This window comes from Rhinolophus ferrumequinum, chromosome 3 (genome assembly GCF_004115265.2).
Source record: "Rhinolophus ferrumequinum isolate MPI-CBG mRhiFer1 chromosome 3, mRhiFer1_v1.p, whole genome shotgun sequence".
Classification (NCBI taxonomy): Eukaryota; Metazoa; Chordata; class Mammalia; order Chiroptera; family Rhinolophidae; genus Rhinolophus; species Rhinolophus ferrumequinum.
In genome coordinates, this window is record NC_046286.1 from 23,132,779 (window position 1) to 23,421,136 (window position 288,358).

Genomic DNA, 288,358 nt, shown 5'->3' on the forward strand with positions numbered 1-288,358 from the left:
AGCCTTGATTTGCAGCTTAGCATCTCCCACGCACCTCTCATACACCCAGTACAAGCAGCATCATCTGCAGCTCACTTTGTAGCTCCTACCAGGTGGCCCCCGGCTGGGCACAGACAGCAGATAACCTTGGCCTACACCAGAGCTCCTCTCAAGAGCTCAAGGGAACTAATGTACCCAGTGGCCAGCTTCAGACCACATAAGAGAACCACCCAACTATCTCCACAAATGACACAGCCAGAGGGCAGACTTGGCAGGAACCAGAGCCCCACAAAAGTGAATCCTGTCCAGTGAGGTCAGCCCCTGCACAAGAGCTTCTCCACTGTAGTCATGGCCATTCCTCACAGCCAGTCAGCTTGAGGGTCAATCCCTCCCACTGAGGTACCAACAGCAATTAAGGTTCATCTACAACAGTAGGGCAGACACAACCCACACAAGAGTCCCACCTAAAGCACCTGGCTTACATGACTAAGGAGACTGTGCCATTGGGCCCCACAGGATACCTACTAGGTAAGGCCACTTTACCAAGACAGGGAGACACAGCAGATCTACCTAATAAATAGAAACAAACACTTGTTGTGTTCCTCAGTCAAAATGAAGAAACACAGAAACATGTACCAAAGAAAGAACAGGAAAAAACTCTAGATGAAGAACTAAACAAAGTGGATACAAGCAATCTACCAAATGCACAGTTCAAAACACTGGTTATAAGGATGCTCAATAACTTAGCAGAAGAGTAGATGAACTCAGTGGGAACTTTAACAGAGAGATAAGAAAAATAAAAATTGGGATATAAAATAAAAACAAAAAATGAGTCAGAAATGAAGAATGCAATAACTGAAATGAAGAATACATTAGAGGCAATCAACAGTAGTTTAGATCAAAGCAGAAGATTAAAGCACTGACTTGGAGAAAACAAGGTAGTAGAAAACACCCAATTGGAATAGCAAAAAGAACAAAGAATCCAAAAAAATGAGGATGGTTTAAGGGACCTCAGGGACAACATCAAGTGTACCGACATTCACATCATAGAGGTACTAGAATAGAGAATAGAGAGAGCAAGGAATTGAAAACCATTGGCATAAAAATAGAAAACTTCCCTAAACTGGCAAAGGAAATAGACATACAAGTCCAGGGAGTGCAGAGAGTCCCAAACAAGATGTACCCAAACAGACTCACACCAAGACACATCATAATCAAAGTGACAAAGGTTAAAGACAAAGAGAGAATCTTGAAATTAGCAAGAGAAAAGCAATTAGTTACCTACAAGGGAGTTCACATAAGACTGTCATCAGATTTTCAATAGAAATTTTGCAGGCCAGAAGATATTGGCGCAAAATATTCAAAGTGATGAAAAGCAAGGACCTACAGCCAAGATTACTCTAACCAACAAGGCTATCATTTAGAACCAAAGGACAGATGACAGATAAAGAGCTTTCCAGACAAGAAAAAGCTAAAGGAGTCCATCATCACCAAATCAGTATTAAGTACAAGAAATGTTAAAGGGACTTCTTTAAAAAGAAAAAGAAAATATAAAAAATATGAATAAAATGGCAATAACTACATACCCATCAATAATTACTTTTAATGTAAATGGATTAAATGATCTAATCAATAGACATAGGGAGGCTGATGGATAAGAAAACAAGACCCAAAGAATGCTGTCTATAATAGACTCACTTCAGATCAAAAGACACACACAGACTGAGAAAAAATGGATGGAAAAAGATATTTTATGCAAATGGAAATGAAAATAAGCTGGGGTAGCAATGCTTGTATCAGAAAAAGAAAATGTACTTGAAAACAAAGGCTGTAACAAGAGACAGAGGAAGACCCCGCAATTCCACTTCTGGGTGTTTATCTGAAGAAACCCAAAACAACTACTTCGAAGGGACAAGTGCATTGATATGTTCATTGCAGCATTGTTTATAATAGCCAAGATATGGAGACAGCCTCAGTGTTCATCAATGGATTAATGAATAAAGAAGAGTGGTGCATGTATATAATGGAATATTACTCAGTCATAAAAAAGAATGAAAGCTTACCATTTGCAACAACATGGATGGAACTAGAGGATATTATGCTAAGTGAAATAAGTCAGAGAAAAATAAATACCATATGATTTTATTTATATGTGGAATTTAAAAATAAAATAAACAAATAAAACAAACCCATAGATACAAAAAACAAATTGACGACTGCCAAATGGGAGGTGGCTTGGGGTGTGGGTGAAAAAGAAGAAAGGATTAAGGGGTGCAAATTGGTAGTTACAAAATAGTCATGGGGATGTAAAGTATAGCATAGGGAATATAGTCAATAATCTTGTAATAATTATGTAGAGTGTCAAATGGGTAATAGCTTTATCGAGGTGATCACATCATAAGTTCTGTAAGTCTCTAATCTCTATGTTGTACACCTGAAACTAATATAATATTGTATGTCCACTGTAACTGAAAAATAAAAAGAATTCTTTAAAAATAAAAATAATAAATTTTTAAACTGATCAAAGACCTGTCTAAACATAAAAGCTAAAAATACAAATTCTTCAGACCTATGTTGTCCAATAGAATAACCACTAGACACATGTAGCTATTTAAATTTAAATTCAAATTAAATTAAAAATTTAGTTCTACAACGGCACGAGGCACATTTCAAATGCTCAGTAGTCATGTGTGAATATTGACTGCATTGCACATGTAGAAGTTTTCCATCATTGTGGAAATTTCTATTAGTGCTTTTCTAGAAGGAAACAAAGGGAAAAAATCTTCATGATCTCAGGATCAGCATAATTTCTTAGATGGAACACAAAATGTACAAATTATAAAAGAAAAAATAAATAAAGTGGCATTTCATAAAAATTGTAACATTTTATTCTTTAAAGAACTATATTAAGAAAATACAAATGCAAGCCAAAACCTGAAGTAAATATTTGAATATATAGCAAAGACTTGTATACAGAAAATACGATTGCTTACAAAGTTAAGAACACACTTACAATACAGTAACTCTAATCCTGATACCCAAGAGAAATGAAAACATATCTACACAAAGACTTGTAAATGATTGTTCATAGAAGTATTATCAGAATAGTTTCACATTGGAAATAACCCATGTTTCCATAAACAGGTAAATGAATACAGTCATACAAAGGAATACTATTCAGCAACAACAACAACAAAAAATAATAAGCTATTGATGAACACATCATGGATGAATCTCAAAAACATTATCCTGAATGAAAGCCAGAAACTAAATATTACATAAGGCATGGAACTCTACAAAAGAAAATTCTAATCTATAGTGATAGAAAGCATATAAGAGGTCACCTGGAGCTGGAAGACATAAATTATCAAAGAAAAGGCACAAGAAAACTTTTGGGGGGTCTTAGAAATATTCTATATCTTAATTGTGGTGGTTGTTTCATGGGCACATATATTTGTCACAACCTATCAAAATATACACTTAAACTGGATGGATTTTATTGTATGTAAATTATGCCTCAACAAAGTTGAGGGCTCTGTTAGCCAATTATATTTATTAAATATATACAATAAACAAAATCAAGTTTCAGTTTATATTTTGGCTTTATGTAAGTGCAAAGAAAAGGAGAGATAAGAGAAAGGCTGGACATAGAAAAAAATACAATGCAGAACAATTTCAGGCTATTTTGAAATTGTGAAATGAGGAGGGGGAAATAGTTATTTACTTGGATATATTTTTATATTTCCATTTGAAGTATATTTTGTGTAATCAGAAGCACAAAACCATTGCAATTATTTTTGCCCTCAGAATTTTCTTTCCCCTGAGTAACATGTACAAATTTCATTTCATAGGCATTTAGACAGATTTTCATGTAAATACATATTTGGGAAAGAATGTTTCCTTGCCAATTTCCAATGAGGAAATTAGATAATACTAGGCACAAAAAGTTATGTGGTTGAATACTTTTCTTTAATTTCCATGCCAAAAGACTAGAACTCTAATATTCAACAAGCTCTTTTAATTTCATCAAGTTAGTCTTGTGGAATGCAGAATTTGGTTCCAGAAAACCACATTATTCCACTGACAATTAGATAACATGGTCAATGTCCTAGAAAGCAACAATATAGATTAGTGGAGTATCAGAAAAAAATAAAATTATGAATTATGATTTCCTTAGTAACCTATGTATTTTTTCCTATTACCTCCTTTCCCACTTTTCCTCCAAACTGGACTATCTACTTTTTAATGTTTCAAGGCATTAAATTAATTTGAATGCTTAGAATTTTTCAAGCCCGATTTTTCTATTTACTGTAAAACAATACATGATTTGGGGATGTTAACAAAGACATCACAGTGATTTTTGTTTTTCAGAAATTTTAAAATGAAAAAAACATATGTTTGAAACATCATTTGTTATGTAGATACAGTAAGGTTCATGCAAATAATAAAATCAGTTTGTGAGAATCCAAGAATAAATACTTTAGCTTAGCTCCAAGAGGTTCTTAAATAAATATATCCGCCACCAAAGTACAAAAAATGCACAATTAGTTGCAATTCTCAGCAATGATGAGGCTTGATTCCACACAAGTCAAGTAGATTATTCCCATACTCATTTATTCCCATATCACATTATCAGGAAGCGGAGGAAGTGTGCAACACTCGTTATGGGCACAGCCCATCATGACCACTGAAGCCACCAATCTAGAGTGTAGTGCGTCTGTTTAGTTAAAAGAGAGCAATTCCCTAGCTGATCTAGGATAATGGCAATGCTACCAATGGTGATGATGGCACTAAAGTAGCAAAGGTGAACATACCAAATTCTTTTATACATCCACAGTGATGGGACGGTAGGATACTCAGTGAAGAATCTTCATTAATCTTCTTATATGGCAGACTAGAGAAAGAGTTAGGATCAAAGTCTGAGATGAGATCTGATTGTTGTCTGTATGGGTGAAACTTGTCCCAATACTTTAGCCATTAGCCACTAATGATGAGATAGTAGCTAGCCTGAGATCTCCAGCTCCACTGGTAATGATAACAGCTCACCTGTAATAGGTACCTACTATGTGCCGGCACTTGTTCTATATTTTAAAATTAATTATCACATTTAGAAAAATCTTCTGAGATATTATTGCCATTCTCTTTTTAGAGATGAGAATACTGGTGCTTATCATGACTAAGTTGAATGTCACATTGCTAGGACATGCTGGCAGTCTGTCCTAAACCTATGCTACTAAACCTTCCTGGTTCCCAGGTATTGTTCTCATCATTGATGAAGTTGAATCGAATAAGCCAATCATCAGAAAGTAATAATGATAGCTAATAGTTATTGAGCACTTACTGTGTTCCAGGTTCTCTACTAAGAATTTTACTCAACTTACGAACATCCTAGGCTATGGGTGTCAGCATCACTCTCCTTCATAAAATCATTCTATGGCTCAAACAGAACTTCAAATCAAGCCTTGGCAAGAGGTATACATGAACACATATTTTCAAACACTGTAAGAAGCTTGCCCTTAACAAGCTCATAGACTCATGAGGGAGAGTGACAAGGAACAATTACAAAACAGGGTTAAAAACAAAAAAAAGCCCTCATGGGTGAATGCATAGGATGTTACTGGAACACTTAGGAGAGTTCCCAACATTGACCTGGGATAGTCACTCTGAACGAAACCTGCAAATGACATTTCAAAGGACAGAAAAAAGTAGTTGCAATGACTTCAACAGAACTAGATAAATTGTAAGGCAGGGAAAAATTCTGCCAGATAAACATGGACATATATTAGATGGTCTCCAGTGACCAACGAACATTGCATGCAACATGGACAATATAGAGAACACATTTCAGGCTGAACACATGGGTTTTGGAGCCTGGCAGATCTGTGTTCAATCTTGGAGTCATCACTGTCTAGTCATGTGAAAGCTCAGTGTTTTTATTTATAAAATGAAAATATTACCTAGTCGTAAGGAAGCTGTGGACTACTAAAAGGAGGATGTTTTGAAGTCACTGAATCAATAGTAGCTGCTATTATTGATGTCACTCTCCTGGTTTCCTAATGTAACTGTCCTTCTTGACAGAACTCAAGAACTTAGCAGGTCCTTGTTACTTCTCTTTTTGGCTGGTAGGACTCTAAAATCTGCCTGGAGCCATTAACATTTCATGGGGAAAGACAACAGCATTCATTGTTTTATTCTCTAGGTGTTAAAGACAGTGATCATTAATGTGAGATAATTTTTAACTAGTTTGCTTTAAAATGAACAACAAAATCATGGTATGATGAAGCTTAAAACTAATCAAGACCTCCTTTCTTTTCCCCCTTCTTCCTACCTAGGTACCACTTATTCTCTAAAGGCTTAAAAAATTTTCCCCCTATTTCTGATTCTTGATAAGGTGCGAAGTAGTGTTTATTAGTTAAATGAAAGCCAGAATAAGCTGCTGATACTTACATTTAGAAAAGCTAATAAACAAAAGTAAGCTTTCTTAAGTGGAGTCAAATACATTATTAGCAAGGGATCCCTGGGCAGGTAGATTGCATATAAAGAATCTTAGATGTTTCTGAAATTTTATCAGAAAATGTCTGCTTGGTTTTAACTTTTTTTTTTTTAATTGGGAAGGGGTACAGGACTTATTGGGGAACAGTGGGTACTTCCAGGACTTTTTCCAAGTCAAGTTGTTGCCCTTTCAATCTTAGTTGTGGAGGGTGCCATTCAGCTTCAAGTTGTTGTCCTTTCAGTCTTAGTTGTGGAGGGCGCAGCTCAGCTCCAGGTCCAGTTGCCGTTGCTAGTTGCAGGGGGCACAGCCCACCATCCCTTGTGGGAGTCGAACTGGCAACCTTGTGGTTGAGAGGATGTGCTCCAACCAACGGAGTCATCCGGGAGCTCCGCGGCAAGCTCAGCTCAAGGTGCCGTGTTCAATCTAGTTGCAGGGGGCGCTGCCCACTATCCCTTGCGGGACTCAAGGAATTGAACTGGCAACCTTGTGGTTGAGAGCCCGCACTTTTATCCTCAAACAAATACCAACTTAACCACAGACTTTTTCTTCTGCAGTACTCATTTGCATAAACAAAATGCTAGCTAGCATTAATATTTTCCATCTAAAAATGGTAAGCTAATTCACAAGAAATGTTATAAAGCAATCCTCCACCATTACACTCTGTTCCTTATCCTTCTTTGCTATCCCTTTTTTTTTTTAAATTAGACTCTGTTTCCCTGGACACATAATTATTGAAGCAAAACATACAGGAATATTAAATACATTTTGATCTTTTCACTTATGTGGGCACAACAAGGTTCATCCTTTAAAAGTACATAAGTCCCCTGCTACGATAAAGACATATTCTCCATGGCAAGGCCGTCCCAGGACCAATCACTACCATTCTGTGTTCTCACTGGTTCTTTTCTGAATAACATTTGAAGTGTATTTCTTGACTATAGGTAAGCCTTGCCCAAATGACTCTTGAGGATATGTTCTTCTACTGAGTCACTAAGCAGCCTTCCCCATTTCCCTTTTGCCTCTCAGTTATGAAACCAAACAGTCCCTTTTACCCCCAAGTACTGAGCAATCCTCAAAGGCTCAATTGTCCAATGAATTTCTTTCTAGTACAAAAGTTTAATGACTCTTAAAAAGGATATACATTTCTGAATTAAATTTAAAACTCGTGATTTAATCCTTTCTATCACTTCTTCACTTGTCATTTAGGATGAGTTATTAAATACATTTCTTAATCTCTGAATCTGAAAATACTTGTTTTATTATATTGCCAGAGGAAGAAATTTCCACTAGGAGCCTCTGTGGGGTAACCAATGTTAAACTAATTAAACAAGGGTGCCATTAGACCAAGGTCGCTTCAGTGCCTTAGTAGACAATATAAGAAAACCAAAACATAAGCCTGAAAGCCTCAAGATTAAGAAACAAAACCTAAGTACTAAACACAAATAGCTAGCCAGCCTTTACCAAATAAAGCAACCCTTAACCTATAGCTACACAAATAATTTCTTTATCTTAATTTCCACTTCTTCTCTATGTCTTTCCCCAGCTCCTGTTGCTGAAGCACTCCTAACTTCCGGTTTGGTATTGCCGCAATTGGAATCTGCTTTTTTCAAGCAACTCTCAACGTTTCTACTATGCCACTGTTTACTTTTTAATACCACAAAAGAATGGAATGTGAGTAGACACTGTTGCCCAAGCCCCTCCCCTTTTAATAATTCTTAAAGGAAGTTCAGAGCTTAATTTTACTTAAGGATTTCTGTTATCACTAAATTTATCATGAGGAGAAATAGGGGAAATAAAATAAATGAGAGTAAAATACTTGTAACAACTTTCTTAGTTTTCAGTTCTCATAGACAGGACAATAATGATGGAACATGGCCTAGTGTTTGAAGACAGAAGGAACTTCAGTTTGAATCCTTACTGCCTCCTAATTCCTATATAACATGAACAATCTGTATTGTGGCTTCTTTAATATGCAAAATGAATAAAATTTACATATATCATACAGTTAATTCCAAGATTAATAAAAGTATTATTAAAGTTTACATAATCTAGTTTGTTGCTAGAAAATCCCTAGATGAGGTCACAAGTGGGAAAAATAATTTCAAATTGATTTCCCTCTAAATCCAACCCACACACAGATCCTCACTTTCCTGTTGAAAAACATGTAACTTGAACCCTTTGTTTTAGATATAAAAAAATAAATTCAGGGAAGTTATCTGATTCATCCATGGTCACACGTCACAGATCTCTCTGCTTTTTTCTTTTTAATCAAATGACTTTATGAGACTTTTGAAATCTATTTGTTTAAAATTCCTCTCTAAAGACCTACTTCTGGAAAGGCAGAACCCTAAATAATTTAATGAGTAGGAAGAGTAATGTTCCTTATTTCAAAAATGTTATTTGGGACAAACAAAATTTTCTATGTAGCTTTGAAGTAAAGTTTTGTTAAAACATTTCTTCCAGCTCAATATAACTAAAATGGGGGTTTCTTTCTGGTCTTTCCCTTTAAAACTACAGACATACTCTTAATTTGTTTCCCTCTGTGCTCCCCATCAAGCCCCACAGCCCTCAAAGTTTAGGCTCAATGCTTTAACCACAGAGTTGTTAATTTCTTGTGTTGACATTTTATACAATGTACTGGACCAGGATGATAGGACATGCGGTTTGACTATTCGTTGTAATATTTACATAATGATAAGAACAACTTTCTGCCTCCCCCAGGAATAACAGCTAAAATCCCGCTGCTGGGCGAGATCTGTAACTGAGGAATACCAGGAGTGAGCTTCGAACCTCTCCTTTGACAATATTTTTTTCAATCTGAAGAAGTAATCAAAGCCCCTAGCCAGAGCACTTTAATTAGATAAACTGAACCACATAAAGGTGAAGCAGACAGGCAAGATATCAAAATATCAATGGCTTCATTAACTGTGGTTTCGACTTATGAAAACCGTAGTTTTTTTCCTTTGGATAATTAACTTTTAAGGATATAAATCTAATCATATTTACAAAACTGAAAAAATGTTCAGGCTAAATATATATAGCAATACTCTATATGATAAATATAATGAGAAAAGGTTTATCATAGCATCTTTGTGGTGTGTGTGTGTGTGTGTGTGTGTGTGTGTGTGTGTGTGTAGAGCAAGAAGAGCGAGAGCAAGAGCAAGAGTGACATCTTCCTCTCATAAGGCCACCAATCCTAAACGATTAGCATCCTACACTTAGGATCTCATTTAACCTTAATTACCTCTTAAAAGCGCTATCTCCACATATCGTCACATAGAGGTTATAGATTCAACAAATGAATTTGGGAGGACACAATCCGGTCCATAGCATCCATTCACACAGTTCAATAGCACTTTCTCCTTTCTTAGAATGAATGTATTGGAATCATCTGTTTTCTTACCCGGGCCTCATCAGACATGAGTTCCCTCAGTTCATAAAGTGTAACTATATTGTCGTTGTATCCCTAGCACAATAACTGGCATTCACGGCCATGTGATCAATGCTGGTTGAATGAAAAAATTATACCAACTACCTAGTCTGCTCTTTTACCAGGTCTTAATGGCAAATGCCATAACTAATAGAGATATTTAGGCCTAAGCAGATACCCGGGGCTTTGTTGGAGATAAAACATCAAACCAAGCTTATGCCAATTCAGCTACGAAATGTCATGGACTTCAGTCTCCTCCAAGATCCTCATCAGCGTGATAGAATGACATATCAATAAGCTAAACATTGATCAACAGCCATTTCTGGACCAGGAAGCAGATGCTATGTCTGTTTAGGTGAGTAGCACACCAGCTGAATTTCTAAGTTCTTATTTCAGACGAACCAGTTATTTAAAAATAGGGTACATAAACTTATACCCACTGAATAAATCACCATTTGATATGGATAATATACTCAACAATCAGTTAAAATTAAGTATTAAAAAAAAGACACTAAAATCCGGCTTGTACAAAACTTTATTGTACTTGAATAACAAGCAAATACAAAATTTAGAGCATGATATGAATGAAATATCTCAAATTATATTTCTTACAAAAGCATTAAGCACAGTATAAAAGACTGTTCATAGTAATTTAAAGTCTACCAAAATATCAAGACATAATAGGAACTGAGGAGTTTCATTCAACTACAGCATTTATTCCCATTAGCTTTGTTACAATGAAAGTTAACATGTATGAACATACACATATAATCAATGAAATAGAAAATGAAGGCATACAACAAACATTCTAATTACTCAGCAAGTATGAAGAAGAAAGTCTTTTTAGTATTTCTGAACTTCTGTTTTCTTTGAACACGCTGAACAAGTACAATGAAATGTTTTTTCTAAAATGTTTAATGTTACATAATGTTGACCTTCCTTGTGCAATCCATACTTTCTTAGCTTAGTCATTAATCAAATTTGATAGTTTGCAAATGAAATACGAAGCACATTAGTCTTATTCGGGGGTAATATTCAAAACATTGACCACCCAGCAGTCCATCACCCCATCAAATAAGCACAGACACTGGAGTAAATGATTGGTACGGCAATAAGGTCTGTCCCAGCTGAATATCAGCCCTGATCTTATTTCCAATTACCAGATACATGTTTTGGCTAATGTAGAAGCATGAGTCATGAGATATGAAACATGAAATTGACACAGACATGAATTGAACTCAAATACTCAGCTACATGGAGGCGGAATGTGAAATATTTCACAGTGACTGACATGGACTAACAAGGCAATGGTGGTTTTCCATATTCAACTTTGATGAAAACAAATGGACTTAACAAGAAACCCTTGAGATTTAGTTAATGCTACTAATCTAAAGGCTCCAAGTTACTGAGGAGACTTTAAAATCAGTATACGTGAACTTTCATATATTTTTCCTTTAAGGAAACAGTAATAATAAAAACACCGAGGTACTTTAGTTTCTTTTCAAGGGATTACTGTTGGTTATCTTCCTGAGATGCAAAAGACCACAAAAGAAAAGCACCAGGCCTAGGTTGCTGAATAAGGCATCAGACACTATAGTTCGGTCCTTTTCTAAATGGATCTCTTCCGACAATTACACTAAAACATAATGATGGATCACAGATGCCAGGGGGACCTGGTTGCCCCTGGATGCCAGGTTTCCATGATCTCCATCTTTGCCAGGGAGACCTGGGTCTCCTTGAGGACCTTCTTTGCTTATTCCAGGAGGGCCTCTGGACCTAAGATGGGACATTAACAACATTTTAACAAAGGAGTTTTTGTTTTTTGATAATGAGATAGCTGCTTCTGTAAGATATTTAAACTGAAAAAATTTTTTTTGAAAATTGTACATATTTGCACTAATGTGAAAAGAGGAGGTATTCTCTTGCTATTTCTACACATCATCCACTTTGAAAAGGACCATCCAAAAGTAATCAGTAATTTTTGTAAAACTAAAGTAAGCTATATGATGTAGCAATCATGCTTCTTAATAAGACATTGAGCTAACATCCTAACACTTCAGTGTGTGGGCTCTAAACTTATTTCTTCCTTTCAGTATATTTTTGCCAATATCATTATAAATTAGCAGGTGATATATAGGTAAGTTAAAACTCTAATGAAGTCACTTTTGAGCCATATTTGCAAATGAGTATTACTGGTACACATATTTTTTTAGTTTGCACATCTAAATACATTGCCCCTACCAGAGTATAGTAGTGATCAGTACACATAGGTGTTATGGCACTAATTTGTGAACCATAAACTAATTAGTTCCATTAGCATGTTCAAAGAAAGGAGAGTTAATTTAGGATGGCCTTCTAAAGTTGATACCTCAAAATAACAAAAGCAAAATATTCAGGTTTGGGGATGGAGCAGAGCGCTTCGGGGCTCCTCCTCCTCCTCCTCCTCCTCCTCCTCCCCTCCTCCTCCCCCTCCCCCTCCCCTCCCCCCCCCTCCTCCTTCCTAGTACTACTAATAACATTTATTTAACACTTAACTACAATTGTAGATATTGATCTAAGTGTTTTACACAAACAATATTAAATTATTTGATCCACCCAAAAGCCTCATGAGGTGGTAACATCATCTAAAATGATAACAGGGCATATTTATTGAAAATATAACTATGAATGTCATGCACTGTCCTAAAAGCACTATATGTTTTAACTCAGATAATCTTCCAACAATGTCATAATACAGAAAAACATATCCTCACCATTTTACCAATGAGGAAACTGAGGCATGGCAAATTTAAATAACACAGCTAGCAGAGGTGACTTAAAGAGTCTTGGTTTCAAATTATTGGATATAGATTTATGTTGATTTTTTAAAGCAAAACATGCAGCAACACTTATGAGCATATATGAACTCGTACCTGGTGGACCAGGGGGACCTTGCTGTCCAGGGTACCCAAACCCTTGGCTTCCCTTTGCTCCAATTCTTCCTGGTAGGCCTGCAGTGTCAAAGATGAGAGTAAGCTAATTTTTCTTGTAAAATCACTGCCTCCTAGATTATTTCTTTCAAGCTGTTAATATATACATTGGAAGAAAAACAAATCTTTTAAAAATATTTTGCCACATATTTAGTATTACTAATGGGAAACATTTTTGAAGCAAAATTTATAAAATTATCAGTGGGTTAGAAATATTTAATGGGGATTAATATTAAGAAAGAAAATATGATTTGGCTTTACTAGCCCTTTCTATTAATCATAGTTGTCTTTTTATTGCTTTGCTGAAAGATCTAAATTTTTCATATAATATTAAATTTACAGGGAAGAATTATCAACCAACACTTCACATAAACATTCAAAGGCAAAAAGAAGTAATTTAGTTGTGGGCTATTAGGAAGTATGGTTGTAAACATTATTTTTTCAATAATTAAAAAAAACGGAATCATTTTTGGTAACAGGAAGTTATCAAAGTCAAAATAAAGGAAGTGACATCTCTGATTTTCTATTTAAAGACCTCATTTGACTCAAGTAAAATTTCTAAGTTCATTGTCAACATGTTCTAATTTGTAACTTCTCATGCTTCATAACTTTGCCCTCTCTCCCCATGCTTGAAAATATTGCTTCAAGAAAATAAAATAAGTGCTCTTTATCTCAGTTGAAAATTATTTAAATACTATGGGATTTACAATTTTTTGTTGTTGTTGTTATGAAAACAAAACTGAACTCTTTCCTATTAAGTGAATTTAGGGTGAGGATCCGAAAAGTACCATTTTGTTGTTCATTTGCTTATGCACACAAATTAAGTACCTTTTAATCCTCTGGCACCTGGGCGTCCAGGAGCACCCATTAATCCAGGAACACCATCTCTTCCTGGGAAACCAGGAAATCCTCGGGGACCTTCTGGGCCTATAGGACCTGGTGGCCCAGGAATACCAGGGGAACCGTGTTGCGCCTGGCAATGATCACAATTTTGAATTCTTCCACTCTGGAGTAAGACTGGTAGCTGGCTTAAAAACAAACACCCCCCGCCTTATGTTTAAATGGTGAGTGGCAGTTAATGGTATCTCTAAGAATTTTTAAAAATTTACAGATGCATATCTATTGGCCAATAATGTCACTTCTAGGAATTCACTGTTCTGTAAAATTTGATCATTTACTTAAAATTGGGGAAAAAAGTAAAAGTGCTCTTAGCAAAAAAATGGTAAATAAAATTAACAAATTTAACTATGACATTCATATTTATGAATTATCATAATTATGTCAGAAAATTTAATTGAAATAATTATAAATTGCTTTACTGAAAAATTACAAAAGAGTATTATTTCATCTTCATAAAAACACTAATCTAGAAAAAACAGAGAAGGGTTTATAAATGTTCTCTACTTTCTTCTTTATCTTATTTATATCTTTTATAATTTCTACCCAAAATTGGTATTACATTTTTTTAAAAAGTTATTAAAAACTCTGTTCGAGACTTACCTCTTAATACATCAGTGCAAACTTGTCGAATAAACTGTTCTGAAAAGTCTCTCCCCTGCATCAAATTATTAGGGATTATAACATGGACATACCAAGTAAAAAGCAGTGAAAATATGAAAACTATGAAAGAAAGTAGAATACATACAGGCTTCCCATCCAATCCTGGAGGTCCCTGAGGCCCTGTTTCCCCAGGTTGCCCCTGGGGACCCATAGGCCCCATCCGGCCATCCATCCCAGATTCTCCTTTTGGTCCAATGGCACCTCTGATACCAGGTTCTCCCTTTTCACCTTTCTAAAACAAAAGAAATCTTCAAAAGTTCTATTTAAATATTTTAGAGTTATAATTGCGTCTTAAAAACCCTCAAGGATATGGATATGAACATACATAAGTTATATTGGAAAGAGCTGGGAAATACTGTTATTGATCAGGAAGGGAGGTTCATATCACATTAACTGTCATTTATCCATCCATGTACCCATCCACCAAACCCTTCAGATACCCACTTTTTATTGAGTATATTATGTAGGCAGTAGGTATAGTGCCAGACGTACGACAATGAACCGGTAATGTTGGCAGACACATAACGTTTCATACCTAATTGAATGAATTTACATCTCCCCAAAAATCACTATTTAGGAACTACTGAAGAACATGAAAGACATCTTCTGTTTGCAAGGTCAATTGCTAGATTTATATAATATTGAAAATCCAAGCAATAAGAACTGAGCAGAGGAAACATAATACATGAAGAAACGTACCTCTCCTTTTGCACCATGATGACCTTGAATTCCCTTTGAAAATTAATAGGAAAAAAATTATGATAAATGTGCAAGCTTACAATACTAGTAATGTGGCATGCACGTTTCTCACACATTAAATCAGAATTTAATTTTCAGTTTGGAAAATATTGATAGAATTAGTGCTAGAATTTCACATATAAGAGACCTTTCCTGCCTTTTTAAAGGATGCTAATGACTAGGCAATATGCTAAATGGTTATAAAACTTAATTTACAGAATTGTTTCATTCTTAGATGTGAATATTTCTATATGCTACAGGTCAAATATTGAGGTTAGAATGGGAATTCTAGTATTTTAAATTCTATTCTGAATTTAAAATATGTTATTTTAATAAAAATGAAAATTCAAATCAGGTAAGATAAGGTATATTTCCTTTTTTATTTTATGATTAAGAGGAGTATTCTATTTTCCAAATGTACGCTCTTACAGTTAAATTTTGATTGAGTACTATGACAAAAGATGAGTTAAGGCAAACATACCATTAAAGGTAATTAATAGTGAAGAAAACACATACTTATCCTATGCCTAAGCTCACTACTGGTAATTCAGATATTAGAAAATCAGTATAATGTACAATATGGTATTTTTCCCCAGGGACACAAACACTGAGCTGTCCACACATGAAATTCATTCATTAGAATCACTGGATACATATATGTATATGGCTCTATTAAATTACCTGCCACTCATCTCTTTCACATATTCATTCCGATGACATAGATGATAAGAACTTTCAGGAAAGGCATTGGATTTTTTTTTCAGTTTTGTAATCCATTGTACACTCAAGCTCTAAAATCACCCAAGATCAGTTCAGGGAAAGGGCATGGCTTTCACATACACAGGTAGGATTTCATTACTCAACTTGAAAATTAAAAATTTGTGTTCTGCAATTCAATATAAAATTTAGTATATAACATTTCACCTAACGAATTTTGAGTTTGAATATTTATTTTGATTTATTTCTAGGTTCCTTATACATGGATATCCAAATTAGACAAAAGGAAAGAAAATTTAGGTAAAATCAGTATATGGCACAGAGAAAGGTAAATTCTCAAAATAAAATGTGAGCATGACGACACTAACTTAATTTTCATATAAAAATCTATTGGTGAGCAAAACATTCTCTATAAGGCCATTCTTTAAATATTGAGGGTTCTATAGAAATAAAGCAGTATTTTCTACCAGGCATAATCCTACAACTAGAGCCCGTGTAAAAGGAAAGATAAAACAGTAAATTCTCAGGACTAGAACTGAATTAGAGCTGAAACTGAAAACAGCTGTCATCTGAAAACCCACTAAGATGATCTCATGAAAGAAACATTCAGCTGAACTCCATTCACAACGGGAAGGCCAAAAAATTACACACATGTAACACCTCGTAGGATGATACTGTGTTTCCCTGAAAATAAGACCTAGCTGGACCATCAGCTCTAATGTGTCTTTTGGAGCAAAACTTAATATAAGACTCGGTATTATACTATTATATTATATTATATTATATTATATTATATTATATATTATATGGTCTTATATTTTAGTAAAATTAGATTGGGTCTTATAGTAAATTTTGCTCCAAAAGACACATTAGAGCTGATTGTCCAGCTAAGTCTTATTTTCAGGGAAACAAGGTAGGTAACTAAGTCTTTGTTTACTTAAAAAGTTTGAGTAGACCATTCAGCTGTTGAAAACCAACAACTGTTCTGGTCCCAGGATATTCCACATAGGCTGAGTTCCTGGTGGTGGGAAATATGGGCTTTCAATAAATCTAGGGCAGAAGCGTTCTAGGAAACCCAAAACCCAAATCCTGCCTTAGGGGAGCAGACCTGCTGTTTTGTTTTTTTTGTTTGTTTTTGAGAAGTGAGAAAGAAACAAATTAAGGGAAACTTGGCAACAGTGTCATCTATAAGCCAGTGAGCTAGCTAGTAAGTAGTGAGCTCAAATTCCAAAGGAAATATCCTTCTTTTTAGAGTTATTTTGAGTAACAATTTTTGGTGAAAGGCCTAGGTTGGGGAGGTTAAAAAGATGGAGGGGTGAAGGTGGTCCTCTGAGAACAGGTGTTTATAGATACTGTGTGATTAACTTAGGGAAACTGAGGGCATCAGTCAGTGTTGCCAGGGAGGGAAAAGGACAGAGTTGGTAGTGTCATCAAGTGGATTTGGGTCAAGTGGAAGAATACCAAACTTAAAAGACATTTTTTCATTGAACATAACAGGGAAACTGAATCCACTTCTCTTAGATATTTTTGTGCTTATTGTTAGCTTCTAGAGCCTCAACTCTTCTTCCTATCTTGCACTCCCCTTCTAGCCCATGTTACAGACAACCTTGCTACCATATGCTTTCAAACACTCTCCCTCATGGACTTTCAGATTCCTCCAAGGGATGAGAAACAGAGACCCCTGTGCTCAGAGACATCACTATACAGTTTTATCTCCTTATCTCCAGAACTGGTATAATTAACCTTCTTTCACCAAATGTGAGAGAGGCCCACCCTGTGGGAAGACAGCTGCCTTTCCTCATATGTACAGCTGCCCTTTCCATGCTGACCAAGTTGGAACTAAGCTGGACTGTAGGCAGTGCGGCAGCACGCATGCTACACAAGTATTCACCACTTCTATGGTTTTGGTTTTGGTTTTTGTCCAATTTGGATTTGATTCAACTTACGTGCCACATGGTAATCTCACTAAAACACTACTTAATAAGGAGAGTATAGTCAGGGCAGAAGCAAAACAATCTTATCATGTATCTGTTCCATAACACAATCCCTCAAATTTGCATTTTAATAAGTCTCTGGCATAGTGATTTATATCTCTGAATAAATTAGAAAAAACCAATCCTCCACTACATATGGTCTCATCCATTCCAAGAAGAAAATCAAAACTAAATAGTAGGTATGGAGATGCTGCCATTGTATGACTGCCTTTGGCCAATAAATACTCCAAAAAATGGGTGGAATTGTCTACCTTCAGTCACTTACATGGCCAGAAAAAAAAAAGCATTGAAAAGCTAGTCTCACAGCCACCAATATTATCAGTATGGGAAAAGAAAAACATAAAATGAACAATTAAAGCAAATCGTTATACCACCATCCCCTAACATTTTAATTTTCGTATGCTTAGAATGTACATTGCATCTATACTTCTCTCCATCCATTTTAATTTACAAGTAACCCTCTCTCTCAGCATTGTTCATTTATATTATTCATTATTTCGTTTTCCATCCAAGAAAAAAAAAATACCTGTTGTCCTGGAATCCCTTGTCTTCCATGTTCTCCCTTTTGACCCTTTAAAATTCAACAAATGTTATTAGTTAGTTTGTACACATATAATGCAATCACACGTACAACATAAACCATGTATTATCCTGTAGTCTAGAAAATATGTCACAAAAGCAGAAATGCAAATATTTAAAATGATGTTAGTTATGGGGAACTTACTCTCTCAGAGAAAAAAATTAAGTGAGAGGAAAGTCAACCTGATTTTATAGTTAAAATGGATATAGATGAGGAAAAAACTTTGGGGGAACATGTAAATAATTTTAGGTAGTTGAGAATGTTCTGCTGAGTCCACATTAGCAGCATGAAAATAATTTAAAAATCCAATGGCTGTGGACATTGTATTAATTTCAATGACATAATTATGTTCAGTGTTGACTATATACATGGAGACAAGAAGACCTCTTTTTAAAGGAATTTTTAAAAATTAAAAATATACTGCAAAAATATTTTGAATGAAGATGTTTAAATCAGAACAAACGAATAAAGAGAAAATTAATAAGATACAAACACATTTGTCGGTTCAATAAATATTCTTGGATACCTACCATATATGACACTGTGCTAGACTCTGAAGCACTACTTTATCCCTATGTCAAACAAGATAATTAGCAGTTTCTAGAAAAACACTTGCCTAGATAATATAAGCAATTAAAGACCTAGTGACTACAATTTTAAATCACTCTTTCATAGTGACTTGTTCATTTATTTACATAAGTAAATGGCCAATATTTACTGAGAAGCACCTATTTTGCTGGCCCTTAAGGACACCGAAACAAGATATCATTGCTGCTTTCAAATTGCTTAACATGTGGTGGGAAAGATAACAATTAAATCAAGAATGATAAAGATAAAAAAAGTTTAAAAGAATAATGAAAACACTGTCTGATAAGTGTACATTGTGTAATTGGACATTTGGGCTGGATACTACTGGAACATAGGGAGGAACATCTGCCAGACAGGGGAGGGTAATGACTCAACCTTGAGTGCAGCCTTCAGGGAAGAATAGAGGTCGCCGACTAGAGAAAAAATAAGAGGGTGTACCAGGGAGACAGACACAGGACACAGACACAGGACAAAGGCAAGTAATTCCTTTTGGCTAAAGCAGTGGGCTATAGTGGCTAATAGTGGGCAGAGTGGCAAGGGATAAGTGTAAAGAACAAGATTCAGTAAAACTAGGAGGCAACCTGTGGGACAGACTTTATCTTGAAATTTATGGGGCACCATTGTGGAATTCCTAAGCAGAAATATAATGTAGTTATTGCATGCTGGCAAAAGTGTGTGGGGAGCAGGGGGGAGGAAATAGACTAGACTCAAATAGACCAGTTAAGAGGATATTACAGTTTTCCAGGATCACTAACAAGAAATAATTAGGACAGTGGGGACAGGGTAAAGAGGCCAAGCTCAAGTGACATTTATATGTAAAACTGGATGTGAAGAAACAGAAAGAGATTGCGTTTTAAGATGATTTCCAAGAACGTTTCCCCCTTGAGTAACTGTGTGGTGGTACCAATTACCATGACAAAGAATCTATGAGAAGGAGAGGTTTATGGGGAAAGATGACAATTTCTGATTTGGACATGTTACAGTGCACACGAGACATCCAAAAGCAACATCAAAAAGTAAAAGGGAATATATGGGTCTAGAGCTCATAGACATTTATTTAAAATTTACCTCACTCCTAATTTCAAAATTAATTTACAGGTATCATAATAATAATTGAATATTTGCAGTATAAAAAGTCTATGAAACAACTGTTAGACTGTGTCCTTAGCAGATTTTGCTTCTATTATTACTTCAATTTGAAATGTCCTTTCATGCCTCTAGAAATTCTGGAACTTTCAAAATTGTGTGAAATTTTGCAAAGTATTTTTCTTTTCACATTGAGCTTATTCTATGTAGCAAAACTGAGCCACTATAACTGAGCTTTGTACTCTTAAAAACATCGTTAAAGTACTATCTGGACACTAGATGTGTAATTTATAGTTGAAAAAGTCCTACATTTCTAAAACTTAAAAAAATGAAAGACCAATAGATATAGTTTATTCCAATAGGTATATCATTGATTCTGCTAGTGGCATCCTATGTGTGGGTCAGTGTTCAGTTAATGAAAAGACCTATTCCAAAGCCACTTAAATGGAGGGGAAACTATCCTTGTCTCGCATAATAATAGCAGTTCCCCTCTTTGCTTTTGTTGCAAAGACAGCCCAAACCAAATATCTTTCTAAACCACCTTAGATTTCCTCAGCCTGATATAATTTTCGGTATAATTATCCTTCTAATTATTAGTTGGAATATGTTTTATATTTTATGTTAATGATTTATCAAATTTACTTGTGCCATAAGCCATTTCAAATCCTTTTTGAAACATATACACTGTAAATAAATAAAGAAACACATATTAAAAGTATGTGATATAATTTATGCCTTTATTTTGTTGAATCACTTAGTTCCCAAGTTTTCTAACCTAATGAAGTGGTGAACAACCTTAAAGTTAGACTTGATGAGATATGAGAAATTTAGGAGCAAAGGAGAAGGCTGGGATTTAACAATTAGATATTGATGGTGAAAGAGTAAGGGGTTGTAAAAGCAATGTAAGAATTAAAAAGAACACAGCCCTGATTTTATTGCTAAGCAGAAAAATAAAAAAGGCAGCAACATACCTGAATGCCTTTTTCACCTTGATTTCCTTTGTCCCCCTGCAAAAATGCAGTTTTATATGTATCATAATCTAGTATACGCTGCATCCTTTCAAATAAACATGTTTTTCTACAGTAAAGAAAAATATATGATCTCCTGCAAATTCCACAAGTACCTTAAATATAGAAGCTGATTACAACACAATATTTGGGAAGAGAATAAACCCCCATTATGTCAAAATGATGTTCTAAATGAACACTTCCCCGTGCTTGTACATTCAAAAGAACATTTACTACTATTCTTATTTTACCGAGAAGAAGAAAACTTTTCTATATTGATCACAATCTGTGGTTAAACAAACAAGTAAGAGAGGACTTATTTTGACAAATGTTGTTTTGTGATATCAAACCGAAAATCTTCCATTAAGTTCACGTAGCCACAGATTCATAGGACACAATAAAATAAAACATAACGTTGAAACAATATTTTAGAAAACATATGTTACAAAAATAAAATTTGTTAGGGGAAGGGGGGATTTATATCCCATAATAGTAAGTTTCCAAGCATTTCTCAGCTACAAGAAACAATAGAGGTTAACTAGTTCAATGTCCTCATTTTTATAGCTCATGAACCCATAGGAAAGGTAAGCACTCGACCTAAGTTGAACTTGGACGCTGTTTTCAAATTTCTATCTCACCATGCTATCTTAACATACGGAATAGAGTTTTGTGTTTACAGCAAAAAAAATACAGGATTTATTTTAAATGGCAAGTGTTTGAACAAGGAAATTCTCTAAATCTAAACATATATTCATAGTACATTGACTTAATATTCACTAAGGGTCTAACACTTAATTGCTGCTATGAGGGCCATTCCACTGTCAGCAAGTGATTCCCACTGCTCATCAAAACGAAGAGGTCAAGGATTGGACTGGGCATAATAATTTAGGCACCAAGTAAACAATACATGAGGGATAGAAAAAGGAAATGGCAGAAAAACTGAAACAGCAGAGAATATGAAGATGGAGACCTAAGAGTTTGTATTCTTTCCAGAATAAAAACCTGTATATTTGCTTTTAACCTGAAAGGCATGTATTTAAAATGGCATGGACTTCTTTGACAAATGGGCAGTCAGTGTTTCTTATAACCTTCAAACAAATAATAATGTTTATACACATACAGCTCAGGGTTCCTTAACGAGAGAGAGAGAGAGAGAGAGAGAGAGAGAGAGAGAGAGAGAGAGAGAGAGAGAGAGAGAGAGAAACCTAAAGTGTTGCTGCCTTATCTCACCAACATTTTATATGAGTATATATAATTTGTATTTGAAACCCCTTATTAATTTTAAATTAACTTCTATGTAACGTAATTGTTTTAAAGATAGGAACTTCATGATCAAACATGCTGGTTACAATTTTTATCCTTTCAGATTTTTGCCCTAATTTTGGTAAGAGTGATATTCATATTTTGGTAAGAGTGCCGGATATCGAATACTTTTCCAAAAATATTCGTGACTCACCTGGAATGAATGCAAAACAATCTAAATTTACAGGATACTGTGTAATTGTATGTTTATATTTCCTGATCTGCATGCCAATTTCAAAATCCTCATGTATGAGGCAATCCCCTCGCAGGAGCATGAACGACACCACAGTTATTAGCATGGGGTTGAACATATTATACATAGTACAATAAATATACACTAGGTCAGCTTATCATTAAAAGTATAATCAGTCCTACTATGCTACTTTCACCAAAGGAAAACTCACATGTTAATAACTGATTAAAGTGAATTATATGTCCTAAACAACAAATACCTTTTTTCCTTGAATTCCAGGTAGGCCCAGGTATCCTGGTTCTCCCGGGGGACCCACTGCTCCTTGTTCTCCCTGAGTAATACAGAAATTTCATAACTATCACAGACCTGATGTTTATGAGCAATACTACTGCTTTTATCTCTGCAGACACTTCAAATTTCAAACTCGTAGTTAAATAATGTTGTTGACATGTAGAGTTATTACTACAGAAATAGTAAAGGATGAAAAGTTTACTGGAGCGCCAAGAAAATTTTTTATATTTTTTCCTATAATTAAGAAGTTCTGATAGCATACTATATTCTAAAATGTTATAAATATTTGGTATTTTTATTGTGTTTTATAACTTCAACAATAAAGTAAATAATAAAGTAGTGAAAATAAACACAGGTATCCTTTTTTATTTACTAGCCACTTTCTCTTCCTTCTTGAAACTTTTTCTCATGTTGCTACATTAAAAACCTTATTTTATTGCTACAAAACTGGTAAACAGAAATAATAAAAATTATTGAAACTCTCATTACCCACTATTTTTATTTTGTTACATATTTTCTGTCTACCTCTCACAAACACACATACACAACTTAGTTACCAATATGTGCTATGTATGCATAATTACATCTTTTACTTCAAAATAGATTGTGCTGAAGTTCTTTAAGTCATATGTATATATGTATATACATTTTTTATATATACATTTTTGTATATATATTTATATATACATTTTTGTATATATATATATATACTTTTTGTATATATATATATATATATATTTTTGTATATGTATTTTAGGGAGGGTGCTGCTCACAGTGGCCCATGTGGGAACTGAAGCAGCAACCTTGGTGTTACTATCAGCACCACGTTCTAACCAACTGAGTTAACTGGCCACCCCTGTCACATGCTTTTTAAAACATAATTTTTAATTACATAATAGTATTCAACTGCATTGGCTTACTGTATTTTACTTAATAAATTTTCTATTATTAAACACTAGCTTAATAACTTTTATTTTATAAACAATATTGGGGTGAACATCCTTATACTAAATTGTATACATATTTATATTTTTTCTTTATAACTATGGAATATTTTCTTAGAAGTAAATTATTCAGTACAAAGAATATCCGTGAGTTATCTTAACTCAAATTTTCTACTTTCCATCATCTCATAAGAGTTCTTCCCTTTAAAATATCTTTAGGCAATTCTCAGAAAGTGTATAGTGATGATGTCTCAATAATATTTAGTTTAAAATTGTAAGAGATGGGATGTAATCCTGAACATGCTTCATTGTTGTACTGTGTTTAACAGTTAGTCCAAAACTCTATCATATGAACTAAAGACTACTGTCTTTTGTGTAAACTAAGTTTTGTTTTCTTTGCTCACTGTGCCCACTCCTGAGCTGTTGAACATTACTCTAGATTTTTAAAGGCTGGAAGAGAATTGAAAATCTCATTGAAACAAACAAACTATTTGGTTTGAAGGACATTGGTGAAGGCAGCCATTCGTCTACACACTGAAAATAAAGTTCCATCAATCAGCAAACAAAGGAATTGCACCACTCATGGAAGTCAGCTATGTAAGACAGTGACATTTTCTGGACCAGAGAATGTGCTCATATTAGCATACAAATTTCATCATTTCTAGAAAAATCAAGTCAAAGCAGTTAAAGCATATTCCATGCCTTTATTATCCAAACTATAATAAGGTATCCAAAAAACAGAAATGCAATTGGCCCACATCGGCCATTTCCTTTCATGTACCTTAATTTTGTGACATACGCAATCTTAATTTCAGATCACTTTTCTTAAGGGATACAAAATGTCAATTTCATCAAATGATGAGGGGGAATTTATAATTCTTTGAAAATATTTCCAAATGCATCAAATCACAATTACCTTGAGCCCAGAAGTCCCACGCATCCCTTGAATTCCAGGTTCACCTTTATTTCCCTGTCAATGCATCAAAACCATTAGAATTAAAATAAAATAAAAAATCAGTTACGATTTTTCTGACATAGACATTTAAGGAAATATATTTAAAATAAGTTTTTACATTTTCAACTTTCCAATTGTTTGAAACATGGACTCTATACATTAAGCCTACTTATTAAGAAAATTCTTTTATGCAAAGAAGTAAGCCCACTCATTTATAAAGCTCTTGAAAAGCATGTGTTAAATGCTTTACTGGCCTTTTATATTGGCAGCTTCAAGTATAAGGGGAGAGATTCAAATCTTTAGGGACCAGCACTAATTAGCTAGGTCTCCACACTGCCCAGATGAGAGCCATACATTTTAACAGTATTCTCTGGGTTGAGAATATTCATCTTTACTCTGTTTAACTTTCTCACTATGATTTACCTGCCAAATGTGACTGAACAAAAGAAAATTAGCTTCAGATGTACAGTGGCTTTTTTGAGGAAGTACCGGTATGAGTCAGAAAACATTAGTTTGTGCTCTTTTTCAGGATTCCAGTGTAGACTTTTCTAACAGAAACTTAGAGAGTAAGACTAAGTTGACTGACCAAAGAATGTAAGATAAGAAAAGAGGACTGGATACTGGCTAATAAGGAGAGATTGTTAAAGGTAGTTCTGGTTTTCAAATACATGTCATTACCTGAAATCATAACCCAGTCAAGGTCTGGAAAAAGCCCTAACTAAACAGGTCGGTGTGACACTTGGAAGGGGCAGGTAACTATCACCCATAGCCAAGTTGGGTTCACTCATAAGGGAACCAACTTCATTTTCAGCTTTTGAAAAGTTTTCTGGGCTGCTCACGTTAAGAAACATGTGAACCTAATAGGAATTTAATGAAAGCATTTAGCACATAACAGCACTAGAACAATGTTTCCTGAATACTTCTCATTTTACAAATGATTAAGCTGAAATTCAGAAGTGAGACTTGCCAAAAGTTGCATGACTTGATCATGTTAATATATTCTAATATCATTTAAATAATATTTTTAAAAAGTATAGTATGGTACAATAGACTTACGATGGTTCAACAGCTACTTTAAAAAGAGGTATGATAATCTAAATTAAAAATTTTCTAAAGATTTACCAGAGAACTTCAGCCTCCGCCCTGCCCTATTTAATACCTCTTTTTGTCTCACCCTAGACCTTGTACCAATGATATGGAAGGCACAGTCCATAAACATATACTTGACAAAACTGGCCGCGATAAGCTGATCCAGAGGTCAATAAACTAAGGCCCATGGGTTAAATCCAGCCTAACGCATGTTTCTGTAAATGAAGTTTTAGAGGAACACGGGCACATCCCACACAGTTTATGTTTCTCCATGGCTGTTTTTACATTAAAATATCAGAGTTGAGTAGTTGCAACAGAAACTACATGGCCCTTAACGACTAAAGGGCCATTGCAGAAAAAGGGCCATTGCAGAAATGGACATTTCTGGTCCATTGCAGAAAAAGTTTCAACGGAGCTAATATATAACGCACGAAAAGAAGTTGAAATGTTTCACTGAAAAGATTACATTAACAGGTATAATTTTAAAATCTTGAATCTATTTTTAACAAAATAATTGCACAGGTACAAAATAAGGGAAAGTGGACTTTACAGCCATTCATGTAAAAATAAACAAACTGTGATATTGGAAACAGCTACTAGCCTCCCCAGCCAAATCAATAGAATTTATATATCACGCAAATACCTTATTCTAACATCTTTTCTAGAAAATCCAGCAGATTTAATTTACCTTCAGCTCAGTATGAACCAACAATGTGAAGGGGCGAATTTATCAAAGCTGATGAAATCTGAGGCTTTCAAGAATTCTCAAGAATTAGAGTATCCAGAGCACGATGGGAGAGGCCGCTGTACCTCCCACACTCAAGGGGTACACAGCTAAAAATGACCTTGAGGAATTAGGGAGAGCCTCTACGTGGCGAGCCCCATCTCTCAAGGGTTTTATACCAACTCTGCACACCTACAACTACTGGGACCCGCAATATTCCAGGGGAGGTGGGGGGGGGGTCCACCCCGGGTGAAAGGGCAGCTACTTGTCCCTAATCATTGGGTTCCATGACATTTTATCCTGTCTCTTCTTTAATACTTTAGAGATTTAATGTAGAATACATTAGCGTCTATTCCTCCGGGTTCATGCCTAGTTGAATGCTTCCAAAAACTGCAATTCCATCACTTCCTTTGGGAAGGTTGTTCTTGACTCTACTCATTAAATAGTTGAGAAAGTTTCCTAAGTCTAGCCAGAATGCCCTTGATTTGAACCTCTAAAAATATAATGATAACAACAACAAAAAACACTTCTCTTAGCATATGATTCTTCTATACACCTAGAAAATGGTCATACTATGATATTCCAAGAATTTCAGTTCCACCATGAGCATATCTAACCTGACATTCTAAATATATTTGCCAAGCTTGTCTTACTTTTTAAAAATCTGACAGTGAAGATAATATGCATCCACAGTGCTGAGGGAAGAAAGGCTTAATAAAACTCACTACAAGACATTTTAAAAATAAAAATTCCATATACATTCCACTAAATATAAATACTACGAAGAGTACTGGGTAAGTGATCAAGTGTTAGTACTCAATCATAACTACTAATGCTCTAGGTTGGTGGGTTTGGCACCATACACCATAGAACTCTACATATTCCCCAGTGCCCTCTGAGACGCCAATAAGGGAGCAGGGCGCTAAGCAGTGAGAGATTCTAGGCCCTTCCCAGCTTAAACCAGACCTGCTTTACTCTGTCTTACATGCCTAGTTTTTGCCTAAGATCTTATTTTTACAAGTGATTGTTACAGAATTAAAAACACATTCAAAATAAAGTAAATATAGTTAAAACTTTTACTGAGGTACATAAATAGTCACTTTGCACAAAGTTCTCAGTTTTACTAATGTCCTTATATTTACCTTCAATCCTGGTGTGCCAGGCTGACCTGGTGAGCCATTACTTCCCATCAAACCCTACATTATTAAGCAGGAATTTAAAAAGTAATGTAAAAAATATATCTATTTTAATATACTAAATTCATTTTCAAGTTACACATTCTCATCATAAATAAGAAATTAAAATATAATACAATATTTGGGAAAGTTTCTCATACACATCTAAATAAAGGATAATAAAGAATCAACCTATGCAAGGTAGCACGAAGGCCAGCAGAGTCCTTGTTATTCTGTTGCTCAAAGAATCTACAAATAGCACAAATTACTGGAGAGCTAGTAAAAGACAAATGTAAAGAAAACTTTATTTTTCCTACATTTTTTCTTCTTTTTTGTCATGATGGCTAAGACTTAGGTTTCTTCATAGACGTTATCGTGATCAACATTATTTATAATTTCTTTTTTTGAACAATATTTTGAAAGATTTACAACCTAATAAATTCTCTGAATAATCTCTCTTCAAGTTACAAAATGGCCATATTTTAACCATATAATTCAAAATAAGACAATCATAACTAACCTAGCATCAAGGACCTGATTTATGTTTACTTTAAATGTTATTACATATACTAAAAACACTTGCTTCCTCTTAAACATGGCAAAGGAAATATGACGACCAAAAAAAATAATTCAATTAACATCATCAGAAAACATAATCTCAATATGTTCATATTAAAAATGCCATGTTATCACTATTATGCTTTACTGTCAATTTAGGATATCATTGCAATTATAATATGTAAAATGTACTAGTTCATAGAACAGTGTAAAATATATTAGGAATGTTAAATATAGGTATTCTTGAAGTTCAATAAAGTTCTATTCAAAACTTTCATTTTTCTGGAGGCTAACTTAGATACTGGTAAATAAGCAAGTTTAATTTATTACTTCAATGAACAAATAACTTGGTAGTGATGGTGTATGCAGAGGAAGAATATTCCATATAAGAATCTTCTTTTAAATCTCTCTATTTACTCTGACATGCAAAGTTCAGCAAATCTTTCAGCAAGCACTGAGTAAAATATCTGCTTTTTTAACTAAGATAGTTAAATGTAAACTCATAAACTCTCAAACATGAAAGTGATTTCGTTTATTTAAAGAAAAAGCTATTATAAGCAGTTTGATTCATATACTAAAATAAACATCATTTATAGCAATAAACTTATAAAACTTCTATGTAATTCTGCACACACCTAACAAAATTTTCATAATTTCTAATATCAAACTCATATGTCTCTTCCACTTTCAAAACTTCCAAAATAATTTGTTCACTAATTTAGGATCTTCCTATACTACCCCTTCTGAATGTATTTGGCATCATTTGTACAATAAATTTGTAAATTTCTGAAAAATGGAAAAATAACATTAATTGAGCTTTAGACTTTTTCATGGTACTTAGTACTTTTTTAGTGAATATCTAGAATATTTGTTTTCTGGTTTATCTACAGTAAGGAATCTTGATCTCTATTTGAGTGGTCAACTTTTTGAGAATCAGAAGAAATCTACACTCTTCTAGAAAAATGGACATAAACATAATCTTTCTCACACAAATGGATGGAATTTGTGGACCCCCAAAAACACATTGCTGGATCCCATCCAATTTTCTGAACTCCAGAATGAAAATACCTAGTACATAGTAACAATATTTCAAACATTCTAATAATAATCACATTAACATACAGGTATCCCCGGAGCTCCTTTTTTTCCTAGTGGTCCCGGAGGCCCAATTTCTCCCTAAAAATCAAATACAGATAAGATTTAATATCAGATATTATCAATTTATTTCCAGGAACTTCCTACCAAAGCACTATGGAATAAAAAATCATTATCAACCATCCCAATTTTTCTTTATTCCCTTAATCTACTGTAAGAAAGGAGGAAGGCAAGGCTGAAAATTCAGAAATCTAACACCTTAAAAAGAAACATCTAACACCAAAGATTTGGGTCAAGGGTCTGTGGAATCACTAAGTCAAATATTATCCTTAGGAAATCAGGTGTGACACTTGCCAGTGTTTCAAAGGAAGACTACCAGTTCACAAAGAATTGATAAAGTGAGGCAAAAGGAAAAAAAAAATCAAGAGAAAATTTTCTTATTAGAGGTTAAGCGCTATAATAGCAAACACAAACTAATTTTAAAAATTAGGGCACAGAACGACAGCATTTAGACTTCAACTTCAGGGACTGTGGCTGATTATGTGCTCCAAAGGAATCTCTGAATCCAGAACAAAAACCCCCTGGAAATAACATTCTCTGGGAGAAAGTGCTGGTCTTATAAGAAGTAGGGGAGGTCTTCAAAGGTCCCTCATTTGAATAAAATACACTCTGGGTTGGGCTATAACTATGATGATTTGAAACTGTTCAGAAAGCTTGCCAGAGGGGGAGATTCAGGAGTCAGTGGGTTGGGATTGTCTGAGAGTGGATGCTCAACTCGGGGAAACTGACTATTGGGCCAGCCATGGGAAGAAGCAGAATTTTCAAAGGGGAATGAAATGGTACCCATGGCTGCCAGCAGGTGGCAGTTCTCCATGCCTCAAGTTGGCTCACAGGACTTCCATCAACTAATATGAAGCAATGAGTTCATAATCAACAAAAAAGAAAGAGGAGGCAGCAAGCCACAGACTGCAAGTCAACAGGAATGTGAACAAACTGCAGGTAGTAGATTTTCAGAAACAGAATTTAGAACTATATGTGACATCTTTACAAATTAAAAAATGGAATCAGAAAGACTATTAGGACTGAAAACAGAACAAGGAACTATTAAGAATAAATAGATGCTATTAAAAATTAGAACTAGAAATAAAAATATGACTGTTTAATTTTTTAAAATCAACTGATGATTTAAACAGCAGATTAGACACAGTAAAGGAAAAATAAATGCACTGGAAAATATGTCCAAAAAATTAACCAGAATGTAAGACAAAAATCAAGGATATGAAAATAAAAAGCTATTCAGAGATATAGAAGACAAAATTAGAAGGGATAAAAATCTATCTAACTAGAATTCCAGAGAGGCAACAGAGTGAATGAAAAAGTAGTAATATGGACATAATGGCTTAAGTTTCCTAGAGTTGATGGAAATAATTTCACAGAGCCAGGAAGCAAACTGAATTCCCCCCAAGATGAATAAAGAGAAGTCCATATCTAGATACACAGTAGCAAGTTTTAAAAACACTGAAAACAAATAGGATACCTTTAAAAAATCCCAAATGGAGAGACTGCTTACAAAAGAATGGTAATTTGCATCAAAGCAGATTTTTCATAGTTAACAACAGAAGCCAGGGGATAATAGAAAAAAATCCTCAATGTGTAAGAGAAAATAATTGTCAACCTTGAGTTATATGTCCCACAAAATTATTTCTCAAAAACAAGAGTAAAGATATTTTTAATTAAATAAAAACTGAAAGTTTATTACCAAGATAGCTGTACTAAACGGACTTCTAAAGACATAGCATTTCTGGAAGCAGTAAAACTACTCCCAAAGGAGGGTCTAAGAGCACAAGATAGAAAAGCAACCAAGTAAAATAGAAAGCATATATGTAAATCTGAATTAATATTATCTGTATAAAACAACAACAAGAAGTAATTTGTAAGTTCAAAATAATAGCCTCTGAAATTATACCGTATTTGAACAATTAACTATTACCATGGATGTGGTAAAAAAGGTATTCTATGTGAAGACGCATCACCACTTTGCCCTTTTAATAAGCAGATCCAAATCTTTCAACTTTTGTTAATACTTACCTTTTGTCCCATTAATCCTTGGTTTCCAGGAAATCCTGGGATTCCCTAAAAAGAAATAAAGTAGATTATTAATTAAAATATTTATTCACTGTATCCTTAGAAAGAATAGGTTATAATTGGATTTTTAATTTGAATAATGCATAATTTCAAACATATAATCCACTTAGAGTTAACACTGCTACTTATAATAATCTAATTTGGAAAAGGAAAAATTTAAGAGAATCAATATTAAATGACCATCTATTGATATTTAAAGTTATAAATAAGGGCTTTCAAAAACAGAAGCTGAGGCTATTAACCTTGGTTCTTCTTTCAGACCAAGATAAGTGACAAAATAAGGATATTATGAATAATGCAAATAAAACCCATCAAATCAGAGTTCAGATTCAGTACAACAGTTCCAAGGGCTCCATAGTATCACAACTGTAATTAAAAACTAATGGGTCAATAATTTACTCCAAACTGAGCCTTGAAACACCCAGGAACATAACTCCTTGAGTAAAATATGCTACTCTTTCTCCTAATGATTCCCTTGCTGATAAAATCACGAAGAATATGTAGACCGCAGTTTGTGGAAAGAGAGAGAGAGAAAAAAATAGAGAACTTTTTCACATGGCTCAACCCAAACGTACAAGTTCTCTAGCAAGATTCAGAGGAAATTAATGTGAATTGTATAAATTTGAGAATAACTTTTGCATATTTATTAATGAGAAAGCAATTCTATTCTCAGCCACTCAATGCATTTACCCAAATGATCATTTATCACCCAAAACAGTGATAGTACTAATCAATTTTCATTTCTTATTCATTCTCCATAGCTTTTTTTTGGTATGATTCTACATGTATGTAAATTTTTTATTACTATTAGTTTCAGGTGTACAAAACAATGTAATAGTTGGACATTTATACCCCTCATAAAGTGAGAACCCCCTCCCCCCCATCCATTATCCCTCTGACATCACACACGGTAGTTACATTTCCACTGTCTCTATTCCTTATTTAGCTCCTTCTTTGATGAAACTTCAGATAAAATAATTAACATTTGCCTTTGTGTGTGTGTGTGTGTGTGTGTGTGTGTGTGTGTGTGTCCATGAGCTGGAGGGAAAAGGAATTTGAAAGACAAGGAAATTGGGCCCCATCAGTATTTCTTTGAAAGCTCTCTCCGTCATCAGGGCTTTCAAAGAACAACAGTATTCTCCTCAGTAAACCAGGCAGGTAGTAGAGATGCCAGTGTCAATGAGATCAAGTATCTTTTATTACAGGGAGAGCTTGCCATTATTTTGACTTTCACATCTTGACTTTATTAACACAATACTGCTCAATGTATTACCCACAATTATAGTGCAAGACATGAGCACATAGTTCTAGTTGTTAAATCCACTTGAATCGTAAATTGTGATTCAATTTGATTCAGTTTGCCTCTATTCAGTTTGCCAGGGCACTATACCCTTTGCAGACAACAAAGTTGCATGTGAGCAATGACTATCAACAGGAGCTTGCAGTCTAGTTGAAAACACAGGTTTTATAAACGTACTTACTAGATAATAATATAAAACATATAAAAATGTAAAGTAACATTATAAAGCATGAGCACAGGGCACTATAAGCATTCTAAAACACAAAGCATAAGTAAACAAATTGAGTTTTGAGTATAAAGACAATAGAATGATATGATATATCCTTATAGGCAAAAAATGCATATTCCCAATGCAATCAATTAAGATCAATATTGTCCAGAATAAAGGTTCCATTTCAATGACTATGGTTCAGTATGAAACCACCTGTAACCAAATCCCATTCAAGTATACACACATTCACAAACTCACTATAGGTTTAGATCAAATTGTGAATTTAAATAAAATATTTCTGTAAAATCTTACCAACGTGGCCATATACTGTTCTATGCTGAAACTGATACATCTGTGTCGATGCAGTGTCCCTTGGCCCCAAGGATCCCTAACGGAGTCATGCAATTGCCCATGATACTGTCTGACTTGAAAAGCTAAAATTGTCGCTTCACAGAGTCCTTTATTACTTAGGGTTTCATCACTATTCAAGTCTCTATGCCTTTACATAATTTATAATCTTACGTAGTAGAAATTAGTTACAGATATCCCGACTCTACTCTTGTTTCTAATGCCAATCTCAGAGTCAATGAGGCTATATCTTCACTCTGGGAAAACAAAATAGAGTTATACCTAGGCATCCCTGAGCAACACCCTGGATTCCACCTCCCAGGAAACCTTGAGAGCCCCCACATTCACTCCCAGGATCTGATTTGACACCCTATTATCTGAGTAATTCTAAGACTGATCTTGGTCTATATTATGACACAGCCACAAATCTTACATTATTTCAATGTATCAGATATTGAGAGTATTTGGGGAAGATTCCAGATTAGGAAAAACAGTTTGTTTTCCTACTGTCTTTCTTCTTAAATTAGTAAACAGTAAAATACATTTCATAGATTTGAGAAGAAGTTATAATATCTTCTATGTCCACTTACACCAAGAATTATTACTTATTTTATAAAAAAACAAACAAAAAATATGTAAAACTGCTTAATATTAAAAACAAAATGTAAAAATCATTTATAAATTCAATTTTTGACAAAACTGACACCACAAGGATGCATAGAATAAAAGACTGTTGAGAGACAGGTTAACCAGAAGAACTGAAATCATTCAGCGCTATACCCATTAGTTAATAAAATTATCCTAGATAACATTTTCCTGGGCTCCCAATAAATTTATTGAAATTGACTAAACTTTGCCAATTTTACATTAGCAGAAATATCATTCAAAAGCATTAGAAAGTTACCAGTATTTTTAATCCAAAAGTATTTAGTAACAATTACTTCATAGAGCAAATATTTTTCCAAGCAAACTCTTATATTTCACTTTCAGCCTGTGTAGTTTTGTGTTCAGGCAACTGTGAAATGTATAAGACAGAAACAAGTATTTTATTTAGTCAGATTAAAGGGCCATATTTCCTCCAGTTCTGTGATTTCACTTTGGGTTTGAGTAGAACAAAAAGTCAACTGGAAAATTCTCCATAATGTTGTGGAGGAAAATGTTGCCCTGAAAAAAATGTTCTAGAAGTGTCCCTGTAAACATTAAATATTGCTGTGTAACAAACAACAAAAAAAATCATTAACAATAGATATACATAGTTTAGAATAAAGTGATTGATCCATATTTCCTAAAGACTACTTTATAATAAAGGAAGTATGTCCATGGTACATTACTTAGAAAAGACAAAATATCACTTTATACTTTCTTACATGTAATGAATGCTGTATCTAATTACCCCTGAAATTAGAGTATCTTGAATCAAATCTGCTTTTAAGTAATACAATATTTTCCATGTACTAGAAACAGACCTAACCCATTAATGGCATTTTTAAATCAAAATTTTCAATGTAGTGGTAGAGATGTTTAATATTACACAGTTATCAAACTATTAGAAGCATAATATATGCATATTTTCTTCTATTATATCAAGAAATTATTTGTTCATTCCCAAATATTCAATGAAAGAAAAACTCATGTTGAAAAAGTATTAATAATAGCTACACAGATTACAATGATTATAATATTAATAAAAAAAAACATAGAAGCAGAGGCAAGTAGTTAAGTTTAGATTCTGGAGTCAGCCATTCCATTATGTAGTGGCTAAATGACTCCAGGCCAGTTATTTAAACTGAAATCTCAATATACCACATTAGATATGGAGAAAATAATAGAATCTACCTCACTGAGTTGTATCAATTAACTGTCATAAGTGCTTAGTTCAGTTCTGGCACTGCAATGAATGGATTTTCATGACTGTCTTTTCATACCACTTCCCTGACCTTTGAAAGATGCAAAATAGATGAAGTCAATTATCTTCCAAGTCTCAAAATTTGTCCTTTTCTCTCCATTTTGAGGATGTCTTTTTTTTTCTTTTGTCTTTACACCTTGTCTTTTTCTGCCCTCGTTTTCAAAAGTCTCTGTTGTATCCAAGATAACTCTGGCAAACTAAGGCTTCCCACTAGGGGGCGCAAACATGTTGGCATTACCCCTCACTAATATTACCTTTGCCTTTTAATGTTTGGCTTACTTAGATAACACAAAAATACTATAATGACTTTTGCTTTTTAAACATTTTAAATACACGTTATCACTATTTTTTTCAGAAAAGAAATGTCAAAAGTTTCAAATATATTTGCAGTTGAAACCCACAATGATTTTCAATCCATTTTTTTTTTTAAATTACACAATGACAGATCATTATGAATGATGTACAAAAGATTACTCTATGGTAAGGTAACTCTAGAGAGAAGTAAGTCATAATCATAGCTGCCAGACATAAAAGAAACCAATACACACGTACTTGCAATAAACACTTAATAAGGAAATTACCAGTTTTACTACCCCCTTTAATACTTAAATACATTTTTACTACTCTTTAATCTTCAAGGGGAAAAACAGTAATCTAATTAACATTGAATGAATTTATTCTCCCTAGGTTATAAACCAGGACCCATATGAGACTGGACCCAAATTACCCAATGTTAAATAATTTCAATAGAAAATGCATTGGTAAATATTCTTGGGCTACTCATATTTATATACAACAGAAAATGTTACCAGTTTGACATAATAAGTTGTAGAAAGAGACAAGGGATATCACGGGAAAGAAAGCTATCTGGCAGCCCTTTGCAAAGTTGCTTCATGTTACTGGCATTTCTTGCCCTAATCTAAAGGCATTTATGCATTTTTTTTAAAGCCAGAAGATATTCTACATGATTTGCAAACGTCTCATTTTTCAGGACAAGACAAAATGACAAATATTTAGCAAATTAGGGTTAGAGCGTGAGCTCTCAACAAGGTTGCCAGTTCAATTCCCGCATGGGATGGTGGGCTGTGCCCCCTGCAACTAAAGATTGAAAACAGCAACCGGCCTTGGAGCTGAGCTGCACCCTCCACAACTATATTGAAGGACAATGACTTGGAGCTGATGGGCCCTGGAGAAACACACTGTTCCCCAATATTCCCCAATAAAATTTATAAAAACAAAACCAAAACCCAACTTAAAAAAAAATAGCAAATTAAAATTACATACCTTAAAACCCAGAGTAGGTTGAGGAGGACAGGAATAAGAGACCCAGGGACAGTCTCTGCACTGTCATATCATGGAAAAGTCATATAACTGCTCTGAACCCCAAAATCCAGAACAATAACCCACCCCTTTACATCAGCAAGTAAACTGAAATCATGTATGTTGAACACACTACTGAGTTTAAAGGAAAATATGTATTTAGATATATGTAAAACTAAACACCAATTTCATTTGAAAAGTTCCAAAGTAATATCAGAGTCGTTCTAAAACGAGCTCTGATCCTCTGAAAACCTAATAAGTGCAGATCATACTTTTGTGGGCACATGGAATGTCACTATATAACTCAAAACAGATACGGTGAATTTCTCATTAAGGAGAAAACTGAACATGGATTTTTCAAAAATCTTTATAGCTGACTCAGTTGCTGAGTAGAAGCTGTACAGCATTTTCCTGATATCTGAAAATTATATGAAATTTCAAAAAAATAATACATTTCATCAAATAAAAATATTTTAAAACACCAAATAAAAGATGAAGCTTGTTTGAAAACAAATTAATCATTTTTTAACCTAAGTTAATTTACATGGTAAAAAGTAAATAACCAGTTATTTGAAAATTATATCTAAGTTGTAATCTTGTGTTTTTTATTTATAAACTTGTATTTTGGAAATATTATGTAAATACTATTATATCTAAACCATTGCATGATTGGGTAACTCAACCCATTATGAACTGTTATGTTTATATACTGTATTTCCCCATATTTTCTATTGAAAAATAATGAGATAGACTAATAAGCATTCACTAGAAAAAAAAATTGAAGGGAATTATATTAGTTTTCTATGGACCCATAACAAATTACCACCCATGACAAATTACCATGATAAAATAAACAACACAATTTATTATCTTACAGTCCAGCATGGGTTTCCCTGGGCTAAATTTAAGGATTGGCAAGACTGCACTCCTTTCTGGAGTCTCTAGGGAAGGACCCATTTCCTTCCCATTCAGGTTACTGGCAGAATTGAATTCCTGGCAGTTGTAGGACCAAGGTCTCCATTTTTGTGCTGGCTATAAACTGAGGGCCATTCCCAGTTTCTAGAAGCCACCACATTCTATGGCACATGTGCCCATCCTTCATCATCAACATTAGCCATGGCCAGTCAGGTCTTTCTCCAGTTGAATATTTTTTATTCATTCCTCACCCATCTTCTTCCACTTTTAACTATTTGTGATTAGACAGCCCCATCTCAAAGTCATTAACCTCAATCACATCTGCAAAATCTCTTTGCATGTATATTAACATGTTCACAGGTTCTGAGGATTAGGAAGTGGATACCTTTGTGGGTATCCACTAATGATGGAGAGTCATTTTTTGTCAACCACAGAAATAGTATCTAATATCCAGGACAAGACGGTTTCTATGTTAATTAAACTTCTCCAGGACATTAAAAAAGTGCAGATCATCTAAATTAAAATTATGAGGCCATAATAATCCTAATAACAAAATCAGTCAAAAATAATGTCTAAAAAATAAATCTATAAATTGATCTGATTTGTTACTACAAATGCAAGTGGCTTTACTATTATTTTAGAAAATCAAATATAGCAGTGCATTAGAACAAAAGTAGAGCATGATTAAGTAGGGCTTGTTTCAGGATGCAATCAATGGGTATTCAACAGTAAGAAATATACCCGTATATTATGTTCATGTAAGTTACTATAGTAACATTTAGAGGAGGAACAACACAAAATCATCTCTAAAGATACATTTTGTAAACTCATCATGCATTATTTATTACAAACTCTTAATAATCCAGGACTAGAACTTAGGAAACCTGAATCTGAATCAATGGGAAACCAATTATAAACATCAGACTTGGTGAAATACTAGACATTTCTACTTAAAATTAGGAATAAGATAATAAAGCATAGGCTATGTTTTGAAGAAGTAATTTCAAATACAACCTTTCTGAAAAATATTGCATAAGTATGTGGGAATATCTATAACATGAATAAGAGAGGTTACATGAAATATACCCATGTTATAAACGGCATGAGATAGATTTTATATTCTCTTATTAATTCATATGGTAAAACATTCATACTATTGTAAAGTTAAAGTTTCTATAGATGTGATTTTTTTATTTGAAAAATATGTATGTGTTTTATGTATTTGAATATGCAAATAATAAATTTGGAAAGAATTTCATTGAATGAATAACAGCTATTATCTCTGGCTATGAGAATGAGATTTGGGTAAGTGAAGATAGACTTTCAAATTTACAACACAACTTCTATATATTTTGCCTATTTAAGAGACGTTAAATAATAAAAATTAGCAATAAATAATATAAATAATGAATAAAATAATATAAATAATAAAATGTAATTAAAATGTACAATAAATAAAAACTTGGCCGATGCAGTTTTTATATTTCAAAAACTTCTAAGTTTGGAATCCATTTGGAAATATGATTTCATATTATCATTCATGGAAACACTGAATCTCATTTAGGCAGAGGAAAATATTAGAGCACATATGACCTAAAAGGACAATAAGGTCATAATTCCATATTCCTTTCTCAATGTCATTAAAATGAATTGTTCTCCCCAGCTGGGTAACTTCATTCTACTACTTTCATATTCCTATTTTGATTAATCTGTTTCACAGCCTCTGTATAGTTATCAAACTTTATATCAGACTCACATAGGACAGCGATTAAAAATAGTTTCCTGGGCTTTAGCCTGTGATTCTGATTCATCAGGACTGGGATGGGCCCAGAAAACTGAATTCAGCTGGCATTTCTGGTGGTTCTCATTAAGGTATTCCATGGATCACAGTTGGAAAAATAGTGTTCTACACACACACACACACACACACACACACGCACACAAAACTTTTAAAATTAATTATCTGTATTTTGGGTGTTAAGCTAAGAGAGTCATCAAGTAGTTTTTGATTTGATTTATGATTATCCACCAATTAAATTTTCACATAAACCATTGTATATCTGTTTAAAAACTACTACATAAACATTATTTTCCCACCAATCTTTAACTGTTGATCAAAATTCTTAACACTTCATCTTTCATGATTAACTTCGTTTTTCTTTAATGGCTTTTAAGAGTCTTATCCTGCCACAAGATTTTTGTATACACTTTTGTAGAGTATGTTTCTTGAGTGAATTTTCTATTCCCTAACTAAAGAACAAATGTTCCATCTGAAACCACCTGGTACAATGTTGTACATTCTATGATTACTCAGCAAATATTAGCACCTGATTATATATCTCAATAAGAATCTACAACAATTCTAAGGCTCTTTAGTAGAGCCTTACAAAATGGTTTTCCATTTTGTATGATTAGTCATTCCATTTTTTAACATATTGTTCAGAAGTTATTCTTCATGATTCACCTAACCCATTCCTTAAGTTCCTTCTTTTTTTATGTAGACAAAAGAAAATTCTATTACAACAAAGAAATTATTCATAGTTTTTAGAACCAATAAATCATTGTAAAACTCCTTCCCCTGATTTATTTTAATATTAGTTTATCAAATTACTCTTCCTACTTCATTTGCAAGAAAATATTTCATTGAAAAAGCCTAGTCCCTGTGTTCTAATAAAATTAAAAGAAACACATTCTAATATCCTGTGTAGATATTTTCCATCAGACTAAATTCATTGTGAACTATTATTGTAGTACATGACTTCTATAATGTGTTTATAAATACTAGTCTCATGATTAATATAATCTTTAGTTAAAAACACACCTTTTAAATATAACTGGTAAAACATGTATCTATGTCAAAAGCATTTCAAAACCACAATCTTTTAACCAAAATTAAAACAGAGCATAAATAGCTAAACATGATTTAACTACACATATCTTTTTCAAACAATGGAACACTTCTGTTCAGTATTCAAAACAACAAAAATCATTTTTATAAATGATTTAAGTACTTAGAACTATTGGCAATCAATTACCTAATTATTAGGTGCTTGCCTCATTATTGAAAATAAAAATGCAATGAATGTAAACAATGTGAGTATTTCCAAGCACTGTTTCTCAGATATTTCCCATCTGTTTTAACATCCCTTAAACATATCCAGAACATGAATGACTTTCTGGTGTTAATTCTCAGAGGCATTATATATGCCTGATGTTCAAAGTGGTAACCACACCCACGCATTTTGAAAATATATATTAAAACATAAAAAACAGGAAAAAGATCTTTAGAATGAAATTATCCAGTTACCAAAGTGTACACTATGAGTCACATAAAAAATGTAGTTGTTTCCCAATTCATTGAAAGTAGCATGATAGTGAAACATTCTCATTTCATCTGCTCAAATAGTAGTTTATATGGATAATGAACTCGGTTTCAAAGTAAATGTGCCTTGTCTTGAGCAACACTGTTCTAATTGTATATTTTCATGCTTTGAAAATGGAGAATGTATTTGGACTTAATCAAGAATATCATATGAGTCCCTTTTAGATATCAAAGATTTTTAATGAAAAGTATGCAAAATCACCCTTGGCCCCGTTGTGACTAAAGAACATAATTTTAAAGTCAAAGTCTTCAAAGCCTTGAAATCTAAACTCAATATGCTATATAGATGGTGATAGAAGTTTCCTCTCACCCATTCTCTTCAAAGCAGAGATGGATGTAATCAATTCCCATGCCGGTGAAAACACTGTGCCTACGTAAGCACCAATGAGATCATATTTACTCAGAGGATATATTACCCATTCTGAGAATTAATCATGCATCATTTCATATGTTCAATTGCATTTATTCCTCTTGTTATTTCTGGGCTCAATAAAGCCTCCTTCAAATTATACAGAAATCAACAAAGAAGAGAAAGATTATAATAAGTATATTTTAATGCTTATCAATGTTCTTACAACGACCACATTTAAAGAGATTTCTTCAAAAAAACACCAACAAAAATGATCAATATCACAGACACAGAGCTTCTAAATTTAAAATCCACAATGTTGCTTTATAAATTTATTTGATGGTGGTCTGGTTTTACTATGCCTGAGATATCATTTAAAATAGGAAAGAATCAAACAGATCTGTGATTATACCTGGTGGGACTTAATTAACTAATTTATACAGATAACTGGCCAACATTTGCTTTGTAAGATTAAAGAAAAGATGTAATATTTTTGCAGTTATTATAATGTCAAATGCCATATTTTGGGAGACCAAAAAAGTGTAGATGTTGCTTACAAATTTAGTCACAACCATAGATAATCGGACATTTACATTATTTAGGTAAAATCTACTTCAGAATGCATTCTTAGAGTTATGCTCAATCAAGTTTTAAAACCTAACCCTGGAATTAGCAGGGGATTATGATGATAATAATTAAATTTCCTACATTGTTAAATGTGGCTTCCCTTCATACTAAAAGTGTCACATGAAATTCTTAACAGCAGTTATTTGGTTAAAGTTGTTCCACTCAACACATACCAAGGATGTGCCACTCCTGGTGCCTGCAAGAGGAGTGGGAAAAAGCGTTACAAATATGTACAAAAGACCTTAAAAAGCTTGCCATACAATTGCAAATCAAATAAGAACAAGGACAGAACTACTGGGTAATTTTCCTCTTTATCTTTCTTCTCAATCTAAAAAACAGTCAAGTGGGCAAATAAAGACATCTCCATGTTACTAGCACAATAAAGTGGATTATTCCTCATGGCAAACCACCATAGCCGTTCAACATTAACATCCCCCCAGAATTTTATGCATGAAAATGTCATAACAAGTAATCACACCGCAGAAATGGTGATCAAACAAAAGTCCTACTTGTCCCTTAAGTCAGTGGTGACTTGGAAGGGCTCAGCAGTTAACATTACACCAGGAAGACAAACATAATGTGTGGTTTAGCAAGAATTCGAAAGGCATGAGGAAAGGAAACAAAAGCCTCTATATGCCAACGTCCTCAAATAGAATACAGCGATCCCAAGTCTTTATTCCTGGAAATGGCACAGCAAACATTTCCAGAATAAAAATGCTTGAGACATCATTAAGTAAGAAGTATGTGCTCACCTCCATAGATTCAGAAAACGTGGCATCCTTTCTCATCCTCACGGAGCTCCAGGGATCTCGGCTCAAAGAGTAGAACCCTAGTCCCACCTACATATCATCACCATGAGCCATAAGGCTCCCTGTGCACAGTGGGGCTCGCTGGTGAGCAGAGAACTAGCACTGACTGGCTCAGCTGCCTGAGGGAAAACGTTACACTAAATACGAGATGTCATTGCCACTGAGCACAAGAAGAGCTATAACAAAGAAGCAGTGGAAACACTGCTACTGCAGGTAATTGTGTCAGCCACAACTGGCCAATGCAGAAAGCCGGCCAACATGATAATTTGGTCTAAAATCTGATTGGTAACTGTTTCCAGTTACCATTTTTTGACTACTGGTAAATTTAGTGTGATGCTGCCCTACACTCTCTGTACAACACCCCGCCACCCATCCACCTAACTGCCCAAGATAAAATCAGAGTGATTTTATGAGAAGTTAGGAAAACACATTTCCAACCACTGAGGATTCCTTGAAGCAATCTGACTGCTCTTCATCCATCCCAAGGCACAAAAATGAAAATGTAATCTGACAAACTAACCATCTTTTAATAAGAAAGAAATGCTATAAAACACTCAAGATCCAGGCCTTAAATTTGTATAATGTATTACAAAACCATGTTCACAGGGGAAAATGAAAAACAGAACATAACATCAAAAAACAACCTGGGGGAAAATATAAGCAGAGTAACTGAAACACAATTAAACCACATGTTTATCATGTAGATCCTTTCTTATGCATATATATTCATATAGTATTATGTATTTTTTTTTTGCTCTTCTTTTTTTATAAAATTTATTGGGGTGACAATAGTTAGTATTCTATTTTTAAACTCTGGTTTACATACATTATACATTACGTATCAGACCTTTCAATTATTCCAACTTTGCAATAAGACGAATAGTACAGAGCAGACCTGTGGGCTAAAAGTTACTAAACAGAGTAATGCAAAAAGGTAGAAAAATGAGAAATGGATACAAATAACTTTTTGAAAACACATGAGGGTTTAAAAAAATTGATGACACAAAAAATATGGATGATGACTAAGAGCCGGAGCCTTGCTTTCAACCAAACTGTCATTTAAACCTATTTATCTGCTTGCTTTAAGTCCAAATGTTTTTGATCAATACATGTGCGACCAAGAGCTTGCAATATGTATCCGTTTGTACTGATGTGACTAATTACACAGGTTCATTACATACATGATAAGGATTAGACTAGATAAAAAGCCCAGTGTACTGGTTTCCTTTGGTTGCTATAAAAAAATTACCACAAACTTATTGGCTTAAAACAACATCAATTTATTCTCTCACAGTTCTGAAGGCCAGAAGTCAGAAGTCAAGATGTAGACAGGGTTGTACACCGCCCACCCCAGCGGCTCTAGGGGGAGATTCCACTCCTTGCCTCTTCCATCTTCTAGTAGCTGCCAACATTCCTTGTCTTGTGGCCTCATCACTCCAATCTCAGCCATAGGGATCTCTTTGACTCCTCTGAGAGATGTCAGTTCTGCTCAGAAGGCATTGCTGATTGGATCAGACCCACCCACATAATCCAGGAAAATCTCCCCATCACAAGACTTTTAATTACACCTGCAAAGACCCTTTATTCAAATAAGACAACATTTACAGATTTCAGGTATAAGGGTCTGATATCTTTCTGTGAAAGCAAAGCATTTCTCAACCTACAACATCTAGTATTCACAGAAATTCTTACAAACGTTACTTGAATCTGACCCACTGTTTCTTACCTGAATTGTAGGAGTCCCCACTTTTACATGGCTATTCTAGTTAGCCAAAGCTTAGTTCTATTTCACAGCCTTTAATGTTACCTAAATTTGTTCCACTTGAAAATATATTAGGATAACCTCCCCCAGTCAAAACTGATTCTTCTTGCTCAATTTCCTGTTTATCGCTTGGTCTTCCTGTGCCTCCATCCATGTGGTAAGACTTTGAGAGCCATCCTCTTTCATATTACTCACATCCAATTGACCCTTGAGCTCTACTGGTACCTTTTAGTTCATTTGAAATAGTTCCACTCTCCCCCTCCCAACTCGGAATGTTCTTGCCTTCGTTGGTACTGGAGGTGACAGAGCTCTGCCAGACTGCTACCAACTGTGCCCTCTACCTCAGCTCACCTTCTGTACTCTCTATTTTGCTGTCAGAGTGATCTTTCTAAAACTTTCTAAATCTGATCAACTCACTTCCCTTAAAACCTTCAAAATGGCTGTCCTACCCTCAGATTCAAGTCCAAATAACATAGATCGATAAGGTCTTTTCTTGATTTGGCATCTGCCTACCTCTACAAACTCATCTGGTATGTCTATCCCATCTCCTCCATGTATCCTTAAAGCCTGAACTAGTGACAACTTTTCCCAAAGTATCATAATTTTTTTTTTACTAGTACTTTTATGTTTTAGAATATGCTATATAGATTCCTGCCTTGCCAGGCCAAAAAACTAGCCAACTCCTGTTTATCTTCCAGAATCTGGCCAAGACAGCATCTTATTTCAGAATGTATCCTTATACACTTTAAAAAGTGGAATTGTATAGTTGGTGAACAGTATCATCATAATGCTGTTATTTAAAAACAAATAATAAGAAGGCATCCCTTTCAGTAGTGTCCCCAAATTCATGTAGTGTTATACACATCTTCTACAACTTTGCAAGACCCACTGTCCTACCTCCATAACATTTATACTATGCTGTGATCTATGAGCTCATCTAACTGTATTGGAACACCCTCCCTACTCACCTGATCTGGCCCCCAATGACTTCTTTGTTTATCTGAAGATAAAGGAAATATTGAAAGGAAGATATTTTGATGACATTCAGGACATCAAGGTTAATAGGACGACAGCTCTGATGGCCATTCCAGAAAAAGAGTTCCAAAATTGCTTTGAAGGGTGGAATAGGCACTGGCGTCGGTGCATAGCTTCCCAAACAGAATACTTCGAAAGTGATGGTAGCGATATTCAGCAATGAGGTATGTAACACTTTTTCTAGGACGAGTTAGTGAACTTAATTGTCAGACCTCATAAGTTACTTTTAGGACTGAACTACTATTATAATTGACCAATACAGACTTTAAAATTCAGAGCTTAGTTATTGGAATGTAATTGTTTTTTAAAGCAGTATAATCATTTCCCAATGAAATACAGCCTTTGTCCTCAGGTTGAATTCCAGGAGTTAGTGTTCATATTTATCAATCTGCTTACATGAATGAGCCATCATTTGGCTGTGATAAGCTGTGTTTAACTAGCTTTAAAGCATTTTTCTAAGAGCTTCTGTCCTTCCAACTTAAGTTCCGTTAATTCTCTTGGCTGCCACATTATAGAACAAATAAAATGAACATGTCCTTTTTAGTGGGGCCAAATCAGTCATTATAAATACTTAAAACCAGCATCCACATGCAACAGAAGAATCTTCATTTGTTGGCATCACCAAATACATAAACTTTCATTTTTTTCCTGTTTTTAAAGCTTCCCTACAAATGGTAAAGATTACTCTTCACAGGATGGTATTTCTAACAACCAAGTTTCCATTAATTGTCAAAATAACAAAATAGTCTGTAATGTTCTATGTTCTTAATTGGAAGAGAATAAAGACCAGAAGAATTATATCCAAATTTTAGAGGGTTAATTTATTGTTTTCCTGGCATATGTCTCCTGGCATAGAAAACTTAACTTCCTCTCCACTGTTTAGCAGGAAAGAGAGAGAAGTGGGAGAAAAGGGACAGGGGATTCTTTCCTGCCCTCCCTGATCTGGTGGGGTTGGGTGGGAGAGGAATTAAAGAGTCTCACATTATGGTAGCTCCCAGTTTTCTATCTGGTTGGTTTAGAAGGAAAAAATTACATCTAAATAACCTTCACTATCCCTCTGCTATTACCCCCTGTTTCAACTCCTTGCTTGTCATTTATTAGAACTTTGTAATTGAGTTTTTGTTTCTTTACCCTTTTACTGTCTATCTCCATACGAGGCTATACGCTTCCATGGGCCATTCCCTATGTTTTTCTCCTCACTAAACCCAATGCCTTCATATTCTTTGAATGTACTAAATGTTGGGTTGAAATCTGAAGGCCCACATTGCCTGGGATGGAAATCTATACTAACGCCAAAGCTCCAGACAGGGGTAAGTCTTGAGTAAAGTAGGAGCGGGCAGGACAGGAAAAAATGCAAATCGGGGTCTGCTTCTGTCTGACAGTAAGGAACAGGCAGCCTTGAGAGGGGAAATCATCCCCTCAAGTGTTCCTCATCTCCTACTTATTTTTTTTCCTGTTTGGTTTTATTAACAGGATCATAATAGCATTATTTCCAAAGGAAATAATTATGCTTTACACAGACATCCTGGTTAGTCTGCCGTTTATAACACTGCTTCTGTAGAAAAACATGAGTCACTAAGGATGACATATAATTAACACAAACATTTCGAAAACAATGGACTCAAATTGTAACCTGGCTCTCAGGTTCACTGTCTCTTATTTCTCTCTTCCCTTTCACCTTCTTTCACCTCTCTGTCTCCCCCTACCCAACCCTCTTCTTGTCTTCACACACACACGCATGAGCACACACACGTATATTTTATATTTTCCTGAAACAAAAATATAAACATATCCAGTCTCAATTCTAGTCACTGAGTCCTAGAATTATGCCTTAGTAGTGATTATGGGTCAGATACTTGAGCTCATACTATCCCGACTGAATTCTTCCCATTCCCTTAACACCCTAGTTGAGGACTTACTCGCCCATGCCCAGTCTGTCAAAATAGCCAAACGTGTTAATATAATTAACATGTAGCTAATCAGTGTCCTGATTCCTACTGCTTCTCTTTTTGATACATTCTGCATAGGCCAATAGCTCATAACTGCCTCTAAAGCACTACTTTTCATCACGTTATTCTTTTTTTACTCATAAAACTCCCAAGGCAAGTGAATAAAGTTTGCTCCCCAAGTTCACCGTCAAGGATCTCCATGTTATGACCTAACCACCTCCCTAACTTTACTCCCTACCACCCAATAAGGACCCTGTACAGGATCCTTTACAGGATCATTGAGATCATTTCATTATTTCTTGGGCACACCCTTGACCATCCTACCCATGTGTCTTTACTCACATTAGTCCCTCCTCTTGCCTTCCTTTCATTTCCAGTCCTTTCATGACCAAATCTAGCCCCAAACCCTTGGTAAAAATTTTTCCATCACCTCATGGTACAAGATGCCCTTCCTACAGCCTTCAACATTTAGGATAGCCCCATGCATTTGTGCAATGTTTTCACAAATTTTTTCACGTTTCCCATGTTAGCCTCACAACAACCCTGTGAAGGAGGCACTACAAGTATGTACACTTTTTTGATGAGGAGAAAAGGTTTTCAAGGGATGTGAAGTGATTTGTCCAAGCTCACACAGCTGAAATGTGGCAGAGACCATATTTAGCATTTACTGTAAACTGCCCCAGGTTGGTAATTATTTGCATCATTTTTCCTGTCTCCCAAACTAGACTATAAGCTCCATGAAGGCAGTAGCTATGAGAACTTGCCCCAGTGCATTACAATATGCAAAATGAGAATTCAATGAATATTTGATTGAGTGATTCTAAGAGCGCAATCCTTCTACCCTATTTAAGAAGCCTCTGTGATTCCTCCCTCCCTCTTATAGTCAATGTTCAGATTCTGAGCACTCGAATGAATAATTTGTGATAAACTGCAATATACTGTGGCTATTATTTAATTTCTTGACCTAGTTGCCCCCAAAACAAATTGCAAATTCCTTGAAGATAGCTAATGATGACAAATAAAATGAGATCTGGTGGTATTTCAGTGTTGGCCATGAGTTATAGGAATAACTATATTTCCAAACTAGTGAAGTTCAGTCATCTGGCACACTTGCGAAGAATACATATATCCAGGATACGGATTCAGTGCTTTCTCAATCATATGTTTCTTTACCCTGGTTCTTATTGAACACACGATCCTAGATACTAAAAAATAAGAAGCAAGTGTCAAAATGATATTGACCTAAAGGCACAGCAAAGAACCATGTTGTTGTGTTAAATACTCGTTTGTGAGGGCTTCCAATTCATACTGCACAAAGATTTCCTGCTAGCAAAAGTCATCCTGGTTTGTAAAAGAGGATTAAATATTTCAATATTTTAAATCACTCCACAAAGAGCTTCTACAACTTCCAAATCTGGAAGTCACTGAACAAGAATAGGGCATCCAGGAGGAGAATTTAGTCGAAAATTTCATGACAGGAAAAGAACTTCGTCCTTTAGAACTGAATTGGGAAGGTACTCACAGGTTCTCCCTGTGATCCATCCAGGCCTGGAGCACCCGGAGGTCCTGCTTCTCCCTTTTAATGATGAAAAGAAATAAAGAATTGCATTTTCAGGCAAGCTTATAAAATCACAGTATATGTTAGAACATTATATAATAAAGCATATGCGATACAAACTGGAAAATGAAAATGACTTCTAGATTACTCACATTAACTTTTCCTGACATCAAATATCTTACTCTGAAATTGATAAAGTGACTATACAAATATCAAATCTACACATGATGCAGATAGTTAAGTTATAAAATAACTGCGGTACCATATACTAATGAGAATAGGACATTACTCTAATCTTCAAAATAAATGTGACCAAGGTTTATGTCAATCTTTTTAATATTCATTTTGTTTTCATATTTACTTTGAAATTTGTCACTTTATTGACCTAATTTGACCTTGTCTCCCAAGAGTTGCATTTTTTATTTATAGGTTATTACATGAAAATTTTGACACTCTAATTTAGTATCTACCTATTTAAAGAAAAATCAAATATGTGTAATTTTAGGTAGCTATCAAAATTATAATTTTCAGTTGTACATCTTTAAATTTCTATGCTCAAATTATTTAAGCATTTTATTTTAGATCCACCTTTTAACATCCTAAAAGTTTTTCCCAAATTTAGGATTTTTGAAACCTAACAGTCATTAAGAGCCATGATTTTGTTTCTGTCCAGCGAAATGATTAATTATAACAAGTAGAGTTCTCTACAATTATGCCACACTTATTTCATACCAGGGAGAACATTTCATCCTATATGAGAGCAAGAGAGACAGTAAAACAAAAGCTTTTTTTTTTTTTTTGGTAAATACCTCAAATACCTGAACTGAGATAGATTTAGGGGAAGAGTCTCAGAATAAACGTACTGAACCATATGCCAACACTATTTTCCATAGTTTCACATTCTAATGAATTTCCCCCAAATCATAGAAAATGCACCACAGAGGGAAGAACCAATAAAATTTGGCTAATATAATCAACACTTGGAAAAAAATTCAACCATATCACAGTATATAAACACTGATTCTCCCAATTTCACGAATTCTTGCATTTTATGAATTCTTAGCACAGTGAAATGCCAACTAAAGCCAAGTATTTCATCTGTTCCAATTTTATTTACAAACACTAGCTGACAGTTGAAAATAGAGGGAGCAAAGAATGTTTCCTGTAAATTAACCAAATTGGGGGGAGGAAGTTCCTGCTGATCCAATGATGCTACAGAAAAGCTTATGAAAATATCAAAGAGAAAAAAAGATGTGTGTTGGATCCACTTAATTTAAAAGCTACAGATTTCAAAGCCTGAAAATTTAAAGAAAAGAGATATGTCAAGTCCTAAAACAACAGGAAATAATGCAATAACTCTATGTGAACTCAACACTCACATCTGTAGTCAGGAGGACTCATCCAAGTCAGTGGTTCTCCAGTCTGGCCCCACACCAACCAGATCTGCTTCACTTCATGTGGGAACTTATTTAAAGTGCAACTTTCGGGCCCTCCTGCAGACCTATCAAATCAGAACCTCTGGGTGGTGAAGCCCAGAAATCTGTCTTTACAGCTCTCAAGCTGCTAAGATGATGTGGGAACACTGGCACAGCGGTACGTCATTAGGCCACTTACTTCCCCTACAGCCAGGTACTATTATCTATGATGTGTGTAAGTAAATCTGTAGTTCAGATTTTTCTATTAAGTAAAGGGGGGAGGGCAGTTGTCAAGTAGTGAAAACAAGTCATTTGGGATTACATGACTACTTCACTTGGTAAAACTCTCTTTTATTTCTCTGACTATTGACCCAATTAACAGGAGGTTTTCTTTCAAAAACACTAATCATCAGCAAGGTTTATCAATAATGAAATCCCACAATTATTAGCGGATTTAGTTTATCTTTAGTCTTCCTATTTGTTGTTAGGACAGATAATCAGAATGATGCAGAATTGTATCAACAAAGTATCACCAATTCTTTATAATCCACAGCAATGATTCTCAAACTTTAGCTGCCATTGGAATCACCTGGAGGGTTTATTAGACTGCAGCTTGTAGATCCCCACCCAAGGTTCCACAGGTCTGGGGTGGATCCCGAAAATTTGCAATTCTAACAAGTTCCAGGAGGTGTTATTACTGCTCGTCTTGGGACCTTACTTTGAGAACCATTGCTCTAGCTCAGATCTCAAGACAGAGACTTACACACCCATTCTGCTCTTACCATTGCCTTTCTCTGTGAAGTACAATGGCATTTTATAGCTTTACACTTGGCACTGAATTTTACAATAACCAGGTTGTTCAGCAGGAGCCTTGTTTATGTAGGTGTTGTTTTTCTGAATTGCACATTCTTTAAAGGCAGAAAACACATCTTCTATGAGGTTTTTTTCCTTTCTTTTTTTAATCACTTAGAATAGTGCTGAACAGAATGTAAGACTATATGTGAGACGGTATGTCCCCTTGTTTACAAATACTAACTTCTTGCTTGATATTAAACATTGAGAAGATGTCATGCTAAACATTATTCCTCAACCTAATTTCTACAGCTAATATCAAAGATGATTTATTCCACAATAAACCAGTTATGTTTAAGAAGGAAATTTAACTAAAAACAGACATATAAAACTTGTATTGCCTGTGTATCTCCTTTCATGCTGTAGTCCTTGATACCCACAAAAAATAAAAGGGTGTGGCGAGTAATTTAGTTTGTGGCCATAGCAACCTTCAAAATCAGGTGGAAGATGTGTGACCATTACAATATAATTTAATTTTGAAGAAGATCTTCACTTGTTATTACCCTGTTTCCCCGAAAATAAGACCTAGCTGGACAATCGGCTCTACTGCGTCTTTTGGAGCAAAAATTAATATAAGACCCGGTATTATATTATATTACATTATATTACATTATATTATATTATATTATATTATATTATATTATATTATATTACATTATATTATATTGTATTATGTTGTATTATATTATAAAGACCCGGTCTTATATTATAGTAAAATAAGACTAGATCTTATATTAATTTTTGCTCCAAAAGATGCATTAAAGCTGATTGTCTGTCTAGGTCTTATTTTCGGGGAAACATGGTAAACACTTTATTTTGACTTTGATCTTACTGCATGGTTTATTCTCAGTATGCAGACAAATCTCTAGCATGCCAGAGGTTAAACTGAAGATGTAAGGTAGGGAAGCTTTTCCTGGCTGACCAAATAAACAGACACGAAATTTGGAAGGCATCACGCATACACAGGATCACATAGACTAGGCCTGGAATTCTAGCTCTGCCTTGTAACTGACTGCACTTTTGAGTAAATTCTTTAATCTCTCTTAATCTGGTCTTAATGTCTAAATGACATTAATACTCCTAATTTCATAGGTATTTTTTTAAATTAAAAAATACATAAATAAGAGCCTTTGTGAAAGTGCCTTGCACAGCTCTAAGCACAGAAGGGAAGATCCATAAAAGTAGGCTACTCTATTGCCACTGAAAAAATTGGGTTTTAACAATCCTTTACTTTTATGATATGTTTTAGCACTTCAACATTATTTTTATATTTGTACTGCTGTGGTTTGGCAGTATAATTTAGGTGAAATGAGTATTTTCAAAAATAAGGTCCATATTTTAATCTAGTTAAAATGTCATAAAAACTGTAGTCAATAGTTAAATTACCATTTTCTAAATTTGGAAAAGATTATTTGGATATCACATGGTTTTTCAACAATTTGGTGAAAGAAATTTTCATTACTTATTTAATTATAGTTACATGATCTTGGGAAATTACTTCATCTCTCCATTCCTTAGTTTCCTCACCTGTAAAAGGGCAAATTTTTTTACTTATAACTCGTAATGATTTATGGTACTAATGAGAAAGTACATATAAAGTGCCGGGGAAAGAGCCAGGCATGTAGTGTGTATACAATAAATTATGTCTTTTGTTACAATCTATCCTCTCCTGTGTTTAGTTCTTTTCCTATCCAGTTTAAACACATTTCAGTATTTCAATTGCTCTCCAACTAAAATTGTCACCCCTTTACCTATTCATCTCCTTCACTTGCTTATGCAAACTCCAATATCGAGTAAATCAAACTGAAAGCCTCTTCAGACCCATGCCTGGGCTTCTAAGTACAGCCAAGGGAGGGGAAAAAATAGTACAACAGTCACACAGATTTTAACTTCCAGCTTCAACTAGACTTCAATGTAGCTTCTATATTTCCTTAATCTCCACTCTGTCACATTTTCCCCACAGATATATAAAAGTTACCCAGCCAGTAAGTTATGCAACCTTTTTGTCCCCTCTCTCAACAAAGGACAACTCCCACTTCCTTAGAGAAAACAAAAAGTCAAACATACTACCAAACATACTACCGCCAAACTAACACGCTTAACCTGCATTTGCATCCATCCATTCTTTTTTCTTTTTTTTTTCTCACAGTGAAACAGGTATCCATCATACAACCTAAGGTAATCCCTTCCAACTCTGTTCAGTATCCCCTTCATTCTCCTTCCAATAAGATGGTGGTCCTTATCTAGATCTAACTACTTGTTGGACATCTACTCGTGGATGTGTCAGAAGAATCTTAAATGAACACATTATAATTCTCACTTCCCCACCTCCTCAAAAGAAATACTAAACCCTTCCCAATAAATAATTCCATTGATTAAAAAAACTTCTAACTTCACCATACATAAAAAGGGAGCCACAGAAAATTTTACATCCCTGCCTACTATTGCAAGTCTAAATATACATGACATTTCAAACTGAAAAAGAATTGGCAGACAATATCCAAACAAAACTATTAAAAGAAAAAATAGAAAAAGAGAATCAAAACATTTCAGTAAATTTCCCTGACACAAAAATAAACATGAAGCAGAAGAGAACTGCAACAAAATGCTGCTGCTTGAATGAACAATATACAAGCATTTTTCAGATGTACAAAAAGGAATATATGAAATAAGAATTAAATTAATTCAGGAAATAAATTGAAAAGACAAAATTATCTCAGATATTATGATTGCATTACTAGAAACCAAGGGAGAATAGATTTAAAATTTAAAAAGATATTAAGGAGGAAATTAAACATAGCCAATAAAAGTGAAATTTTAGCAAAGATAAAAAGGATCAAAAAGTGGCAGAGTTAGAGACAGTCCAGTAAGTCTCAACATATCTATAACTGGAGTCTTGAGACATAAACCAAAACAATTTTTTAAAAGTTATTTTTAAAACTAAAATGCAAAAAAACATTCCAGAATTAAAAGAAGCCCTGAATCTACTTATTGAAAGGATTTGGGGATAATTGAAATTTTTTTAATTCAAGTTTATTGGGGTGACAATTGTTAGTAAAGTCACATAGATTTCAAGTGTACAATTCTGTATTACATCATCTATGTATCACATTGTGTGTTAACCACCCAGAGTCAGTTCTCCTTCCATCACCATATATTGGATCCCCTTTACCCTCAACTACCACCCCTCACCCCCCTTACCCTCTGGTAACCATTAAACTATTGTGTGTGTCTATGACTTTTTGTTTCTTCATTTGTTTGTCCTGTTCTTTTGTTGTTTTCAGTTTTATATAACACATATCAGTGACATCATATCGTTCCAGACTTTTTCTGTCTGGCTTATTTCGCTTAGCATAATAATCTCAAGATCCATCCATGTTGTCGCAAATGGTACTATTTCATATTTTCTTATGGCAGAATAGTATTCCATTATGCACATATGCCGCATTTTCTTTATCCACTCATCTATCAAAGGACACTTTGGTTGTTTCCATGTCTTGGTCACTGTAAATAAAGCTGCAGTGAACATCAGAGCACACATATCTTTATGGATAAATGTTTTCAGATTTTTTGGGCAAATACCCAGGAGAGGAATTGAATTTTGAGACATAAATTATGCTATTAGAGTTTAATTATAAAGTTAAAACAAAAACCAAAATACAAAAAACCTCTGGGCTTCCATACAAAAACAAAGCCACTTACAAAGGAAAGAAAGACAATTAAGTTGACATCAGCAACATATATGACAGCAGTGGAGCAACATATTAAAGAAATTTAAGGAAAAACAGTGAAAAACAGCAAGGTAAGGGTTTTATGGTTAGCCAAGTTGTCACTCAAGTAACAAGAAGATAGAAAAATATGTTAAAATATAAGAATTCAGAGAATACTGTATTCACATGCCCTTCCTAAGGAATACATCAGAGAAGGAGCTTCGTCAAACCCATATTACAATTATGGAATATTGGTCAAGGGGATGATGATGAACACTGAATATGTTTATTTGCAAATCTAAAACAAAGATGAAGAAAGACTGGAAAAATAGTTTTTAAATATTTTATGATCTGAAAAAGTAGAAATAACATGATTAAACAGATGAAGAAAAGGAGAATGAAAAGGGGGAAATAGAATAAATTCATTAATTGTGACATAGACAATAGGTATCATTTAAAGTTAAAGCTAAAATGTATTAAAGGAGACAAAAAAAAGACATTTTGTAATACTAAAGCCACAGTTAAAAAATGAAGATGTAACAGTTATGACTATCTATGCAACAAACAAAATAAAAAACACTTTCATGAAACAGAAGATGGAAGGAGAAACAGATGAATACACACTAAGAAGAGACTAGCACACCACTCTCTGTCTAAGGTCAAAGAAACCAAAACTAAGTATATAGGATATCTAAACAAGATCTTTAGTAAAGAATATTTTACAAAGATATATTGAGTTGCACATTTTCAAAGAAAAAGAGATTTACATTCTCATATGCACGGGGAACATTCTTGAAAATTGAACATATAATAAATCAAAGAAAAAATTGGTCAAAGAAAAATAATAAATCTCATGAAGAAGAAATTATACAAATAACATTCTCCGATTCAGTGCAAGAAAGCCAGAAATTGACAATAGAATCAAAAAATTAAAGCACTTTCAATCTAAAAAAATTTTTAACTTTTAAACAACTCTTAAAAAAGGGAAATAAAGCCAAAAGTGAAGAATTTCCAACAATAATGTTAATGAAAGTGTTGTACATTAAAATCAAGGTAATTCAACTGAAATAATATTCAGAAAAATAGTTATGAGTTAACTAGAGCAAAATAATTGTAAAAGAATGAAAATAAATTAATTCAATTTTCAATTATAAAAGCTAGAAAAAATATACGAAAAAAGAAAAAAGAAATAAGTAGTATAAATAAAAGTAAAAAAAAAAGGAAAAATCAGTGAAGTGAATAATTAATTACAATGTTGGATTTTTTAATAAAAGCCAACATAATAGAGGATACAGAAGTTCACAAAATCAAGAAAAAAAGTGAAAAATAAAAGCATAAATATTCAAAGTAAATAATGACAAAGGGAGAATATTCATTGAAACAGAAAGAACATTTTTTAAATCATGAGAGGAATTTGCATAATACACAAAACACTTGAAAAATCTAGAGGGAATGGCTAATTTTCTAAGAAAATGAAGTTTACTATTATTCACCCTACGAGAAAGATAAAATGCTTAAGCAGAACAATTTTCACATAAGAAATAAGAGAAAGTTATTAAAGAACTACTCAACAAAAACAAAAACATCAGGCAAATGGCAGAGGGGAAGATGAGGAAAAACCCTCAGGTGCTTGATTTCAATTGTAACTGCCAATAAAAAAATCATTACAAAATACAATTTCAGGAATGAAAGATAAAACATCATTATAAATTCTATGTTAAAAGGACAAGAATGATTTAATATTATAAATAAAAATTTACAACAAATTTGAAATTTAAATGCAATGGATAAATTCCTTGAAAGGCATAAATCACCAAAACTTACTCAAGAAGAAAATGTAAATAGTAAATAGTAAATTCCTTTTCTAAGTAAATTCCTTTTCTAAGTAAAAGGAATTTAATCAGTAACTAAAATCTTCCTCACACCTACAAAGCCCAGGTCTACATGGTTTCATTGGTGAATTCTACGAAGCGAATAAGGAAGAAATTATACCAATTCTACATAAATTGCTTTCAGAAAATAGAAGCTAGTATTACCTGAATACCAAAGCTTTACAAAAATATCACAAGGAAACTACTGACCAATATTCCTCATGACCACAGTTTATATAAAATTCCTAATAAAATATTTCCAAGTTAAATCCAGAAATATATAAAAACAATAATATAAGATGAGCAATTGGGGTTTATCCCAATATTGCAAAAAGCAATTAATGTTATAAATAATTTTAAGAAAATAAGGGAGGAAAATCATATAATTAACTCAAGTGCAGAAAATTTTTTTGACAAAATTCAACACCTAATCATAATTAAAAAGAGGACAATCCATGAAGAGACTAGGAATAAAAACAATTTCCTCATTCTGATGAATATTTTTATGTAAAACCAACAACTTTTACTGGTGAAAAATGAACGCTTTCTATCTGAGGTCAGAAAGAAGGCTAAAATATACGCTCTCTTTTTTTAATTTTTAATGTTTTTTTTTCCTTTACCCTTTATGTTATGTTTAAGTGCATAGTGCTCTATTTTGTGTTGGGGTTGCCATTTCCTGCTTCTGTCTATCTGTTCATAATATTGCTTATGGTTTCATATTCTTTTGTGGTGTTTTTTTTATATTGAAGGAACAACCTCCTTCAGTATTTCCTTTAACGCAGGCCATGTGTTAAAAAAAACATTTATCTGTAAAGATATATGTATTCCGATGTTCACTGAAGCTTTATTTACAGTGGCCAAGACATGGAAACCAAGGTGTTCTTCGATACATGATTGAATAAAGATGTGGTATATATACACAATGGAATACTTACTCTGCCATGAGAAAAGATGAAATAGTGCCATTTGCAACAACATGGATGGATCTTGAGATTATTATGCTAAGCTAAATCAGTCAGACAGAAAAAGTCGAGAACCATGTGACTTCACTGATATGTGGGATATAAAACTGAAAGCAACAAAGGAACAAGACAAACAAAGAAACAAAAATTCAAAGACACAGACAGTAGTATAGTGGTTACCAGAACGTAAGGAGGGAGGAGGGATACTAGAAGAAGGTAAAGGGAGTAAAATATATGGTGATGGAAAGAGAACTGACGCTGGGTGGTGAACACACAATGTGATATACAGATGATGTATTACAGAGTTGTACACTTGAAACCTATGTAATTTTACTAACCATTGTCATCCCAATAAATTTTAATAATAAAAAAGAATGTACGTTCTCACCACTTTTATTTGATATTTTATTAGAGGGCCTTATCAGTGCAATAAAACTATTAAAATAAATAAAAGTCACCTAAATTAGCATAGAAGAAGAAAACTGTCTTTACATGCAGACAATATGATCATCGACGCAGAAAATCCCAAGATATTTACAAAGAAAGTTGCAGGACCCAATAAGTGGGCTTAGCAATATTACAAGATATATGATATATAATCTATACACCAAAACAAATTGTAGTGTATGTATTTTCATACACTAGCAAAAAAAAAAACAAATGAAAAATAAAATTTTAAAACATCTATTCAAAAGAGTATGAAAAAATATAATAAAATACTTGGGTATAAATTTAACAAAAGACATGCAAGATCTGTACACTGAAAACTATAAAACATTGCTGGAATAAATTAAAGAAAACTTACACAAGTGAAACTATATTCCATGTTCTAAGATTGAAAGACTCAAAATCATTACCACAGCAACTCCCCTCAAATAAATGTAAAGATATGTAGATAACCTCCTCTCTAAGAGTTGGAATTTAATTCCACTCCCATTCCTTCTCTTCAGAAGGGACTGGACTTGATGACTTGCTTCCAAAGAGAATGTAGGAAGACAAAAGCTGTAACTGTATGGTAAAATGTCAGGTTTCTCTGGCAGATACTACCATACCAATTGTCAAAGTTAATAAAACCAATAATTACTGACATGAATAACATATACTCTTAAATATGATGAGAAAGGCACTTCACCTCTGTATTATCCTTCCCTTCCTTCCCCCCAAAAAACATAATCCCAGGCTAATCATGAGAAAAACTTCAGACAAACCCAGATTGACAGTCTACAGAATATCTAACCAATGCTTCTTAAAACTGTGAAAGTCATGAAAAACAAGAGAAGACTATTAAATTATCACAGATCAGAGGAGATTAAGAAGGCATAACAAACAAATGCAATGTGGCAGATGCTGGATTGGATGCTGGAACAAAGAACAGTAGTCGAAAACTAATGAAACCCAAATAAAGTATTGAGTTCAGTCTACAGCAATTTGTCAATAATGGTTTACTATTTACAAATGTGCCATAGTAATATGTTAGTATCAGGAGACACTGGGTAAAGCGTTTAAGGGAATTCTGTACTATATTTGCAACTTTTGTATAAATCTATAATTATTCCAAATTAAAAAGCTTATTTTAAAAACTCAGTAGGATTCTTTGTAAAAAATTTCAAGTTGGTACCAAAGATTGTATGAGATGTATATGAATCTACAATACCCACTACAATGTAAAAACAGAGTACTTGCACTACCTGATTTAAAAACTTATTTTAAAGCTATGGTAATCAAGAGAGTGTGCTGTCGAGGAAGGACAGAGGTATAGATTATTGAAACAGAACCAAGAGTCCAAAAGAAGTTCCACACAGATATTGATCAATTGATATTTGGAAAAAATGCTCATGTAATTAAATGGGAAAAGATAGTCTTTTCAATAAATGGTGCTGGAATAACTGGATCTCCATATAGAAAAAAATGAACCTTGACTTTTACCTCATGCCATACATACATACATAGAAATTTTATTTCTAACACACGCAAATTCACAATAGATTCAAAAGAAATTTAGTACCATTTCTAAATTGCAGTAAAGCTCATTAATTTTATATCAGTGTCATATGTAAAGAAGTCAAATATTGGTACCTTTTTCTAAAGTTCATTCATAAGTTACAGAATCTTTTTTTTTTTTTTTTGTAAATACCTTGTAACCAGGACTACCCATTAATCCATCTTTTCCATGTCTTCCTGGTTCTCCCTGAAAAACAAATACATGTATTTTAACATATTTTTGCACTATTTTTTAAGGAAGATACCATAAGATACTTGTTAAAGTAAAATGTGAAAGAACTTTTCTATCAAACTCACAGCACGTCCAGGAAGGCCAGGAAAACCAGCATTCCCCTTTTCACCTTTTGCACCCTGTATTAAAAAAATGCACTTAGAAAAACAAACCTTACAATAATGTTCTAAAAGTCTAACTCGTACTTAAATAGAAAAGTGAATAAGTTAACCTCATTATGTATGGACAGAATTCATGGAACTACAGCTTGTGTTAGCCCTGCAACTATTAGTAAAGCATTATTTTACCAGGGCAGTGGACAAAACAGAAGACATTGAAAATACTGATGGATGCAGAATTACTACAAACATCTAAACATACACATCTTGGAAAAATTAAAAGGCAATGTGTATTTCAAATGTACAGAGAATATAATCTTCCTTCAATATAAAGAAGCACAAAGGCCCATAACATTGATTCTCACTGGACACCATGCTAAGCAGCTACCACTCCCAAGGACTCTTTCTCTGTAAGTATTTTAAAAGTTTAGAATGATCAATAAAACAATGTATTCTTTCTTATAGAACACCACGCATAACAGTCACCTCTGTTTTTCATTGTTCTGAATAAATCCTCTGGGAAAGGTGAACAAAGCTAATTGCTATATTGGTGGCATAGGACTGAGATTCAAGTTATCTGTTTCCATTACATTGAAAGTTCAATATGGATTCTTAGTTTTGTGATCCATACTTCCCTTTTTGCCATAATATCCAGGTGATCCTTTATCTCCTTTGGGGCCCATTTCACCCTAAAAGGCAATACTGAATTTTAGAAAATAATGAATATTTCCCATATAGGTTAAAGAAAAAGGAACAATTAAACAATAAAGTTAATATGTCAGCATCAACATAAAATAGAAATAAAATAATTTAAAGCTTTTTTTTATAAAAGTCCTGTTTTCCAGGCTTTATAAAGAAAAACAAAGAAACATATGAACAGTTGGTATTATTACAGGGACTATAGTATAGGGCTTATAATTAAGAGAATTTCCATACAGTAAAACTTACTCATCAATTTTTAAATATTTTAAGATTTATATCACTGCGAGTTTTAAAGGGAATTTGGAAAAGCTTTATGTGAACTATGATTTTAATCTTAATTATTTACTTCAATATATTCCAATTGATAGATGAGCATTAATAATATATTTGCAACACTTCCAATTTGAAATAAAATATAGTATTGCAGAACTGATTTTATTATTTCCTTTGTTTTAGCATTGTTGAATTAAAAAAAAAAAAAAAACAGATTTCTTCAACCTTTAATCCTGGCATTCCATGAAGCCCAGGAAAACCAGGAAGTCCACGGTCACCCTGAAAATAAAACTGAAATTAATTAAACAAAACACATTTCAGCCTAACAATCATACATTTTTCAATGTCACCCTTGTCAAAATCCATTGAAAATAAATCTGCAAACAATTAAATGCATATCAATATTAAAAGCCTATCTCTATGAGAGATTAGTCCTCATTTATCATGGCTTCACTTACATTCATAAAAGGAAAGTATTTGGGGGCCCAGAGTTAGGTATCTTCACAGATGTGTCTGTGAAGATGGAAGGTCTTAACTTATTGTCAAAAGAAGGGAGACGAAGAAAAATCACAATTTGATATTTACTAGATATAATATTAGTACTTAGTTCTGTGGGAAATATTGGGTGGTACTGTCTTAGCTTCAAATCTTAATAGTGAAGACACAGTTTCAAGAGAGGACAAACGGCTGGCACAGCAAGATTTGGGTAAACTGACTTTTATTTAGGCAAATTAAGATACTATATACAAACATTTCCTTATACTCTTAGCTTGTCAGGCAGGAAGAGAAGAGGATGTGACCAGTTATCTACGAGTGGTGTAATTCTTTAAAATGTTAATTTCTGTAAAATTTTTATTTATATATTTATTAAATCTTTATTTATTCATATGTTTTAAAGAATGACATACTCGTAGTTGTGCAAGGCATAGAACTAGAACCCTCCAAAGGCAAATCTTTTTACTCTAAAGTTCTATATTTCTATGAGTTCAAATCATCAAACCACATAGTTACATTAATATCACATTTGCAGATTCCAGCATTACCTACTAACTTCCCACTGTGAAAGATGAGGATTAAATTCTCACACCACCCTCTCCCCATCTCTACTTCTAAGAAGCATGGATCCCCTAAATCTTCTGTTACAGCTTTGGTTAAATCAGTAGTCCATGTTTATGATATTAAGATTCACAGCCAAACCATAAATATGCTGATTGTTTGCCTTTTCCTGCCCAAACGTTTGTTTGTCCTAGAGTTACAAATTATGTTTCTTTCTTTTTTTCTGGGGGGAGGGGGACTGCTTAGTTTTTTATAAACTTATTGCAATACTGAACTCCAAATATCTCCAGTTGTCAAAATCACTTCTAAAATATACTCATACGCATTGAAATTTTCATATTCTTTAATATATCTTTCCTAGAGCCTTCTCCTTTGTTTCAGTATGGATCTGTTGTTTTTCATATCTGTTTATTCCTTTGTTGAAAAGAACACATCATCCAACAGCTTCCTGAGAAGGAATTCATGGGAAACAACTTTCTGAGACCTCAAATTTCTAAAAATATATTTATTCTATTCACTTACGTAATTGATAATTTGCATATATATGTATAGAATTTTTTTCCCTTCAGACTGGTGAAGCCTCTGCTCCATTCCCTTCTTGATTTCATTGTCACTAGTGAGATATTTGAAGCCATTCTGATTCTCATCATTTGTATGTGACATATTTTTTTGGTCGGAGGTGGTAGTGGTTGTAGAGTCTTTGCTCTCAAAAAGCTTGTGAGATCTTCCTTTTGTTTACAGGTCAAAATTTTAGTGTTAAGCAACAGTATGGTCTATAACATCTATTATGTTAGGCATTATGGAGGACTTGTCATGTAGGGGGCCTCATGCCTCCACATGTGGACTTTCAGACCACAACCCAACCCCATTCACATTTCATATAAACAACTTTCCCTCAGCTACTTCTAAGCATATAGGTAGATAGATACAACTGTGATAGAAGGCCCTCTAGAACAGACAGGGAAAAAGCCTGCAGACCCTGGGAATGAGATTGGGGTGGTTTATGCAGGGATTGCCAAGAATAATGATCTGGAATGTTTCCACAAGGAGGGTATCCACAGGTGCTGCCTTTAAGTTGGAACTGATGACCCATCACCCAACACCAAGGAACATAGCTGAAACAGGGTCTGACAGGGCTGTGTCTCTCTGAGGGCATTAATTACAGAGCTTTCGCAAGTCCTCCTCTCCATGCCTTATATAGGTTTCTTCTAAAATTTTTGGTTGATCTTTAGCTTTCCTATTTGGTGGTTCCTGATTGTCAGCTCATATAGAAGCTGAAAAGCTCTCAGTGGGTACTGTTCATTGACTGAGCTTCACTATAATATGGCCTGGTTGAGTCATTTTACTGGATAGCTCTGGATTCCACAGGACTCCCCACAGATGGATCTTCTGTGCCTGCAGTGTACAGGACTGGCTGACAGCATTATGGAGGCCAGAGAGGGGGGAAAAAAGGAGGAGTTAGCATGGGTAAATGTTTTCTAAATCCCATTGTTTTAATACAACTCAGCCTTTTCTTCCCAGTGTAGAGATCCTCAGCTTTCTCTTCTCCAGATACTAAACTTTTATGTTTCTGCCAGGGTAGAAGGAGGGAGGTATACTTGGCTATACAGAGTTGAGGAAGAGATAGTGGGATTTCATTGTTCTTAAAGGGACATTCAACCATGCTTCCATTTTTAGTTCTACCTTCAATTCACCTCCCTCCATTTTCAGAAATACTTAATATTATCATTTCCTGAGCCTTTGGGGTACCTACATGCGTGTTTTTTTTTTTTTTTTTTTTTTTGTGTGTGTGTGTGTGTATGCAGGTGTGTATGCGTGTATATGATTGTATATATAAAGGGGGTCTCTTTCATATAAATCATATGAGTTGTAATTTTATGATTCAGTGTCCTTTTCAGCTTCCAACATTTTGAAGCTGTTATTTCCTTTCATTCTCTGTCATGTTAGGTTTTTATTGTTGTTGTTGCTATTGGTATTATTATTATTACTATTATATAATTGTTAGTAATCCTTTGACTATTACTTTAATTAGAGTTAAGATAGAGAGAAAAAAATAATGTGTGTATTCAACCATTCATCTTCATCAAAAGCCCTAGTAAATTATTGATGCTTCAACATTCAGAGTATCTTGTCCACTAGAGAGTGGGTTTACAATGGTCCACTGTCACAGAAGACAGCAAGACAGATACAGCAGAAATGATACAAATTGACACAGTACATCAGGTTACTTTTGGCCATATTTATTACAGAATCCCTTTTTCTTCCACAAGCTTATATCCCCAAAATTCAATAATTTAGCCAAGCAGAGGATAAAGTAAAAATAGTATTTAGGGGGAGACCAAGAGACACAGCAAGAAAACTGGATGATTTTTCTTTCCCCTACCATGTAGACTCTTAATTCAAGAACTAAAACTAACTTTTAAATATATTTTTTTCCCTTTTGCTTGAAGTAGAAGGGAATGGTAAAAGTTCCTAGAGAGAAAAGAGATTCAAGTTAAGAGAATAACATGAGCTAACTCTCAGAAGACTGAAATGAGATAACCAATGGAAGGCCAGGATAGATCAATTTAAAAATGGTCAGAGGACCTGATTAGATATTTCTCCAAAGAGGACAGATGGCCAATAGACATATGAAAGATGCTCAACATCACTAATCATCAGAGAAATGCAAATAAAAACAATAATGAGATATCACCTCACAACAGTCAGAATGGCTATCATCAACAAGACAATAATAACAAGTATTAAAGAAAAAGGAACCCTCATAGACTGTTGGGAATGCAGATTGGTGCAGCCGCTACAGAAGGCAATGTAGAGGTTCCTCAAAAAATTAAGAATAGAATTACAGTATGACCTAGCAAACTCTCTCCTGGGTATCTACCCCCAAAAATCTGAAAACATTTATCCATAAAGATGTATGTGCTCTGATGCTCACTGCAGCTTTATTTATGGTGGCCAAGACATGGAAACAAACAAAGCGTCCCTTGATAGATAACTGGATAAAGAAGATGTGGTATATATACACAATGGAATACTTACTCTGCCATAAGAAAAGATGAAAATATGCCATTTGTGACAACATGGATGGATCTTGAGATTATTATGCTAAGCTAAATGAGTCAAACAGAAAAAGTCAAGAACCACATGATTTCACTGATATGTGGAATATAAAACTGAAAGCAACAAAGAAACAAGACAAATAAAGAAACAAAAATTAATAGACACAGACAATAGTTTAGTGGTTACCAGAGGGTAAGTGGGGAGCAGGGGTGGTAGATGAGGGTAAAGGGGATCAAATATATGGTGACAGAAGGAGAACTGACTCTGGGTGGTGAACACACAATGTGATATATAGACAACGTATTACAGAATTGTACACTCGAAACTTATGTGATTTTAGTAACCACTGTCATCCCAATAAATTTTAGTTTAAAAAAATAAGACACACTCTTGATAAGATGGAATTTAGCTAGGCCATGAATACTTGGTAATACTACAAAAGAAAGATACATACCAGGTTTCCCTTATAAGGCTAAACAAAATCCCAGTAAGACTTCCATTCTCCAGCAAGGAGTTATAAAAGACTAAGTTTCAAACTTTAATTTACTAGAGATGACAAACAAATCTTTGATGAACTGAGAAGACTAGGAGCATATTCACCCATATTGGGACAAAAAAAATATAAAATATGGACAAAGCTACCCTCATGTGCATAAGCAAGATTTTTAAATAAAATAAAAAGGCATGATATCCATGTTCACATACAGCTGTTAAGGGGACTGGGGAGTGAAGCTGGGAGCAGAGAAATTTAGTGAACAAAATGGTTGGGGAATACTGAGACAGTAACTACAAAATACAGAACACGAGAAAGTATGACCCAAACAGTGTACTCAGGAAACTTATGAACAAGGTTCAAAAGTAATTGATAGCAAAGAAGTGGTCAAGTTAAGCCAAAGTTTATCCATAATGGGTATGTAATGTGAAAGACAAATACATGCTCTTGTGTTGGCCAATGAGCTATTTGATCATCCATTACTGAAATATACCTTAATCTAAGTTAATTAATATAAGAATTGGTATACTAGAAAGAGGAAGGCCAAAACCATATTAAAAAATATAAATGGCCTTGGTTTTGGGTCTAGATAATGAGCAGTGAAATTATTGGAGATTGGAAAAATGTGATTCATGTAATGCAGTGGTGAAAATTTTATTTAAAAAATTTCTTATAATAACTTGCAAATGCATCAAATGAATTTGTAGCCAGAGGCAAAGAATTGAAAAAAAAATCACACACTAAATATTGGTATCATGAATGAATTTATATTGGCTGTATTTAAAAGATTCTATAAAAGAAATGAGCACAGAAAAGCAGTGGCCAGTTTGAAAGTCATAATTAAATGAATGAATGAATTAATTAATTAATTAATTATTTTAATAAAAGGTACAGACCACATCCAAAAATATTGGGATTGGGAGATGCAACTCTTTTCTCATCTCTACCAGGAAAATAATGAAACTGGAGAAGGCCCTTAAAAGAATTTCAATTAAATCTCAGCCTCTAGGAATGACTAAATCAAGGGAATGGCCCTAAACACCAATCCTCTGAATCAGTTTAGCTGGATCTAACAAATCCTTTCAAGCTGGACATAACGGCTCAAGAAAGAGAAGCTAGGAATGTAGTGAATGTCTGAAAAATTCAAGCCACTTATCATTTATTAATAATTAATTAATGTAGAGGGGGTCATGACTAAAATAGGATTATGGATTCTGTTGCTGGTTGTAATCAAAAGTCAAAGACACAAATTACAAATCTATATTTGCTGTTGAGTTATACCATTGTTTAATTGCAGTTTAAAAGGTTAAAATAATTGCAAAAATCACAATTACTTTTGCACCAACTTAATACAAAAGAGCCACAAACCTGGACTAAAAGAGACTGTGACAGTTTGAAACTTAAAAAGTAAACAAAGTTGCCCATTATCATCACTACTTTTGTTTTTTCTAGACGGTTTTGACTAGCCCATGAATTTAGAAAAAATACAGAAAAAAGTAAAAACTAGAAGGAAGAAAATAAATTATGTTTATTGATGATTATACATTATACATCTTATGCCAATATACTTAATACCCTAAAAAATTAATAAGAGAAATCAGTTAACAGCTGTTTAAAAATTAATAAGCAAAAATAGTCTTTTATATATAAACAATAACTAACATAAAAACATACTTAAGAAAAAGTACCATTTATAATAGGAACAAAAAGAAACAAGGCAAAAATTTTTAGATAAAATTCCTAGATAAAACCTTTGAGATGTTGAGAACCAATATGGAATGTTGAGAACCAATATGGAAAATGTTTAATATTATTCCACTGAGTTTCAAGACAGAAATAAAAAGAAAGATGAATCATAATCTTGAATAGAAAAACTCAAAATTGGAACTATGCCAATGCTTCTATAATTGATTCATAAATACAAAGGAATTCTAATTAAAATATGAATAGGAATTTCTTATAAAATTGAACAAAAGATACTGAGCTTTATCTGGAAAAATAAGCATGCAAGAATAGTCAAGAAAATTCTGATTATAAAATAATGTGGAAGGACTACCCTGCCAATATTAAATCATATTATGAAGTGACAATAATTAAAACAATTTGGCAGTGGAGAAGATGTAGACAGATAAATGGAACAGAACGGAAAATCCCAAAACAGTAGACCCAAATTAAAATGGAAATTTAATGATAATGATGGTTTTTTCAAATAAATGGATAAAAAGTGATTATTTCACAAACATTGTGGCAACCAACTTATCCATTTAGGAAAAGAGAGGGAAAATATCAATGTTCCTCTAACTACTCCAAATAAAAAATTATACATTTAAAATATAAAATAGGAAGATTCTAAAATAAAATCATGAGTAACTATATTCAAAATGTTAGAATGCAGAACTTTCCAAACAGACACAAACATAGAAGAAAAAATTTTAACGAATCTATATATATGTAAAATTTTTAATTTTCTATATGGCTAAAATTTAAAAAGTCAAAACACATAATATAACCAGGAGAAATATTTTCACACAATTTATGAACTGCAAATAAAAGTCAATATTTAAAAAGATAACAGCCCAGAAGGAAAAATATGATATGAATAAAAAGCAAAATTACAGAGAAGTAACAAAAAATCCCAAAATTACATGACAGGATACTCTCCTCACTAATAAACAAACCAAACCAGTACCATTTTTAACCTGCACTGGTGAAAATCAAACCAGCAAATCAAAACCAGTACCATTTTTAACCTGCACTGGTGAAAATTAGAAACTTGAGTAAAACTCAGTGCTGATAAGAGTGTAAGTAAAGATATTTTCACAACTTGTGAGGGAATACAAACTTTCTGGAAAGCAAATAGGCCATTCGTTTCAAAGTTTAATTACGAATTTAATCTTTTGATCCTATAATCAATTGATGTCTGGGAAATTTTCCTATGGATATAGTCAGAAAAACTAAGAAATATATCTAAAAGTTGTCCATTACTGCCTTGTTAAAACACACACACACACACACACACACACACACACACACACACACACACGAACCACTGCATCCCTAAATTAAAGAAATCTTAAATTGGGCAAGAATAGCCTCTATATTGTGTAGCTTTAATTACCCTTCTGTTTATAGTTGATTTCATGAAGACTTTTTGAACGTTGAACTTTCCTATAAACTTCTGGAAAAATTTATGCAACTCTCCTTGTTGGCACTTAATACTATCTTAAAATACAGTTACTTTGTGTGTATTATGTGCTTTATTAGATCCCGACCTCTTTGAAGAAAAAAATCCATTTTTGATTTATTTGTAATTTCTTAGTAGACATGACCACTATTTATCCAGATCTCTCTATTTCCCAGCACATGAAAGAATCACACTTTCCTGACTCTTGAAATTGCTGTAATATATCAAAATTGCTCTGGCTAATTCAGGTGAATGGAAATGGCTTAAGAGCCACTGTTTGATTCTCCATGCACCCGCTACCATAATTAGTTATAATCTAGAAGGTGAAATTTCTGTTAGCCTGAGTCTATACGTGAGGACAACAGGGGACCCATGCTGATTGCCGCTAATAAATGTGTAGTTTGATGAACAACAAACATTTTTGTTTTAAGCCATAGGCATTTGGATTTGTTTTTACTGCAGCATAACCTACTTCATCCTAATTGATGCCTGCCTTTGATGGATGATAATATGCTGAATATACAAAACATTTTCGTTTTTTAAAACATGGGAAACACTCCAGTGTACTCCAAGAAAAGGTCAATAAAACAATTATTTTGAAGAGGTCACATTCTTGGTTCCATCTGAGTTTATATGAGATTAGAATCAAAGAGAATCCAAGGTTTACAGTAAGATGGTTCCATTTTCCACAGGTTGCCCTCCAAAGCTTTTCATGATTGATGAATCTGCCTTTGAAGAGTCTGTCTACCCTCATAAATTGATCTAAAGTCATAGTCTCTAATGTCAGGTCCAGATTATTATTTCAGTAGTAAGAGAATAGGATAGCTAGCATTTTAAAAATCTCATTTAAAATTTAAAAATTGTGTACCTATGTTTTTTAGGTACACAATGATGCTTGTTCAGTAGCATAGGCATATAATTCATACAATATATATGGGATAACGTTTACCCCAAGACATTTACTGTAAAAGACATTTACAGTACCAAAAAGACATTTTACAGTTACCAAAAGACATTTACTGTAAAAATTTTGCAATTTGAAAGTTTGGTAATCTATGACCGAGAGTGCACTATCCCACTTCCTTGAGAGAGATGTAAACCATGAATCCTCTTCTCCTGGCACAATCAGTGCAACCTAAATCCATCTGTCCTACTCCCTCTTCCCCCTCCTATCTACTTGGTTACTGACAGGCATTCAGGGATTCCTCTCACAGTGAAGGCAACAGAAAGTGGAACAAATCACAACTGTTACAAACTATTCTGGCCCAAACAGAAAAATATGGTGAAAGAAAGCCAGACTGAGATCAAGACATTTATTTCAACCCGCTGATCCTTGGGTAACTTCAGACAAATGATTTAAGTTCATCATTTCTCAGTTTTCCAAACTATAAAATAGGGATGATTTACTTCACAGTTATTGTAAAAATAGGCCTTGTAAGACTTATTCTACTAACCTCACATGACTTTTTGTGAGGATTACACGTGATAAGGAATGCATATGGATAATACCAATGCAAATTATGTCTAAAAATAAAACAGAAAAATGTACACAGAACAGTAAAAGCCTTGAAGCACCCAATACATCAAAAGCTGTATACATCTTGGTTGTTCCTTCTTCACTCAGATTAAAAAGAAAAAAAATGCTAAATCTTACTCAGGCTTAGGCAATAATGAATTATGGGAAACTGTCCAAATCTACTAAAATGTTTCCTCTAACACAAGGGTGGGCATTCCTCTGGGGTTTCGGGATTACCATTGGCCTAGAAAAAAGGTAGAGTCCTGAGCTCCTATTATAGGTTCACTGCCATAGTGTATCAATGATCATAGAACAGAGTATACCCAATGCAAAGATGAGGAGTAGAGTTCAGAACCAAGAAAATATGAAGCACTCTAAAAATTCGATACAAGTTGTAAGTTTCCCAATGACACCAGTAGAGAAAAAGAAGACAGGAAGACACATAGCAGCCAATAAATGAGGTGCGACATGGAATTAATGGTTCTTCATAAAAAAATGAGATGCTGAATCCGTTATAGATCCTTAAAAGGGGTTGAGAGGTCAGGAAGCAATCAAGACTTTGCAAGGTATCCAGAGAAGTAGTGAAAACCTGAGCAAACACAGGTCAACACCATATATACAAGAGGGGGGACTCAGCAAAGCCTGACTTCAGAGAGCAAGTAGGGAGGGCATAGCTAGTGCTGCTTTGGAAGAAGAGGCCCTGAGGAAAGGATGGAGGAGACATGGAAAATATGGTACCATTCCTTCCATAAAAAGTGGAGAAAAGTGTTTCTAGATTATCCCTGATTGTTAACAACAATTCCAATGGATTCCTCCAGATTCAGATGAAGCAAAATATTAGTAAACAGTGTGTGTATATAAGATGTATTAACAATATTTTATATTATTATATTGATTATCAATTAATCGTATCAATATATTAAAAAACATTACTATAATATACTTCTCCAATAATGTATATTATATTATATATTTGCCTATATAAATTTATATTCCTAGAAGTTTATAGTTAATAATATTGAAATAATAGACTCTACTAAGGAAGAAGAGGAAGGGCATGGGGCTGAATCTGGAATATCCCAACATATACAGAATGGATAGAGGAAGAGGAGAAAAAGTAAACTGTGAAAAAAGTAACCAAATAAGGCAAGAAGAAAAAAAACTGTTCCCAGAAGAAGGAAATAATCAGTTGTGTCAAATGTTGCTGAGACATGCAGCAAGAGAGCCAGAGATATTGGAAAACACTGACTACTGGATTTAAAGATGGTAGACAGTAGTGATCTAAATATTCAGAAGGTGTGGATGGAAATCCTATCGACACTGGTGAAAGGGAAGTTGGAAAGTGAAGAGTGAGTAAAGGCATACTTAACTCTAATGGAAAACAGATAAAATGGGGTATTAAGTAAAGGAGTCTACATGGTTGGTTTCAGGGTCATCGTTCGGGCTATTGGGAAAATTTAACTAGAAAAGAAAAAAAAACTAAAGACACAGATGTGAAGGGCTAATTAATAACACAAAGTAATAGAGAAAGAATGTGATTCAAAGCACAAGAGGAAGGTTTGGGTATTATATATGAACAGTTCATCCATATTACATAGGAGAGAAAGCAGAAGATAGGAACATATACAGGTAAGAGGGTAGATGTAGTGGGAATAAGTTTAGGGAATTCCTGTCTGAATGCTTCAGATGGGGCACTTCAACATTTAGAGAAATGATAAAAAAAATAAACCAAAGGTATTTCCTAAAACTTTTACCTTAGGTAAACAGCAAGTCATTGTCATCGTCATCATCACCATCACCACCACCATCAAACCACCATCACACACCACATCATCACCACCGTCATCACCGTCACCACCATCATCACCATCATGATCATCACCACCATCACCACCATCACCACCATCACTTACCATCACCACCACACCGTCATCACCCGTCATCACCATCACCACCATCACCACCGTCACCACCATCACCACCGTCACCACCATCACCACCAACACTACGATCACCACCACCGTCATCACCGTCATCACCGTCATCCACCATCACCACCATCACCACCTCACCACCATCACCACCATCACCACCATCATCATCAATCATCATCATTATCATCATCATCATCATAATTTATAGTACTTAATTTTGGGCAAGCACATGCATGGCCCTCATTTTCTAGAAAACAAGGCTATGAAAGTAATGCTATAGCCCCTACTTTCTAGATTTTGAAAACCAAATTTAACGAGATGAAGAAACCAAGGCTGGGGGGTTAAGTAGCCTGAATTCAGAGCCCAGCCTGTAATCTGTAACCACTTCACATCTCTCTCTCCTTTCCCCGCAACATACACATACCCCATGTTTGGGCTATGGTGCTTTCAGAAATCTACAAGGGTAGATGACTGTCTTTGAGACAACAGAAAAAACGTTGCAACTTTGCTAAGTCAGCTGTAACTATTTGTCCTTCTTATGTCATCACTAGCTTTGCTTTAATTTTTTAAATGTTCAGGAAACATGGCAAGAAGTAAAACCACTAACATACTAAGTTTGAACTTATTATTCCTTAACAACTCTCTTAGCTTGGTCCTTTGTCACTATTCGTTCTCTCTCTCTCTCTCTCTCTCCTCTCTCTCTCTCTCTCTCTCTCTCTCTCTCTCTCCTCCCCCCGTCCTCCTTTTCACCCTCCCTCCCTCTCTCATAGAAATAAGAGAAATCACTGTAACACCACTTAATCTTTGGACTTGGAAGCCCAGATAATGAAAATAAGGGACTTATTTAAGCAGGGAAGTCTCACTCATCACAAAAATATTCTGGTATGGATGCTGAGCATAATGGAAACAAGGTCTTGAAAGACCCATTTATTAAATGTTAAAATTCTGTAACAAAGAAATTAACAAAATGTATAAAATGTTCCATAATGATACCTTAGATATAATTGGCATATTTTATTTTCTTAAACTCAGAAAACCAAGTGATGAGGTTGTACAAAGTCTGAATAAGTTTTAAAAAATAAATTATTAATACTTTTCTCTGTCTCCAGACTTCAATTTGACATAAAGTTTCATATACTATTCAAAAACCCATAAATATGTACCAGGTAACCAATACAACCCATATAAGTTTTAACAAAATATACTTCTCCACATGATTTAAATATTAGGGTTTCTGTAACGTTGAGTGTTTTGAAGTACTTAAAGTATTCTTAGATTCCAAAGAATAACTTTAAAGAATATTATAAAATGAGTTACTGATTGAAGACCATTGGGTAGATAGTTTCCTTTTGATTTGTAAATTAAGAGAAAAAAATCCTGCAAAAACTATACACATTCAATTTGTCTGATATGTGAAGAACAAATGTGAAAGTAAGCAAGAAAGTGTATCTAATTTTAATTATCTTAGGTGGAAATTCCTACTATGGGAGTTTTCGGAGGAGAAACCCACAAAATGGAAATTGTTCTGGAAAAAATATCCGAATGGAGAACAAGACTGTACGGAAACAATCTCCCAAACACCACTGTGTGATGACTGGAAAAAATATCCTGTACTACCACAATTCAAGGCCATTTCAGGGCTTTATTTTTTAACATTCCCACTTCTGAAAATCAAGGAACTGTATTATAGAGGGACAACCACGGAAAAGTCTTTAACTAACTTACTAAATTATTTTAAGTCTAGATAAAGAACTCTCTGAAGCCACAAGAACTGTGAGGTGGAACTTAAGATGATAGCACATGGTGATTTTAAGCCCACAATGACAGCCTCAAATCATATTTATGCCCAGACAATGAATTTCAGAAACAATCAATTCTGAATGAAATCATTGTTGGACTGAAAACAGAGAACTTTTCATAAACATACTTCTTATTTATCTAATTCAATAAAAACTGTGGCTTTGTAAAATTCACACACATCTATTTTAAAGACAGCACAATAGCCCAAAACAATAGAGCAGTTCGTTTCAGATGTGACTAACAAAACTGTTAATCCTTAATTTTTAAATAAGGCACACTTATTCCCAAGGAAACTTACTCCAATTCTTCTAAGGTAAATAAAAAGCCTCCTTTTCATATTTAGTCTCTAAACCCAGATAAAGGGACAAATAAATTTATTCATTCCACCATCCATTCATAGGTGCATTAATTCACACATGAATGCATATTTTATGCCATCCCCCAATCCCCAAATCAGGTTATTTGTGAGAATGTCAAAGAAAGAGCAATGATCCTGTAGACTAGAACGTAGGTCTCCGAACAGGTGTCCTCCTCAACCTCCCCAGTGGAATTCCACATTCACCTGGAGAAGCTCAGGTTGTCTATTCCAGAGCTATGACATCTCCCGTTCCTATGGGCCTGGCCTGCTCCTGTCACCTCTTAAGCGGCACCTCCATCCTTTAAAATAGGCCCTCTAACTCTCCCATATTATAAAGCTTCCCTGACCTATTTTACCTTCTGTGTTTCTCTTCCATTCACCAACCCTCCTGTTTGTCCTGGTGATCACTCTAACCCATATTCTGCCAATGAGACATGCCAGTTCACCCTTGTTACATCCCAATGGCAACCAACTACTTAATAAACAAAGCAGAACTAAATAGCAACCATTTACTTAAGGAAAAACCCTGTACTACAAACCACACTACATATTTTTTCATACATTATCTCATTTAATCTTCACAAAAGCATATAAAGAAATCCCCATTGTGTCAACGAAGAAAATAAGATTCAAAGACATTAAGTAACGTGCCCAAGATCAAATAGCTTGAAAGTGGCAGATTCATCATGAGATCTGCCAGAGATCATCCAAACATGATACTTTAGCACCTATAATTCTTCAACCGACATGAGTGACCATAAAAACATAAAATGGATATAGTCTACATCAGTGTTTCTCACATGTGGATGCTACACACATTATTTTCGAAAGGTAATAATTTTGCAAGGATCGCAGTTAGAAAATTAGTACAGGGTTTTTATCAGGAGCAAACAGTAAAATGCCTTCGAAGAACTTAGAAATAAGATTGTGCTTTAGGAATTAAGCTTACCAATCAACACAGGGATCCGATCAAATACAAATGGGCATCTTGGATGTGTGCCAATAGACCTTAACTAGATCCATAGGAAGGTACTAATATATTGAACATATTTAAGAACATGCACTTCAATAGGGAGATTGGCAAATCTTAAAGTTGCAAAAAAGGAAAGTAAGCAGTTCAAATGTCGTTGGTACTCACTGAAGCCCTACAGGGGGAAGTTCAGTAAGGCTAAGCCAACAGGCCACCTGCCAGACAGGTATCTATTGCGGAGTGACTAAAACAACTGGACACGTTTTTGTTTGTGTGTGTTTACCTTTTCACCATCTCTCCCTGGTTCTCCTTTGTAACCTGGTAGTCCTCGTCCTCCCTAAATTAACCACAAAATAAAATGATGTTAATTATTGTTATCTTTTTTTGTTCACTAGAAATGCTATTTCTAAAATGTCTACAAGTGGATCACTTACTTGTATTCCCGGGGATCCAGGAACACCTGGTGATCCTGCAATGCCCTGATATCCCTAAAGAAAATAAACAAGAGATAATGAACATTTCCTCATATTCACAAAGAGCAGCCCTCCACTTCGGGATCCACTTCTGTTTCAAGTTTCTTATACTGAAGACTTCACGTAGTTTAAGAAACCAAAATAACAAAGTGTCAAATGTTTAATAAGGAATTTATATCTGTCAGTCTTTAGGGAAAAGGTCTTAAATATCTCTAGATTAATAAAAATATCCAGAAATGTTTCAATCAAAAGAAAGGCTTTGGGATGAAAATACAAAGCCAATGTTCATAGTTTCTAAAGAAATGTTCTGCATATTAGAAATATATTTAACATATCCTGGGGCAGCCGGATGGCTCAGTTGGCTAGAGCACAAGCTCTGAACAACAGGGTTGCCAGTTCGATTACCACATGGGCCAAGTGAGCTGCGCCCTACACTATTAAGATTGAAGGGCAACAACTTGACTTGGAGCTGATGGGTCCTGGGAAAAACACACTGTTCCCCAATAAAGTCCTGGAAATACACACTATTCCCCTTCCCCAATTAAATCTTAAAAAGTGAAAAAAAAGAAAAAGAAATATATTTAACATATCCGAGAGAAAAACATCTAAGATTAGAGGATTAAACAAATGTAACACTTTTTTAAACTACCTGATTAATGGCCATCTGCGTTAATCTCTAGAATACATTAAACCGTGACGGATGTTTTTCTTCAGAGTAAGTCTGTAACAGCCTTAGGACTGCTCATTTTAGAAAGTTGCTGCTGTTAACCTCAAGAACGTGGCTGTGATGTGCGCCCCACCCCCTGCACTTCCCCAGGCTGAACTGTCTGCTGAGGTGAGGGTCACTTCCATCTCCATTGCTTCTTACACATTTCTCGAGAAACTGGACCCTTGGTAAAATAGTACAACTTTTTTTGACAGAGGAACACTACTCATCCTTCACTCAGCACATGACAACTAAACTCCAAAACAAACTGGCAGGCCCTGAACATTTCTCTAGGTTTCTCAAAGTCAGTGTCAGGTTGACTTGGACTACCTGGCACCTGCAAACACATTTACCTCTCTTATTCAGATTCCATCTTTCTCTCACTCTCTGTTCATCATCCATCTTTCTCAGATCTCACTGTTTGGGTACAGCTTTCTGTCGTCAAGAGTAGTCACACAGATCTCATTAACGTTTCCAATTCCATCTTCATTCTTAAATTCAAAAGCTTCATTTCCATGTGGTTACTCATGGGTATCTGCAGTGGTGTTTGTACTCATCCAATCACTTGTCAGTAGTATTTTTAGCTGTATTTTATAGACATCATAATTCTCTGCTTTCCCGGTCTCATTTTCAAATATTCCTTTTACTATTTTTTGCTCTTTTAGCAGTGATAATAATAATAGAGGTTGTCTCAAAAAGAACAGTGCTATAGTTTTTTTTTCTTTTACAAGCACTTGCATTTCTTATTTTGTAAAATGCTCACTCTCAGAATGATAATGACTATAACTATATAATTTCTATCACCACTATCATCCTTTCCATCATACGCTATTCAGTCCTTCACAGAGTGTATCATTATGCTTTCTCCAGGATTTCTCAAACTTGAATTTTTCTCAAATCCCTTTCCACAATCCTTAATCATTTTACTTTACCAATGAACAAGTCTCATAACCAGCCTTTCCATACTCCATACAAAACAGCCTACACTTTTCAAACCTGCCACATGCTCTCTGGGCTGGCATTGTCTCTGTGTCACTGGATTATGTGCCCCCTTGAGATGAGGAACCAAGTCTCATTCATTTCTTTATTTCTGCCATTGAACAGAGTATTTGGCACATTTTTTGTTAGTAAACATTGGAAGAAGTTATCTTCAAGTCATCCACACTGCACACAAGTATGAAAAATCTCTTTCCCCACAGAACCATGTTATGTTGTGCTGTTTCCAATAGAAAACTGAAACTTCTACTAATAATACCATGTGGTTCATGTTCTCAAGATCTGTCAGAAGACAGTCAATCTACATGGAGCTTGTTCCGTCTTATGTCTGTACCACTCTAGTCATCACGGAATCTCTTTCCCTCAACTACTTTGGAATCAGACAGTCCTGGAATTGAATTTCAACTCTATCACTGCTAGCTCATGCCTAAACAGAGTTGGACTACTTATAAATGCCACCACATAGGATGACCTTGAGATCCCTCAAAACCTTGTATGCACTCTCTGGATAGTCTGACATGATTTACAACAGACTGTTGTAACTGGGAGAAATAATAATAGCAATAGTTTACATAATACTTGTCATGTTCCAGATTAAGTACTTCACTACATACTCACAATCACTCTTTAATATAGGTTCTACATTACCCCCATTTTTAAATGAGGAAACTGAGACATGGGAAGTAACTTGTCCAAAGTTACATAGCTAGTAAATTGACAGAGGCAGTGGAAACACCCTCTATCAAAAACGCTTCATGGTAGATGAGACCTTACGACTCTAGAATGATTAACTAGATTCACAAAAGTCCATTTAACCAGATTACTTTTATATTGTTTAGGATACTGAGTGCCCAGAGGAAAGGAATTTTCAGAAAGTTTCTCAAAATAATGTTACCATGGAGATTAGCCATTTATCAAAATGTAAAGTTCACATTTAATTAATTATTTTTCTTTCACATTTTCAGCCAAATGTCATAACTGCTTTATTACTTTCTTCAGATTAACTATCAAATATAGAACACCAAAAGCTTCCTTGCTGCCTCTCCTCTTGAAGAAGTTAATATAATGAATTTGTTAGAGAGGATACATTGTATTTTAGCATTTAAGCAGCGTGGAGATGTCCCAACTGCGTTCCCAGCTCACTTAACAACTCATAGTGTGACCTCAGGCAGAATCATCAAGTCCCCACATCCTGGGAGGGCAACACAGTAAAGTGAAAGACAATGAATTTTGAAATTGGAAAAGACCTTGGACAGAATTTTTACTCCTCCTTTTCCTTGGGATTTTGGCCAAGTCACTTTGTCTAGCTAAACCTCAGTTTTCTACCATAAACCAGGATAATAATAACCCCTTCACTCATGAAAAAAAAGTGTCACAGGTGAAAATATCTGGCAGATGCTAGGAACTCAGCAAATGTGAGTTTCTTTCATTTCTTCAGACTCAATGACTATTGTACAAAGCCATGAGAACACTTCTGTAGAATGTTACTGTGTCGCCTTAACAACCACCATTAGTGCATGAGGAATGGTAGTTTTAGTTATTATCATTATGATTTAACCCATTTTCAATATTCATACAGATGTAATTCTGAACAAGGTCTCAGTGTATTTTATAATGGCCCTGTTGGTTTTGTTTTTGGAAGGACTACAATACAGGAAGAATAAACGCTTCCCATAATACCAGAACCAAGCTATTGCTCTTTATTTTTTTCTTAACTTACAATGAGATGCAGTCTTGAAAACTTAGTTGTATAAAAAAATTCAAAGGTTATTTTAGAAGCTAGAGGGAGCATGATTAGTAACAAAATAAAGAAAAACCAAAACCACATCCAAGCTGGGGGATCCCAGGGCAAATAACCAGAAGAAATTGGATGAAATTTAGAAAAAACAAATTTTGGACTAAAAATCATGAAAATAAAGGTTAACAGGAATATTACAACAATTTCCAAGAGGAGCAAGAAATAAAACATTTGTTGACTCATAGCAGGACATATTAAAACAAAAAAAAAAAAAAAAAAAAGCTCTGGAACGGGAAAAATTATGAGCTTTTTATATAGCTTACTAAGTTTTTATTTTTCTAGATACATAAGTTTCTGTGTTTTCTTGTATAACTGTAACTTCCATATGACCTTTGGCTCCTTAATATGTTCAGCATTAATTTCACCATTTTGTAATTATTAACAGGTCCAAGTATCCATCCACACCACCCCCATCTGCGTGATTTCTGACAGTATTTAAGTTTTTCCCATGTTCAGAAAAAGTTTTTTTGTAAATGAATCACTTTATAGGAAAAAAATATTCTCACTGCCAAATTGTAGGGCTGAAGTATACAGAATCAATTTACTTTTATTCCATGATTCATAGTTACAATGCTCCAGGAAAGATGTATAGCTTTGAAATGGAAATTGGAAATCAAATCATCAAATGTGCAAGGGTCACAATCTCTTCTGAGCACAATTCTAATCATACCATAAACTATTCTGCCACTCAAAATATATAGATTTTTTTTAAGTAGTGACGAGGATAGAGTAATTGGTTTCCTTTAAATGCTCTAAGCTTAATGAGAATAAAATCCAGAGAAATTACTTGGGATGTCTTTCTTATTTTTTAAATGTAAGAATGTGATTAAAAGTTTATTCTGTTACATAATTTTCTTCAAAGTTTTCCAAATTTCCAACAGATACTGTCAGATACATAGCCAGGGTAAGTAACTAGGTAACCAAAAGTAAGTATATGTCCACTGTGGATTCTTCTAGTCATTGGCAGACTTTACAGCTCTATACAACCAAATTCCAAGAACACTCATGAGTCTGTCTTTCCATGTATATAATTAATACAGAAAGTAGTTTGTTTGCCACTTAATCAAACTATAAGTCAAGTAGTTTATATGCTTTAACTGATTGCTCAGTTACTTGATTAACAGATCACATTTACATATATATATATATAATTACACCTGAGTTAACCTCTAAGAAAGAACCATGATGCTATGGGAGGTGAAGAGTAGGCAGTCAAGGGAAGCTTTTGAAAGCATTTGAATGCTTCCTCTGGCACATAAGGTCAAAGGAACACTAAAAGAAGCACAACACGTAGGAAGAAGCCCTTCAATGTGCCATGCAGCATGATAGGATGAGCCAAAGCTCTGGAGACGAAAGAAACTATGTATGTATGTATGCTGCATACAAGACTGGAACAGTAAACTGGAGTTCCGTGAACAGCTTGTGGGTCTTAGGAAGGAATCTGATCTTTATCCAATCCACTAAACCAGGGCATCACACAATCAGACTTGAGCTTTGAAGAGCTCACCAGCTACACTGAGGAGAATCAATTTGATGGGGCAAGGAAAAGCATGAAGACCATGCAAGAGGTTCCTGCAGGGGAGAGATGATGGTAGGTAGAACGTGAGTCCATTCAAGGGATATATTTAGCCTAACCTGATGATGGGTTACAGGAGGTGAGGAATTTGGAATTGCGGAATGATGCCCAGGACGCCTGCTTGTGTAGCAGGATGGCTGACGGAGGGACTCTGGAGGAAAATATAGTTTGATTGCAAATTATGAAGCAGCACAAAATTTTTTTAATATTTCAATGGACTAAGATAAATGATTTATATTTGACAACGAGAAGCTTTTTTGGGGGTTGAAAAAATTGCTACTTCAAATTAAAGCAAACTATATTTATTAGAAATGAAATGTGATCTAAATCCAATCTTCCTCCCATAAGGTAAAAGTGGATGGTTGATTAATACAAAGCAACATCATCTGCTTTCCTATAACGATTTGCCTGGAGCTAAGCACAGGAAAGAAACATTGCCTACCTCTGACAAATCATCTCTGCAGATACAGCTCACTACACAGAATTTAATTAAATTTAAGTAAATTGCCCAAGAAAGTTTATACTTAAAGTTATAGTAAGCTTATTTCAAAAGGAGAATATACAACTTTTTAAGGTAAGTTTTACCTTTTTAAATAATTCTTACTTCCCAACCTAAATCTCTGGTAATTACGCTTTATATTCAAAGGGTGGTGACCAATAACTAAACCCATTTCTTCTCTTGCTGTCCTGAAATAATGTTTCCATACTACTTACCACCATCTGATATTATTTACTTATTTTTAATTATTATTGTGGATTGATTATCTGTTTCTCCCCACTGGAATGTGAGCTTCAAAACGGCAGTAGTTTTTGTCTATTTTGGGTCATTGCTGTATTTTCTTAGCCTAGAAGAGCACTGTAAAAACCCAACGAATCCTGGGTGGATGAATGAAAGAATTAATAAATAAGCAAACAAATATATATAAATTTTTATTGAGTCCAAACAGTCACTACCACTGAGGGCTCTAAAAATAATCATAAAAACAGCCCTGCATTCACAGAGATTATAATAAAAAAAAGACACAATATAAACATGAATTTAACTTTGAAGTCATAAATGCTAGATGTGTGACCAAACAATTTCTTGAAGAATTCAATGTCTATACACATCATTATTGTACATACTATCTATAATATATACAATATAAGTAATCTATTTCAGAGACACATGAGATAAACTTGGAAAGATCCACATAAGAGATTTACATAGGGGGAGTGTTGGAGAAAAATGATTTAGCTAGTCAACTAAGGAAAGCTTTACAGAAGAGATAAGTTTTAAATAACATTTTGTTACAGAAAAGGAAGATAAACTGCCCAAGTGTAGAATAGTTCATTCGAGGCAAACAGTGCATATTTTAATTTATCAGTGGGACGCTCATGGGTGTGTGTGTGTGTGAGTGTGTGTGTGTGTGTTTATGGAAGAGGAAAACAGTGAGGCAATAAACCCTTTTGCTAAGGAACGCAAACTGAGGTGAAGTAAGAGTTCAGGTAGAAACTCTTCATTCTAGAAAGATGTTTTACACACTTCATAATTAAGTTGCTCCTTTTACTTCTCTTTCCCAAGCCAAATAATAGCCATTTCTTTGGCTTTTATCCTAATGCATCCTATTTTCCAGCTCTAAACTGGCACTCAGCTCTGAACTTCCCACAGCTCTTAAACTGTTGAGTCCACAATTGGCATCATATTCAGTTAAGAGTCTGGAAGGAGAAAAGCATAAAAAGCCTCATGGGTCCTATTGTTCTACTACTGATTATTCATTCCCTGTTAAGCTTACTCTGCAAGCCTCAGTGCTAATTTTACCCAACTCCCTTCCCTCTTGTTCTCTACCATCATTCTTGAGTATTTAAAAATGGTATCTCTCGTTGGGATTATACTTGCAGTTCAGTAAATCCTCCCCACAACAGGCTGTCATCTGAGTTCTTTCTCTATTCCAGTTACTCTCTTCTGAATGAAATCCAGATCCAACATATCCCTAAAGTGTAGTATCCTACACCAAATCCAAAAGCAAGACTGTCATCTTTCTTAATACAGACATTATATATTTACTAACAACGCCAAAAATTGCATCAGCCTTTTAGGCAGCCCCCTCACATATGTTAATCCCTTTTCACCAAGGCTGAACATAATGTCTCTCAGACAAATAGGGGCCATACATTTATTCCAGCTGAATCTCACTATATTAGAATAGCCATTCACCCAGTTCGCCAAATCTGTTTGGATCTTCATGGTACCCCAAACACCAAAATAAGTTCTAAAAATGAAATCAAGAATTTAAAATTCTTAAAAACCGTAATAAAGTAAATGAACAGAGAGTATCCAATGCTAAAAAAAAAAAAAAAAAAAAACACTGTAAGAAATAACAAGAGAAAATACTTACCTGTGGGAAAATTTTATATTTCTAAAAATTTAAAACAAAATTATAAACCATATAAATGGAAGAAATATTTATAACCTATATATCAAAGAATGAATTCTCTTCATGCATGAGAAGCTCTTATTAACTGATATGCAAATTGCCCTGACCCCTATAGAAAATGGGTAAAGGACAAGAGAAGACACTTCACACAAAGGAAACTTACGCTGAATGTCAGACTTCTGTATGCAACTCCCCACTGAAAATTTCTACCTGAACATCTAACATAAAAAGTTAATATATTCAAAACCAAACTTCTGATTTTCCCCATCCAATTTTCTCTATCATATCCTTCCACATCTCACTGGAGTCTCCTTGGACTTCTCTTCCTTAAATTTACATCTAATACATCAGCAAATCCTGTCAGCTTCAACTTCAAAATACACCCAGAATGTAAGCAGTTCTCTTCACCTCACTATTACCCTGCTGATGCTATCCACCATCATCTTGCTCCTTGGTTATTTCAAGAGCCCTAAAACCTAGTCTCAACTCAGAAGTCAGAGTAACTTCTGAGATAACTTTTGAAAAAGTTCTCTCACATCACTCATTTACTCAAGACCCTCCAGTAGCTCCTGAGGTCACTCCAACTGAAAATCAAAGTCATCACAATGACCTAAACTAGATCTACTCGATCTCTTCTCCTTTCTCCCTCCTTTCTACCTACACACCTTCGTCTCCTACTAACTTGTCCTTATCCCTCTCTTTATTTGTGGTTTGATAAAGGCATAACTCTGAAATTCCCCATCTGTGCTACCAATTCTGTAAGGTTTAACCCTCCATAATAAGCTGGGCCCTTTCTGGAGTTTCTAGGGGCACAATGAGGGGGATGGGGACAAAGTGGGGCACTGTATCACTGTGACCCAGTGATCAATCCACTCTTAATTCTATTGGTAGCAGGGCACCGATAATCTTCCTGAATCACTTGTGAAGGCCAATAATATGAAAAATCATCTCCAGAATTCTGTAGCTTAGTCACCTTTCTTAGCAAATATGATAGTCTTCATAGAATCTTAAAAAATCAGTATTGGAGAGAACCTGGGCCTCATCTGGCACCATCTTCTCATTTTATAGATTAAGAAACTGAGACCGTTGGAAGCAAAGCAACTTTTAAAAGCAAAGCAGAGGGCAAAACAATAAGTAACAACCCGCTAAGGCTTTGGTTTCAGTAAAGTACTTTACTTCATGTAGAGTAATTAATAATGACTGAAAACAAACAAAAAGGGACACTGTAAAAAACTTCTACAAAATCATAAAACAGTCCTATTATATGTTTCCACATATGGCCTTCTCTTAAAAAACTCAGTACCGTGTTTTTAATAGTTTACTACTCTGAATTGCCTAGCAGGACATATAAAGATTTCCCCTGCCTCTCTTTTTATAATGATAACACAGTAATATGCTCAGATATTGTGCTGATAGAAGTCATTTCTCTTATATAAGAGAAATGAGAAAGGAGTGGAAGGATTTGAAAATAGCTCTTTAATTTTGGTTGAAAGCATTTTCCTTATGAAAATTAGTATTCCTCCAGAGTAGAATAATTTCCTATTTTAAGCTTTGGTTGACTTGGCCTGGTTATAATGAGAAAGAGACTCAAATTGCTTATTGAGGGGGGTTGCACAGAACTAAATCCAAACAAAGCAGAATTCCCCTCGAATTGTTCCATCCAAGTTTCCTTGGTCCAGATGGCTTCAATTGCCAGCCAGAGGCTCCACCCACACCTTCCAACTCCTGCTGTGTGCAGGCCCTAGAGATGTACTAATGACCCTCAGCTGTTCTGGCTCCCAGGCTCCCTTTCTCTTCTTGCCTGGCCACCCAATCTCATAGCTCCTTCACAGAAAAAAGAAACAGGGGGAAAAGGGGACATTTAAGAAAAAAGTCTTACCTTTGGATAAGATTTGGGTTAGTGTATCATCAGTTCTCTATTGCTGTTGTAGCAAATTATCCCAAACATCGTGGCTTAAAACAATACAAAATTACAGTTGTCCAAAATGGGTCTTACGGCGCTAAATTCATGGTGTCAGGGGCTGCATTCCTTCTAAAGGTTTTAGAGGAGAACCTGTTCCTTCCTTTTTCCAGCTTCTAGAGGCTGCTTCACTCTGATCTCTGCTTCCATTGGCACATCTCCTGACTCTGATACTCATGGCTCCCACTTATAAGGCCCCTTGTGACTAGCCTGGGCAACCCAGATGAACCAGGATCATTCCTGCATCTCAAAATCCTTAATCATACATGCAAAGTCCCTTTTGCCATTTACGGTAACATATTCTCAGGTCTTTACGATTAGAATGTTAACATTATTCTATCTACCACAGTTGGCTTGTTCTTTCTTTAACATCAGATATCATCTAATACTATCTAACATCTACTATTATCTACCATTAAATACTACATAGCTAAATCAATATACATAAAATCATATACACGTACACAAAACACATATATCCACATACTGAATGAGATGAGACACTAAGTCTATTATAACTTAAATAAGAGTCATAGAGTAATGCCCATGATTATTGTATCAGGCTAATTGTAACGAATTTCCAGTACTTCATGGCAAGATATTAAGAAAAAAAAAAGGTGAAGCAAACTAGAGCTGCTAGCCCGTGAAACGCCTCCTCACCACTCACCTCCTAATATTGCCCAGGAGTTTTCACCACTGAAGAAACAAAAGACTAACTCATTTAGCAGTGTAATCAGGGGAGCTCTGTGTCATTATGAGGTGTCAGCAGACGACACTTCATCACGTGAAGTGTATCTGCTTTGGAGTTGGGACAGCATGGCAGCTACGAGTAACAGAAAGAGTCTGAACCAGGGAAAGGGTCTCCAGGCAAAGAAGGGCTTGCATTTAGAAAGCGCATCTCACCCAGTGAGATCAGGTCAGAACTCACACAGGACCACAAGCAGTCTCCTCCATGGAACTGGGAGTTGCGGGGGGGGGGGGGGGGGGGGGGGGGGGGGAGACAAATCCGCATGACAATTAAGTGAGAAAGGGACAGACATCTACAAGGCAAATGGTGGCAGGGAACGGGAGTTAAGGATAAGGGCAAAATAGATATTAGGTTTGGAATCTATTCATTTCATTCAATTCAAACAGAAGCAGCCTGATGAAAACTTCCTCATCCCATTCCCACAAATACACTCCCTCGCTATTTCTGTACTTACTGGCTTGGCCCTCTATCCCATAAAGGATTAACTGCCCACATTGTTACCCAGGCCAAACTCTCCTCTCGCAATTAGATCCAATGCTCTCCTACCTACCTAAAGATTTTCTTCCTGAAAATATCCCCCGTCTTCCAAATCATCAATTTTTCCCTTTCTGCCTCATTTGATCCATCATAGAAAATGCTATGACATCTCCCATCTTTTTTAAGACCTTCTTTTATCTCACATCCTCCCCATGCTATTGCTCTATTTCTCTGCCCCTTGTTACATCCCTCAGAAGCACCTACATTCACTGCCACCATTTTATCTTCAGCTCTCTCTTGAACCCATTTCCATCCAGCTTTTGTACTCACCCTCCCTGAAACCTCATTTATCAAGGTCTTCAATTCTTCTATATAGCAAATCCACTGGTCTAGGCATGGTTCTCGTTTTTCTCAACTTCTTAGTGACAATTACACAACTGATCAATCCCTTCTTGAAATGCTTTCTTCACTTGGCTTCTGGGATGACAAACCCTCCTGATTTTTCTCCTACTTCACTGATTATTCTTTCTCATTTCCTTGGCTGTATCCTCCCCTTTTTTCTCTGTAACAGAGCCCTAACTAAGCTCAGTCCACTGCCACCTTCTCTCCTCTGGTTATCTGTACTTACTCCCTAAATGACCCATCCACTCTGGTGGCTTTAGATACATCTACATGCTACAGTGTCCCAGTTGTGTATTTTCATTCTCAAACATATCCCTGAACACAAGATTCCTATATCTAATATTCCAGGAGGCACCTTTAGCATGCCCAAAAATGCATTCTTGATTTCCTCCATAAAACCTACATCTTCCCCAGCATTGCCCAGCTCAGTAAATGACACCACAATTCACCCAGTTACTCAAACTAAGATCCTCTAAGTCTTCCTTGACTCTTTTTCTCATGCTCCACATCTAATTTAACATTAAAAAATAATCCAGAATCTGATCACTTCTCTTCCTTTCTGCCACATCACCCTCCACCAAGCTTCTCTTACTTCTCACTGAGAATCTTGAAATAACCTCCTACCTGGTCCCCTGCTTCCAGTCTTGCCCCATATAGTCTACTCCCCACACGATATTCTAAAAAGTAAGGCAGGTCAAGTCACTTTCCTCCTCAAAACCCCCACATAGATTGACATCACATTTAGAATGAATCCCAGTGGATCATTTGAGCATCACTGTGCCAATCACTGTGGGGACAGAGCCCCAAAAAGCAGTTTCCAGGCTCTCAGCCTCACATAGAAAGGTGCTGGCTCAGGTAGTAAATGGCCATCGACTGTGATCAAATGGCCAGCAGCTGTGGCTAGTTGGCCATCAGCTGTAACCAGTGAGCCATTGGCCACTAATATAACTGCCATGGCTACGCTAGCAGAAAAATGGGGGGCTAGCAAGAAGATGGTGGCTGAGCCTGCAAGCGGCACAGTGAGGGTTGAGAATTGTGTGGCTCCTGGTTCCTGTGTCTCCAACCCAGCCGCCAGCGAGAGTATAGTGGTGTGACTCCCCTGCACTACAATCGCCCAGCAGTTCTTCAGTTTCTGCAGCGCCGGCTGGCCACCATTTTGTTACTTCTTCAGAATCCCTTCTTTGACAATCTCTCTCTAGAGGGGCTCACCTGTATAATTAACTCCTTTCCTATGCAACACTGGTGTAAATAGCCCCAGAACATGACTATTCTTAAAAAACTGGTTGTATTTTTTTTTTGTATTAAATTTGTCAGCAAACCTCTCTCCGGGACATGACAAGCTCTATCCTAGTGGGATGTCGATGATTTAACATTAGGCCTGCAGTCCTTTAACTGCCTGAACATTATTGGCTCACAAACCTTCCTATCCTTCACGGCAAGAGTTGTGTCTCATGTTAAAGAAAGTCTCTTAGGAAATACTTTTTGTGGTGACAATTAACATCAAAGCTAATACAGGCGGGCCCGGTGGTTCAGGCGGTTAGAGCTCCATGCTCCTAACTCCGAAGGCTGCCAGTTCGATTCCCATATGGGCTAGTGGGCTCTCAACCACAAGGCTGCCAGTTCGATTCCTTGAGTCCCACAAGGGATGGTGGGCTCCGCCCCCTGCAACTAAGATTGAACACGGCACCTTTAGCTGAGCTGCTGCTGAGCTCCCAGATGGCTCAGTTGGTTGGAGCGCGTCCTCTCAATCACAAGGTTGCCAGTTCGATTCCTCGACTCCCACAAGGGATGGTGGGCTCCGCCCCCTGCAACTAGCAATGGCAACTGGACCTGGAGCTGAGCTGCGCCCTCCACAACTAATACTGAAAGGACAACAACTTGACTTGGAAAAAAGTCCTGGAAGTACACACTGTTCCCCAATAAAAAGTCCTGTTCCCCTTCCCCCATAAAATCTTAAGGAGAAAAAAAAGCTAATTCCTAATGTTTATTTACTGTTATAAACATTCTGACAGTAACTTACCTATAAATATTTGCCTTGAATGTTTTAAAGTGGATTTGCTTTACATTTATTTAATTCATAAATGTCCCTAAAGTTCTCATGAACCTTAGGGGATATTATTTTACTGGCAGATTATAAGTGTACACTAGTGCAATATATTCTTAGGAAAATAACATCACCTTCAAAAATATTTTTAACTTGTGTGAAAGAATTTCAATCTAAAATGGAACTGGAGGATATAAAATGAAAAATCTCATACACGTGCCCTCAGAAAAACAAAAAAGATTGAGAAACTGAATTCCCATAAATGACTGATTTACAGAAAACGGATAATGTTGGAACTTTCTGAAATGACAGGGAATTGGTCATCAGTTGCTTCCTATCAACCTTGGGAAGTTTTGTTCATGTTTTCCAGAGGCACGAACAAAATATGGGCTGAACTGAGCTTTGTTTGTGTGACTGCACTGGTTTTGTCTGCTCTGGGGAATTGTCAAAGCTGGTCTCTGTTCATGATTTTAACAGACTCTAATTGAACCCTTCCCTCTACGTTCACACTTCACAAATGCAGCCTACACCAAACACACAACGGATTCACCTGTACTTGGTATAGTTTGCATAACCTGAAATGCTATTCCCAAATAAACTCATCTTTTTTGACAATTTTGAGCTTGACACAGTTCACTTCTTTATTTAGGTCAACACTTGAAAGCTTCTATAGGTGTGAACGGAAATATATAAAAGATTTCTAAAAATGGCTATTTGTTACTGAGAATTCACTGGACAATTTTTTAAATGTCTGCAGAAAGATGGATGCAGTTTTGAACTCATATGTCTAAAAAGTGACTAACTAGATCCTGATTCTATTGACCAAATTTCCTTACTGTTCCCCTCAGCTTGAATAAACTTTAGACAGACTTCTTCCTGACCTGAGGCCCATGACATCGCTTTTCTCAGAGCATTTACTTTGGAAAATTTGTAACTGTAAATTCTTTCTCCACCTCTTTGAGTCGTACATCTTTTTAAAAAGCTTCTTAATAGCTTCACAATTAGCAAGCAATGTCTTTCTCAAGGATCTGGGAAGCATCTCTGAAATGTAATGATCAAGCAAGATAAGAACCCAGATCTCCCAGTCTCTGTGGTAGGGTAGAGCCCTAACTCTGATGGATGCCAATCAGCAAACACAGATGGCCTAATCACAGAGCAAAACATCTGCCAAACTCAGGATAACTCAATTTGCTCCATCCCACTGATCAACTTCCCCTTCCCCGCTGAAGTCCTCCAGTACTTTTCCACTCGCTCACCTCAGCACTCAAGGAGCCTCCCTCCCTTTGTTTCAGCTGAGTGGAGTTCAATCTCTCTCCCCTATTACAATAATCTCGAGTAAAGTCTTCTTTGCCTGTTTAACGTTGCCCAGTGCAATTTTAACTTTGACACTATAATCCCAGTACTGGAGATGACTAAGCTTTCAGTACTCACAGGCTTACCATCTTGACCAGGCTGTCCGGGGTAGCCGGGATTTCCAGGCTGTCCAGAGTCACCCTAGAAAGGAAAAACACTTCTCAGTACAAAACCAACCACATTGGTGTAGTCAGAGCCCTTCAAGATTCAAAGTCAATTCTATTATTTACTGCTTTTTACATATTAAAAACAAATAACCAAAACTCCTAAAGTAGGGTTAGAAAAATGATGCCATATTTTAAATGCATACCTTAACAAACAGAGGCTTTTTATTATGTAAAACTTTCAGTGATTTATTTCTGTGAGCAGGTATAACAGGTAAAGTACATTTCACTGATGTAAACTATCAAGATTTATAGCAGGATACATGTTTAGAATTCTGAAAATAACTGTGAAGTGTCAGCAAATATAGTTTCAGTGATAGTAATATTTCACTCATAAGTCTACAGACTTAATTCTGTTCTAAATGTCATACTACAGACATCAATAACCTATATTTCGATTCATAATTATTTATTAAAAAAACAGTACATAAGCTATGTGATCTTATGGGACTCAAGCTAAAAGGTACAGAACATTCATTTCTTTCAATCCTGTCAGTGTGTCTCTTTATCTATAGTTATCTCATTTTACTATGCTAAAATTCTAAAATTTTGATTTTTTTCATGAGAGGGAGGCCCAAGTCAAACAACTCTGCCCAACGCTCATAGTCCTTGAGCACAAGTAATACCTAAAAAATGAAATGACCTTTGCCTTCACAAACGTGAGATCTTCAAAGAACATTATTCCATACAATATGGCAATGAGCCCAGCACACATGGAACTCTAGTATGTGGCCCAAAGGCCAGTACTGACTTTTCAGATGGTCACCACCCTTGAAAAAAAGCAATGAAAGCAACATTTTTTTTTTTTTTGGTTTTTATGGGTATTTTTTTTGTTTTTTGTTTTGGTTTTATAATTTAATTACAAGAAATACTTCAAAAATAAGAGCATATTCTTCTACTGCTAGGTCCACAAGATCCACACATGGCATCTTGCAGAAAAACAAGTCTCAGCCATCAGCATCACTAAATTCCTGCATAGAGGCAACTGATTTCAACTCAATAATTCTTCACTACTTTCATCAAGAAATCATTCACACAGAACCCCAGTCATTATATGTTAACTAAACACCAATGCAAGAGTACTTTCACAGCATCAAATTTTCTGGTCTGAAATACTACTTTGGGCTACTGGCTAGAGAGATTTGTTCCAGAATCTTCACAGGAAAAATGGAAAGAACTATGCGAACTCTGTTAAGGAGCCAATGAAGAAGGGAGGGGCTTTTCACTTAGGAGCTGCCTAAGAGGTTTGCATAGGAAAGGCTGAGAAAAGGGCTAATACCTTTTTTTAAAGAGACAGAGAAACAATAGTTGTAAATCCAGGAAGAAATATAATGCTGAAACATTTAATGTCTTGCTAAAGAGATATGATTTGTAATTCTGATCCAAGGACTTCCAGTGTTAGCTGGGTATGAGGGAGCAACATCCTAGGTTAGAATTTTTCTCTTCTTATTTTGAGAAGATCCATGTTAATCTCTGGCCTTCCTGCCATCCTTTTTTATCCATGTTCAGATTGGATTCACTGCCTTTCAACAAATTCCATGATTTCTTTTTCCTTCTGGGAAGAAGATTTTCTTCCTTTTACATGTAAGAGTAAATACGACAAAATTTTCTATCACTGCCCCTTCCTCGTTACTCCATTTTCTTCTGATAACTTTTTCTATTGAAATGCTATAGCAGCTCCTCTATCACTGATCACTTATTCATAACTAGAGTTTTCTCAAAGTTTTTCCTTGATTAGTCTTCACTTATCATTTGGATTAAGACTCCTTGAAAACATGGTCTATATTCTCTACTTTTTTCCTTGACAATGCTGTATATCAAGTAGAGATTCAACAACTATTTGCTGATTGACTTATTTCAGATCAAATTTGTTAACAACCCCTTTACCTGCAGAATATTAATTATTAGCAAAATCTAGAACATCCAAAAGGATCTGACTCTACTCTGATGAGGTTGAAATAAAACCTTGGCACAAGAAGAAGAAATGGGATTTGCGTTTTTATGCTTCATAAAAGTACAAAACATAGTTAACATTCTAAATGAATGAAAACCAAGTTTCCAAGGGAAAATAAAATCACCCACAAGATAAGTCCAATGGGACTGCATGGTGACTATAACTCTGGTCAAAAGCTTCACAAGGGAAAATAATCTCTTTTGCAGGTTTTGTTATTGCTGGTACATTTTGCTAGTTATTTTGACTATTGCTCTACTGATTTATTTGCAAAAACTCAGGTAGGTTTGTTGTTTCCATACAACTGGAAAAATAAAGTAAAACGCTAACTAATTTTGGAAAGAAGGCCAAGAATAAAAATTGAATTTTATTACTGTAATAAAAGCTGACACCCAACCTTTATTGTTTACTGTATGCTAGACACTGCTTTAAGAGATCTACATATAACAAATTTCTTAATCTTCATAATAATCCCACAAAGCAGGTAATTTTATTATTCTTATTTTATATATAGGAAAATTGTGGCCCAGCAAGGTTAGGTAACTTGCTCAAGGTCACATAGCAATAGGGAAGCTAGTACTCGCACTCAGCCAATTCAGCTCCAGAGTCCATGTTTCTAAACACTTCTATCCCTGCCCATATTAAAATGCATACACTGATCAGAACCAGACCTGGGGACTGCTAGCAAATGTAACATGAAAAAAATTTCCAAATACATTAAATTAGACATATGATATATTATTGTACAACTGTGACTAAATTCCCAGCCCATTTCTTCCAATTTAGTTGAAACACTGCACATTTTGAATTTCAAAAAATATGTATTCAGCTGAAAGGCAATACTTACTTATGTTGAACTGAATTTGTGCCATAGGATTTTTGAGTTGTTGACAGACGTGAAAATATCATGGACTAAACTATCTTTGAATATGGACTCTCAAGTAGAGAATAGTTAAAAATGAATAATTAAAGTAAAAAAAAACTGCCCTGCTTACAAACGCAAGCTAATATTTAAAGTTGTTCATCTAAATAAATGTCTTTGGGACTCTTCATGCAGGACCAAATCCTATGTTATCAAGCTCTAGTCTCAAAATCTTTGTATCTTCGTGCAACCAATTCACACGGGTATCTGACCTAAGTAAGACTTATTCCATTCTCCAAAGCCAACTTCTTCCCTCCCTCAAAACCCAAACACTGACTCTCTTAGGCCAGAAGGAATCTACTTAGTCTGGGGAAATTAACATAAAAATGTAAATGCCCAGTGGCCCCTGACATTTTCCAAAGGCTTTTTGTATTTTAGACAGAGGATACTTTAATAGTCCAAATGAATCTCTAAGCAGTAGAATTATTAGGGTGAAACAAAGGGCATCAAGAGGAATATAGTTGTACAGAAAGTAGTATTTCATAGCAAAGAACTTAAGAAATTGTTCTTTCCTAAAAATGAAAAAAAAAATGTTTTCTTTTCATTTCTGAACTAATAGATCTAACATTTAAGGTTAGATCAAATATGGGGAGTTCGTACTCATAAATATTGCTATGGCTACTGAAGTGGTAGAGGAAGCTGCCATTTGCATGTGTAGGTCTTTTAAAACGGAGTTGTTTGTAAATTGGAGATTGCCTGGATCTGTCTTACAGAACCAATACATTCTATATAGGTTAATAGGGAAAAGTGGTGAATCTTATTTTTTCAATTATTTCATAAACCATTAAATAAAAAAATTACTATTAAACACTGCGCTAGACACCAGAATTACAAAAGAGAATTTAGTTTGTATTAACCTTCATTGTAAAGTGCTTGTATATAAAAATGATTCCAATAGATTAATTAATTTAGTCACTTCTATGTTGAACATTAGGGACACAAAATGAATAAGATATTCTGCAAGGCACTCAATTTCCAAGGACATATTTTCTTTCTTCTTTGCTTATTGAAGAGTTATAACGGCATGATAAATCTAAGTGTGTGATCCCACAGTTAGTTAATTAGACCCAGTTTTTCAATAGTGTTGTCATATTTGGGGGTAATTTAGAGAACTTTTAACAGATGACTTCCTTTATCTTAGAATAAGCACCTACCCACCTGTCCACACAGGAATTTCTCCTGTGTTTCAGTCTCATGACTGAACTGTCAACTTCTAGAACTCTATTTCTGGCTAATAAAAAGATTAGATTTGTTTGGACAGGTAACTGTTTGATGGACAGCTGTAAAATTTTCCAGAGAGCATCTAACAAAAATGGCCAAAAAGTCTCAGTTGGACCTATAGTAAATTGCTTCATCTGCTTTAGTTCCAGTTCTGTTGATCTAATTAAAACCCTATCAATTATCTAAGCCAAAAATTCTCTAAAGGAAATGCAACGCAGAGTGTTGCTAGGGATTCTGTTTTTCATATGTAGGTCCCTGCTGTGGGTAAGAAACCACCTCCGAGGGAAAGAGCCCTAAAAGGATGGAAGAGTGTGTGTGTGTTCCTCTCCTCCTGCCAGATTTTCTGAAGAAAATGGAAAGCAGATCAAGAAGGCACGCCAACATGAAGACTGGTGGAAAACTGCAATTTCATTTAAAGTTGTAGGTGGCAATGGGGTTACAGTATGACTAAGAAAAGAGAATGAAAATAACGGACATATAAAACTTGCAAATACTGGAAATCAGATAAGACAAAGGTTGTGTTAAAAATGTGCTGTAGAAACATATGTGAATAAAAATTGGTGCTACTACAAGATGCCAAATGGGCCACTAATGAAAAATCAGAAAACATCAGCGGTATATGGTTGTCAAAAGTGGACAGCCTGTTAGAAACACTGGAGGTGGCCTGAACCTCACTGACATTCAGAAAAGCACTCTGGGCTTGGAGAGGTAAGGCATCATGGGACTGTGCTTTTCACGTGATATCTCTTTCAGATCAAATTGTCTTTGTGTGTATAGTATTCCAATATTATAAACTATATAAATATGTTTTTAAAAGAAGTCTGCTGGTAGGTCACACCAAGCTTGTTTTACAAGGTATATTCTCCTTGGACCATCTTATAGGTATTTCTCATTTATGTCAAGGCACCCTAAATAATATGCAGTTACTTTAAAGAACATTTGGATTAACTTCCCTAAATACAATCTAAAAATAGTTTACAACAGTAAATTATAACATACTGAAGACAAATTCCAAGTCAAAAGATTTACTTTGAGTGAAATATTGAATGTATACTTTTATATCTTAAATTTGATTTCTTTCTTGATTTTAACAAGAAGGCTTGAAGTATGTCATACACTATCATATTAAAATGGACGGGAGAAACATGTACAAAAGATAGGAAGAATTAAATTATCTTAGATCAGCAGTCCAAAAGTTAAAATTTTTCAGTTGTGGTGATTGAAACACTAAGAAAATTCAATCTAAATAAAAATAAGAATTCATAGTTAACAAAAATTATTATGGTCACCTCAAGTAATAGATCATCAATACACAAAACACTTTTTGGCTTAAGATTCTTATTTGCTTTCAAGTTAGACATTAGTTTTATTAGGTGATTTCAAAATAATATTAAGTGAAAAAGATTTATCTATAGCGAACAAACTACTTACCTTCTCAGTATCTTAGGCTGTGTCTAAGTGATGCCACAATAAGTATCAACTTATTTAAAAACTCATTCATATTTAATAGCATATGAACATATTCAGAATATTTTGTTATGTAAAAAAGAACCAGTTATAAAATAGTATGCACATCACGGCTCCAATCATACTTCCTCAAAATAATCATTACATGATTAAGTGAAATAAATAAATATATGTATGTCTCAATTTTTAGAATTAGACATTCAATGAAAAAATTAAAATCAATTTTAAAATTGTCACTTCATTTTTCTATCTGAAAATTGTTTTGATAAATTTAGACATTTAAGAATTTAGAACATACACTGTTGGTGGGAATGCAGATTGGTGCAGCCGCTATGGAAGGCAGTGTGGAGGTTCCTCAAAAAATTAAGAGTAGAATTACCATATGACCCAGTAATCCTCCTCCTGGGTATCTACCCAAAAAATCTGAAAGCATGTATTCATAAAGATACATGTGCTCTGATATTCATTGCAGCTTTATTTACAGTGGCCAAGACATGGAAACCAAAGTGCCTTTCGAAAGATGATTGGATAAAGAAAATGTGGTATATATACAAAATGGAATACTATTCTGCCATAAGAAAAGATGAAATAGTGCCATTTGCTACAACATGGATGGATCTTGAAATTATTATGCTAAGCTAAATAAGTCAGACAGAAAATGTCTAGAACCATATGATTTCACTGATATGTGGGATGTAAAACTGAAAGCAACAAAGGAACAAGACAAACAAATGAAGAAACAAAAACTCATAGACACAGACGATAGTTTAGCGATTACCAAAGGGTAAGGGGGAAAAGGAGTTGTGGATGAGGGTAGACAGGATCGAATATATGGTGATGGAAGGAGAACTGATTCTGGGTGGTGAACACACAATGTATATAGACAACGTATTACAGAATTGTACACTTGAAACCTGTGTATCTTTATTAACCATTGTCACTCCAATAAACTTTAGTTAAAAAAAAAAAGAATATATCTTAATAAGTTCCCTTTCTTCATTTTTTACTAGGTTGTAAGAATCATTCTTGGGACCTAGCAGGAGTGTCTGAGGGGAAACATAAACACAAAAGACAAACAAGCAAACTAACTAATAGTGCCCCCTCACTTTATACTGTCGGCTAGGGGTATCAGTTTTAGGTTTAAAGGCATATACAGATTAGAATACACTTTTTTAAAAAATAACAGACACTCAGGTTTTAAACTGTTCTAAGGCATTAGGTGGAAATAGTGACATGATATGGTCAATGGTGATGAGGAATTTTGTGCATGTGCTCAGCTCTTATTTGTGTGTTTGAACAAAAATAGCATGTTAGGTATTACTCACTTTGGGGCCTTGTAGTCCTGGTTTTCCTGGAGGACAAATACAGGGAACCGGAGTTGAACCTACATCACTGGGACCATTGAGGCACTACAACGACAAAAATGGAAATAAACAACAAACATGGAAAGATGCACACATCTGTGTCTGTACATACGGGTATGTGTGTATATATGTCCATATGTTTGTGTGAAATGATAAAGAGAATTTACATTTCCCTTCCAATTTTACTTAGCCTAATATAATAAGAAATTCCTAATCACAAAAAATATGAATACTAAATACATCCAAACTACATAAAAATGGGTTATATTTGTCTAACATACTTACAGTTGATGGAAGGAAGCTAAACAGTCCTACAATGTAAATGTTACCTTAAGAAGAATAAGAGTAGCCAGGCCTACCTCACCATTCTGCAAGAAAAACAAAAATAGATGTGTCTTAAAACATGCTTTTAAATTTCTAAATTATACAGATATTTCATTGCCCAGGTTAGAGATGCCTAAAGTATCAAAACCAGCAAAAGCTAAAACATTTGCTTGCAACTATTCTAAAAAACTGCTTATCTATATATGTTATCACTACATTTATAGTAGAATAAAGGAAGAAAATTAACTGATGAAGAGTGGAAGAAGAAAATTTAAATGCCAAAATGCTGCTTCATATAGCGGCCAGGCGGGAACAAAAATACCTCAAGATGGGATTTATATGCTCTCTTGAACTTATTGGAAATCATTGAAGAGCCAGAGAAAAAAAGCCAAACTCATCTAACCAAGTCATAAACTGCATGCATTAAATTTTATTCACTTTACTTTAGGAGAGCTTCTCTGTAAATATTCTATTTCTTACTGAATAACACATAATTTTAGATAGTTTAATAATCTTTCCAAACAATAACAAATTAGATCAGAAAATGAGAGGTGGGAATGAAGGTACAAAAAGCAAGGAAGCCACATGAAGTCACAGTTGACAGTTAAGAAGGAGACATAAAAACCAAAAAGTAGATGTGAGAATTCAAAATCTGCCCTGCAATAAATGCTATGTATTTATTACAAGAAGGGTAATGGTAATGGTTATAATGCCGATGCATTGATATCAACAAATAAAGTATGTATAATGGAATCTCAAAATGCAATAACTTGTTAATAGTTTTAGGAGAGATTTATATTCCAAGTTATAAATTATACTGCTTAAACAATTACTTCTTTAGAATACCAAGAATAACCATTTCTAAAAGGTTCCATCTTTAAAGCAGATCCTTTAAAGGTGCTGCTCTATGTCCTCAAGTCTTCAAAACATGGGGATTCATAAGTTATTCAGTTTAACAGGAAAAAGGGAGATTATGACAGCATGACTACACAAACTAAAAGATCCATGTAGGGCTCAAATACCACTGGGAATCCACATTGTCAAAGTTTACAACATTCTAAGTGCTAAATTAGCAACACTACTTTCTGCCCAGGAAAAAAGACTGATTACACACACACACACACACAAACACACACACACACTTAATCAGACTCTGTAATATTTTAGTTTATAATTTTTCCCCTCTTAACACATTAATGAAAATAGCTAAATAATGGGAACCACATGATTTCACTGATATGTGGGGTATAAAATTGAAAACAACAAAGGAACAAGACAAACAAATAAAGAAATGGAAACTAATAGACACAGACAATAGTTTAGTGGTTACCAGAGGGTAAGGAGGGAGAGGTGTGGTAGATGAGGGTAAAGGGGATCAAATATATGGTGATGGAAAGAGAACTGACTGGGTGGTGAACACACAATGTGACATATAGATGATGTATTACAGAACTGTACACCTGAAACCTATGTACGTAACTTCACTAACAATTGTCACTCCAATAAACTTTAATTTAAAAAAAAAAAGAAATGTTGCATATATCCTAGAAATGTAAGAAAAATCTACTTAGGTAAAAACCAAAAAAAAAAAATACTCTATGTACATTTCAGTTTGAGAAAACATGCTGGTGAAAAGGAAAATAAGTTATTTCCTACTCCTCAGAATTGTGCTGTGCAATATACTTAATTATACATTTAATTGATCATAGAAATGTGTTTTACTCACCAGCTATTCAGACAAAGAACCCTATGTTTTTCTAGAATAAGCCAGTCCTATTTCAATTAAATACTGGGAATAATCACACCCAGAGAGGATGTGGGAAAAAGTTTCTTGTGGTCTTACATTCACACTTGCACAGTGAAACATAATTTTATTTCAATTACGAACTTCAAAATATGTTTTGATCAATGTAACTTTATTTCCATTGACTACTGAAAAACAAATTAACTCTATATAGTAAATTAAGGCTCGCATATCATCTGCTTTTGATTGCTTTGAAAGTACTGAAGCAACAGTCGCGAATATTCCATCGTACTTACAAATCCAGGAATCTCACATGCTGTTTCCCGGTTGTTCTGTTCTGGATCACAATAGATTCTCAACTTTTGGACATCAAACTAGAAACATAAACCCAGTTGAGTTCAAGTCCAGCCATAAGCTAATTGCTTTATAAGAGCAACTCAGATACACAGAAACAGCCACTATAGTTAGCAATCGTGTAAGGTTGAAATTATAGCATTTAGCTAACACAATAAAAATATAAATTTGAATGCCTAACATAGAGTATTAAAGATGTGATGCAACATAACTCCTAAAGAAAACGTCTCTGGTACCAAAAACAAATCTGATATCCTTCAGGAACACTGTAGAGCTTTTTAGTATCCCCATATTCAAAACTAGTCTAGGGAGCATTTCCTAGGACACTAAAAAAGTTTTCCCAGGCTTACTGTGTTTATCCCAAGTCTCTACAACATTCCTGATTGCATAGGGTGGCTCAAGAACTCATCTTTAGTTTCAGGGATTTAGGTGCTGGCATGGAATATTGTGATGAGCAGGCCCGGCATCTGTTACTATTTAAATGTTCACTACAATTTGACATGTAACATTACTATATAGAGACCATGTGTGTAATCACACATTTGAATGTGACAGTCTTCTCTTAATAAAAACAGAGTGGGAAAGACATACCTTCCAAATAAAGGCTTTTTTAAGAAATGGCTTTTACATACACATTTCTCAACACACACACACAGATACTCCAGTTTATGAAAATATTGAAAAAGTTATAGTTTTCTTCATGAAGAACCCTGCATGCATTAATCTAATTTTATCCTCATTGCTGCAAAAAAATTTTTTATAACCCCACTTACAGCTCTAATCATACTCCCTTTTCCAAATTCATTATTTAATTAATCTACGCCTTTCCTGGGAAATATGAAGTTAATGTTTCACAGGAATATGGAATTCTACCCTGAACATTCTACCCTGAACAGGGGAACACTTTTCTAAGTATTCTTATAAAATATATTAAGTCTAATTTTGGATTTTCAAACTTACATGCAAACACACAACTTCACTAATGAACTGACCACATTTGAATAAGTATCTTAAAGGAATTCACAATTAAGTTAAATATAATTAAACGTGGTAAATACTATCAGAAAAGACAGCAAAAGCTCCATTTTACACAATGGAAAAAGCAAATTGTTATTTATCCACCTGAACAGTTTCTTCTTTCCCAGAGTATTTTCCAATTTGGGTTTGCCCACTGATGAAGATCCCTAAAACTGGATGCAGGGGCTTGCTTTCAATTTGTTGATCATCAATGTACAGAGTTACATCTTGTTCTGTTACTAAGAGGCGAATCTGATGCCAGCCTTCATCAAATAATGTCTATAGGAAAAAAGCATGGAAGATTCATAAATGAAATTCCAAACAATCTTTTATTTTGTTTGTTCCCATTCTTTTGCTGCCAAACATAAATCCACACAACACAAATTAGCTGTGTTATATACAAATTCACCCTGACCTAAACTGGCCTCAAATGCTACCCACCAATTATTTTATTAATCCCTAAATTTCTATCACATATCCCAAAGCAGTTGTGTCAAACAACTCCCTCAAGGTCACACGAGTTCCTAATTTCCTAATGCAAATAGTTTCTCTGATTCCTCATTCTTTTCACTTCATTGCAACTTTGGACTCCGTAAACTGGTCTCTCCTCTTTGATAATCACACTCAACTTCCATAATTCAAACCATCTTGATCATCTTCATTTCTTCTCCAATTGCTCAGACTATATGTCTTTAAGGGATCCTCTTCCTCAACTTGACCTTTCATTAGGCATTCCCCAGATGTCTGTCCTTAACATTTTTCCTTCTCCCCTTTGATTATCTCGCCTATTTCTACAGGTCAATTATTACATCTGTGGAATAATCCCCATATCTACATCAGAAGCTGGGACCTCTCTTCTACAAACGATACCTACAATGCTAACGCTGGCTAGAATAATTCTGTCAGGGTGTCTCACAATCAGCCTGACACAGTATGTAACAAAACAAACTTGAACTACCCCCCAAACTTTAGTCCTCTCCTTGTGTCCCTTGGATAATAGCATCCTCAGTTTCTAAATGAAAATAAGTTTCTTTACCTCCTTCTTTCCCACATTGGCAATAACAACTAGATGCAAAGTTCTACCAAATATGTCTCCTGAACATGACTGAAATTCACTTCTCCATGTCCATTCTCACTGCTAGAATTTAGGCTCATTCAAATAAAGCAAGATATACTTTCAAACATATCTTTATCTCTATCTCTAATCAAGCTGTCCTTCAAACCTCCACTAATCTCTCACTAGAGTTTTGTCAGAGAAGATGCACTATCTTAATTTCTGTATTCCCAGGACCAAACACAATTCCAAGATAGAGCTGAAAGTATTGTTTAGGAAAGGAAAGGGAAAAAGAGAAAAGAGAGCTGCTTTGACCACAACACACCTGTGATCAAGACTTTTTGATGGAATTCTGTCAACAACTGAATGAAGTCTACATCCCTTTGTGTGGCTTTCTAGGTCCCCACAATTTGTGCTTATACCTTGCTAGCCTTTTCGTTCATACATTTAATACTTCAAACACAAGGGATACAAATTTCTATTATCTAAATAAATACCCTGAACTATATGACATATATCTGCTCAATACTGAACCACTGACTTAGCATGTCCTTATCTCTCTCCATCAAAATCCATTACATCTTTCAAGGTCAGTCCAAAAACCACCTCATTTATGAAGACTTCTTCACATTCTCTGTTAGAATCCACTTTTCCCTCCACATCCCACTAACATGGTATACTTCTATTAGATACCAGAAGCCTTGAATCTCACATTAAAAATAAGCTCCTTGAATGTAATAAACATGCCTTATTCCTTTGTCATTTCTTACAGAACCCAGCATGTTGCCTTTAGTGAAAATGGCAGACAAGCTTTTTTACTTGATTCTGTTTACCAAATGGAGAAATTGTGTAAATGCATTTTAGATACAACCTGTACATTTCCTAAATTATAATATATTGTTAGACTTTCATAATTATAATAATGATCAAAACTTAAATTTTTATCATTGTATCTATATTCTAAACACATGACTTGGAAAGTATACCTTTATTTTCAGTTTATCAATTTTATTAAATATATATTCCTTTATAAAAAATAAAATGTCCTCCTAATTAATGTGAGTTATGCATCCATTTCTTCCTGTATGTAATGTTCTAACACGTCTTTATTTCAATATCCTGTAGGACATGGCATGTAAAACAGACCGACATGGACTCCGACATTGACCAGACCTAATGTCACCACTTGCTAACTGTATTACTCTGCGTAGGAGCATAGTATCTAGAACCTGGGTTTGTCTGTAAAATGGAAGCAATGGCTTCTTCCTTGGGTGATTATACTAATTAAATATGCCTGGAATCTAGTAGTAAGCATTCAAAAAAATGTTAGTTCTCCCCACCCCTTAATTCCATATGGATTAAGAAACAATTTTCCTTCCCGAGAACAACATTAAAATACGAAGTCACTATCTTTCCAGTAATGTTCAAATTATCACTCTCTTTCCTCAATACACACAAACCCAACAGTGTTTCCTCATGGATACCATCATCATACCCAAGCATATTTACCTTAACTTGAGGGTCAGCAAAGGTGACCACTTGTGAGCCATTAATCACGCTGGTAGTTGTAAAGAGCAATGTTTTATCCACACTATTTAAGGTAACTGCTATTTGTGGCCTTCCATCAATGGTTAAAATTCTCCATAAATCCCACATTTTCTTGACCTTAAATCTCTGAGTGGAGACAAATACATATGATGGAGGAAGACCTTCTGGGAAAACATTGCTAGAAAAAGAAGAACATGAGTAAGCTTAAAGAAGTCTCAACCTGCCAACAGACATATCAAAAAAATGTTATTCACATGTAACATTTACCTTGTGAATTCTGATAAATCAACTTTTGATGTTACTTCATATCCTTTTATCTTTGTTGGTGAAAGCTGTATTCTTTTCTTAACCTTATTCTTTACACCCAACCCTAAAAGAATATCAAATCCCTTCTCATCTCGAGCTGCCACTGGAATTCGTGTTGGACAGACAGATTCTATAAGGAAAAGCAGTAAAAGTTGATTAATCACGGATTACTTCAACAAGAAAAGAAAATCAAGGGAGGTAGATCAGAGAATATAAGAATTATACAATCTATATATGCATACAAATGTATGTATATAAATGTATGTAAATGTATTTTCTGAGAAAACATGTGGGAGTTTTTTTTTGGCATTTGAGAGTGAAGTCTCCATTGCCTTTTTTCCCCCTAAAAGAAGATAAACATAAAACAGAACTGCAAGAGGGACATTTGTTAATGGATTGTTTTAAGGGTAATACTATGCTGAAGGTTATCACTCACTACGTGTTTTGAATATGAGGCATACCTGGGGGCGGGGGGTAAGACTAGAACAGGATTCATGATTCTCATCCAGGATTTGCTATTAATTAGTCACATGACCTTGGATAACTCTCTTAAATCTATTGGATCTATATGAATCCTAAGATTCCTTTCTTGCATTTCTAGCTTTTGAGAGGTAAAAAATATGTTGTTCTTGATATTATTTCCAGTTCTAGCAGTTTATAGCTCTACAGTTCAAATATTATTGGTTCTGTCACTGGAGAAAATTTAATGAACTGTAGGTGTATTCTGTTCATAGAGATTGTAAAAATGGGCCTATTACCTCATCCATGATTGATTACATTATAAATTACATTCATCATATTTATAAATAAGTAAAGACTATTTCCTTAAGAAAAATAATTCAGGTTTGCATTATACAGTCATCTATGAGGTCTGACAATTAAGGTCGTGAACTTGTTGCACCAATGTTGTAACCTTTTTTGGTATCAGAGGGATTGTTCACTATGAATTTGTACCAGCTGGACAAACAGTTAACCAAGTTTACTATTTGGAAGTGCTGAAAAGGCTGTGTGAAAAAGTTACATGACCTGAACTTTTTGCCAACAATTCATGGCTCTTGCATCATGACAAGGCACCAGCTCACACGACACTGTCTGTGAGGGAGTTTTTAGCCAGTATACCCTCCCTACTCACTTGATTTGGCCCCCAATGACTTCTTTCTTTACCCAAAGATGAAAGAAATATTGAAAGGAAGACATTTAAATGACATCCAGGACATCAAGGTAATAGGATGACAGCCCTGATGGCCATTCCAGAAAAAGAGTTCCAAAGTTGCTTTGAAGGGTGGACGAGGCACTGGCATCAGTGCATAGCTTCCCAAGGGGAGTACTTCCAAGGTGACCGTAGTCATATTCAGCAATGAGGTATGTAGCACTTTTTCTAGGATGAGTTTGCTAACATAATTGTAAGACCTCATACATAAATTATAAAAATATGATATGCCTTTCACTTCTCTGGGAAACTAGTGTCTCAAATTATGTGGAAAACATTAGACTGGTTGAAATGCTATTAAGCTGTTATACTATAGAAATGTTCCAATATTCTCAGATTCTTCCAAAGCCCTCATATAATAAACACACTGTTTATATTTTGAGCATGACTGTTTATATTTTAAACAAGAGCTAACAGAACAAAACAAAAACAAACTTCACTAAATATACCTTAAGATAATCACTCTCTTGCATAACAGTAAGGAAAGAGGCAGGTATCAGGTTTATAATACAATAAAAAGTAATGAGATGGATTTTATTAGCCCAAGATGTACTGCCGTAATTTGTACCATAGAATATTGGAAACAAAGGTTTGATATAAATCAAATTAGATGTATTCCTGGGAAGGGAAAGGTTTTGGGTCTTAAGATATTGAGTTTTGAAGAGAACCAGTTAACAATATCCTTCCTCTGGTAAGCTTAGAGCTAACTGATGGGGAGATCGGGCAATCAGGCAAGCAGAAGATGTTGGTTAGGTGTGTGACCTGGTGGGTGTCATGAGCCTGCACACCATAGTTAACCACACCCTCTTGGCAATGCTGGGCTGATGTATTCCCACCTCACCTCAGGAGTAGGGCCTGCCCACTAAGAGGAACCAAAACATACCATCTCCACAGACCACCTGATCCAAAGAGAAGAAAGCTGAAAGCACTTTGCCAACTGTGACCAGCTACTTTGAACAAATTTACTATCCTAAAAACGTATTTTCTCATGCAGTGGTAAGGAGTGAAAGAAGGCGGGGAGAAAGGTCGGAAGAGTTGGTCTAGTTGAAGACCCTCCATATGAAAACATGAGAAACAGGGAATAAATATTCCCAATAGCACACTATTACACAGTTTAAATCATAAATCAGTGAATAAAATTAAATCTTTCCTGTCATAAGGCAATATTTTTTGGGGGGGTGGAATATAGAACAATCTATGAAGACTCCCTTCAAATGTATTGGATTTAAAACTGCGAAAGAAAGAAGTTCAGCTGGAAAGAAAATGTGTTAAACATATCATAAGAACGTTCAGATTTTAATTATTCCTTTGATTTGCTTTACGAAAGCTATAATATGTTGGACGAAGAGCTCAGGCTTAAGACAGTAACTTTAGTAAGCCTCTTTGGTAACCTCTAGATTTTCATCTGTGAAGTGAAAATAATCATCTTCACAGGGTTTGTCTGAGAAGCAAGTGTGACTATATATATGAAAGTGCTTTCTTTGTAAATTCAAAATCACATGCAAGTATAAATCAAGTATTGTGTTCATCCTTTTTCTATAATAAAATCCTTCACACTGTATTCTATTCTCCCAAATAGTATAGAAAACACTGTGACACAGTTCGTGAAATCAAAAATGTAAATGAATAGTCACAATATAGCCATGTTATTATTACTACCTAAGCACATCTCACTAGGGAAAATGTATTTAAATAATTGTATTTTTGAAGGAACGATTTTCTTCACAATTTTCTCACCTATAAGGAGAATAACATATCCTTACACATGAAAAGAAAAATGTAGTTAAAATGCTCAAATAGAGTTTGTATGTTTGCATATACCTAGCAATAAGAAACAGGTAAAAAAAAATGTTTCCTTATATAAAATACTACTTAGATCATCCATTTTCCTGTGGGCAATCATTTGAATTGTTTCCAGCTTTTGACTATTTTTAATAAAGCTGCTATAAACATTCTTGAATATGTCTTTAAACAGCAACACAAAATATTTGGAAAGTATATACCTCTCTGATAAAATTAAATATGTGGACCAATTCAGAACACTCAAATACTATAATGGTGGTGTGTAAGTAACTTTTAATTATGATATAGGAGTTAAAAAACAAAAGTATAAATAACTTTAACTGTAAAAATATGTTAATGAATACAGAATATAAAATGAGCAATTTGTGACATCAATAACATCAAATGCGAGGGGGGCAGGGAGAAGCAAAAATTTGTATGTGATTGAAGTTAAGTTGTTACCAGCTTAAAATAGATTTATTTTAACTTTATAATGTTTTCTGTAACCAGCACTGTAACCTCAAACAAAACACCTACAGAAGATACAAAAGAAAATGAGAAGGGAATCAAAGCATGTCACTACAAAAAAAAAAAAAAATCAATGAAACACAAAGCAATATCACAAGAGAAAAAAAAAGCTGTAAGACAGAAAACAATTAATAAAATGACAATATTAAATCCTTCCCTATCGTTAATTATTTCAGATGTAGATGGATTAAACTCTCCAATGAAAAGACATAGAGTGGCTAAATGGATTAAGAAAACAAAATCCAACTGTATACAAGAGATGTACTTTAGAATTTTTTTGCTAAATTCAATTTTTTTGGCTAAATTTTTTTTAGAATTTTTTTGGAATTTTTTTGGCTAAATTCAAAGGGATGGGTAAAAGGTACTCCATGCCAGTGGTAACCAAAAGAGAGCAAAATAGATTTTAAGCCAAAGACTGTCAAGAGACAAAGGACATTATATAATGATAAAAGGGTCAATTAATCAGCAAGACATAACAAATATACATATATATATGTGTGTGTGCATACACACACACACACACATGTCTCCAACATTATAGCACCGCAAATATCTGAAGCAAATACTGACAGAACTGAAGGGAGAAAAATAATAACATAATAATAGTAAACGATTCCAACATTCCACTTTTAATAATGGATAGTACATTCAGACATAAGATCAAAAAGGAGGCAAAGAATTTGAACATAACTATAGATCAAATAAATCTAACAGACATGTACAGAACATTTCACCACACAGAATCACAAACAAAGCATTATCTGGGATAAACACCTTAGATCACAAAACAAGTCCAAACAAATTTAAGAAGACTTAAATCATACCAGGTATATTTTCTAACCACAATGGAATGAAACTAGAAATTAATGGCAGGAGGAAAACTGGAAAATCCACATATATGTGGAAATTAAACAACATACTCTTGAACAACCACTGAGTCAAAAAAGAAATCAAAAGAGAAATTAGAAAATAGCTTGAGCCAAACAAAAACTAAAATACAACGTACCAAAATTTATGGAATGCAGCAAAAACAGTACAAAAAAGGAAATTTACAGCAATAAAAAAAGCTACATTAAAAAATAAGTATCTCAAATAAACAACTAACTTTACAAACCAAGGAACTAGAAAAACAAACAAACACACAAACTAAACCCAAAGTCAGCAGAAGGACAAAAATAATTAAGATCAGAGTGGAAATAAATAAAATAGAGAATGGTAAAACAATAGAAAACTCAACAAAATTAAGAGTTGGTTTTTAGAAAAGATCAACAAAACTGACAAACCTTTAGCTGGATTAACTACAGTGTTTCCCCAAAAACAAGACCCAGCCAGACCATCAGCTCTAATGCGTCTTTTGGAGCAAAAATTAATATAAGACCAGGTCTTATATTATATAATATATTATATCATATCATATCATATTATACTGGGTCTTATATTAAAGACCGGGTCTTAAATTAATTTTTGCTCCAAAAAATGCATTAGAGCTGATGGTCCTTCTGGATCTTATTTTCGGGGAACATGGTAAGAAAAAGAGAAGGGTCAAATAAACAAAATGAGGAATGAAAGAGAAGTCATTATATTAATAACTGATACCATGGAATGATAAAGAATCGTATGAGACTGTAATAACTATACACCAAAATTTTTGATAACCTAGGAGAAATGGTTATCAAATTCCTAAAATATACAACCTACCAAGACTGACAAATGAAAGATTGAAAATCTGAACAGACCAATAATAAGGAGATTGAATCAGTAATCAAAAACCTCTCAACAAAGAAAATCCCAGGACGAGATGTCTTCACTGATTACTTCTACCAAACATTTAAAGAAGAATTAATGCCAATCCTTCTCAAACTCTTTGAAAAACTGAAGAGAAAGGAATACTTCCGAACATTTTTTATGAGGCCAGCATCACCGGATACCAAACCCAGAAAAAGACACTATAAGAAAACTACAGGCCAATATTCCTGGTGAATATAGATGTAAAAATCCTCCACAAAGTACTAGTAAATTGAATTTAAGAGCATATCAAAATGATCAAAAGTATCATACACCATGGTCAAGTGGGATTTATCCTTGGGATACATACATGATTCAACCTTTGAAATCAATTAATGTAGTACACCACATTAACAGAATGAAGCATAAAAGTCCCATGATTGTCTTGATGAATGCAGAAAAAGTATTTAACAAAATTCAACATCCTTTCATGATAAAAATACTCACCAAAATAAGTATAGAAAGAATTTACTTCAACATGATAAAGGCCATATATAAAAAGCCACAGCTAACATCATACTCAATGGTAAGAAACTGAAAGCTCTTCCTCGAAGATCAGGAACAAAAGAAGAATGCCCATTCTCACCATTTCTGTTCAACATAGTATTAGAAGTATTAACCAGAGCATCAAACATAATAAAATACTAAGAAATAAACTTAACCAAAAATACAAAAGACTTGAATGTTGAAAACAACAAATCATTGCTGAAAGAAATTAAAACAAATGGAAAGACATGGTATGTTCATGGACTGGAAAACTTAATATTGCAAAAATGTCCATATTAAACAAAGTGATCTACAATGAATTCCTTATCAAATTCAATGAAATCCCTATCAAAATCCCAATGGCCAGTCACAGAAGGACAAATACGGCACAAGTTCACCTTTATGAACGATCTAAAGTAGTCAAATTCATAGAAAGAGAAAGTAGAATAGTGGTTGTCAGTTGGAGGGGGAGGAGTTTCAGTCATGCAATATGAGAAAAGTTCTAGCTATCTATAGTACAACACTGTACATACAGTTAACAAGTGTCCTGTACACTTAAAACATGTTAAGAGGGTAGATCTCACATTATATGTTTTTTACCACAACAAAATAAATAGAAAACAAAAGAAAATTAGATTCTCAGACAGATAAAGAGACAATTGTTCATCAACAAAAAGGGGACCTAAAATAAGGAATGTAGTTCAGAATACACCTCAAGGGAAATGGTAGGTTCACGAAGACGAAATAATCCATGTGGGAAAAAAGATATAAATAATATTTTGTTCATTGAGAATCAACAACAGCAGAGCACAAAAGCAAACTGTTAGGAAATGGTCATTTTATATGCTGAGAACCTGAATGTAGAAGTTAACTAGTTGTCCCCAAAACAGTGAAATTGTCAAAGGATTTGAATATAATTTACCTGATTTGAAGCTGTTGCAATATAGCAATACATTAGTTTAGTCCATTAATCATAATCTAATATAGTTTAAAAAGTCAAGTACAAAAAAGCCCATACATTCCATGATTTCAAAAACTACACTTTAAAAGATGGTTACTGGACAAGATATATGTGAATTTAACAGACACAGACATTACATACATCCTTTTTTCAGTGTGGATAAAAAAATATTTGACAAGATTTCAAATCTGATTTCTTTTTTTTACAGATTGTAGGTTTTAGCTGAAAGATTTTTTTTTAACCCTCTGTAAGCACAGCTACTCTTTCATGTGTAATTAGAATTTTTTAAATAGAGAGAATGCATTTTCCAAAATACCTATGCACAGAAAAAGACTATGGAGCAAATACTAAACAAACATATTTAATCAAATTTATATTTTAGGATAAAAATGAATGGCAAGTGAAATTTCACCATGAAAAGTCGATTTTAATAATGAAATATATTTAGATTCAAAACCAAAGAGTCGAACTACTTTGACCATATATTAAAAATCTATATCCCTTTGGCCTGTTCAAGTTGACAAGTTAGCAATAGTCTGTTAGAGAATCATAAAAAGAATAACTCTGATGACCATTTGTACTAGTTATAGCATGTTTTTAAACATTCGGTTAAAGAAAATTCTGGAAAAAAAACTTTAAAATGTTTTTATCTACCATATAACCCAAACAAATATAAAAAATAGAGAAATTAATTTTTTCTAAGCCACAATCATTTAGAAATTTTTCTATTAAAATGTGAAATTACTTTTGGAATTTTTGGTGGTAAACTGGAAGAAAATCCTTTCCATTTTACAGGAATATTTTTTTTTAGGTATATGGTATATTAAATGTCCATGATAGTAAAAATAAAAGATTTGAATAAATTACTCTCCCCCAAATAATCTGAATATAAACATGTGAATACCCTCACAGGATTGACGTTTACCAAAAATTGGAATTTTTCCATACCCATAAAGTTATCGTGGACATGAAGCTAGATTTTATGAAATGACATAAACATAATTAACAGACTGGTAAGTACTATATTTTCAAATGTTCTCTCACTGCTGGTAGAAGTTTAAGTCTTTCTCAAGTACAATTTTTAATATTTTTCCAGAGTTTTAAAAATGATAGTAATTTGATCTTTGTTTTCTGAAGACATAATGAGAGATACTCAATCAGAATTATGTTCAAGAATATTCACTGTCTTTATAATAGAAAAACTTAGAAATGAACTAAATATATAAAAACAGAAATTATTATATAAATAATGTTAGGCGATTGTCTGCTATCATGTTAATAGACTTTGAAAATTATACACAATATAATAATAGAGTATATAATAATATGGAAATTGAGTACTAAATTATATATACAATATCATCCTTATTTAGGCCCATGAATAAACTATCAGACACACTGAAATAAAAAAAATAAAAAGGCTGAAATACAAAAGGCAAAAACTCATTAACAAGAGGAGTATGATCAGGCTCATGTGAAGTTTACATCTATTTTTATTCTTTAAGTATCTTTATGTTCTACCATATCCACAGTAGACATGTTGTAATTGAATGGAAAAAACAACAAATATAACAAAATATTATATTTTCCAACTTCAGTTTTTATAAATAATTGCCTCTAAAAACAAAACTTATCCAGAATAAATATAATACAAAAAAAGTGTGTTCACTTCAATTCTAACATATTATTTGACATTAAATAACTATCTATACCAGTTTAAATGAACAGGCTATACCAAAATGTAAGAACGTATAATCACTATTGTTTCCAAATGATATGACGGCTTACCTTCACAAAGTTTCTGCATCATCACCTCCCTTATTTTGGATATTGCAATATAATCTTCCACATAAAACACGTAAGTAGATGAAGGCTTATTGGCAATAGCTCTAAGTTCCGCATCTTCTGTTTCTGAACCAACACCGATGGCAAATAATGTTATTTTACTGTCTCTTGCTGCTTCTGCTGCATCTTTGACTTCATCTTGGGATTTACCATCCGTAAGTACTACTGCTATCTTGGTCAGAAATCGTGAGGACTTGGCAAAAAGGTAATCGATTGCAAACTGGATGGCCTTTCCAGTCCTCGTGTTTCCTCCTAAGTAGTGTATGGATTCCATTGCCGCGATCAAATTATCTCCTGAATCATGGCTTCCGAGAGGAATCTCCAGTACAGGGTAGTCACTATACTGGACCACTCCAACCTGAATAAACTTCGGTCCTATGTCAAAGTTTTTTGTGATATTGACAAGCCACTTTTTCACTATTTCAAAGTTTTCTGGGCCAACACTATAAGAACCATCTAAGATGAAAACTAAATCTGTCGGAGCTGTACGACAACCTAAGTGAAAAAGAAAATCATCAGAGCACATTTGTTGTATAAAGAGCAAAACAGGGAAAGTTTGAAATGCATGATTTTTTTAATTAACCAGATGAACGGAATCCCTTCACAATGTTTATGTATATCAAATCACCACGATGTACACTTTAAATACCTTACAATTTTACATGTCCATTATACCCCAATAAAGCTGCAAAATTAAAAAAGAAAAAACAATAATAGTAAGCAGTTATAAGGAGCCTTGTGAAGCCTAAATAAGATATACTACATAGCTCATGAAAATTCTTTGTAAATGAGGGATATTATTTTTGTTGATATCTTTTAATTTTCATCTTATTTTTAAAATTAATGATTCAGCTTTAAAAATGGGAAATAAAAAATGCATGCTGTATATGAATATGATATCTAGGTATTTCTTTGTAGGGACAGGTATTACCATTAAGCAGCATTTTATTCCATGCCCCCCACTGAATACATTAAAATAAAAAGAAATGAATGCATGATTTTCAGCTACCCACCAACATCGTTTTATTATTGAAATTTTTTATTTAATACCACATGAAAGATACACATGCACACACATCAATAAATAGGGGGAAATAAAACAAAACAAATTTTCTGCCAACTTCAGGACTCAAGTAGCCACTACATCCATATTCTTTAATGTAGCTGATAAAAGTTAAATGATCCGAGATCACCAAAGCAGTCGCTCTTGCACTACATGCGAGACGAGTGTTCCAAGGTCTGATCCCTCATCTTCAGCCGATAATGGCATCGAAACATTAGCTTGTGCTAAGTGAATCTATATTTAAGGGTATAAAGCTATTTCTTTCTTGGCAGAGAGAAAGATTCTTGTTTCAAGATACCAAGAAACAAGTGTGATCAGCACATCTTATAGTTCTATTGGGAAAAAGACTAACTCGGTGACCACAGGATGGCCACGGGGTTTGAAAATTAATCTGGGGAACGTAATTTAGTGGTTACCAGAGGGTAAGGCGGTTGGGGGTGGGAGATGAGGGTAAGGGGGATCAAATATACGGTGATGGAAGGAGAACTGACTCTGGGTGGTGAACACACAATGTAATGTATAGATGATGTGATATAGAATTGCACACCTGAAATCTATGTAATTTTAATAACAATTGTCACCCCAATAAATTTAAATTAAAAAAAAAAAGAAAAGAAATGACAGCCATAAAAAAAAAAAAGACTAACTCTGGTACAAGTTACACTTTAACAAGTTCTAAGCTCTGTGGAAAACAAACAAAAAATCTTAAATCTTTTTTCCACAGTACATGACATGCCTCTAACCCTATTTCATTCTTTCATAATATGTATATTTCATTCTTTCATTATATGTATACTGAATGCCTACTCTGTGCCTATCATGCTAGCTATGGGCGATAAAGATAGATATCTTAAAAAGCTCACATTCTAATAAGACAGACAACTGTCTGGTTAGGTAAAGTACAGAGTATTATGAGAACATTTAGGAAGGGCAACCTAACTGTGGAAAGTTAAGGCAGGTTGTGTGGGAAAGCCTCCAGGCAAACTAAGATCTGAAAAGAGAGCTTTAGCCAGGTGTAGAAAAGCACATTCTAATCAGAGGAAACAGTAAGTGCAAAGGTCCAGAGATGAGAGACAGCCTAAAAGACAAACTGACTTTTTTTTGTGTGTGTAATTCCAATAGTTTGAAATGGCTAACGTAGTATACAGGAGGCAACGGCTATACTTGCCTTCTCCTTCTATAATTTCTGCACTCAAAGCAGCAAAAATACTACTACTGTTCATGGCCCCTCAGATAAGAATCGCATGTCCCTGGATTTGAGGAGTTGGGATAGAATGAGATGAGCCAAGGTAATATGATAACAAATTTTCAGTCTTGCGTTTTTACTCATATTAATGGTCTCCCTTAAGTTTTGATCAGATGCTCAATTCAAAGTTATAAAAAGGGTGATTTATTTTCTGTTGATTGTGCAAATACGATATCATAATTGCAAAGAATGGCACTGGGGGGAAAAGTTTAGTGACAATTAGTATAAGTATTTTTGCATCTCCTTAGGAGTAAATCAATCCATCCATCCATCAATTGATTAAATTGTCTCTCCCTCTCTTCCTCTTCCTTACTCCCGACTTCGCTCTCCTTCCCTCTCCATTCTTTTTCTTACCGTTGTCTATTTATATATCTGGAACGATAACAAGGCTCACATGAAGAGGCCTCCATTTTACAGTTATCTCCACTCACCCATCACAATAACCAGCAAAAATAAACACTATTGGCAGGTGAACATGTATAATAGTCACCAAGGTACCAAAAAAAAAAATGCCAAAACATCAATTTGTCTCAAAAATGTAAGTGTGATTATGACATTACTCCTAAGATGCTATAGAGCAGGTGGTGGTGAAATATGGAAAGGCACGAGGGACACTATTCCAACAACCTCTGCCATGGTGACCACTGCCAGAGTTCAGGGCAGGGACAGCACAATGGAATTTGGCCCAGAGGCAAACTTTCTAACCCAAGGGAATGCAGTTCTTCTGTTATTGTTGGAAACTGGTGTGAGGTTATGCTTCTATTGAAGTTTTGTGGGAGAGACGAAAGGACAGGAAAGTTGTTTGTAGAGCTCTTCAGTGTTGCCCTTCCTAAATACTATGAGATCCATTATTGTCTGGACATGTCAGTGTTTGTGTGCCACTTGATTCAGTGGTTATAAACTCTTACAGGGCTATTCTTAGCCCTTCCTACCCCTTTCCACAGCCATGGAGCATATATTTCATACCTGCAAGGTTAGCCAAAACCCTGCGTACAAAAGCAAATATTACCATTTATAAACCCCAGACAAAATACCACTCCAAGAGACCTCCTCCTTACAGACATGAATCACCGGTGTCATAGAAAAGGAATGGACTGAACGTGAAAAGCATAGTTCAAATATGAGTTACAGATCTAACAAGCTGTATGACATTAAGTGAAAGCCTCTTACATTCTGTGAATCTCTTTTCCCACTCAAAAATCCCAGAAGACACTATCTACCTTGCTTGGGTGGTTTAAACAGTAAAAGTGTTATGCAAACCCTAAATATTATTGTTTTAACAAATTTTTAGCCAAGTTGAATCAAATAGTCAAACCATCTGATTTAACTGTTATAGAAACCATAATCAATTTAGAGTGTGGCATTTATGTTTATGAATTTCAAAAGATGAAAATAAACAAACTTTTAAAAATAAGTATGGTATTTGTAAATGGTGGTCTAGATAGCAGAACTACTGTAATTTGCCGTGTATAATGTGCTTTCATGAATAATGCACACTCACTTTTTTGGCCCAAATTTTCAGGGAAAAACTCTTCCATTTTAATTTTTTAATTCACATTTTTATTTGTTTATATTTAGGTACTTGCTTTTTGTATTACAAATAAATTTTAGCACTAATTTTTAAAAATATTATGGTGCAAGATATTTTATGTAACAAATAATTACAAAACACAAGAACAGATACAAGGCACAAGAAATTTTATATACTGGTAACAAATTTACGATATTTACGCATCACAGAAGGCCAAGAACTCTTCGTCATTGCAAGTTCGATGTAAGTTCAACAAAATCGATTATCGTATTCCAGTGTATTATTTTGCATACGATTATCATTATTGATTTCTGGAGTTACACTTTTAACTCATAAGCATAAATAAAAGAATTAAAAACATTCATGTAGATACGGAATTAGTACTACCTATGTAAAATATGCATCCTTATTTTTCCCTCAGTAATTTTGGGAAAAAGTGCTCATCATACTCAGCAAAATGCATATTAATTAATTAATATAGCCTTCCTTCTCTAATGAAAGGCTTCCTATAAGGAATCAGAATATAGTTACCACTTACTGAGATGTCACTGTGCTAAGCCACTTACAGGCATTATCTCATTGACATAGATTATCTCACTATCTCTATGACATAACCTCAGAGGAGGTAGGTATTTTCTTTTATCTCCATATCAGGAAGCTCATAAATGGCTGAAGAGAGACTCAGTACTAGAGTGTTTATTCAAAAGCCTGATGTGTTAATAGAATAAACAATTGTCACAGAATTTTCTCAAAATTACCTCTGATAGAAGCTTTTCCTCTCAGTTAATGTGTAACACAGAAATTCATTCATTTTTAGGGAATTATAGCATCAAAGACAATAAGATCCTTAAAACCACTGCTTGAGCTTCCCTTATTTGATTTCTATAATCAATCTGTTGATAACAAAATGAGACAATGCTGATAGTTCTTACTTGATCTTATTTCCCCATCTTCAGCTAATACAGAATTCTGAAGCAGCAGGACGAAAACTATACAAAGAAATGTAATATGATGACCCATGTTTCTGTTTTCGTTTTAATATTTTGGTTTGAGGATTCCTAAAAAGAAAAAAAAAAAAGGAAAGTTAAATATATTAGAAAAATAAAGACAAATACCTAACCATTATAAGTTTAATTTTTAAATTACAATACCCAGTTGTAGTACAGTTAATTTTCACTATCTTTAGAATCTGTGTCCACAATAGCCACGTTTTAAATATATTATGCATCAGCACAATGTAGGAGTTTAGGACGACCGTGATAAATCCTTTAATTCATAGTTATCTTAGAAAAGTATAAACTTTTCCAAAACTTTGGGCTTTGCTCAAAATATTTACAAGAATTCCTTTTAGCATATTCTGTAGACACTTATCACATTCTTGTTATTATCTCAAAGCTAGCAATCATTCTTCTTTTAAATATAGATTTGCATTTAAGAAACACTCAAAGCGTATCTGGTAAAAATATTTATATAAAGCTGAGTGATCTAATTTATTTTTTAAATGGGGTGTAATTATGATCTATTTTATTTGATTTATAAATACTCAGTTATACACCTTTTACATATTTTCTAAGTTAATCCAAGGACTTCACTTCTGCTTAGAATGTGTAAAGTCTCAACAGACTTTCACTTCAAACAATGAGAATATGGCAGATTAATTATAACACTATAGTCTTTCTAAACCTAACAGAAAAAACAGAATTTAAAGAAACCTAAATGAACCGAATTCCAAAAGTTATTAATCCTTTATAAGATAGAAGAAATTCAGGGCTGCTTTTGCCCCTAGAAGAAAGGGAATTATCCTCAAGAATAGGAATTTGCCACAGCATAGGAGAAACCCATCAAAATTGGCCTGACAGATTAGAAGCCTGAGTAGGCCCAGTCACAGAACAAGTATGCTCCCACGCAGCAATTCTTCCCCATGGGCTTTAACTGAGTGCATGGAGTAGACAAGTAATACGAGGTCTGACCATGCAATTCGCGAACTTGTCCCTATGTGCTTACATTGGCAGCACTGTGCAAACAGCTCAGTAGGGTTTCATAACCTTGGTATATCAGTGTCTCACAGCTGTGTTCGTGTCGATGTGTGGCGGTGTCTTGCTGAGTGGCATTCATTATTATTGTTACCTGTTTTTGTGCGCCATTGCAAGAATGTCTGAGCTTGAATTAGAGCAATGAACAAACACTAAATTTCTTGTTAAACTTGGCAAGATTGGACGTGAAATCAGGGACATGTTAGTCCAAGTTTATGGGGATAATACCATGAAGAAAATAGCAGTGTACAAATGGATTGAACGTGTTTCTGAGGGGAGAGAACACGTCACTGATGAAGAGTGGTCAGGGAGGCCTATAACGAACAGAACTGACGAGAACATTGCAAAAATTCATTGAATTGTGCGTCAAAATCTTCGGCTGACTGTGAGAAGCATAGCAGACTCTTCAAGTAAAGTAAACATCGATTGAGAAACAGTCAGGAAAATCTTAACTGAAAATCTTGGCATGAGAAAGGTGTGTGCAAAAATGGTCCCAAAGGACCTCACCGATGAACAAAAGCAAAGGAGAGTCAAAGTCTGCCAAGACCTTTTGGAGAGGCAAGACAATGTTTTGTGCCATGTTATCACTGGTGGTGAAACATGGGTGTACCAATACGACCCTGAAACAAAGCGTCAAAGTGCACAATGGAAGTCAGCCAATTCTACACAACCAAAAAAATTTCGTCAGTCCAAACCAAGAGTCAAAATGATGTTGCTAACCTTTTTTTTGTAATCAGAGGGATTATTCATTATTAATTTGTACCAACTGGACAAACAGGTAACCAAGTTTATGATTCGGAAGTGCTGAAAAGGCTATGTGAAAAAGTTAGAAGAAGATGACCTGAACTTTTCACCAACAATTCATGGCTCTTGCATCTCGACAATGCACCAGATCATACATCACTGTCTTGAGGGAGTTTTTAGCCAGTAAAGAAATACCTGTATTGGAACACCCTCCCTACTCACTTGATCTGGCCCCCAGTAACTTCTTTCTTTACCTGAAGACAAAGGGAATATTGAAACGAAGACGTTTTGATGACATTCAGAACATCAGGGGTAATACGATGACAGCTCTGGTGGCCATTCTAGAAAGAGTTCCAAAATTGCTTTGAAGGCTGGATTAGGCACTGGTGTTGGTGCATAGCTTCCCAAGGGGAGTACTTCGAAGGTGACTGTAGTGATATTCAGCAATGAGATACGTAGCAGTTTTTCCAGGATGAGTTCGCAAACTTAATTGTCAGACCTCATATGGAGAAAGATGAGAGCAGTTTGAACTGCCTAGGGAGATCCTCCCCCTGTTCAGATACCCAAGGAAGCCTTCAAATACAAATCTTTGAATTACTGAAGGCTGAAAGAGGAGCAACAGAACTAAGAGAAGTTCCTCCAAGGCACTCTCTAGTCCTTCACTACAGTGGAAAGAGAGATCTCAAAAAGCAGAAAACCAAAGGAAGGACAAGACAAAAATAAACTTAGAAATACAAAAAGCTATAAATCATACTAAAACGCTGAAAAAAATCTCTCAAAGGTTTCCCAAGATATGAGAAGAAACCTGAAAATGTGATGTCTGATCAGAAGAAAAACATTCACTATAAAGCAGATCCAGAGATGATCTCAATATCAGAAATACCAAACAGTGTTTATAAAATGGTTATGATGAATATTTTAAAAGATCTAATAAATAAGATGGACAACAATGTGTGAAACTATGGGAAATTTCAGGAGAGATGGAATCTATTTAAAAAAAAGATACAAATTGAAATGCTTGCAAAGGAAAATATGTCAAAAAAGAATTCATACAATGGACTTATCTGCATACACTGATGAAAAAGATTAGTAAACTTGAAGATAAGTCAATAGAAATTATCACAAAGGAAACTCAAAGGAAGGAGGAGGATAGTGATAAAAGTAACAGAGCATCTGAAATCTATGGGAAAATATCAAGTAATCCTTGATTTAGAATAACAAGTAATTAGTTTTTCAGATGGAAAGGAGAAAGTGAATGAAGAGATATTTGAATATACAACAGCCAAGAATTTTCCAAATTGACAAAAGTTATAAACAATCAAATTAAAGAAGTTCAACAAACCCCAAAATATAAGGTAAGTCACACCTAAGCATGTCTTAATCAGTTGAAAATCAAAGAGAAAATTCTTAAAACTAGCCAGAGAAAAACAGGCATATTACACACAGGACAATAATAAGAATTTAGATGGAAATTTCATAGTAATAAATGGGCAAGGGACCAGAAAGATATAAAAAAATCTTAAATGTGTAAGCAAGGGACCAGAAAAATATAAAAAAATCTTAAATGTGTAAACTTCTAATAATAAAGCTTCAAAATACATGAAGCAAAATATTTGTTAAAAGTTTTAAAAAGACAAATTCAAGTCATAATGTGAGACGTTAATAGCACTTTTCAGTAATTATTGAATTAGGCAAAAATATTAGTAATGGTACAGAAGGTTTGAAAATTATCAACCAACTTAACCTAGTGATATTTATAGAATACTCCACCTAACAATAGCAGACTATAGATTCTTTCATAATGCATATAAAATAGTCACCAATATCGATCGCATGTTGGAGAAAAAGCCTCAAATTCCAAAGAAATGAGATTATTACACAGACTGTGTTCTTTGGCCTAAATGCTATTAAATTAGAAAAGAAAATACCAAAATACTTTAAAATTTAGCAATATACTTTTAAATAATCCACGAGTTAAAAAGATTACTATAGTTTTGTAACATAGTTTGAAATCAGACAGCATGATATCTCCAGCTTTGTTCTTAAATTAACTTTATTCATTTATTTTTTAATATTCTATTTCATTGCTAATTGGATTTAATATTGTTCTTGAAAATAGTTGCTATGTTATGTATAACTTTTCCAGTAACATTTGTGTTATAAACTGTAAAAAAATAAAGACAAGAAATATAAATTATCTAAGTCAATATTGAAACAAGAAATTGCCACTATAGATCCTACAGACATTAAAAGGATAATAAGTAGACAGATGAAATGGACAAAATTCTAGAGTAATCTACTTATTGACACAGGTCTAAGTTGAAGTTATCTATTACAGAATTTCATTTTTTAACCAAACATTTTCTCACAAAGAAGACTATAAGTCCAAGGAGTTTCACCAGTAATTTCTATCAAACATATAAGGAAAAAAATAATACTAATAAAACTCTTTCATGAAATAAAATTAAATGAAAATAGAGGCCACTCCATTGTACACCTTAAACTAATATAAAATAATACTGAATGTCAACTATAATTGAAAAAAAATAGTCACAGAAATATAAAGTATGGAGGATATAGTCAATAATATTGTAATAACTATGTACAGTGTCAGATGGGTAACAGACTTATTGGGGTTAACACTTTGTGAGGTATATAAATGTCTAATCACTAAGTTGTTTTGTACCCCTGACACTAATATAATATTCTATGTCAATAGTAATTGAAAAGGAAAGTTTTAAAAACTAAAAAATGAAAATAGAGGAGAAGTGAACTCTCCCCAACTTTCACTATGAGGCCAAAATAACCCTAACAGAAAACTAGACAAAAATATTACAAGATAAAATTATAGTCCATTTTCCTTCATGAACAGAATGCAAAATTCCATAATAAAATATAAGCAAAGCAAATCTAGAAATATGTAAAAAGATTATGACTAAGTGAGGTTTATCACAGAAATGCAAGGTTGATTTAACATTAACAACTCAATTGATATAAGACTTTGAAAAAGAAAAATCACATGAATATCTCAATTTATGCAGCAAAGACATTTAACACGCATTCATGATAAAAATTCTCAGCAAACTAAGAAATAGAAGGAAACTTCTTCAACCTGATGAATGCCATCTGTGAAAAATCTACAGGTAACATCGTATTGAATGATGAAAGACTAAATGATTTCTCCCCCAAATCAGTAAGAAGTTAAGGATACACTGTAACATCATTTCTATTTAAAAAGTACAAGGAGCTGTAGCCAGTGAAATATGCAAAATTAAAATAAAAAATATAAAGAAAGAAATAAAACTGTAATTTTTGACAGACAACATGTCTGTCTATATAGAAAACTTTTTGAAATCTACCAAAACACTAGTGGAATAAGTGAATTTAGCAAGGTCACAAGACACAAGGTTAATAGTTTTTTTAAGGGTTTCTATACACTAGTAACAAAATTGGGGGAAAATTAAATATCATATCCAGCAGTATCAAAAGTAACATAAAGCTACCAATAAAGCTAATGAAAATGTGAAAGACCTCTATACTAAAACATATAACACATAATTGAGATTAATTAAAGAAAGCAAAAAGTGGAGAGATCTAGCTTTGTGGATTAAAAGACTGAGTATTCGTTACATGTCCATCCTCCTCAAATTGACTTATAGATTCAACACAATTCCAAAAAAAATCCCAGCAGATTTTGAAAAGAAATTGACAAACTTATTCTAAAATTTATATAAAATGCAAATTGTTTTGAAATTAAAAAAAATCATAAATGAAGAACAACCTTGAATAAGAAATGATCTTCATTAAGAATTAAGTTGAATAATTTACACTGCCTGTTTTGACTTACCATAATCTATAGTAATCAAGAAAGCATGCATTGTGTAAGGATAAACATGGAACAAGGATAAGAATGGAACACAATAGAGTTCAGAAATAGACATACACTTTCATGGTGAATTGATTTTCAATAAGTTTCAAGGTAATTAAATAGGAAAATCTTTTTAATAAATGGTACTAGATCAACTAAATCAACAGAATAAAATGAATCTTGACCCTAACTCATTCCATATAAAAAATTTAGTTGAAGTACAGATCTAAATGTAAAAGCTAAAATTATAAAACTTCTAGAGTAAAACAGAAGAGAATATCTTCACAACTTTGGGATTAGGCAAATTTTCTTAGGGCACCAAAACTGCTAGTAATTTTAAAAATGCATACTTTAGATTTCACCAAAATTAAACATTCCTGTTCCTCAAAAGACACCATTTAGAATACAAGCCAATATTCAGAATAAAAAAGTTATGAAAAAAATGACTCATATCTAGAATACGTATTTTTCAAAACACCTACAAATCAACAATAAAAGGGAAAACAATCCAATTTTCTTTAAATAGGTAAAAGTCTTGAATAGACACATTACATAAGATACAGAAATAGCCAATAAACATATTAAAAGGTACTCATCAGACAAATGTTAAAACCAGAATAAGATATGATTCCACACCCACTGACATCTCTAAAATTAAAAGGTCAATGATATCAAATATTTAGAGACTATGTGAAGAAATTGGATCTCATACATTGGTAGTAAGAGTGAAGAATGATGTAACTATTATACTTTAGAGAACTCTTAGGTTCAGTTTCTTACAAAGTTAAACCATACCAGTAATTTTTGTGTTTGGTATGTAACCTAAAGAAATGTAAAATACATGCCTAGAAAAAGACTTTAATGATGTTTATAGTTTTATTCATAACAGTCCAAAAGTAAAAATAACTCAAATGCTATCAGCAGTAGAATGAGTAAACGTGTTGTGTGGCATACACATAATGGAATAATATATAGTACAACAAAAAATAATAATGGATCACTGTTATACCAATGTGAATAAATTTAAAATACATTCTAGTTAATGAAAGAAACCAAACACAAAAGAATACTTGGAGCTTGATTCCAGTTAAATGAAGATCCAACACACAAACCTAACTTATGGTGTTAGAAATTAGGAAACATTTGCCTTTGACAGGAGAAGTCAACTGGAAAAGCACAAGTAAACTTGCTGGTTGATATAAATATCCTACATTTGCAGTGGTGATATTTGGGTATATAAATTTGCCTAAGGCCATTAAACTAAAGGCTTGACAACTGTATAATTTGTTATATATAAATTATACCTTAATGAAAAACACTAAGTCCAATGTCATCACTGTCATTTTTCAAATGTGGCTGGCCTTCTCCACAAAGCTATCAAGGTCATAACACATCAGTGAGAGGGGCATTTTGGGTGAGTTATCACCAGGATCTGCTGTTTTATGGCAACAACGTGTACTAATAAATGTTGACTTCCTCCCTCAAAAGCCTCAAAAGGAAGTTATTATGCTCCTCTACCAAAAGCATCCTCATTATTTCTATGTAGTATCTAATTCCTTCAAAATTCTTGGGCTAAACTTAACTGTCTAATTTTATTATATTCTAGATTGACAACCATTGAACTAATGATATGAAAAGGGCATTAAATACATGTTACTGCCATGTTATTTAACCACTGAAACTGGTGTTTCATAAATATGTTTTATAGCTATTTCTTGTACATGTGCTTGTGTACGATGCATATAAACTAAAGCATGTTAAGTTTTAACATTTACTTCAATCATCTGGGGAGCTTTCTAAACATTTGGATGTCCCAGACCTATCTAACAGCTTCAGATTATAGAGCAAGGGACCAAACCTTAAAAACAAAAACAAAAAACAAAAAAAATACTTCCCATATACTAATGTACACCCCAGTTCTAGAAATTCTAGCAATATAAAAATGATAAATAAGAAGAAGAGGGGAAAAGCCTATTGGTTCCTATTCCCCTGGTAGAGAAGAAGTTAGCAACCCCAACAGGAAAGCATAACTCAGAAAATCCCTACAAGCAAGCATATCTAAAGATTTGTTGCTCCAAGAGTAGTCAGGGAGCTTTAGCGTCCCTGTTTCTCAAATGTGAACATGCACACAAATCATTTAGAGATCTTGATAAAATGCAGATTCTGATTCGGTAGGTTTGGTTTATAGCCTCAGTTTTTTCCATTTCTAACAAACTCCCAGGTGATGGTGATGCAGCATAAAGTCCTCAGCCGCTTGCCTCAGATCTAGCAAAGGGGCCTCTGAGGAATATAGGAATATATGCCTTTAAACATGGAAAATTGGGAACAATTTAACTTTTTAATGCTATATAAATAGTTCTTTATGAGTAATGGAAAAAGATGAAATTACTTTCAACAGAATGTAGGAATGTAGAAATTTAAACTGAACTCACTTGTTCATGTGGAATATACACTAAGCTAAATATACACCACGCCATCCAGATTATAGATTTAGCACTGCCACTAACTATAATACCCTGAATACTGTGGTCTAATGTTCAAAACAGAAAGGGAGATAAAATTGGTGCTCTGTGATCTTCCCTTCAACTACAGAAATAATGATCCATGTTCTCTGATCTCACAGGATTACTGAGCTAATGAAAATGTATAGTTTACAATGCTTGGGACCATACTATTTCTTTCAATCTTGGGAAATGTTGAGGAAAATAAAGCTTAAGCAATAAGGCTTGCCTGTCATATGCCGTCTAATAAGCAACAGGCCCAAAACTTAAACTCAGGGTCTCTCCCTCCATAACTCTCTCCACTATATTCATTCAACAACAAATATTTACCACGTGCCTATTATGGTCCTCTTTTAGGTGTTGGGAATTCGGAAGTGACAAAACTAGATAAGGACCTGCTTTCATGTAGTTTATGTTCCGGAGACTAAATAAATAATTGGGTGAGATAATTTCAGATAGTGGTAGGTGGTATGAAGAAATGAAAAACGTCAAGTGTAAATTGAGGCCAGGAAGTAAGGAAGAGCTCCTTTAGATTTGGAGGTCAGGTGAGGCCCCTGAAAAGGTGCCACGTGAGCTGACACCTCAGTAACAGAAAGGAACCATCCTTGTCCAGAACTGAGGCAAACTTTTCCTTCTGTGGATGGAGTAAATTCAGCTTATTCTAGAAACAGAAGGAAGGTCAGTGAAGCATGAGTATGGGAGCATGAAGAATGGCAGGAGCTAAAGTACAGCAAGGACCACATGAACCATTTAAATTTAGAATCGTTTTCCCTAAATGCAAAGGGAATGCTGTGGAGGGTTTCCAGCATGTGTGCATTCATGGTCAGTTTTCACAGTCAGTGGATCATCCCACTTTCAAAATTAAAGAGCTCTATAAAATTTAAGAATTATTTGATTTTCAGAGACCAATTGATTATCATATTTTATTTTCATCTCTCATTCATTTCCTTACCTTATGTGTATATCATATTCCATTGTCATTGTCTTTAATATTTTAGTAACATTAAAATAAGTACTTGTAAGTACATTTCTGAGAATAGTGAATACAAATGAAAGCAAAGTCCTTGTCTCCTAGCAATTAAGGTATCTTCCAGTAGGTCCCTGAAAAAGGCATGGCAATTACCAGGAGGAGCCCCAGGGATTTAATAAAAGCTATCAAAATAAGGGACTGTCAGAAAAGAAGCCATCTCAAAATTTGGTTGCTGTGCCTGGCTGTTTAAGACTAAAAAATGGTCCTCTCATGAGATACTAACACTCATGTTGATTTATAGGCTGTTTCTTTGAACTACATTGTGAACCAGGAAAACTGGAAAATTGGAAAACTGAACACACACACACACACACACACACACACACACTTATTGTGTTCTATATGATATTAAGGTAGTAGAAGGAAACATCAATTAGGACAGATAGAATTTAGAAGGGTGAAATTCTGACAAACTGGTGAAAGAACTAAAAGTTTATTCATATATATATACACACATATATATACACACACACGCACACACACGTATGTATTGTGGAGTTTGGTTTGAGTTATTAAAACAATAGAACTATACTGATAACTTTTGGAATTTCATAGGTCAAATCACGTCCCCAAAATATGTAATTAATGAATTCCACCTTGATTGTGTATAACAACTGATGGTTAATTAAATAATTGACATTTGTTACCACATTTTTCTAAACAATTTTGTATAGTAGGCAGACAGGTAATTATAAATTCCCATTTTATTGATAGGCTAACAGATTCAAAAAAGCTATTCTTTCACACATTGCAAAGTTTGGTTTCATACTGCAGAAAGGGTAACTGCTTCTTGATTCTTTTGCAGAGTACATTACCTAGCATTCATCAAAGCCACACAAGACAAAGTGAACTGCAGAAACTTGATTGTTGGTAATTTGGTGAAGTATCGGATTGTCGATAATTTGGTAAAACTCAAATGGCCAAAGCAGCTTCTAAATATTAAAGCAACAAAAGAATATACATGTCTGTGCAATCATTCAAAATGAGACCAATAAAAGATAGCCAAGGAACATGAAGTACAGTGCATTTTATTTGCCTGTGCCAGCAAATCCACTGAAATCAGGCCATGGGATTCTGTTGGTAGTTTATAAGCTGTGTTTAAAAAGGAGTCCTTTTGTCTATCCCTAAATTCCTCTTATATTAATATATATTAGCCTAAATTTTTCTTAACTCATCTTTAATTTTCACGATAAATTATCAGAAAACTAAAGATATCAGTTCCCAAAAGGAAAGTTAATAAATTTTAAACATCTAACTCAGGTCAAATTGTTCTCCAACCACCTAATCTTCCAATTCATCCACAATACACACACACAAAAATGGTGGATAGCAAGCAAAGACACGTGAGTTCTAGTCCTAAGTGTGTCCTTTTGCCTACTTAGAAAATAAAATGTAAGCATATGTGAAGTTCAATAGCAATACAAGATTATCAAAACAATAAATGGCATATGAAAAGAGGACCTAGAGTGAAAGGAAAAGGGTGGAAATGAGCAATTTAGGTTCAAGTGAATATGAATAAAATCATCAATAAGCAAACCAATTGTAGTTTTCTAAATACACATTAAAAGGAACCAGGGCTTTGGGGGAAATAACAAATTCCAGATCTGGGGTGCACGATATATCAGACAGAGAAATCTTGTCATTCTGAAAACAAAGAAAGTCTCAAAACTTCCTGGGATTGGATCAAAAGGACCCAAGAGCTAAGTTGAAGGACTCCTATTGGCTAACGATGAAACTATCTTCTGATTGTTAAAAATAATAACTACAATGGATTGAAATACAACAATTTTCTAAATCTGTGAGTTCATGATGATAAATATAAAAAAACCACCATGGGTCACCTTTGGAGGTTGCTGGAGTACAAAGCAAGAGAATCAAGCATTTATCTTATTGTTCCTACATGGATGATAGTTCAGGATAATAAAACAGTTGATAAGGCAACAGTTAATAAATGCCAGAAGAATACTAGAATTTAAAAAATCGTATTTTTAACTCCTGAAATAATGCATCTAGGCAAGGATCACCAGTGCTGCTAATATTATTAGGTGAAGGGTTAGACAGGAAATTAGGACAAATGCATTACGCTTGCCTCGAGCTGAACCCATCCATCAACCTTAAGATTATCAAAGTATAGTAAGACATGTTCTTCCTGACATGACACAATAGAAGGTGCACATTTCCATCTGTGAAATATTTTTGGCCAATAAAACATAACACCACAATCTACTCAAGTCTCTGTATGTATCTATCTAATTAAAAGAAATTTGGGAATATATTAAATGACACCAACAGGATAAAACCAGCGAAATCTAGAAAGTGAAAAATTGTAGTTAATAAATAATGGCATGAAAACAAAAGTAAGGAGACTAAAGAGACACATCAATTAAATTCAGTTGTGGATTTTGCTGGGATCCTGATTTAAACAAACTGTATACAGATATTTTTGAGACAGAGAAAACTGAACATGGATTGGACATTAGATGTTATTCACCATTTAAAAAATTCACTGGATGTGATAGGAGCATGATGGTGCTGTTTGCTTTAGTTTCTTAAGTATTCAAAAAAAAAAAGACACAAAAATAATAAAAGTACGAGCTACACACTGGGAGAAAATATTTGTAACACATATAACCAACCAAAAATTTGTATCCGGAACACAAATTTTCTACTCTAAATTTTTTCTAAGATGAATAGTAAACCCAGTCTGTTTTGTCTTTTTCTTACTTTAAACCTTTTTCTTACTTTAAAACAGGATTTACTGAAAAATGTGTCACAAAATCCCTTGGAGTGGCTAATAACAGTATACTCACAGAGCATGCATGATAGTAATGATAGTAAACACAGCCATTGCAGGAAAGAAAGCACTTATCGAATATTTACCTCCATTAAAAAAAAAAAGTCAGGTTTTTAGTGTTTCTATTCTAACTAATTAACCAAATTAGCTTAAATGTATGTGTGATATACATAATGATTAGTGCAATCCCCCCTCCTTTTTTTTAACAAACATTATTTCATTGGGTCATTCTCAAAAAACTACTTGTTTTTCTTCATTGACTTATCCCCCTCTCAGTTTCTAGTTTCAAATTAAACTAATTTAAAGCTACCTAATTAATAAAATACCTCAACTGTACCACTTTTATCAAAACCCAATAAGTGGTTATATTAATACCAGCAATTCTAACCACGATGTTATATGAGTAGTTATTTCTGATTTTTCTAACCAAGTTTGATGAATTTTAAAGATTGTGAAATTGTCAAGTGGACAATGGAGAAAAAGATGGCACCAATTCAAACTTCCTAGAGAGTTTAAGAGACTTGATCTAACCTGAATAATTTGTTCCTAAATCATTCTTAATTCTAAGAGGACCAATAAAATTAGTACTAAGCATTTCATTAACATTACTTATATTCAAACTGTAGCTATGACACCCTAGAGGGTTTCCTAGAAATGCTTTATGGTACCTTGGGGTCTCATATAATTGACATGAACTGTGTAGTCAGGTCCATTTTTAAAGGTTTGGGTCATTTTCTGTTTTGAATTATCATGGTTTTATAATTGCTGTTGATAGGTAACCACTGACATATTACTTAATGTTAATTGCTAGTCAGGAACAGAGTCCCTCCCAAAATAACAATATTCCTATAGTGATTATAAACCACTTAATAAGTGATGATTTTATAGGATAGTTTTGCTACAAATAAAACAACTGTTCCTATTCTGAAATATTCTAGGTTTACAGGATAAACTCTAGATCTGTTAGACTAACGACACATCGATAAAGAGTTGGTATTTAAGTAGAATGATTATAATTATCCTCCCCCAAATTTAACTTTTCCCTCTCAAGGGAAACAACGAATAGTGGAAAATAAAAATGTATGACATTTACATGGAACTCAAAAGACGACCTAAGGAAAAACTAAAATTTGGAGTGACAAAAAAAAACAACAAAAAACCAAACACACAAAACAACAAATAACAACAAGGAAAAGGCACACACACACACACAAAAATTAGACAAAGGATAGATATAAAGCATTATCACCTAATTTAATAATGTACTTAAAGTTTTCAGTTATCTCTAAGAATATTTTGTACAAAGATGTGAAATGCATGGTTTCTACAGTAAGATTTCTATAATAGCTAATTGAAGCATAAGAAAATAAATTATATATACTCAAAAATTATTAGAATTATTTTATCCATTAATAATGTGTATCTATCTGCTACAAATCAGTGAGTGAAAACATCACGTGGCTTAAAGAATATTAGACCGGATGTTGGACAACTGTATTTAGCCTGATTGTACTATCAGATGAATTTCAAGCACACGAAGAAAGGAAAACATCAGCTGCTCTCTGTGACTTGGTTTTCTTTTCTATAAAAATAGAAGGGTTGACCAGTTTGACATCCTGTGAATCTATGATAATCAGCAAAATCAACTGACATGTTTTCTTTTTTTGTTGTTTTTTTTTGTCTTACACAAAAGAATAATTATGTAATTATATACCCTGCTTTAAAAAAAAAAAAAAAAACACATCACAGACATTTAAGAAGCTAGTCTAGGAGCCAAGATATTTTATTCCAGTGGATAAAATGCAAATATATAGTGTTGATTAGGTAAATTATACACAATTAATGATGTAGTAAAGAGTGATTTCGTTTACATTATCCATGATTACTCCTATCGATGTAAACTTTCCTTGTCTGAATTCCTCACAACCAGTAACATTTACTACTTCACTAATTGTTTTCTGTATAGAATTGTCTCTCCAACTACTAAGTGTAGTTGTCAATGAAGTACTGGTATTCAAACTCTCATCCACCAACCACTAGCCTGGGCAAGTTCTCGAACTTTGATTAGCCACAGTTTCTTCATCTGAAAAAATCAGTGTAATACCATAGCCCTTCCAGAACTGTTGTAAAGACTAAATGACACAGTAAAGCACTGGTTTATGTGAGGTTAAATAGTTAGTAGCAAGCACTTACATTTCTTTCTTTACCCATCCTAGATCCCAAATTACAAGCAGGAAAGCAACATATGTCTTCAGCATTCCACAGAGTCTTTAACAAAGCTAAAGCCGCAAAAGGGACTGAAATATTTGTTGCATCATTGACTCAATAAATTTTACTGAGAACCAACTTGTGTCAGGCTTTGGGGTAGGCATGGGGAGAAAATAAAAATGAAGAAAAATGTCACAGCTCTTTCACAAAAGATTTCTAAATCAGCTAGACACCACATGATAAAGATATTAAAAGTATGAAGTAATTTTAATATAACTTGGAATATCTGTGACTGGAGGTTGGCCAAAGTATTTAAAAATACAAATCAAAAATAACAAAAATGAATAGTAGTACCTAACAAGAAAAGATTTTAGAATATGGCCTGTTTATCTCCCTAAATGAAAATGTCCCATGGAGCTCAACTTTAATGGGCAAAATGTGAGTGTTTGTCTAATTGGAAACCTGTTCTCTTTTTCTTGGAGCAAGAATCACAGGAAAAAACATTGCAAAAATTCAAGTTCCATGATAAAGGAGAAAAAACAAAATGGGTTTTCATAGATGGGATGAAATCATGTTCCCATGGAAACTATGAACTGGTTTTCTGCAGCCCAACTTAAGTTGGCAATTTTGGCTAATTTCAACTATACAAATGAATTTTGCAACTCAAAAAATTTACCCATTCTACTATGAATGTAATTTTAAAATGATAGCTAAATACATGGAAAGCATCTCACTGGATTAAAGACATATTTTTAAATTTCTTTAATCATTACCAACTTCACCTGGCAAAGATATCATTTAAATTGGAAACAAATCCAATGAACTAAGTTGTGCCAGAGTAAACAGAATCTAGAATATGGTTGTCCTCTGATTCTAATGTTGGAGCAAGAACAGGGACAAGGCCTTCTTCTGTTACAGACTAGCAGAGGCTGTGGGATTAATAGCTTTTACTGAATCACGATAACCAGAATAGACTCAACATCCTATCCCAAACAGGCAAGGCACCTTTCTTTTCCATTTAGTTTTTTTTTTTTTTTTTTTTTTTTTTTTCCAAATTAGAGATCCATTTGATCATTGGCATATGGTTGTTAGGCCACAAAGAAGACAAAAAAAATATTTATGATTTGAAAAATATTTTTGTCCTATGTTTTACATTTTTTAAAGGTTTTACCCTTATGTAAGGACCTCATCACTATACAGGAATTGGCTCCAACCTTTGAATTTGCTTCATACGAAATTCTTTTGCATGACCCCATGCTTTTAGACACAAGACATAAAAAGAGACGAGGGGCAAGCAAATACATATCTCAACAATCAACTCTGTATTAAAACTTTCCAGTCATACTTTGATCAGTTTTTCACCACGTCCAGTAACTATCTCACCAACATTTTTTAACTCAAGTTTAACCTCCTGTGCTTTATCCAAGTGACAATTCCCAAACTGGGAAACTTAACAATTAATTCTTAAAGGATCATTCTTCCTTTGCCTCTTTTACTTACATCCTCTTTTCTCTCCTTCCCTTCATGGCCAAGCTTCATGAGAGAGAGGTCTTCATTTATTTTCCTCCATTTCCTCACCTCCTGCTAACGCTTCATCTCACTACAAACCAATGTCTTTAGTACCAATGTCTTTAGACTCTAGCCCTCTATTGAAACTGCTCCTGTGTAGGGCACCAATGACTTCCTAATTGCCAAATTAAGTCAACTTTTTCTGGTCATCTTTCTTAACTTTCCTGCATTTGGTTCATACACATGGTGTGCTTTTTTTTTTTTTTTAATTGAAACTTTCTCCTTAAGTCTTCCTTGACGGCATTCTTCCTGGAGTAACTTATTTCCACGCTTGTCTGAGAGTCCTTCCTACTGTCCTTTATGTGTTTAGGTTCCTGGGATTTAGCCAGAGCCTCTGTTTTTCTTATTCTGCAAACTTTCACTAGGCAACTTCCTGCTCCCCTACAGCTTTACCTACCATTTTGATACCATCAAATCACTAATTTTTATCTCCAGAGTATACTTAACTCTTTTGTTTGAGTCCATTTTTGAATAATTATATCCAAAACTCATCTGAACAACAACTTTTAAATCTACTCCTTCAAAATTACTATTCTCTTTCTATTGCCTTATCCAAGTAATGACTCTACCATTTACCCAGTTACCCTAAATCAGAACTGTGAGTGTCTTCCAAAAGCTACTTTCTATCCATCCTCTCTCACAGCTACCATAGTAACAAAATTCTCAAGATTCTGATTGCCACTTGCATAGGCTGGGTCTTTGTCATTTCATACCCACCCACACTACTGAAATAGATGCAGAAGTAATATTTGATAATTTAAACACTCATTATTTTGACATATGCAACACCCATTTATTATTTGAAAATAAAAAGACAACTTTGTTAATGAATAAAACCAAAAACCTTTAGAAAACATAACAATTAATGGTGAAATTCTCTTTGAATAATGCTAAAAGTAATACAATGCTTACAATCACCACTTCTACTTGGCACTGCAAGAAAATAAGACAACAAAAGGTATAAGACTGAGAAAGGAATACAATTATCAATTATTAGGGACAACCATCTAAATTTAAAAATCTACATAAAAAATAAAATAACAACAGATTCCAGCAAAGTTGTTGCACACAAAATTAAGTTTTTAAAATTCAAACCCCACTCCCTCATTCTAGCAGCAAGAAATTCAATAAATGTATTTTTGAAGACATTATTCACAATGGCAATAAAAATAATGGCATGTCTAGAGTGAATAAAACAAAATTAGAATTGAAGGATAAAAAAGGTCTAAATATGTGAAAAATAAATGTATTCATATGGCAAGACAGTATCACAAGGGTGAAAGACTTTCCCACAAATAAATCGCCACATTCTATGCAATTCTAATCAAAACCCTGGGGTTTTGTGTTTGAGTGTTGGTGTGGAACTTGATAAGCTGATCAAAATATTCAAATGGAAGGAAAACAGGCCAAAATTAGACAGACAAGACAATTTTGAGATACATGCCTGACTTCTGTGACCACTGTGCTGTACCTGCAGTTGAATAATATTATATGTCAACTATAATCAAATATATATGTGTGTGTGTGTGTATATGTGTGTGTGTGTATGTATAAATATATACATACACACACACACACATATACACACACACACACACATATACATATACACACATGGTCATGGGATGTAGGGTACAGCATAGAGAATAGAGTCAGTGGAATTGTGTAACAGCTATATATGATGTCAGAGAGGTAGTAGATTGGGGGAGGGGGTTATCACTTTGTGAGGGATGTAAATGTCTATTACATTGTTTTGTACACCTGAAACTAATTTATAAAAAAAGAAAGAAAAAATAAGGAGGAATAGATTTTTACTAACAGACATCACATTTTATTTAGAAACTATAGTAATTAAAAAGATTTATTTCTCATTTGTTTGTGTTGTTCTTTTGTTGTTTTGGTTTATATACCACATATCAGTGAAATCATATGGTTCTCTGCTTTTCCTGTCTGACTTTGTCACCCCAATAAATTAAAAAAAAAAAAAAAGATTTAGTATTGACAAGAGTTTAGACTACCATAGTGGGTCTGCATAAAGTCCATAGACACAAAGCCACCTATTATGGGAAGTTGTTATAATAGAGAAGTGACATTATGAGTGCAAAGAAATGGACAATTGAATAAATGGCTGTGATAATTGGGAATTATATGGAGTGGAAATATAGATAAAATTCTATCTTTATTTACACCATATACCAAAGATGGACTAAAGACCTAAAGATGTAAAGCAAAACTTTAAAAGACAACTTTGTATTCTTTAGAAGAATATAGGATATATTTTAAACATTGGGGAAGAAAGAAATTTATATTTTTCTAACAAAAGGCACCATAAAGTTAAATAACAAACCTAACCTAGAATAAAATATTTGCCACATACATTTCCAACTAAAGATTGGTGCCTTGTATATATAGAGAAAAACCTACGTTCAATAAGAAATATAAATAATCCTATAAGAGAATGAGTAAATATTATGCTCAAGAAACTCAAATAAAAGGAATCCTAGATATCCAATATGAAAATATGAACAATCTTGACAATAGGAAAATACAAACTAAAGCAAAACATTATCCACACTCACAAAAATATGTTAACAACATAGGAAAATGGGAATTCATGTTCCTAGAGCAAATGCGCTGTACAGCCACTTTCAAGAACAATTTAAAATGTTTTGTAAAGTTGGAAAAGCATATGCTTCAATCTCGTGATTCTATTTCAAGGTGTATACTCTGAAAAACATGCCTATGTACACAGGAGACATATATATCACTGCAGCATTATGTACAACCAGAAAAAAATGGAACTTGCTAATTGTCCATCAATAAGAGGGTGGATAAATAAACTAGCTGTTTCAAGATAGCTAGTGAAAATGGATGTTCCAGAGTCGTGGGTACCAATATAATATTACGGGAAAACAGTAATTTCCAGGAAGAAATAAACCATATGATACCATCGTTACAAATGTTTAAATTTACAAAATAATATTGTGTTGTTTGGGGGTACACACATATACAGTAAAAGTGCAAATGTATGCATTGTTATTTTTGGAGAAGAGTTTTAGATATATATTTTAGCTTTGAAATTATGACCCAATTAGAGCCAAAAAGGTGGAACAACAAAATATAAAAACAGCAAAAAGATAACCATCCCCTACTCATACACATGTAAATTCCCTTTTTGGCCAAAGATGCCTTTTCGAGCTCCATCCACACTAGGATGACTCAAAGAGGTTTTGAGAATCCCATTCTCTCCCCTAGTCTGTTCTCTGTTATCCAAATAAGTCCCATTAGAATCATCAACAGATCCTCCCGGTTACAGTCAGACTCATACAGATGTGAGGCTCAGTAGTTGTGTGGAGCCAATGCTAAGTCAGCATTATTCGCTGTCTCTGACTACAAGAAGATTCCAGTTCAATTCCCATCCTTAACCACCTGTAGAGTCTTGGAACTACATTTTCTTGACATGTATTTTCTTATCCTGGCCAAAACTTCTTAACACATGAGGATTTTTCCACACTTGTTTCCATTTTTAAACAATGAAAAAATTTATGCGATCCTTTGCCTGCACATCTTCCGTAGTTTTTTTTAAAATAAAGCAATTCGTCATTTCTTCCTGAAAATTAAATACATCAGAAAATAAACGTGTATATTTAACACGTGAGTCCTAATCATCTATTCCAAAACAACTTCCAAATATTTCCTATATTAAGCAAATATATCATATTCAATAGTATACATATTTGTCAAATGTGGAAGTTCTTATAAAAATATGGCTAGTCCATATTTTTAAGAAACTTTTTAATGTGCAGAGTTTGAGTGCTAATTATGAAATATATTATGTTTCAAAATAAAAAGAAACAGTGTCGGGGAGTAATACTCTCCACTGTGATGGAAGTATGATGCTAGCTTTAATTAAAATAAAATTTCTTTGAATGGACACGATATGAGTTTCATGGAATAGTGTCCTATTTCTAGACGATTGGACCAGTGAATGAAGAAGACTGCATTGGTTGGAGTCTCACTATAGGGTCATTTGAAGCCAAATAGCTTATTAAATCAAGGCTTTATCTCAGTTAACACCAGGTTAGAACAGAAATCCAGCTCAATTGTGGGTTTCCTAGCAGTGACAAACAAGAACTGACCTTTCTCAGAACTCAGAAGAGGGTGCATTAAATACACTCAACAAACAAGAAACTCCCTATGAAGAGAAAAGTAAAGGGAATGGCCCCTAAGAAAAATGAACCAAATGATTGAAAGTTACCAGAAACTCCTTCCTTCCTAATTTCCTTATTTAATAGATAAGAGACTGGAGTTCAATGAGGTTAAATATTCTAACCAATATCAAAGGCAGTGATAGAGCCATTATCCAAACTGAGGTATACTGGTTCTCACTGCAATGTTCTTCCCATACCATACTGCCTCTCTTAAATAGGAAAAGGTTTCGTGTCACTGCTCTGGAAGCAACCTGTAGGAGTCAGCCCATGGTTTAAATAAGAAGGCTTCTATTCACACGCAGCATCATGGGAGCCTCAAGAGAATGCCACCCACTCCTCAACACTGAGCAGAAGCACCCACTCTAGTCGCATCTCTGCAGACCATAAGACACATGATCCCTCTGATCACCGGGCCCCGCTGAGAGCCGGAGGCTGCATATGTACACACAGATAAAAGGCGGATTCTACACCATCTCTCTGTCATGAGTACCAAATGTCATAATGACAGCCCACGAGTTTGACATACGGTGACATTGCTCTACAAAGTATTAAAAATTCTGTATCCCCAAATGAGACGATACCCATAGCTTGATCAGGACTCCAAAATTATCTGAATACAATTTAGGACCCGTTTCTTTAAAAAGGGATGCATTAAAAATATTTATAGAGCACTAGCTTAGTACAACACGCAGGAAGGTACAATTTTCTAAGCTATCTTGCTTTCTAAGTAGAGAGAAAACATATTTTATGAATATTCAGTACTGTCCTAATCCTTAATAGTGTTCTCTAATATTATTTCCAGGTATAAAAGTAATTCACTTTGTAAAAAAGAAACTATAAGAAAAATTTCAGGAAAGCTGTTAATCATATCATTATTTTGTTCTTAATACATTTCCCAACACTTCTTAAAATCAAAAGTTTTTCCTTCAGGGTGTAATAAAGTCACCACATGCGCTGTCATTGCTATAGATCTACAAGGCAACAGCTTCCTTTTACTTGGAAATAAAACATGTCCCTCATTCATTTCAATCACAAAGAAAACCCCCTGTATATAGTACTCTGTAATTCCTATGACACGAGCACCATTAAAATAATTTCTATTTTCCTTGCATGAAATGAGGGTTGTTACATAACACCTTGAAATGCCTTCTAATGCTTGAAGTACTGTGTCTCCACTCTTAATGTTGAATATATTATAAAATACTGAACACACCTGTTTGAGGTTTTTGAACTGGTATTTACTATTTCATACTTGTTCTTAAATCTGGGAATTGTGTTATTTTCAGAAGTAAAACTAAAGATATTATCCTCCTTGCACTATCTCAGACATAATTTTGCTGTTTCTGTTTAACCACATAAAGTAGGAAGAAAAAATTAAATTGGTTTAAGTTTGTATTTAAGGGATTGGCTAACTTCATGATTAGGTTAGCACCAGGATCATAAAACTGACATTTTACAAGTAGAGAAAATTTATTCTAAAAAAAAGGAGGTTGTCCCCCTTGTAATTTTGCATTGAAAAGCTAACTTACATGTGCAGAGTAACGCAACCGAAAGTGATGAAACCTGTTACAAAGCAAAATTATTTAAAATAAGGAAACCTGATCTGATTTACAAAAATTTAAGTAGCAAAATTTCCATAAAACACCTACTGCTTTAAATGAAGCCTATGTATCCTTTGTGACACCACCAGGATAAATTCTATTTCATTACAGTTAAAACAGTATTTTGTCAAGCCCTGACTTTTGTTGCAATAAAATTTTGCTGATCTATCCACTGAATTACACTTTGTTCAATTATTTGGGATGGTGAGTGTCTGATTTACTGAATACCTAATATTTATTGAGTGCCTGATATAAGTAACACTGAGGTATTATGAAGATATATAATCCATATTAATTAAAGCATTTAACTATGTAAAGAATTTTAATATAAATATATCCTGTTTCTCCAAAAAAGCAAAGAGCTTTTAAAGTGGGATGAAGATGTATTTTACATATAGTTTCATTTTTAATAATAACAGTATAACTACATAATACATAGGAGTTCAATTAGCACTGTTTTTACTGTCAATGTATTTGTTCACTTATTCACTCAACAAACATTTATTGCCCGCCTGCCTGCCAAATGATATAACACATGTACAGCACATTGCATGGCATGTGGCATACAGTGGTGCTCAATAAATGTCACGTTAGATGGATAGCAGGCCAGCTATGACTTGTATTAGGCAATGGGTACACAACAGATGTACAAAGAAATCTGATGCTACAGAAACACAAAAAATAACCTGGGAGGAATCCAAGCAAATGACACTGGTTAGCAGAGGGAACTAAGGGAACATATATGCAAAAAAGAGTCAATGTCTTACTTTCAAAATACAAAACAAGTTTAATAATATCAGTGAACGAAATCGGTGCTATCTATGCTTCCTTGATGTCAACTTAACCATAAGTTTCTTAGTTACTAAAGACTGAAGGAAAACCATCAGTCATATTATGTCTTATTTAGGAATGGTTTTGTGTAACTAAGAAAGATGGAATGCCATTTAAAAACTTATTACAAAGTTGGAAGGAACACAAAATGTTGTCCACACTCTGCTTAAACTGATCCAAGAACAGGAAACTTACTGCCTCCTAAACAAACCATCAATCTTTAGATAGTTCTAATTGCTACAAGGTTCTTCCTGACAGTACTCGGAAAAACAGCTAACTTTTATTGAGATCCTATATGAACGAGGCAATAGATGAAACAATTATGTACAATATTTCATTTAGTCCTACAAGCCCTTGAAAGCAATTACACTATTAGTTCTATTTTATAATGCACAGTGAGGCTCAGATTTAAAGGAAGTTGGTCACACAAAGGCACAGCCAGAAAGTTTAGCAGAGTTCCTCTGAGGCCATATGACCCCTGCTTTCTACTATACAATTCAATGCTGCTCTTGAGGCAAAAACCTGCCTCTTGTTAATTGACAATCTGTAGTTCTTCTTTATGCATTCAATGTGCTACTGTGTATTTAATCCAAGTTTTCTCAACTTGGGATTTCTGGGACCAGATAAGTCTTTCTCGTGGATCTGTCCTGTGCATTTTAGAATGTTTGTGGCATCCCTGGCTTCCAACCACTGGATGCTAGTAATACTCCCTTCCAATTGTGACAACCAAAAATGGTCTTGGTCAGGGTGACTAAATCAACCCCACTGAAAATCACCAATTTACTCAACAGAGGCTTGTCTCAACAACTGGCAATTAGAAGACCTTAATAAATGAAACTGCAGTTGACTTTTGTATACCAGGTCTCACAGTTAAGTTCGTGAACTTGTTGCAAGGATGTTGCTAACCTTTTTTGATATCAGGGATTATTGATTATGAATTTGTACCAACTGGACAAACAGGTAACTAAGTTTACTATTTGGAAGTGCTGAAAAGGCTGTGTGAAAAAGTTAGACGAAAACAACCTGAACTTTTTGCCAATAATTCATAGCTCTTGCATCACGACAATGCACAAACTCACACAGCACTGTCAGTGAGGGAGTTTTTAGCCAATAAACAAATAACTGTATTGGAACACCCTCCCTACTCACCTGATCTGGCCCCCAATGACTTCTTTCTTTACCTGAAAATAAATGAAATATTGAAAGGAAGATATTTTGATGACATTCAGAACATCAAGGGTAATAGGATGACAACTCTGATGGCCATTCCAGAAAAAGAGTTCCAGAATTGCTCTGAAGGGTGGACTAGGTGCCGGCATAGATGCATAGATTCCCAAGGGGAGTACTTCAAAGGTGACCATAGTGATATTCAGCAATGAGGTATGTAGCACTTTTTCTAGGATGAGTTCACAAACTTGTCAGACCTTGTAAGTCTTACATTTCAGAATTAACTACCATGTTCATAGCCTTGCCCCCAAAATAAGGCAATGAGGTAAAGAGCATTAGTTTGTTTGAAATACTAAAAAGACTTGAATTTGTTGGCTAGCCTTTCTGTTTCAGAATTGGCATAAACTTTACTCTTATTATCCATATTTCCGGGATTTTGCTTCTATTTCAGAATCAAATGTTCTTCAATAGATCAGGTCAAAAAATAAAGAAATAATTGAAAAGCAAATAAAGAAACCTACCACACATGGCTTGTATTTGCTTTTTATTCTTTGGCCATGAACAAATGAGTCCTTTTAAAATTGAAAGCATTTTCCTTCTATTCTGGTTTCACAGACAACTAATTGTAAAACATTATAATGATGTTGTCTATGAGGATTTTTATTATACTCCACTCAGTCCCATGATAATGGTGGCTGTACGGGCCATCTTTTTCAATCCATACATCTACAAAGCTCTAAGATCTCATGGCTATAATGAAATTGTTATATAATCTGAGGCTATAGTACATTCATGGAAAAGAGACACTGCTTCTCTAGGGGGTAAAGTTTAAGCCATGTAATCCGTCTCTGTGATGAAATGCAGATTTCCCATTAGAAGACAAATCATTCATTTAAATCACTTGAGTAAGATAGTACTAAAATAAAATTCATCTGGTTACATTTAAAGTTCGGGAAAAAATCATGTACAAAAAGATTTTTGGCTTTCAGCCTAGAGGATTTTCAAGTGATTATCAATCAGATATATTTTCATTCAGTTTAAGCTCATATTCTTCAGAAAATGGGACTCTCAGGGAGGCACTGGGCGAATTTCAAAGTGGATCACACAGATCGGAGTTCCCAGATTCCAAAAAATTAAGCTTCGTGCTGACTTCAGGAATGGCAGATGAGTGAGCTAGTTCTATGTCTGTTACTTTTCTCATCCTCTACATTTTTGCTGTCATACCAGAGAGATCTCATGTAAGTGGTTCATTATTTATTTTTCGCTAACTGCTTCTGAGAAGGTTCATATTGAGGGAAGCGAGAACCTTAACCTACTCAGAACTTAAAAACAAAACAAAACAAAAAAAACTTTTGCCATCCCTGACCCTGGCTAAGCAATGATTGGGCCAGGCACTCCTGGGATAAACAACAGTCCTATTAATATTGCTACCCATGAAAATTAGTCTATGTATCAGTTGTGATCATATGATAGTGATTGACAGTAATATCGGTAGAAGGGAGGATGATAACAAGTTTTTTTCCCCTTTAGTCTTTGCTTTTTTAATTATTGTCTTGATTTTATCTTTCCCTTTCCACTGAAAAGTATCCTCCGTGAACTCAATATGAAGAAAAATGCCAGTACTTTCTTATTTCATATTTTTATTCACGCTTTATTGGGCTGCCATAAGTAATATTCTTCATTCTGTAGCATTTCTCCCAGGAAAACTAAGTTACTTGTTTTTCCAAATAACTGTCATTAAATTTCGATAGATGATTGAATAAAGAAGATGTGAAACACACACACACACACACACAATGGAATGCTATTCTGCCCTAAGATGGAATAGTGCCATTTGTAATAATATGGATAGATCTTGAGATTATTATACTAAGTGAAATAAATCAGACAGAAAAAGTCTGATTTCACTGGTATGATTTCACTGGTATGTGGGATATAAAACTGAAAGCAACAAAGGAATAAGACAAAGAAACAAAAACTCACAGACACGGGCAATAGTTTAGTGGTTACCAGAGGATAAGTGGGGAGGAGGGTGGTAGATGAAGGTAAATGGGATCAAATATATTGTGATGGAAGGAAAACTGACTCTGGGTGGTGAACACACAGTGTGATAAATAGATGATGCATTACAAAATTTTACACTTGAAACCTATGTAACTTTACTAACCATTGTCACCCCCAATAAACTTTAATTTTTTAAAAAAATGAAAAAAATATTACAGAATTCTTCTAAGAATTTAGGTTACTAGGTCTATGTCATTTTCTTTATACACTAACAAACAAGGTGCATTAAAATTTTACTGGAGGTCACCAGTAAATAGTTTCTAAGTACAGTTATTACATTGTTTTTTCACAGGTGTTGGAATAATTCTAATTTCAAAAACTATATAAAAACTTTAATCAGTGTAAAACTATATCTGCATAATGCATTCATGGTAAACTACCTCTAACTCAAAGATGTGCAGGAATGTGTATCATTAGCTATTGCCAGAGTAACAAAAGGCTCCCTGGTTCCTCTTGACAATCACCAAAACCATTTCCATCTGACAAGAACTAAATTAACTGATATGCAATACATACACGTATTAACATTTTGCATTTTAATTGATGTTTTCAACTGTAAAGTGTTAGAAGACAATTCTGCCTCACTGTTTCTGTGTTTCTTGAATCAGTTTATATTCCTGACGATTTTCAAGGATGCTGGAGATATCCCAAAACAGCCTTGGGAGACAGTGTCTCCCTCTTTGGATGAGGGCAGATTTGTTTCCTGACTAGTATAATAAAGATGATTTCTTCCTCCCATATAAAGTTGGACAAGTTTGCTAGCACCCTTTTTATAAAAAGTATTTCTTAAGCTCAGAACTCCTTAGCTGTGATATAAACCATTGTGTATGCTGCATCTACCTGGGTTCCTCCACCATCAATCTCATGGAACAAGAGGAACCAATGCAAATATAAAACTCAAGCTGTCTGCTGTGCTGTGAGTAATAAAGTCCTTTGTGATTCAAGAGTCTATCTGCCAGCCTAGAACTGTGGCAGACTCACCTGTCAGACTGCAAGGAGGGCAAAATCTCAGACCCTTCATAGTTGTTACCGTAAACATAGTAAACGCACAATAATTCCAGATGTGAAACGAAGAGGCTAGGTCACTATGTATAACTGAACCCCATTATTTATCTTTAGCAAAAGTATATATTACAGTCTATACTTTGTGTTAGATACAATTAAAACAAAATACTGATTATTTTAATATTTTCCATTCTGACATCTACATGTCTTATTTCAATAAGTCACTGCTACTTAACAAGTCTCAATCTCTTTGGAACACAGCAGGCATAAGAAAAAACATCATATTTAATAACAAAACAAAAATGATTGTGTCTCTAATGGTGATGGAATGAGAACTGACTCTGGGTGGTAAACATACAATGTGACCTATAGATGATGTATTACAGAATTGTACATTTGAAACCTATGTAATTTTACTAACCATTGTCACCCTGATAAATTTTAATTTAAAAAAACCAGCATATTTGACTGCATCAAAACATAAAAACTGTGACACTAAGAGTTGTTGTTTTTCTGACATTGCTCTATTTTACCATGTTCTCTACTGGAAAAAAGCAAATCGATATGAGCCATTTGATGACAGTAATGACATATTAGATTTCATTTGGACAACCATGCTGGAATATATGATTGGGCAGTATTCCATTCTATGTAACTCTATTATTTAAATGTATTTAACCAAAAGTAGTGCTTTAACTATCATAGCTAATGAACCAAATCACACCAACCACTTTTCCTCACTCATGAAACTGATGATAATGAAGAATAGCAAGACTCTTGAGTATGATACCATGTAATGTAAACAGTAATGTGAAACAAATATTTAAGTCAATAAACAGGGAAAGAAAGACAAAATCCTAACCCTCCAGGAAAAAAATCAGAAAGTGATTTCCCTTTTCTCAAAATTCTAAAAATGATCACTATAACCACAAACTTAGTTTGAAGATCACTGACTCCTTCAAAGCCACAATTTAAATTTTCCTCCCACAAAACCCTTAAAATATTCCATTTTCCTTTAACATACAAGTTACAAGAAGGCTCCTTTTAGATAAACAATTTCCTCTGTACTAAATGGCCATTTCATTCAATTATTTTGAGACCCTGGGCTACTATCTAACCTACTGAATCAACTGATCATCATTGATTCAGAACACCTGCTGCTGAGTTAGGCAATGACTCAAAATTTCTGAAACACTACAGAAGCTCACCTTTAGTGGTAGCCACTGGTTCATCAGTAAGGAAATTTGAAAGCTTTCAGTAGCTAAGTTCTCTGCTCAAGTACAGGGAGAAGCTATGGTACTTGGTAGAGGGGTGGCAACCAAAATCTACTCTGATGGCAGAGACCTGGCATTTGGCTGCCAAAATGTTGCCACTTGGGGGAATTTTCAGCTTTGTTCCTTGCCAAAGGAGATGCTATTTCCAGGAACTCAGGGGGGAAAAAAAGAAAAGAGGTAAGCAATCTACATCTTAAAAGAATCTGGTAAGGATTTTGGCACAAAAGGATCATTTTAAAGAAAAGGAAAGGACTTCAAACATGGCAAGGATATGTCACTCATATGAACCACAGGCACAATTTTGCAATGTTTAAATATATTCATGACCTTAAATTTTTAAATATATTAATCATTTAACAGAACATCTTATCATTTTTAAGGTATGTATACTTATAGAAGTTACAGTCAGTATTATGCCAGCTATTTAGTGATCTCCTTGTTTCACTTTATTTCAAATCCTCTAAGAATTGACAAATACTAAACAGAATTGTTTAAAGAATCCCTATGTCTCTAATTTTACTTTTTAAACCCAACATCAGAAATGTTACCAATGGTTAATTCATTCACCAACAGAAAAAAATACTGAAACTATCAAGCATAGCCAAATCCCCAACTTTAGAGTCAAGTCTATGCCAAGATAAGTCACCTTGATTTTCTCATCCACCATGATAGGAAATGTCCTGTTATTCCTTTCTAGAAACTAAAGAAAGGTTAACTTTTTACCAAACGTCCCTCCATCATTTAATTTATGGATCCATCTTCTAAATAATTCCACTTTTCAAGAGATAAGTATTTGTCCCTCTCCTTCATAATTCTCAAAGGGAAAGATAACTACCATGAAATGTTTTAACTGCTTTCTGAAATAAACAGTATAAAATAAACCAGTTCCTCAATCATGTATGTGTCACCTGGCTTTTCAGGACAGAACAACACACCAAAATATCAGACTTCAGGCTAACTAGCTGGTCTGTCTTGAATCAAGTTGTATTGAGAAAACCCCATATTTCTAACTTAATTTAACTTTAGTTGTATTTGTGATGGTGTTCTTTGGTTTGCTTTGCTTTTATGGGACAATGTACTCCTTGGTATCTTTAGTATTGCAGTTTATATAAATACCAGATATTCTTCACTCCTATGAATAACAGAACAAGGTGACAAAATGAAATTAGCAGGATTTAAGTTAGTATGAGAATGAAACTTTTGATGAGACTGTCAGACATGCAAAAGGGTCACTGAGAAAAATCAGGAAATGCTTTCTGTGGAGTTTTTGTTTCTTGTCTTTTTTTTTTTAATAATAATAAGATTCTCATCCCTGTGGGATGGCTTCTGCAGAAGGAGCCCACAAACAGTTGAATGGACTTTGAATTACTCAAGTGCTTTTCCAAGCCTATTGATGACATCCACCAGCATCTTCAAAGGAACTAAGAGAAAAGCAGAATGCAGTGCTAGGTTACCAAAACGCTGCAATGCTGGTTTTGTGACCTTGACTCAGAGTCACTGGGATGTACCAGGAAACCACAATTCCTGGCAGATGCACTTTTTATGTGCAAACGTTTACCAGATGTTCATATGATCTCTGCTGTGCAATAGAAACAAAAATGAATTTGCTGTGTAATCTGACATGTCAGTTTATTCTGTGAGCCAGCAGCTAACAGGCGTGCTCTCATGGTTAGGCAGAGTCTATGGGATATACATGTGGAGCAAAGAAAACTTAAGCCCCACCTCTACCCTCAATTAAAACCAACCCCATATGCTCATTAAGCCTGAAATTCCACCAAGAAAGATTTCTTTCTTTAGATTAAGAATTCTATCCCTGTTAAAACTGAAATGCCCTTGGGAGACATAAATGGTTATCAGTTGTTTATACTTCAGTGTAAATGAATTTCAAATCCTGTCATGACAGCTGGTTTTGATAAGAAGAATACATGAAGCTTGGGTTTTGGATTGTAAGAGAGTGGAAACAATCTTCAAGAGATAAAAGTTACTACACGAATAACTACTTTACCACTACTATTGTCTATTCATGCAACAATATTTATGGCCACCTACTATTTTTCAGTGTGCTAAGCAATGGGGACACAAGATAAAAAAGCAGTTAATGGCCACAAGAAATGCAGGGCTCTGTGGAAAGCCATCAAACATGCAGTTGTCGCGGGAGAGTAGCCAGGTTAACGGAAGTGTGTGCAAAGCACAAGGCTGCTCAGAGAAATGGATACCCAAATCCGCCTGGCAGAGAGGAGATGAGAAAGTTTTCCAAAAGGAGATAAAGTCTGACCTGGGACTTCAGGGAAAACCAGGGATTTGTAGGTAACCTGAGGATAAGAAGATAGTATCTGATTATGCCTGGAAAATTAAAGAGCAAGATGTTTTCAGTAAAACAGCATTTCTGAAGTAACGATTTCTGGAGTGAAGTATGTGTGAGCAGTGGGGGGGCAGTGTCTTGGCTCAGGCTGCCATAGCAAAACACCATAGAGACTGGGTGGCTTAAACAACAGACATTTCGTTTCTCACAGTTCTAGAAGCTGGAAGTCCAAGGTCAAGGTAAAAGTATGGTACGTTTCTGGTGAGACCTCTCTGTAGGCGGGCTACAGTCTTGCTGGCTGTGTACACATTAGGGAGGGAGGGACGGTGTGTTGTGGGGACAGGGCAGGAGATCCCTGGTGTCTCTTCTTACAAGAATGCTAATCCTATCATCCTATGCCATCAGAGCTCCACCCTCCTTATGACCTCATTTAACCTGAATTATCTCCTTAAAGGCCTTACTCCAAATACAAGATAGGGCTTTAACTTATGCATTTAGAGGAGACACAATTCAGTCCATAGCAGGCAGTGAGGGAAATGAATGACAATGACAGGGAAGGTACTCAGGAAACAAATCATGAAGGGCCTTTCACTCAAGTGACTAGGAATGGACTTTTTCTGTAAAGCTCATTCTTAGAGTCCACATAGAAATTGAAGCAGTGAGTGACATCCTGGTTCACATTTTGGAAAGCTCACTATGGCAGCAAAAGGGAGAACCACGGCACAGGAAAACAGGAAAGCCACTGAGAGGCATGAGGGCCTGAGGTAGGACAAAAGGATAGGGAACTGAGATGAAAGAGATTCAGGAGGTAAAACAAGCCAAATTTAATTGATTATATCTGTGTGATGGGGAGGACTGAGAATGACCCCAACCTTTGTCTTAAGCCTCTAGTAGATGGTAATGACATTTCCTGAAAGAAAGAACTAAGGATAAAAACCAAATTTGTTTGCTAAGAGATGGAAGAAGAGGAAATTAAAAGTCTTGGTCTTTCGAAAATTGAGTATAAGCTTTGAGGTTTATGTACATATGGAACTGTTTACTTGGCAGAAGAATACATGGACCCACTGTGTGCCAAGAATGGGGCAATGGGGAGATGCAACTTATGCTAAGCAGAGTGAGGGGATGTGAATCCTACTCTGGCTTACTGTTTGCTTTTGAATGCCAAGGGCTGAGATTGTAGACCATTGAAACTCGTGGTATTGCACAAAACTGAAATGCCTAACAATACAAGAATAATTAAATAAATGCTGCTTCATCTATATGATGGAGCACTACAGAGGCATGAAATTCACGTGCTCCAAAAATATTTAGTAACATTAAAAACAGTAAGAGAAAAAGCAAAACATAAAAGTATATAGTAAACTAATTGAGTAAAAGTATATATTTTTTCAGACATGTCAAAAACTGTTACCGCCAGATTGTAGTCTCACAATACATAATTGTTTTCATTAGGCTTTCCCTAATGTTTTCCAAATTTTTTCTATAAAGAAAGCATATTGGTTTATAATATGAAATAATAAACTTATTTTTAAACTCGTATATGTTTTTAGGCAAAGTTAGTATTCCCAAAGGAGGCTCCCCCACCACCAGCAGAACACATAACTCAATTATCCTCTACCAATCAGGAGAAATTAGGTTATGCTGAGTAGCAAAGATATCATAAAGAATTGTAGTGCCTTACAAGAACAAAGCATTAGGTTTTACTCATACTATATATTCACTATGGACTGGCTAAAGGTTCTGCTCCACGTTCCTATATTTGGGACCAATTCTGAGGAGCACGGATACCTGCCATGGTAGAGGTAAAGAGCTCTGGAGGGTCTCAAACCTGCAACTAAATGCTCCAGTCCAGAAATGTATGTCAATTTCCACTGATCTCATAAGCCATGGATCAGGAGATGTAAACTCATGTACCTTAAATGTATTTGGCAAACAGAGCTAACAACGATCACATACAACTGTAAATTCATCCCTCAAAAAAAATTTTTGGAGGGATTTTGATGACAATGTTTTTCCAACTGCAAACCAGTACCCATCGATAGATTGTAAAATCAATTTAGTGGGTCATGACCAGTGTTTTTTAATAGGATGGAATGGAAGGAAAGGGGAAATGGCAGAACATGATTGCAGAAAAGGTAGATGTTTATCATGAAATAATATTTGACACACATCTATCAAATAAATACGGGTGTGTCACAATGCGAAATATCTTCCTGTAGTTCCTTCCTATAAAAAAATTTTGAAAGCCATTGTTCTGTTAGAGCCCCAACTACGTCAGATATAGAAAAACATAATATCCACACTGGCTCTTCTAATCCAATGTTCAATGACTACCTTTATGAACGATTGGGGAAAATCGTTCCTCTGTAGTATGAATCTCAAAGAAGTGAGTCCAAACTTTACTCTTTCTTTAAGATAAGGCTCTCTTAATAATAAATAATTACAAAATATCATGAAGTGACTCATATTTTAGTACCTTGCAAGTATTGAGTTCACACTTCATTTCTTCTAAAACAAAAAATGTTAAACAAAAGGTTTTCCCTAGTTCTACAGAGCTTCATTTTATTGGTTTGCTAGGGATATATACAATTCTTATGTTAATTTAAATAGCATCCTTGACCAAGATGAATGTTACTAATTTTTTTTTTGTTACTTTGTATTGCTGTTAACTTATAAAACATTGTTGTGGATAATTTTTATCTTGCTTACTTATGCTTTGATGTTTAAGGGTAGAATGTATTTTTCAAAACTGCAAAATATCAATTGTATCTAACTCCTTGACACAGACTTACTATTCCCAGTTTCCAACTTTCTCATTTTTACCTTCAACCAAGAAAATACAAATTTGAAATATGCACATTCTATGTTTATTTATGGGAAAAGTGCAATACTTAATCAATTTAGCTTCAAATTTCCCAAATGAATTCATCTTAACTCTTACTTTTTTACCTGTGAGATGTGTGTGTATAAGTGCATACTCACAAGTAAATGTAAGAGGTTCAACCAATTTCGATGTGTTCTACCCTTCCCCCACATACACTGCCATGTTTTCCCTACCTCTTGAGAGCACTGCCAATTTAAAAGCCAGCCTTTTGTTTCTACAGGGAAAATGCTTGCTAATCATCCAAGAAAAACAGAATGTTTCACGTGGTACAATCTTCTTTTACCTCCCAGATGGTTCCACTGCCAATGAGATTTCCTGAGGAAAAAAAGAATCAACATGAACTAATACCAGCTACCATTCTGACATTCAAGGGAACCAAATAAAACATGACTGTGTTGCAAAGAATGGAAAATGAAAGGACCATCCTCAAAAATAAACTTGTGCACAGCTTTTTATCATCTAAAAGGAAGCTCTGGTATGGAAAAAAACGAACATCCTGCATTTGTTAATTAAGGAAGCATTATACTCAGGTCAGTAACAGTAACTTGTTTAAAAATGATGAATCAAAATATTCGATTCCTTCCTGGCCTTATTCAGCTGTGTGTGGGGTAAAGAGGATTGTACTAGCAGTTGGACTATCTCTGTCCCAAACCTAGCAAGGCAATTAGGATACTGTAGGAATCTGGGAAAGAAAACAAGCCTGGCTAGACTTCAGTCTCTCCTCTGGAAAACCAGGAAATGAGGAGATGAGTGAGTTGGAGGATCTCTTCCATTTCAAATTGGCTGATTTCTTATCTTTTAAATACTTCACCTAATTATTTATTTGATTAAATACAAGGTTAATAATTAGCCCCTCTTAAAACAATCCCCCCCCCAAAGTAAAGGCTATTTCTCTCCATTATTCCAAACTGACTCTACATTATGAATACATTAGGGATTTCCTATAAATGAACATTTTTGTGATCAAAATGATCACACCTGTAACATTTCTATTAAATTTAAAGAGCTCCAAAGACATGAACAGTACCATTCCGATTGTTCTCTTTCCATTATAAGTGTTTTTTTTTTTTTAATTGCTATCAGACAAAAAAAAATAAGTCCTTGCAAATGTTCCTCCTTTTAAACAAATGACAAGCACTACACAAATCACTGAATGCTTGCACTATGGTTTTGAATCCTAAGGCACGGTATTTCTTAAACTATTTACATTGTTCTTCTCAACACATACAAAACGTTGGCAAATAAATACCACAGTCAAATTTTGATTACCTGTCAACTGAGATGGTGAGAGAAAACTACGTAGTACAGATATTCTGAAATGGTAGAGAGCAGGATGGGGGTGTGTGTATAATCGGGTACTGGAATGTGTTTCATTCTTACATTTGAATAAAATTATGCTTGGCATTCTAGAAATTAACAACACTGTACTTCAAACCGAGTAAATAATGAAACTTTCCTAGGAAAAACCAACCTAAGAGAACTAGAAAACATTTTAGTTTATAAATATTTTGGTTCACACGTTGGCAAATAAAACAGTGCCCAATGTTTAAAAAGATATTCTTAAATCCCTGTTCTGTGAGATTAGTGGATGCAGAGCCTGAATTTTAGGAGGTAACATTGTTATTAAATACTTATAAAAATTCTTGCAGAAAGGAGCCCTAAAAGTGATCATGCTACACAAAGGGATCATGCTACACAAACTCAAAATAGTATTTTTATTATTATAAAATGTATCAGCAACACACGGAACTCATGAGGGGAAAAACTCATGCCTCATTGTTCACTCCAAAGTTTGTTGGTTACGTCCTCTTACACAGATTTTCAAATCCAATGGTGAAAAGCAGAAACAGCTGCACTGGACTGGATTCATGCTAGAAAACTGACATTTCTCTAGGAAGTGCCAAGAACAGTTTCAGAATTACAATATGTCAGACTTTATCCAAAAGGACATGCTCTTATTTTTCTACATCATCCAAATGCTGTTCAGAAGAAATTGCAAACAAGATCCCTAAAGCCATATTACCCAACAGCCCAAAGGAACAACTATGACTCTACATACTGCTTAGTACAAAATGTTCACTTCATAACGGAAGTAATAAAGCAGGTACCAAAATGACTTTCATTCCTTTCTACAATTACAGGTGCTTTAGGATATTGTCAGATTAACACTGAACGTGATCTCTTCCCAACTCTATGGCCTACACTGCTGGGAAGGTTAGAGGAACAATATTACTCCAAGATGGAAGAAAAAGAATTCTCAGAACAGGAGCAGGAAAAGTATCCTGACAGAGACAGATGCCTCTTAGGCTGAGCAGGAAGTGGTTTGTGTGAATGAGAAAGGACAGTGGCCTCTTGGACATGATGCAACTCTTTTCCACTTGTACCTGTGGTAAGCCTAAGTATGGGCTCTTAGACTGGACTGGCACAGCAGTTCTCAGGTAGGTTCCCCACTAGCAAAACCCAAGAGAAACAGGAAGCAACCATGTCCAGAAGACAAGACACCATCTAGTACATTGCGTCCACCTCTACAATCATTAGGAGCAAGCTATAGCAAACAGGGGGGGAGTCCATAGAGTAGTAAATATGAAATTGCAAACACCAAGATGTTAACAAATATTCAATAAAAACCAGCATCATAGAGGAAGACCACAAATTCATCAAATACAGTAATGAACACCCTTAGAAACAGAATTAATAATAGTAAAAAAAAAATAGCTTAAATGTGATTAATATATTCAGAAATATTAATATATGTGAGAATAGTTGAAGAGGCTGAATAGCTAGATGAAAATCAAGTAGAAGAATTCTACCAGATTACAATGCAAAAAAATACAGATTTTACAAAACATGAAATTTTCAGGAAGAAAAGACATATGAAGAAATAATGAAAAGCTTTCAGAACTAAATAAAGATTTGAATCTTCACATTGAAAGGGTCTCAATATTACCAAATTGCTTGAATGTGGGAGAAAAGTGCTCTTTTAGACATATATTTGTGAAAAATCATAATTCAAAGGATAAAACAACAACAAAAAACAAAAAACAAACAAAAAAAGACCTAAGCGTTTCTGTGGGGTGTGGGATAGGGAGAATACTTAAAAAGAAATAAAATGCAGATGGTCCAGAGATTACCACAGAAGTGAACCCAGAAAACAATGAATCAAAATCTTCAAAGTTCTGCAGGAAAATATGGACCTAACCAAAGAAACATTCATTTATGAACATTTTGATCATTTGAACATTAAAGAAAATAAATGTTTACTATCTATTCACTCTTTCCAAAAAATTACTAGAAGATAAACAAAACTACACCAGTTATGGAACAGAATTTTCTTTTAAATGAACAAAATTTGCCACCCTCTTCTAATCGTTTTTCCAAAATAAACTTCTGTCTAAAAGTATTACTGAAAAAACTTAATAACTTTCTAGAAATAAAATACAAGCTCTCAAATTGGGAGCTGGGTGGGGAATGGGCAACGGAGGAAAGTGAAGGTGATATAAATCATGGAAACAGAATAAGTTAATTGTCTCAGAGGTAGGTGGATAGATACCAACTAGCTATTAGGAAAACATGTTTTAATTGATACATAGAAACATAATGGTAACCATTATTATGTATATAGGAGTAGAATTTCCAGAGATAACTGGTAGAAGAAAATAAAGCAAACTTAATTATAAAGACAGAAAAACCAAGAGTAATAATTATAATAAAGAACAAGAAAGCATGATAAAAATAGAAAACCAAATAAACTGGAAAAAGAGTTCAAATATATTATCAGTCATAATAAAGTTTAATGGGTTACATTTGCTATTTGGAATTCAGAAATTTCAGATTGTGTTTTTATTAAGTCCACCTATGTGCTGCTTAGAACAAGAAATCCACCTAAAACACTTATTAAGTGCCAAGAATAAATCATATCAAACTGACCTGTACTTCTTTGCTGGGAGTATTAGGCTGACATCAGAATACCATGCTCATGATATTTCAAAAACAAAAAGAGATAAATGTAAACTTATTATAAAACCAACTGAATGGCTCCCCAATGGAGAGTAACACCTGAGGCCAACCTGGTAGGAGGTTTCTAGTGATATGTTTTAGAATTCTGCCATTTGCTTTGTTGTTAATTAGTTATTCGTAATTTGGGTGAGGGCAATAACGACCTGCAAATCAAATTAAGCAAACAAAGCAAAGCTAAGAACGATTTCTATCATTGAATGAAAGTCTTTGATTTAAAAAGAGCTCACTGAATAAATAATGGGCCACTGCAACAAGACAAAATTCAAAAGAACACAAGAATACCCTGAGATCCAAAATATGTATTGTACTGTGTTTCCCCAAAAATAAGACTGGGTCTTATATTAATTTTTGCTCCAAAAGATGCATTAGGGCTTATGTTCAGGGGATGTCATCCTGAGAAATCATGCTAGGGCTTATTTTCCAGTTAGGTCTTATTTTTGGGGAAGCATGGTAGAATGCTCAATAGGAATCAGTTTGCTTAACGTCAGGTCGTAGTAGACAGAAAGGTTTCAGCTAATGGTAAACTGAGGTCATGAGTGTGAACTGTAGCCCAAGTTTTCTCTTAGGCTACAAGGGAGAAAAACAACAGGACTATACCTAATTAAGTTGGTGCAAAAGTCATTGCGGCTTAAAAGTTAAAAATTGCAAAAACCACAATGACTTTTGCACCAACCTAATATTTAGCAACCAATGGTCAGTGAGAATCAAAACTCACTGTGTTCAGGGAAGGCTGACCAGACTGGAGATGCAACCACCAACCACTGCAAAAGAGAAGCCGTTTTAGAATATGATCTTACTTGTCTTCAAATACTAGCAAAACTGTCACATGGAAAATAAATTAACTTGTCCCTTACACTCCCAGAGTACAGAATTAGGACCAATGCCTGGAAACTCCAGGGAGGAAATTTTCACTTTAAGGAAAAGTTTTTAATAAACGAGGATGTCCTTAAAACTGAAAGTGTGCCATCTTTGCAGGTGTCTGACATTAGATAGTTTGGCCATTAGGTACACCAGAGGTGAGGGCATCAAGTACTGTTGGTGTAAACAATATGTGTATTGTAAACAACAATTATTAGTAAGACAATTTCCAGCCCTATGCTGACTAGAGTGTGTGTCTAAACTGCACCATTTGTCCAAATTGAACCATGCTTCAAGAAGCAGTTTCAAGCCCCATCTCCTCTATGAAGCAAATCATGACAAAAACAGACCGTATCTTCCACAGTGCCTAACTCCAGTATTAGACCATTTGGAGCTCAATTAAAGTCTTTTTTGCGTCTTAAAAATTATATTTTAAATAGTAGTCCGTCTCCCAAGTGTATCATAAGCAACCTGGAGTCATAGCCAACCTCAATCTTCTTGGCACCTTGGTAACCACTAAAATTAAACATGCTGACTCATCACCTCTCTTGTTTATTTTTTGTTTGTTTGTTTGTTTTTCATATAGCATACATTCCATGTTTTTACAATTACCAATATCTCCTTGTTGTGCAAGCAATGAAATAGAGAGTAATGACTCCCTTGGGAGTTCCTTCATCTACCCTTTTGCCCCCTTGATATATCAAAATTCCTGTATTTTTCTATTTAAACCTTGCCAACTACCGAATGAGAATAACGGTTGCCGAAACAGAAACCCTTTCTTGCAACTTTTGCAGATAATAAAATATGCCTTCCTCCATTTCCCTTTTACCTTAGAACATATCAATAGATGGACATGAGGAAACAGAAATCCCATAAAAAGAAAGATTTTGAAGGAATAAAAGTTAAAATTTAAAATTCTCTGGCGTCTGGGGTAATAAACAGTAACAAAGTCTTGTACTCCAAAGAAGCGATGCTACCTCTCCTCTTTGCTGCAATTTGGAAAGACTGTAACTTTGTATTAAGTGACTTCCTTGAGGACACAGTCTTAGATAAAATAGATTGGCCTTGCCTAAGGATTGGCAATATTAAACAATGAAAGAAGGTAAAGGAAAAATTTCTTCTGCAGCTACCTTTATGATAAATGTTCATCTTTGGGGATAAACTGGATGAGAGGATAAAGTGGAAAGCATACACACATTTACTTTTAAGTTTAAATCATGGGTATTCAAATCAAGTTTGAAAATGTGATATTATAATTGCTTCTCTAGACTTAGAGGGTGCTTTAGGCCCAAAGCTTAAAAAACAGGGCAGGTTACTAGAAGGGAAATTTGGAATTCAACTTGGCAGCCATATCCAAGATGATGCAAAAATATTTAAAATACGCAAACTCATTGCACTACTTAAGCTTAGCATTTCATAATGTAATAGATCTGGACAAAAACTGCCTAATCTGAAATTACACTAGCCACCTAAAAATTAAAAATATTTAGAGCTACAATTAAGGAAACACAGATTCACAAATGGCTCTAACTATCCTCTATTGGTAATTGTTCAGACATTCATTTAATTAACTAATTTAGAATGCATCAGAGATCAAAAATATTCACACTTTCCAGGGTTCCGACATGTGTAGTCTAAAAATAATTGATTCTGATTTTTCCAAAGCCTTCATAACTTCCTTCTGTCAAGCCTCAATCACTTCAATTCATTTCATCCTGGTTTTCTGTTTGGTTTAGTTTTTGCCTTAATAGATGAAATACTTAGTCTCAAAACTTTGTAGAAACTTAGTGATGTGCATTATGTGTATAGAAGTCATCACAGTTTTGAGGAGAACACAGATTCCACCCACAGCCCCTAATAATAAAACTGTCAGACTAGTGGGTGTGGGATGATTAACATAGGAACAACCACATCAACCTTCTCAGGGTGTTCTATCCTTAGAAGCAATGGAATAGTTAGGAGTTTTGTGGTATGACAACTAACCCTAATACCAGAGCATTTCTGGGGAAGTTTGCTGAGGGATCATTAGTCCTTGAGGGCAGGGATCATGTTCCATTTATTGCTGCATCCTAGGAACCACTTTCACCTATAGAAAGAGCTGAAACATATTTGCTGAATGGATGAATTAATGCATATCCTATACAGAAGCACCGGAGGCCGGACTGCAGCAGCACACATGCACGTGCGGAAGAGGCAAATTGATGCTACAACGCACGGCTGCATCCCCCCTGAGAAAAAGCTGTCTTTTAATTTTCAGGAAGCTGTGATATGAGCCATTTACGGCCCTGACCAAAGAGATCTCTACAGTGTCTAAATCCAGGAGCTCATGACAAGTCACCTACAGCTACAAGCAAGACTTGAGGATACCTCAATCCCACCCAATAAGCATGGGGACCTTCTGGAACTGTGCCACATGGCAAAGGATGACAGCCTCTCAGACTCCAGAAGCAACACTTACAGTCACAAGGAGTTGCTCTCAAAAGCCTCTGTTACTGCTGCTAGTACCTTGCGAGCTTCAGGGGACACCCCTGCCCTGCACGGGCACTTTCTTCTCCTCCAGCAAAATGGCAGAAATCTGGATTTGCCTCATTTCCATGACCCAGGGTATATGGAAGATATTCTCACGTAAAGAAGTAACACAGTTTTCAAAAGATAGATATCCAGATCACAAACGGAACAAAGCTTAGAAATAGGGAGAAGATTATATTTGTGATAATAAGAAATTTTGAGCTAATGTGAGTACTTTTGATCTGCCAGACACTATGCTCAAGCGTTTATTTGCATTATTCCCTGTAACCTTTCTGACCACACTCTGAAGTAGGTCCTATGATCCTCACTTAACAGATGAGCAAATTAAGCTTTAAAAAGTTAAACACCACGTACAAGGTCACGTAGGTGCTAAGCGTCAGGGCCACAACTGCACAACATCCAGGATTTTAGCTATTATCTTATACGGCCTCGACATGTTAGAGTACATAATATTCTTTTGGCATTCACAAGTAGTAATAAACTGACTTTTCTACTTTAAAAAAAAGTCGTTGTGTCACTTTAGCTAGATTTTACTCGCTGTACTTAGTGTGTTTGATATTTAAAAGTACATCTGGCACAATGTGTAATTTATGAATTATAGGAACATAAATTAATCACACAATAGCATCATTATCTCTTTTATATGGTAATTCAAAGCTATAATTTCAAATGTTTCCATCTACAAAGCACATAGTTATGCATTCATTTTTGCATTGTAAAAGCAATACATGTATATTAAAAAAAAAAATAAAGAAAAGCAGGAAACAAAACATCATCCTGCCACCCAAACACAACAGTTAACATTTTGAGAAACATGCAATTTACAGCTCAAAAAATATAATCTGATTGCTCATATAAACATGATTTCCCTCACAAAACCTGTAATTCAAATTTAAAAAAAATTTTTTTTCAACTGTTGAAAAGAACATTATTTATATAATTCCCATATGAAGGTATTGTGAAATTTAAATTTTCTTGAAATAAAAAGATCTGTTATTTCATTATTCCTCATTCACAGTAATATCCATCTTCAGTGAACATTTAAGAAGTATGTTAATAGGAATTTTAGGAATGCATTCTATATTTCTTAGTAGACTAATTTCCCACATGGTGCTACTCTACAATGACTTAAACTCTGTATATGGATGCTCTAAGCTGCAATTCTTTACATGTTCCATAATGGCATAAAATGGTGCTTTCAACCAAAGAAAAAGAAAATTATGTAAAAAGCAAAATGAAAGAAGACTTTACAATCACACCTGCCCAGCTCTCCCCTACAGCAGCCTTCTCTAAGCTACCAACTTTTCAGTAAGTTGGTGGCAGGCTGGGATGAAAAATCAGGTTTCCCATTTCCTGGTCCAGGGCCTTCTTGAAAATAATGAGAGCATGTATTTATTTAGTACTTGGCATGTAAATATTATTACTATTATTATAGTATAGAAATGCCATAGCTTAGGCTGTAGACACCTACTTGCTCATGTTGCATGTTGACATGCTTGCTTTCACTAGGTGTCCAGGAGTTCCAATGAGGTCCCATGTGCCTCCAATTGCCCTTGGAAGCTCTGAATCCCACTAACTCTCTTTATTCCTGCTCCCACCTCATTCCAAAGGGAGCAAAGTAGGAACTCTGCCTATACCATTCTAGTTAACACAGTTACCATGTCACTCGTGCTCCCCAGTTTTTATTTTACTCTCTCTCATTTCAGACTGGAGTCCAGAGGGCCAGGTAACAAGTGATTTGATCAGGGAGAGAAAAGTAAAGGTGCTATAAATGATGCAAAGGCAGACTGCCCAACGGGAAGGGTGAGTTTCTACAGGGAAGGAGTGGAGGTGTCTACATTCTCAGGACCTTGGATGTTTACAGTGCCTCTCTCTGCGATATCCTCTCCACTCCTGGCCAAGGTAGACCTTCAAATCACATTCAACCTTTTCTACAGATTGGTACATGGTATGATGTCAAATGAGAATTAAAAATGGTTTGAGACACATCTTGTTATGCTTGTAGATTTTTCTAAATTTAAATCAGAACTATATTTGCCTTATACATTTTTTGCCCTTGAAAGGTATTTATAAAATGTTATTTTTATATAATAAATGAAGGGAGTTTTCCATTTTAAAAAAGGAAACTGTCAACTGGTTATCAATAGAAGTACTAAACTGAACTTAGCAACTTCTCTGAATCCTTCTAGGATAGCCAAGCATTTGGTATGCACTTAATCATTATTTGATGAATGGCTGACCACTTCCAAAGAATGTTCCTCCCTGTCTTATCTTTAATACTCTATCTAATTCTGGGTACTACTGGAAAACACACGCCTAGACACATCCCATGGGGTGGAGTCAGACTCTCTCTTCCTAATAAACTAGCAAAATTCATGTACAACTAAGTTTCAAATTTTTAAGAGTATATATATATATATATATATATATATATATATATTTCAATAAATTGTTTTAATCATTGAATCATCTATGGATTTGAAAGTTACAAAAGAAATACATATGTTCTGAGTGTTTATTTTTATTTACTCCTGTGACATAATAAAAAGTTTAAAAACTAAATTTCTAAAGAATATTTTTAGAAGAACAAATTTTCGATAAAGATCAAACTTCCCTAGAATTTTTTTTTCACTTTAAATTTAAAAAGGAAATTTTCTTGGTCCTTAATCTTTTCTTCTTGACACCAATAAGTCAAAACAAATAGCGAAGGGATACCATAACACTGCAATCATGGCTAAACTGACCTAGGTCAAAATAAGACAAGTCAAAACAAAAACTAAACACCGAATCAAACACAAGCGACTGGCAGGTTTCCCAGAAGGTCACCAAACTTGGACTTAAGAAAATTGTCAATGTTTCCTGAAATTTTCAAAGGTATCTTGAGCTTTTCATTAGTGAAAACCAAATGTCAAAGAAAAACAAAGAGGAAAAAAAAGCTAAATTAAATCCTTAGAAAATACAAACCTAGTGGAAAAGATTATCCTTTTCCCAACTGAAACCTATGGATTAGTTTTCCTGTCATTGTGAACATGTTGTTTTCAGTGGTTTTTCATTTAGGATAAATAAACCTGAAATCAAACTGGGTTAAGTGGGACAAGGGGATCCATAATATTCCAAAAACACTCTCTATTGGATGATGTGCCTCTGTCACATTATCTGATTTTTCAGAAGGCAAGGTAGTTAATGAACAATTAGAGTAGAGCACAGGAAACCTGCATTGTTATCCAGGGCTGCCACGAACTATTTATGATCCCTTAGCCAAGAATGATGTCTCCAAGCCTCTGTTTCCTCATTTATATTAGACAAAATTCTAATATCCCTTACCATTCTAAAAGTTCTGTGAGTACATGGGAACCACATGTGTATAGTTAATGGACCTCTCTTTATAATGGACATAAGTACTTTACTCCTTTTCACAATAAATTAACTAGTGAATTTAATCAGTTTAGGCATCAACAGTCTAAAACACTGTCCTCAGGTGATTGATTCCAATGTGCGATCTATTTGGGAACCAGTGACTCAAAGTGTGGTTCTGGCCAGCAAGAGCAGCACTATCTGGGAATTTCTAGAAATGTTCAAAATGTTGTATTATTTTCTGAGAAACTTGAAGTGCCTCATGTATTCTGAAACAAATTCCCCCACGAGCTAAAACAGAAAAAAACGTCCAATGAACATGCCCTAAGTCACTACTTCATTTTTTAGGTTCTAATATTCAGAGGAGAACACAGAAAAGAGAGCTTCAGCTTAAACCATTCATTAAAGGCCAAAGTAAAATAACAGCAAATTTTTATTAAGCATGTACTAAGAGCCATAGAAGTTTATATAAACTTCTTTATATAAAATAAGTTAATTCATTTACTCCTCACAAAAATCCCAGTTTTACTAATTAGAAAACAGAAGTGAAAAAAGATTAGGTAACTTGTCCATGTTCAAACAATTAGTAAGTCACTGTCCAGATTTAAGTCTAGGCCGTCTTTCTAAAGAGTGTGTGTCCTAAAAGTTGAGAACCTCAACCTCCATGGCTAATCTTCTTTGAGTGAGACTGGACCACCTGCCAGAAATAAACATTTCAACCTTGTTTTCACAAGAATGATACGGAATCAAGCTAAAGAATTACTATTGCATGATGAACAGTATAATCCAAAGATAATAAACACGAAAATAAAAAAATGTGTCCATTTTCCACGATGTGTTTTACTCATAAGACTTTCAAGATTGGCCTTAATAGTAAAACCATCTACTTTGAAACAAATAGGGCCCTCAAAATGAACCTAAACGAATGCCAGGTAACTCTCCTCAAAACCTTTCTAAGTGAGCCAGGTTATGTGAAGCAAGTACAATTAAGCTAACTTCTCTATGATTATCTCTGCTCCAGGCCTTAGCCTGTAAGTCAAGGGTGTTCAAACTGCGGCCCACAGCCCGCGATCCATTGTTAACTGGCCCGCAGCAAATTCCAAAAATATATTTAATTTACTTAAATAAACCAGGTGAGGCAATACATACTTCACCTCGAGTGAGTGGCCCGGCTGTTTGTGTATTTTACCGCATATGGCTCTTGGTGAAAACCATTGAAAAAAGTTTGGACACCCCTGCTGTAAGTGGAGAATTATAAAATTACTGTGGAGCATTGCAATATCGATCATTTCTAATCGTCTACATCCTGTCACTGAATTTTGACATCACCGACTCTCTTGACTCTTCAGTTAAATTATCCAGAACACATAATTTGATGACTGAGAGTTTGAATTTTCTTCCACATGCCTTCATTCCTCCCATCAAGACAAGTGTCTCTGATCTTTCCTTTTCATTCCCACAGCTGCTCATTTCATACATAGTGAGCCAAACAGAAAACCCTATTTACATTAAATTGTAATCACATTTAATTTAATAATATTAAATTCTAATTATAAGATTAAATTGTAATCCCAAAAGTGTCCCAATAAAGACCTGACTTCCTGAACAGAGAAGTTACTAAAATGCTCATATGCTGAAACTTGGATTATGTCTAATCTTCTAGAAGTCACATAAGATTGGTAATAGGCAGGGTAAAACCTCTTGCATTTAAAGATGGAAGATGAGTCATAAAAAGGTATTCAAGTTAGAAATCTAATATTCAATTTATCACTTAAAGAATCAAGACTAATTTCAAAGTACAGAATCATTTGGCATTCTTTTTGGAAAACCTTTTTTTTTTCTTCAGTAGAACTGGTTGGTCCTAAAAGGATCATCCAGATTAGTTCCAATCAAATAATGTAAAAGGAATTGCTTTTTGTGTATATAGTTTGTAGAATTCTGAAATTATTAGAGTTAAAGAGGAAAAGAATTCTTAAATTACCTCATCAACCCTTTGGCCATGTTAGGCCTGTCCTTGCTGTGTGTCCTTATTTTGCTTTGTCTTATATTGTCTTGAACAAATCTTGATGTAACTGATTAAGGTTTCATTTTATTCTCTCTCTCAAAAACCTAAGAAACACCAGATAGTACTTCTCAACTGGTTCTCATGGGGGCCACAGCATGCCACTTTTAGATGCTCTTTTATCATATCAATTTTCTTTTGCCATGTTTCCCCGAAAATAAGACCTAACTACAAAATAAGCTCCAGCATGATTTTTCAGGATGACATCCCCTGAACATAAGCCCTAACACGTCTTTTAGAGCAAAAATTAATATAAAACCGGGTCTTATTTTCGGGGAAACACGGTATAAGGAATATCCTGGGGAGCTAGATTTTAAGGCTATTTAAATGTGAGTGTGAACAGATTATAAACTCCACCACATGGTAAAATCCTTCACCAAAGACAGTGAGTAGATAAAGACAAGGCTGTTCATTTGAAGCTAAGCTACTTAAAATTTTTTTTCCTGAAAGTTTCAATAAAACTGCAATAAAATTATGAAGACAATTTGAGGATGTCCATATGTTCACATTCCAGTAAAAAGCAAAACCTGTGAATTCTAAGGGTAAGGTTGGCAGGTAAATACAAAATCTGACCATGTAATCAATATACTGTAATTTTCATTTCAAGGTGTTTGGGATTTAGGTTTTGTTTTGTTTTCAGTTTGTGTGAGATGTGTGCATATTTTAAGCTAACAAATACTCAGTTTACTATTCTAGACACTCTAGAAGCATTATTTCCTTTAACTCTGGCAACAATATGAGAGTTATGAAGTATGCATTGTACCACTGTCCCCATTTTACAGATGAGGAAAGTGTGGCAAACATCCAAGAGCCTGAAGAAGCAGAAGGGCAGGTCTTGAAGCTGAGGTTTGAGCCTCAGACCAAGGCTCCTGCTTGTAACCACTGTTTCTCCAGTTCTCTGAACCCAGCTTAGTACCTGTCCGTTAACAAGTTTACATGCCTCAATTATGTATTGGCACAAAAAACAGCAACTTGGAAAACAAACATTCTCTGTACAGAAAGTCCTGGTATAGTTAGCACTGAGTTTAAACACACTGCACACACGTGCTGGGACTGGAGTCATGCCTGGTCTAGCTTTTTTATCCAATATTAGATTTTCTAATCCATTTAAGCCTATTTGCAAAGTCGTTCTATTTCTGTACTAATGACTTAGAAGCAGCTGGAATTTTTTTAGCCAAAATTTTGAAACCTCAGATCTCTATTAAAAGAAAAAAGGGAACCATTTGAGACAGCCCAGAGAGACCTATAAGGCTGAATTCCCTTTCACTCTGGAGAACTGGCATGAATTCCTTAATCCTCCAATTGCTTTAAAAAAAAAATAAATAATTACTGCATATGAGTCCTGTAATGTGCACTGATCACAGGGATGATCTGGGATCATTTCCTCAGGGCCAAGATTCATGTTATTACAGCTACAAGATGCTTATGTACATTTCTGCTTTGGCTTCCGTTCAACTCTGAAAAAAAGAAAATTCCTCATCTCTCCTAAAGCAAGTATGCAAATTATACTATGTAAAAATTGCTCAAGATGATGGCTAAGCCTCTGTCCTTTATAGGATCCTCCTAAGTCCACAGAGTGTGTGTGTGTGTGTGTGTGTGTGTGTACATATATATAGATACACTCGTGTCTATATATACAGATATATCTGCATATACACATACACATTTATATATATATATAATATGTAAATCCTATTGATGAATACTTTAGATTTTCTGAAAAGTGGTCTCTTTCCTCCTCCATCTGTAGAAGGGCTTTTGCAGGTGTTTGCCCTTACCTTAATTGAGATCCAACCCAATTTTTCTTTTAATTAAAGCTTATTGGGGTGACAATGGTTAGTAAAGTTACATAGGTTTCAGGTGTACAATTCTGTAATACATTATCTATACATCACATTGTGTGTTCACCACCCAGAGTCAGTTCTCTTTCCATAAGCATATATTTATTTGATCAACCCAGTTTCTTAAAAGCATCACCTGGAAGGCTCATTAAAACACGTATCTGTCCTTGTTCCCAGAGTTCCAGCCCCAGCCTTTGACTGCATTTCTGAACGTTCCCAGGTGATGCTGATGCCGTGGGCAGAGACCACACGTGGAGAACCACTGCTCTAACTCACTGGTTCCCAAACTACTCCACGTGGGAATCACCTGAGAACACTTTTAAAAACGTGGATGCCCGAAATCCCACTCCTAGAGATTCTGATTTAATTGATCTGGGGTGCTGCGTAAGTACCGATTGTTTTTAAAAGCTCCCCAAGTGAACCTACTGTGCTGTGAGGGTAGGGAACCGCTGATCCACCCCACACGGTCCCAGGCGTGTCCCGCTCCCGCGCGCGCCACGTGTAGACGCTGGAGCCCCTTCCAAGGAGACAGAGGCAAAGGAGGATGAGCTTAGGGTAGTAAATGTCCCCATTGTTATTCATTCTCAGAAACTAAACACCCTGATGCTGAAATCAGCGCTCATGGAACCTCTTAAGATTCATTAACACTCAGTAACTTTGCAAGACAAACCCTGACGTGCCGGCCTCCAGCCTGGGAGCGGAGTCTCTCACCGTTCACCAAAAACTGCACGCTCTGAACACCCAAAGTGCCAACTGCAGTCCGGGGAGAATCAGCCCTGAAGCCCCCTACTTGTCATTCTGGCAGAGAGCGGGGAGAAAGCGACGTCATCTTACCTGGCGCAGCGTCCAGGGTCCAGGTTGCCGTCGCAGCCAGCTGCGTGCTCCACCAGGGGTATGGGGGTGTCACCGGCGGTGACCAGCCCCAACCAGGACGAAAACGGGGCTAAAGCGGGTTTGCCGCCCTCCGCCCGGAGTACGGTCTCCGTGCAGCGGCCAGTGCAGAGCGCCGCGGCTCTGAAACTCGCTCTCAGCCCCCTGGAGGCGGAGCCCGGGAGATAAGGTTCGCGCTCCCCACCCGCCCCCTTTCCGGGGCGAAGGCCAGAGGGTGGGCTTTGGATCTGGATTTCCAAGTGCCAACTGCCAAGTGGAATCCTGGTAGAAACATGCTCAGTTCAAATCCTGCTGGGACCAGAAAATGCAGCCCTGGGGGAAGGCGGAAAGAGGGGACGGTGCGGGAAGCTGGATTGATAAAGGCAACTCAGAGATTGAAAGGGCAAGCACGGAGAGAGGCAAGGACCTGGACAGCGTCTTCTGCACTGATCAAACGAGTCCCTCCTCCCTCGGCCTGTGAGAACGGCCCCTGGGGCGCCAGGGTCGGTCACCCAGACCGGCCACCAACAGCAAACTGATGTAGCTACCTTTAACCTAAGGTGATCGCTGCCGGAACACCTGAGGGGAGTTCATTTTCAGGCAGTCTGACAGGCAGTTACCTTTGAGGAGTTAGGAGATGCAGGAAGTCCTGGAATAAGGTGACTGCCTTATGACAATAAAGGGATGCTCTGTACTTTGCCCCTGTCAGTCCATTCTTCACAGAGCAGGCAGAAATTCCCTTAACATTAATGTACTTAGAGCAGGTGTGCTCTGGCTCCTCGGCTGACTCTCATCCGACACTCGCCACACTTCTCACTCTGCTTCCCCCCATGTGGCCTGCTAGCCCTCTTATACACACCAGTGTGTTCTCCTTTCACTTGCTGTTTCTTCCGCCTCCAAAGCTCTGTTGCAGACCTTGTCATAACGGCACGCTTCGCTTCATTCAAGTCTCAAATGTCACTTCAGAGAGTCCTTCCTGCACAACCAATCCAAAGTGAACGCCCCACCATTCCCATCTCCTAACTCCCCGCCCCCTTTTTAACAGGTCACTTGTTACTCTATCAATTTTTATTGCTTGTTGTTCTTTTGTTTTGTTTCCATCTCAAGGTAAGCTCTATGAGGACAGAGAAATGGTCTTGTTCCCAGCTTTAGCCTCTCCATCTAGAGCAACACCTGGAACACAGTAGGTGCTCAGTAAATGTCTGCTGAGTGTATGTGTGAATTAATATCTCCCCAGGGAAGAAACTTGACAAATGCCTTCCTTTAGTAAATCAGTCCTACTGAATTCAGGATAATACACAAACACACTGGGGTGATCCTCATTTCCTGCGTTTCTTCCTTCATTCATACATTCATGTTATAGTCTACTGTTAGGCAAATGTGTTTCTCCATGGGCCATAGCAATGAAAATATAACAATGTTTCAATATGAAGACATGGATAACAATTTCCTAATATTTTTAATAATGACAAGAATATGTTCCAAACTCTCAGCAAGTGGCCTCTTTTACTTTGCAGAGGAAACTGCAACCTGCCCAAACCAAATGTATACCAACTGATTCTGCATTGCATCTATTAAAATAGAAAAGGGCCCCCCCCACACACACACAACACTTATTCTGTGTCCCGCCTCTTTCTGTCTCCTTAGGAACCACCACATTGATGGTTCCAGCTCCTCTTGCATCTTTAACCTCTTCTACTTAAAAGACTTACTTGAACTTACTCCAGTCTCTCCTCTCCCAACTCTTTACATACTGGTGTGCTTACCACTTTCTGAAACTGCTCCAGGCAAGTTTGCTAACAATCTCCAATATTCAGTGGACCAGGGGGTACTCTATCAGACTCTGATTCAGGATGTTGGTGATGGGAATTAGGGATCTATGGTTTGCAGAAGAGAAGGCTTAGGGATGGGCACCTAGAGATAGAAGAAGAGGAGCTAGTAGCAAAGACAGGTATGATACATATGTAAATAATGCCCCAGGTTACTATAGTACGCACTTTTTGTTAAGAACTATTGCAAACGCTACCTGACAGTTCTTTCCTTTCTTAGTCTCTCAGTATTTTTTTTAACCTAGTTGGTCCCTACTCTATCCTTCTTGAAATACTTTCTCCCCCTGTCCTTATTAACTCTTCACCTACCTATCCATCTCTGCTATAGTCTCCTCTTCTTCTGGTTATCTCTAGGTGCTCATTCCTAAGCCTTCTCTTTTCCTGGTGAATTCTCATGAAGCCATATTATCCATTTCTGTAGTTTCATGGATACTTGGAGTTCTTAACCTGGGATCCATGTTGAGACCTCAGGGAATCTGCTGGGCCCTAGAATTTCTATCCAGTATTCTGTGTACATGTACATGTTAATTTTCCTGGAGAGAGGTGTTTTTCAGATTCTTTTAGATTATCAGAGCATAGCTCTCTAACCCCGATTCCACCCACAAAAAAGTCAACAGCCCTTCATCTATTCCCAAGCCTACATCTCCAGCCCAGGTCTCTTTCTCCAGCTTTTGTCCAGTATCCCAACTGTCCACTGGACATCTTCACTTGTATGAATGGCAGGCTCTTCAAATAAAACATGGTCAGGGCTGAATTTATTGTTTTTTTTTTTTGTCTTCCTCCGAAAAGAACTGTTCCTCCTCTCTGCATCCCCTCACCACCATTCATCTAATTACTCAAGATGGGACTTTGCCACAGTCTCCACTCTACTGTAAATCTGACCCTCTCCTGACGAAAACACCAACATGACTTTTTAGTGCTCTTAAAATAAGCTCTGAGCTCTTTATCATGTCTCCACAACTCTTGCCTTGCTTACCTCCACCCTCAGGACTTGCCACGTCCTCCCCCCTTCCTTACCCCCTTATCTTTTAAATACCACCCATACTGAACTTCAGCTGCCTCAGACCCTCCATGCCCAGACTTCCAACTGATAAAAACTGTGATATAATTCATTTATGTTGTTTTAAGCTATAAAGATTGTGGGCAATTGTTACACAAAAATAGAAAATTAACACAATGAACCTAAGCCCAGCTCTTCCAGCAAGGTCAAAATTTCCCGAGTCATTCATTTTAATAAATAGAATACCTTTTTTATATCTAATTAATATCACTTTATTATATCCTTCAATAAATATATTATTTACTAATTTTTTATTTTTTATTTGATTATTAATTATTCAATTAATTATTTGGTACATTTAATGTTTATTAATTATTTTATTTATTTAAGAAAGACTTGCATTTAAACCTTTAAAGTTTAAAATTAAGGGGAACAAAGGCTTGGAAAATAAAATTTCCCAATTTTTGTTTTTGAACATAATTGTACCCAAATCTACAATATTACCTCCTCCTCAACAACAACAAAGATCTAAGTCATAGACACCAAATTTGAACAGAAAAGACCAAAAGAATACTTCATTTCCTTTACAGTCCTCTTCGTCTCATCTCAGCATCATTCAAACCTACGCTACTTACACAGAAGGAGCTCTTAGAGAAAGATCGCCTGCAACTGTATATTGCGGTATTAGAAATGCCTTCTGCCCTGGCTTTTCAGGGCTCGCCTCTGCTCCTCAGGGTAATCATTTGTCCTCTTCTCCAGAAGAATAAACCAATATTATTGCTATATTGTTGTATTTTAAATCTCAAATTCTCAACAACTAAAGCATATTTAAGCAATCCACCACAACTGAGCTCCACAGCTACAACCGAAAGTCAGCACCGTTGACAGCAAGGGCCATATCTTAATTGCTCACCATTACATTCCTATGAGGACAATAAACAAACATTTATTAAATGAATGAATGAACCTAATGTGACAAGACGGAGGGAGAATAACATCAATGTATATATACTGAATGCACTGGTGTTAGCCCAGCCACCCGGCTAGTCCTTTGGGAAACAACTAGGAACAAAACAATCCCCTGTCTCCCCTCATAAATAGCTAACCTCACCCTAAAATAATGTACCCTTCGCCAAGGCAAGTAGTTCTCAAATGCTCTCTCCAGGATTGCGGGCAGGGTCATTCTAAGCAAATTTTATTATATTCTTACCCTTTCCTCCAGTAATGCTATAGAAATGAAATATAACTATAACTTAAATCAAGGGCATGTGTGAAAGGAGTGAGAAGTCACCTGGAGAGGGGAAGGGCAAATTACCTGGTGGTCTCGGAACCGCAAACCACAGAAACCTAGTCTTGATGAGTTCAGCAGCAAAGGGATGTATTGGAATGATGTGGCCACAGAATTGATAGGAAGGCTGGAGAACCAGGCTTGGGCAAAGACGGACTGGGTCAGTGAAGAGTCTGTGCAACAGATACAGCTCGACAGTCTGCGGAGGTACCGCCGCTTGAGAGAATGCCGCAGTCCTCCATGGCAGCACCCCATTCAAAGTCCAGAGAGACTCCAATAGTCTGGCTTGGTTACATGTCCACTGCCTAGTGAGGGCAGGTCTGCCAGTCTCAAAGCTGGTGGCTGCGAAATGTCTGACCATAGGACTCCAGGGGACAATCAGGAACTGGGTAATATCTGAGTAACCTGACCATGAATTCAACCCTGCCCAGTAGTACTCCTTCAAATACAGAGTAGACTTTAGTAGTTCCCAAAGTCACAAGGAAGTTGGTTAAGCAGATGGCCAACTTTGAAGCAGTTGCCATGTGAGGGAGATCTAGGGTGCTGACTGAGGAGGGTTGGGTCACGTGCTCCATTCAGAAGTGGAGCCCCGAGAGCCCACAGACTGGAAGAGGGAGATGCTGGTTCTTCACAACGAACCAGGGCTCTGTTAACTAAAAGAGAGGAAACAGTTCTGAGAGATGAGGATATCAAAAAGCAACAAATGTTCACTGCAGTTCACACCTTTTGCTGTCCGGCTTCCAAATACAATCTTTTCCCAAGTAAAGATCGCCCAAAACCTCATCAGATTGCCACATTCAGCCATAAATCCAAGATGTACGTTTTTCTTGGTCAGGTTTAAGATGGTCCACCAACCTGTGGCTAAATGATCAAACTAATTAATGTCAATATTGGAGAGAGAACAAGTAACCACAGGAAAGACCTACCACATTTGGAAAAGGGGAGAAAAATGCACAATATCCTACCACCACTGTCTATAATATATCCTGCTAAACAGAAGTAGCCAAGGCTGTTCCCTGAAAGACAAGTGAGTATCCTGGTCAGCTCATTGGTGGTCCCTAATTCTGGCTTCAGGAAGATATCCTTTTGACAATTGACCACAGGACATTTTTGCCAAGGTTGAGGTCTATCTGAGAAGACCTTTAATCTCTAGGTGGCTTTTGGTCAGTTCCAGTACCTCAAGTTCTACTTGAGGATTCTGGTGTCCTGCCAGCAGTATTCTGCCCATGTTCCTAGCCTCTGCCTAGAGCAATTATATACATGGATATGCGGTGGAGAGTCTTGCCCAGTCTGACCTTTGACTCCAAACTATAGCCCAACTGCGTCTTTGCAGTGATTGTTTTTATCCCCTTTGACAATCAGATACTGCATAACAAGAGCTGCATGTAAGGGTACTGGGGATTCAGCTTCTCCCAAAGGCAATCTTATTTCCTTCTGTGGTTCCTACCTTCCTATTTTTCATCACACTAGCTTTATCACTAGGCAGAGAAGTTGGCTTTTCCAACTATCCAAGGCTCCACAGTACCAGGCTCATAGGTTGCAGTCAGTGTCTCTAGAAAGGCTTTTCTTTTTCTTTTTTTTTTTTCACTTTTCCTGTTTTCAAAATGAGCTTAACCTTAAGTGTATCAACTCTTTCTAGGGTCCTAATAAAGACTGCAAGATGTAGCCCAAAAAATCGATGCCTTCACGTTTTTCTTCTGTGTCTCTGAAAGACTCAAATGATCTGAGTCTCAAGTCACTACGGACTACAGCTTAACAAGATTTGCCCCTATTGTATAATAATGGTGGCCAATTTCCCAGCCCTGGATAAATGTGACTTTTCTGCCCTGCATCCTCCCTCACCTAGATAATTTTGCATGTTAGGTTATGTGACTTGTAGCATCCTACTTCTGGCCCTCATTTCTGTATCAATTAGGGCTCTTGTTTGCAAGCACAGAAACTGTTTCTAATTTATACAGAAAATGAATCCTTTGGACATATATAGTAGCTCACAGAAGGTCTGGAAAACCACCTTTAGGAAAAAAGGAACCAGGTAAAGCGGCAAAGGTAGCAAGGATTACTTAGCATTCTTAAAGGGATACCACCCGTGGTAGAAGTGAGCTACATTTTTTTTCCCATTCATATTTTAATCGACTCAATATATAAAGATAGTGGGTTTCATTGGCCTCGCTTGGGTCACCTACAACCCCTTATATTAGGAGAGAATAAGGCATCTAATTGTACTGGTCTGCCAAAACTGCCCACAGTGGGGAAGAAGAAATCCTCAAAGGAAAACAGGATGCTGCTACCATCACAAGGAGGCACGAGGACTGGATGGGCAAAGCCAAACAGCCACCTCAGGGAAAGGAAAGCTATGCCATTTCCTTAGCACTTTTTTCGAACCAACTATTGGGGCCACAGTCTGCTCTTTCAACACTTACATCCTCGGATTGTACACACACCTTCAGTTTGATGGATACATCCAAAGGGCCTGATGTATAACTGTTTTCTATCTAAGAAGATAAGACATATAATCGCCCTACCCTGGAAATAATTGGGAAATGCCCCCGCTGCTCACTGTTGAGCTATAGACCTTGAGCTGGTGTTTCTAGAAACACCACAACTCAGAGGCCCATGATTTTTCAGGAGTGAATTCTAGTGATCCTTGGTTTTAGCTCCCATGATAACATCACTGGACCACTCCAACCGCAGAGGGCATCATCCACATGGACTCCTTTAGGGATGACACATGACCCAAACTGCGCCAGTGAGAGGTCTCTCTAGGACTTTGGAAGGGAGGGAAAGAGCGTTTCTATATTGTGGTTGTTTTGTCTTAGATTTTGAACACCAAGTACCATGTAAGCCCAAATCTTCCTAAAGAAGACCTGGCAATTTAACCAAGACAGAGAAAAGTAAAACCACAGAAAGAGAAAACAATCTACTGACATCTTTTGAGTATCTACATACAACCATTACTGAAACTGAGCTAATTCTGGATTTTTCCCTTATGTGGGTCAATAAAGCTCTTTGTTGTTTAAGCTAATTTGAATTGGGTTTCTGTTACTCTTCAACGAGAAAAGCCCTGAACTGAACACCCAAAAGCAATCCCCAAACTGAAAGACTCTGAAGAAAATAGAATGTCAATATAAAATTGTTTTGTGTTGTAAATTCTTCTTAAATGTATAGCTTTAAATGCTAAATTTTGATACTTAACATCAGAGCGTGACATCAGTAATGAATATTTTTTATAAATCCCCTTAAAAGTCCAAAAGACCAAGATAATTTGACTCATATTCTAATATGGTTGGATGAGTATCAGGTCTTATTTCTGAGGGAACGATCTTAGATCCAAACGTGAGACCCTCAATTGGCCTGTAAGGATGAAAAAAAAATTACAAATATACCCAAAAGTGCATTCAAGAGAGAGTTTGGAGGTAATCCTTCCATGGCATAATTTCAGAGTCCCAAGTTCTTCTGGCTAAGAGAACACTGAATTCCTGTTCCCCAGGATGTGGGTCACACTTCTTATACTTTTATCTTAGGGCTGAAAGGAAAATTCAACTTTCCTCACAGTTAAACCATAACATAAAAATGAGAAAGTATCCCATTTCTAACTAACTGGAACAATTATTTCTTGTTAGTCCTCTTCCTACAGGAAATATTGAAAAGATCCTACATTATGGTTAGCCCAGTGAAGAGGGAAAACAAGAGGTGATTTATGTACACCTCTACTTAAAAGTAGAAGGAAGATATATTCTTTGTTGATTAATTTATGATTGAAATACTGTCTCAAAGTGAAAGCACATATTCAATACTGGGTTGGTTTTCCTTTGACTTACAGTTAAAAATCAGAAATAGTGTCCTGTCAACAAGGACACTATAAGTCCCTGACTTCTTAATAGCAATGGTTAATAACAGGCTGGAACAGATTTTTTAAAAATTCCAATTTCCATTAACTTTGAAGTTAAAATATTAATATATAACAAAATAATTGTTTCAAGTTCCAATAGGCTATGTGTGCATGTGTGTGTGTGTGTGTGTGTGTGTGTGTGTGTATGTGTGTGTGGGTGTAAAACTGAGAAATATTTGAAGATACTGAAGTTCCTTAATATATTTTTCTAAAAACTATAGCAATCCCAGTTCTTTTAACTTGCCTTAGAAGTCATGTTTTCATTCCTCCAATCATTTTCTTAGCACTCTTCTGCGATTTCTTCAAGTGTTATATAGGTCCTTTAAAAATATTTCATATTTTTATGGAAATTATCAGTGATCACTTGGAGAAGACATTCCACAATATGCTGCTTAATTGAAAAAAAACATACCGTTTGGCTTCACAATTCATGTTAACAATCATTAGATTCTTTTTTTCTGTCATAATAAGTCACTTATTATCTAACCTGCATCCCCCCCGCCCCAGGTAAACAACTCAGCACTCATTCCCTTACATTTTAATTCTGTTTCATTCCAATTACTTTTCAGATAAAGGTCACTTTGACCAGATTTAAGAGTGATTTCATCATACGTCATATGAAAAATTAGGATGATGGATGAAATAATGTTTACAGTCCCTTTCCAGTTCTCAAGTGCTTGATCCTCTGTGGGGACAGACAGCTAAGTCATAGTTATTATCACGCATTCTAACTTGTCTTTTTTTTTCTCTTCCTTAGTTCCCATGTTCTGTGTATCATAGTTAATTGCATAAACTGTATTCTAGATTCGTCACTTTCTTTTTCACTTCTGGGCACAAAACCTTTCTTTCCCTAACCATCAAGATTAATCATCAGTTCTTAAAAGGGAGAGAGACTCTATGTATACTTAGTGCTTGCATGTATTTTGCCCCAGTCTAACTTCACAGGGCTCTGTGAAGCTCATCTTTCTTAACAATATACATGCCTTTTTTATCCGATGCTATCTCTAGAACTTGCCTTCATAATTTAGGCCACCTGCCTGCATGATGTCCTGTTGTAAAGAACAAGGACAGAAATCTCCCCCTCCTTCTGCCAAGGCTTGTCGCTGGCTAAAAACATACTTGGACGAGATTGGGCGCGTTCAGGATGGTATGTGTATACGTGTGTGTGTGTGTGTGTGTGTGTGTGTGTGTGTGTGTATATATATATCATATATATAATATATATATATCATATATATAAATATATATATTTTATATGTATATATATTTATATATATGATATATATATATATAGTTACAAGAAGCGAGTACAGCATTAGGAATAGAGACAGTGGAAATGTAATGGCTGTGTGCGATGTCAGAGGGGTAGTGGATGGGGGAGAGGGGTTCACACAGTGTGAGGGATATAAATGACAAACGTCTAACTATTACATTGTTTTGTGCACCTGAAACTAATAAAAAAAAAACAATGAAAAAACTAAATAAATAAATAAAAATGAAATAAAATAAAAACACACTTGGGAAGCCTCCTGGAGCAGCAATGGGTGGGGATGAATGCTTTGGCTGGCTGCATGCAAATTTTCACAGATGCCAAGTTATTCAAACAGGGCAGTCTCTCTGCTGTGCCAGAGTCATCTGCTAGAGTCTGTGTACAAGACAGATGTGGTTTCCTTCTCAGCCCTTCAAGAGCTTGAGTTTGATAAAGCCTCCGAGCCTGATTTAAAATAAAAAAAAGCAAAAACAATAAAACCCACAATGTACCTGATGAAAACAAGATTTAAAAATAGTCCCAGCCCCACCTCTCACCACAGCTGGCCTCTGAGAGGAGTGGACTGCACAGAAGGACTTCTCTAGGTTTCTTCCAAATGTGAGCTGAGATAATTCTAGGAGGTCTGTTTGGCTCAGCTGAAAGATCCTCACCCAAGGCTCTCATCTTGTGATTGCCAAAACCCATGTAAGGACGGATGTAAGAGGATACTTCTAGAGTCTCCCTATGAATGTTTCTGGGTGCCCCCCACCCCACCCAAGGAAAAATTAAGAAACTCTAGAGTATTTTTAGCAGAGAATTTTACCCATTAAATAATTGCTGAATAAAGGAATGAGGTTCTCTAGATGACAAGTAGGCTACGATCAGTCTAAAATTAAAGGCAATTCAGTGATCTCATAACGCTTTTCAGCCCCAGTTACTCTCATGCTGCTCTTCTTTAGGAGCCTGGAAAATTTAATCTGAGGAGGATCATACAGGACTTCAGATCCAGCCTCTTTATTTCTGGTGGCTATAGGGATATGGACAGAGATGGGAAGTACTCATCTCATAAACAATATTTCATTTTCCCTTCAAATCCTAATAGAACGTATTTCTTCACTGTCATTCTAGGTGAAAATCTGTTTTATGTCAAAACAAAAGTTTTCTTGCTTAACACAATATTTTCCCTATGATAGAAAAAAACTGAGAAGTGCTAAATGAGTATCAAATTAGATTTTTGAAAACCTGACAAGCAAATATGGAGAAATCAGGACCAAGGCATACCCTTTGTGCAGTGTCAAAAGTAAAGCTTCAAACAGGAAGACATTCAAAACTGTATCTTCTATAACATAAATTAGTTTCATATTATGGAGGGGTAAAGTCTAGACTTAAGATTTGAAAACTAAATAAACAGATATTAAACCAAATAGCATTAAAATGAGGGTTACTAGGTCCTTTTCACTGGCACAGCTATATCCTTTTTAGTCCCATACGGGAGTGAAACTAACAATGCTTCACTGTTCAGGAGGCAAATATATTCATCTGCTGAAGGAGAAATGAGTGCAAGCAGGTTGGGTTAGAAGTTTTAATGCTCAGTCTAACACCAATCATACAAAATACAAGACAGGAAAAGGAACCTGCATCTCAGATTTACACAAAACCAGGTATAGATTCTGATGAATTTTCTATCCCCATAATATAGGGAGGTATTTCTCTGTTAAACATACCTATTTATAATGACTGAAGAGAAGAGCAAGGTCTCACAATAGGATGTGCTACGAGCAGAAGCTGCATAGATTCTGAGCTGTATTGAAAGGAGAGAGAAAAATTAGAAAGCACGTGAAACTCCTCCATCAAATTCTCATTATTAGCAAGATTGGACTTGACTAACATGGTTTTATTATTAAACTTAAAATAGTTTAAGCCGGGATAGTATAGAGATAATACTACCAAAAAGAAAATCTTTATAGCTCCTGTGTGCTTCTGGTTAGAGTAGATGTTAGTTTGAGCTTTCTGTAAAGAAATTTGGAAGTATGCATTGGGAGTCTTAAAATATTCATACCCTTTGACACAGGAATTCTGTTTTTAGGAAAATACCCAAATAGAATAATCAGAAAAGGATGCAAAGATGTATGCGCAAGATATATGTGCAAAGATAACAATTATATATCATTTGTATAATGGGCAAAAGAATAAAAACAAAAGAAGCCCCCAAATTATAGACTGCTTAATGCACAGGTCCGCAAACATTTTCTGTAAAGGCTCAGTTAATATTTTAGGCTTTGCAGACCATGCTGTATCTGTCACAACATCTGTCACAACTACTCTGCCACTGTCATGTGAAAGCAGCAGAGACAACGTAAAAAGTGAGCATGGTTGGGTTCCAATAAAACTTTATTAATGGACTCTAAAATTTGAATCCATATACTTCTCAAATATCATAAAATCTTTTGATTCTTTTCAACAATTTAAAAGTATAAAAACCTTAGCTCACGAGTTTTACAAAAACAGGTGGCAGGCTAGATTTAACAACCTCTGGATTAAATTCAAACATCATTATTAAAATGTTATGTTCATTATTTAATATGAGTCAAAATTACACAATTTGAGAGGAAGAGGGAGAGCAAGAGGCGAGGGAAAAAGGAGGGAAGGACGGGGAGAGAAGAGGATACTGGAAGGTAATATGCCAAAAGATTGACAGTAGTTATTTCTAGGTTGAGAAATCATGGATGACATGGATTTTTTTATTATTTATTTTTTATACTTTTGGATTTCTCTATAATAAGTATATGTTATTTTATGATTAAAATGATACTTCAAGGAGAACTTGTTTTGGCTAGAAGATTCATTTCTTTCTCATTCTTTAGACATTACTCAGAAACTTTGGACTTTCTAAAATTCTTGACAAAGGTCATGCTGTTTTTTAGCAATAACTTTTAAACACCACCATTTTTAAAAACATAAGCTAACAATTCATTTTTTTATCAGGGGCATACACTTTTTAAATTTAAATACTTAAATCTTAGCCCCAAAGTCAGAGTTTGTCTCCCTTAACTTTCATTTCTCTGCCTGCTGTGTACTTCCTTCAGTGTCTCCCTAGCGATTTGGCAAGTACAGGCCGCCCCAGCTCCCCCGGAGCTGCACTGTAATGCTTATAACTATTTCAGTTTACCTGCATCCAGCCAAGCTTCTTAGGTGCACCCTTCTAACCTCAGATGCTCAGCGTTCAAAGCCCATACACACACAGGCACCCCATTCCCTCGTCTCCAGCTCACCTGTTGTTGGCTCACAGTCAGTTAAAGAAGCAACCTGTCACTTGCTGTGTCAGGGCTGTGGTGATATATAGATGATGGCTGTAACTCTGTAAGACCTCCAGAAATATCTCTATATTTATTTTAACAGGAAGTTTGGAATTTTCATAACTTAACTCAGTTGAAAAATTAACTGATGGGTAAATTTCAGGCGTCCAAGCTAACATTTCCCAAGCATTTTTCACAAACACTTGTCCTATGAGATACTGCGAGGGAAAAAAATTATCCGTGTGCATATCATTTTGAGAGATGCTGTATATAATACTGCATTCAATATTTGTATGGAAAAATGCATACAATGTTTGTGAGGCTCACAATTTATATTAGAATATTAAAGGCTTTGCAAAGTCCAAAAGTAAAGAAACCCATTTAACTTTGTTCAATTCATTATATTCCAAAGTAACTTGCAGCCTCCTTCCTTTTCCCTCCCCCTGATTTGTTCTTATAGGAACACTTAAAAACCTAGTGGATGCAGTGTTCCCAAGGATTACTCTTAGGGAATACTCTGACCTGGCCAACAGAAGAGCTGATTTGGAAAGAGATGGGTGGAATAATATGCTCTAGCATCTCTCAAATCATTCTGCATTACACAATGATGGTCTCAGACTGAATCAGACCCCTCCTGACCCGGGGTCCCCTGAATTCTCCCAGCTGCTTCACCACTGCTCTATTTGCATTTCTACCTAGACAATTGGGTGTTTTCAATTCCTTTCTCCATGCTCTAGTACACTCCCATCATTGTGGAGGGCTCACTCGCCAACAGTGTATTTACATTTACATTAAAAGCATCAGAGCTTCCCTTGGCTGCTGCCTAAAATTAGCATATGCTTTCAGTATTTATGAGACACGTCCAGCTGACATTTTTAAAAATTACACTGTAACGGTAAAAACATATGTATCCAACTGTGGTGAGATTAGATGGTCCTGCACTTATTTTTCTAAGAATTGACCACATCCAATATACACTCGTCTCTGAATGCATCTCATTGTTTCTATTTTGGCAGTGGCTTTCAAATATCCAACCACCAGGGACAGTTATGTATTAACGTTTAATTCAATTAATAGCTTCTTAGAAAAACATGTACTTTTCCCAAAAGCTAATTTCTAAAGCCAGTCTGCAAATGACATAGAATAGAATATTGCTGCTGCATAAGACAGCTTTTACAAAACCAATTATTTCAGATTGCAAATATGTGCCCCTTGTAACTAGAACTTAAAAAAACACATGGTCAGTTCAGTATTTGTTGGTTTTCAAGCCACAATATGATATCCTGTATTTTTTTTTTCTGGGCACTTCCGGATAAGTCTCTTTATCAAGGAGCAATAAAAAAAAAAAAGAAAACAAAGAAAAACATGCCATACTTTCTCACATTAACATTTGGATTCTAACCCAGAGTGTAGGCGTGATCCACTACCACCCCACCACAAATACACAGCATGATTTGAATGCAACAACAGTGAAAAAGCGAGTTGGAACCAAATAATGAGTCTGGTTTAACAGAATATTATTCATGAATCTAGGCTTAAGCCAAATTACTTTTAATCCTCCCTCAAAAATGACTCTAAACCTGATAGAGTGGTTCTTTTATAACCATGAACTCACAAGAATGCCTTAGGGGGAAATAATTCAATGGAAGTTGTGAAGTACTGTTGTTATATTAATACATACAATGCGAACCTCCAGTGAGGATTTTTGAGAAAGTGGAAGTAGAAGACAACTTTTTTCTCAAAGAAGAACCTTTCTGGAGTATAATTTTGCATTAAATAATTAAAGCAAGTTTTCAATGTCTAAATGCATTCCTCTGGTATTCTTGAAATTTCCTTGCTTTTACTTTTTATAGAAAGTAAGAAGTTAACTATAGTCCTACTATAAATCTAGAAATCTTTCCATGGTGTTTCTTTGCAGCCTCAGCCTGTCAGATCCCATCTCTCACCACTCTTCCTCCCACTCACTCTGCTTTGGTCATAATATCACTCACCTGCAGAAGCCTACGACTGTGTACCTCCTTCAGTCCTGCATCCGAGCTTCCTCTTCACTTGCCTCACCCTAAGCATGGCCCTGATCCAGAAGCTAACATCGTACTCAGGAAAATGAACCATTGTATTAGTAAGGATGAACTAGGTTATGCTGCAGTAACAAACCAATCCTAATGTTCCGCTGGGCTTAACTTAACAAAGGATGATTTCTTGTTCTCACTACAGGCAGGTTAGCCTCTGCTCCACATAGTTACTTAGAGAACTGGGTGATGGCAGCTTTTTTTTTTTTTCATTAGTTTCAGGTGTACAAAACAATGTAATAGACATTTACACCCCTCACAAAGTGATAACCCCCTTCCCCAACCTATTACCCCTCTGACATCATATATAGCTGTTATAGTTCCATTGACTCTGTTCTCTATGCTCTACTCCACATCCTGTGAATATATATATATTAAATTATAGTTGACATTCAATACTACTCAACTTCAGGTGTACAGCGCAGTGGTCAGGCATCTACACTGTCCATGAAGTGGTCTCCCTAATAAGACAAGTGCCCATCTGACACCATACAAAATCTTTACAATATTGTTGATTATATACCACAAACTGACTTTCATAGGGTGATGGCAGCTTTGCCATGGTATATCCTATCTATCTGGAACATGTAGTCTCTGATCACTGTAGTAGAGGAAGAACACAGACTTTACCATGCCTCAGCCCAGAAGTGACACATGTCACTTCCTTCATATGTCATTGTCCAGAACTGCAAGAGGACTGGGAAATATAAGGAAGAAAATAAAATAGGTGATAAAATGTACTATCTCTTCTAAATGCACATGTACAAGTAACTACAGCTGACTATAACAGATATCAATTTTAATTATTAATGCATCCAATTCTCAAACCAAGGCTCTTTCTAATTCCTAGGCTTTCAAACATAATGTTCCTTCTGCTCAGTATATTCACAAATGCACCCCACTCTCAAATCCCACTCAACCTTCAGGTCTTTGCTTAGACGGCATTTCTTCTGATAATCCTTAAATAACCCTCCTTTGCTCAACCTACACCCTCCTCTGTGCTCTTACATACTTTCCCCCACAATAACTGCTAGCATTTATTATCTACTCTATGCCAGGTACAGTTCTGAGTACTTTCTATGTAATCCTCCCAATACACCAATGAAATGGTGTCTTAATCCAAGCTCCCTAGAAACCAGTTTGAGGCAAAAGCACATAACTGGACTTGTATTGGGTGGAAGATCCCAGGGAAGCAGGAGAGTAAGAAGAGGGCAATGAGGCAGGGAAGGAAGGGAACATACATAAGGGACCAGGATACAGACCTGGCCACAGCTTGTGACAAGATGGGTGTTCACAGCAAACCAAGAGAGATTTAGAGAGGCACATATACACAAAATAGTACTGACTACTGGAGCTCTGAAAAGTCCATCCCATCTCCAGTTAGACAAGGAGCAGCCACTCTGCAGGCCCCAGGCTGGAGTAGTGGCAGCAGCCTGGCTCCACGCCCAAGGGAAGAGGACAAGCTGTTACAAGAACCGCTCCAGCTAGAAAGCAAGGTGAGTACATGGATCTGGGCTGGCACACAAACTGAAAACAAAATCATTTCTTGTAGGCAGTTGTGATTCCTGTTCAGTGTTCAGATGAAGACACTAATGCACAGAAATACAAAAATACAAGCAAGATGATGCAACTAGAAGGTAACATAGCCAGGATGCAAACCAAGGAAAACTGGCTTTTCATGTGGTTTCAACCACTACTCTGCCACAAAAATGCAAACTCATAAAATCAAGAACTACTTTGTCCCCAGCACTTGTCACAAACTAAAGTTGGACACAGTAGACAATACATTTTTAATAAATGAATGAATAAGTTTTAAGTAAGTGATATTTCAAGAAAGGCTCAAGTAATAAATAGGAAGGAGAGATTACATTATATTGGGGTGTTCTGGAAGGTTCCATGGCAGAACTTTGGCAGACATGACATCTGAGCGAGATCTTTCAGAGGTTTAAAGAAAAGTTTGACCCAGTGGCACAAAGACCAAATGGAGTTTGCAGTTTTACTGAAATGGAGGATTGAAATAGGGGAACGGTGGGAAATAAATCTTAAAAAGTATACTGGTATCAAATTACAAGAAGTTTTGCTATCTTCAAGGTGGATAAGATGCTTAAGTAGGAGAGAAATTAAGGACTGTATACATTCCAAAAGAAAGTCCAACTTATAGCAATGTCCACAGCCAAGGGATCCAAGCATATGCTTTAGACTATCCCCAAATCATGGTTCATTTAAACCATGTTTTATTCTGTACTCCAGGAACCCGCCATTGTTGATTCTGCTCTAGGAAACAGTTCTATTTTGTTGTTACCCAAGTCTCTGTGGCTTAAGATGAAGCTGTGCTCTTGTTTTTATCAGGAGAAATAGAAAACAGCTGCTGAACATTCTCTTTATAATAAGTTTCATACAATTCAGTTATTTAAATATTTTCCTGATATTTATTTGATCATTAACCCAGCATACCGCATAAGTAATAAATACAAGAAATCTTAGAAGAACAAATGATAATACTGGCTTTAGAAAGAGACTCACACGCGCATGTACACACACCACACACACACTGGGGCGGGGGGAGAGCTTTTTTTTTTAATCTATAAAGGATAAAATTATATTCCTTTATGGGATAACGCCTTTGTTTATAATGTTTTTCTTGTGATACATAAAGCATTGTCTTTATGATAAATGAAGTTTCTCTGGAACTGATTACAACACATATGGGAAGCAAACTGCTGAAATTAATTTTTATTTAACAACATGAGCAGTTCAAATAAATCCACAAGCGTTTCATAATGCTTCCATGTGCATTTGCATTTCCACTTCGTCAACACCCTCATGCATCAATAGGAGCGATATAAATAGAATAACCACAAGTCACCCTTCTGCCACTTACTCCTTATCCCAGAGACATTTCCCTCTGACTTAAGCAATCCTATCAACCCTGGAAACAATCTCCTGGTTTTCCTTTTACTTCTGTGCCTGCCTCTGCTCAGTCTTATTTGGAATGCTTATTTCTATCCACCCATTAAATGTCAGAATTCCTCAAAGATCAATCCTAGACACCCTTTTTTTTTCATCCCATACTGTCTCCCTGGAAGATTTTATTCACATGACTCACAAATTTGTATCTGCTTCAATGCCTGACCTCTGAAATACATGTAACTCATTGCCAATGTGACATTTCCATCTGAATGCCTGCACCATCATCTAGAACTCAGCATATCAAAAACTGAACCTGTGAAACATGAACCCCCAATGCGATTCTGCTCTGGTATTCTTCTCTCTCATCCCTTTCTCCTTTACTCCCTACATCTAGTCTAATCTAATAATCTACCCAGCAACTCCTATAAATATTATCTCCTAAATATTTCTAATGTATCCACTGCTATCCTTTGTTGCCACCGTTAACGTAGGCCAAGATCCTGAAATAGGATGCGGAGTGGACTTTCTTGTTGCCCAGAAGTCATCAGTAGTTCTTGAGGGAAGTCTTTTCCCTTCTCTACCCACAGAGGAAATAAAGGTACCTCTCACAACCCAGTGAGGGAGAGACTATAAAAGAATCACTCAGAGACTGGACATACCTATATGAAGGGGAGGCTGGCATCTCATTCCACAGTGGATGTCTGCTTACGTAGAGGTCTTTTGGATTTGCCCACTGTGCTCATTTGAGCAAGAGGAGACGACAGTTGGAGTCAGACTGTGGAGCTAAGACAGGGCTGGCAGTAAAATAGTCTACAAGCTACTTCGGAAAATCAAGAATGTGTGAGTTTGCCATGGGTCAAGTGAATGTCCTACAACTCTTGATGGGGACCCCAGACACAAGAGGCTCTGGAGTAGACTACCCAGGGAAGGTGCTAAGCGGGGAGTTGGAAGAGGGAATAGAATGCATGCAAGTTCTTCATGAGGAACTAGAATTTAAATGCCTTTCACATATGAGTCACCAGAGGTTAGTCAGTGTCAGTCCGAAAAAAAAAAAGGAAAAAGCAGTAGCCAGCTTCTCAAGGACTACAACAGAGCCAATCAAGGAAAAGACACTGTCCTTTCCCTTCCTTCCTCCCTACTACACCTACCAGAAGGGCCTAATCCAAGGATAAACAATGATACTTCACACTCCCACTGCAAGGTGAGTCCAAAATCTAGTTCCAAAACATTTGTAATAAACAAATGCCAGAGTTATCATAATTACAAATCACGTTACCTAAAGAAGACTCTAGGTCCATGGTTCCAATGTGTCAAACCATCTTAATTCTTCCACCTGTATCATTTAATCAGGTCTCTGTATGTGCTTCTGGGGCACAGGGTTGTTAATTATTTTTTCACTCTACTTGCTGATGACAACATTTTAGAAAACGATCCTCTAGATAGTTTGAAAAGATTAAATAAAATGATTGATGCTACCTGGAGTCTCACAGTACAAATCTTTTGAAGTAAGAAAATTAAATTCCATCTATCTACGAGAAGAAAAATTAAGCAAATACACACAACTAAAGAAGCATTAAAGACTAAATTTAATAAGAAAGGCTTACAAGCCCTTGTTTAGCAGCCCCTGGAGCCTTTCTTCCAGTGCTTTTAATGAGGAGGTTTTTACTCTGGGTACCCAATAGCCTTTACAGGCCTGTGATCTAAAAACATGCCAACACGTTATGATTTATAGCTTCATACTGCTGTTGACAAAAGACGTAGTGAATCAGTCAATGTTATTTTAGGTCACAGTTAGTCTTCCCACCAAAAATCAAAGAGAAAGTAAAATTCCAAACTCTGCAGAGAGAAATCAGATTCATACATGTCATAAACATCTAATATAAAATTAGAAAATGTAACCTTTAGAAAAGTACTGAACATTCTAGACCAGGAGTCAGTAAACTCCTGCCCATGAACCAATCCCGGCTGCTGCCTGTGTTTGTAAATAAAATTTTATTCAACACAGCCCCATTGATTTATTTTCATATTGTATACAGATGCTTTCACACTAAAACAGCACAATTGAGTAGCTTTGACAGAGACTGTACGGCCTGCAAAGCCTAAAATATTTACTACCTGGCATTTTACAGAAAATGTTTGCTAATTGTTTTTACAATGCAATATCTGTAGTTATATTGGAATGACTGCTTTCCTTTGAAAGAAAAGGACCTGAGTACCTGGACATTTTATGGTAGGATTCATTTAGATAGATGATGGATGGATGGATGGATGGATGGATGGATGGATGGATGGATGGACGGATGGATGGGTGGATGATAGGTAGGTAGATAGATAGATAGATAAAGTTTCTACCCACATGTAACATTTTCATTCAGAGCATCTATAGGAAATGAAAAAAGGACATTGGACGTGCTTTACTAATCTAATTTTAAGAATCCTTTTTATTTTTTAAAGAATGTATTTGATGAAGATTATCTACATCAAACTCTGTTTAGGAAAAGGAAATAATTTCACCATTCCTCTCCTTTGTGCAGTTAAGTATTAATAGCTCAGAGTGACTCAGTCACGTCTATATGTATTTTCCACTGCATACAGCTCAGGCCTGAATATAAACAGTTACTTTAAAAATCCAGTTACCTTAAGCTTGACGTTAGTCTAAGGAACAGACTATGAGCACCCTCTTCAACTCCTCTTCTAAACAGGGGTCTAGATTACTGATCTTGGTTTTCAATATGGTACACGTTTGCAAAAAAAAAAAAAAAAAAAGGTTTTATCCTTCACATCACCTAAAATACAAAGGTATGCCTTGACAAAAAAAAATTTTACATATATATATATATATATATATGTCAATAACAATGACAACAACAATAATTTCAAATGCTCGCTGAGAGCTAACGATGGGCTAGTGTGGCAGAGACTGTCCAGCTCTTCATCAAACCTCCTTCCTCTTCTTCCTAGGGATACAGCCTGAGTTCTAGCCAATGACTTTTTCCTGGTCTACAAAAACCTCTTGTGCATGATACTCCATCCTCTTTCCTTTTTCATTAAGTTGATTGAGATGAGCCCAGCAACCTGGAAAACCACTGCTGAAGAGGGGAGAACCCCCAAATGGAAGAAATCTGGGTCTCCAATCACAGTTTGGAGAACAGTCCCCTATCAATTAAGATTCCCTGTTTGGGACTTGACTTCTAGAACATTTGATCCATTATGCATTTGAAGACTTGTGTGTTACCACAGTTAGCATAACTCTAACAGGTATTGTCATTTAATCAAGAGGCATTTTTATTATGACTACTATGTATGTGCAATGGCTACCATATACGAGTGTACTAGTCATTTCTATTAAGATCAGCACAGTGATTTACAAGAATATGCTGACATATAGATATTTTACAACTGTATAGAAACTTTTTAAAACTACTTAATGTTAGAAATTTGCATTCTGTTTTTTAATCAACTTTTGGGTAAGTCATTTCAGGTATTAAACATCCTTGCTAACACTAGAGAATACTAAAAACACTAAAGAAGTTGTAGATGATCACGTGACCTATAACAACGCCAATCATGGTTTGTGAATTCAGATGAGACGTGACGGGGGTTGATAAGGCCCAGACTGATATATATCTCCTGACAAGTGAATGATATTTACACTAATTACACACAGGCAAGAGAGATCCTACGTAAATTATTATTTGTTAATTCTCATACGTTTTTATATAATTCTGGTCAAAATCAAAGGCCTCTGGAGCATCTTTTACTTATTGGAGCATGACATCATAATAATAATGTGCAAAGTGGGAAATTATATCCTTTGAATTTGGACTTTATTTCAAAACACTTTTGGATATTTTGTGCCACTTTCATCTTCCCTTTCCCATAAGAATTCTTACCACCAGTGTCCTCTCCCTTGAGCATGAGGTCTGCCTTATTCCATTTATGTGAGTAGGCTAACACAAATGATGTGATCTTTAAAAAACTATGAAATAATTGCCCAAGGGTTACATTTAATTATCTCAAAAAGCATTCCAGCGGACACATCCCTGCCTGGAAGCCCAAGGGGAGCAGGAGGTTTGACAGTAGGGGGTTGTCAAGGGAGAGAAAAAGAAGCTCATTTTTATAGGTACATCCGTTTCTGTCCTCCTGCTCTCTCATTTGGTATTGCCTATTGAGCCTATAAACACTGCACCTCCATCAGTCCCCCGCAATGAGCCAGACTCTTGATAATGGCCAGAGAGGCTTCCCTCTCCGATTCCCTTTTTCTCCTCCCTCCAGATATGTGCAATATTACATTCCACATTTGTGCATGGTACATTTTATGAAGCCCACTCACATCTATTCTCACTGATCTCAAGAACATCCCTGAAGCTGAATAAGAGCATGGTCACGATCCAAATGAAGAAACTGAGGCTCGGGAGTGGCAGCAACCTCCCCCAACACACACACATACCTCACACCAATGCCTAGCGAACCACTGAATTTACACTAGAACCTCCACAGACTTCCCTGAACACCTACATACCTCTACCGTTCCTAAACACCTTCTCTCTTAAAATAGAAATACAACATTCTAATCTCCTAGTGTTTGGATAAATTATGCTCGTGCGTGAGAATAAAGTCATTTAGCACTGGGCTAAGAGTGAGTGGTGGTAGAATGAGGCCGAGGTGTTTCAGTGGTTTGTTTGTAAGAGTGTGAGCTGTGGGCATCTTGGCCAGGGCCCCTGCAGTTCCTAGAATCACTATGACGACAGCAGGGGCCAGGAGTGTCTTTCTCTTAGCAAGGAAGCAGAGGTCACTCCCTTCTGATGCAGCCCCGGTGAGAACCATTCAGCTCCTGTTGTCAGATTTGATAACTCCAGGGCTGTGCAGGAAAAATACTGCAGATGCTTAAGGATGACTCAGAAACCTCAGGTGCAAAATAAAAGCTGGGTTCCTTTAACTGCTTAAAATATCAAATGAAGTTTCTTGTATGTGTTTCAGTTTATGCTAGTAAACAAGGTTGTCTGGGAGCAGGTGAACCAGCAAGAGATATCAGCAAGAACATCAAAGGGCCCTCTTCCTCTGTCCACCAGGATTGATAGCTTTGGATCCCAGCTACATGGGTTAGCTGAGAGTTTGCCTTTTGACTCTAAGACCACCAGTCTCCTTCAGTAATCTAAATTAATATTTCATAGCAATGACAGGACACTAAGCCTGATAAATCACTCAGTTCCCTCAGTGGTTCATTTGAACACTGCTCTCCTCCCCTTCTCTTTCTTCCCCTCCCCAACTCTCTTTCCTTATCTCCCTCCCACTCAAACACACAATATAGGTGACACACAAATGGCACCTTCCATCACATACACCACCATCCAAATAATCTGTTTTACTGAACTACCATCTATGAGTTTGTTGTGTGTCTTCTATTTACATAATCACTTTTTCATTGATTCGGTGAATATTCATTCATTGTCCAGTACATGCCAAGCACTCAGCTAGGTCACCTAATCTCTACTCCACATACTTTCCCTGTGGGACTCATACATAAATATTCTTATTAATGTCACTCATTCAACAGGTATTGATGAAGCCCCGAATTATTGAGAGATAAGTGAATAAGTAGCACAGGACCTGGCTTTTATTGCTCTATTCTGCTTTTTCCCAGTTTCTCAACTCTTCTTTAAATTCCTGATGTTATAGTGGATTCTTTTGCACAACTGAATGCAGCTCAGTGTAACTGCCAGTCATGGAGACTCCAATCTCTGCCAGAAACTGAACTGGTCACTAGAGATGAAAAGTGAACTAGGGACAACCCCTGCCCTTGAAGAACCCAGAAGTCTAGGAGGTGACAGTAATATGCTGAGTGGAGTGTTGTCAAAGAAGACCCATCAAAGGCTAAGGGTATATAAGGTGGAAGGATGGAAATACCTGTAGCGTATACACTCTGTGACCAGGCCAGGAACTTAACACTCAAGACCTTGCATATGAAAGAGATTTTATTATCACTACTCTATACCATCTTTCCCCGAAAATAAGACCTCCCCCAAAAATAAGCCCCAGTTAAGATCGTCAGCCAGACGGACGCATTTAGTGCGTTATGATGACGTTCCAGAAGAAGATGACATGACTGTATTTGAATAAATGTAGATTGTTGTACATGAAAAAATAAGACCTCCCCTGAAAATATTCCCTAATGCATCTTTTGGAGAAAAAAATTAATGTAAGACCCAGTCTTATTTTGGGGGAAACATGGCAGATGAGGAAACAGAGTCTCAGACGGGTGAAATAACTAACCAAAGTCTGTATGAGTACAAGGGAAATGTTCCTTCCACCACACCAGACTCTCTTAGAAACCTCATAGCTCAACACCCCTGTCCCCGTATTCCCTACAGCTTTTATATCCAGTGTTCCCAGTTTGGAAGACTTGGAAACAGGACCACAGCTAGGAATGTTAGGCCTGACAAGAAGAAAGAAAATGGGAGTTTTTATATGTCTCTGAAGATAGGTACCTTTTCATGGATAATGACGATATCAAATAGCAGTTATAAAATTACAGTTTGCAAAGAGTTTCACATTTAATGTACACATGGTCAAAACTATGGGAGGGTACTAAGAAAGAGGTTTAGATTTTTGTAAATAGTGTGGTAATGAGAAAAAGCAAGGAAGAAACTTCATCCCTAGCCACCACCATTGATATCATCGGCAAACCAAACAAGCACTCATGTTATATGATATCTAGATTTCAAGAATACTTTCAGAATTTTATAAAAATACAATCTCCAGTTCTGCTGATCTCCTTCCTCATCGCAGATTGAGTGAATGGTTTACTATTTCTGTATTAATTTATGCATTTCCTTCTTTATCCCAATTACCTTCATGCTACTAATCTGGAATGATACCTCCAGGGCCTGTAACGTGAGTGGTTGCCTCCAGATCTCAAACTGAAAATTTAAGAGTAATGTAAATACTCGATTCTTGTACTACTTGAGTTCATACTATGTGGGAGACTGGGCACATAGTATGGCAGACAGGTATGAATCAGAATATATTTGAGAGATAAAGCCTATAATTAAACAACCCCAATACCCAAAGAAAAGCTTAAGTGCCATAAGAAAGATATGCTAAAAAAATATTCCGAGAGTCGAAAACAAAAAAAAAAAAAAAATTATTGAATTCTAGAAACTCTTAGAAAATGTCTTCAATATTGAATAACTTTGCTGTTGTTTTGGGAGATGACGTGTCAAGTGTGGGTTTTTTAGGATTGTTGTTTTCTCAGTGGTAAGTTTCCATTGTAAGTATTTTTGGAGCAATTCTAAAAGCTCTGGTGCCTTCAAATTACAGTTCTAAGCATGCCAAATACGCAACTGTTGATTGGGGTCATACACAAAAATTCTGTGTTCCCAAATTAAAGAAACACCTCAGAACGACTTAGAATCGGTTACCATCAAAACTGTATTGCAAATACAGGTATCAGTGAGGATTTTGATGGAACCCTGAAGGAAGGAAGAAAAATCAATTGGAAAACTTTAAGCTGAAAGGGTAAACAAGATATTTGTTTCTTTGGGGGGACAGTGATACATTTCATTTAAAAATAAGATTTCACCTTCTTTTACATGCATTGTGTTTCCATGATAAGAGAAAATAATTTTGGAGCAAATATTCCCAGGGAAGAAACAGAAAATTACAAACAAAGGTACAAAGACTAGAGCCATACTTCTATTGTTCTATTATTACGAAACATGTGCAGTCAGAGGGAAGAGCCCTGGATGCCAGATACATGATATAAACGATTCAAAGTTTATCCAGCACAAGCTTATGATGGGAAAGTGCCTCTGTGGTCAGACCAGCATGCAGGACATTGCATAGCATGAAGACTTCTTCCAGATGCACTGCTTGTGTGTTGGATTAAATAAACCAGATCCATACTCTGGTTAGCCTTACACAATTCTGAGCATGGAAAGGCTTCCCAAGAAATGTATAGGTTGATTTTAATCATCTTGCAAAGAAAGATATTATCTGTGCACAATTCCCTGAATGATAGATTACGTTCCTCCAACTAAAATGATTATTCCTAGGTGAGGGAGATTCTTTGCCACTGAAAACCATGCTGCAAATCTATTGCAGGACCACTGAGCTAATGAAGTCCAGTTCTTAAAAATTATCTGTACCAATAATCCCCTTCGTTACTATAAAAAAGAAAGGAAGGAAGGAAGGAAGGAAGGAAGGAAGGAAGGAAGGAAGGAAGGAAGGAAGGAAGGAAGAAAGGAAGGAAGGAAGAATATGCCGTATCCACTTACCAAGCTGCAGAATCGCCTATTCATGGTAACTTTTTTCCCCATTTCTGTCACAGCATAGGTTACCTTCTGGAACGGATCCTTTTCATTTAAAAGATGTTTGGTATAGGTCACAAGACAATTCCATTACAATTATGATACATTATAGAGATAATCACAATATATTTTAACACTCAATAAATATGCTCAAAATTTTTGAAAAGTCATTTAGCAACCTGTATAAGTGATCTCCAAAGGTAAATACACTTTAACCCAGTAATCCCCTTTTAAGTACCTATCCTAAGGGAATCGGAACTTGCACAAAGACTTGTGCACAAACACAAACACAAATGCACAAACACAAAGATGTACAAGGTTCTCAGTAGCATTCTTTATGAAAGTAAGAAAACAAAGTTCAACACAGGAGCATAGCCAAAAATTACTATGAACTCATTAATTGGAATAATATACTGTCATTAAATGTTTATTTTAAACAAATATTTAATCATGTGGAGAAATTCCCATAATCCAAGGGTAAGAGAAAAAATAGAGGGAGAACAAAAATTCCTTGGAAAGCCATCTCCTAACTTGACAAATAGGTATAGGCATACTTGAAATATACTAAGATGTTAACATTATGAGGGAGCCCTTTTATGAACAATTCGTATTTTCTTCTTCAACTTTCCTATATTTTTTAAGTACTTACAATGAACATGCACTGCTGTTTTCTGCAAATGATTTTTGTCATTGGTGCCCAGTGATAAAAATAAAATAAAAAGCAGGCATGATGGTTGGTGATATGTGAGAGGACCACAAATAAGACTGCTTGCCTAAGAGACAAATGAAAACCATACACAAATGTAGCTATCCATGGAGGAACCAATGTTCTGAATCAATTTTGCTAAAAAGTGTACCATAACTCAAAAATTCTAATAAAAGAGATTCTATCTTGAGAAGAAGGGTAGGCAGGGACGGACACACACACACACACACACACACACACACGCACACACACTTCCCCAGCTGGAGAGAGAGGCAGAAATCAAATAATAAACAGAACAAAAGTGGAGCAGTTTGCCAATTATTTTGATGTTCCCAATCAACAGACACTAAAACTGTAATTATTAGGACACGAATGTCTGCAGTTTATTACTTGATGTTAAAAAAGGATCTTCACACGTGAAAGCATAATCTGGAAAACTTAGTGTTATCTTATGATTTTTTTTTTCTCATCAATCGCAGCCAGTTGGTTAGCAAGACTGTGGGAGTCCATCTGAGAAACGTCTGTAGAATGTGACTTTTTGTCTCCGTCGCAATGCCAATGCCAATGCGGTTATTCACCTGGATGAGTGCAACAGCCTTTCGGCAATGGTGTCTTTCCCTCCCCATTCATGAGCCCCATCCATTCCAGAATTACCATTCCAAAATACAAATCTTATTATGTCCCTTCCTGACAATTCTGCCTTAGCTCTCAAATGGCTCCAGACTAAAAGCTACTTCATTGCTATGGCAACCCAGGCCTTTCAGGAGCTGAACTCCATCCATCTGTCTATCATCTGTCCAAAAGTTCCATCATCTGGCTAAGATCAGTTCGCCCAACACTTTTCCTATTCCAAATTACTTATTCTTTTCCAAATATGCCTTGCGTTTCCAAATTCCTGGGTTATGGGCATGGTTTCTCCTTCTTCCTTTTCTTTGCCTTCTAACCAACTATGTCAGACTCACTTAGGGTGGCATCTAGTCATTAGTATTTTTTTTTTAAGTTCCCAGATAGTTCTAATGTGCCGCTAAATGTTGAGAACCACTTGTCTAACTTCTATTAATCTCTATTTATTTTTGTGTCTGTCTCCCTAGCACCTCCTCTCACTCTCCCAACAAACTGAATCAATCAATAGCAGGGACTTCATTCATTCATTCATTCATTCATTCATTCATTCATTCATTCAGCCATCCATCCATCCATCCAAAGGGTATTTATTATGTGCTGGCCATTATACATCTTTATATCTGATCATCCTGTTCTCTTCCTTCCTGTCCATCCAGCACCTAGCATAAAGCCTAGCACAGAACAAAAACTCAATAAAAGTATGTTCGATTTCACTGAAATCATTACCTGTGTTTTTCAGCTCTTAATCAGGACCTTAATAGCTTCTTAAAAAGCATCAGTTAGCAAAGGTGGCAGACTTTTACTTCTTTTTAACATTATACTATTATATCTTTGTATATTTTAGATCTGGAAAGGATCTTAAAATCCACTGTCCTTAGGATAGAACTCTGAGGGTGGAGTTTGTTCTGAAGAGTCTATCTCATACAACACAAGGAGTTCATAGTTTTAAAATCTTTAGTTTCCAAGTGGTTTATTATTGGTAAATTTAAGTACAATTCCTCCACAGAAGAATATATATATATGAAGGGAGAGTGGGATCTCTTCCTTTCTTTTTGGTTAGGAAAATAAGAAGGAAACACATGCCTAAAAAGTGACATCAAATAAATTAGTGTAACGTCTTCTCAAGTACTCATGTGATGTAATAGTATTTAAATGACAATGATGTCCGATGCTACCCTCCTGAGGCTCCCTGTTCTTCACATTAATAGAACAAATACAGATATTCTTCCCACCCTTTCAACCCTTCCTCCAGGGTCCTTCTGCCCCCACCGCCCCCTTCCTCCTCAGCCCACCTTCTCACTATCCTGAAGGCACTCTACAATATAGTTTGCAAATCTCCCACGCACCGTTTGCTTACTCTTTTCTTCCTGCCAGTACACATTATTCCCTTTTGACTCTCCCATGAAAAGGGAACATTACTGCTGACTTTTTTTTTTTTTTGCCTTTCCCTAAGGCCTTTATACTAGCAGTTAATTAAATGTGGATTTCATTAGCTCAATCTGTTTCAGGAAACAGAAAAGTCAAAAGAGCAAAGGACTTAAAGTTTCCCTTGATAAGTCTTAAGTAACCGGCCAATCAGAAATCATCCGAGTGTTGAGGCTGCTAACGAGGCTGTGGTATGATTTTATGCAAGGTTTACACGGCATATAGAAAACAAATTTTAGAAGACCACATCCATAAAAAATGCATCGATAAAGGTCAGTTTGACTTAAAGCTGCACGTACTTGAGCACTATGCCACCTCGGACATTCAGTTGCATTCACACATGTACACACACTAACGTGCACACACAAACACAGTGCATGTATTACCACATGCACACATATATACACGTGTCCCCCACAGATGTACCTGCACACACCTGTGTGCACACACACACATACTTACACTTGCAAATGCACACACGCACACACACATATATACACACACACACTCATCCACACACACATATATACACACACACTCACACATGCCCACGTACACATATGCACACATGTACATGTACACATACTCACATCTTCCCAAATAAGATTCTAAGTTCCATGAGGCTGGTACTACTTGTATATCTTCCTATAGCACTTAGCACTGAGCTGAGCCCATATTACACAACAAATAGAAGACCAACAAATAGAAGTCAAGTCAAAATGTTTACAGTTTTCTGCATTGGTATGTCTAAAGTTACTAGCCCTTTGACTATATATAAATAACGTAGTACCTTGTTTTTGTCAACTGAAAATTAAGCCTTATAACCCATACTTTTGTCAGAGTTACAATGATGCTCAAAGCCGCTGAACCTTGAGGAACACTGTAAGGCATCCATATGCATGTAGGAGAAGGGTCCATAATCTCACAACACTCTGTATAAAGCAGGACTGGAGATGAAAAGAATGTTCACAGAGAGAAATGGAAGCATCTGAGAGTTTGGATTTCTTTTCTCTAAAAAGTAGCCTTATTTTGTTTCCTTCTTGGCTTTCATTTTGTTCAAAGATGCTGATTTGACTTTAACGCTCCATGTTAGCATCTCATACTAATTGTTCTTAGGCAAAGAATAAGCAGAAATCGGCAGAATCCCTGCTGCTATTCAGGCCTGTGAATCGACTTCCATGTTACGAGAAACCAAAAACAATCCTCAGGCTGAGGTTCAAAGACATGGGAGACATGAAATTGAACTCAATCTACCTCTACATGTAGGTATTTCAAGGCTACTTGATATATTTGACACAGAACATTTTATCATAAAGCTGTATTTTCCAATGTCTTTTGCATTGTGGCCCCATGGTAGGAAAAATAATACCCCCTCCCCCAAAAAACTGTCTATTATATCCTAGTATTCAGAACCTTGAATGTGTTCGGTTATATGTCAAAGGGGAAATAAGGTTCTGATCAGCTGACTTTGAAAGGAGACTCCTGGATTATCCTTGCAGGCCCAATGTAATCACAACGTCCTTAGAATCAGAAGAGGGAGACAGAAGAAGAGGTCAGAGTGATGTGCTGTGAGAAGGACTCGACCCACCGTTGCTGCTTTGAACATGGAGAAAGTCTCCACGAGCCAAGGAATGAGGTCAGCCTCTAGAAACCAGAAAAAGCAATGACATGGATTCTCCCCTGGGGCCTCCAGAAGGAACACAGCCAACAGATGTCTTGATTTTAGTCCAGTGAGACCTGCACTGGAGTTCTAACCTACAGAACTGAAAGGTAATAAATGTGTGTCGTTTTAAGCCATGAAATTTTTGGCAATTTGATCCAGCAGGAATAGGGAACTGATACAGGCCCCATATGTAAACATTTTCATGAAGGAAAAGTTACATGAAATCACACTGCATGGAATGTTCTCTGATAGTTTTTATTATATTCCATTTTATTTCACTAAAACTAAAAGGAAATGCTGAGCATACGACGGCATGGTCCACTAAGGGGTTTCATAGCATCCTGGTTTGGAAAACACTGCCATAGGGGGTATACGAAAGGATTACTCTGGTAAACTTGAAAGACCAGTAAAAGAAAAAATTAGTTGTGATTTTAGTGAAGTCGTCAAAACAGCTGCTGCAGCCATGCTCAAGAGATGGATGAATTTTAAAATGAGTGAGTGCTTGCTGCCTTGGGAGACACACTGCCTGTTTGCATACCACATTCACTTGCCAAGGGCCAGCAGAAGTCAAGACCCCGTGAAACAGCCGAGAGAACAGCTGAAGAGGCAGATGGTCACCATATTCGCTCATTCTGTTTTGGGGTTCAATGTAATGCACAAGCCAAGAGCTGAGTAAGCCTGGGGGCAAGCTATCTGAGAACCCGTTAGCATCTTAATGACCAGCCACCACCTACGGCTCCTGACCCTTGGGGATACACAGAAACAGCATCTGAGCTAACGATGCTGGAGGTAATGACGCAGCACAGTGAGGAAAGGGCACTATCAGTACGCATTAGCAATCACTTCATAGCTCTGACATTTATATCACAGTGCTGGCACCATTGTGCATTACACAAATCCATTGCTGGGAAGAAACTCCTTCGTATTCTTAATAGATTATGTCTAAGGAAATCACTTTCTGAAGCGATGCAAATTCTGACTCTTATAAACTATGTAAAATTGGCATATTACTTATATTCTCTGAGTCTTGGTCCCACTAACTTTATAATGGAGTTGACAAATTTCCCCTCAAAGGATTAATGATATAGATATAGATATAGATATAGATATAGATAGAGATAGAGATAGAGATAGAGATAGAGATAGAGATATAGATATAGATAAAGTGCCTGGCAAGTAGTACAGGCCGAGCCAGTGGAAATTATTATTCATTAGTGTGTTTGCCATTCATTCTTGCTGAGGTTAACCAATTCCTCAGTTCTGAGTATATACACTGAGGACCATGCTGGCAGCTAAAAGGAGGCTCAAAGAAACATGTCAGCTGTCTCTCCACTTTTGGACTGTCATTCTTGATAGTGACACCAGAGTTCCTGCCAATAATACACAATGGGACAAAGTCCATAATACTACAGGGTCCTGGGGGAATCCATGCAGCTCATACACACACTAGCAAGCCTTACAGTGCAGTTAACTTCCAGGACCTAGAATAAGTGACAAAGCATGCCTCTTTACCCAACAAGCACACTGTGGGGCTAGCTTCTCTCTACTAAGATTGTCAAATGATACCTGGCTCTCAAATGTTGTGTAGTCTCCAACATCTACAAAAGTCCATACTAGATGCTCATGAAACATATTTGAATGAATAAATGAATGAGGAAACAAAGAGATGAACTGGGTTGGCCTTGCCACATCTTCTAGGTAAGGATGTCTCAACCTCAACACAACTGATATTTTGGGTGAAATAATCTTTTGTTGGAAGGGACTGTCTGTGTATTATGGGATACTTAGTAGCATGCCTGGCCTCTCCTCACTAGATGCCCACAGCATACCCTTAAATTGTGACCATGAAAAAGGTCTCCACACATTACCAAATATCCCTGAAGAGAGATGGGGGCAAAATTGCCCCTTGGGGGAGAACAACTGCTCTGGAACTGAGGTCCTCAACTCTGGCTGCATATTAGAATCACTTAAGAAGACCTTTTTAAAAAAAAACCAATGCTTAGGCCACACCTCAAACCATCTAAATCAGACTCACCTGGGGTGGTATCTAGTCACTGGTAGCTTCCTAAATCTCTCAGGTGACTCAAGTGTCTAACCAAATGTTGAAAATCACTTCTCTAGTTATTTGCTACTAAAACCGTGGTCCATGCATCAGCAGTTGGCATCACTTTGAAGCTTGTCAGAACCTCAGACCACATCCGAGAGCTACTGCATCAGTCAAGAGTCCAGGCAGAAGGCAGAGACCTCGCCAATTATTTGAACAATGAGAATTTCATATAAAGAGTTGTTAACTAGGTCTAAAGTTATTAACTAGGTCATTGAAAGATTAAAAGTAAAATTCTATGAGGGAGAAAGCAATTGCAGAAAGTCGTTACCACTTGTAGAGTTAAGGAAATAAAACAAAGTGGTTGGGATTCCTGACAGGGGAGGTGCTTGGCCCGTGCCGGGATTCCTGAAGGGTATAACGAAGTTCATCTTGAGAGTGTTGAAAATCTGCAAACTGGAAGTTGCTGCAACAGAAAGGAACATGAAGAGGCACTGCCTGGGTGATGCCCCCACAGGAGCAACAAGCAAACAGGTCCCTTCTCCCCTGTCTTTGCAGTCTCCCTCTAGCACCCCCTACTGGCAAAGCCTAGCATACAGTCGGCTAGCAAAGCACAAATTTGGGTTGCAGAGTCAAGCCCCAGCGACACACAGCTTGGAAGAGCAGGTTTGGAGCTGTGAAACAATAGCTTAATGAAGGGCACATTTACTGATTCAGAATCTGCACTTCAGCAGATCGCCACGGGATTCCCATGCACATTAGAGTGTGAGAAGTCCTGCTTTAGAGGCTGTCACTTCTTTTATCTACCCTGACTTATAAACAAGTTACCTCAAGTTAGTCAGTAGCTTGGCAGCAACCCCTACTCTAAAATAATCACAAATCGTTCCCTAATGCCAAGGATACAAACCACTACTTTATTGTGGTTTATCGTCTTACACGTAAAGAGTATTTTCAATGGGAGAAAGAAATGAATTCAGTGTTCTCGTAAAAGCTAAATATTCCCTTGTGTCTTTTTCCTCTTCTATTTTAAAGGATTACAAACAAAAGCAAATTGTTCCTTAGTCCGTCTTTAAATGGCTGAGTGATATTCAAGCACTTCAATTGTACATACAGTTAATACCAACAAAACTAGGGCCCCCTCAAAGAGACTCTGGGTCCTTTAACTCACCAGGGGACTAGGAAGTCTGAGAACTCAGTGTTTCCTTCCCACACGGGCACCTCAGCTTCTCTGAGAGAAAGCCCTGTTTGCCAGAGACTAGACTGTCTCACTCTACAAGCATCTGGCAAATGTGACTTGTTAGCTATAAGGAATACCAGGTGGGGGACATGGCAGCTCTGTGCCCACACATGAACACAGCTGACGAAAATAGCTGGTCAGCAAATGTCCTGCTTGGGATATCAGCACGTTCTCCTCGGTAGCTTCGCTTTGGCATCACCCCACATTCCCTGGGCAGGGGTCTATTGAGAACTTCTCTGTTACGCTTCTGCCACCCAGTGGTAGCTAAAACTCTTACACTTAGACTTGAATCTTAAAGTCTAGCATTTTGAATTTATTCAAAGCTTAAGTATAATTGTTCCTGATAACTGCCAATACTTTGAACATATTAAAAATTAATTTCAAATGGAATACGAGGTCTGACAATTAAGTTCAAGAACTTGTTGCAATGATGTTGCTAACATTTTTTGATAGCAGAGGGATTATTCATTATGAATTTGCACCAACCTGGATAAACAGGTAACCAAGTCTTCTATTTGGAAGTGCTGAAAAGGCTGCGTGAAAAAGTTAGACGACCTGAACTTTTCACCAAGAATACATGGCTCTTGCATCATGACAATGCACCAGCTCATACAGCACTGTCTGTGATGGAGTTTTTAGCCAGTAATCAAATAACTGTATTGGAACAACCTCCCTACTAGATAAAGGAGATACTGAAAGGAAGACATTTTGGTAACATTCAGGACATCAAGGGTAATATGACGACAGCTCTGATGGCCATTCCAGAAAAAGAGTTCCAAAGTTGCTTTGAAGGGTGGACTAGGTGCTGGCATCAGTGCATAACTTCCCAAGGAGGATACTTCGAAGGTGACCATAGTGATATCCAGCAATGAGGTATGTAGCACTTTTTCTATGATGAGTTCGCAAACCTAATTGTCCAACCTCGTATATTTACACATGTGGATTAGTATAAACTAGATATACATACACATTTAATTTTCTAAGAATGGAAATTTATAGTATGGTTTTATAATGAGAACACAACTCCTAAAAGTGTGAATGAAAAAAAAAATGACCTTTTTACAAATATGGGGAGATTCTTCATAGTGTAAATATTCACTAAAAGGATCACAGTTCCATACAATACAGGTTTGGTGCTTACTTCCAAATATAAATTTGCTTTCAACTTTTACATGAGGTAAGAAAATTACGTAACATAAAAAGTGTCAATGATTTTGAATCAAAGGTTCACATTTGTGTTACAGGTTTTCCAAAACAACTTGATTTTATAAGATTGTTTTGCTTCTGTATAGGATGATTGTCCTCACAAGATTTATCAGTCATGGATCCTGATATTTTTCAAGTTCTTTAAAACTACCCATGACACATGACATTTAGGGATTCTTTTATCTGAGTGTGGATGAGTAAGCTGATGAGTAAATATGCTGATAAAAATAATACATGGCATTCTTCAGAGAACAAAAAAAGTGTAACAACAATAATCATACATTTACTATGTAGAGACTAGAAGACCAGGTATCTTATATGAAAAGGGGGAAAAAATCCCAATGTAAACCATGTTATAAATTCATTGTGCCATATTGATGATTAATGAAATAAAACATAAGATTTAGATTAAAAACTCTTCTAAAATTCTCATTTCTTTAGACAGCTCTGACTCAGTTGCTAACAAACATTACAGAATTCCTCCTCTTGATTTTAAAAAAGAAAATTATCAAAGAAATCTAAGAATGATGAAGAAAAATTAAAAGAAGATAGAGAAGACACATGAAAGCTGATTATTTGGATATTTAAATTCCATCAAAATAAAGGAAAAAACTACATGACAATTTCAAAACAGTTGGCTAATTATACAAAATGCAAGAAGGCATGAGAAACTTTTATGAAAAGGGGAAAAATTTCTATTGTGCTATGTTTCAACTGAACTTGAACTATAACAGCTGAAATGTGCTGGCTCCTTTTGGAATTTATCCTGGTTCATTGCAAAGTACATATGGTGAAAACTGTAGGTGGTGAGTCAAACTCAATTAAAATAAAACCAGAAAATTGATTTGAAATGGCAATTTAGTTGAACCAGAACTGGACCGACCTAAATTGTTTTGTTACTCTACCAACCATAATCATTTCAAACTCCTATCTTCACTTTGCTAAACTAAATAAGACTATCATGACTATTATATTTTTTAATTGAATCATACAGGAAGGCGAGATTGAATTAAATAGAAAGTCTCTGCTACGGTACCTTTGTGAGTTTACTGCAATGTGTGAGAGCAAACTTTTTTGCCTTTCAGTCAAAATTAAAGGTAAACAAATAAATTCCACAGAACAAGCACTTTTCAAGGATTGAGAAACAATGAATATCAGATATATGGCTTGCAAATATTTTCTCCCATTCCAATGGTCCCATTCCTTTTAAGGTTATATTTTCTCCCATTCCAGTGGTCCCATTCCTTTTAAGGTTATTAGTTTTGTTTGTTGCTTGTTTGTTTGTTATGGAGCTGTAGGAATTTCTTATATTTTTTGGATATTAAATTTGCTCAAAGGTATACAGTTTCAGTTACGGTAGATGAATAAGTGCTAGAAATCTGCTGTTATAACACAGTGCCTATAATACTTAGCAATACAGCATTGTGCCCTTCAGAATTTGTTAAGGGTGTTAAATTTTCTTAGCACAAAAAAGGTGGGGGATGCAAGGAAACACTGGGAGGTGTTGGATATGTCAATTACCTTGACTGTGGAGATCATATCATGGTGTTTGCATATGTCTAAACTCATCAAATTGTACATATTAAATATGTGCAGTTCTTTGTATATCAACTACATATCAATAAAGTTGTTTTTTAAAAAGAAAGACATAATATTCAGAAATTATATAATGTATCTTCAAATGCAAAGTCATTTCACACCCTCGCTTTTTAAGTTTACAGAAAATTGAGCAGAAAGTAAACTTTCCATCTAACCCTTTCTCCCCTCCAAACACATACATGGCTTTCTCTATTGTTAACATCTTGCATTAATATGTTGCATTGTCACAATTGATGTACAATTAATTGATGCACTAATAATTGATACCTTATTACTAACTAAAGTCCATGGTTTAAATTAGGGTTCACTCTTAGTGTTGTACATTCTATGGGTTTTCACAAGTGTGGAATGAATGTATCCACCATTACAGTATCATACAGATGAGTTTCGCTGCCCTAAAAATCCTCTGTACTTTACATATTCATCCCTCCCTCCTTCTCTTTGAGCCCCTAAAAATTACTGACCCTTTTATCCTCACCATGGTTTTTTTCTTTTGTTTTTTTTCTTTTCCAGAATGCCATATAGTTGGAATAATACAGTATGTAGCTTTTTCAGATTGGCTTCTTCTTAACAATATGCATTTAAGTTCCCTCTATCTTTTTGTGGTTTGATCGCTTTTTTTTTAATCACTTAATAATATTCTATTTTCTAGATGTACACAGCTTATTTATTCATTCACCTACTGAATGACATCTTGGTTGCTTCCAAGTTTCGGTAATTATGAATAAAGCTGCTATGAATATCTATGTGCAGGTTTTTGTGTGAACAGGAATTTTCACTTCTTTGGGGTAAATATGAAGGAGCATGATTGCTGGATCATATGGTAAGAATATGTTTAGTTTTGTAAGAAACAAACTGTCTTCCAAAGTGGCTGTTGTAGCATTTTGCATTCCCACCAGCAATGATTTAAAGTTCCTGTTGCTCCACATTCTCACCAACATTTAGTGTTGTCAGCGTTTTAGATTTTGACCATTCTGATAGGTGTGTAGTGGTATCCCATTGTTGTTTTAATTTACTAAATGACAAGTGACGGTGAGAATTTCCTTGTTTGTTTACCTTCTTTGAAGAGGTGTCTGTTCAGATCTTTTGTTCAAATTTTAATTGGATTATTTGTTTTCTTATTTCTGAGTTTCAAGAGTTCTTTGTATATTTTGGATACCAGCCCTTTATCAGATATGAGTTTTGCAAAGACTCTCCCAGTTGGTGGCTTGTCTTTTCATTCTCTTAAAAATGTCTTTCCTAAAGCAGATTTTAATTTTAATAAAGTCCAACTTCTCAATTTTTTCTTCCATGAATGATGCCTTGGTATTATATCTAAAAAGTCACTGTCAAAGCCACAGTTGCCTAGATTTTCTATTATGTTATCTTCTGGGAGTTTTATAGTTTTTGCATTTTACATTTACATCTATGACCCATTTTGAGTTAATTTTTGTGAAAGTCTGTGTCCATCTAGAATCTCTTTTTTTGGATGTGGATTTCCAGTTGTTCCAGCACCATTTGTTGAAAACGCTTTCCTTTCTTCATTGAACTGTCTTTGCTCCTTTTCAAAATTAGTTGACTATATGCGAGTCAATGTCTGGGATCCCTATTCTGTTCCACTTACCTAATTTGTCTATTCTTTCACAAGTACCCCACTATCTTGAATAGTATAGCTTTATAGTAAGTTTTAAAGTTTAGTTATGTCAGTCCTCTGACTGTTTTTCTCCTTCAATATTTTATTGGCTATTCTAAGCCTGTGGTCTTTTCATATAAACTTTAGAATCAGTTTGTCAACATGTACAAAACAACTTGCTGGGACTATAATTGGGGTTGTGTCGAATCTATAGATCAACTTAGGAAGAACAGACATACTTAACAGTATCCATGTACATGGATTATGTCTCCATTTATTTAAATCTTTGATTTTGTTCATCACAGTTTTGCTGTTTTCCTTATAAAGGTCTTGGACATATTATGTTAAATTTCTATTTACTTGTCTTTTCTTTTTGTTTTGGGGGAGGTGCTAATATCAATGGCATTGTGTTTTCAATTTCAAATTTCAGTTGTTCATGCTGGTATACTAGAAAGCAACTGCCTTTTGTATATTAGCATTGTATCCTGCAATATTGCTCTAATTGCTTATTAGTTCAAGAAACATTTTTGTTGAATTTTCCACATAGAAAATCTTGTTATCTGTAAACAAAGACAGTTTTATTTCTTCCTTCCTAATTGGTATATCTTTGATTCCCTGTCTTGTCTTATCAGATTAGCTAGGACTTGCAGTACGATGTTGAATAAGAATAGTGAGAGACATCCTTACCTTGTTCCTGATCATAGTGGGAAAGCATTTAGTTTCTCACTATTCAGTATGTTAGCTATAGATTTTTTGTAGATGTTCTTTACCAGGTTGTGGAAGTTCCCTTTTATTCTTAGTTTGCTGAGATCTTAATTTATTTTAATGTAATTAGTATGTTTCAGCATTAAACTGAATAAAATCTGTCTTAAAACATGGTGGGTAATATGGCATCTTTTCTTGGCTAACCTAAAACTTCTAAAGTTACAGTATATCCAATATACATCATATTTTGAAGTGAAGATAAATGATTAATCCAAATAATCTCCAATCAGTATAGTTAAGTAGCAATGGCTTTTTCAGTCTTCAATGAAAATTATAATTTAATAAAATTACCCTCCAACCCTCCTGGTCAAAATCACTTCTTTACATTATTGTGTATACTAATTACTTTAAATTTTTTCCATGACATTTAGCTACTTCTCCAATTAGCTCAATACATATAATTATATTTTAAAACTATTATTATGTTTCCTCTAATTTTCTCTTGAAACACACACAGGTGCCACGTGCAATAAACATGCAAAGGCAATTTTGTAATTTGTTTCATTGGCTCTGGAGTGTTGACAGATAACACTATATATTATGCTAAGCTTCGCCTTGAGACAATATTTAGATTGTGTTTCCATTATGGTAAATCAGCATTTGGGAAAAAATATACCAACACATGGATGGCCAGATTGGAAAACTTCATGTAAAATTCCCATATTACCAACCACCATGAAGACTTTCTCTAGAACAAAAAAACTACCTTTACATTTTGTCTTCAGAAAAGTATTTATAAGTGTCCGTAGAATACTTGAAAAATGCTTTACCTCAGGCACTAAATATATGAAACATATTACAGGAATGAAAATGGCATATTTTATCAAAGTGAAGGTGGGTTTCCAAAATGATTTACTCTCCATAGGCTATCAGTCATTGACATGTCTAGCAACCTGAGGAAGGTTCAACCTAGCTATTACCATCCACACAACCTCTGAAGCCTCTTGGACTATGTGCTCAGTTCTTGAATTTTCAGTCATCATATTAAACTGTTAATCTCCCATAGAGAGCCAATATGATCCCCAGATATTTTCTAATTTTTAAAGGAAGGGTGCATTAAAAACAGACTAAAATGACAACATACTTCAAAAGAAAAATGACTGAATACAGATCAAGTTACAATGAACTTGAGTTATACAAAGAGAATAAAACCTTGGACAAGTAAAAACTAGTTTCCGTCATTCTCTGCCCTTCAAAGTCGTCTCACTAAACTCCCCACAAAACCTGCATGTCTCAGAATTTCCTCTAGTTACTTCACTGTTTTGTTTATTGTCTTCACCTTAAATCAAGTGAAACTTGAGATTACTTTTCACTGACCTTAGAATTTGATCAGTAGCCATCTGCCCTTACAAGATGGGCAGGTCCCTATATGTGGGCCAACATATATATTTTTATTTTGCTTCGTGTCCTGTCATAGTCTGAAATAATTCCAAGCTGGGAAAAGAGTAATTAAGAATAGTTAAGATATTTACTATGTTCTTTCAATTATTGTAATTTCTTTTTATTTCACTTCATGGGCAACTGATTGTTATAACTCTGACCCAAGAATAACTGAAGTTTTTCATTTATGGCAATCTGAAAATCAAAGTCCTTTAAAAACAAGCATGATTTATAATGATAATAAAATGAGATATTGGAAAGTAGAAACAAGTTATACACAATGAAGTTATAGTTCTCAAAAGGTCACACTGTAGACTGATGGCATCTAAATGCCATTATTATGACTCAGAGTTTGTCCTTCGAACAACTGAACATTGTTACAGTTAGGGTTTAAAAGTTGAGAGCCTTCTATAATTGTATCCTGTGGTTAGGCCTCTGTTCTGTACTGTTTATTCTTCAAGGGCGTGCATATCTTCCGACCTGCAGAACAGGCATCTGGAAGTTAGTGGAATCCTAGTGAGGAGTCAGAATATCTGGCTCTAACATGCAAGAGTTGTGTTAGTGTGTGCAAATTTTTCTGGTTTTCCTGAGGTTCGGTTTCTATGGTAAAACCCACATGGATGCTACAAGAAACAAAATACCTTTGCACATGGTTGTCACCAAGTAGATAAATAGAAAAGACCAAGTCTAATGTTGAGGGAGTCTGTGGCCACAGTTCATGAAAGAGACGATGATGACTAGAAAAAACATAAGTCACCAGGTTTGCAGAGCAGCAGGTTGGAGATATACTTAACTGGTAGAATCAACAGAATTTGCTTTGACTGAATCAGGTCAGATAGGTAGGGGCCAAGTATCATTCCCAGGTTTCTGTCTTGAGCAACTGCAAACTCAGGGTGTCTTCCTGTGGGACAGTGAGCATAGGACCATGGAGTAGATTTGACAGTGGTATGGGGGAGGGATGGGAGTTAGGACCAATTGAGTTTGCTGTGCCTGTACAAAACTTACATGTGCAATTGGAAGTTGGATGTATAGTCTGAGGATCGAGGAGAAATGATCTGAAAATAGAAACAGGGAGTGAGAAGTATACCACCCCACTCTCAGCCCTGAGTCTAAGGAACTGGTGGCTGGGTGGTATATTCAAGGAGCAACAAAGTTTTAATTAAGACAAGGAGGTGAAGAACGCCTTCAGAGAAAAAGTTGGGAGTTTGGGGAGATTGCTGTTATTAGAACTCTTTTGCTCAACACAGCTATAAACACACCACCGCTTTCACTGATATCAGCAAAGACAGAGACCAGAAGCAGACCCCTAACCCTCTCTTCTTTCCTCTATTTGTAATTGATCTTCTAGAAATATCTGGCATAGTTTTATTACATTAGTTTATGCAAAAACATAGTATTCAATTTTTCAAAATTCAAACCAGGATCTCACCTTATAAATTCGTCATCTTAGAGCTTGAAGGGACCTTAGATATCATATACAAGTACATCCTGACTTCAGAAGTTCGCATTGCTACTTCACTTTTATAAAAGACCGACATTAGTACCTGTTTTCGCTAACAGAAAGAAATCTGAAGAGGAGATTTTCACTTTTATGAAAAAAGTCAAAAAGCTAAAATAGTATTCAGGATTATTTTTCAAGCCATTATAGGGGCAGCACATTCTGAGTAGGGGAGTGGCCCCACCAAGCTCCTTCCCCGGAACCACACTCAGCATCTCAGCATCAAGCCATCAGAGCTTTGAACTGTGTCTGGAGCATCTGTAGTTTATCTCCATTTATTTTGTGCATCGTTCGCAAGATGTGTCTTAAGGTACCAGAAAAGCCTAAGGGAGCTCATAAGGGTGTTAATGCTTAGTGTGAAATTAGACGTAACTAAGCTGTTCCCATTATATTGAATTAAAAAAACGACACTGTGCCTTAATTTGCCTGTGTCCACCATTCATACTATTTAGATGCAGAGATAAAGAATTTTGAAATCTGCCAAAGTTACTATTGGATATGCTAGTCGCAAAGTGGTCTCTTTTACTTGGTATCCAGTAATGGAGAAAACAGAAAGTCTATAGCTTGACTGCATTGATGAGTGTACAAGGCGTGGTGTTCTATTAAGTCAGCTTATACTTAAGGAGAAATCAGTCTTTTTAATAAGCTGAAACAGGAAGCACTGGACAACAGTGATGAAAGTTTTGCAAAAGTGGAATTTAAAGGTAGTCCTGGGTAATTTGATCAGTTATTGAGGCGAGGGCAGAGCTTCAGAGCTTCTAGGCTACTGGAGAGAGTGCCTCGGCTGATACTGAAGCTGCAGAAAAGTTCCCAGAAGAACTGAAGAAAGTACCGTGTTTCCCCGAAAATAAGGCTGGGTCTTATACCATATTTCCCCGAAAATAAGACCGGGTCTTATATTAATTTTTCCCCCAAAAGACGCATTGGGGGTATTTTCAGGGGATGCCTTATTTTTTCACATACTACAATCTACATTTATTCAAATACAGTCATGTCATCTTCTTCTGGAATATCGTCATAACATACTAAACACATCCGTCAGGCTGACGATCTTAACTGGGGCGTATTTTCAGGGTAGGTCTTATTTTCGGAAAAACCCAGTAACTGCTGTTTATTCATATAAGCAAGTGACTTTAGCTAAGGAGGGGGAGTTTGTGGAAGGTGATGAAAATGACATCGAAGAGGTCTTGGCATCCCATGGCCAAGACCTGGCAGATGAAGAGCTGATGCAATTGCAAGAGCAAAAGATACGAATGAAAATCAAATGCCCTAGCAAATGGCCCGAAACAAAGTTGTCCGGGAACTAAATGGGAAGCACGTGCATGAGATTTTTCACCATGACAACAGCGCTAGCGTGACTACAGAAAAGTACGGCTTTTAAAATTTCTCTTTAATTTTTACTGTTTTTCCAGTTTTGAGAGGGTAGTATGTTGAGGGCAGGTTTGCAGGATGTTTTGAGCGCCTACAAAAAACTGTACGATAGAAAAGGTTGCGGCTAAGTAGTCAAGCCCGCGGCCGTATTTCAAGCCCTCCCTTGAGTCACAGCAGACAAACCTCAGCCTCGGACATGGAGGCAGGCAGACACAGAAGGTGTAGACGTTAGGGAACTGCCTGCCCTGATGGATTCAGACGACGATGATGATGTTAATAGATGACCCCCTTCCTCTCTCTCCCACACCCACTCTTGTACTTTCTACCACCCCAACCTCTGACGACTCAGCCTAACACACGGTCATCACTAGCGCTCAGCCTTCCACTGCGCTCACCATCTTGCCAATTCTGGGAAGTGAAACTACACTGTTCATACATCATTTCTACATTTATACAGGCTGTGTATTTATCATAGCATTCCTGCTTTTACTATAGGTTAGTGCTATTTTAAGTTTCATGTGCTAGTTGGTATGATTTGGTGAATTATTTTTTGGATCCAGAAATATTCAAAATTTTTTCCATTTAAATAATGGTAATTCCGTGTTTCCCCGAAAATAAGACCTAGCTGGACAATGAGCTTTAATGTGTCTTTTGGAGCAAAAATTAATATAAGACTCAGGCTTATTTTACTATAAGACCGGGTTTTATATAATATAAGACCCGGTCTTGTACTAATTTTTTTCTCCAAAAGATGCATTAGAGCTGATTGTCTGGCCAGGTCTTATTTTTGGGGAAACACGATGGCTTCTTCGCTGTACACTGTTTCCGTTTATGAAAGCCTTCACAGGAAGGTTCTACTCTCAGATAGGGAAACCTGTAACTCCTCGAAACAACTTATATTTAAAATCATATCACCAAAGTACAGATTTCTATACCATCATAGTTAACAGAATCAAATCATTTTCTTAATTTGTCACTAGAGATAAAAACCTCATCTTCTGTAACATTGGGCAGGCGGCACCAACCTGAAAGGCAAGGAAGTTGGTTTCTTGTCTCTGAACTGGCACTTTTTAGCTGTGTGATCGTCAACAATTCATTTAATCCAGAGACCTCAGAGCCTACACATGGAGCTGAACTAGATTGTTTCATATAATCTATTCAGCTAAAAATCTTCATGAGTCTATGAACAAAATAGGTACTTTAAACCTTTTTGTTTTGGAACAGGGGCATAACAGGGAATTTCAGCTTGATGAATTTTAGAATCCTAAATTTGGATTTGAAAAATCAGAAATGGATTTTATTTGTTCCTCCAAATATTTAATTTGTATTTTACAAATAAAGTACTGTGACTGAGGTCCATTGAATAGATAAATTAGCTCTGGTTCTTGGTAAAGACAAGAAGGCAGAAACACAGAGGTAACTGTATATATGATCTTAAAATAATAAAATCATCCTCCTCCAGCCCAGCCAACCCTGATAATGTGTGCTTTTCTTAAAATACTTAATATAGTAAGGAAGGTCATTTACAATTACTCTATATAGATTTATATGAAAAGATAGTACTTTAGTGTCCAAAAGAAACATTTCATATTTTCCTATTTTATGAAACTATTTTGTATGGCTTTATACTTTCTAATCAGACTTTCAACACCATCAATATCTTTTTTCTGAGTTCTAGCATTGGCTTCACCTATTTCTATGAGAAATTTTCCTTCAGAAAGTTCCCCAATCCTGGAAGTCCTCTCTGTTCCTTCTTAAACTGAATTATATATATATATATAGTTTACCTTAACATTATTTAATATTTTTCTAAAATAAGTGGAAATAGAGTTTGGATTTTTCACTCCTAGTTCCCCTGTGGTTAAAAGCCCCCCTCCCTCTCCTAAATAAAAATACAAATATTGTTTTCACTCTACTTGCGATCTCATATATTTCCACTTCGTAAGCTTTCTAAAATATGAATTGAAGTAATAGGAAAATTAAACAAGGCTGGCCAGCTTAGCATTTTCTATATTTAGCTGTTACATTTTGTCCTTCGGTACAAAATTCCACATAAGGCAAAGAAAAGACAGTAAATGTCAGAAAGATTATGAAGCCGGCAAAATGTGCAGGAAGCCCACATGAATATGAGGAAATTCATTAACAAATCTGCCCAAATGTGTTTATAAATGATTAGTTTTATAGATAAAATAACCTAATTCTGTAATTTACTGGATAATAATCAGGGTTGGGGTGAAGGTGGGGATAGAGAGTGGGGAATGAGTATAGATTAAAACAGGACAGGTCTTGGGATGATAATTGTTTAAGCTGGGTGATAGGTAGAAGGGATCTGTTATATAATCCTTTCTGCTTTTGTATATGTTTAAATTTTGTAGAATAAGATGTTATTAAATGTTTAACTTATAAATAACTAAACTGGACATCCTGGAATGTCTTTTAAAAAAACTAGGGTCAATTGTTCACTCCTTAGACATAAATGCTTAATACAGTAGTCACATAGGTTTTTATAAACTATTAATAACTTCCTTCATCAAATAATCTGTAATCTTAAAATATTCTGATGATGTTGTGGAATGCATTCATGAACCATAATCTATTCATTGTCCTTCCACCCTGTTTTATTATTGACTTAATTCTCAGAGAATCACGCAAACAGGCTATGGCTTCCATTGCTTCCATTAGTCCAAGACACGTATTTAGCTAACAATGAACAGACCAAGAGACCAGGACCCAGTTATTCAGTGTATATTTGATTGGTGATTGATAAACACTGCTCCAAAATCTGTTCCATGGGTTGATTTATCGATTGATTGGTGAATATTTCAATCCATAAAGATGCTCAAAATTAATTTGCTGCTGCAAGACCCACCTTGACGCTTCATTCAGTTAGTCAGCATCTATCAAACACTCTCTTTCTCTTATTTACTTTAATCAACTCATTCCAACAAGCATATTTTGAGGACCTATGGTGTGAAAGCCACAGTTTCAACCCAGGGATTAAAATCAGTAAAATCTACTTGCTGCTCTCAAAGAGGTAGATAGAAAAGCACATGAGAAACTATAAAACAAGACAGGGTAAATACGGTGAGTTAGGATGAATGATGGCTTCCCAAATAAGCCCACATCCTAATGCCCAGATCTTGTGAATAGGTCAATTTACATGGCAAAAGGCATTTTGAAGATATAGGATTTGAGATGAGGAGATTATCTGGTTCATCAAGGTGGACCTAAATTACCAAAGGGTCATGATAAGTGAAAGAGGGAGGCAGGAATGTCAGAGTCAGAGCGAGATTTGAAGACACTATGCTGCAGATTTTGAAGATGGAGGAAGGGGCCACAAGCCAAGGAATGCAGGTGAACTTCAGAAGCTGGAAAAGACAAAGAACTATGTTCACTCCTAGAACCTCCAGAGAGGAACAAAGCCCTGCCAACACCTTGGTTTTAGCCCAGGAAAACCCATTTTGGACTTCTGACCTCCAGAAACCCTGTACCTCCAGAACTTAAGCTAATACATGTGTGGTCTTTTAAGCCACTAAGGTTGGGGTAACTTGTTACAGCAGCAACAGGAAACATACAGATAGGAACAAGGTTACTTCAGACTAGAGACATCAGGAACAGATTTCTGAAGGAGGTTACATGGAAATGAGAAAGAGGTCACCACTTCTGCATCCTTTAGATCTGTACTGGCTTATAGAGTAGCCACATGTGACTATTTACTTTAGCTTAAAATACAACTGAAAATTCAGTTTCTCAGTGGCACTAGCCACATGTCAAGTGCTCAATAGCCAAGGGTGGCTAGTGTGTACTCTATTGGACAGGGTAGACATAGAACATTTCCATCATCACAGAAAATTCTCTGGAGCAGCCTGGCTTTAGATCTTCAGAGTGGCACTAATTTCTGTTATTCCCTGTATGTAACATGCTTTTGATGAACTATGTTGGCCAGGGTGGAGGGCAGAGGGATGGGGCAGATGCTGAGGCTTCCATATGACCTTTAATTGCTTGTTAAGCACACTCAGCCTTTATTATCTATCAATGTGGCTGCACACTAGAATGCACTGGGAAGTTTTAACAAATGCTCATGCCTAAGCCCCCATCCAAATCAATTGAGTTAGAATCTCTAGAAGAGTTTGAGTATGTTTCAGGTTTTTTAACAGTCCCCAGATGACACTACTATCTGTCCAAGATTCGGGAAAACTGTCTTAAAGGTAAACTAACGCCTGACAAGTAGGAGGCCCACAGAATAGAAATAAATTCACCACTGCTGAAACTCTGCCCCCAAATGATTACTGACTGATCATTTTATTTAAATGTGCATGTTCTAGTATTTGAAACGGTCTTTTAGTATCATAAAAGGTACTTGGAGGCCATTTACAAATACATAGTTACAGCCAGAATAGTTTGTCTGACTAGTTAAGTCTTATGGCAAAAGTCTTATCATCCAATGCCAAGGTCTTATCATCCAATGCCAAACAAATGTCCAGAACAAATAAATAAATACATACTCCTTAATATATATGCATTTAATATCGCTAATATTTATAATATTGTTATAGAATATTTAAAATATACTACATATACTATAAAACATACTATATTTTAATATTAGTATATACATTAATATATATTTTGTTCCACCAGAAACCTGTCTGACTGAGGATTTGGCTGGCCCATAAGCATATTTTAGGACTAGACATTCAAAACATGGGTTTTAATCCCTAGCACATATGTAGCAAATTAACAGAGACTTAACTCACGAAAGCCAGGAATAATAAATAGCTATCAGTTTTAAAAAGATATGACATGAGTTTAGCAATGAAATACCAATGTATTTTGCAAGCACCTTTTCCATAGAGAAAACTTCCAAAACTCCTAATTCTAGCCTCCCCCATACACTAGTTCTACAGAACACAATGCCTCTTTTCTTGGCCAGGATGAACACACAAAGATTGTGACTCAAAAGACTAAACCAGAAAATACAAGTCTTGGATTAGTGAGTAGAAACTAGTTCCAGGACATGAGTTGTTACCTTAGAACGTTTGTTTGGAAACATGTGTTCCAGATATAATGATGACAGCAGTCCAGATAAGTCCCTGGGCCCTGCATGCAGTGCCATCCCACTTATTTTAATGCCTTCGCTAGTTCCTTATCCTTATCAGATAAACACTCGAAAGGAAAAATAACATTGAAAAGAATGCTGCTGGAACCTCTTATAATAGGAGGTAAAGAAAAATTACAATCCATACATTCACGAGAGGGTTAGACCTAGACAAAGCAATTTTCCTTCACATGATCTGAAGGATGGCTCTAGATATTTATAACCGAGTTTTACTGTGCTTTGGAAGACAGCAATTACTTAATGTGCTTATAGGTGTATAAATATATACAAATACATACATATTATATGTACATCTGTACATTAATATATTAATTATGTAATATAATTAACAATTATAATTAATATAATATATACCTGAAAAATTAATAGTGGCCCACAAGATATTGAAATGAGAGGCTTTGATGTAAACAAACCTGCCCTTCAAAAACCTTCAGTTTAACAAACACTTGTTAAGACCGATTAAGCACTGGGCTGAGCCATATCCCTTTTATTCTTTTTTCTTTTTCTTCTTTTAATTAAAATTTATTGGGGTGACAATGGTTAGTAAAGTTACATAGGTTTCAGGTGTACAATTCTGTAATACATCATCTATATAGCACATGTGTGTTCATCACCCAGAGTCAGTTCTCCTTCCATCACCATATATTTGATCCCTTTTACCCTCTTCTAACTCCCCTTACCACTGCATTTAAGAAGCAAAAGAAGACAGACATGTAACTATAAAACAGCAGGTTCAAGGGCAGAAGAATTCTCATGATTCCATATTAGCACAAGGAAAGAACATCTAGCCTAATACAATATAAGGAAGGCTTCTTGGAGGGGACGACACCTCAACTGCGTCTTGAAAAAAATGAGAAGTTATAGGCATTATTCTTGCTATAGGCATTATAAGTGAGGGGTGAGGGTTTGTAGGAACAGTGAGTTATGAACAGAGGAGAGAGCATAATGAACTGACTATAGAACTATGTGAACAGGGAACAATGAAAAATTTAGCTAAACTAAAATTAACCTGGAATATGACACAAGTTTTAAAGGTGACTGGAGACGAGGGTGGAAGGAAAGGTAGCCACCAGGACTGGATGCATCTCGCCTCAGAGTCTGAAGTTCTCCTCTGCAATGAGCCATATTTTTTGCACATTAGGATATTCAATCTAGCTGTAGTATGAAAGATTTAAGTGGACAAATAATGAAAACGAAGAGATGAGTTAGAAGGTTAATGCATGCAAGCAAAGAAAAGATTGTGAACCAGATTAATGGCAGTAGGGAAAGTGAAAAAGGATGAAGTCTGTGATTATTTCAGTAATAAAATAGATAGAAATTGATGATTGATTGGATAAGGGAGAAGAGGTAGAAGAAAAAAGTGAGACTGACTCCCAGCTTTCTTGCCTAAGTGACTGGGAAGCTGGTGATATTGCTAGGTTAGGAATGACAGGTTTGAGTAAGAACATTCAATGAATGTAAACTTCTAAGTTCAGATGTATTATTTATTTTGAAATACCTGTCAGAGATTTGCAGAGAAATATCCAGCATATGCTTGATACATGGATCTGAATCTCAGGACGGAAAAGGAAGAAATAGAAAGCTTCTTGTAAGGCCTAAGAATATGGGAGGTATTTAAAAAAAAAAAAAAATATATATATATATATATATATATATATATATATATATATATATATATATGGCATGAGATTGCCCAAAGAAAAGGCATTTCTAGTGAGAACAATGGACAGATATCACTTGGGGAACATGAATGCCACTAAAGTGCATGTGGAAGAAAGATTGTCCTTGAGGAGACAAGAAAGGAAGAATTAGAAAGAAATACAGCCAAGAGAGATTGGTGTCACACAAACCAAGGGAAGGGAGCTTTACAAGGAGGGGATGGTCCATGGTGGCAAAAGCATCAGAGAAGTCAATAAGAAAGGTGAAATCCATGGTCTCTCATGCTAGGGAGACTGGCCACATAGCACATGTATTTAATTGTCCTGACTACTTAGCCTTAATGAATCCATTCATTTCTTAGGATCATTCAAGGTGGGAACGGATCTGAGGATGCAGCTTGGAGGCAGCTGGAAGGAACTAACAGGGCCAAGCTCATCCGCTAAATCTTGGTTTCCAAAATTTGCAAAATTACAATGAAATGATGACAGCAAGTGTGTGGCAAAGTGACTAGCGTAAATGGGAGCTTTGCCTGGTAAAAGGCAAGACATAGAATAGCTGGTAAAGGTGGCATCAAAGAATCTATTTCTTGTGATCACTCTCTACTGCGTCCAGAATGTGAGAAATACCAGGTAACACAAAAGCGACCACTTAATCTGGAGACTGTGGTAGGAAGGCTCAGTTTCTCATATACTGTGTACAGTCCTCCCTTATTTCTGAGCGTGATATCCTGAGCACAATAAGGATGGAGCAGCCAAAGAAGAGAACCACTACACAGCCTGTGTTACTCAGCTTGGGCTGCCATAACAAAATAGCACTGACTGGGTGGCTCAAAGAACAGAAGTTTACATTTTCACAGTTCTACAGGCTAGAAGCTAAAGATCAAGGTGGCAGCATGGCGGAGTTCTGGTGAGAATTCCGGGATTGCAGATAGCGCCTTCTTGCTGTGTCCTCACACAGTGGAGAAAGAGATCTCTTGTCCTCTTCTTCTAAAGTGACAGTTCTATCAGATTAGGGCCTCACCCCTATCTTATGACCTCACTTAACCTTAGTTACCTATTTACAAGCTCTATCTCCAAATACAGTCCCCTTAGGGGTCAGGGCTTCAACATATGAATGGGAGGGCGTACACAATTCAGTCCATAGCATAGTCATTCAGATCCCTGAGAGAAAGGGAACGGATGCTCCAGGCAAATCACCCTCCTCATGATCTAGTTGAATAAGAAAGCTCACCTGAAGTAAGAAACAAGGGTAGAGGCATTCCTGGAGGGCCTCCCCCACTTATTCTGCCTTATTCAGCCTATTTTTTTCTCCTCTCTCCTGCTTTGCCCAGAAATAATGCTCCAGAATCAATAAAGAGGATAGTATTTTTAATTGTATTATTTTCCTGATAGATAAAGAGCCTATGTCTTCCCCTTCCTTCAATCGACGGGTGGATCAATTTTCCCTTTTGTTGATAACCTCGAGCCCTTTCCCCATTGAATAAGTGTAATCGTAACATGGGGGTGGTTGTGTGGAAGAAAGACTCCCTGCTTGCGAGGCAGGAAACCTGGATTCTAGGCTGAGTTCTACTGGAAATTTTCGGCAACAGCTTGGCCAAGATATTTAAATCTTGGAGCTTTTTTCCCCTCGACTGTAAAATGACTAGGTTGGATTCAATGGTTTTAAACTTTGTTCCACTCCTAATGTTACATAACTGTAACAACATTGAAAATCTTCTAAGGTTCAAAACACTCAGCTTCTATAGTCTCCAACACAGGATTTTTTTTTATTAGAGTTTGATGGGCCTTGTTTGTGATTACCCCACGGTAAGAAATACCTAGATACTATGATATTACTCAGTGCATTTTCTAAAGAGAACAGGAGCAAAGAGTCTCCCTTATAACTTTGAATTAGTGCAAAAGGTTGCTTTCTCTATTTGGCTGCACAGTAAGTGTAACCTCGGCAGTAAACCACGAGAGGGCAGCACAGTACCTCGACATTTCATCCTATAGTGATCAGTGATGTAATTGCTGGAATCTCTGAGCACTGGCTAAGGTATTACAGTGTCACAGCAAACACAGACTAAATAATTGAAGAAAAAAAATGCGACTGAGAGTTCTTTAACGCCGGTATGATACATGTTGTAGACATTTTGACTGCCTATAAATGAGGCAAATGCATGAATGTAAACTCAAAGAATCGACTTTCTTTTTATGCAGATGTCTGATTATACAATACAGAACAGCTACATTCTGTTCTTTTCTAAAGGGATATCGCCTCATGAAGGGGCACTGAGCTACTCCCTGAGCAGGGTGCCTGTGTCCTCCACCTGTGACGGCCCTCCCTTCTCCTCAGGCCCACCCTCCTGCTTCTTATTTGGATCCCACCAGGGCAGATAACTCAGACTGGCCAACCAGCCATGAGGTAGCTTGATACAAAACCTCTACAGAAATGTGGCCAGGGATGACTGGTTTCACCTATAAGGGTCTCTCATTCTGAAATGTAAATTTAGAACTATGGAGAGAATCAGTCAGTTGATTGCAGGACTATATATAAGAAGAAAATAAAGAGCAATGATCTCTGATTCCTTCTCCTGAGGGGCCATTAGAAATGCGTGTGTTTAGATCTCAGTTGAACCTTCGATCTTTCCCATTTCCAAACTAAAGTTCCTGTTCTTCTCTAGAGGTTGTGCCTAGCTTCGAGATTTCTCCCTCCCTCTCTCTTTCTCTTCTTCCCTTCCCCCTCTCTTCCCCCTCTCCCCCACCCCAACTCTGTTCTTGCACCTGAGTTAGGCTAACTGTATATTTTTTTCTTCTCCCTGAAAAAAGAAGCTTACCAGCATACCCACAGAGATTGCTAAGTCACTGCTCACCGATTTTTTTTTTCACATGGTACTTAACATCTTAGTATTTTACAATTGCATGAACATATCCATCCTCAAAGTGCCATGGAGTCAAATTATAAATTATACATTTGTATAAATTGTAAAACTACAATTAAAAACACATTTTAAGCAGATTCCTCTTATTTTTAAAAAAAATATATAGTTTTATAAAAACATTCAGAGGTTTAACATTAAAAATTCTGAGCAGCAGACTGGGTTACGGGGTATCCAATTTCAAGCCCAGACTGAGGCACATTACTTCTCCAGAAATGTCATTTATGATTGAAGACTGAGGGCCCCAAGAGTTTCCCATTTTCATGCTAATCATCAATTAATCAAAACTATCATTTAAGTGTTCCTACCAGTCCATGGCTCTAGTGGCTGGAGCTCCAGTTAAGCAGATTTCCGTCATGACTGTTGAGTTCACCTGGATGAATTCATCTGTGAATGTCTGGATTCACTTTGCTCCAGATCTCAGGGTAGCAGTTTGCTCCACAACCTCAGTTTTTTGATAGATCAAGAAAAGTCACTGATTTTCAGATTTCTCTTCTCATAAGGATGGGACTGAGACTTCCAAGCTTTTTACACATCGGAACTAAAAATACAATTTCAAAAATGATTTCTTGAGCTTTACTATGTGCTTAGCACCATACTGAAGCTTCCATGTCTTTAATTCTTCCAAGAACATGATGGCTCTCCACTGCAATCCCAGGCGCCACCTAATACTACAGACCCTAGGTGATTCCTCCTCAGTGTGTGAGGATTTCAATTCCTTATATATTAGTTACTCCTTGTTATAATTTCAAAACCATGTCAATGAATCTTCCAATATTCCAGACTCTTAATTCCTTGACCTCCCTCTCTCTCCTCAGTTGACCATGTCCTTCATCCTATCTCAGTTTTCTACTCCCATGGTCATATCAGTGGCATATTTGTCATTACAAATAGGAATCTCTCTGTTATCCCAATTTCAAACATTGCATTTTCTGACCACCACCTCCTATCTCTCTAGCTCAATCCCTCTAGTTCTTCTGCCCCACCCCCCGCCCAAATACTTCAATGACAATAGATGTACAATCCATTGATTCTACTTTTCACTGTCCCTTTCCACCTTCCTGATGTACATTCCTTCCATAGCCATGGTCCATCATTATAATTATGCCCTTGCATACAGCCTCAAATCTCTTCCTTTCTTCATGTTACTCCCTTAGCGCGACTCCTACTCTGGTTAAATCCAACTCTGTCTAATCCTATCCTGTACCTGTGAAGCTAAACATGAATAAAGAAAAATATTCAACCAGTGTGACTGGTCTTAAGTTAAATATGTGTCCACTTACCCTTGGTGCTACCTGGAAATCCAACTACACTTCCTAGTACGTTCCCTCTCCCATTCCCCTAAACTCTTCCTCATAAACTTCTTCCTCAAACCTTCAACCCCGTCACCCACCTTGTTGCCCTCAGCTGATGACCACAGTCTCAATTTCCATTTCAGGGAAAAAAACTTTCAGGAGAAAACTGCTCTCTCACAACTACCTGTGCCCACTTATCCCCCATCTATAGCCATATTCTCTGTCATTATCCTGTTACAATTGATCTTATATCTAACTAAGGGCCACCTTAGCACAGGTGCACTGGATACTTCCCTCTTGCCTTCTCAACTATACCTCTCCTGATGTCTTGATTGTTCCTTCTCTAATGCATTAGTCTCATCAACATACAAACATTCTATAAATTCTCCCATCTTATAAAAGTATTAATAGATAGCTAGTATTGACCCCACTAGCTACTATGCCATTTCTTGGATCTATTTTTCAATAAAACTTCTTGCAATTATCTATACCAGCCACTTCTATCACATTAATATAATAATTTAGACACTCTATATGACTTTCACTCTTCCAACAGACATTTAATCATTAGTTTTGGTAACTGATTAAGAATTTTAACACAAAGCAAGAGCAATGTGGGGAAAAAGATGGTTCTATCTTAATATATTTGTAATTATCAAAGTACTTCACACGTCTTAAGTGCATCTGACATGCATATACAAACTGAAAAGCTAATTAACTTTTGAAACTTTGATCTTCTGAAAGCAATCAACAGCAGTAGTTTTCAATAATTGGATTATTCAGTTAGCTTAAATTTATCATATTAAAGATATAATTTATAATTCACAAATATCAATGCACACAACTTAGGAAATGATAAAAAATGTATTGAATTAGAAAGAACAGGATAATCACAATTTCCCATTTTAGAAATTAGCTGCAACGTGAGCCTTCGACCATCCATTTTTGCCTCCCTTACATATAACTACCTTCTTCATAACTTCATAAGGCTCTCACATCTTGTCCGAGGAAAGATTCTAGAAACTAATCTAATTGTAATTCAGTGATATTGCATCATAATAATGTTTAAGGTAGAATCACAAATCAAAATGACAGCTCTGTTTTTCTCTCTATTTGGTAAACTTACATGGAGATCAGTTGAAACAAATCTTAGAACGTTTCAAAACATTTATTGCTAGTAAAGTAACTATTTGATTAAGTTAGAGAAGAAATTCTGAAAACACTTTAATAAAGTAACTATTAATTCAATTCATCTATCAATTAAAAACACATATTCACTTCTAAATTGATTCGATCAGGAACAATGGTATACAACACAGAAATGATTTAATTTTAATTGAGACTAGACATCATGCACACCTACATCTATCTCCAAAAGTTACTTTCACTGGACACCTAGACTCCATAAGAGGGAAATCTTAACACACAGAAAAAGGGGAAACCCTTTCATTCCAATTACATATTAAGGAAAGGATTTGTAGAGACACACACATCTTCAGAAAGGATTTTTTTCTTTTTATATAAAGCAATGATCAAGTTAACATTCTAATTTGCAGATGATATAAAACTATTACTTTGTTTAATCCTTTTTCGTGAACCCCTCTTAATATCACATATTGTTTTCAAACACTCTAAAGCTCTGTAAATGTTTTTAAAATCCAACAGCTTGGTTTTAGATAAGCTCTAGGTTTCAAAATTTGGGCTTACATGTGTGCAGACATAAACAATTATTGTCTCATTTCATTAAGTAAAAGTAAATAAAAACATGAGCTTCATGCCACATGGTCTATAGTGAATTTGGACAATGAAATATAATGGTTCAGCCTAAGGAATGGAAGAGACTAAAATAATGGATCCAGAAACAAAGAAAATGGGCATGTTTCAAGAATCCCACACATGGGAAAGGGGAAGATAAAGCACAAGAAAATATCAGGTAACAAACAGGTCAGCAGCTGGAAGGCCCCAGGGAGAGGAGGTAGGAAAGGGGTAGACTGCAGTCAGTGAGGCATTTAGAAAACTTCAGAATAGTGGTTGACCATGTGCACTCCACAGATCAAACAGGCCAGACCTCAAATCCGGGCTCTACCAGTTAGTAACTAGGTTCTTCGGCAAGTTCCTGTCCTAAAAGCTTGTTTCTTCAAAATGTAATGGAGACGATAACAATACTTGTCTTCTAGGATTGTCGTGGGGACTAATGAGACAATCATTCATAGAACGCACTTAGCACAAGGCGTGGCTAAGCAACCATCTCAAACCGGGACTTACCCACCACCGGCAGCTGAGAAAACTCACGTTGAGAAGAGGTAAATTGGTAGCCAGAAACCAACTTGCTATCTTTTGGAATATAAGTAAGACAGAGTACAAACCTTTAAATCTGGGGTCAGCCTGCCCATTGTGCAGTTGGGAGTTGGGTCATTTGCTACCTGTTTTAAAAAAATACACAAATTTTTAAGAGGCAAGTGACAGCAAAAACGACTTACAACTCAACCCAGAGGTTGATGACAGTACAGAAAATTTTCCCACCCATTTTCTGGTTCTATTCACATCATTACTCCAATAATTCATGTTCTTTGACTCATAATCACATTGTTTATGTTATTGAAGAATTAGTATGAGTCATCTTTTCTAAGGGCCCTAACTTTATGTCTTTACATCCTGCTTTATCTAAATTAAGCAGACTCATTGCTTTCCACACATCACAATTCCTTCCTCCACCAAAGGCCTGAACATTTTCTCACTAGATTCTTAATTCTCTGCAACCCACCCAGCATGAGATGAGGTTCAATAGCTTCTCATCTAGAAAGATAATCACACGCCTTTCTCAACATAGATTAGGCTCAGCTCACTATCAAAGTTTGTATAATGTTCCTCTTTATGTTCCACATGTGAAAACTCCTCTTTTCTCTCTTATCCCCCAACTTTCAGCATCAAATACGGAAAATAATTAAATGAATACATAGCTGCAGACACTTGGCATTCTGCTGAGAAGTGCAGCTCGTGTTTTGCCTTTAGGTATAAACATTTGAAATGTTTTTATTTTAAGGGTCTCATGATTGACTCCCCCAAATTCTTTATTCCTAAGATCTTTAATCACATGAGTCAAAATGAGTTGATAGTTATATCAACCAAGTGTATAAACTCGTCTTCCCAGTGACAGCTGCAAATTCTTTTAAGGTCAACTGTTTTTAATATGAGTTCTTTTCAATTAAAAACTCAAATATTTTTAAATCTACCCCAATTCCAATTTGATATTACAATACACATAGTGAATTCTAGGTAAAACACACAATAGCTTTTGTATTACCAGTCTGTGTATAATTGTCTCTTCATTTGCCATTAGTTTTAAGACATACAGGGGTGCCAAAAAAAAGTATATACATTTTAAGAGATGGTCAACGTTGCTCAAGCAGTAGTTCACTGTAATCAGAAGTGTCTGGATGTTGACGGTAACCACTTTGAGCACCTCCTGTAATTGCAGAAGTCAACGTGACTTTTATTCATCTTTTGTTATTGGTATATATTGAGTATTACAATTGTAATAGTTTTTTTCCTTTCTTAAAATGTGTATACAGTTTTTTTGGCACCCTCTGCATTTCCAGTCACAAGAGTGGTACAGTGTAATACAGTACTTCACTTGTACAAAACAACTGAATGGTTTTTGCTGATTATATATATCTTTTGCACTGGAAAAAAAAATCAAGTAGAGTGTCTGTTTGTCATGTTTTCCACAAAATCCCCCAAAGCTGAGTAAATATTGTTGAATGAATGGTAAATCATATTGAAGTCACAGAAAGACCAAACTTGTTTCAATTTGAGGAAATCTATGTATTTGCAAACACATCAAAGGCAGAAACACTTGATATCCTAACTATATCATCTTGCAGAATTGATGACAAATATAAAAAATTTAAAATTATTTCCTTAAAAATATTTTCAAATTCTTGAGAAAAAGGAGTTACTTTGTGAATATTGATCTCTAATATAACAGTATGCTTTTTCACCCACTACTTTAAAATATATAACTGAAAAAGCATACTATCAAATGGTAAGTAGGGAGAAAAATATTAACCAGCAAACTCTGCTAACTGAGCTCACAGCCTGTGCTTGTGGGGGTACGGCTGCTACACCATGGTCACTTAGCCAGCAGAACCCAATTCCTCCAGCAGCAGCCAAGACTCCTGCTTCAGGGAGACAGCTCTGAAAAGGAAGGGTCATAGAGTTCAGGGCCAGCGTTAGAGCCAGCACAAACCTGGGTTCAAATACCAGCTTAGCCACCTACTAGTAGCTGTGTGACCTAGAGCAAGTGATGTAACCTCTCTAATCCCAGTCCTTTCATCTTTAAAATAATATCTATTTACAAACGGCTTATAGTGCAGGCTCAAAAATGATAGCTGTTATCACTGCCATTATTACATAACATGATCTACTGCCCTTTCAAATTTAAAGGTTCTTTAACTTTAAGGACTACCTTGTCAAATATTTTTGTGTGTGCATATAATCATTCTCTCTCTCTCTCTCTCTCTCTCTCTCTCTCTCTCTCTCTCTCTCTCTCTCTCTCACACACACACACACACACACACACACACACACGATTATGAGCACTACCTTCACCGGTTCCCTGATACTGTGAGCTCTTGCTCTAGTTGCAGGGCTGTGGGGGAAGATAAAGGAGGGTGGAGGAAGTCACAGGCGGAGGAAGTCAGAACTGTAGCTCACATTAGTAACCAGTCAAAAGCCAAATCTGTATAACCATATTGGACCATTTCCTATCTTGACTTTTTATTACCGCCTGAATAATATAGGGCAGCTGGTGGTTTTTTCTTTCTTTCTTTCTTTCTTTACGACAGTTTAGTTCAGAGGTGAGAGGAAATGAAAAGAGTTGTTTGTCAGGAAATAAGTTCTCTTTACTCAGCTGAGAACATGCACCCAACAACAGCTGTTTATGTAACAATATTTCACAAAGTCATGTCACAGGTTTAGGTCATGCTGTCACAAACTGAGAACGCACAAAACTCTCAGAGGAGGCTCAGATAGTATATTTCTGTCTTATCATAGGTGTGGCATGTGGTCCCAGAATTTGGAACTAAGTTTAATATACTGGCCTGTGATTTTTAGGATAGTCTAGACCACTGTAATTTTGCACAGAGAAGATATGGCATAGACACATGGAGAATGTAGTCTTGAGCACAAATTTAATTTTCTCCAAGGATAGAATCTTATAAGAATCTTACTAATGAAGCTTCTCTGTAGATCATTTGACCATCAAATACCATGCAGCAAAATAATTTCATAAAAATAAAAATTACGACCTGCCTTTTAAAAAGTTATCTATTCTATATAATCCCTATTATATCTTAAAATCAGTGGAGGTCTAGAAAGATATTTGGTTTCTTACATTGTAAAAAACAGGTCAATTCTCCTTGAACATACACATGTATTGTTTTTAAAATACACCATTCATCTTTAAGAAAATATAATTCATTGATTTAAATTTTAATTTTAAATGTTAAAATTTTAAATTACTTGGAAAAAATTTGGAATTATGTGAAATTCCTCCAAATAACTTTGGAAGTTATTATGCTGGATTTTTAGTATAAAGCAAATTAACTGCTACATCGGGGGGAAAAGTGGAAATAAAACTTTGCAACTGGACAAAGAGAGAATACAGTGATAAAACAATAAATGATAAAACAGCAAAAATATACATTAGTATTAAATATATTATTTAACTACATAGATCATCAAGAAGAATAATATGTGGATAGTAATTACTCCTTTAGTTTTAGAATACAAACTCTTAGCTGGGAGGGACTATCTCAGAGGATCACTAATGTGGTGGAATATTCAGAAGAATGTCCAAAAAATAATTTAGTTATGATTGAACTTAGTTGTAAATTGGGTAAAACATTTTTTCCCATATTGGAATAATTTTCTTATGGTATATTACTGGTGTGGAATTTCTAGCTCAATGGATTAGGGCTTTAATATATGCTATCAAATTGTTCTCTAAAAGGGTTGCATGTTTGCTCTCCCATTAGCAGAGCAGTTAGGAGGGTTTTGATTTCTCTATCACTATTTTCTTTTTTTAATTAAAGTTTATTGGGGGGACAACTGTTAGTAAAGTTACACAGGTTTCAGGTGTACAATTCTGTAATGCATCGTCTACATATCATATTGTGTTCATCACCCAGTTCTCCTTCCATCGCCATATATTTGACTTCGTTTACCCTCCTCCACCGCCTCCCTCTCCACTTACCCTCTGGTAACCACGAAACTATTGTCTGTGTCTATGAGTTTTCAACATTGAGTTATATCGGGTTTTGAAAAGTCCATGTTAATTTACTTGGTAGAGACATCTCCCTGCTCAGTGTAAATTTGCATTTGATTAGCAAAAAATTTCTAGATGTTTCTTAACTATTTGTATTTTTCCTTTTACTCATTATCTTTTCATGTCCTTTGCTCATTAATAAATTGGTATGTTCTCAGTTATTTAATTACTTTGTAAAAATACTTTATACTTTAAACAATTTAAGGACATATGTCTGGACGTATTGGCCAATACTTTACCAGTTTGTCATTTGCCCTTTCATTTTCTTTATGATTGTTTTTCCTTTATAGCTTTAAATTTTCAAGCAGTTAAATATTACAACCTTTTCTTTCTTTCATGGTACTTTTTTTGCATTTATGCTTAAGAAGGTCTTCCCACTCTGAAATAAAAAATTGACATTTTCCCCAAATTATTTAATGGTTTCATTTTTAATTTGCTGAAACAGTTTGAGGTATAAGTGACATACACTAAACTACACAAGTTTAAAGTGTGCAATTTGATCAATTTTGACAAGTTTATACACCTTTGAAATCATTACCACATCAAGGTTATGAATATATTACCCCTGAAAGGTTCCTTGTTCCCTTTCTAATCTTTCATTCCCAATCCTCTTTGCCCCCCTCCCCTCTTCCAGGTCTCGGCTGATCTGCTTTCTGTCACAATAGATTATTTGCATTTTTCTAAGAACTTTCTACCATTGAACTTATACAATATATACTTTTTTTTTTAATCTGGCTTCTTTCATTCAGCATAATTATTTTGTCATCCACATTGTAGCGTATGTCAACAGTTCATTCATTGCTTATTGAGTCATATTCCATTATATGAATTCAACACATTGCATTTATCCACTCACTTACTTGTTGATGGACATTTCGGTTGTTCTAGTTTGGGACTATTGCCAATACAGTTGCTATGAATATTAACATACAATTGTAGAGATGTATGATTTTATTTCTCTTGGGTAAATACCTAGAAATGGAATGGCTGGATCATGCATATTTAATCTTTTAAGAAACTGTCAATCTGTATTCCAAAGTGGTAGTATGGTAACCTTTTTACTTTTCCCCCAGCAGTAAATAAGAAGAGCTCCAGTTCCTCCATATTGTTGCCGTCATTTGGTACGGTCAGTCTTTAACTAAGCCATTGTAATAGGTGGGTGGTAGGATGTTACTGTGGTTTTAATTTGCATTTCCCTAATGGCTAATGATGTTGAGCATATCTTCATGGGCTTATTTTCCATTTGTATATTTTCTTCGGTGCAGTTTATTCAAAACTTTCACCCATTTCTTTGTTGTGTTGTTTTCAGAGTTCTTTATGTATTCTGGGTACACATCCTTTATCAAACGGATATATATATTTTGCAAGTATTATATAACAGAATGTGGCTTGTCTTTTCATTCTCTTAGCAGGATCTTTTGAAGAGGGAGAAGTTTTTAGTTTTGATAAAATCCATTCATTACTTTGTCCTTTTATGAATTTTACTTTCAGTGTTGTATCTAAAAATACTTGCCTAAGGTTACAAAGACTTTCCCCTATTTTTCTTCTAGAAATTTTAGTTTTAGGTTGCACTTTTAAGTTTATATTCCATTTTAAATTAGCTTTTTGTATATAGTGCAAAAAGTGGATAGAAGTTTATTGGCTTTGTTTTCGTTTTGTGTTTTGCTTATGGATTACAATTTTTTTCAGTACCATTTGTTGAAAAGAATATAGTTTCTCTACTAAATTTGTCTTTCAAATTTTATAAAAATTCAATTGTCCATACATGTGTCAGTATATTTCTGGACTCTTTTTTTCATGTCATTGATCCATATATATATATATATATATATATATATATATATATATATATATATATATGAACCTTGACTCCAAACCCACTGTTTTTACTTTGTTCTTTTCTAAAATTTTTTGGATATTCAAGGTCCTTTGTGTTTCTATATGAATTTTAAAATCAGTTTGTCCATTTCTACAAAAAAAAAAAAAAATGCCTGCTGGGATTTTGGTAGGGATCATGTTGAATCTATAACATATATAATGCATATTTTGGCTAAGAATTGCCATCATAACAATACTGAGTCTTCTAATCCTTGAAGATTATATTAATAAATATCTTCTATTTATTAATATTTTGGTCTTCTTTAACTTTTCTCACTGGTGTTTTGAGGTTTTCAGTATATAAGGCTTTCAAATTTTTGTGAAACTTACTCCTAAGTATTTCATATTTTCAAGCTATTTTAAATTGCATGGCTTATTTAAATTCAATTTCTGATTTTTATTGCTAATATAAAAATACATATAATTGATTTTCATGTTGACCTTGTATCCTACACTTTACTGAACTCACTTACTAGTTTTAGCACTTTTTTTGAATATTCCATTGAACTGTCTACATAGACAATCACATTGTCTGCAAATAATGATAGTTTTACTTCTTACATTCTAATCTAAATAGCTTTTATTCCCTTTTCTTTCATTGTTAAACTAGGTAGAACAGTACAATTTTGAATAAAGTAGTGAAAGTGAACATCCATGGCTTATTACTTACCTTAGGGGTAAATCATTCAATTTTTCTCTATTTAATAACATGTTAACAGTGCTTTCCATAGATGTGCGTTATTAGATTTAGAGAATTCCATTCCATGTTTTCTTTTGTTTTTTGAGAGTGTTTATCAGGAATAGATGGATTTTGTCAAACATGTTTTCTGCATCTATTGAGATGATAATATGGTTTTACCTTTTTAGTGTATTAATTTGGCAAATTGCATTGATTGGCTTTCTAATGTTATAACATTTAGTCATGATACATTACCTTTTTTAATAAATTGTTAGGTTTAATTTGCTAAAATTTTCTATAGAATATTTACATCTATGTCTATGAAGGATATTAATTTGTAGTTATCTTTTCTTGTAATGTCTTCAGATGATTTTGGTATCAGAGTATTCTGAATGAACTGGGTGAATGGATGAATTAGATTATATTAACTCTTCTATTTTCTCAAAAAAGTTGTGTAAAATTATTATTATTTCTTCCTTTAAAGTTTTGTAGAATTCATTAGTAAAACCATCTGGACCTGGAGTTTCCATGTAGGTAGATTTTTAACTATGAATTCAATGCTTTAGTAGATATTCAGGGTATCTAATTCTTGAGTGACCTTCAGAAGTTTGTTTTAGAGAATCTGTCAAGTTCATCCAAGTTGTTGAATTTATTGGCATAAATATATTGGTCATAATATACCTTTATTATCCTTTTAATATACGTAGTCTGTAGCATCTGTGACAAAGTCACATCTTATTCTTGACATTGGTCATTTATTTGTGTCTCCTTTCTTTTTCATTTTGATCTATCTGGCTAGAGAGTATTCAGTTTTATTAAACTTCTCAAAGAACCATGTTTTCATTCATTTTCTTTATTGTTTTCCTGTTTTCTATTTCATTGATTTCTGTTCTGATATTTATTATTTCCTTTTCTCCACTTAATTTGGGTTTAATTTGCTCTTCATTCTTAGTTTCTTAGGTGGAAGCTATGGTCACAGACTTGAGACCTTCCTTCCTTTCTAGTATATACACTTAGTGCTATAAATTTCACATGAAATTCTACTTTGGCAGCATCTCATGAAATCTGTTATGCTATGTTTTTATTCATTTAGTTCAAAATACTATATAATTCCTCTTTTAATTTTTCCTTTGATCCATGCGTTATTCAGAAGTGTTATTTCATTTCTAAATATTTAGTGATTTTTGAGAGATACATTATTGATTTACAATTTAATACCATTGTGGTTAGATAACGTACTTTGTATGACTTGAATACTTTTAAATTTATTGAAACTTATTTTATGGCCCAGAATATGGTTTATCTTGGCAAATGATCTGTGTGCACTTGAAACTAATACGAATTCTGCTGTTGTTGCATAGAGTGTCCTAAACATGTTATTTTGGTCAAGTTAGTTGATAGTCTTGTTCAAATAGTTTCTACCCTTTTCTTTCTACTTATACTATCAATTATTGAGAGAAGGGTATTAAAAGTTGTATTTTAAAACTCTATTATTAGGTGCATAAACATTTAGAATCATTATATCCTCTTGATGAAGTGGCCCCTTTATTATTAAGAAATTATTTTCTTTACCTCCAGTAATATTATTTGCTCAAAAAAAACTACTTCAATTAGTGTTACCATGGTATTTCTTTTTTTCATCCTTTTGCTTTTAACTCATCTGTGTCGTTATATATTTAGAGTGTATTTCTTTTACACAGTTTATATCTGTATCTTCCTTTTTATACAATTTGACCACTTCCGCCTTTTAGCTGTGGTATTTAGATAATTTACATTTAATATGATTATTGAAATGGTTTAAGTCTGTTATCTTGCAATTTATTTTCTCTGTCTCATCTATTTTTTTGTTCCTATTTTCCTCTTTTTCAGCCTTCTTTTAGGTTAATTGAATATTTTTTGTGGTTCCATTTCCCTTTTTGTTGGCTTATTAGCTAAACGCTTTTAAAAATATTTTAGTGGTTACTTTAATATTTACATTATACCCCTTTATCACAGTCTACATTCAAATGATATTATACCATTTATATCATATAAGAACTTTAAAATAGTATACTTCCATTTAAACCTTCTCAACCTTTGTACTACTATTAACATGTATTTTACTTTCACATGTCATAAACCTCATCATATGTGATTTCATTGTTGTTTAACTAATCAATTATCTCTTAGAGTTATTTCATAAATAAGAAAAATATAAGAGCTAAGTGAGTTCCAGTCTACTTAGATATTCCATGGACATTTAAAAACAATGGCTTTCCCAAAAAAACCCTGTTTTTTTCTCCTTGGTGTTTCTATTTCAGTAAATGATGCCATAATCAGCTAGTTTCTTAGGTTAGAACTCATAGAATTAACTTAAGACACTTCATCTTACACTTCTTTTCTACCCCTCTACTCCTGCCATATGTAATTGAATATAGCCTTGCCCATTCATTTATAAATTGTTTACAGCTGCCTTGACACCACCACAACAGAGTTGAGCAGTTGCAACAGAGATTATATGTGGCCTGCAATGCCAAACACATTTACTATCTGGGCCTTTACAGAAAAAGTTTGCCCACGACTAATCTAAACTATTACAATAGCCACTCAACTTCCATCCAGGCCTTCAGGCTCTTCTCGTTCTAAATCTACCCATGTATGCCTGCCTACTTATGTAGCTCAGACTTCATGCCATTCTCTTCCTGAAAATGTTTATTTGGCTTCCTCTTCTACACAGCAGGGCCTCTTCTTGTTCCAGCCCAGTATCCAGTTGATTCTTCTCTTGCTTCCCTCCCCGCACTCTCCACATCCCCACTGTGCTGTCCACACAGCTGATGTTTTCATGCGATTGACCTTTGCCCAACATACTTTTACTTCAACAACCCTGCTCATACCACCGTTTTTCTCTCTGGTAGGAAAGGTCCTACTTATCTTTTAAGGCACAGATAAAATCTCACTCTCTCACCTATTGTGCTTTGGTGTATTTATTGTTGAATGCTATTTGTTTCATTTCCATCTCCCCAATATGTGAACTCTCTGGGGACAGTAATCATCTACTATTCTTATTTCTAATGTTCCCACCTGTCAAATATTTGGCACAGAGCATGTACTAAATTGATGTTTCTGACTGAGTGAAATTTGTATAAATTAACTCAGGAATTAATGAATTCCACCCAGTGAATATTGTAATAAATTATGTGGACAGAAAAGCACTTGGGGGAAAAGAGTAGACCAGTTGCTAAAAAAAAGACTCACACTGAGGGTTAGTTATAAATAATGTTAAAGAGATAAATTGGGACAAAATATATAAAAGACCTTGAACAGTATCCTGTAATCAAAAGGGATTTTGCTTTTAATTTACTGATATTAAGTCAATACTATTCCGCAAAGCAACTTTAGATGATAAGCTAAATATTAAGTTGAACTCTTAGATTTCACTGAAAAAGATCACCATAAAAATATACTGTCATTGAATAAATAAATCAATAATTATTTATTAGGTAACTATTTTGTGCTCAGAAATTCTTCTTGACTTTGCCTGTCAATGTCTCTCTAATTTTCCCTCTCTTTTCAAGCTTTATTTCTTGTCATCTTCCTCCTTAGTATCAGAAGACTTTGATTTATCATTCACTGGAAAACAAGGCTTTCGGGTATGAGATCTTGCAGCTTCAAACCCCTTGCAACACTTAACAAACATATCCTCAACTATCTTTGGCCTTTCCTTCCTCCATCCTCATCTAGGTAAAAAGTTGAACTTCCTTCTGTCCAATGATAACCTCTACACTCATGTTTTAAATTCCAACTGTTCTCACTTCTTCAGGGATCTACCTCTAACAATCATGTGTATTGTGTCCTAGATCTTTAACCTCTTTCTCTCATCTGTATTCCACATAGTACGTGTAAGGTGATGAAGAGACACCCTGTGTCTGGAAGTGTAGGACAGATGGTAATGTAAAATGGAGATTTAGAAATGGAGATTTGAAAGATTTCATTTAAAATCATACAAATGAAGTTTAACTAATATAATATGGAACCAAGAACTTAGAGCAGATCCTAGTAAATACCTACTATTAGGGAATAGGAAAAATAAATCAAACACAAGCAGGTAAGTGCAACATCATGAAATCCAAGGGTAGAGAAGTATGGCTGGTCAACAATGCCAAATAATATAAAAAGATTTAAAAGGATAGAATTAAAGGCAACACTGGATAGGAGAAACTACTTGGGTTTATGGGTCCTGAAAATATTCACATATAGAATCCAGTTCTAAATTCTTCATTGTCCTGATTCCAATGTTAGTCATAAATGTTTTGAAAAGTGCCATGGAATCATCACTATTTTGAGAACTTAGTTTTAGTAAAAAGTCATCAGATCTCAAAGGGCTACAGAAAGAGGGGTAGTAGATAGAAAGTCACTTATTCAGAGTGGCCTTTCCCTGACTGCCCAGTCAAATTTTGATGCTCTCTGTTGTTTCATCCTCACTTCTGGTACAGAGCTCCTGAAACCCTTGGAATATCTTAAGTGTTGAGTGATGAAGATTTTCCTTATGTTAATGAGGTAACTTCTGGAAAGCACGTAAGGATGGGGGCTGGTTGCCAGGAGAACCAACAATGTGATTAGAGGGTTGGAAATTTCAGTCCCATCCCTCTGACTTCCAAGGAAGGGAGATGGCCTGAAGATTGAATCAATCACCAATTGCCAATGATTCAATCAATCATGACTATGTAACATAGCCTCCAAAAAAACCCAAAAGGATGGAGTTTGGAGATCTTCCAGGTGGGGGGATGTGTTTGGAGAGTGGTACACCTAGAGAAGGCATAGAAGCTATGAAGCCTTCCCTCATACCTTGCCCTATGCATCTCTTCCATCTGGCTGTTCCTAAGTTATATCCATTTATAATTGAGTAATCTAGCAAGTAAAATGTTTCTCTGGTTCTGTGAGCTGCTCTAACAAATTAACTGAACTCAAGAAAGTGGTCATGGGGACCTCTGATTTATAGGCAGTGGGTCAGAAGCCCAGACAACAACCTGGGCTTATGACCAGTGTCTGAAGTGGACAGGGGGAAGCATTGTTGTAGGACTGACCCTTAATCTGTGGGATATGACTCTATCTCCAGGAAAAATTGAGGTAAATTGTAGGACACTCAGCTTGTGTCCCTAAAATTCCTTGTTGGTGTGGGGAACTCATCCCACACGCACACATTGGAAATGAGAGATCAAATCATTTATCACCATACAGCATTACTATGGAGATTAAGTGAAATGACATATGGAAAGCACTTTTGTACATGTTAGACCGGCATGAAAGAAAAACACAGTAATTGAGTTATAATTATCATTATTACTTCAGATTCTGGTGTGGTGGCTTAAAAGAGCTGTGCAAAGCAAAACAATCATAAGTTAAAAGTAAATTACAATGACGCTGGGTTGTTCCCCATGAAAGAAGGGTTGCATGACCAGTAAGAAGCTTGTCAAATGGCATTAGCTTATAATTTATGAAACTGTAGAATCTTTTCCTTGGTTTTGGTAGGCTCAGTCTTGATTTGCTATTGTGTCAAGAGTGGGTCTATTCCTTGAATAGACTAACACCAACTGGGCTCACAGGTAACTAATGCAGAAGTCAGCAAAAGTGAGTTGTAATAAAGACTATAAGCACCACATGGGTTGCATCACTTGTCGGTGCAGTCAGAACTTCCTCTCCCTGTAGACTGTCTCTATACCATGAGAGACTGAATATAAAAATGAATAATAGTCAGACCATATGTAAAAACTGAACTTTAACCCACAACCTGCAGCAATCTGGCCAGGAAACTAATCCCCTTATCTACAATAAACATCCCAGAAAACCAGCCTGCTGTAAGTCAGACTTACAGGAAGGCAGATTGCTATCTCCAATGACAATCCAGGAAGCTAAACAATAACTTCTATAATAATCAGCCTTAAAAGGACACGACTTGATTAATAAATGATAGCTTCTAACTTAGGACCATCCAGAGAAAGCCAAATATATACCCTAACGAATCACATAGGATGCCCCACTTCTAGTTACCTACCGTATCTAGTTACCTACATGCGTCTTTTGGAGCAAAAATTAATGTAAGACCTGGTATTATATTATATTATATTATATTATATTATATTACATTATATTATATTATAGACTTGGTCTTATATTAAAATAAAACCCAGTATTATATTATATTATGTTATATTATATTATATTATATTATATTATATTATATTAATTACATTACATTATATTATACCCGGACTGGGTCTTATATTAATTTTTGCTCCAAAAGACTCATTAGAGCTGATGGTCTGGCTAGGTCTTATTTTCAGGGAAACATGGTACTTACAGCTTCCCATGCCAACAAGCCTCCAATCAGGGTATACCCAAGGCCTTTCTTTTTTTCCACCTTAAAGTTTTCCCAATTCTTTCTTTGCCTTTGGACTCAAAACCCAAGTGATGGCAGCTGACTTCCTTGCTAACGTCCAAATAAATAGTCTTTGCTTTTCTCATTTGGTTGGTCTTGGTTTATTACTGCAGGCACGGGGGTAAGCCAGGCTGACCTGTCCATAAGGAGGCAGCCATGGATACCCACTTCCGTTTGTTCCATGGGAATTGCTCAGAAATACTGAAAAATGATTCTGTTTTGGGTTAATTTTATTATGTTAACTGTGAGAGTTTGGGGACTGCCTTGCCATTGACTCATTTCATTCTCATCTATTTGATGACAGTAACGATGATGATGACGACATGGAAGACAACAGGGACGATAACAGCTTACGTTTATTGAACACTTGCAACGTGCTAGATCCTCTGATCCGCACCCTACTTTCATAATTAACTCACTGAATACTCCCCGAGTTCTCAATGTGCATCATCAGCCCCACCTGAGGACTTCTTAGGAATGCAAATTTTCTGTCCCCTCCCCTCCTACTGACTCAACTTCCAGCTGATACTGAGGCTGTTAAGGTTTGAGAACCACTGGACTCCCCCAGGGTTTCATTTTAATCCGTTTCATTGAAAGAGAAGAACACTGAGGCATATGGCAGCTAAGTAACTTGCCCAAATCCACAACTAGAAAGGGATCAAGGCTGGGTTCAACCCTGAGCAGTTTGATTCTCTATACTGCCTCTCCAGTTACAAGAAAAGATAGGAAGTTTCCAGTTTTCTTTATCTAATTAGTCTATGGCATGCTATTCATCTTGTGAGATTTTACGTAATTAAAATTGCAGAAAAAATATACAGATGAGAAAAATATCCTGATATTAAAGTTTTGTGTTGTTGTGTTGTTGTTTTTTTTTTCCTAATGCCCTGAAGAAGGATCAGCTGCTGGGATTGTATAAATTTCCAAGATTGACTATTTTTCCCAGTAACCATTTTTTCCCTCAAGGCTATGTAACAGTGAATTACTGCAAAACAAATTGAGGTCAATCTCAACCAAATGAGATCATTTATGTGAAAATACTGTTTAAGGAGTTATACAAATTCAAGTGACTGCCGTTATTGTTAGCTAAGAACCAGTTAAAGTATCTGTAAATTGATCCTTCTTAGTACCTCTCCCTGCCCTGTGATTTAGGTTGTATCTACTCAATGCCAAAATTTTGGTCAGTGCAGTGGGAGAAAGAAATCAGCCAAACCAGTTATTTGGTACTGTCTAGTCCAAAACAATGGGTGGATCGTTTTCCATCTAGTTATTTTGGCAAAACCAATATGGCCTCAGTTGCTTTGTTTTGACTAAGTAAATACTTTCTACGCCTTTCTCCACATTGAAATCTCCATGGACCCTCCTCTGCCACCCTTAATTTTTTCATGGAACTGTTCTTTGCTCAGACCTTAGCTTACTTAGTCTTTCAAAAGACTTTTTTCATTTCTTTTTCTCTCGCAAACATGCTCTACAGCTCCCTTTTCCTGTATGTTTTACTTGATCCACAAATACATATGTTAATAATAGCCATTGAGTAGACAGGACAATACTGGACATCCCCAGTTTTAAAAATTTGCTAGGCAGTGAACCTCTGTTATTTGGGTTTCTCAAGAGTTCCACTACATAATAAAAATAACAATAGCAATAACAACTACTACAATTTATTGAAGGCCTGAAATGTTCCGAGATCTCCCAGCCCTCATTTCTACTCTGCAAAGCTGGAGGATAGAAGTATACATTCCTCAGAAAAGAAATGATTTCTTCAAGGTGTCCTACCTATAAACAGCCCTTCGCCTCCTGTGAGAATGTTACACCACACTATGAATTATGAGTCTCAAAATGCTTTACCTTTGTGTTCTTAGTTCTTATTCTAACCACCACCCTTCGTTTATTTCTGGTTAGGGCCTCAGCTCTGTAGTCACACATCCCACACCCTGCTATGTAATCATTAGCCTTTCTTGGCACCTCAGTTTTAATGTCTGTGAAATAAAGATAATATCGACCTCACAGAGTTGTTCGGGGGATAAAATGGGATCATGCGTGTGGAACCAGTGTGTTGTGTCTAAAACTCAGCTAAATGCAAACATGAAATGGTTTTCTTTTTCTCCATGTGCTGCATTCATAGTGTGCTACATCAAACTTGAACTTCACTTTGGATCTATCGATTTGGGATCATTTGCAAGTATTATTAGAAAGTCCCAGCTAGTTCAGACCAATTAAAAATCACAGTCTCACATTTACTTTTATGCTCATTTCTTCCCCTGAAGTGTCATTAGCAGCTACTGGCTTTTTTTTTTTTTTTTTTTTTTTAAGCGTATTTTTCCAGGACCCATCAACTCCAAGACAAGTAGTTATTTCAGTCTAGTTGTGGAGGGCGCAGCTCACAGTGGCCCATGTGGGGATGGAACGGGCAACCTTGTTGTTAAAAGCACTGCGCTCTAACCAACTGAGCTAACAGGTCGCCCCCAGCCACTGGCTTCTAAATGGCCATTTTTCCTCCCTGTTCCAAACAGCATGTGACTGAATTCCATTGTTTGTATTTAATGCTAAACAAAGTTATGTTGGACTGTGATTTGAAAGTTCTGGGTATACATTCTAATTTGTGGCTCCAGTTTTTACAAATAAAAATTTAACAAAAAGAAGAATTTGGTTTCTGCTGTACTTTGGGGATGGAGAAGATGATTCAGGAGCTGGCAAACTTCAGAAAAAATAAAAGTTTGATTCTGGACATGTACCTACATGGTTTGTATTAGAAAAGTTGCTGTAACCATCCTCGGTTATTAATGCATAATTCAGTTCTTATTTCTTATTTTACTTCAACTCATCCTAACATCCATATTATTAATCCCATTCAACAGAGGACAAAACTCTGGTCGCCCACCCTGCAGTTAACTGCAGTTAACTAGAGTGAGGAAAGGATTCCCCAAGGAAGACACCGATGACCTGTCCATGTGCGGATGCCTGGACGCTACTCTGACAAGACAAAATCAATGTGTGCACCTTGCTTTACACTTTAGAAGACATTGTCACGTATATTAGAAATTTATCACCTGACACATATGTCATCTACTTCCATTTAGTGGGAAAACACTCCAATATGTTTTGGCCACAGTGGGTCGGCTAGTAAATACTGGAGCTGGAGAACAGACATTTAAAATTAACACTGTTATCGCCTTTCTGTGGAAAAGGAAATGGGGACACAGAAACTGTAAAGCTCCAGTCACTCTGCAAGTTAATGAGACTAGTGGAACTTCGATATGAATCTCCTTTTTCCACACGCATTCTTTTGTGGACACGCCACACTGAAGGGACTGCTGTGCTGGTAGGGTTTTCTGTTCTCAGTTCTCAGCACTTGTGGGGCAGGGATCCTGCAGATCATTTCCAGTTACAACTTTCCTGGGACCTCGGTCAGTTCCTCAGCAGGAAGAGACTCTCCTGAAGCTTAGTGCATGGGACCCCCTGCTGACAGCCCATAACTATCAATTCCAATGAAATTTTCAGGTGGAAATTGCTAAAGGAGTGACTCCCTTGCCTACATAGGGACAGAACCCTGGATTGTTTCTCAAGATAGCCCCAGGAAAGTTTGCATTTCTATGGCCCCACTGTGAAATATCCCCAAGGTTGCAAGAAAGAATTTCCTTTAAAATAATCACCATCAGGGCCACCCAGAGAGACAAAGTGGGTATTTTAGTAAGTAACTCAATGTTGGTATCTGGTCTTTGAAAAGATCCACAATTCTTACATTTTGCTTTCTGCTCTAAAGAGGAGTTCACCAGGGCAAGTTAAGACTTGCTACTCTCATCCCATTGCCTGAGAAGTTATCCCCTGCCTTCCTCATCTGTCAGTGTAATAGCGTCCAGAACTCACAATAATTAATGCCAAGCTTTAAAAAAAATTGCATTTTTCTTACATATGGAAGCAATAACTGTCAACTCCATCCCAATTTAAATGCCAAAACAACTCTATTTTGACCACATGTTTTTATTTTCTTGTTGGAGGAGTCTTGTTTACGAGTATCTGCTTTTGTTCATGGCTCTTTACATATTTGCTGGGACAGAGGTGGAGGCTACTACAGCCTATCTCGGATGCCTCCCTCTACTTTAGAAACAAAACCACCTTCACAATAATAACTGATTGTAAACCAATGGGAGGTTGACAGAGCCACAGATAATCATATTTGACTGTTGATTCAGCCAGTTTTCATTGTGAAGAGCAATTTCAATTTCAGAGTTCAAATTTGGCTTCAAAGTTATCCTGCATTCTATTTTTGTGGCTAAAGTTATTCAAATAAAATACAGTACTCACTATCATTGATATTAAAGAAGAAAAATTACTTTGCCTAGAGTCATTCACATGGAGTAACTGAATCTATTATCTTTCTGTGTATTTCACCAAGGACATATCCCACAGTGCGCTTGCCGTCATTTAAGAGTAATAATCTCTTAAAACTTACTATGATAATCAAAATATCAAAAAATTCTATTTCCAGAATTAATGTTTCTAATAGAATTACAATTTTCCTATTTCCTTCCATGATTATCCTATACAAATAAGAGAAAGATGTTTCACAAGATAATGCCACGTAAAAGTTTTGTGAAATTAAATCTTCAGATATGTAAGTAAAAATTTAAGTAGCACTCATCTAACTAGAAAACACCTTTTTCTGAACATTAATGATTAACATGTGTTGTCATATGTATATACACATTCATTCATTTATCCCACATATAGTTTTTGAACATTCATCGTATGCCAGGCACTGTTCTGACTTTGGGGATACAGCTGTGATTAGGAAACCATTCTCCCTCAGTGTGCTTACTCATAGGAGGGTATTTTCTAATGTTATCCTTTGCTTTTTAAAAAAATGTTAGTCCCTGTATTTCAGTCTAGAAGTCCCTATAACATGGGTCTTTCAAGGGCTCTCCAGTGGGCAACTTCATTGCACATGAAGCGGGCACACATACTCAGATGCTAGCAAAGCCTCTGCAGTTGTACAACCCAGCAGTCCTGCAAGTGGACTCAAATGCAGTACATCCTGCAGGAAGCAAGTGGAATAGGTTCTGCTTCATCCCTAGTGCCACAATCTGGTGCTCACCTCTCAAATGGCTCCAATGATCCTCACCTCATGGTGTTCATGCCCTTGTGTAATATACTTTCACACTGCATCAGGGCAGGTTTGTGTAACCAACAGAAGATGGCAGAAGTGACATTGCATGACTTCTAAGACCATAAAAACACTGCAACTTCTGCCTGGTTTCTTGAATTGCTCATTTTGGGAAGCCAGTAGCCATGCTGTGAGGACACTCAAACAACCCTGTGGAGGGGCCCATATAGGGAGCAACTGAGGTCTCCTATCAACAGCCAGAACTAACTTGACCGCCATGAACACTTTGAAAGGGGAACCTCCAGCCCCAGTCAAGCTTTCAGATGACAGAAGCTCCATCTCACACGTAACTGTAATTTCATGAGGAATCCCGAGTCAAAACCATGCAGACCAGCTGCTCCCAAATTCTTGAGTCTCATTGTCTATGAGACATAATAAATGATGTATTGTTATGTTAAGCCACTGAGTTTTGGAGAGATTTTTACCCAGCAGTAGGTAACTAATGCACAAGGTGAGTATCAGCCCAAATCTTGTCAGTGCCCAGGCACTACCATAAAGTATCTGTTGGAATCTCTCCTTCCTAACTTCAGGAAGTGCTCTCTGGTAGTTAGTAAGCAGTTGATATAAACTGATAGTGGTTAGTGTGTAAAACATGACAAATATATTAAAAGTATGTATTTTCCCTGCTAAAACATCTGTATTTTTTAAAGAATCCTTCAAGTTAACAAACATTAGGTGTTTACCTATATAGGTCACTGAATTGACACTTTTGTGAGGTGGACAGGTGAACAGAAAAGGGGCTTATCGTTTAAGCACCTTATAAAGTAATAAGGAAGACAAATGGCAAAATATAATTTGAAGCAGATAGCATTTGAGTTGGGAATAGAAAAAGGAAGAGAATTCCAAAAGAACACCACTGTGTGAACTAAGGTCCATGACTGATGGTGATATTTGTGTAGGTGGCTTTTTGCACTCTTATAGTACCAAAAATAAGTACTCATTTGTTGAGAGTCTATCATATGCCAAGATCCTACATATGATCTAATTTAATCTCCATAGCACAATCTATGAAGGAGTAATCTCTTTGTTTTAGGTGAAGAAGAAAAAGTTCTGAGAGATCAAGTGGCTTTCCCAAGATCACCCAGATAGGAAACGGTGAGGTCAGGTACTAAACTGACATCTTTATGATGTCAAAACGAATAATCTTCCCACTACACCACAATGAAAAGAAGCAACTTTTCCAAAGTCTCAGAACATACACACGCACAATCCCTGAGTCTTCTAGGGCCACTTATGTCACCAATATTCCCTCCAAAAAAATGTCATTAGGATGTGTTGACAGCTTAGTTTTGATTTTAAAGGAGCCAGTGTGTCTTTAGACAAATCAATTCCAGGAGGAGAGTTTTGGAAAAATGCTGTGGTAACATAATGGCATCTAAAAATTTCCAAGACAGAGAAACGGGTTGTCAGAGGAAGCCCAGGGGCTTTTTTGGTGAAAACACATTTTCCTCATTGCTCATGTCTAAATCTTCTGTCTTCTCTCTCCCCTATTCCAGGGGGACTGACTGAGTCAACCTCTGGCACATTTAATCACCACATATATTTTTATCTGGCATCGTTCACTTTTCAACACTTGGCTTTATATTCTGACAGTTTAGCCCAAATCTTTGGGTGAAAAACGAGCAGGACTGTTTTCTTCTTTTACCCCCTACACTTCCTTTAGTGCTTTTTGAACTATAATTTATAGACAATAAAATTCACAACTCTTACATGGACAACTCAATGGCGTTTTATGTATGTATACATCTATGTGTCTGCCACCCAGGTCAAAACGCAGAACACACCCATCACCCAGGAAGTTGCCTAATGCCCTTCCAGTTAATAAGACCGCACCCACCCCAGCAATTACTGCTATTCTGACTTCTGGCACTCTCCACTGGTTTGACTATTCCTTAAATTCATATTAATAGATTGATACAATATGTACTCTTTTAAGTCTGGCTTCTTTTGTTCATTGTTTTTGCATTTCATTCATGTTGTTGCATGTATCAGCAGCTTCTTTTTTATTATTACTACTCCACGGTACTAAAAGCTGCTTTATATGAAATACTACTGAGAAATTATTTCGATCTACCTGGTATCTAAATATCTAAATATCTGAGCTCATCATTTATATTACTTGTGTCACCTCAAAAATTTACATAGGAAAACCTAGACATACAGCTTTCTTTATTATCTATAACTAGTAACAGAAGAAAAACATAGATATAACATTTAAAAATAGTCAGTATATTCTGGCTTAAAACAGTGTATATTGGTCTAAATTGATTTGAAATGAATATTAATTACAACTCACAGTTCCAACCCCAGTGAAGGCTATGTCTTTTCAGAATCATGGCTGGATGGAAGGAGTTCCTCCCTTGGGAAAACAGGAAGGAGAATTTTTGACAAGAATCACCCTCCAGGTTTTTGCTGTTCTGTTGACCACTGAGAGTCTGGTCCCCCTGGTCTTTAAGGTATTATGAGGCCACTCACTGTAACACTCCCGGCCAGAGCCTCTCGCAAGAAGTTGCTGCACTCAGTAACCTCCCCTCTCAACCTCAGGCCTATCCAGTCAACCTGATCTGTTGCCACTTCTTCATTCCCCTAAGTCCCAGGAACTCTCAGCTGCCCTGGCGGCACTAAACTGAAGGGTGATGGGCTCTGTGGGCTTCCTTCTAGCCCACCCACTGAGTCACAGTCCTCAGACATTCCTACAGTATCACCTGGGCAGCCCCACGCTCAGCACCATGTTGAATACTGGACCTCCTTGTGTGACTTGGGATTCTCCTTCGAAATACCTGAGAAACTATGACTATGTCCCACCCCAGGCATCCTCCCAACTTTTCTGGGTGTTCCTACTGACCCTTGCCCACCCCCACGCTGGGGTCCAGCCCTCAGGAGGGAGTCACATCATTCCTGTCTGACCTCTTTGCTCTGCTCTCCTACTTTTCCCTCTCCTGTGCAATGGGTTCTTGCCATTAGTCATATAGTCCTGCCTTCAAACACTACGGAAGTGTTAACATAAGGGTTCTCCACTTGGGCTGCATATTAGAATACCCGGGAAACATTTAAACAACAACAAAAAAAGTGGTAACCTAAACTTTGTCTTAGACCAAATAATTGAATCAGAGTCTCTAGAAATGGGACCTAAGCATTAGTATTTTCTTTAAGGCTCTCCAAGTGATTCTGATATGCAAACAGGGCCAGAACCCACTGGTTATAATAAAACTCTTTGACCTGAGTCAGCCCAGCTTAACTCTTGATGAGTAAAAGGGAACTTTTGGGATTCACAAAATCTCTTTCTGATGATAAGACAGTAGTAAGGACTCAACAATGGCAGTTCTGAGAACCAAAACCAAAAAATGACTTCTCTTCTGTAGACCGGGAAGATCTATTGAAATAGCACATTGAAATAACAAAATCCATTGATTCCATGTGTAGGGAGCTGAGGGGTGCCACAAGTTAAGGGAATTAACAACACCAAAAATTCTCAGTTTAATATTTCCAAAATATCACCCCCACATTCCATACATTTTTTAAAAGTTGTTCATTCATTCCTTTACTATGGCCTGCATCATTCCATTAAGGAATGGTTGGGACCCACACCATATAGAGGAGGAATAAATAGTCATTTGCATGCTATGATGGAGCAACGAGAGGGTCCTCTTCATTTACTCATTTATTGAACCAATACTTGCTGACTGCTTACGTGAGGTCATGAGTTTTAGCACATAGGAAGGGCATAGTAGAGAAAACTTGTCGCTTTTCTTAAGAAGCTTGGAGTCCAGAGGGGAAAGCAATCATATCGAATGAGGGACCTCAGGCCATAACTGTGGCTAGGTGAGCTGAGAAAGGATTGTCTGCGAGAGTCGTAAGATGAGATGCGGGGACCAGCTCAGGGCCCACCCCACATTGCCTCTCTTTCCTCTCCATGTAACTTTCCCCAATACCCACATTCCTGCTCCCAGGAGTATTTTCCACATAACTACTATGTGGGAGCCATTGCCTCAGTCATCTGAAATTTTTCCAGCCAACATAAAATTTTTGGTATAAGGAGGAGAAGGAAGGAGAGATCATTCTGTAGCATGGGAAGGTAAGCAGGGTGGAACTCCAGAGCAGTAAGGGGCCAGTGGGAAAGAAAAACTCACATGGAGACCAGAGAGAGTTGATCACTGAAGACAGCCAAAATTTGCATTCAGAAAGAATGGGAACGCAGAGAAAACAAATGTGGTCTCTTTTGCAATTCATGCTGGGCCAGCCTTCCTGGGGACACTTTGGAAGTAGATAACAAGGAACTTTTCTTCCTTTGAGAAGACGGAGGTGGTCTTTTGCAATCCTATCATTTCTTCTTTTGTGGACTTTTCTTGTCTGAACCATAACTTAAGAATACCATAAGAATTCTCATATCACATATCTATGAACTTCAGAAAGGCAAAAAGGATCAGTGTTTTTATCTAATTTGCAGAAGACAGAGAAACATAGGGGATAAAAATTCACTGTGAAAGTTTAGACTGGTTAAGTCAGAAAATAAAGATGCTACACGTGTCTCTATCACTAAGAGAGGAAGGGGAAACACATTTTTCCTCTCCAGAATGTTCCTTTAGGGGGAAAAAAATGTTTCTAACGGCAGAGAAAAGAACAAAGAATAGATTCTGAAGAAGAGAAACTAAAAAGACTTTCTTTCTAATCCTTGGTTAGGGGACTGAGAAAACAAGTGTTGGAAATAATTCACGACATAGTTATCATTTTAGTGAGAAAGCACTTTCTTGTTGGGTGCCTTAATGGTAAGCACCCCAGAGAGACTAAACTGAACTGAGGTAAGAAACGGAACTATAGTTTGTTTAATTTCATGCTTCTTGAAGACAGAGCTTGGTAATCCATGAAGACCACTCCCTCTCCCCCCTACAATGTTAACCACATAGACTATGGAGTTGAGTCATCATAAATCAAAATAACCTTTAGAAAACAAATTCAGCATGAAAAGCCATAATCATCTCAAGTTGTATTGTTGCCAGCAAGTGGTTTTTGACCAAAGAAATTGGAGATGCTAAGGGATATCACCAAAGTGGTGACAGATATCCCTACATGATTAAATGTTTAGAAATCATCACTCAGAAATAAAGTAATTTAAAATTTCAGAGCATGAGTTTTTAACTTTGATTCTTAGAAATGTGGGGAGGGGGGTAATGATCATTTAGAAAAGACGTAAAATTAATATGCCTGTCTTTTGAATGAATCAGTCAGAATCATTTGCTGTCTTCCTTACATTATTGCTTATACTTCCATGAAGCTTCTATTTCATTTTTTTGTGTCATTTTAATCAAGAAACATTCTGTTGTTAAAAGACAACAAACAACCCAGAAATTCACTCAAGTTGACACTGAAAGGAATTTTTATCTAAGGAATCAGGGCATCTGGAATCGAAGGCAAATGTATAGCCAGTCTCGTCCGAGCCTGGGACACCTTAGGAACCCAGCAGGATTCTCTCTGCCTCTCTCCTGGCAGCTGACATGGACTCTTTGCTCAGATCCTCTCCATATTCTCTTCTCCCTTTCTTTCTGCAGTACAGATCAATACACCTTCCTTACTAATTAGCCACCCGGCCCCAAAGGTCTGCTCAAAATGGCAGTTTTCCATCTGAATCCATGCCTGCATGGAAGTCCAGCCAATTCAGAACTTGGTCTCAGTTCAAAATTATCAGGAGAAGGAATCGAACTGGCCAGCTAGGATCAAGTATGCGTTTCTGGTCCACTTTAAATGAGGGGTACAGGAGGGTGTGCGGCATGTCATGTGTCCGGCCACCAACTGAGCAGGGATAAGACTGCCTGAGATGGTAGCAAGGGCAGCTGGAAAGGAGAGGCAGGGATGATGGAGGAGGGACTAGTGGCCTCTCAGAGTGCGTGTAGTACGGTCGGTCAGCACTTAGATGTCTGACCTCCAGGAGAATGTTAGCTGGCCAGAAGAGGAGAGAGGGGAGCGACGAGCACAGCTTTTCAAACAAGCACTCCTTTTTACCCCTCACAGGGTGTTATATGTTGCCTCTTACAAAACAAGCAACGTGTACTGAATGAATAAACCAAAGGCAAGCTAAAATACACTTCAGGGAGACATTATCCCACAAGAACATTGGGGATTTTTCAGTTCAGTTTTGTTTTCTGGACCTGTGTCAAAGGACGTCAGTTCTCACAGCTCTCCTTCAGATGACTTAATTGGTAATTGAGAAGAAGAAAATATAAACATAGTTGGGCGTGTACCAGAGTTGTATTCCAATACCCCCCACCAGTGGGGTCTACTTTCTACAAGTGAGTTACCTGGGGCATTGGAGCAGAAAGGCACAGCGCCAAGGCAGGTGAGGTGTTACTGCTGCATCCTCACACACCTGGCCCAGCCCAGCCCATTCCTCGCATAACTCAGCCACCAGAGGTCCCAGTTTCTGTCTTTGACAACAGAGACACTTGCCCAATGCAATATTAGCTTAATAATGAATTTTACAACTTGGGAATATAGTTTTCTGTAGTCAAACGTGAAATGGTTATGGTGCTGGAGTCTGTCACTGGAACACTTAACACATTTTTCTTTATACCCACTCTGCGCCCAGCCCTGCTCCATGTGTTAGAGACAGAGCCCTGGCAGCACAGGCAATCTGGAGCTCACAGACTAGCTGTGGCTACAGATTCTACACAAATAGTCAAGCGTCCGTGCTCTAGCTCACTTAGGCAGCTCTGTTAAATTCTCTTTGGGTTCTACTGTATTCTCTGAAGGCCACTGCAAAAGAAAATTATATACTTAAATATTTTTGTAGTGCAGTGACTGATGCTAAGAGAGACACAGTAAAGCAGTCCTTACTGTGAAAAAAGAATGGGGGGAATTTATGGTATTTTTTTTTTCCCTTCTCTCGTGTCTTCTGCAGTCTTTCCTGAGGGCAGGCCCAGTCACTTGTAACTGCACAACCCACAGAAGGATAAAACTGAGTAAACCTCATCGTTCTGGACAGAGGAGCCAGTAAACAGGGACATGGGAGCTGGAGAGTGTAGCTGAAGTCTCAGCAAGGGATCCCCGAATTCTGTATACGAACCACACAAGACCTGGGATCACCCTCAAGCTGCACACGCATTTGATACACCCAAAGAAGCAGAGCAAAGGCTTGAGAACTGATCTCTGACATAAACCATCCCTCCGTCCTACACTAACCCGCAGTGGCCAGGGGCAGACCCCAGAGAGCGACACAGCCTCTGAAGTCTGCACTGACATTGGAACCACCATAGAAAGAGGGCGGGACTGAACTTGCAATCTGAACCTCACTGAGCTGATTGCCTGCAAAAACAAAATAAACCAAACAAACAAATCAATATTCTCCAGACGATTTTAACAGGACACAGAGTCCTGAAACATAGTACTCAAAATGTTAAGGCTAGGACTAGGGTAAGAAACATGAAACACTCATTTTGGGTGAAAAAATTTACAGGAGAAGGGGACCCAGAAAACGCAGTAATCAAGACAAATGGTATTTTAACACAATATATTTTTAATTAAATCTATTGAGGTAACATTAGTTTATGACATTATGCAAATTTCAGGTGTACATTATAATTCGATTTCTGCATATTCTATTGCATGATCACCACCCAAAGTCTGGTTTCCTTCTGTTACCATATAATTGACTCCCTTTACACCTCCTTCACCTTTCCCCACTCCTTTTCTCCTCTGGTAACCACCATTCTGTTTTCTGTGCCTATGAGTTTGTTTTTGCTTATTTTGTCAGTTCGTTTGTTACTTTTTTTTTTTTAATATTCTACATGAGTGAAATCATGTGGTTTTCTTCTTTTTCTATCTTACTTATTTCACTTAGCATAATACCCTCAAGATCCATCCATGTTGCCGCAATATATATCACACCTTCTTTATCCATTCATTCATCAATGGACACTTAAGGTTGTTTCCATGTTTTGGCTATTGTAAGTTAATGCTGCAGTGAATATATCTTTTCAAATTAGTGTCTTCATATTTTTCAGGTAAATAGCCCAGAAGACTAATTGCTGGGTCACTTCGTAATTCTATTCTTAATTTTTTAAGGAACCTCCATACTGTTTTCCGTTGTGGCTGAACCAATTTACATTCTCACCAACAGTTACGAGGGTTCCCTTTTCTCCACATCCTCTCCAATACTTATAATTTCTTGTCTTATTTGGTAATAGCAATTCTAACAGAATGAGGTAATATCTCATTGAGGTTTTGATTTGCATTTCTCTAATAACAAGTGATGTTAAACATCTTTTCATATCTGTTAGCCATCTGTATGTTTTCCTTGAAAAAACATCTATTCAGATCCTTTTCCCATTTTTTTAACTGGATTGTTTTCTTACTGAGTTCGTAAGTTCTTTGTATACTTTGGATATTAACCTCTTATTGGAAGTATCATTTACAAATATCTTCTCCCATTTGGTTGTTAACACGGCATCTTAAAAAGTCAAAACTGATGCAAAATATCAAAATGTTAAATAAATACAGTATTACCGTATTTATCAGTATTACTGATTTTTTCTCTTTTGTCAGGCTTTCATATGCCTCAGCACAGCAATGTTATTGATGCGGGAAGCAGAATAGAAGGGAGCCCCATCATGGAATCCATATGGTCAGCCTCCCAAAGCCCCGATCAGGGTAGAGAGAAATGGAAAATAAATTCAGAGAGGCAAACAGCAGATACCCAGGACACCTAGAAAGCCTCAAGACTTACAGACACAAAGTATCACAAAGGCAGACAGGTGTACATCTGAAAATACAGATGTGTGAAAGGATCTACATGGAGAAGTTAGACTCCTGGCTCCACCCAGCAGGAGACTAGAGGTCCCAGGGAATTTGAATTCAGAGAACAGGGCTCAGGAAGAACAAATGCAGTTGATGAAGAGGGATTAAAGGAAAATCTGTGTCCTGTATCATGGACATTCCCACAAGCAAACTAAAATCTCCTTTCTTTGTGTACCTTGGCCTAAGAATACTAGAAGACAGACATATTTAGCACTGATCCACCTCCCATCCTCACCAGTATACTGGGGAGAATTCATCTCTTAGGAAGAACCCAAGCATCCTAAAGAAATGGCCTGCAGATACTAACTGCATTGGTTGTAAAATATGTCTACAAATTATTTAGCATTCATCCCCAAGAAAGAGAGTCTAATTGGCCTTACCGGCTCACTCCTAGTGACTACAATGTTCTAGAAGGGATGCAGAAAGATTTCGTAGGCTACGTCAGAAGAGATCATTTCCACAGCTTCCATCTAAGTCTCTCTACCTTGAGACACATGCACTTGGAACCCTCAGCGACCATATAAAAGGTCCGACCACTCTGCAGCTGCCATGCTGGAGAAACTGCATTGAGGTAGACAGCCCTTGGAGAACCTCAGGAGTCCTAGCCTCCAGCTATTAGTCTTCCTAGCCCAGGAGCCAGATGTGTGAGTACAGACGCTTGCAGATGATCCTAGCCTTACACACTCTAATAGCAACCACATGAAAGACTGAATAAAAACCACCTATTTAAATCCATTCAATCCCCAGAATCATGAGAGACAATAATAATAAATGAGTGTTACTGTTTTATGCCACTAAGTTTGGAGTGGTTTGTTATGAAGCAATTAGATAATCAGAACCCTGACATATGAGATTCTTCCACATGAAAATGTGGATTTTTATCCAGTTAATCAACAGTTGCTTCCAACTGGCTATTTAGTCATACATTTAAATACAAATAACCAAAGCACAAATCATCTCAGGAAAGCTGTTAAATAAAAGGCAAAGACAAAAACCAACAGAAAAAAGGAACTTGAGCAAACAGAGACAATGCAAGAAACAGAAGAAAACTTAAAGTTGAGAAAATCTACCAAAAAGAAAAACGAAACATTTCTAAACAAGCAAGAGAAAAGAATTTAAAAGGTAGAGAACTGATCCAAGAAGTTCAACATCTAATAATAAAGAATGAATAAACTATTGCTACCTACAAGAACATGGATGAATTTTACAAACAAAAGGTTGCATGAAAGAAACCAAACATAAAAGAGAACATACTGTATGACTTCATTTATATAAAGTCAAAATGGGGCTAGAAATCAGGTGGTGGTTACCTCTGAAGTAGTAGTGAAGGACCAAGGCATGCTGGTAATTTTCTACTTCTTGATATGGGCACTAGGCTCACAGGTATGTTCAACCTTAAAATTAAAATCTGCGCTGTACCTTCATGAATTGTACATTTTTATGCATATATATTTCAATAAAAAGTGTATTTAAAAATTAAGGGAGAAAATCAATCCATGCATTTATATTGCAAGGTAATACTAACGATAATAGTGTCCATTTTAGAAACAAAATCAAATAGCTGTCTAAATTTTTTTCTAAAAAAGACTTAGGAACTAACTTGAACAGATTCCCACTGGTCACAGATGGGACAAGTTAAGTTGAGCATTAAGGGTTATAAGAATAATAAATAAAACAAACTAAAACATATCCAACATGCTTAAGTCCATGATAATACAAAGCAGTTCTCATTTGTCACCAAGAAAATAATGGGAAAACCAACTCATAATTTTAAATAAATGGAGAGAATCAGGCCTTTATTCTGCCATTCCTGTACAAGTTAAACATCAGAGGGACTTGAGAGTTGATAAGGAGATTTCTCTTTGTGTGTCATTCCAGCTAATCAATTAAGACGAAATGACAGAATTAGAATATCGTCACTTTGCAATCCCTAATAAATGAATGTATCAATGGTTGCTAGGAACACAGAAAGCGAGACAAGCAGTCATTCCATGCCTCCTGATGGAAGCACTCACCACCACCTCCATAATGGTCCTGTGAGGAGACTGAATCCAAGTCTGATCAAACCTCTAAATAAAACTGCCAATTTCCATAAACACAATGGACAGAAAAGCTCATTAAACACCACCACAGGAATGCAATCAGCAAAATCCAGACTGTGGGAAACTCTAAAGGACAAATAACCAGTTTTTTCAATTAAAAAATTACAAGAAAAAGAAGGGAGAAACATGAAGAGGTAGCCTATAGAATAAAAGAGACTTAGGAGCCATCATCCAGTTGTAATGTATGTACCTTACTGAATCCTAACTACAAAATAATAATAATAATAATAATAATAATTATATATAATTAACATAAAACCCCCTGCCCTCTCCCAGTACCAGACACCACTCTTCGTGTGATCTGTCCTAATTACAGCTGTACTTCTTCTACTATCCCTTCCCGTCCTAGCCGCCGGAATCACCATGCTACTAACCGACCGTAACCTAAACACTACCTTCTTTTATCTTGCAGAGGGAGGAGACCCCATCCTGTACCAACACCTGTTCTGATTCTTTGGCCACCTCGAAGTATATATTCTCATCTTACTCGGATTCGGGATTATCTCCCACATTGTCACCTACTACTCGGGTAAAAAAGAACCCTTCGGATATATGGGCATGGTCTGAGCTGTAACATCAATAGATTTTCTTGGCTTCATCGTATGAGCCCAGCACATGTTCACAGTCGGACTAGATGTTGACACACGAGCCTACTTTACCTCAGCTACCATGATCATCGCTATTCCCACTGGAGTAAAAGTCTGTAGTTGACTAGCAACTCTGCCTGGAGGAAACATTAAATGATCACCCGCTATACTATGAGCCCTTGGCTTCATTTTCCTGTTCACTCTAGGGGGCCTGGCCGGAATTGTACTAGCTAACTCATCACTAGACATTGCACTCCACGACACATACTACATCGTAGCACATTTCCACTATGTCCTATCCATAGGAGCCATATTCGCGATTATAGGTGGCTTTGTCCATTGATTCCCACTGTTCACGGGCTACACGTTAGACACAACCTGAGCGAAAATCCACTTCCTCATCATATTTGTAGGAGTCAACATGACTTTCTTCCCTCAACACTTTTTAGGCCTATCTGGAATTCCACGACGATACTCTGACTACCCAGACGGCTACACAACATGAAATACAGTATCCTCTATGGGATCATTCATTTCACTCACAGCAGTAATCCTAATAGTATTCATAGTATGAGAAGCTTTCGCGTCAAAACGAGAAGTATCAACAGTCGAACTTACAACAATTAACCTCAAATGAATGCACGGATGTCCCCCACCCTACCACACATTCGAAGAACCCACCTACGTAAACCCGAAATAATAAAGGAAGGAATCGAACCCCTTGTATTGGTTTCAAGCCAACATCATATTCATTATGTCATTCTCTACCAGAGAGGTATTAGTATAATTTACATAACTTTCTCAAAATTAAATCATAGGTTAAAGCCCTTTATATCTCCATGGCGTACCCCTTTCAATTAGGCTTCCAAGATCCACATCACCCATCACAGAACTACTACACTCCCACGACCATACCCTAATGATTGTTTTTCTAATTAGCTCCCTAGTGCTGTACATTATTTCACTCATGCTAACAACCAGCCTCACTCACACCAGCACAATGGACGCACAAGAAGTGGAAACGATCTGAATCATTCTCCCAGCCATTATCCTCATTATAATTGCCCTCCCGTCCCTACGAATTCTATATATAATAGATGAGATCAATAATCCGTCCCTAACTGTTAAAACCATAGGACATCAGTGATACTGAAGCTATGAATACACGGACTACGGAGACCTAAACTTCGACTCATATATGATCCCCACATCCGATTTAAAACGGGGCGAGCTCCGTTTACTAAAAGTGGACAATCGAGTCGTACTACCCATAGAAATAACTATCCGTATGCTAATCTCATCCGAGGACGTCCTGGACCCATGAGCCGTACCTTCCCTGGGCCTAAAAACAGACGCCATCCCAGGACGCCTAAACCAAACAACCCTCCTATCCACTCGACCGGGCCTCTGCTATGGCCAATGCTCAGAAATTTGTGGATCAAACCACAGCTTTATGCCAATCGTCTTCGAACCAGTCCCACTCAAACACTTTGAAAAATGGTTATCATCAATAGTATAAAGTCATTAAGAAGCTAAGCAGCATTAACCTTTTAAGTTAAAGACTGAGGACCAACCCCCTCCTTAATGAAATGCCACAACTAGACACCTCAACATGACTAATTACTATCATCTCTATGATCCTCACCCTATTTATCATAATGCTGTTAAAAGTCTCAAAACACTCTTTCCACTCTAACCCGGAGCCCCTAGAAGTCAAGTCATCAAAACACACCACCCCCTGAGAGACCAAATGAACGAAAGTCTATTCGCCTCTTTCATTACCCCAACGATAATGGGCCCCCCCCTTGTCATCTTAATTATCATATTTCCCACTATCCTATTTCCCTCAACAAACCGACTAATTAATAATTGCCTCATTGCCATCCAACAGTGATTAATCCACATAACATCAAAACAAATAGTAGCCATTCACAACCCCAAAGACCAAACCTGAACTCTAATACTAATATCCCTTATCCTATTCATCGGCTCAAAAACCCTGCTAGGACTCCTACCCCACTCATTTACACCAACCACACAACTATCTATAAATCTAGTCATGGCTATCCCCCCATGAGCCAGAACCGTCATTCTAGGTTTTTGCCATAAGAAAAAAGCCTCCCTAGCCCACTTCCTGCCACAAGGAACCCTGCTGCCCCTAATTCCCATGCTAGTAATTATAGAAATCATTAGCCTATTTATTCAACCCATAGCCCTCGCCGTGCGGCTAACAGCCAACATTACTGCCGGACACCTCCTAATCCACCTAACTGGTGGTGCCACACTGGCCCTGCTAAGCATCAGCACGGCTACCGCCCTCATTACGTTCATCATTCTTATCCTACTGACAATCTTAGAATTCGCCGTGGCTCTAATGCAAGCCTATGTATTCACACTGCTGGTTAGCCTCTACCTACACGATAACACCTAATGACCCACCAAACCCACGCACACCACATGGTTAGCCCAAGCCCTTGACTGCTCACAGGAGCCTTATCCGCCCTTCTCCTAACATCCGGCCTGGTAATGTGATTTCACTTTAACTCCACACTACTACTAACCCTTGGCCTACTAACCAATATACTAACCATGTACCAATGATGACGAGACATCATTTGAGAAAAGCACCTTTCAAGGACATCACATCCCAATTGTACAGAAAGGCCTCCAATACGGGATAATCCTATTTATCGTCTCAGAAGTCTTCTTCTTTTCAGGATTCTTCTGAGCCTTCTACCACTCAAGCCTAGCCCCCACCCCTGAACTAGGAGGATGCTGACCACCCACAGGCATCCACCCTCTCAACCCCCTAGAAGTCTCCCTCCTCAACACATCAGTCCTACTTGCCTCAGGAGTGTCTATCACCTGAGCCCACCACAGCTTAATAGAAGGTAATCACAACCATATACTTCAAGCCCCATTTATCACTATTTTCCTTGGACTGTATTCACCCTGCTACAAGCTTCGGAGTACCACGAAACCTCCTTCACAATCGCAGACAGAGTATACGGCTCAACATTCTTCATGGCCACCAGATTCCATGGCCTACACGTCATTATTGGTTCAACCTTCCTTATCATATGCTTTCTTCATCAACTAAAATTCCACTTCACATCTAAACACCATTTCGGATTTGAAGCCGCTGCCTGGTACTGACATTTTGTAGATGTCGTATGACTAATCCTATACGTATCTATTTATTGATGAGGATCCTATTCTTTTAGTATTAAAAAGTACGACTGACTTCCAATCAGTTAGTTTCGGTGAACCCCGAAAAAGAATAATAAACTTCATATTAACCCTTCTAACAAATACCTTCCTGGCCCTGTTACTTGTAACTATCGCATTCTGACTCCCACAGACCAACATCTACTCAGAAAAATCAAGTCCTTATGAATGCGGATTCGACCCCATAGGATCTGCCCGCCTGCCTTTCTCCATGAAGTTCTTCCTGGTGGCTATCACATTCCTGCTATTTGACCTAGAAATTGCCCTCCTCTTACCCCTACCATGAGTATCCCAGGCCAACAACTTGAAAGTTATGCTTACCACATCCCTACTCCTAATCTCCTAATTGGCTATCAGCCTAGCCTACGTATGATGCCAAAAAGGACTAGAGGGAACCGAATAATGATAATTAGTTTAAATAAAACAAATGATTTCGACTCATTAAATTATGAATATACTCATAATTATCAAGTGGCCTTCATCTACATAAATACTATACTAGCCTTCACAATCTCCCTACTGGGCTTGTTATTATACCGATCCCACCTAATATCCTCACTCGTGTGCCTAGAGGGTATAATACTATCCATGCCCGTCATAGTAACAGTAATAATCCTAAACACGCATCTGACCACATCAAGCATAATACCGATTGTGCTATTAGTGTTCGCAGCTTGCGAAGCCGCCCTGGGCTTATCCCTGCTTGTTATAGTATCTAACACCCATGGCATTGACCATGTACAAAACCTCAACCTACTACAATGCTAAAAATCACTATCCCTACAACTATAATAATCCCCCTCGGGTGACTATCAAAACACTCTATAATCTGAATCAACCCTACAGTATACAGCCTGATAATCGGCCTACTAAGCCTACCAATACTAAACCAATTTACTGACAACAGCCTAAATTCCTCTCTAGTCTTCTTCTCTGACTCTCTCTCAACACCCCTACTCATACTAACCACCTGACTCCTACCACTTATACTAATCGCCAGCCAATATCACCTGGCCAACGAACCACTGAACCAAAAAAAAAAAAACTATAACCATACTAATGATTTATAACCATACTAATCCTTCTACAAGTATTTCTAATCATAACATTTACCGTTACCGAGCTAATTATATTTTATACCCTCTTCGAAGCCACACTCCTACCTACCCTAATCATTATTACCCGGTGAGGGAACCAGACAGAACGACTAAACGCAGGACTTTATTTCCTATTTTATACACTAGCAGGATCCCTCCCTCTTCTAGTGGCACTAATCTATATCCAAAACATCACAGGGACCCTAAACTTCCTACTCTCCATATACTGACTACAACCCCTATGCCCCTCCTAAAGTAACATCTTCCTATGACTAGCAATCATAATGGCAATTATGGTAAAAATGCCACTCTATGGCTTACACCTCTGACTACCAGAAGCACACGTAGAAGCACCAATAGCCAGGGCCATAGTCCTAGCAGCCGTCCTTCTAAAATCAGGAGGCTACGGCATGCTACGAATCACGGCACTACTAAACCCCATTACAGACTTCATGGCGTACCCATTCCTAATACTGTCCCTGTGAGGAATAATCATAACCAGCTCTATCTGCTTACGCCAAACAGACCTAAAATCACTCATTGCATACTCCTCTGTTAGTCACATAGCACTAGTAATTGTAGCTATTCTCATCCAAACACCCTGAAGCTACATAGGAGCCACGGCCCTAGTAATCGCCCACGGCCTTACATCCTCAATACTGTTCTGCCTGGCAAACTCAAACTATGAACGTATCCACAGCCGTACCATCATCCTAGCCCGCGGCCTGCAAACCATCCTGCCCCTAATAGCGGCCTGATGGTTACTAGCAAGTCTCACCAACTTGGCCCTTCCCCCAATAATTAACCTAATTGGGGAGCTGTTCATAGTAATATCAACATTCTCGTGGTCTTCCATGTCCATCATCCTTATAGGAACTAATATTGTTATCAGAGCCCTGTGCTCCCTGTACATGCTCATTACAACCCAACGAGGCAAACACACATACCACATCAACAACCTCAGCCCCTCCTTTACACGAGAGAACACACTCGTGGCCATCCACCTTACACCTCTGCTTCTCCTATCCATTAACCCCAAAATTATTCTAGGGATCCTATACTGTAAATATAGTTTAAACCAAAACGTTAGATTGTGAGTCTAACAATAGAATACAAAACTTCTTATTTACCAAGAAAGTATGCAAGCGCTGCTAACTCAGGCCTCCATACCTAACGGTATGGCTTTCTTACACTTTTAAAGGATGGTCGTTATCCGTTGGACTTAGGAGTCAAAAAATTGGTGCAACTCCAAATAAAAGTAATAAACCTACTTACCCCCTCAATCTTAATCTCCCTGCTGATTTTAACAACCCTGATTATCACGGCCACCCTCAACCTCCACAAAACCAACATCTACCCGTACTACGTAAAAACAACCATTGTCTGAGCCTTCCCAATCAGCCTCATTCCAACAACAATATTCATTCAATCAGGGCAGGAAGTAATCCTAATAAACTGACACTGAGTATCCATCCAAACCCTAAAAATTGCAATAAGCTTCAAACTAGACTACTTCTCCATAATTTTCATACCCGTAGCACTATCCGTCACATGATCAATTATAGAGTTCTCCCTATGATATATGCACCTAGACCCCTACCTCGACCGATTCTTCAAATATCTCCTCATATTCCTCATTACAATACTTATCCTAGTAACCGCCAACAACCTCTTGCAACTCTTCATTGAGTGAGAAGGCGTAGGCATCATATGATTCCTCCTCATCGGGTGATGGTACGGACCATCGCGTGATGGAGCAGACGCCAACACCGCAGCCCTACAAGCCATCTTATATAACCGAATCGGAGACGTTGGCTTTCTAATAGCCATGGCCTGATTCCTTTTCAACACCAACACATGAGACCTACAGCAAATCTTCTCACTCAACCTAGACAATACCAACCTCCCCCTGGCAGGACTCGTCCTCGCTGCAACAGGAAAATCAGCTCAATTCGGCCTCCACTGACCTCCAATTCGGTTTTATGTTATATATATGCTACATATGTTATATATATGTTATATATGTTATATGTATGTTATATATATGTTGTATATATAATATACATATTATATATATATATGTATGTATTATATATATATGGCAATCAAAGAAATGTAAACCCTTTCTGGCTATCAGATGTTACTAAGAAATGACTGCTTATTTTGAGTGTTTTTATCTTTCAGAAATACATACAAAGCTAAAGTAAATTTTTTCCAGGGTGATTGGTAAAGATGGGCAAAGAGGATGGTGATTTCCGTGATGCAACGAATGCCAAAATTGTAGTTGGTTGTTGAGCAGGATGATAGGTCCAAAGCGGCTATCACACCACTCTATTGTATGTAATTTTCTATTCTAATATAAAGTCCTTTTCTCACCTCATATATTATAGCTATTAAGAAAAAAAAAAAAACACTGATGGAGCTTCTAAGCCTATAAGCCCTGAGCTGAGGCTCTGGCATCAAATTTGGGTTCCCAAAAGAGTGGAAGAGTAGAGGTGTAGACGCCGAGGGAGAGAGAGAGGCTGCAGAGGGCTCTGAATAATGATCCGTCTCTCTCCTCTCCTGTTCTGTTAGCAGCAGACATCATCATCTCGAAAAATCCTGTCAAAACCGAGCAAGATGTCAATTAAGTATGTGAGACTAAGTATTACTAACTAAAATGTCTACAGTTTTATTGATTATAATTAGTAAGTGGCCTTTATTTTATATTTTACTAAAAATAGCCTCAAAGTTATGAAGTTTCTTTCTCCAAAGTCACATGGGGTAATAAGCAACAGAGAGATGCAGTGGATAATATTTGTATCTTCCTTCCCAATAAATGGAAAGAGTCTGCAAACAGAATTAGGTCAAGCCAAGTCAGAGTACAGATTGTTCATGAAGCTTGATCTATCCACAGACTTCAAAGTTACATGAGCCAAAAAGTTTCTATTCTAGTTTAAATTAATATAAGTAGGGTTTTAGCAACTTTTGGCCAAAGAACCGCCAACTAATAGAAGCCTTCCCTCAAACACAGGCTTTCCAATCAACCACACCACCTCTTATCAGAAATTTCATTTCCCATTACAATTAGAGGTCCCTGGAGGTTATTCTAAGTAGCTTGGCACACGTTATGTTCTTCTGGGCTTTTCAATATTTTATCACTGAATAATCACCGAGTGTCTACCACGCTCCACTGCAGTGGACACCTATGTTTTGCCTGCCTGGTACTCCTCTTTTTCTAAAAACTGCGCCTGCTTTTAGCTTTATCTACAAGTAGTTCAGGGTGAACAACTGGCCCAAGGTAGCCAAGGAGGGAACCATAGCCTTTCCTCATAATTTCTGAATGAGAGACTCAAAAAGATGGGCTTATTCTTCTTCAGAAGAGGCAGTCATAAGACTGAAAACTCAGGAACTGTCCGTGGCCATGTTTTACCACTTGAGGAGGACAGAAGTTCACATATGCGTGAAGCAGAGACAAGACACAGACAGAGCCTTGCCAACTTTTGTTACTGTTGTTCCTGAACACCAGCTATATCCCTGACCTTGCTGACAATGGGTTTTTCAACACTTGCTGGGATTCTTTATTTTGCCTAAGCTAGTTCTAACTGGATTTCTGTCATTCAGTTGTAACAATGTAATGCACTCCGGTGCAATGCCAGTGTCTGTGGACATAACAGTGACCAAACCAAGCTCCCTATCCTGAAGGAGCTTAAAGTATAATGTGAAGATAGGGAAGAAAACGTAGTGATTTCAGAACACTGATAAGGACGTGAGCACAGATCCCTATGCAGCCCATGGAAAAGGAGCCCAAAAGGCTTTCCAGAAGAGACACTATTTGTGGGAGCTGAAGAACTAGTAGGAGACAGACCAAGGAATCTTAACTTCAGCACTATTGACATTTGGGGTCTGATCATTTTTTGTTGTTGTGGAGGAACTTTCCTGTGATTTGTAAGATATTTAGCAACATCCCTGGCCTCTATCCACTAGATGCCAATAGCACCACCGCCACCACCAGTGTACAAATCAAAAAATCCACAGCACTACCAAATGTCCCCCGGGGGTGGGGTGGGGGGGAGTTTATCACTTCTACCCTATCTTCATAAAAACAATAAAGGAGTATGTTGCATAAAATGTGGCCAATGAAAAATAATGACTGTCTTATGGAATAACAATGGGATTTCCTCATAAAAAGGTATCTTTTGTGGCCAGATGTTGATGGCTTGCTAGCAGCTTAAATTCCTCAAGCATTGCCTTGGAACATGCCTTGGGAAATTTGTTGACACATTCTTGTTTCATAGGATGAATCCCTTAGCTACAGAAGTCCTGCTGTGAATCAGTTCCTCTGAAGGGCTTTTCAGGAGCCCTGCTGCCCATTTACAAAAATAACACCAAAAGCTCAGTCCTCAAGATCCTGAAGCAATCACGGCAGCTTTGATGATATTTGTTTGGGATATGGTAATATATATATTATGTATGTATATTATAAAATATACATATACATAATATACATAATATATATATTACCATATATATGTGTGTGTGTGTGTGTGTGTGTGTGTATATATATATATATATATATATATATATATAGAGAGAGAGAGAGAGAGAGAGAGAGAGGGCCTCTTTATTTGGCTTTCAGAAATCACAACCAAAAGCCACTTACATTTTATCAGAAGTTTTGCAAATTCTGCAGTACCCTGTGAAATTTTTCCTGGGTCCTCTGAACATGCTGTACAATATAAACTTTGCAAACAGGGTACCTGCTGCCAGGTAATGTGAACAAGTACAACCATTATTCATTTCTTCTACGTCCTTATGAAAGCACTAACTCAAGGCAATCATCCCTCTTATGAAGTCTGTTTTCTGTATTCTTGAATCTTCCTTCAATGCTACAGTTTCACTGAACAATCTGTAAATCAATGAAAACAATACCGACCTCACAGGGTTAAAATAAAGATCATATTAAAGGGTAACACAACATACTTCACTGATTTGAAAAAGCATGTTTCCCCCACATCTGAGCATCTCAAGAACGGGATGTATCTTACAATCTACAGCATCTTAAATCTCTGTTAGCAAGGGAGCAGTCACCGCCTGCCAAGTACAAACTTGTTATTAACCCTGGGGCCATGACTGGCAAGTCCTTTACAACCAATAGACCAGCTCAGAACCATTTCAGGAAGGTGTGTGGGTCCTGGTTGTTGTCTGAAAACCTTCTGCTGACACCTCAAGAAGACACCTGCAGAATAGGTGTCAGCTGCGAGGAGGGAAATCCCAGGGGACATAAGGGAGCAGCATCTTCTAAGAAATGCTGCATCACCTACATTCTCACAGGTGCAGAAGACAATACTGGGTAGAGAAACAAGAACCTCAACAACTCTGAATGATTCAATAAAAATTCAAAATTCAATAAAAAGAATGATTCAATAAAGATGGACTCTGAATGGAAAAAAAAAACTTTTAGGATTTCCTTAACCAATTGAATTTGCTTGCATTTTCCTTCCTATATATGCACAAAAGCAATATGATTTTAAAAACCCAACATTTAGCTAAGTCCAAAACAGCTTTTTCAATATGTATAGAAGAAAAATTCTATGCGATAATAAAGCAGTTAGTAATACTTTCATTGCATTTTTTGCCCTTAGTGATACAGAAAATAATGGTGTAACTCCATTTTTATTTTAGATTTGAGGGAATACAATACAGAAAAGGCCATACAGTGGCTCACTCCTAGTCAGTTCTCAAAAAACTGTAGATGTTGTTGTTAGGATTTTATAGTTGTCAAACGAGGTTGAATCAAAAGGCAATATTGGAGAATAATCTGCAAATTGATTAAGTAAAAAAATCCCCCAATTCAGGTGTGAACCAGTAGATGCTACGTTATAACTTAAACATCAATGTCCTCTCTAAGTATTGTTTTCCCTTGTTAATTTGAATCCTCAATAATAACTGAATTGAAGTTTGAATCATATCCTCCCTTATCCTTTTTCCCTAGCTATCTTGTCTATGTGGTAGAGAGTCTAACAGCATAAGGAGGCAGGCAGAGCAAAAGAACTAGAAATTAAAACAACTCTAACCCACTAGCTTACATGCCCATAACTCAATCTTGTATGTGGTTATGAGCTTCTATTACTTTTGATTAAATCTCACTGGAATTTAAAGGAATACAGAAGAAAGGAAAGACATCTGAGTATGGAAATCCCCCAAACATGGCTCCAAATCAGGAAAAATACTCAAATAATATAAATTAAAGAAGAAATGATCTAAAAAAATCTCTAAATATTCTGGAAAGAAAAAGTCACATTTATTAAGAATATTTTAAGTTGCATGAAAACAAATGTTATGGACAAATGGATAAACAAAGGTATAGTAATACGCATGGAACCTTTGTTTTATGCAAACAGTTAAATGTGGAGTATTTTTCCTTCTGAATGGCAAACGACTATTGTTTCACAGATGTTTACCTAAAGCTGGGCACATTTTATATTATTTAAACATTGTTTTCTACATACTGAATAATTTTTCTTAAAACTTTCACAGAATTTAATAAGAATTTTAATCGATTGTTAATTCAATTCCAAAATATAACTTTCTGTCAAAAGTTGTCATAAAATGCATCAGCTCATTCTGCATCAAAATTACATTGTACAAGAATTTTCCTGATAAAAGTTATTTTCTGAAAACTAATTCAAATATATGAATAAGTGTATGTGTATACACACATACACACACACACACACACACAGTATGTCTTTAATTAGTGTCATCAATAGGTTCTGTGACTTTAAGCAAAATGACAACATATAACGAGACAAATTTTACCATAAATAATTGACCTAATTGACATAAACAAGAGCTAATTTCCTATAACATTTTATCAAGGTTATAACGAAATGACATTAAACAAAAGCAATATTATTCAAGGATCTGGTGTCTGTATGTTTATGTATACATATATATGTATGTACGCATATGTCTATCTATCTATATATCTATATATATATCTATATAGATATATAAATAGAACTATTATATCTATCTATCTATATATACATATAGATATATAAATATCTATATAAATATCTATATCTACATATAGAGATGTATATCTTTTAAGGTTACTGGGTGTTTTTACATATATATAACTTTTAAAAATCCAGTAACCTTAATAAGAATGCTTCAAATTAGACCACTGCATGACTATGGTTCCCTGCAGTCTGGACCAGTCACAGGACCCCAAGTGCTAGTTTTCCTTTCCTATAAAGCTTGGGGATTAGAACAGCTATCCAAGGCCACTAAAAAATGAGTCGCTAAATCACATCCATGTTTTGAGATGACTGACCGCCAGAGGGCAGCAAAGCACCTCATAATACCTCTTCAGTTCTAGTTCACAGATCATGAAATGGAATTAGGTGTGTTTTTCTGTTTACATCTTGTAAGTTTTTTATTCTATTAATTAATGAAGTTACATTTTTTAAAACCTGAAAAGATGAGGTATTAGGATATTGGTCATTGATTTTTCTAAAAGATATGTCTGAGCACACACCCCTAATTTCTCTTTATGAGTAATGTTCCTGTTTTTTAGGAGTGCTTAGCATTGACATACCTGGGGTGCCAAAAAAAATGTGCCCCAAATATATATACAAGTGGACATTTTGGTCAACGTTGCTCAAGCAGTAGTTCTCTGTAATCAGAACTGTCTGGACGCTGATGGTAACCACTTTGAGCACCTCTTGTAATTGCAGAAGTCAAATGTGATTTGAATTCATCTTTTGTTATCGGTTATATATTATTACAATTTTGATAGTTTTTTCCTTTCTTAAAATGTATATAGATTTTTTTCTGGCACCCTCTGTATTAATGTAGGATGGAAAATAAAGACTTCTAGTCCTAACCAAATAGCCTATTAAATACAACTGGGTGATTCTGACAGAAGGATCCTTGGCAAGATTGATGTTCTATTATGTGAGTCTGAAAAGCAAGACAAAGGAGAATTTCGGCGCCTCTGAAGCCTCCTCCAAGTCCTACATCAAAGGCAATGAAACGTATTCCTTAAACTAATTTGAGATTCTCTTTAAGTATAAAGTCACTGCAAACTGAAGAACAATAAACTAGTGAGATAGGATGTGTTCAGAACACCACTGAATAATTTTATTTGCACTGTAAAGAAATAATCGCATAAATAAAAGAATACCTATTGACTATCCCCCAAAGAATGACAGACAGTGGTATTGTAGCACTGATTCTTTTTCATAGGATTTTAAATCATTCTCTTGAAATTGGAAGTCCTTATAGACACAATGGTGATGAGAAAGCAGACGGCAGAGACAAATAAAAGTGACCAGGAAGGGATGAGAGGGTGCGCGTTTCATGCACAAAGAGGGAGTGAAGTCAGTTGCATTGTGCCACGGCATCTGTGTCAGCTTCACACTGGTGTGGTGATGTGGACCGCTTTGAAGGTGACAATAGTGGAATTCAAAATTGCCATGTCAGGGAGAACAGATGCTGTAGACCTGGGGATGTTCATGAGATTATTGCAAACTTAATGAAAGACGTGAAAAGGCCCTTTGATGAAATAAAACAAAAAAAAATCCTCACCACAATAACTGTTGTGAACCTGAGAACTAATAGAGGTGGCGTGGCAGCAGCAAGAGTTCACAGAAATAGAAATTAAAATAGCAGGAGATGGGACGAACCGTGCAATAGCAACAGGTAAGAAGCGTCTTGCAGAAGGCTAGGGCATGAATTTAAAAGGCATTGAAAAGAATTAAAATAAAAACGGTGTTGGTTGAAGAAAGCAAATATCCATGGTACCTTTCCAGGGCACCATTCCTTGTAAATAAATACAAATATATTTGAATAACAAAAACGTATTTCTATAAGCCTCACTCAGGTAGATAGAATGCTGGAATTATCAACAACACCCACCATTTTCTTTTCTTATTTAATTTTTAGATGTAAGAATATTGAATTTAAATGTTCACCAGATAAAGGATACAAGGTAGTAAGTCCAAAAACTGTACTTTTTATTATTTGCTTGTAATGTGATTGGGACAGGTAGTTTAGCTTTGCTGACTCTCAATTTCCTACAGTGTAAAATAAGAGGCTTAGACTAAATAACCCAAATTCTTCAAAAGCAGGGCCAGATGTCCATCTCCCAAGTTTCTTCCAATCCATGCCCTGTCTCATACATGAATAGCCAGGGCACTCCTTAGTCGTGATTTTGTTTGCAGGTTACACGATTATTTGCCGAATTTTATTTTTAACATGATAAACATTATTTGAAAACAAGTTGGAAACAAGCTAAGTGCTCAATGACAGGATATTATTTTTCATTATTATACATTCAATAAACTGCCAGGTATCTATTCAAAATGATTTGGAAGATCATCCAGTAGCTTTGGGAAAAGGTTCATGCTAGTTTGATGCACGGAGAAAAAGAAGCTGCAAACAGAAGGATCACACTCTGTTTGAAAACAAACATACTGACACCTAAATGCTAACAACGTCCATATCTAGTTGGTAGGATCACTTTAAATGAAGAACAAAAGACTAAAGCACAAAAATCAAAAATTTAACAACAGTTTCTGGTTAGTAGGTTGAGTGATTTCATGTCTTTTGTGTGTGTGGATGTGCTTTTCTGTAACACAAACAACACAAAGACAACTTATGGTCGTTTTGAAGATTCCAAAAGTCCCAGTGCCACTGAAGCCCATTCCAGGAAGCCCATTCCATGGTTCACCCACAGGGATAATGAGCATTGTTTTCAAGCAGACGGAACCTTTTCCTTTGGCTCACTGGCCTCTTGGCCTCCCACCATGAACCACCACCTTCCTGGTCCCGGAGAGGATATGAATCAGGTCTCCAGGTTAACGGAACACAATGAGCGCTGGCCCTGGGAACCCTGCCCGACCTCACACACCACACAGAGCCCCCTCTGACTTTACCAGATGATGAAATGCTGACAAGTGGCAGATTCCGACAAACTAGAAAGATACAGTCTTATAAGTGAAAAAAGAAAAAAAGTACATAAAGCTTTACCGCAGTTATTTTATTTTAAAAACTTGCAACACTAATAACACATGAAGGAAATTCACCAAAATGTTAATCATGGTTATTACCATGTGGTGAGGCTCTCCGGGCCTTAAATTTTCATAGTTTTGCTTATCTCTGTCAGGGCCAGGTACGACCAAAGACCAGAGACACTGGCATGGTAACTTCTTCGGGGCATTCTTTCATGAAATAGGACTAGCTGACATCTAGTATGTGAAGGAAGAAACAAATTGTCATTCCTAAACTAATACATAAATGCAGGCTTTGGAAGACCAAAGACTCACTTCCTTGAACTTCTGGGAACCAGGGTTAGGCCTCTTTTTCCTAAGTAAGTGTCACGGACAGCAGGAGCGTCAGGCCATATAAATTTAATAGGTGTCATGTGTACAGATCTTTCTTATTTGCAAAAGGATCACACATTCATCATCTATTTTAATGTTCATAGTTGTGTGAGGTAGTTTTTATACCTTTGTTTTACTGGTATGGAAACAGGCTTACGGAGGTTAAGACACTCAGCAGAAGTCACAGTCTAATGATGGCAAATGTTAGGAGGAGACTTAAGTACAGGTCTCTTGACTTAAAACTGCGTAGTCTCTGTTGCACCACAGTTCACTGTGCGAGCCTTTCTGAGATTGATCACCTGGAGCATTACCAGTTAGTTCTGTGTTTCGGGAGATTTCTTTTAGATGGAGATAAGTCGAATTCCTAATGAGGAGCCAACCTGGGTCTGAGAGGTAGCTGTCAGGCAATGTTTCTCAGTTTTTACTCACCTGGGACATTTGGGGTAGAGGAGTCCTTCACTGGAAGGATCTGTCCTACACATTTTAAGGTGTTTAGCATCCCTGGTTTCTGCCTACTAAAATCTGATTGGAACAATCCAAAATGCCCCCACACATTTCCAAACACCCCTAGGGCGACAATGCCTTACCGCGTAAGAACTACTGCAGGAATTTGAGAACCCCTGATTTAAAAACCAATGCCTATATTGCTAGTAGGTGACAAGTCAGGACAATAATTAGATCAACAGAAAGATAATTACTGGACAGGGCAGATAATTTGAACTGGACTGACCTGGACTAGCTCATAGTTTACACCGGACATCAGATTTGATGGTTGATGTAATCAGCACATATGCAATAGGTTGGCTGCCAAGATAAATGCATTACAAGCATAATGAGGATTGTATAATTTCATTAGACAGGAGAAAACAAATATTGACATCTTTGACGGCGTATGTGTCTCTCTCACTTGTCCCTTAGTTGGTGATGATGAGCTCTTCATCATCCCACACCCTCCTTAATGTTAAAATCTTTCTAACTGGTAAAGGGAGCCACTAAAACAGAACTAATGGATGCTGGCAGAGGTAGCAGTGTCAGGTGCTGTAAATGAGAAAATCTAGGCAGTGACCTTTCAGAAAAGAGGCAGACAAAAATTAGAATCCTCAATGATTCCTCCACCTCCATGGAAACAAGCAGCTTCTTTCACTAGCACACAATGCTTTTTCACAGATAGCATCTTCAAGGGGGCCATTTTCTCCTGGATGTTGTTAACAGATGAATGAGCTTTCCTGTTTGACTAGGAGAGGGGATTGTGTGCTAGACCCTTTGGGGAGACCCTTCCCATAAATCCAACTTATCTCCATCCATAGCAAACCATCTGAATCACAGGAGCAGCTGATGAAAGAGGCTTTGTGCTGGCTGCTTTTCCCATCAAAAGCCTTGCCCGATTCTCAGACAGCTGAACTTGGTTCCTTTCATTTTCTCTTGGAAGGCTCTAGGGCTGCAATTCGCTTTTCCCTGAGTAAAGATTACACAGCAAAAGCAGCTCTGATCTTATTCTACCCAATTTGCTAGATGTTATCTCTCTCTTTAAAGAGCCCAGAAAAAAAAAAAAAAAGATTCAGAAATTCAAGCAGTCTGCTCTCTCATGAGGAGGGCACAATCATTTACCATAGCTATTATTGGGCACCCTTTCAGGCTTATACAAGAGGAATTATATGAGTTTCAAGAAAGTATTTTGATCTCATTTTTATTTCTGAGTCGCTGGTGAATCGAATACTCTGAAAGCCCTGTGGGGGTATGAAAAACCCTTTCCCCAAGAGAGGATGTGGAATGATCATATTCTCTCTCCAGAACCATTGCTTCATAGGTAATGGTTCCAGAAAACACATTTTCTCAGGTTCATAAAAGAGATTCAGGTAACTCCTTTAATCTCAGGATCAAATCTGAGACTGTTTAATCTCCTAAATGGTCAAGAGTCAGATTTATCAGGAAAAACCAATTACAGCTCACCACAAACCTCTCCTCAACATTCTCAAATCTGTAATAATTTTAAAGAGCTATCTTCATTTGACCAAAATGACTCACTAATAATAAATCATCTTATCTTCAGTGTTGTTCAATGTTCCCCACATAAAAGTCTGCATGATAGATTTGTTCCTGAGAGCTAGGATTTTTTTCTTCTCTCCAAATGGATAGACATGGAAGATAATAATACCCGTGTAACACTCAACTGTCTGTTGATTCTAAGGGCAGAGCTAAGTTTTATGCTTTAAAGAATAGTTTAATATAGATAATTTTCTGGTATAAAACTACTCTTATCCTTTAACTTCTTGGTTCTTGAATCTTTTTTTTTCCCTCTTGTTTTAATGGTTTTGCTATTTTATTGCTTGGAATGTTTTAAGGTAAGATGCCTCCCCTCTGCTTTGGCTATAGGCAGGACATAAATACAGTATTTAGGATTTTCTAAGATATTCCTAATAATCTAGTTTACTCAAATAACTACTTTAGGCAAATTTATTTCCCAAAGTCTACTTCACTAAGGCCAGAAGACCATTCAAGGATGTAATACCATGAGTTCCAATATTGTGGTAAAACGCTCTCACCGCTCTCATCTGTCAAAGCCTCACAGAGGGGAAAGGGTGGGAAGCTGGTTTGCGATTGAGCAGGTTCATGGAGCTGATCGATTTGACTCTGAACCTTTACATTATCTAAACAATCATTTCTTTCGAGTCTGTTTTTATTTCACCACAGCTTGCTCACTTATAGTAGGAAGCCATGTCGTTATTTAGGAGTAAGATTTTTAAGGTCCCTGGGAAGATTTCAAACTCCTAAAAAAGAAAACAGGAAAAGAAGACAACCTATCTTACTGGCTTTTACTGAAGACTTAAATGTCACAATTAGAAGTGTATTCTTTTACTTAGAGATTTGTCTCACTTGAAAATTCAAGGGAAGGATTCATGTAAATATGTCTCTAACCTTATAGCATTTACCCTTGTATATTAATGAGGATGTTGGAGTCCTTTTCTGAGATCACATTTTGATAGAAGTAAAGGGATAAAAAAAAAAAAAAAGATGCAGAGATGAAAGCTGCAACAGGAGGGAACATAGAACAGTCTGGCTCAACAGACACAAACTTGATGACAGCACAGGGCTTACCAAGGCTGAGCCTATGCGGTGCTCACATTCTTCCCACGACACTTCTCTCTGCAAACTGTGGGGACCCCTGGACATGTACAGGGGCAGGCTTTACACTTGGATGGTTAAGTCTTACAACAGGAAAATCTGATGAGTGTCTGGCTGAGATCATGTCAATTCTCAGAAGCTGAGTATCAGAAGTGAGAATGGGCTGCTCCCATTTGAAAAGACATGTTTTTTTTAAAAATGCAGCAACATCCAAATGTATAACAAAGCAGTGCCAAAAAAGCAACTAACCAAGAGGAGAATGTCATGTAGAGTCATATTTCTCTCTTGCAAGCAATATATCTTCAGGAGCTCTGCCCTCTGTCAGGTTGCAAACAAAGGGAGAATTCTTCACTCCTGAGACCATGTGGCAGGAGCAATTAGGGTGATTGGATTCGGTTTGAACTCTAGGCCAACACCTCTCAGAGGACAAATGCAGGTTTCTTCCAGATGAGTGTTTCCACAGTACCATTCGTGGAAAATTGTTTCATGGCAAGAAAAAGAATACAGTGATTTTTAGCAACTGATGAAGCAATAACTGTAAGAAGGTTTATTCCCACTAGGCTAAATTGTGTTTAGAGGGAGAACTGGTCAACCATGGAAGACTAATGACACTTCTGAAGTTTTGGGGTATTCTTTGTACTATTAAAAACATACCTGTAGACACTTTACCGTAGTTAACAAAAAAATGTAATCTCCTCAAAGTTACACCTAGATTAAAAGTTTTAAGAATGCATAAGGTCTATGTGACCTTACAAATAAATACGAAGTATAATGACCCTGTACCTTTAGTAGCTTTTCATTTTTACTTAAAATCAATATTAAAATACTTGGAACTGATAAATAATGCCATAATTCATGGTAACTCTTCATGTAACAGCCTTCCCCACCTTTCTTTAGCCTTGGTAAAATCCCAATTTTGTTTGCTTATTCATCACTTCCCATGTGACTCAGAGTATAAATCCTGATTAGTCTAAACCACAATGTTATTTTATTTCCATTTCCAGTGATTAATCGAGGAGTGGGCACATGGCCCACATCTGGCCAATGAAATGTGAGGGGACATATTCTGAGGACTTTTGGAAGCAAATTTTCCCCCTCTCAAAAAACTGAAATTAAAACAGTCATTCTTCTACAGGAGAATTTTGTATCTGGAAATAATGCTTTGAGAAAAATCCCTTACAATCCCCTGAGAATGCCAGAGAAGAAAGAACCTACATGATCAAGCCAATGAATTAGCCTGCTCTAGAGCTGGACTTCTTATTACATGAGATAATAAGAGGGATAATGAAACAAAGAGGGATAATAAATACCCTCTTTGTTTAAGCCCATTCATCCAGTCTTTTATTACTTGGAAGTGAATTGATTCTTGCATCGCAAATACCCATGAGCATTTGAGTACAATTGCTTTGATTAAAAAACTACCCAATGAAGTCAAGCATTTTGAATTTGTACTAATCTCAACACTCCAGTCAGGAATGGCTCAACAATCTCTCCTATGACTCAATAAGGTGGAGGTGGGGGTGGTATTTGCAGACTCTTTGCACTTTTGTGTTTTATAAATGATTTTAAAAATTAAGATAAAGTATTCTAGAAGAACCTTACCCATTTAAGTTATTCTATTATTTATTGATCTGTAAGTATAATTGATGATTCATGGACTAGACAAAAATAAAATTTTAAATCTCTGCATCTATAGACTTTAAAAGTATGCTATTTAGGTATGCAGACTAATCAAGAAGAAATAAAATGGCATTTTTTTCATAGTAATTTTGGGTGGATGATGCAATACACAATTTGACTCATTACAGTGGAAAAAATCTAAATATGAAATGGTTCATTTCTCTGTAGCTGAAAGGGAGTCTTGGTTAGGAGCGCAGAAGTGGACATGCAGGGCTGTGAATATTTTGTTGGTTGATTAAAATTCTAGTTGGTCATAACTAGAACTAGGTCTTCACTCCATACTCTCTTCTTTTCACTCCCATTAAAATTCGTTTACACTTCCCTTTGTTTCAGAATATATGCCTTCAGCTGCTAGGGAAAGTTTGTTTATATTTCTTGGGAGCATAGCTTCAAGGTCACTTCCTACCATTAATTCCCTGTCAGCGAGTGTCACTTGGGGCATTTCCTGTTCATATTTTCAGTAGTGCTGAGGAAGAGAAATTCCCAATGGTCTCTAATTTTTAATTCTCCACAGTGGTCTTTAAATATGAGCTGATATACCATTCATTTCATTTAACTGTGATTATTTTAGTAGAAAAAAATGTCAACTTATTTTCTCCAGTATAAATCTAATCTGTTCCTTGCTGAGATGGACTCTATCTGTAGAATGGTCAGCACAGTATTTTCTTCCATCCTTGGAAATTAACTAGGTTGAATACAGATCATTTAGAATTCAATGCAATTAAGTACTAGATTGAAATCCAGAATATCTACGATTAGCTGAATATCAAGAAACAATTGCTTTTGGTTATCTTTATTAACTAAAGCTAACAGACCCTTTGGTTCAATTAAAAAACATTCAATTAAGTAAAAAATTATTTTAAACATTGATAGCTCTGTAAAGAAGAAATAATCTGTTAATACGAGGTCTGACAATTAAGTTCGTGATCTTGCCATGTGTTGCGCTTACATTGGCAGCCCTGTACAAACAACTCAGTAAGAGTTCATAACCTTGGTGTATCAGTGTCTCACAGCTGTGTTCATGTCGACGTGTGGCGGTGTCTTCCTGAGTGGTGTTCATTATTGTTGTTGCGTGTTTTTGTGTGCCGTCGTGAGAATGTCTGAACTTGAATTAAAGCAATGAACAAACATGAAATTTCTTGTTAAACTTGGCAAGAGTGGACATGAAATCAGGGACATATTCGTCCAACTTTATGGGGATAATGTCATGAAGAAAACAGCAGTGTACAAATGGATTAAACGTTTTTCTGAGGGGAGAGAACATGTCACTGATGAAGAGAGGTCAGGGTGGCCAATAACAAGCAAAACTGATGAAAACATTGCAAAAATTCTTTGAATTGTGCATCAAAATCTTTGGCTGACTGTGCAAACCATAGACACCAAGTAAACATCAACAGAGAAACAGTTAGGAAAATCTTAACTGAAAATCTTGGCATGAGAAAGGTGTGTGCAAAAATGGTCCTGAAGGAGGCCACCAATGAACAAAAGTAAAGGAGAGCCGAAGTTTGCCAAGACCTTTTGGAGAGGCAGGATGATGTTTTGGGCCGTGTTATTACTGGTGATGAAACATGGGTGTACCAATACGACCCTGAAACAAAGTGTCAAAGTGCGCAATGGAAGTCAGCCAGTTCTCCACAACCAAAAAAGTTTTGTTAGTCCAAATCAAGAGTCAAAAGAATGTTGCTAACCTTTTTTGAAACAAATATTAACTGTTTGTCCAGTTGGTACCAATTCATAATGAATTGGTACCAACTGGACAAACTGTTAACCAAGTTTACCATTTGGAAGTGCTGAAAAGGCTGTGTGAAAAAGTTAGATGAAAACAACCTGACCTTTTCGCCAACAATTCATGGCTCTTGCATCATGACAATGCACCAGCTCACACGGCACTGTCTGTGAGGGAGTTTTAGCCAGTAAACAAATAACTGTATTAGAACCCTCCCTACTCACCTGATCTGGCCCACAATGAATTCTTTCTTTACCCAAAGATAAAGAAAATATTGAAAGGAAGACATTTTGATGACATTAAGGGCATCAAGTGTAATACAACGACAGCTCTGATGGCCATTCGAGAAAAAGAGTTCCAAAATTGCTTTGATGGGTGGACTAGGCGCTGGCATTGATGCATAGCTTCCCAAGGGGAGTACTTCAAAGGTAACCATAGTGATACTCAGCATTGAAGTATGTAGCAGTTTTTTGAGGATGAGTTCACAAACTTAATTGTCAGGCCTCGTATAATTGTTTTCACTTTCTGATTGGATATGCAAAATCATAAGGTGAAAGCTTATTGAAATTTTCCAGTAAACACATATCAAATTATAGAGGTTTAAATATCTCATCTTGTTTGACATATTTGATGAAAAATATTTTAAAACTCCTGATTTGATATTATCCAGGTATTAGAAATAATTCTTTTCTATTGTACAAGTGCTCAGAATATCTCAATAGTGCATGGGTGCCATGTAGAATAGAAAATTATCAGCTATTTTATTTTATTTTCATTCAAAGTGCTCATTTTTTTAAACATTTAAATTAAACTTTCCTGCCCCCCTCCCCCTGACTACTTGTGCTAAGACTCATGTGAGGAAAATTACAAATATCAAAGAATATTTAAATAAATGGAGAGAAATATTATGCTACTGAACGGGAAATTTTTCCAAAGGCAATTTGACAAAATGATACTAAAATTTATGAAAAAACTTAACTGGCACAAATAGCCAAGCAAATTCTGAAGCAATAGTAAAAAAAGAAGGAGGTCTTACCCTCAGATATGAAGGCATATTATAAAGTTATAAGAACTCAATCACTGTGGTAATGGTATGAGAATAGATATAAATCAATTCCAAATAGAAAAGAATACTCGACAAAAGCATGGACAATCAAAAACCATCCTGCACATCACACAGCAAAAAGAATCGCAGATATAAGCGAGAGTAAAATGTAAAATTGTTTCCATTAAAGAACTGGAAGAAAACATGGGTGAAAAGTATATGATCTTCCAGCCCAGAGGCTTTTCTGGGCATAAAAGCAGCAGAAGAAAGCATACAGAAAAAAAAAAAAAAACAAAAAAAAGCAAAACTGATATATGTGACTGTGTAAGAATATAAACCTTCTTATTAAAAAAAATTCTGACAAACAACTGTGAAATCTTTTTGCAACGAATGATAAAAGCAGTTAATAAGCTTCATAGAAAGAGATTTTTCAGATCAATTGGGATGAAGTGAATGCCTCCCCACCCCACCCAATGGAAATACGGACTAAGGACACGAATAGTCAATTCACCAAAGAAGAATTTCATAAATGGCCATAAATATGAAAAAGTTGCTCACCCTCAATGATATTCAAATAAATACAAATTAAAACAACCACAATGTAACCACAGCCACTAAAACCTTGTTGCCTTCTAATTAAAAGCAAGAGAAATGCTCATGATATATTTTAACTGAAAAAGTATATTACAACACAATTTATGTTGAATGTTTATAATTATTCAAAAAATATGTACTTATGCGTAAATTTACGCATAGAAAAAGACTTGAAGGCTTAGTTATCTCTAGGTGGTAGGATACAAGGCTATTCTAAATTTCTTCCTATGCTTTTGTGTACTTGTCTTTTACTTCGTTAATAAAAAACAAATAAACAAACAAAAAATGCCCCTCTCAGAATCTGATATCAGACCCTTCCTTGCCTCCATTCAGTTTCCCAGCAGCAGCCACTTGAGGATAGTTCTGTGCCAAGGTTGCCTGATTCAGACCTGAATCTTAAAAAAAAAAAAAAAAAAGTCTCTGTTCTCAGCCTTCCTCACAGAGCTCAGCTTTCCCTGGCTTTCTGTCCCTCCCTGAACACATACAGTGAGAACTAATCAAAGCCTTTCTGTAAAATGTGAGATTTGTCAAATATATGAAAACTAAGCAGTCAAATGTGACACACCAGCTAAATATAGGGGGTGCTAACACCCAGTTGAAAATAACTTCAGTCCCTAGATGAGGGCACTGCACATGATTAACACAGAACTCTACCCGATGGCTGATGTTATTCCTGCATTTTTCAAATGCTTTCACTTGGACCTTTTCAAAATAAACCGTGGAATCGGGCTTTATGTGCTTATATGGCAAGGTTGCTCCCTACGATACCGTCACAGGGCTAAAGCATAAAATCTAGTTAAGAGTTCTTGCCAAAACATGAATCAGTTGCAGCAGAGTATTCTGAGCTCTGCTCTTTTTTTTTTTTTCCATTCTCTAATATTTCTTCACATCACAGCCCAAACAATCGCTCATAATTAAACAGAGTGAAGGAGCAAGCCCTGGCAGGAAATGGAGTTGGCAAGCATCCCGTAACTCTCCATTGTCTTCCACACAGAACAGTTACATCAGTTCCTTCCATTTCCAGAGTAAGAGCAGATTTTACAGGGCAACAGATGAAAACAAGAGGAAGGAGGCAGCTTATTTACATATTCCTAATCATCTTAATATATAATTATTTTTATGGGAAAAGGAAATGCCTTAAAGAATCGAAGGGTCATTTTAAAAACCTGCTTTCACTTCCCCTAGGAGCTACACCACATGCTGACCAACCTCGCTGCTCACCAGTCACTCACATCTGCTGAAAACCTTCAGGTTCAGAGGAAATCTAGCCAACAAGTGTGATGTATTCCAGAGTCCCCATCTTCAAGAGAAGTTAAATGCCATCCGTGTTTGAAAAGTTAAAAATGTATCACCACTCAGTTCTTCAGCATCTGCTATTTACTCAGTAGCTTCATTGCAAATTCTAATGCAAAAAGGATTTAGAGTTTAAATGTGAACATTGAGATGGGGTAAGACAAGGGACACCTTACAGTTGTTTGGCTTCAGCTCAGCTGACAGACAAAACATCGTGGTCCATCTGCGGCATCCTGATGATGGCTGCCTTCGCAGCTCACCAGCATGCGGGGGTTGGGGGCTTTACCCACCTTAGGGTCTATCCGGTGAAGAGAGGTCAGCTCCCACCCAGGTTTACCTGCCCGCCCTGATCATCTTTTCCTCTTCTGCCCACTCAGCAGCTCCTGGCAGCCTGGAATTTATTACGCTTCCCTAGGAAAGGAACTCAGTGTGGGTTTGAGGGGCCAGTTCTCACAGACCCCAACAATGCCAGAGATATGTAGAATCTGCAGTCCAGCCTCCTGGTGAGATCTGGTAAGAGAACCACTGTCCACAGGAGTGTCTCAGCCGTTCAGGAGGTATGAGCACCTGTTTGGATGCCAAGAAGACATTACAGATCCCCTTCTTTAGTTCTTTAAATTCCTGACCTCTCACTCATGCCTCCTGGGCTAAAGCCCCAAAGGCCCCCAGCTGACGGGGCCATGAGAGAAGAGAAGGCATGAGATAAGGAGGAAGGACTGTTCAGTACCCATTCCGAGGTCCCTGCATGGCAGAGCTGGGGTGAGTTTCCTTGTGACCAGGGTGAGCCCATGAAATTAGGAGGCCAGAGGGTGAAGGGGACAACACATAAGTGTTGTGCCCTGGGGACTGAGGAGACAACTCCAAGGTATTCATTCCTCCAGAGGATAAATCCTCGGAATGAGTCTCCCACACCAGAAAACTCATGTGTCGGTTCCCGAAGGGGAAGGATTCAACCCCTGATCCCGAGCATACAAATAGATCCCCACACAAATCTACAAACTTGAGAGACCAAGTGGACATTTTGAGCCTGCAATTGAACACACAGCTGGCTCTCACAGTCCCTTCAGCTGAGAACAATATTCTTTGAAATACAGGAGACAGGAGAAAAATTCGTGGAAAGCTGAGGGATTTTTTATCTGAGGGAGCATGCATATGGGATAAGGCCCAGCCAAGAAGGCTGGATGACAGGCATGGTGCTTCTCTCCCTCCTCACCCAGGCTTGTCCATGGGCCAACATGTCGAGAGAATTCAGAAAGTACTGGCAGAGGAAACTCAGTAAAAATGTCCCAATAAAGAAGCAAGAATATGATTTCAACACTAATAATGAAAGTAGCACCATATAAGGCAGGAGTCTCTTGTTTATAAGTGACAGATGCTCAACTCAAAAGGGAGTTTGTAACTTAAGTCAACAGGGGAATTTATCAGCTTAAATAAATAGGCCAGGGTTTTAAAAAAAAGACTCAGGCACATCTAGATTCGGAGGCTTCAATAATATCATCTGGGTTTTGTCTGTCTCTCCATTTCTTGGCTTTTCTTCCTTCTGTACCTTGGCTCAATTCTACAGACCAGTTCTTCCATGACTCCGGAAAGTAGCTGCTGTAAGCAATGGTATTGGTCATTTTTTTGTTCCGTAGCATCTGGAACTCCTCTCTGTATTTGGGAATTTCCCACCTCATAAGTCTTGGTGGGGCATGTGCCCTCCCATTGCAGAAGTGGAAAATGGCAGATGCCTGATTTCCCAAACTCCTACGCAGCTGGGGCTCAGGCATGTAACCCAGACAACACCAACCAAACACAGCCGTCCTAAATTTGGAACTAAACGCTGATAAAGAGAAAAGGGGGTGGGGGGAAAGGCAGGGACTTTGAGGCCTTCTCCCTGACAAGCTCTTGGCGCTGTGGTAGGGGTGATGGCAGCAGCTGTGTGCTGGTGTCTGGGGCCTTTGCTCACAGCGCCGGCTCTGTACGTTGGTGGGCATCATGCTCAGTCAGTGATAATGGTGTCCTCACTGGATCTGTCCTGGCGCACACTTTGGGGCCATTGTCCCCATGTTTGAACATAGTACCTGATCTCTGGTTATCCCGGGGATTCCTTCTACTACCTAGTAACCTTTTCATAAATTTCTTCTCTGCTTAAATCATCCAGTGTGGTTTTCTCCTATTGCTTGCAAATAAGAACCTGACTACAAACAGCCGCCCCAGGCTTAACAACCCCAAGTGAAAAGGAACTTCTCTCTTCTAAGTTTGTATAATATATCATCAATCCAGGCAAGGATTCTTGTTGATCTTTTGGGGGTCCTATGCCAACTCCAGCCCCTCTCCTGTTGCTAGCGGAATGAGACTTTATGATTGCCCCACCCTGTGTGAAATATCCTTTTCTATGGATCAGAACAGTGGGGCTCATGAAAGACAATCTCACAAGGACCTTATGGAATAGAGGAGGTGAAACTTCCAAAGGAAAGAGCTGTCTGTGATAAATATTTTCCTTTTATACAGAACTTTCTCTAATTATTCACTCGTCTTTTAAAACTCACAAATACCAAACTGCAAAAAATTGAAACAGCAAATCTTGTTTGCTTGTTCCACCTCCTCAAACAAAATAGAAATGATACCTTAAAGTGAAGAAACCAAGAAAAACGATGAGAAGGGATCTTGTGTGTGGAAATTTCTCAAAATAAGATACATTATGTTTTCTTGTCTCTAAACCTTGGAAAGTTTGTAGAAAACATTTTCAGCAACATTTAGACATTATTAGGAAACCACTGCTTCTAAACAAATTCCCCACCCACTCTTTTCTAATTATCTACCTACTGTGTTTCCCTGAAAATAAGACCTACCCAGACCATCAGCTGTAATGCGTCTTTTGGAGCAAAAATTAATGTAAGACCTCACTATAATATAAGACTGGATATGATATGATACGATAGGATATGATATAATACAATACAATATGATACGATACAACACTGGGTCTTATATTAATTTTTGCTCCAAAAGATGCATTAGAGCTGATGGTCCAGCTAGGTCTTATTTTCAGGGAAACACGGTATTTCTGTTCACCTAGAACATAGTAAGAGTTTTCAGTCTTATGGGAAGATGATTCCTTTGGGGAAATTTGTCAGAAAACCAGCCTTTGCCGAGGGAAATAAACAACTTCAACCATGACACAGTGTCACTGTACCCCAAAGAGCAGGAATCCCACCACATGCTGAGCAGTCTTCCATGTTGCCAGAACTCTTGGGAAGTATGGGCTCAGCCAGAGGCAGAAAGCCAGTTTGGAAGAAAAGTGGGAGAAAGCCAGAGCCAAAGGGAATAAGATAGAAAGAATGTTAGAGAATGAGAAAGAGAACATGTACGAATAGCATCAAGGTCAGCAAAACCCTAGTATAAGTAGTAACAGCTGTTACTGAGTCCCAGAAGAAGGAGCCTGTGTTGGATATTTTCCGTTTGGCTCTCCATATCTGCTCTCCATGCTTCTCCACTTTGCTCACTGACCAGGAAGTCTGAACTGTATGGACTGCATGAATTGGCTATCGGTCTGTCTGCTTGCCTCCAGTTGGGTGCAGCCAGTGGGAGGCACCAGTAGAAGAGAGAAGAGTAGGAGTAAAGTGAGGTCTGAAATTTTACTTCTCTGCTTCCCTCCCCATGAGATCACAGCTCCAATCAGACAGTCTTCTCTACACAATCATTCTCTCCAGGTCCTGCTTACCGGCCCTGCCCTGCGCCCTTCCAGGACTAAGCGTGGAAGGCACGCTTTGCTATGCTAGCCCTAGTGCACTGCTCCATCCCTCGCTGGTTCCCCTAAACCTGCCCATCTGTGTAAATCATCCCTTTCCACAGTGATTTTTACACCCCTGAGTCACATCATTTGAGCATACCATCAGTCTCCTAATGGAACTATGACTGATGCAAAATCAAAACATTCCTTGAAAGATTTAATAATCAACGACATGTAGCATGGGGTGCGTGGGTAGGGGGAGCAAATGGATTAATTCAAAGGCAGAAAGAGAACAAGAGAACAAGGAGAATGGGAATGAGGATAGTAGATGTGTTACATTCAGTTCAGACATGTTCCTATATTGCATCCAAGTGGAAATGTCAAACATGTGCATGACGATGGAAGAGTCACTTTCGGAGATGGAGAGTTAGGAATTATTTACATGTAAGTGGTCTTTAAATGAAGAAAGCAGATGAGGTTGTTCAGGAAACAAAACAGGTGAGAAGAAATGACTGTCACTTTGAAAGTCTCAAAGAACTTAAATTTCAAACGGGTAACATGGAAAACCCTACATTTCATTTATCAACGTTTATAACTGAAATCCCTATAAATGTTATGTACTGTTTCTTTGAACCGAGGAAGAGCTTTGTCAGAGGACTTCTGGTCTACTTATATGCCAGCATGCATTTCTATAGAAATCTTCAACATTGCTGCCATCAGGGTGACAAATGGCCCAGAGATAAAACTGACCTGTGGAGGAAAAGGTTATACATTCTTAATTAGAAGCAATTTCCTTTGGGAAAGAGATCATTAAGAACTCAAATTTTTAAAAATTCCTAAATAATTCCACATAAATACACATATATTTTGTACACTTTTAATCATATTTTGTTTTCTTACAGTATGTAGAGAACTATATACCCAAGTAGCATACTAAATGGCAAAAAAATGAATGAAATTTAGATTTAAGGACATGAAACAATTAGCAGGTGGGGCTAAGAACAAGATTTGGTGAAAAAAAAACATCAAACCAGGTTTTAGAAAACATAAATGTCCATCAAGAGCTGAATGGATAAACAAAATATGATATATCCATACAATGAGGTAGTTGTCTGCAATAAAAAGAAACCAACTACTGATACACTCAACGACCTTATGAATCAAAACAATGTAGATAAGACCTAGATGAATATAGATAATATATAAAAAGGCTAAGGAAATATAATGCGTACTCATCAGTCTCCCACCTTCTCCTCACTCTACTCTCCTGCCCAGAAATCTATATTCATAAAAGTTAAAACTATAAGTGTAGAGGAGGAGGGGATGGGAAAAAGAGTGTTCGAGTACCCTCAAGTACACAGATGTGATCATGTAACATACATGTGCATGACCTTAACTAAAATGAACTGGAAGTTAGAATAACGCTAAACTTTGTGTGCCATTTAGACTGTAAACATACACACACAGCGGTAACACACTGCATACTTTTTAAATTCAGTGTTTCTCAGCAAACTTTCTCATTCTTTTATAAAGCTGAATAATATTTTATACTCTTGGTGTATCAGAGTTACTGTGGACATTTAGAGTGTTACCAAGTTTTTTGCCTTTATTAACAATGCTGTGGTAAATAATGTATGTATGTCATTTCCTACGGACACAAATACATCTACAGAATGAGTTCCTGGAAATGGAATTGCTAGGTGAAAGGGCAGGCGATGTAGTACTGTGTTCCCCTAAACATAAGACCTAGCCGGACAATCGGCTCTAATGCATCTTTTGGAGCAAAAATTATTATATTATATTATATTATATTATATTATATTATATTATATTATATTATATTACATTATACACGGTCTTATATTATATAAGACCCAGACTTATATTATAGTAAAATAAGGCCAGGTCTTATATTAATTTTTGCTCCAAAAGACGCATTAGAGCTGATTGTCCATCTAGGTCTTATTTTCGGGGAAACACGGTATTTAGTACCATACCATTTACACTCCCAGAGGTAAAATACAAGAGTGCCTATTTCTTCAGGATTTCTCCAACATGGTATTTTAACAAAATTTTCTATCTTCACTAATCCAATAGGTTTTAAAATGGCATCTCGACATAATTTTAATTTAATTTGCATTTCTCTTAATCTGAAGGAGATTGAACGTCTTTTCATATATTTAGGAGTCATGTGTTTCCCACTCTGAGATGTCTATTAATTGCCTTTGCCCACTTTTCTACTGGACAATTGATCTTTTTCTTATTGATTTTTATAAACTCTTTGCATATACAATAGATCCTCATTATTCATGAATTCCACGTTTGTGAATTCATCCACTTGCTAAAATGTATTTGTAATCCTCAAATGAATACGCGCAGTGATTGCATGGCTCTTCATACATATGCACAGAGAGGCGAAAAATCTGAGTCACCCAACACGCACGTTCCCAGCTGAGCTATCGAACAAGGCCACGCTCTGCCTTCTTGTTTCAGTTCCCGCACCGAAATAAGAGCTCTTTTCATGGTCTGCTTGGTGCCACATTTCTCACACTTGTGTTTGTCAGTGGTGGTGTGGCTATTTAAAATGCCTCCCCAAGCACAGTGCTCAAGGGCTGTCTGATGTTCCTAAGAGCCAGAAGGCCGGGATGTGCCTATGGAGAAAATATGTGTGTTTAAGCTTTGTTAAGGCATGAGTTACAGTGCTGTTCTCTGCAAGCATGTTAAATAAGGTGTCTTTCAATAGAAAACACATACAATGAGGTTAGGTATTGATTGGCTGACAAACAGGATGTGACCAAAGGCTCCCAGGAAACTACTTTGTATTTCCCCGAGGAGCAATGGCTCAGTATTTGCTAATTCAGTGTTCGAAGTGACTTCATATTCATAGAGCATAATTACAGCAAATAATGACAACCGTTTCTGGAAATTCGCTCTTTGTGATATAAATTGCAGTTATTGTGTCTATCATTTGTCTTTTAATCGCCCTTATATTTTTGGCAACGATATGTGTTTTTCATTTATTTTTAAATGGAAATTAGGTTTTTTACCTTTACTTTTTATTATTATTATTATTATTATTATTATTATTATTATTATTATTATTATTATTTCTAAGGAGGGTGTAGCTCACTGTGGCCCATGTGGGGATTGAACTGACAACCTTGGTGTTATTAGCAGCACACTCTAACCAACTGAGCTAACCGGCCACCCCTATGTTTTTCATTTTTACATGGTCAAGTTTATGAAGTTATATTTACTATGTACCTGTGGCTATTGTGATTTAGTTTGAAAGGGAAAAATTGAATGAGTGGAATAAACACCTGAATTCAGGTATTACCTGCCATCTGGTCTATGGACCTTTGCCCAAACAGAAACAAGCTATCTCTCTATCCACTCAACTAAAGCCCACCTGATAGAGAGGAAAAGAGAGATTATATGACTATTACTTCAAAGAGGAGCAATTGGACTCCTCGGAGTACTATTTCACTTTATCCTTGAAATATTTATTTGGGGATGGCATGAGCCCCTGGCCTCAGTGACAAAGAGATTCATGAAAACTTTCACTTCTATTTAAGAATAGAAGAATACTGCAGTAAGAATATTGTGATATTTTGGGTGTCACATTAACTTTCACACAACATAAGTGTTATAAGTTGCTTTGGGCAATCATAATAAAACTTTCCCTTTAATCAATTTTGACTGAGATCATCCCCAAATGAATGAAGAACTGCCTTCTAGCAAAGTGAGGAGTATTTTTCCAATTGTCAGCTAAGCGAGTCCACAAGTTGTATTTTAATGAAGCTGAAAGTGACAAACTGACTCCAACTGGAACTTACACTTCCAGCACCACGGTTTGTCAAATCTCAAATGATGGCTGCTTTTCAGACTCTGATAGCAACACCCTTACAATGACACCATGCAAAAGCTTCACCTTCCTGTAGTCCTCTGTGCCAGTAATTTGACTTCAGCAACAGATATGAATCTGTGACCTACATGCAAATTATTCCTGATGACATGGATACGGAACTGTAAAAAGGAGACTAACAAAAGCATCTGATTTGACAAGCAGTCAAGTTTACCACCACCAGGGCAGTAAGCAGACCACACCTGTCAGAGCTGGAGCTTTATTAGGTATGGTCTGCACAGTAGCTCTATGGAATTTTCAGTATATTAGTGATTAATCACACATTTGTGAATTTTAGTGCCTTAGACCTTCATTTGGAATGCTCAAGTCCTCCTTTCCAATTCATCATTGGTTATTCCAAAATGCTTGTCTTTCATATGAAACAAAAGCCCTGTGTCGTCTCTACATTCTCATAATTCTATAGGAAAATCAAGTGGATTTGCTGCTCTTGTGCTTAGAGAAGACAGCCTTATGTATAGAGAAGCAGGGGCAGCTGGGAAATAGGTTCTCTGCTCCTCCCACCCTCCTTCTCTCTCTGTCTGCAGTAGACTGAATTGTGTACACCCCTCCCAAATTCATATATTGAGGCCCTAACCCCAAGGTGACTGAATTTGGAGACAGAGCTTTTAGGAAGTAATTAAGGTTAAATAAGGTCACACAGCTAGGGTCCTAATCCAACAGGACTGGTGGCCTTATGAGAAGAGGAAGACCTGGCTTGCTCTCACTCTCCCACACATGCTCTTGCCCTCTCATTCTACCACTCTCTCTCCACATGCATGCACCAAGGAAAGGCCATGTGATCACACATCCAGATGGTAGCCACCTGCAAGCTGGGAGTAATGCTCTCAACAGAACTTGACCATGCTGGCACACTTATCTCAGACTTTCAGTCTTCAGAACCGTGAGAATATAAATGTCAGTTGCTTAAGCCACCCAGTCTGTGGTATTTTGTTATGGTAACCTGAGCTAAGGCACTGCCTCTCCTTGACTCAAGGGGGCCTGGTGCTTCTGTGTTGGTTCTGAATAGCCTGTGAATATTCACATTTCCCCACACCATCCTACAGCCCTATCTCAACAGTACCCACAGTCCTAACCTTTCCAGCAAATTCCTCTTTCTCCCAATTAGTCCAAGCCTCTCCTTTCTGACTACCATCCCCTTACTACTATTCTCTTAGGTAACTGGATAATCTGACAAACTACTCCATGCTACAGTGGCAATGTCTGGTAACGATTTGATGTCACATTCATTTCTCCTCCCTCTCCTAACCCAGGTACCTAAAGACAGAGCAGGTCTCCTATCCAGGTTCGTTCCTCCCACAGATTTTGATAAAGGAAGAACAAGCCTGACAATCCGGAGCTTATTCTGGAGCAGAGCAGAGGAAGGGGGCCTCACAAGTACCATCCTGAGGGTTACCATCCAAGATGAACCACCTCCTCATAATCTTGTCCCATGTGCTTGGGAAACGGCCCAGGTCTTTGGCTTCCTGTTTAATCAACCTTCCAGCATACAGTTACCTCTTTCAGTGACTTTATGACAATAATAATTTTCAAAACACTAAGATGTGATCATTTCAGACACTGAAGCAGTCTGTCAGAAGAGATATAAAAGAGAAAGTGGATTTTTTAGACCACCTCCCCATAGCTTGATGCTTTTTTCCATTTATCCATATTTAAGTGACTATGAATCTTAGTCCACAAATTCAAAGAAAGAATACCCATTTTAAAATGGTTCACCTTAAAGTAAATACAACCCCCAGCCTCTTCCCTGCTAATTTCTGGGGCATCCATCCCGCCAAAGCCCCTTCTCAGCATGCAGGCACGCCCGAATCCAAAAGGCAAGGCAGTGCATGAAAATTGAGGGAAAGACCCCCCTCAATGTCAATTTCTCCCTGGTGTCCCTGACATCCTCCCTGCCAGCCCAGTGTTTCAATGAACAGGCATCTCTGCTTCTGCACTGTGACTAAGGGAGAACCACTACTCACACCCACTTCTCTTCTCTAACCTTTTTATTTGATCTAAGGAAATAAATCTCTCCTCCTCTGATTGTCCTTAAAAAGATCTTAGCCTCCTGAACTTGTCAAAATGGAGGCTTTAGAAAAACAAAAGCCAGGAAGAGAAATATCTTACTGAAAACGTCTGCTTCCCACTCAGTAACAAAAACTTCCTCTAAGCCAAAAGAGCATCAAAGGACTCGGTTACACTTGTGGAACTGGGAAAGGGAAACTAACTACAGAAAGAAAAAGTGACATTTTCCTAAATTACCCTGGTCCGTAAACAATAGATCCTGATACGATTGCTGACAAGTTCTTCTTGCTGAGTATTATGAGGCAGCGCATAACAGCACCAGCCTGGGAAGAAGACTCGCTCCCAGCTCTGTTAATGATTCTCTACAAGCCACTTCACCTGTCTAGACTACATTTCGTCCTTTTATGCATTCACCAAACTTTTATAGGCACTATTTTCTGCAGGAACTTCGGGAAGCATGTAGTACATGTCTTGGGGCTTAAAGATAGGCTTTGACATCAGGTTGCACAGAATCAGCACATAAGCCAAAGGATGCAATTACAAGGATAGAAACACATCCAAGATGCTATGGGAGCACCCAGGAAGGGAGCGTAGTATGACCTGGAGGGGAACAGTCTGAGCTAATGACACCCAGGGCAAGGGTGCTGGAGAGCACTATTAGCAATAGGAGTGATGTCTGAGGCTCCTGGAAAGGTTGGCAGGGATCAAATCCCAGGGGCGCTGACCTTCCATGGTGAAATGCTTATACTGTCTTCTAATAGCAATGAAATATCTTGGAACACTTTTGGGGAAAGGACTTATATACTAAGATTTCCTTTTTTTTTTTTTTTTTTTTGTAGCTTAAACAACACTATCAACTTACGGTTCTATAAGTCAGAAATCTGACACATTCTTACTGGACTAAAATCAAAGTGTCAGCAGGGCTGACTTCGTTTTTGGACACTAGAGCAGAACCCATTTCTTTGTCTTTTCCAGCTTCTAGAAGCTGGCCACATTCTTTAGCTTATGACCCCCTTCCACAATGTTCAAAGCTGGCAAAGGCAAGTTGAGTCCTTCTCACACGGCATCACTATGCCCTCCTTTTCTCCCTCCCTCATCTATGTCTTTTTAAAGCTGTTGTTTTTTTTTAGATGAAATTCATATAACATAAAATTAATTGTTTTAAAGTGTACAATTCAGTGGCAGTTAGTTTATTCACCATGGTATGCAACCACCATCTATATTGAATTCCAAAACATTATAATCACTTCAAAAGAAAACCGTGTATCAATTAAGCATCCATTACCCTCTGACCTAGCTCCTGGCAACCACTAATCTACTTTCTGTCTCTATAGATTTACCTATTCTAGAAATTTCATAAATAGAATCATATAATGTGTGACCTTTGGTATTTGGCTTCTTTCACTTACAATATTTTCAAGGTTCATTCCATGTTGTAGCATCTATCAGTACTTCACTTTTTTTTATGTCTGAGTAATATTCTGTTGTATGAATATGCCATATTTTGTCTATCCATTCATCCTCTGATGAACAATTTGTTTCCACTTTTAGCTAATATGAATAGTGCTTCTATGAGCATTTGTGTACAATGTTTGTTTGAGTGCCAGTTTTCAGTTCTTCTGAGTATATATCGAAGAGTAGAATTGCTGGGTCATATGGTAACTCCATGTCTAACTTTTTAAGAAAGCTTCAACCTGTTTTTCCACAGTGGCTTTACCATTCTATGTTTCCATAAACAATGTATGAGGGTTCCCATTTCTCCACATCCTTGCCAACACTTGTTATTTTTTCTTTCTTCCTTCCTTCCTTCTTTCTGTGTGTGTGGGTATTACAGCTAGCCTAGTGGGTGTGAGATGGTATCTTATTGTGGTTTTGACTTGCATTTCCTTAGTTACTAATAATGCTGAGTATCTTTTTAGGATTTGCTTTTTAAATAATTGAATTTGGAGGTTATGTGAAAGATGGATTTAAAAGGAAGTGAAAAGAAGATAGGAAAACCAGTTTTCCAGAGTAAATCTGGCAAAGCAAAATTGGAGAAATATTTAGAAGGAAAAACAGTCAGAATTTGGGAACCTGTTGAATATTAGAGTTAGAGAAAAGGGAGAAGTCAAAGCAGCTCCACCATCCTCATCCGTAAAGTAAACGGGTTGGATCAGATGACCTGGAGTGCATCCCAGTGCTAACATTATTTCTCAGAGTGACTTTACCTTACAAATATCAAAGAGGTTTATATGGTGAAATTTACTCAGGTCTCCTTAAAATTCATGTTGTATACATACTGTAACAGCTTCTAAGAATAAGCCCTTCTCATTTGCAAGAACAAATGAGATAGAACAAAATTTAAATGGAAACAATTTAATTTAGTTTAAAAATTAATTGTTACTTAATTTAAACCAATGTAGCCTCCAAATATCAGTCATTGTGTTTTACATAAAATTTCACAAATCAAGTGCCAGGGATCTGCCACTGTAATTAATCCTATTGCCCTATCAAAATGCAAATATGGAAAATATTGAGAATTATTTTAAAGCCTGAATAATGGAAATAAGTCAATGCCAGTTCCCAATTAAGTTTTATTTAAAAAAATAACATAATTTCCTGATAAGAAAGGCCAAGGTAACATTAGGATTAAAGATTTTATAATGTGCA

At 36.2% G+C, this 288,358-nt stretch overlaps 1 protein-coding gene across 1 annotated transcript; it reads right to left on the bottom strand.

The window, feature by feature from the left end:
- Positions 1–10,459: 10,459 nt before the first annotated feature.
- Positions 10,460–166,155, bottom strand: COL21A1 (collagen type XXI alpha 1 chain). The gene is given in 32 exon segments (XM_033093680.1): positions 10,460–11,599; positions 11,602–11,672; positions 12,321–12,327; positions 12,815–12,892; positions 13,700–13,899; positions 14,368–14,426; positions 14,517–14,663; positions 15,131–15,163; positions 18,407–18,451; positions 21,106–21,141; positions 22,896–22,967; positions 24,788–24,841; positions 27,782–27,835; positions 29,495–29,548; positions 31,556–31,600; positions 49,048–49,101; positions 60,028–60,081; positions 60,192–60,245; positions 60,860–60,913; positions 61,425–61,478; positions 75,854–75,907; positions 76,005–76,058; positions 90,599–90,661; positions 97,571–97,654; positions 97,969–97,977; positions 99,974–100,051; positions 101,154–101,327; positions 103,612–103,828; positions 103,918–104,086; positions 112,497–113,048; positions 117,326–117,451; positions 165,975–166,155. Coding segments are annotated over 31 exon segments (2,880 nt in total). The 5' UTR covers positions 117,414–117,451; positions 165,975–166,155; the 3' UTR covers positions 10,460–11,486.
- Positions 166,156–288,358: the final 122,203 nt, after the last annotated feature.